At 35.9% G+C, this 288,358-nt stretch overlaps 4 protein-coding genes and 2 non-coding genes across 8 annotated transcripts; 4 read left to right on the top strand and 2 right to left on the bottom strand.

Moving 5' to 3' along the window:
• Positions 1–26,338: 26,338 nt before the first annotated feature.
• LOC113602923 (U1 spliceosomal RNA) lies at positions 26,339–26,502 on the bottom strand. Its single transcript, XR_003424451.1, has one exon. It is a non-coding gene; the product is annotated as a U1 spliceosomal RNA (small nuclear RNA).
• A 44,190-nt stretch (positions 26,503–70,692) lies between these two features.
• PMCH (pro-melanin concentrating hormone) lies at positions 70,693–81,054 on the top strand. Of its 2 annotated transcripts, XM_027070988.2 has the most exons (4): positions 70,693–70,891; positions 79,869–80,056; positions 80,391–80,589; positions 80,878–81,054. In XM_027070988.2, the coding sequence occupies exons 1-4, from the start codon at positions 70,864–70,866 to the stop codon at positions 80,925–80,927; spliced, it is 465 nt and encodes a 154-aa protein (XP_026926789.1). In that variant the 5' UTR covers positions 70,693–70,863; the 3' UTR covers positions 80,928–81,054. The 2 variants fall into 2 exon arrangements, with proteins under 2 accessions (XP_026926789.1, XP_014924284.1); XM_015068798.3 differs by lacking the exon at positions 70,693–70,891 and having other exon boundaries at positions 79,808–80,056.
• PARPBP (PARP1 binding protein) lies at positions 77,637–146,989 on the bottom strand. The gene is made up of 11 exons (XM_015068797.3): positions 146,348–146,989; positions 142,080–142,235; positions 128,421–128,654; positions 122,027–122,134; positions 112,705–112,875; positions 111,467–111,621; positions 101,120–101,303; positions 97,622–97,800; positions 95,595–95,676; positions 82,335–82,470; positions 77,637–81,853 (listed from the first exon to the last, which is right to left on the bottom strand). The coding sequence occupies exons 1-11, from the start codon at positions 146,621–146,623 to the stop codon at positions 81,513–81,515; spliced, it is 2,022 nt and encodes a 673-aa protein (XP_014924283.3). The 5' UTR covers positions 146,624–146,989; the 3' UTR covers positions 77,637–81,512.
• On the top strand, positions 146,459–191,657 carry NUP37 (nucleoporin 37). Its single transcript, XM_015068795.3, has 10 exons — positions 146,459–146,561; positions 147,840–148,060; positions 156,932–157,056; positions 160,609–160,681; positions 162,407–162,501; positions 177,913–178,003; positions 184,759–184,940; positions 185,431–185,481; positions 187,336–187,429; positions 187,941–191,657. The coding sequence occupies exons 2-10, from the start codon at positions 147,905–147,907 to the stop codon at positions 188,052–188,054; spliced, it is 981 nt and encodes a 326-aa protein (XP_014924281.2). The 5' UTR covers positions 146,459–146,561; positions 147,840–147,904; the 3' UTR covers positions 188,055–191,657.
• Positions 191,658–199,220: 7,563 nt separating this feature from the next.
• On the top strand, positions 199,221–199,326 carry LOC113602947 (U6 spliceosomal RNA). The gene has a single exon (XR_003424460.1). It is a non-coding gene; the product is annotated as a U6 spliceosomal RNA (small nuclear RNA).
• Positions 199,327–201,134: 1,808 nt separating this feature from the next.
• Positions 201,135–247,958, top strand: WASHC3 (WASH complex subunit 3). Of its 2 annotated transcripts, none has more exons than XM_015068793.3 (7): positions 201,135–201,293; positions 201,872–201,970; positions 208,447–208,512; positions 210,345–210,452; positions 214,196–214,303; positions 233,134–233,198; positions 247,709–247,958. In XM_015068793.3, the coding sequence occupies exons 1-7, from the start codon at positions 201,243–201,245 to the stop codon at positions 247,791–247,793; spliced, it is 582 nt and encodes a 193-aa protein (XP_014924279.1). In that variant the 5' UTR covers positions 201,135–201,242; the 3' UTR covers positions 247,794–247,958. The 2 variants fall into 2 exon arrangements, with proteins under 2 accessions (XP_014924279.1, XP_014924278.1); XM_015068792.3 differs by having other exon boundaries at positions 214,193–214,303.
• Positions 247,959–288,358: the final 40,400 nt, after the last annotated feature.

The following is a 288,358-nucleotide window of genomic DNA, read 5'->3' as shown; positions in this document are numbered from 1 at the left end:
TCTCCCTCTCTCAAACATAAATCAACAGTAAAAACTTAACAAAAAATACTCCTGAGAATTTAGCGGGAATATTATCATCTCTGCCTTAAAAGAGTAACCAAATATAGACTGTATAGTCATTATGGTAGAAAACTAGCAATCTCTAATTTTTTTCACACCCTTCCCCTACCATAGACACACTAATGAAAATCCAGTGAGGAATGCAAAATTTCAATAGCCCTAGAAACAAGCACTATTCATCTCTGATCTGAATTGTATGAAAAATTCTACCAACCAAATGGCAAGTAAAATCTATAAACAATTACAGAAGCATGTGAACAAAAATATACTAAAACAAACCCATCTACCCAGCCAGGTTTTTACCCTCTGAAGCTTGAGTTGGAGAGTCTTGGTTGACTCAGAGTTGCTTTCCAAGGCGACCTGGCATGTTTTACTCCCTCCCCAATTAGTACTGCTACCGTTTTCTGCAGTGTTATTCAATAGGGACTAGGGATAGATGGGAAGAGCTCTATGGGATGACAGTTTTGAACTCCACATCTTTTAATGAGACAAGCTAATAGGACAAGGAATTTCATTTTAACACAATCGGAATCCGCATGAAATAAAAGATACAAATAAACTAGAAAATAGGTAAGGAGATATGCATATCAGCCAGTCGTCCAGCTTAAGATACAAGGGTGCTAGTAGTAAGCAGGTAGGAAATTATGAAAATCAAGAGGATAGAGCAACCTTTTACAACTGGCATTGCCTTTCCAAGTTTGGGATGTGAACAATAATCTACTTGTGATTATTAAAAGAGAGGTACCTATTGGAGGAAGAGAGTGGGATAGTCTTGGTCATCCTAGATAGAAGCTCCAGTGTAACACTAAGACACAGTTACCCAGATTAGCAGAAAGTTTAGTACCTGTCCCCTAGAGATCCCACTTCCTGAGTCTAAGAATCCCCCAGAGAGCTTATTCACTTTATAGACCAGTCCTGCCTACTCTGCCTTGATTCTGAGGCCGGAAAATAGATATGTCTCCTTGAAGATAAAAGATCTGCCACCTTTTCCAAACTCTGATTAAGAGCTGGGGTCTCTCTTCTTCTGTCCAGGCCCCACTCATGACATGGAGGTTTTTACCTCAAGACCACTGAGAATACCGGGACCCCAGTTGCCCTTTCCCTAGCTTTTAATGTGGAGGTCCCATACTAGAAGAGGAAAGTCAAGGAGACCTGGGGCTGCAGCCCCTCCCCACTAAGTGCTTAGCTCCTAAAGTGGGAGTGTCACTCACAGAAGTGTGCCATTGTTCCTGGCCACAGGTCTAAACCTGTGTCTCTGAGATTTTACCCAAAGGGAGAAGACAGCAGACTCATAATCTCTCCCCAGAGGAACTGACTTCATTTTCAACAGAGGATGAAGAAGTTCAAGCCTAAAGATACTCAAAAACAATCAAGGTGTAGTGAAAGACAACTGGGATGAAATTGATATTCACTGAAGATACAGGTTAAATTATAAGCGGGATGGGTTTGCTGAAGAGAAACAGGAAAAGAGACAACTGGGAGGGTCCTTTGTGGTGTCAGGAGATATATCAAACACTGACCTCAGAAACTATTCTTTCAAAAAAGACCAAATTTTATTGGATCAGTTTGTAAGGCAATCTGTGTCCCACGGCATTGTCAAAAGCAATAGAGCAATCAGGTAGCAATTAGTAGAGCTTAACAGCTGGCTGTGACCAGAGAAATTTACAAAGACAAAGAAAGCCCTGCCACATCCATTGTCTTCCCTAGGAAGTGTGGGCATACCCAAGTTTCCCCCATGAGGAGCAACATCAGAGGCTTCAAACTGCAGGGGAAGAAACAGACTTCACTAAAATAATACAGTCAGTCAATAAACAAATAAGCAAATAATAATAAGCTCTAGAGGGTGGGAACTAGTACTCAGAATTGTTACAATAAATTATCTAAAATGTTCAGTTTACACACACACACACACACACACACACACACACACACAAATGAGATAAGCAAAGAAACAGGAATGACTCATACCCTGAAAAAAAAAAAAAAAGAACCCAAATAACCATTATAAATATTTTCAAAATACTAATTACTATGATTACAAAGTAAAGGAAGGCATGGTAACATTGTCATAACAAAGAGAAACTATCAATAAGGAGATACAAATTATTTTTAAATGAAAATTCTGGTCTTGAAAAGCACAATAAATAAAATAAAAATTTCATCAAAGGGGCTTAATAGAGGATTTGAATTGGAAGAAAGAATCAGTAAATGTAAAGAAAGATTAATAGTGATTTTACAATCCAAAGAACATAGAGAGAGGATGGAAAAAACAAACACAGCCTCAGAGAAATATGGAACACCACTGAACAAACCAAAACAAATGTAACAGAAGAATCCAAAAAACAAAAGAGAAAGAAAAGCAGAAAAAAATATTGAAAAAAATAGTAGCTGAAAAAGTCCCAAGTTTATTGAAAACATTGATCTACACGTTCAAGAAGTTCAATGAACTCCAAGTGGGATAAATACAAAAAGATCCACAAACATATACATACTGGTAGAAATCCTGAAAGTCAAAAATTAAGAGAAAATTTTGAAAGCAGCAAATGAAAAATAACTCATCACTTGCAAGGGAACTACAGTAAGATTCATACCTAACTTCTCAGCAGAATCTATTGAGGCTAGAAAGCAGTGGGATAACATATTCAAAGTGCACATGGAAAACAAACTATCAACAAAGTATCATATTAAACAAAAATAAGGCAAAATAAAGACATTTCTCAATAAATAAAAACAGAATTTTGTATTTGTTATTTGCTGGCAGACCCACCTTATAAGAAGTACTAAAAGAAATGCAGGCTGTAAGCAAGTGGTTCCTGACAATTATCCCAATCTATATGAAAAAAACAAAAAGCACCAGTAAAGCTAACTCTGTAATTATAAAAGGCAGCATATTTCTTCCCCATTCTTCTCTTAAATGGTTTTAAAAACAACATGTGTAAAATGTATTGTTGAGCCTATAACACATGGAAATGTAATAGATTTCCCAATAACAGAACAAAGGAGATGAGTGGGAGTACAGTGGTATTTGGCTAAGGAAATGATGCCCAATGGTAACTCAGATCCATGGAAACAAATGAAGAGAACCAGAAATGATCAATAAAAAGGCTACACAAGATATATATACATATACATATATATATATTTATATATATACATATATATTTATATATACATATATATTTATATATATACATATTTTTATATATACATATATATATCTTTTGTTATAGTAGCCTTTTTATTGATCTATAAAATTGATATGTAAAATATATTGAGAGAGAGATATATATAAACTTTATATATATATATATATATATATATATATATACTACACAAAAATGTTCTCTCTTATATGAGAGTATATATACTTGCTGTTGTTTCTTTTCTCAGCTTCTTTAGAAAACATAAAAGTATATACAGCAATAATTATAACAATGTGTTGCTGGGTTTGTAACATTTATAGATGTAATATGCCTAACAATAATGCCACATAAAAGGAAGGCAGTAAATAGAGGTATAGAGAAATAACATTTCTATATTTCACTGTAATTAACTTAGCATAAATCTCAAGCTGATTCTGATAAATTATAACATGTATAGTAATCCCTAGAGCAATCACTAAGGAAATAACTCAAAAAGTACAGTGAAAAAAATCATTAAAGAAAATAAAATGCTACATTGGAAAATATTCACTTAATACCAAAGAAAGCAGTAAAAGAGGGATAGAAGAACAAAAAAGACATGAGACATATAGAAAACAAAAAGTAAAATGGCAGACATAATTCCAACTATATCAATGATAACATTACATTTGAATGGTTTAAATAATCTGATTAAAAGGCAGAGATTGTCAGACTAGATAAAAAATGAGATCTGATATATGCTGTCTAGAGGACATATACTTCAAACTCAAAATACAAATAAACTCAAAGTAAAAATATGGATAAAGAAAGAATGCAAAAAGCAACCACAAGAAAGTTAAAGTAGCAATACAAATAGATCTTAAAATAAAAAATGTTACCAGAAATGAATGAAAACATTTTATAATAAATCAATCAATAAGGAAAATACATCCATTATAAACATATATGTACCTAACAACAGAGCACCAAAATATATGAAACAAAAACTGACAGAAGTGAGGGCAAAAGTAGACAATTCAACAATAATAGTTGGAAACTTCAACACTCAACTTTCACTTGTGGACAGAGCAACTAGACAGAAAAGCCACAAGGATATAGGAGACTTGAACAACACTGTAAACCAGCTACATAATAGGCATATAGACCACACTACGCACCAGCAGCAAAATACACAATCTTCTCAAATGCACAAAGAACATTGTCCAGGAGAGGTCATATACCAGGCCATAAAACAAAACTCAGTACATTTAAAATGACAGAAATAATGCAAAATATGTTCTCTGATCACAATAAAATAAAATGAGAAATCAGTAACAGTAGAAAATTTGGAAACACAAACTTCATAAATACATGGACATTAAACACCAATCTATGGATCAAAGATGGAATCTGATAAATTACAAATGTATATAGTAATCCCCAACATTATAAAATATCTTGAGAATGAAGACAACATACAAAAACTTATAAGAGGCAGCTAAAGCAGTGCTCAGAGGGAAGTTTGTAGTTGTTTTTTTAACGTTTTATTTTATTTTTGAGGGAGAAAAATATAAATATATATCTTAAATACATATATTTATGCATTAAATATATAAATGATTAAATATAAATATATTTAAATATATATAAAGAAGGATCTTTAAAAAACTAAAATCAGAACATGACACTCTCCTCTTACGTCTGTTTGATGACTTACGTGATTCGATGACCTGTACTCAGAATTAAGTGACTTTGTGCACCACCCCCACCCCAAACTGTATAGCATATTTAACTAAGCCTCCTTAAGGCCTTAGAAGTGCCATGCTCTTTTTCCCTTGTGTGACTTTCTCATAATGGGTCCTCTGGATAATCTGTCCACTTGAAACTCTATTCCTCTAACCCATTCACTATCACATGGCAGCTCCTACCCATCCTTCAGCTCTCTGGCTTAGACATAATTTGGTCCAAAAAAGCTTTACTGATTTTTTTAGTCTGGGTAAGGTGTCTTCCATTAAGCAACTGCAGCACCCTACACAATTCCATCATAGTAGTTTTTGTACTGTATTATGATGACCTGTGTATTACCTGAGTAATAAATATGCCTGTCTGGTTTATTGTGGTACCTACAGCATTTATAGCACAATATTGGTGTAATACGTGCTTGATAAATTCTTGTTAAAAATAATAGCTAACACTTATTAAGAATTTACTATGTGCCAGTCACTATTTTAAGTGCTTTATGTGTGTTATTTCACTTAATTCACAAACATTTAATGCAACTCCTGTTTATAGATGAAAAAACTGAGGTATGGGAGCTTTGAGTGAATTGCAAAGGTAACAGCTGAAGGTTGCAGAACAAGATTTGAACCCAGGAAGTATAGCTACAGACCCCAAGTTTTTAACCACTAAGCTATATTCTTAAGTATATGCAAGCATGCAAAAATGCTGTCCTAGATATTTTGAGGAACACAAAAATGAGAGGGGGAATGGAATAAAAAAGTACACAGATATATAAAATACCCAATGGAGTACTGTGTAATACAAGGCTTTCTTGCTTTTAAAATACACAAACAGTAACAAAATCTCTCTGTTTGGTGAGATGGGATTTGTTCACAGAGAAATATTTTAGTATAAAAATTCCTGAATTCAAATGTGTTTGTGACTCAATTATACACTGGCAGTTGATATTTATGTTAAAAATGAAAAAAAAAAAAACCCCGACAAGTTATTCTGGGCACTAAACCATGTTTAAAACGGCCGCATTTATGTTTTTGAAATATTTTTCTATAACTACTAACCTTTTCAACAGGACCCAGCTCTTTGACATTTCTTAAGAGTTTCCATGCAAGGCCTATGTTTTTCTGCTTTAAAAGAAACAGAGATATTATGACTGTTGGGTGTTTGGGTCTGTAAATAATTAAAGGAGACTTTACTCACCATCCCCAAAATTAAATTAAAATTTAGGGAAAAAACGTAAAAGTACTTAATAACAAAAGTTGTTATCACTTAAATATCACTTTCTGTTTCATAAAGGAGTTACTTCCCCATTATAAGAATATTTAATAATGTTTTGACTAGTTCTATTATAAGACTGTTCAAGGTAGATAATCAAACACAGCAAGAATAAAAACCCACTTTGCATATTCATCTGAAAGAAATGCTGCTGTTTTATGATGTGTGATTTTCCAAATGTAGGTTAATGAGTTGTGGTGTTTTAACCACAATTAAAAAATTAAAAAATAATAAAAACTGTATTAAAACAATACTCTTTTTAGTGACCAGGAACAGCTTCCCCCCAAAAAAAACCAAACCAAGAAAAAAAAAAAAAAAAAAAAACAATGGCCATTTGCTGATGATAATCCAAAATGCTGTTGGATCTTTCAAGTCTATAGAAATTTTCTAACAAGTGTAAAATAATATTGCTATATGTTTATGCTAATGGAAAATGTTAAAATAACAGTCTGTGTGCTTATTCATGATAAATGAAATATGAGCAAGCTTGAATTCTTCTCTGAAAATTGTGAGAGGTAAGTGGATCTAATGATGCTTAAATAATACTCATAGGACAGTAAATGTTAGAATAGTCTACAGAGAAAATATATATAATCTCATTCTCTAAGAAGTATTTAAAATTTGTCCAACAACTGAAGGCAGGCTTACCTTTGGAACTGAATTGGATGCCCATCTTTGTAGCTATAATGAATATAGTAAATCATTAAAAACAAACTTACTAGAGTAAACTTCCAATTTGGACCTATTTAGGGAAAGGTCAGTTGGAAACAGTTAAAAGGCTAGACTTGAGAACAATTCAAAATTAAGTGTTATCATTTTTAAAAAAAAACTTTAGTAATTTGAATGAATACATTTAACAAAATTTTGGTGAATTTTGAGAATTGAGATTTTATGAAGAATGAGAGCAAAGACCCATAATTTATTTTTCCATTTTGGAAAAGAGTTTATTCTCAGGTTTAAAATGCCCCATGTATTTTTAATAACTATTTCCTTAGGAAGCCCTTTGTTTATATGTAGCCCAAAGTCAAACTTTTATTCTATCTTATACAAATGGTTACAAATTCTTAATAGCATTTCTATGCATCATAAAATTATTGCGGGACCATTTCAACATCTATAATTGTAATATCTGCAAAGTAACAAATTACTTTGTGAATATGTGATTGGTTCCAAACAGTTCAAGAGTATTACTCTCTAAACCACAGCTGCAAATTTTCAGTAAAAATTAAAACTTTTTCCTAGGGAAAAAAGCAATGGCTAAAGCAAAAACCAAATGATCAGGAATAAAAATAAAAATTGTAAATGCTCCTGTCTATAAGTGTTACAGCTGGATAATTTATTCATTAACTTTGTTAGTTGAAGAGAAAGTAATTTTGAGTAGTTACTGTAAAAGGTCAGATGGAAAACAAATTTCCTCTGTGTCAATAGGTTAACAAAATGTTATGCTTGCTGACTCTGTATAAAGAGGGCAACTCAGAGAGCACTTGACCTGATTAGATCATCAACAGCCCATTAGGAGGTTTTTCTTGGAAAAGAAATGGGGAACCTATTTGCACCATTTTTATCACCTTCCAGATTTTTGTATGCTATTGTATAGCAGATGCTTAGCTACTAGTGGGCATTTGATATGCAATTATTGGCATATCTGAGTTCAGGTTTAAAATTTCAGGAATCCAATGGCTTCTGAGTTCCAGAGGAAACTAAAAGGGTAAAATATTTCACACAAATGTTATCTTTGTTGCCAACTTCGGTTTGTATACACAGATGCTTCATTTTCCCTGTATATCCCAAGGTATATGATATATAAAAATAAATTATATATACAAGTATATAATTATCATATTATACTATTATAATTATATGTATCATTTGTATAAATCATTTTTACATCTACTGGTTGGGGAGGGGAAAAGAGAGAGAGAATATCACATTGTAAATATTTATTTAATGTTTGTACCGATCAGTCCCCAACTAGACTCTGAGCTTCTCCAGAATAGAAACTTTGCACTTGAGTTCTAAAATGGTTTTCTGAATGTATTTTTCTATTGACTGGACAAGGACTTTCAGAATAAATTTACCTTTTGTTTTGTTTTTTGAGAAAGAGAGAGAGCACACGTAAGCAGGGCAGAGGGACAGAAGGAGAGAGACAGAATCTTAAGCAGGCTCCACAACCAGCATAGAGCCTGACTCAGAGCTCAATCCCACGATCCTGGAATCATGACCTGAGCAAAAACCCAGTGTCGGACATTCAACAAATTGAACCAACCAGGCGTCCCCAGAACAAATATTTCTTACAAGTGGTGTCAACAGGTATATCCACAAGTTGTCTCAATGCTCATTTATACTCATTTCTCTACTTCTTTTAATAAATAAGAAGGAATTAGAGGAATAGAAAACATCTAAGCATTCACATTCCTAAGGTTTACCTTAGAAATTTCCACTTCTATCTTCTTTTGAAACCCAGATGATTTCTCACATTTATATACTACTAAAAATGCCTGTGTATAAATAAGACTTAAGTATCTTCTTCCTTACCTTTATGTTAAAAAAATAATTGTTTGCATGTTTAAATTTTTTGATGTTTATTTATTTGGGGGGTGGGTGGAGAGCATGAGCAGGGGAGGGGCAGAGGAAGAGGTTGAGAGAAGGAATCCCAAGCAGGTTCCATGCTGCCAACACAGAGTCTGACACCGTGCTCCATCCCAAAAACCATGAGATCATGACGTGAGCCAAGGTCAAGAGTCTGATGCTTAACCAACTGAGCTAGCTACCCAGGTGCCCCTGTTTACATGATTAAATGTTACAGTTCAACTGTTTTAGCTTTTATTGTATGGTAGATGCTTACATTTCATTTCCTTGGTTAACTCTTTTCAATGGAATTCACCATTTAAATGTCATTGTTATCTCAGTTTTTTAAAATGATAAAAACTTTTGAAAATGAATAAATAAAATCACAATAGACCGAAACAAGGAAAGATACAAATGCTGTGATTAATAATCAAGATAAAACTGGGGCTCCTGGGTGACTCAGTCAGTTAAGTGTCTGACTCTTGATTTCAGCTCAGGTCATGATCTCACAGTTGTTAAGACTGAGCCCCACATAGGACTCTGGGCTGACAGTGTGGAGTCTGCTTGGGTTGCTCTCTCTCCCTCTCTTTCTACCCCTCCCCTGCTCTCTCTCTCTCTCAAAACAAATAAATAAACATAAAAAAAGAAAGATAAAACTATTTTTATAAAAGATTTATACTAGGACATAATACCCAATAAAGTTACAAAAATCATCATTTATGTAAAGAAACATGACTTGAAAATAATAAATATTAAGGCAAAAGAAAGGTGCCAAAAAATTTAAACCTATAAAGAAGTAAATAATGTCATAAATATCTTATACATGACTAGAAGTAGAAATTAAAATAGTAACAACACTACAGGGAGGAAAAATCACTTATGTGGTAGACAAGCTTGACAAACTGTCCTACAATATAAAGGAACCAAAAAATGAAAATGATAGACATGAGGGACTCAGTTTCTAAAGCAATGATTGGAAGAAATGAAACAATAGTGATAAATAAAGATGCAGTAAAATGAAGATTTTATTTCCCTGGGGAAAAAAAACCCTGAAAATCAGTAAAACAAAATGAGTTACTTTGTACCAGGAAGAATTAACTTTCATAAGTTGTCACCTTAAAACATCCTGGTGATATTTTTAAATTTTAAGGAAAAAGAAAGAATTCTGTGAGCGATTAGGTAAATTTAAAAGATTTCCTACAACGTCCAATTTCAGAAATGGAAGGTAGTTTATTCATGCCAATTCTAATTGCTAAAATCATTTTCTTAAAACCATCAAACAATTCAAAGGATAGGATGAAATGCCAAGGCAAACTCTAGAAGAAAGTAAATATCTAGAAAATAAATAGCCACAAAGCTGCTTTTTCCCTCCCGAGGACATCTGCTGATCCAGATTAAGACGGGCTGCAATTTAGATAACACAAAGAGGCATGGAGTACATGAGTCAAAGTCCAGACATCACCAGCTGTGAGGAACCATAGATGAGATAAGCACATTAAATAAAACTCTGAAGTAAGTAAATGCACCTTCCTAACCACAACCCACATGCAGGGAACTTGAGGAGGGTGGGATTTCATGCTGAGCAAAACAGAGGGGGGAAAATAGAATAAGAAAAACCTGCTTCTTAAAAATGGTAACCACAAATGATCTCTTGCATAGATTTTCAGCCCTAACTTACATCAATGGGGTGGTCCAGGAAACCACAAGCTGTAAATTTAGTTTAAAGTGGTTCTGCACTGTTTATGCCTCTGGGAATCTGACAGGCATAAATGCAAATCTTAACTAGAGGAGAAAACATTACCCTATGCCCTAGGGAGTCCTCACAAATAATTTTTCAAGGACAATTGGTAGTATATAATCAAAAATAAGCAAGCCCACAAGGCAACACGATACCATGAGTGAGAACAGAAACACAAACAGCCAGCAAAAAGAGATCCACAAAAATGTCACATATTGGAATAATCAGACACAGATTATATAACAAACAAGCTTGTGAAGGTTAAAGAAATAAGGTCAAGATTAAAAATATCTGGAAGGAAGTAGAAATTATATAATGCAACCTACAAGATATGAAAAAAAAACAATGAAATAGACTATCTAATTTTAAAAACTGAATTAGATGTTTTTAGCAACAGACTGAACAAAGCAAAAGAGAGAATTACTAAACTGGAAAACAGACCATAATAAGTCACCCAAAATGTAGCATAGAGAGAAAGAAAAATACAGCAAATAAAAAAAAATATGAGTGAAAAAAACAAAAGAAGATAGAGAAGGTCAAAGATTAATTTGATAGGAAAAGTAGAAGAGTTGTGTAACAAAGACAATATTTGAAGAGATGCATGATAATTTTCCAGAGATGATGAAAGATACCAATCCACATATTCAAAAGAAACTGCAATAATCAATAGGCATGGATAAAATAGTTTGCAACCTAAATAATGTAAAATTAATAACTGGAAAAATATAAAGAATTCTAACAATCCTATAAGAATTTGAAAATTTACACTGAAAAGCAGCCCAGGGGAGCCTGGGTGGCTCAGTAGGTTAAGCATCGACTTTGGCTCAGGTCATGATCTCAAGTTTCTTGAGTTTGAGCCCCGCATAGGGTTCTGTGCTGAAAGCCCAGAGCCTGGAGCCTGCTTTGGATTCTGTGTGTCCCTCTCTCTCTGCCCCTCTTCCACTTGCACTTTGTTTCTCTCTCTCAAAATTAAACAATAAAACATTTAAAAATTTTTAAACGATTAAAAAAAAAGAAGAAGAAGAAAGAAAAAAGACAAAAGAAAAGCAGGGCAAAAGAAAAATGAGCAAAGGAGATGAACAGGTAATTCACAGAGGAAGAAACTTGAATGGCCAATGTATATATGAAAAGATAATCAACTCAGTAATAATCAGTGAAATACAAATTAAAATAATGAGATACTCGTTCACATTCACCAAATTAGCAATAATTTTAAATGTTTGACAAAATCAAGTGTTGAAAAGATTTGGGGGCAATCAGTATTCTTATACACTACTGGTGGAAGCAGGAATGAATACAGCCACTTTGGAGGATAATTTGACAGTATATTAACTCAAAATGCTCATACCTCATAACCCCAAAAATCCTATGTTAGAACTTTTTCCTTAAAAAAAATCATCACTGGAACATAAGGAGACATTTACAAGCATATTAATTGCAATGTCATTCATAATAATGAAAAACTGAAAGAAAAATACATGTTCATCAATAGAGTAATGTGAATAAATATGCAATATTCCATTTGATGGAATATTGTGTAACAATTGAAAGAAACTAACAAGATCTAAATGTTTCAATGTGAATAGATCTAAAAAGTATATCACTCAATAACAAAGTAACACAACTGCAAACATAAGCACCAAACTCATAACAGTCTGAGGCTGGGATTTTTTGGAAGAGAAGAAAACAGGTAAAGGAGTCTCTACAAAAAGGATTTTAGCTTTATCTATTATATTTAAAGTTTTCAAAACTGAATGCATTCATTTTGTTGTGTAATTAAAAATTAAATTTTTTAAAGTTTAAGAATAATAAAAATCAGTAAGCCTGAAAAGAGGATATTATTGCAACATAGTTTTCAACTGAGTTAAATTCAGAGTGCAATCTTTTGCAACATCATACAGCTGAAGTCTAGTATTCATATCAGTTAAAGGATATTATTCTGTGCCCAAGGTCTTTGACTCAGCCTGGGTTAGAGGAAGAGTTGTAATGAAAACAATGCATTTCAACATTATTTAATGAGAAACTTTTAGTTGGGACGAGTGCTTTTAAAAATGCGAAGCATTGGTCTAGCCATTACTCTTTGTTCTAGCTAGATAATGAAGGAGTTCACATAATATTTATATATCAGTTACCATAAAATTTAAATTAAAACTATACTTATTCTGTATCATGTTATCTTAAAGTCAAATTTCTACCTAAGTTTACAGAATAAGACAGTTTTCCTATAATATTCAAAGGTTTGTCTTAATAATTTCAAGGACTGTTGACTTAGAATGTTGAGAATATAAATTCTTGTTTTAGAATGTTGGCTCTAGAGAATTGTCTTTGTTCACATCAAACTGTAAACCAGGTTTGTCATGGTTTGAATTTGCTCTCTAAGTTTACATTAGTTAGACACTCCTCCTGACCTTCTCTCCACTCCAATCTTGTTACAATTAACTCACCCAGAGTGGATGGCTTTTTTAGGAGTCTTGAAAAGTATATTGAAGACTTTTTTTCTGGCAGAACTTATTTTTGCAAGTAAATTAAACAAGCAATCTAAACATGATTTTGAAGGTACAAAGTAGAATCTTATTCCATTGCACATGAGTCATCAGGAACTTAATTTAAAGTCAAAGTTATAAATGGAATCTCATAAACACGGCAATTAACATTCTGGTTTTTTCCCTTTACAATAAGTTCCTCAATGAGAAAGATTTAAACAGAAAAAGAAAAAAAGAAAAAGGTACTGAAAGAAAGCATGAGGTTTAAAAAGAAAATCTCTTGAGTGGGAAGAGTCTGACTAAAACCATAAAAGATTGATGAATTAAACTATATATGAATAAAAAGTCTAAATCATCTAAAGAAATAAACAAAATCAAAGCACAAACAATAAACTGGAAGAAAACATTCACAAAACATATTATAAAGGGCTAACTTCATAAGATGTATAATGTATTTTATGAACACATAAAACATAAAAATCAACAAGAAAAGTGAGCAAAGGGCTTGAGAAGATAAAAGAAAAAGAGTACAGAAGAAAATACAAATTAATTTTTAAAATAAAATAATAAAATAATAAACTACAATGAGATACTAATTTTCACTTATCAAGAGAGAAAAAAAATTTAAGTTTGATAAAAGGAGAGACAGGCACTTATATATTAGGTGGGATTTCATGGGATTACCATAGGACTTCACACGGTATAATTCCAATGAGAACCACCAAACAGTGTCTAACAAAATGTTTATTTTATTTTATTTTATTTTATTTTAATTTATTTTATTTTATTTTATTTTGTTTATTGTCTGTTAAAATTTTAAATGCACATATTGTCATTCCTATGTCCTACTTCTAGTATTCAAATAAGATGCAAAGAAGTATGTACAAACAAATGCCTCATACCACTATTCTTAATAGCAAAAATCTGGAAACAACCTAAATTCCCACCAATTGCTCAGATAAATCATGATGCATCTCTAGAATGGAATGCCAAATACAACTGTGGAATAATATCCAAGACATCTTGTTACATGGAAAAGGCAAGGTACAGAGCAGTGTGTAAAATATGATTGTGGGCCTGTTTTTAGACTGTATAAACATATGATAACAGGTACACATGACATCCTAAGAAACATGAAAAACTGACAGCAGTGGTAAGACTGAGGAGTAAGGGTAGGAGGAAGACTTACGTCCCATTGTACATTAGCTGATACCTTTTGAATTTTTTACCAAGTACACATATTACCTGCTCTGAAGTTAATTAAAATTTGGGGGAGGGAAGAATATGTAAGTACATGTAAGTGCTTGATAAATTGGGCAATTTGGGTAAAATATAATTTTAGAGGATCAGCTAAAGAATTAGCCGCAAAAACAAAACAAAAGAAAACGTTAGAGACTAAGCAGTATAGTATCTGGGGGTCTTAAAGTACGAACCCGGATAAATACAAGCACATAAATGTTATTGGGATAGCAATTGAATTTTATTAGTCTGGAACTGCAGCTACTTTTCTCTTCTGTTGAGTTGTGTCTAAGTTCTGGGGAGCTGATGTTGATTGTGAGGGAGGGAATAGAGCAGATCTAGGGCTGAGATCACCTCTTTACACAGATGTCCACTGAGACATCCACTATCCCAATAGCTCTTCAGTCATCAGTCCACAGAGCTTAACGAGAAGCTGTCCTCTTTCCTGTCTAAATGGCTGCTTCAGAATCTACAGTTCTCTTTGCTTCTTCCATACCATGCTGAGAATAGAACAGGATTCTTTTTCTTCCTGTTTCCATGCCAGGTTAAGGAATATGACCCTCTGTGAGGCTGGCACGGCTTTATCTTCTTGGACATGAAGGACATGGTATCTGAGTCAGCGCCCATCCCATCTCCAACTTCGCTAAGGTCTGGCACCTCCCCAGATGTCCAGGGAGCAGGAACCCTTTCTCTGGGACCCCTAAGCTCCCCGCTTTCATCAATACCTCTCCATAGAACCTCTCTCCTGTCAGCCCTGAGGAATCCTTTCCTTGTCTGGTAAAACAAGAAGCATCCACATTCTTTCTCATATTGTTTCTCAGAACATTTTGTCTATATTCTGAATCTTCTTAACTTTACCTAAGTCTTAGGCTTTTAGAACACATGCCTTTTTCTACCATGTTACACCACTTACCTGGGGAAAGGATCTCAGGACCAACTCTCTTCTTAACAGCAGCAATTCTAAAGAGGAAAAAAAAGCATAAGTTACTAGTTCAACACTGAATATTCACCCACACTAAAAACAATGGGAGACATCTAAATTGGTAGGACGGGGATTGGAACCAAGCACTCTGGCTGCAAGCCACATGCTCTTTACACTAGGTTTGTTTTTGTTTTGTTTTTGTTAAGTGATGACAGACTTTGAAATATCCAGTGCCTTTAGTATTCTTATTGATCTGGGGAAATCCAAATATGTAACACCGCTCTAACTTAATCTGCTCTCATAACCATTCTGGTTTCTGCCCTTTCTTTCTGCAGGGAGCCAGCAAGACAGTGGTTATGCTATGGACCCTGAAGTCAAATACCTAGGTTCAAATTCTGACCTCTTGCTTATTGGCTATGTGACTATGGGCAAGTCACTAAACCTGTCTGTCTTATCAGTTTCCTCATTAGTAAGATGGAAATAATAACAGCAACCTATATCATAGGGTTGTTGTAAAGACCTGGTAAGTTCCTTAGTGAGTGCCTACTGTATAGTATGTGTTCAATGCTAGCCACTATTGTTATCAGTTGTAAGAGTAGTATTGTTATATATAATCATTATTCTTACATTCTTCACATGTCTACTCACAAAACACCTCTGATTGTCCATTGCACAACAGAATGCATTAGAGCAAATTTTCACCTCCAAATGAACTTTGAAAATACTATTTGAGAGAGAGAGAGATTACAGGGAGTTCAAGATAAAAAGAGCTAATGCCTTGGGTGGTTTTGGAAAAGATATAAAGACAGAATACACAAGATACTCTTTTACTCACTTTTACCCCCCTGGTCAGTGAAAGCTCCCTGTCTCCAAGGTAGATGACATCATGGAAATGGGTAGATGTATTCCAGCGTTTACCAGCTCAATCCCAGTTTCCTCCTCAGAGCCTTTCCACAATTTGATTATTAGAAATTCCTTCTGGTATAGGCCAAATCTTTGGCTGATAAGCCAGGGTGTTAGTATTACTTTAACTTCTTATTTCTTCAAGTGTCTTCATTAATTAATATTTAAAAGGGGAATTGGGAAATGAGTGCCCCTCTACCCAGTTAGGTGGATGTATAGGGCAATGATATTTATAAACTGAAATTCTTCACTAAAGAACTAGCCACCTATAAAATTTGTTACCACTCAACATCCCTTCCCATGTAATAAATACACTAACATCTACCCTCATGGAAATTCAGACTCCTTAACATTTGACAGCACAAAGCAAATATATCAAAAAGGGAAATTCAGGTCTTGCAAAATAAAAAAACAAAGTAGGTTCCTAAACGATAATAATTTGAATATAAAAGTAAGAAATAAAGTTGCTGGGAAAAGTAGAGAAGCTCTTGAAAATTTTTGCAAAAAAAAAAAAAAGACTATGTGATTACACTAAAAAAAATAGAAGATAAAAATGTCATACCTACTATCATACCATTTTTCAGAAAATGCATGCCAAGTTACAACATTTGATTCATTTCTTATTTTAAATCAATGCATAGACAAAAGCTAAATAAAATAAATTTGTTTTAGGGACTGTATTTCTTTTTCAAACTAATGCTCTAATTAAAGCTTTTTCACTACTTATCTTAAATTTTTTGCCACCGTTTAAAATGATTTCTCTTAAAAGCAGTCTTTTTTCTAGTACCCATTTTGCACTGCCTATGAGGACTTATCTGTGTAACAAAAGTGGAACCGGAGAACTTTCAAACGCAAACCTTAAGTCCCTATTCCTTGTTCTCCATTGAGAATCCGACACAAAATAAGAGTCATTGTTATTTTTCCAAACCCCAGGAAGAGTGCACATAGAGAATTAGGTACAATGTGTTCACTTGTGGACAATGTGCTCAATTTTATAATTTTAAATTAGAAGAATGGCTTCAAAGCCATAGTATCTGGGAGAAATACTAGATCTAACATAGTAAAACTATTTTCCATTAACATGGTTGATACTATACATAGCTCAAATATATATACCTTAAATTTATACATTTGGAAAACTCAGTATAGGTTAAGGATTAGGGTTCACTACAGCTTTCTGACTGGATCTAAACCTAGAACAGAAATAGAGTCTTTTTCCCCATACACACTATCTCTATTAATACACACACACACACACACACACACACACACACACACGTAAACAAATCCAGACTCATTGCTTTGATTAAAACCATAAATTCAGGCTATGCTTTGCAAGATAGCTCTGTTGGTTTAACTATACCTCTGGGGGCCAGACATCACACCACATGTCTCTGATTCAGATCTCTTCCTGTGGTTGACAAAGAAAAAGTTTCAACATGAAAACAAAAATGGGCTCAACCTTTCTCAAGTCCTAAAGAAAAGCAGGGCAAGTTTGTTCTTAGAGCAAGTCATTTTTTAGATCTGAAAACAAACAGGCTCCATGGTTTGTGGCCTAGTTCACTCTTCTCAGATTTCACCATCTAGAATCAAACACTTTTGTCAAAAACACCTTCAAGATTCAATACCAATTAAACTAAAGCACTATGGCAGAGAAAGAATGAAGATCGGCTCCAATGTTACTGTCTAAAAATCCATGACTAATATAGTTTAGGGTCATGAGTGAGACTAGGATAAAGAATCTAAGGCAAACATGCTTAACCTTGGATTCAAGGGTAGAATTTGAGAGTTTCATGACCATGGGTGGGTGAAAAAATTATATCTTTTCTTCCTCACTAGACTCTGACTTGGCTTTTCCCTTGAGTATAAATATAGGCAACAAATCACAGCAGTATCAGCAGCATCTATAGCCTTGTCACCAAAACAAATCACAAACATTTTTATATATCATTATAGTTACTACAGATAACTAAAAACAGTGTTTACGTGTATCACTACTTCAAAATTATGGTGATAGGTAACTTGTTGCTATCTTCCTGCCTAAATAATACTCAGGATGCAACATGGATAACCACCTATTGAATAACTATTGTGCATACCATAGTCACTTGTCCACTGTATCCTCAAATGTTCCCACTTGAAAGGTGCGTGTTCTCGGGGCGCCTGAGTGGCTCAGTCAGTTGAGCGACCGACTTCGGCCCAGGTCATGATCTCAGTTTGGGAGTTCGAGCCCCGCATCAGGCTCTGTGCTGACAGCTCAGAGCCTGGAGCCTGCTTCTGATTCTGTGTCTCCCTCTCCTTCTGCCCCTCCCCCACTCATGCTCTGACTCTCTCTGTCTCAGAAATAAATAAACATTAAACAAATAAATAAATAAAGGTGCATGTTTTCACATAGGGGACACAGACCCATATTGCTTTCCAGGACTCCCTACCTATAATTATCGGTTGATCATTGAAAGAGGTAAGTCAGAGTCTGCCCTAGAATTTAATGTTCTCATATAAGTTAAGCAGCAAACTCTTTATAATTTCTTTAATAAATAAAACTAACTTAGCTATATTTTAAATGACTTGTTTTATAATTTAATGTATTAATAAAGAAGCACATATATGACTATTCTATAGATTTAATATTTTGACAACTGTACAGAATGTTCTCTTTATAATTCAATATATCTTATTATAATCTTTATCAGATGGCCAAAAGGGCCCATGGAACGAAAAAGGTCAAGAGATGCTAACAGACCAAGGCAAAAACTACAGAGTCAAGGCAAAACACACTTTTCTTGGGCAAATTTGGGTCTATCAATATAGTCAATACATATGATTTAGGCAAAAAATACTGTTTCTGTGAAACTGGATACATAATTATCCTCTCCTATACATCAAATATAAGCACTATGAAAGAATTTGACAGTCAGAGGAGGAATACAAGACAAAACTTTTAAATCTGGTAGGTAATTGTTAATAAGCTTTATTATTATTATTATTATTATTATCATGGTAAGCACTATGAGCCAAGGTAGAAATCCTAGAGAAACTCCCTTCCCTGACCACCACCCAACATATTACATAAAACAGTCACTAAATTCTTTTATCAATACAGAAACACACAGAATCCCCATCCATCCATCCTCAATTGTGCCCAATACCCAATAACTTCATTCAATGCTACCCAAACTAACAGGTCTCATGTTAAACCATGCCCTCCCCCTTCTTAAAAGAGGCAGTAAGCAGCAAGAAGGATTTTGAGGCTCAGTTTAAAATGGAATGATTCAAAAAATTCATTGGTATTCAGTTTACAAGACTGCTTTCTCATCTAATGTCATTTACTGGTTTTTCTTCACAACACAATGCACATGTCCTTTTTACTCAGTTAAAGCCTTTCACTCATTGACCAGTGATAAACGCTTCTGAATCCTCTTTTTCATGCCTCTTCCTGCCCTCCCTCTCAATAAACCTTAGATTGTGACTTAGAAAGTCCTCAACTTGCTGTAACAAGTTTTCCCATTTTCATGATTTTTTAAAAATTTCTTTCTTTTTTTTTTACTCTAAAAACAGTACATATTTTTTTTTATTAAAACACTGGATAATATAAAAAAACCACCCTTATTTTTACTACCTGAAGACAACCAGTATATTTTTCTGTGTATAGGTTTTTTTTTAACATACAACATATAAAATTTTGTATTTTGCTTTTTAATTTTTTTATGTTTTATTTATTTTTGAGAGAGAGAGAGAGAGAGCGAGCATGAGTGGGGGAGGAGCAGAGAGAGAGGGAGACACCGAATCCGAAGCAGGCTCCAGGCTCTGAGCTGTCAGCACAGAGCCTGACAAGGGGCTCCAACTCACGAACTGTGAGATCACGACCTGAGCCAAAGTCAGACACTTAACCAACTGAGCCACCCAGGCGCCCCTGTATTTTGCTTTTTAAACTTAACACTCTATCACATAACTTTTTGTGTGAATTCTTCTAAATTTTCTTTTATTGTAACAAAGATAATCACCAAAAGAATATATTATGGTGTTCTTAACATTCCCTCATTGATGTTCACCATTTCTTATCATGATAAGCAAGGCTGTAATGAACATTTCTATGCAATGCTAGATCTCTGGATCTTGGTTTGTATTATAGCTTAGTCTAATAATTCTATATCTGAGAACCGATTTTCATTTCTTGTCTGTGCCTCTTCACCTTATCAGAAACCCCTCTAGGTCACACTGTTTCACATGCTCATTACCCTGACATATACTGACTGCATAAAATATGCCTCAAGGAATTTACAGTCAGAGGAGGAATACAAAAAAAAAAAAACTTACTTGACAAAACACTCTGATGAGTGCTATGACAGAAGATTATTCAAAGTGCTACAGAAATATAGAGAATGAAGAGATTGGCTCTGCTTGGGGAGGTCAGATTTGATTTACATAGAGGATAATCCCAGGGTTAGATCTTAAAGAAAGTGGCTACAAAAAACAAAATGCAGGAGTGCCTACGTGGCTCAGTTAAGTATCTGACTTCGCTTGGATCATGATCTGGCGGCCCGTGAGTTCGAGCCCGGTGTCAGGTTCTGTGCTGACAGCTCAGAGCCTGGAGCCAGATTCAGATTCTGTGTCTCCCTCTCTCTCTGCCACCCACCCCCCCCCCCCCGCCCATGCTCTGTCTCTCTTCTGTCTCAAACATAAATTAACACTAAAAAATAAAATAAAATAAAATAAAATAAAATAAAAGCACTACAATCAATGATATAATAAGAAAAACATTTTCTGTGCTGAAAAAGATATGCCAAGGGTTGAAAGAGCTCTGAATTAAGAGAGAGAGAAAGAGATATTAAAACAGAAATTGAGACAAAAGGGAAGAGAGTGAGGGAGGAAAAGGCAGAGAGAGAGAGAGAGAAAGAGAGAGAGGCTAGTCAATTTATAATTAAAGAGAGAAAATAGAAGTTAGTGTTAATATTAATTCAACCTCTCCTGAAACCTCACTAAAATAACTTAAAAGGAATTTAAGATAGGAACTCATAGGTATAAAGAAAATAGCAAAGGATATGAAAGCCACACAAATTTGGAAACAAGAAAGCAGATGCACAAGTAGAATGACTAGCAGCCCAGAGAAAGCTGAAAGCAAATTGGCCACGAAGGAAACCCAGAACGAAACTGATTCGAGCTGCAGCATCCAAAACAACCTCAGTAATTTGAATCCTCAGGTATCCCAGAAAGAGAGTGTATAGGTGGACTTAAATATGGGCAACTGACTGAAAAGTCCAAAGAAGCAGCAGTAGGATTCCTGGACTACCAGCTCATGCTATCAGGTGGGTGACTACTCTTCCCCAACCTTGGCAGAATGTTGAAGGCTTTCTTCTCTTGCATACTAAACCAAATCCAGGATTTGATCCTGGCTCATTGAGAATTGGGGTAAGATTCATATTTTAAAAAAAAAGAGGGGGTAATATTGGAGAGAACATACCAAATGATGATATTTGATATTGGGAGCCCCCACTTTTAACTTGCTTCTCAGAATACTGGTAGTCAGGATTTTACAACTCTTAGGTAATGGATTAAAGAACTTTGCTCTGGAGAAATTGACTCACTGAAAAAATATATGCATGTGTGTTTAATATATGCATATATGAATGTGCATCTTTCTTCCAAAGAAATGGCCCACTTCTATCTCCCAACCATGAAGCACATCATTTAAAACCCATGGACACACAGAAACAGAGCCTCTTAGCTCTTAAATAAGATGGAATCACCAAGATCAAGAGACAATTGAGGAAAGCCTATTACCCTAAACAGAAAAACAGAAGCAAACCAAAAAGCAGAAGGAGAAACTTGGAGGAAAGGACTTCCAAGGACCTTATCCATTCAAGGGCCTTATCCATGAATTCCAAATTCATGCATTCAATAGTCTACCATACTTTGCTATCTGGCTACCTAATAGAAATCTCAAATTCGACGTGTCTAGATATATAATTTTTGCTATAATGAAGTAAGTGGTATGCTTCTGCCTGGAAGCATCTTACAAATAGCAGCACAGACAGTGGATCACAAATAGGGAGCAGAAACCTTGCTGAGTAGAGAAATCAAAGTGAAATTTGTGAGGAAAGGCACCACAGTTGTATAGAATAATAGCTCCATATATCTGCATAGAGATCCCTTTTAGTCTCTGGATAAACACTAAGTTATGCATGCACAGAGCAAGATTCCAAGAGGTCTTATAGGGAACTATTCAAGGGCCATGAGACTAATGCAGATTCCAAAGCTATCACAATACTGAGAGATGTTTGTGTTTTGACAAGCCCAATGAAGAGACTTGGCTGAATACCCAAGCATTCAGGTGGGACCCTAGAAAGGACACATTTGAAAATTTTCTCAATTCATTGTATGAGACTAAGATAATCCTAATACCAAAACTAGACAAAAATCTTACAAAAACAAGATTATAAACCCATATCCCTCATGAATACTCTCAAAATTCTTTAACAAAATATTAACATATCAAATCTGAACATATAAAAAAATTGTCAAGAGTTAGCTAAACTACCTCATGATATTGATGCCTCAGCATCCATTTTGTTTACTTAAACAGACACTAGTCCCCTCACTGCAAGCACATGCCCCAGATAATAGCCCACAAACAAATATAAGTTCCTCATTTGAGTTTTCCAACAGCCCTTGCAATTAACAGTCTCCTCGGCCTGTCAGGGTCTTCCTCACATGCTCCTTAGATAAGACCTTCATAGAGCTTACCCAAACCCCATTCTTTTTGGTTTGAATTGAGCAAAACAGCCTTAGCCTGGGAACCCCAAAGCATTCCTGCCATGGACCCTAATAAATGCCTGTGCCACAGGTCCTATCTCATTCTCTGCCTATACTCTGTCTTGATGTCCCTATGTGACACCTTGAGACCTACTGTATACTTGCTTCAGGACCTATGAGTAATAATCCTCTATTTCAATTTCTCTTGTGGTCATTTGTAGAACCATAGCTCACCAACCAGCACCTGTATCCCACTTAGCAAATGTTACATTAACAAAGTTATAACAAGAATAATACCTCACGACCAAGTGGGGTATATTCCAGAAATGCAAAGTTGATTTAGCATTGAAAAATAAATCCATAGGGGTGCCGGGTGGCTCAGTCGGTTGAGTATCCGACTTAGGCTCAGGTCATGATCTTGCAGTCTGTGACTTCGAGCCCCGTGTCGGGCTCTGTGCTGACAGCTCAGAGCCTGGAGCCTGCTTCAGATTTTGTGTCTCTCTCTCTGTTCCTTGCCCGCTCATGCTCTCTCTCTCTGTCAAAAAGAAAATAAACATTGAAAAAAATTTTAAAAAAAAGAGAAAAAGAAATCCATAAAACTCACCACATTAACAGGATAAAATGATTACTTCAATAATTACTTTGGTAGAAGCAGAAAAAAACATTTGACAAAATTAACATTTTTTTCTTGATAAAATCCCTCAGCAAAATAGTAATAGAAGGAAACTCCTTATATTTTTTCCTTATACTTGTAATAGTCTTCCTACTTTAGCCTTTGTACCCTTAGTCTTTTCTCAACAGAGCAACAAAGTTATCTTGTTAAAATACAATTAGATTAATTTCACTTTTTGTCCAAAACACTCTATAGCTCCAAATTTTGCTTCTGCATTTTGTTTGAATTGGAAAGATATTAACTTAGCTGTATATATATATATATATATATATATATATATGTGTGTGTGTGTGTGTGTGTGTGTGTGTGTGTATGTGTGTGTGTATATAGATATGTGTGTGTGTGTATATATATATATATCATAACCTCTAAAGCAAGCACTAAAAAAAAATACAAAGATATATAGAAAACAAGCCAATAAATTAAGTGAGCTACCAAAAAAGAAAAGAAAAAGAAGATAAGAAAAGGAAATAAAGGAATAAAACCAGAGGAGACAAGCAAAAAAAGAAAAAAAAAGAGTAAAATAAAAATAGACTTACATGCAACCATCAATAGTTACATTAATGGTAAATGATCCACATATCAATTAAAAGACAGTGATCATTAGATGGAAAAATAAAAATATTTTTAATAGAGTCAACTATACATGGTCTAGAAAAAAGCCACTCTAACAGTAAAACAGTAGATGTGTTCCTATTATAATCAAGAACAAGTATGCCTGCTACTTCTATTACTAATTAACATTATTCTGGAAAAATTTGCCAATGCAGTTGGGTAAGAAAGCAAATTAATAAATACAAATTTTGTACAAATAAAATACAAATATTGAAAAAGAAGAAGAAAAACTAATATTGTTTGTAGATGGCATCATTGTCTATGTATAAAATTCAAAAGAATAATCTACAAAGCAACTAGGATTTATAAGAAAGATTAGTAGAGTAGTATTACAGAATAAAGCTCAATATTTTCTTATTTTAAAGCAATTACAAATTAGAAAATAAATACATTCTTAATAGCAAAACAATATAGAACACCTAAGAGTTAAACTCATGAGAAATGTGCAGACTCTCTGTGAAGAAAACCACAATATTGTTGTTGAAGGACATAAAGAAAACATGTCTAAATGGAGAACTATATCATGTTACCAACTAAGAAGACTTAATATTATCAAGATGTCAATTCTTCCCAAATAAATAAATAAATTCAGTGCAATCCCAGTGGGTTTGAGGATATATTTTTGGAAACTCAACAAATGATTCCAAAGTTCATCTGGAAGAATAATACATGAAACTAAATAAGAGATTTTGAAAATTATAGTAATGGTAGAATTTTTGACCTGTTAGAAAACAAATTATAAAGTATGTAAAATGATAATTAAAATATTACAGTACTGCCATAAAAACAAGCAACCAATGGAATAAAATTTAGAGTTTATTTTATTTATTTATTTTCTTAATGTTTATTTATGTACTTTTGAGACAGAGAAAGAGAGAGAGGGAGAGAGAGAGACAGAGAGACAGAGAGAGATGGTGAACAGGAAAGTGGCAAAGAGAGAGGGGGACAGAGAATCCCAAGCAGGCTATGCACTGTCAGCGCAAAGCCCGATGTGGGGCTCAAAATCACAAACTGCGAGATCATGATCTAAGCTGAAAACAAGAGTCAGACGCTTAACCAACTGAGCCCAGGCACCCCAAAATTTAGAGCTTAGAACTATTTCTGTATGAGCATATGATTAATGTGTAAATAGTGGTGTCTTACATCAGTGGGAAAAATAATTTAATCTGCAAATAGTGAAGGAGTGCATGACTAACAATTATGGGGAAAATCAGCTAGATTAATACTTTTGACCACACTTAAAACAAATTCCAGGCTTATTAGAGATGTAAATTAAAAAATAAAATCTATAACACTAAAGGAATATATTTCTCAATATATAATCTTAAAGTGGTAAAGAAAATGTCACCTAAGGTATATAGGAAAATATTAAACTTGCTATAAAAATATATTTTACTTGGTAAAAGATTATATTAAAAATAAAACTAAAACAGGCAAATGACTGAGAAAAAGATATGCAACATACCTTTCAGGGAAAGCTTATGTAATCCATAGAAGGTTAACAAAGTCATCAGAAGAAAACAAAAAATCACTAATAGACAATAAGGGAAAATTCTCAAAAAAAAGAAAATTATTTGCCACCTAATAATTAAAAGTGGAATTTAAGGGGCATATCATATTAGAGTATCAAATAGACAAAGCTCTATCTACATAAGAATAGGAGGGGTGCCTGGGTGGCTCAGGCAGTTGAGTATTCAATTCTTGGTTTTGGCTCAGATCATGATCTTACAGTTGGTAGGATCAAGCCCCATGTTGCACTTCACACTGACAGCATGGAGCCTGCTTGGGACTCTCTCTCTCCCCCTCTCTCTGTCCCTCCCCTGCTTGTGTTTTCCCTCTCTCCCTCTTTCTCTCCCTCCCTTAAAAATAAATAAATAAATAAATAAATAAATAAATAAATAAATAAATACTTTAAAAAATAGGAAAATAGAAACACTCCTATGCTAATGGAGTATACAAACAAAAAAATGTTTGTATAACATTTTGTTAAAGATTTTTTTTTCAGTGTTTACTTACTTTTAAGAGGGAGACACACACACACACACACACACACACACACACACACACACAGAGCATGAGCAGGGAGGGCAGAGAGAAGGAGACACAGAAACCCAAGCAGGCTCCAGGCTCTGAGCTATCAGCGCAGAGCCCTATGCAAGGATCCAACTCATGAACTGCGAGATCATCACCTGAGCTCAACTGGCTAAGCCACCCAGGTGCCCCAAGATATACTTTCTTTAAAGAGAAAACCAGGGGAAAGCACGAACACAGTCCCCCACTACCACCAATTATGTAGTTGAGCTTCCCACATTTGAGGAAATTGCAAAGGTCAGCACATCCAGAGTGCAATAGATAAGCCTCACCTTGGGAAAATCACCTTCATGATCATGGTATCGCCCCTGCCAGGTAAGTATTAAGATTTTTTTTTAAGTAATCTACACCCAAAGTAGGGCTTGAACTTACAACCTAGAGATCAAGAGTCACATGCTCTACTGACTGAGCCAGCCAGGCATCCCTGTATAACTTTTCTGAAAAACATATTGGAATTCTTGAAATTTTGTTAATATACCACTTAAAGAAATTAATCCTAAAAAATAATGGATTTCCCTAAATGGACTATGCATAGACCTGCTTATAAAGTTCCAGACAAAAGATACCTCTATCCAGTTTTCTCTAAGAAATAAAATCACAATAACAATGAAAAGAGAGAGAAAAATGATCTTTGATAAAGCTAGAAGACACATGTAACCCTGTACTGTAATATCTGAGGAAGAGCCACCTGATGTCAGGAAATGCCTAAAAAGACATATGTGGCTAAAGATCTCAAACAAATCAGACGGAGCACAGCTATTCAAAGTATGTGGCAGGACCACAAGTGTTGCTTGAAACAATGGGAACAGGATGCATGGGCCTTTAGTGGGAGCTTCACTGGACCCCACAGAAGAGGCAAAGGAGGTCGGACTAAACAAGGAAACATGCATTTTTGAGAGAATCAATGTGTCTTGTAGAAGGGTGAAGGAAATGGATCTTGAATTATGAAAAGTCCAGAAACTGTTGATTTCTTTGAACTAGGGAGAAAGGAAGGTTAAAAGAATTCACACACACACACACACACACACACACACACACACACACACCACTGAGTCATAAAGAGCTTTGCTGTGAACCAAAGAAACTTACTGCTTGCCTGGAACACTGCTCTAGTCTCTCCCCTGAAGGAACCTCCCACAAGTAACTGGAAGAATTCACGTCATTCACAAAAGTAATAAGCAAAAAAGAACCAGCCAAGTATGTATGCAAAGTTACTTTCAGGAAAAGGAAGAAAAATGTGGGAAAAACAAGTGGCAGGTGATGAATACACACTAGAAAAATATGGCCACTGCTCAGATAAAAATCATGACCAAATATATGGTCATGAATAAAGACACTTAATGAATCAAAGAGCTCAAAGCAGAGAACTGGAGGAGATGAAACATGAGCTGGCAGACTTAAGAAATAAACAGAAGAAAAAAATAAATCCATCCAAGAAATCAAGGCCACATTGAGCAGCACAAACAGCCATCACTGAAATTACACCAAGGAACAGAAAAGGACTGAGAAAAGAAAGCAAAATGAAAGATATGAATTACAGACTACAATAATAACAAAAAAACAACACAAAAATAATTTAAAGATGTAATTTTGAAAAACCGAGACAAACCTATAACTTGATATAGCAGTTCATAAAAAAAAAAAAAAAACCTATTTCAATAGGATTACCATACTGAAACATACCTTAGTGATAGTACTGGACTTCAAAGATGAAAAAACAACAACAAAAGCAAAGAACTCTGGGCATCAGACAAAATGAGTAAGTCACCAACAAGTCTGAGGTAGATTCCTTGTTTCCTCTAAATTTCCTCTTTTTTCTGGCCACCCAGTAGACAATACATTTCCTAGCTTTCTTTGTAATTACTTAGTACGGACACATGAGTATGTTCTGAACAACTGGATATGCACTACAGTGAAGTGTGCGAAGTCGTCTACAATTTAAAAAAATTCTTTCTCTGAATTTTGGCTCTTTTTCTCTTTTGCAAGCTAGAATGTAGATGTGCCCAGGGTCCCACCTCCAATCTTGGCGATGAAAACAATGCACTAAGGGGATGGTAGAGCAAGAAGACAGAAGAAATTGCTCCCTGGATGAATTCATGCAGCAGTTATCTGATAAACCAGACCAGCCAGACTGATATGTGAGAGAGATATAAAGTTCAATTTTATTAAAATCGTTGTATCTTATACCTTGTTACAGTATCACATTCTTTCTTGTACCTAATGCAAAGGGAAAAAAATTAGACTGGCCTCATACTTCACAACAATATTCAATGCTTAAAGACAGATGTGGTCCTCACTGTCTCAATTCAGGCTCCTATAACAGAATAGCATACATTGGGTAGCTAATAAACAAGGATTTATTTCTCACAGCTGCAGCTCTGGATGCTAGGAAGTCCAAGATCAAGGTGCCAGTAGAGAGTCCACTTCCAGGTTCACAGACAGCCATTTTCTCACTGTGTCTTCATATGGCAGAAGAGGTGAAGGAGCTCCCTGGGGTCTCTTTATATTAGGGCAATAATCCCATCCATGAAAGCTCCACCCTCATGAAATAACCACCTCTCCAAATCCCCACCTTTAAATCCAATCACACTGGGTATTAGGTTTCAACATATTAAATTTGGACCTTGAGACAAACAAGATCCAATCAAAAAGATATTACAAAGAACAATTTAATTTAATGAAATGCCTAGGTTCAAAATGAATATAAAAATAATTTCACTAAAAGTTTGATAGACACGCTTGTATCAAACCAAATCCCCCTACAAAAGAACAAAAACAAAAACTAGAAAAGTTGGATAAAATAGAAACAAATTATTGAAAGCATTAGAAACTCTCTAGGCAGCCAGAACTTGAGAGGTAAGGCTCTCCAAGAGTCATGAAGTACTGAAATAAGCTCAACATTCTGCTCCACTTTTCCTCTGAATGCATTTGCTGATTTGCAAGGGTCTACCATCTGAGAATTGAGTAGAAAAAGTTGCCATGAGGGTGAGAAGCTGAGCAGAAGCTGAGCTGAGTAGCCTCGCAGGACTAGAGAGAAAAACCTGGAATTCAACAAGACAGCTAAGCCTTGAGAATTTCACAGGGAATGGAAATGTATTAAGATGAACCCAACATTCAACTATGTAATTAACCTCTAGGCGTTAGCTAACTCATAAAGAACATGGAGCTAAGAACATAAGAAGCTAAGCAGAAAGTTGCAGCTAGGATCCTATATCAGTTTGCTAGGGCTGCTATAACAAAGTACCTCAGACTGGGTGGTTTAAACAACAGGAACTTATTTTCTCACAATTCTGGAGGCTAGAAGTCTAGGGTCAAAGTATTGGCAGGATTGGTTTCCTCTGAGGCCTCTCTGTTTGGTTTGTAGATGTCCATCTTTTCCCTGTGTCTTACATGGTCTGCCTTCTGTGTGTGTCTGTGTCCTAGTCTCTCTTCTTAAAGTACACTAGTCATATTGGATTAGGGCCCACCATAATGACCTCACTTTAATTTAATTAGCTTTTTAAAGATTTCATCTCCAAATACAGTCACATTCTGAGGTACTGCAGATTAAGACATAGAAATTTGGGAAGGACACAATTCAGCCTATAACAGACACTAAGAAGTAGAGCAAAACTTTAGGTAGTTTACTGGTGCTAGAGAGACAAACTTGTACTTCAAGTCCCATCAAGGAGGGGAAACTCTAGTAAACATGCTAAGGATTTAGCTAGTGCCCCCAAAAGATTACTTCTTATAGCCACAGTGGAAGTGGATTAGCCTTCACGTACACTGGAATCCATCTTTGAACCAGCTCAACCCCAGACTAGACTGAAGTGAACTCCCTGTTAGAAGCAACTACAAATCATCTCTGAAGAAAAGGACAGTATTCAGACTCAAATTCTAAAACTGTCTCATTTTTAATATTTTTCATTTGATCAAAACTTACACAGTACAAAAAGAAATAGAAAAAAATCGCTGAAAACCAAGAGGAAAGGATTTGGATTTACTATTTGAATATTGGACATCCAGAGTTCTAATCTAGATGCACTGCACCAGTTTTCAAAAGGGCTTCATATGTAAGTGATGAATCACTGGGTTCTACTCCTGAAGCCATACAACACTATACGTTAACTAACTTGAATTTAAATTAAAAAAAATTTAATTTAATTTTTAAAAAAGGGCCTCAAAGATATACAATAGATTTGAAAGTAAACTAACCACCTGTTGAAACAAAGCTTAGCCATCATTAAAGGAAGACCACAAAATAAAAACACTCAACAATGCAAACCACATAATGACCAGTATTTAATATAAAATTACTCAGCATGCCATAAGGCAGAAAAATGTGATTCATAAAACAAAAGAAAAAGTACTAAAAATTGCAAAATCAGAAATGACAATGATGATGACACTAGCAAACAAGAGTGTTAAAATATGTAACTGTGTAAGTATTTAAGCAAAACACACACAGTAAGAAAGAAATTGTATGAGGTCTAGAGATAATGTCAAAGATAGAAGCAAACTTATAAAAAAATTGCTAAAAACTGATGGCAAAGAAAAAATCTTAAAAGAAATCTTTTAAAAAATTAACATGATAAACAGAACAAAAGTAAAAGTAACTGAAGACTTCTCCTCGTAAACTATTCAAACTAGAAGAGGATGAAACAAAATTTTAAATGACTAAAGAACAAAACAGAAAACTTGTCAATCTAGAATTCTACATTCAGTAAAGGTATCTTCCAGAATAAAGATGAAATAAACATATTTTAATTAAAGATATCTTCCAAATGTTGAATTTATCATGAGGATATCTATATTAAAAGAATATGGAATTTTTTCAGAGAGAAGAAAAGTAATACCAGATGGCAAGTTGGATCTACACAAAAGAATAAAAAGTACAAAAGTGGTAAAGATGTGGGTAAATGTAAAAGCTTTACCTCATTTTTAAAATTTCTTTAAAAGATAACTGTCTGATTAAGACAAAAACTATAATAATGTATTGTGAAATTATAACATGCATAAGTAAAGGGTATGACAACAATAACATAAAGGTAGAGGTGAATGGAAGTATACTGTTCTTACATTACATGTGAAGTGATGTAACATTATTCGAAAGTAGACTGTTATAACTTAAAGATGCATGTTTCAAAACCTGGAGCAACCACTAAGAAATAAAGAGGTTTAGCTAAAACTAATAAGGGAGACATAATAGAATTCAAAAAATATTCAATCCAAAAATGTAGGAAAAGAGAAAAAAAAAAACAAAGGGAATAGATGGAACACATCCAATACAAAAAGCAGGATAATAGATTCAAGTGCAATAATTTCAATATTACATTCAATATATATTGTATAAACATCCCAGATAAAGACCAAAAATTCCAGATTGAAAAATACATTAACCTCACTCATAATAAAATACATACAGATTTGAACTGCAATCAGAGGTAATTTTTAACTTTTCAGACTGGCAAAAAAAGTTTGCTAACACTATTACCATGCATTTGTGAAGAAACAACCACTCTCATACATGTTAGTAGGTAAGTAAATTGGTACAATTTTATAAAGATCAATTAGCAACACTTACAAGGATTAAAGATGCACATAAAATTTGACCCAGGAATGTTAATTATAGGTATTCGTGCTACAAGTATCCTTGCTTGTGTATGAAATGATACATATACAAAAATATTAATTGCAGGACTGTTTATAATAGAAAATGATTGGAAGCAATCTAAATGGTCATCAAGGAGAATGCTAAATAGAAGTAAAATTATGACCAAACATATAAATAGATTACTATATAGTCATTAGCAAAAATGAGGCTGTTCTATTTAAGTGGCTCCACAGAATATCTCCCTAGTTAATATGTTCCTTATAAAACATCTTGGATTTTAATAACCAAACTTCATAGATCTGTGAATCTCCCAATACAAAATTTTCTAAGCAAAGCCTATAGAAGGACATTTAATAGTTGCTTCATAAAGCCTTAATACATTTTTACCAAAATGATAAGCAGGGAAAGTCTTGATTTGTATTCCAAATACAATTAAAGATTGTCAGAGTAGGATTAGTTTAAAAATCTCAAGGAGGGTTAAAAAATGAAATGTGAATCTCTGAATTTGGTGCTAAGAGAGACATCACACAATACAAAACCATAAAAATTGTCTGATATTCAGAATGTGATATTTTAATCACTTTACATCCTAACATGATAGTTTGTTACTTATACATTGGTATTTTACTAGAGGAGAGATGGTTCCAACCTGGTGGTTCTCTAAGCTCAAAATATGAGGCATTTGGTAGTTTCTATTCTTAACTGTGAGGAAACAAAAGGCTGCCAAGAGTGACCTGTTAGTTTTAGTGTACAGGAGAAAGGAGTAGAGACAAGGGAAGCGGATCATAAGAAAAACATATGAAGATATTTTACAAAACAAAACAAAGTATAAAGCCCAAGAATGATTTTTAAGATCAAGATAAACTAAGCAAAGGATTATGCTGAGGTGAAAATCTCACTCAAGAGTAAAAATTAAAAATCAGGGATAAAGAAAAGGCATTTGATGGAGTAAGCTGCCTGAAGAGGTAGAAAAGGTAGGATAGAACACAATAGCAAAGGACAAAGTTGAACAAGGGCAGGATATTGAAACAAAAAGGAAAATAGAACAAATGGGTGCAAATGGAAAGAATGTTGTAAAAATTAAAGATGAAAGTTATGGAATTACTTACTGGATCATTTTTTGCATAGCAGAATTTTTTAAAAACAAGGTTATGCTTTCCAAAGATTCTTAAGCTTATATGGCATATCCATGAATGGAAGAGAGAGAGAGAACCCGTGGATGATTTCTCAGCAGTGTTGAGGACACAGTGAGATTAGATACCACGAAGCTGTAGGGACTCTCTGTGGCTTCCTCCACAAGCACTTAACGTGCTACAGGTCAGAGGAGGACTGGAATGACTGGATATACTTTGGTACTGGCCTTTTTTAGGATCAGTAGGACAAAAGAATAGGAGGTATCACTATTGAGGACAATAGAGAGAGACAAACTGAAGGAGTGGATTGCAGGGTATAGGATAGATACAGGGGGGAAAAATGGTGTGGGAGCCAAAAATGAACTAACATATTGGGACAAACTTAATTGGACAGGGACTAAAAGAACTGATACAGTCAAAAGAGCATCGAGAGTTGGAGACACAGGGAACACGGCCTCCTCTAATATCTGTAGGGAATTGGCAAGCATACAAATAGATCTACTTTTAAAATTAAGGGTAATATGAATTGCCCAATATTGAAAACATTCTTAGTTCTCCATGAGCAACCATTGTGAATATTGTGCTAATTTGTGAGTATCTCCAGAACCACAAATTGGAATGTGAAAGAAAAGGTGGCATTAGCTTAGGAACACCTCTAACATTTGGTAAAACTGTTGCTTGTGATAACTTGGAAGACGGATTGTGCATTAAATGAACTTGTAGCCCTAGGAAAAAAGATTGGCAAATGGAACGTGAGTAGCATGATTTAGTTGCCCTTGGTGTGCCTGGCAAGCATTGTGGGTTAAATTGTGTCCTGCTTCCCACCACCAAAAAAGATATATTGGAGTTCTAACCCCACTACCTCACAATGTGACTTTATATTGGAAATAAAGATAATCAAGTTAAAATTAGGCCATTGGGGTGAACGTTAATACAATATAATTGCATCAAAATTAAAAAGGGATATTCGGGCACAAAGACACACAACAGGGAAAACACCATATGAAGATGAAGGCGGAGTTTAGGTGATGTATCTAAAAGCCAAGGACATCAGAGATTGCCAGCTGATCACCAGAAGCTAGGAAAGAGGAACGGAACCATCGTCCCTCACAGCCCTCAGAAGAGACCGATGCTGCTGACACCTTGATCTGGGACTTCTGACCTCCAGATGTGGGAGACAATACATTTTTGTTGTTTATTTAAGTCATCCGGCTTGTAGTAATTTGTTACATCAGACCTAACAAACTAGTACAGCAAGGTATTACAAGAAAAAGATGAACTCAGAAAAGAATTCACCAATGTGCAAACAGGAATCATGGGGAATAAATTCAGGAACTTGGGGACTTGATTACAGAAAGCAACTGATTTTCCATCCCAAAATAATAAAATATACAATTGAGCAATGAATGCTGATAAAAACTCAGTCTTAAGGCAAAGATCAAATCAAGGGTATGGCCATCACATTCATTGTTAACTTTTTCTGAATAGGTTAAGATGTCCCAAAGCAAGGTTTTGATACCAGTAAATCTTTTCAGTCATATGAAATGACTTACAAAAAATAAATTTAGACCATGGATCTCCATCATTTGAAAAATGGAGACACCGCTCAAAGAATGCTCAGCTCTCCTCATACCCATAACCTAGATTTGAAGGACAGGCAACCAAAGCTTCAACATATGGGTAATTTGGTAAATGAGAGCAACAAGAAAGGGTAGTATTTCTATATACAGTGTAAGTTTCAAAGGAGGTATTATTATCCAAGGAATTAAAATGATTACAAAATAAATTCCATATACAGTCTGTTTTGTTCACAGTTATATTCTCAGCACCTAACCCAGAGCACCTAGACTACTAGCTGCTCAACAAATATTTGCTGATTGCAAGAATAAATAATAAAAGGGAAGCCAGAAGAATGTTGGGCTTTTCTCTGCTTGCTCTTCCTGGTCCCCTGATGCTGAAAGAAGGGGAAAATGAAAAACCCACTTAAGCAGAATTCTCAAAGGGAATTGAATTTTGCTGACAGTAAGGGGATAAAGGGAACCTTTATTTAAGAAATTTGTATAAGCCTGTATAGGGGTTCTTTGGCCCTAGTCACTCATAGGCAGTCTTGCCATTGATTGAACTACCTAGCTTAATTCTTCCAGAACTAGTACAGATCTCTCTTGTAAATCCCACAATTTTCTATAATCCCAACTTTTATTTTTCAGCAGATGATGCTATTTCCCTTTCTTTACCCAGAGGACTGAAACCATTCAACATAAGCATTCTCATCAAATCTTGTCATCTCAGCCTCTAAGTTGTGGAGAAGATTGGGACTTTCTAGTATCCAAATCACAGATGAGGGCATAGCTTCATCTTTAAGGCTGCATATCTGGGCTCCTACTTCTTTGCAAAGAGGACATTTTTGCTCCTTACATTCATATAGAATATCTGTTTTTTCTGAATTGGAAACCAATGCCTTGGTTCTATTGCCCTATGCCTTGTGCCTCCCCAACATCTGCTCTTTCAGACCAACAACTCTTCCTGAAAATCTTGAAATAAATATTTCCAGGTGAAAAAAAACCCCAATTTTTTTTGGCTCTGGATTCTAAATTAAAAGCATCAACAGTCCGTGTGTACTACATTTATGTAATGCATAGGAAAAGGAACAAAGGCACTAGAACTCAGAATGAATGAATTTAATTCCATAAACTAGGCCCATGCTGGAACTACACCTCAAAGTTCTTTATCTTTCAACTACCCTATTTGTAAACATCATTGTTCATATTCACTTTTTTGATATGCACCTTTCTTATGACACCTCTAATCACATTCTTGTTCCTCTAAGGCCATGAGAATATTTCATAAATAGTATTTTCTACATGTTCCTTCTCTCATATATTTACCCAGATGTCCCCTGGTTACATCTATCCCATGAAAAACTAGGTGAAATGCGCTTAAGCCTCCAATTCTAGTCTGTAGAAATCCTAAGTTCTCTCTAAGATTTCCTCAAATTCCCAAAACTTATGTTCTTATGATCTCTTCTGATCAGTTCTACATTATATTAATCCAGAATTAAATCCAGCCTCTTCATTGATTGCCATAAAAAAAGCTTCTATTCACACAAAATATATATTTTCCTAAATATACAGGGACCACAGGGAAGGACCACAGAGCAAACACCTTGGAACTCCATATCAACCATTCTGCTTCTCCAGAGTCCTTTCTGGGCATCTCACCACAGGAGATATCTCTGTTGGCCTTTAACATACTCAGCACCTCACTTCATGTCTTTCCATAAACTCCCCTCTATTCTTACTCCCTGCCCTGTCCAGAAAACCCAGACCCCAGAGGTTTTCCTGTCTACCTCCAAAGCGTTTTTCCAGACAAGTACTGTTTCTTCCCTAAGAGGAATTCTGATGCAAGCTGTTACGGTTGGGATCTATGTTAGTTTCTGGAAATAGTTTACTAATTCTAGTCTTGCTTCCTTTTGTTTTTTGAACGAGGAAACTGAGGCTCAGGGATCTTAAGTGGCTTGCTTACTGTAGCTCTTAGAATAGTGTTTACACAGACTACCTGATTCAGAATCACTGGGTGGTCGGTTTTTGATTTTTGTGTTTTTTAATGCTGAATTTGGGTCTACACTTTTGATCTACTGAACAAGACTCCCAAATAATTTTTAGCACACAAAACAACTGCCTTAGACTTATAACTTAAGGACCAAGGTGGAAAAAAAGCCATGAAAAGTTGTTACAAATTTAATTTAAATCTAAGCTGTAAGAATGATAGCTTGGATTCATGCAGCACCCGAAAAGACTTTAGACAACTTTGACACAAGACAAAGTAAATACTAGTGTCATTTTGGTGGAAAGAACACCAGACTAGGAGTCAAGGCTAATTGTGTGACCTTGAGCAAGTTACTTAACATCTCTGTACCTCAGGTTCCTAGGGGAAAATACTGCTTTCTCTATTTAACTCCAAGGACTATGTGAAGGATAAAATGAGATCATGTGTGAGAAAACATTTGTGGGAGGAGGGGAAAATAAATAGTTCTCTACAACTGCTAGGTATTATTTCAAAGTCCTGCTTGGGCCTGGAAAATATCAATCTTCTGCATGTTACCAATATGCTAGTAAGGCAGCCTGTGGAGTTTTTCAAGAAGCTAGTAGGGTCCAAGTTAGGCAGCTCATTGCTCAGGCTGAGTAGCCAGAGAGGGGAATTCTTGATTCAGAGCAGCATCTGTTAGTGATTACGGTTTCAGAGGCATGTGCCTGAACTGAAGGCAATGCTACAGAACTGGCCATAGCAGCAGTCCCAGTGGTAAAACAGATTGCATCTTTAAAGTGGATATGAAAGGTAAACATGAAAGCATGATGCTACAATCGCATGGAGTAAAATGGTGCTTGTTTAACATCCCCCACAAGACACTCACAAGCACATACAAAGGAAAACAACAGGCAGAGGGTTATGTGAAAAAAGAGAACCCCAAGAAACAATTACCGCCATCAAACTCAGAAGAGCTCACTTGCACTCTGTTAATTGCACAATATATTTGCAGAGTGGGCCTCTTTGGCATCCATTCCCCGTCATGTTCTCCCTTCAAAACTCGAGTTTGTTCAATTTGGATCCCTGGCAGAAAAAAAATCCCTCATCCAAAAATCACTATGAAGTCTGTCAGAGATCTGACTATAGTTAAAGCAAGTAAGTTTATTATAAATCAGAAGATATGATGGACTTGGAACAAAGACCAAAGATCTAGGCCCAGTGGGGAGGAAAGTAATCCTGGGACTTTCAGGTGGGTCAGGTGAGTTAGAAGTTCTGAGCACGACTGGGGTGGAAGAAGTCTAGAGGCAGATTGAGACCCCAGGGATTTCATTAGAGTGATTTTGAGAAAGTGTGCATTTTCTACCTATGAAAGGGGATGTACGTGTGTGCGCAGGTTGAACTTAAAAAGCCTGGAGCAGGGTCTGTTTAAAATGTTAAAGAAAAAGTCAAGACTAGAAGTTTAAGGTAGGTCAGAATTTACTGATGAAGCTGTAAATTTCAGTTGAAGGTACATGAAGGTACAAAAACATGATGTCCCACACCAGGGGAGAATCCTGGTTTCTATGAGGAATACCTAGAAGATATTCAGAAAATCGGCAATTCAAATGGCCTGGCTGGTTTAAGTCCATCTTTCTAGAAGTACATGAAGAGAAAGCAGGGAATGATGTGCCTTTGCCCAAAGTAAGTGGCCAGTAAGAGAAAAGAGAGGCAAAAGCTGACTATATGATACATGTGTCCAAGGACTATTTTAGTACAAGAAAGCTGCTCCAGTAAAGCAGAGCCCTGGGCCTGTGGGCTACATTCACTAAGGCCAGGGGAAGAACAGAGGAGACGAACTACAGCCACTTCTATTTAGTTAGAAGTTTGTTCATTTGCCGACTTGTTATCCACATGGAAATGAATGGTCACCTCATAAACTAAATCTAGCCACAACTCACTTAAACCCATCCTACAGAAACTACTTTTTTAGGCCATGAAACAGACTAAGAAAATAAAATTGTGGGAGGCAGTAGAAAGGTCATTTAACTAGGAGTGAAGAAACCTGCCTGGGTTTTAGTTCCAGTTTTCTCAATTACTGGCTGAGGTGGCATTTCAGGGGACGGGGGGGAGGGGGCGGGGGGTGGCATTTAGCCTCTCTGTATCTACTGGAAGCCTGCAGTGAGTGGACAGTGGAGGGTGGGGGAGATGGAAAGATGATCTTTAAGGTCCCTTCCAGTGAAAACAGTCTATGATTCCAGTTAGCATATAAAATAATTGCGGAAGTCTGAAAGGCTATATAACAAAACATTACCAGAGGAGACCTCAGGGGAATGGGATTAGGGCAGGGGTAGAGAGACAAAAGAAAACAATTGGAGAACACTTTCAGTAGGGAAAAAATGCAAAGGCAGAAGGGATTTGTAAGTGAAATATTAAACAAGAAAAGTTTCAGTTAGCATATAAAATAATAGAGAAAGTCTGGAAGGCCATATATCAAAACATTACGAGTAGTCAGAGTCTAAGCACGAAGTGGAAATAGTGAAGGGACTTGGGAGAGCCAACGGTGTGAATATTATTTGCCATCTCTCTCTCCTGACCTTGTTGGAAAAACCCATGGTAGAGCCACTAGACATCTCTCACTTCCATCTAACTGCTCTCTGACCTTGGGTCCCAGCCCTCCATGCCCAGTGACAGAAGGAAAGACATACAGGAGGGGGTTTCCTGCTCTGCAGTCTCTTGTACAAACCACCGTCTGATTTTGTGGCACAATTTGAAGAAAGCTGAGCTTGTCTTTCATCTTATGCTGACAGTGCTATTTTCCCTGAAGATTTTAGCCTTGTGACTATGGCCTCTTATGTCATCCTGCTTCTTCTCTTTGTTCCCATAATCTTCAGGGTCTACAAGTCTATCATGTAAGCTGTACAGACATCAAAAGGCCATGAAATCAAACTGTTTTCAGAAGTTTTCCATAGTTACAAGTGACCCCGTCACTAGGATTCCAAACCTCATCATGTGTCTGTTTCTGGTGGAAGGTCTGGCTGTCTTCATGTGGTTAATGACCTATGTTGGTGTGGTTGCAATGGAACTAGCCTCCTGATCTTGGCCAAACTGTAAATTTTCAGGGCTCCAATGAAATGTATGAACCCCGGATTACTATGTTGTGTCATGGGAATCAAGCCAAGTCAGTTATTGAAGGACTCAAACAAAACTCTATGGCATTCCAAAGAGAAAAGCAGAATAAGCCCATAGAAATAATAAACAAACAAACAAACAAACAAACAAACAAACTGCTGTGGGTGTCTGGGTGGCTCAGTCACTTAAGTGTCTGACTCTTGATTTCGGCTCATGCTATGATCTCACAGTTTGTGAGTTCAAACCTCACATCAGGCTCTGTGCTGACAGCACAGAGCCTATTTGGAATTCTCGCTCTCCCTCTCTCTCTGCCCCTCTCCCACTCATGTTTTCTTTCTCTCAAAATAAATAAACATTAAATAAATTAAACTGTTGCTAAATCACCACCAAAGACGTTTTTAACATTATGCTTATACTATGAAGGATATGTCCAGTGCCTACTTCCAAACTTAAAATTTGATGTTTTCTTACCTATTTTTTTTTTTTTTACTCTCAGTACCAAGCTCTACAATATATTAGGTTGAAAAGTAATGGACAGCTTCAAAACTAAAAGATAAGAAAAGACTCAAGTGACTGGGTTAGCCAGAACTTCTAAAGGTGGTAGAGCTGTTTCCTGTGACTTGAAAAGGCAAAGGGTAAAGATAAACACGGGAATGAAAGAAAAAAACACACCTCTCCATTTCTTCTAATACCCAACTATTGGTTTTCAACTAGTTTCTCACCACAGTTTTGCCCCTATTCCAGGAATTATGATTATAAAAAAAATTATGGAAGGTAGGGATGGAATGATGTTGATATAGTTAACTTTTATGTAACCCTTGTGTTTGTTTTCCTGTGATTTCATCTCCCTATCCCACAATATGAGCAGTTTACTCCTATTATCATCTCTCTTCTTATATCTCATCAAAGTAACTTTCAGTACTATTAATAACTTATAGGTGATACTGAAATCCCTGCATCCTCAAATACCATCTGATAATTAAGATGGGAGCAGAGAGTTAGCTAGCTCACTGAGGTCACTACTCCTCCTTTCACCGCTTCCCCTTAGGAAATGAAAAGCTTCACCATGGGAAGGTGGTTTCTGTTTTATTTCCTCTGGATATGAGTTCTGAACTTTGTATGAGAAAGGTGCTTCTCACCTTCTTCCTTACCTACCTCAAGCTTAACAGATAAGGCTGTGATTTTATCATGAAATTAAATGTTTGTAATTTCTATGAAAATAGCATTAGTAATTGCCTCTGGGTAAATGGACATACAAACAGGTCACAGAAAGTTATTTCAGTGAGTATATATTAGTAAATAACTATAGTGAGATGATTCATAATTTGGAAAAAGGACTAAATATGATAATAGATAAGAATTTCTGGATGCTACATCCCTAATAAAGGAAAAATACCTACAAAGTGAGATTCATGTTCTGCTACATCTTTAAAACCACTTAAAAGTTGGTTTAAATGCTATTGCTGTGAAATTCAAGGAAAGAAGGCTTATTATATTTGGCCTAATTATTACCTCCTGGTTACCTTGACAGGGTCAATGCCTCAGTTAGTCTGCACTGTAACTGATTTTCCCAATGACACAAGTCTCTGATGTTTTTATGGAATGAAAAAAATACCATGAAAATATGTACAAAAATGGAGAAGTAAGTGAAGTATGTAATAAAATAAGAAAAGATCTTACTCATAGCCTCTTAGATAGGATGATGCTCTTAGGGCTCACTTAAAACTTCATTACCTTGGAAGCTCAAAGGGTGAGAATAAAAAAATTAAAAAAAAAAACATAAAATGAATTTTTCTGGGCCACACCAGTGCTGATTCTGAGTCTAATGTATCAAATGTGGTTGATTAAAAGGAAAAGTAATTTAGAAATATTAATCCATAAGCTTATCAAGTCCAGAATAGCAATGAAATAAATGTTCTGATAACACTAAAAGGAAGAATATCATGAAGCCCATGTAGCTGAGTGCTTTGCTTATCTAACTTCACTTTCCTTTTTACAAGATCACAGAACCCACAGAGGCAGAAACTAATGGCCATCTTCTGGAGTCTAATTATTTGTTCTCAGAAACTCAAACCACTTCGTTCTACCCAAACAGCCCAGAAAGTTTGCAGGTAGAGCTGAGCCAGACTCTGGTTTGGTTACATGAGCCAAAACATGAATTGACCCATTTGAGCTGACTAGACACAGGCAAAGGAAAATACAAAACTTTATATATGTGTGTGTGTACGTGTTAGTCTGTGTCGTGTTTGTGTGAATGGTCACTGGGGCTGACAGTCATGACAGAGTATTTTCACTGGCTTGTCTTTTCCTTGGCTCATCTTTACCACTGGAGGCAAAGCAGCAGTGTTAGATCTTGGCTCACTTTAATTCACCTACCTCATCCCTTGACAAGCAGGAATAGAAAGTGCAGTGGTGTTTGTTATTTCTGCAACTGATAAAATTCTTTTCAAGAGGCTCCCTACCCCCACTAAAGCATCTTTCTTCTAAACCCGAATATGCTTCCAAGATTCTGTGTAGCATTGAGGTAAGAGATAAAGTTATTATTCATTTATTTAAAAAGTGTTTGACCTTCCACTTACATGGAACTGTGCTAGTCACTGGAAAAAATAAAATAAATTTAAAAAACAAAGCATAACACACAAAGTTTTAAAATCTAATGGTAGGGTAAGAAAATGTTTGTTAATAATGTAGAATTCTTTTTTTAATGTTTATTTATTTATTTTGAGACACACAGAGAGAGAGGCAGAGAGAGAGGGAGAGAGAGAATCCCAAGTGGAGAATCTCCACTCAGTGTGGAGCCTGATGTGGTGCTCGATCTCATGACCATGAGATCGTGACCTGAGCTGAACTCGAGTCAGACACTTATGCCTGGGTGGTTCGGTTGGTTAAGCCTCGGCCTTCAGCTCAGGTCATGATCTCACAGTTTGTGGGTTCGAGCCCTGCATCAGGATTTGCACTGACAGCTCAGAGCCTGGAACCTGCTTCAGACTCTGTGTCTCCCATTCTCTCCCCCTGCCCCTCCCCTACTTGTGTTCTTTCTCTCTCTCAAAAATAAAATAAATAAACATTTTTTTTTAAATCATGATACGGGGGCACTGGGTGGCTCAGTCGATTAAGCGACCGACTTCAGCTCAGGTCATGATCTAGCATTCCATGAGTTTGAGCCCCACATTGGGCTCTGGGCTGACAGCTCAGAGCCTGGAGCCTGCTTTGGAATCTGTGACTCCCTCTCTCTCTACACCTCCCCAGTCACACTCTGTCTCTCAAAAACTAAATAAACATTAAAAAAAAATTTTTAAGCATGATACAAATCTCTCTTTCAATATAGATTGATCTACATATATCATTATAGGTATACAGATAAACAGATGAAGCTATAGCTAAATAAATCTCCCTGCTACATAAGCTACATAAGGATTTTCTTTCTGCATCCCATTTAGAAGTTTCTACACATGCAGATCTGGCCCTGGACAAAATAGTGAGTGGGGCCTTCACCTTCAGGGCTTCCCGACATTCCTGTAGCTTTTCTTTCCTTTCAGGGTCCATTTCGCTCATGATTACTCTAGTTTCCAAGAGTCCTCTGCTATGCCCCTTCACTAAACAGTCCACTACGGTTCTTATAAATTCTTTCTCCCCAACTCCACTTTCCCAAATGTGGAGCTCTCTGAGGATGACTATTCAGATATACCAATTTTGCTAGATTGCCAGCAGGCAGCATGGTGTGCAAGTTATACAGATTGGTCCTGGATTGAGTTAGACAATTCTGTGGAATCCTGGCTCAAATATTTACCAGTTCTGTGATCTAGAATAGCACACTTAACCTCGTATCTCAGTTTCCTTTTAGGTAAGATTGGATAAAGGAGGATGGTGGCTAATAGCATATTTCATCTAATCTATGATGCCTTCTATTGTCAGTTTCACCATGATTTTACAACCCTTGGATAGAAAAGAATGTTCTAAATTATACATGTAAGATGCGGTTGGTTGTAAGACACATCCCAATTTCAGTGTTGGGATGTGGGGGGGGGGGGGGTGGGCGGGAAGTACATCTTAAAAGTGATTAAATACGATAGTATCCACTTGGTAAGTTTATTCTCAGTATTAACTAAGATAACTGATATAGGGTACTTAGCACAATGCCAGGCACAAATTAAGCACCTGAGTGTTAGCTAATATTACTAATGAGTTTCTCCTGCCAGATATACATTATCTTAACAAGCGTTCTTTAAATACATAGCCTTAACATACAGTCACTGGGGGCAGGGTATGAGGGCTTAGAGCCCAATGGAAACGTACCTTATGGGTGGTTTAGACTTTTCGATGTTCTCATTCAGGTTACATATCTTGAAAGTTATTTGTAGGATTTCTCCTAGTCAAAACCTAGTGACACAAATCTGGGATCAGAACTTCTATCACAGTTTAGACAGATTTGTCCCTACATTAAACAATCAAGCCTTTCAAAGGCTTTCATAATTGGCTGAAGTTTAAAACCAACCCCACTCCCCACAAAAATCACTTTCCTGGCTTACTAGCTTTCTCATGTTCTTTAAACCTGAAAGTTTATTCAAAGCACCAAAGATCACTTATTTTTGGTATTCTAATTTTTGTCATTTGATGTGTTAAGTTGAAAAAAATGTTAAAAGACAAAACAGGAAAGAACACCTTTTCACCACCAGAAGACAGTTATCATTAAGATGAGTGACATTATAGAACATTTTAGCAAGCACTTTGAATGACATAAATGCCTAAGTTTAGAAATCTAATTCTGTCGCCTTTATGTTAAATTTAACACATAAAATCGAAGGATGGCACTCATCCAGAAGTCAGATCTGATGTACATAACAAATGTAATACCCATAGAATGTACAGTAAAGCATCATTATTTTATAGGTCTTCAGTTTAGTCTGTAGCTTGATAACTTGTTTATGCTAGCATGCCTGTCTATCAAGTAGTATACTAACTCTGTTGATGTGATTTTCTAAAGATTTGACTACTAGTGTAACAGTTGACAATGTGTTGCCACAATTACATAACTTCATGAAAGCTTTCACCTCAATCTTGCCAAAAACTTAGTATCTATTTATAACCAATCAACCATTTTCAGTGAGTCAGTCTTTTTTTTTTTTTTTCAACTTTTATTTGTTTTTGGGACAGAGAGAGACAGAGCATGAACGGGGTAGGGGCAGAGAGAGAGGGAGACACAGAATCGGAAACAGGCTCCAGGCTCTGAGCCATCAGCCCAGAGCCCGACGCGGGGCTCGAACTCACGGACCGCGAGATCGTGACCTGGCTGAAGTCGGACGCTTAACCGACTGCGCCACCCAGGCGCCCCGAGTCAGTCCTTTTTAATCTCTTGCATGAATGATACGCTATGATCTAAATTGGTTCATGAAATTGACTAAAACCCTTTGTATACATTTGCCAAAGATAGGTAGATCAACTTCTTTAGACCTAAGACCCGAGTGGCACTAACAGCTGTCTTCTGAGGCAGAACTTTGGAACAGCAAACACCAGAAGACAGTTATTCCAGTTTGCAACCCTGAGGACAGAATTGTAGTCATCCTACACCTGTCACTTCCCTCTGCTGATTACCCTTTTCATGCACTCACATGGAGTGGCTGTTTATACTCCAGGCTCTCCTATTAAACAATATACTTCCTTGAAGACATAAATTGGACCTTATTCATCTTAGGACATTCCTTTACCTATTCTTCTTCCTCTCTACAATGTTCCATACCTAATGGAAGCTTAAAATTTATTAAATTAAATTATATGTCTCAACCTTTGCGATTTGATTGCACTTAAAAAAATACACTTATTAGTCTACACAAGTTCTTGAAATTAAAAGTCTAGAAAGACCTGACAATGAATCTTTGTTTAAGCTTCTCCTGGTGGAGGGAACCTTGGGTAGAGAGGAGAACAGACCAAGTAGAACTATAATTCATCACAACCAATTTTTATTAACCCACACTTTTTTTTCTTGATACTCAGCTATGGGAAATTTGAAAAACCCTCTACAAAGACTGTAAATATAATGGATTTTCCACAATAAGGTGGGTCTAGGAATGCTACTCAGAACCCCCTAGACCATCAGATCTCTAAAGAGAGAGTTATGTCCTTAAGAAACTATGGAGTAGTATGCTCCATGCTGGTAAGAGTCAAGTCAATCAAGTAAATTAGAGAACTATTCTAGAAATTGACACTGGGATCAAGAAACTTGAAGGAACCTTAGATTCCTTCTAATGATTCTAGTCAACACCCTCATTTTACAAATGAGGAATTTAAGCCCCAGACTAAGCTATATGACTTGACTAAGTTCAGAAACCTTATCAGAGGAAAACTCATGGGGAACCCAGGTATTGAATTTCTAAAAATATTTTTATTGGGCTGAATTTTTAATCCAGATTTGACCAGGACAGAAACTAATTGTTAAATTTATCTCCAGCACATTTTATATATGGCAAAAATAATCCACTCTGCAGAGTTTGATGTCACAGAATAATATATCAATCCAGGGTCAAAATATAGGCTGTGCACATGAATCTACTCATAATACCAAAGTCCAACAGAGACATTCTCAAATGCTGCACTACTTGTGTTCATCCTACTCTAAGATACGTCTCTACCCCTTTTTCTCTCTGGCGCCACAGACTTTGTTGAGGCCTCTGTCACCTTTCCTGGGTCAGAGCAACAGGCTCTGAACTGCTCTCCCTGTTCTCAGCTTTTCAAGCCTTCCCTCTGCTACAAAGTTATCCAACAAAAAGCCTGGCTCTTTACATCACCCCTTGCTTTAAAACCTTAATAAAATCCAAACACAAAAAGGTTTTCACAATCTGGCTTCAATAGCTACTTCTCACCCCTTGGCATCTGAGAATAGTCACTCTGAATTTATCACACTTTTATGATCACCTGACTTCCTGCCTTGGCACATGACACTTCCTAAACTGGAACAATCTGCCACCCTCACCCCCTTGTCCACTCTAACACTATTCTTCACCTGCAAACTCTTATGATCCGTTCATATGCCAACTTCTTAGTGAAGCTTTCCTTAATTCCTCCATATGGTTACTCCATTCTAACAAACTTGCTTGGCTTAAAAAAAACAAGAGGCCATGGAAACATGTTAAACAAGAGGGTGATAGTGATCAGATTTGCAAATTTAAAGGATCATTCTGGCTGTTATGGGAGCAAGAGCAGATGCAGAGAAACCACTTGGAAAAGTGGTCCAGGTGGTGATATCAGAGGTGATAGTGGCCTCAACTAGGGTGGATAATGGATATGGAGAGAAGTATGTCCATAAGATCTGGTGATGGATTAGATGGGATGAATGAAGAGGAATAACATAAATGACCCCAAAGTTTCTAGCATGTGCAAATGAGCAGTATGCCATGTCATTTATTAAAATAAGGATCTGATTGTTTACTTGTATTTTGGTTTGTTTTTGTAGTTGGTGAAGGTGGGGTAGATCATGAGTCTAGTTTTAGATGTTTAAGTGAAATGCTTATTTAATACCCAAGTAGAGTTATTGATATATGAGAGTTAGGGACCAAGGCTTAAATTTGAGATATAATTCTGGAAGCTACTGACATATAAATGGCAATTCTACATGGGACAGACTGAATCTGCTTGGGGAGAGTACATCGAGTGAGAAAAGGAGAGGGCCTGGGACTTGTCTTGTTTTTTCTCCTTTCTTCCCAAGTCAAATTATTTAAAGGGGTTATATAAACATACTGACTCTATTTTTTTAATTTTTTAATTTAAGTATAGTTGAAACACAATGTTACATTAGTTTCAGGAGTACAACATAGTGATTTACCATCTCTACACATTCTTCTATGCTCACCATAAGCATAGCTACCATCTGTCACCATGCAACACTATTATAATATCACTGACTATATTCCCTATGCTGTGTCTTTTATTCCTGAAAACTATTCATTCCATAACTGGAAGCCTTTATCTCCAATTCCCCCTCACCAATTTTGTCCATCCACCCCACCCCTGCCTTTTCTTTAATACTACAAGTCCCTCTTTATTACTCATACATTTTGGCTCTGTTCTTCTTGCTCTATGATTATTATTCTTAATTGGCTCCAAAGTCTCCCAGTTGTCAAAATCAATGGATTTTTCCATTCTCTGTTCTACAGAACCTCTTTGAGGCATGAGATACTGTCAATCACTACCATTTTTTTTAATATTCTAGTTGTGACTTAAAAATTTTTAATTCCAGTATAGTTAACACACAGTGTTATATTAGTTTCAAGTGTACAATATAGTGATTCAACAATTCTACACATTACTCAGTGCTCATCATGGTAGGTATACTCTTTAATCCCCATCACCTATTTCATCCATCCCTCCACCCACTTCCCCTCTGGTAAACATCAGTTTATTCTCTATAGTTATGGGTCTGCTTTTTGGTTTGTCTCTCCTTTTCATTTTGTTTGGTTTCTCAAATTCCACATATGAATGAAGTCTTATGGTATTTGACTTTCTCTGACTTATTTCACTTAGTATTATACCTCTGGATCCATCTATGTTGTTCCAAATGGCAAGATTCCATTCTCTTTTTATGACTGGGTAATATTCCACTAGATAGATGATAGATAGATAGATAGATAGATAGATAGATAGATAGATAGATAGATAGACAGACAACACATCTTCTTTATTCATCTATAGATGGACACTTGGGCTGCTTCCATAATTTGGCTATTGCAAATAATGCTGCAATCAACATAGGTGTGCAAGTATCTTTTCAAATTAGTGTTTTTGTATTCTTTGGGTAAATACCCAGTAGTGGCATTACTGGATAATATAGGAATTCTATTTTTAATTTTTTGAAGAACTTTCACACTGTTTTCCACAGCAGCAGCACCAGTTTGGATTCCCACCAGCAGTGTACAAGGGTTCCTTTTTCTCTATATCCTTGCCAACACTTGTTGATTCTTGTGTTTTTTATTTTAGCCATTCTGACAGGTGTGAAGTGACATCTCATTGTGGTCTTGATTTGTATTTCGCTGATGATGAGTGATGTTGAGCATCTTGTCATGTGTCTGTTGACCACCTGTATGTCTTTGGAGAAATAACTGTTCGTGTCTTCTGTCCATTTTTTAATTGTATTACTGTTTTTTGTGTGTGTTGAGTTATATAAGTTCTTTATATATTTTGACTACTAACCCTTTATTAGATGTGTCATTTGCAAATACCTTTTCCCTTTCAGTAGGTTGACTTTCACTTCTGTTTATTGTTTCCTTTGCTGTGCAAAGCTTTTTATTTTGATGTAGTCTCAATAGTTTATTTTTGCTTTTGTTTCCCTTGCCTCAGACCTATCAAGAAAAATGTCGTTATGGCTGATGTTACAGAAATTACTGTCTGTGATCTCTTCTAGGATTTTTGATTTCAGGTCTTACATTTAGGTTTTTAATCCATTTTGAGTTTATTTTTGTGTATGGTGTGAGAAAGTGGTCCAGTTTCATTCTTTTGCATGTAGCTGTCCAATTTTCTCAACACCATTTATGTGGAGAATTTTACCCATTGCATTTTCTTGACTCTTTTGTCAATGATTAATTGGCCATATAATCATGGGTTTATTTCTGGGCTCTCTACTCTGTTCCATTGAGCTCTGGGTCTATTTTTGTGCCAGGACCATACTGTTTTGATTGCTACAGCTTTGTAGTATATCTTGACATCTGGGATTGATACCTCCAGATTTTATTCTTCTTTTTCAAGATTGTTTTGGCTATTTGGGGTCTTTTGTGCTTCCATACAAATTTTAAGATTATTTGTTTTAGTTTTGTGAAAAATACTGTTTTTATTTTGATAGATCTGTTCATCACTTTGGGTAGTATGGACATTTTAACAATATTTGTTCTTCCAATCCATGAACATGGAATATATCTCCATATGTCTGTGTCATCTTCAATTTCTTTCATCAATGTTTTATAGTTTTTATAGTACAGGTCTTTCACCTCCTTAGTTAAGTTTATTCCCAGGTGTTTTATTATTTTGGGTGGAGTTGCAAATAGGACTCTTTTCTTAATTTCTTTCTGCTACTTATGACTGGATAGAAATGCAATAGATTTCTGTATATTGATTTTGTATCCTGTGAGCTTACTGAATTCATTTATTAGTTCTAGTAGTTTTTTGATGGAGTCTTTAGGGTTTTCTATATATACTATCATGTCATCTGCAAATAGTGAAAAGTTTTACTTCTTCCTTACCAATTTAGATGCCTTTTATTTTTTCTTGTCTGATTGCTGTGGCTAGGACTGCCAGTGCTATATTAAATAAAAGTGGTGAGAGTGGACATCTTATCTTGTTCCTGACCTTAGGGGAAAAGCTCTCCATTTTTCACCACTGACTTGGATATTAGCTGTGGTTTTGTCATATATGGCCTTTATTATGTTGAGGTGTGTTCCTAAACCTACTTTGTTGAGGAATTTTATCATGAATGGCTGCTATACTTTGTCAAATGCTTTATCTGCATATTTTGAAATTATCATTTGGTTTTATCCTTTTGTTGAGGTGATGTATCACAGTGATTTATTTGAAAATACTGAACCACCCCTGCATTCTAGGAATAAATGATTACAGTGAATGATTTTTTAAAATATATTGTTGGATTCTGTTTGCTAATACTTTGTTAAGGATTTTTGCATCTATGATCATCAGACATACTGGTCTGAAGTTCCTTTTTTTTGTTGCAGCTTTGTCTGGTTTTGTTATCAGGGTAATAAACATTACCATTCTTAAAAGTCTTTCCTTTTTTTTTTTTTTTTGACTTGTCATTCTACCATATTCTGATTCTCTTCTCTGCTTTATGTCTCCTCCACTGTCTTCTCTCCAACTTTCATCACCTAAGTATGGATGTATCCTACAGCTCGTATATCAAGATAGTTGTTCTTCTATTCCTAAGCCCTTTGGTGATCTTTCAGGGATGAGAGAAGCAAAAAAAACCTTCCGTGCTGCTCCACCATCTTGGCCCCTCCCAAGCCCTTTGGTGATCTTATCTACTTCCCCAAGATCAATTATTCAACCATTACTAACATAGATAATGCCCAAATCATTATTACTAGTCTTGTCTTTTACTTTCTCTAATAAAATTGAGTCCTGCATTTCCAACTGCTTTTAAAGGACATGTTATCACCTCAAGAGCAATTCACCTACAAGCAAACCTATATTCTCCCCTAATTCCAAGCTAATTAATTATATAGATTTTTCATTTATAATAATGCTCTGCAACCATTCTCCCTGATACATAGGTCCCAAATCATACATTAAACCAAAAGATGTCTCAAGTTGTTCCTCACTTCCCACATCTAACAACCTCAAATTATATTGATTCTCCATTCTCTTCCTATTTATTTTCTTTCCATTACTGTAGCCACTACTCTACATTAGACTTATTATTTTTTAGGTAAGTGAAAAAGTTTTCTAATTGGTTGTTCTGTTGTCAAACACTCCCCTTTCCATCTATCTATACTACCAGTTACTACCAGTGTTATCATCCTAAACCATCACTTGACCACTTCATTCCCCATCTCAGAAACTTAGAACAGCTATTTATAACTATAGGATAAAGCTCAGACCCATTGGCTCAGTCTTCCAAAATGTGGTTTGATCCTACCTTTAAACTCTAATTCCCACTACTCTCCTACATTAACTCTCTATCCCCATACAATTTGTGCATTTACCAGTCTGATGCGTTGATCTCTCACATCTCAAACAACTTGCTTATTCTTCTTCAAATCCATATACCCTTCAATGGTGAACACAAATATCACATCTCCCATGAATCCTCTGACCATCTCTATCTGGAAATTATTATTTTCTTGTTTGGAACTGACTGTCCCTGCCACTTAGTAGACATTTAACACTCAAGTTTATTTCATTTCCTCAACCATTAGTTCACTCCCTAAATACAGGACTTAACAAAGATTATTAATTGGTTGTCCACTAATAGCTTTGATAAATATTCCAAGAATCGAATTTTAAATTTCAAGTTATTGAAGAATGTTATACTCCTATATTTCCACTGTTAACTATAATCATTATGACATGAGTATTAGTTCAGAAAATAGTTCTAAGAGTCTCCAGATTTTGGAAAGTTAACTAGATATATTTACATTCTAAGAAACAAACTTGCTTCCTGTAGTTCTAAAGTACAAAGATAAAGAAGGAAAGGAGTTAGATATTGATGTCACTAAGACATAATATTAAACAATATTTTAATAGAAATGCAAAAAAAAAATCTCAGGTTGCAACAAACATCGTTAAACAGTTCACTGGCTTGTGATTCATTTGAGATTTCATGTGAATTCATTCAGATTTCACAGCAACATGATTCCATGTAATAGCAGAAATAATCACTTAAAAGAATGGTGAACGTTTACTATAATCCAACTTAAATCACTAACTTCATATATTCTCAAGTAAGAAAAGCAGCCAGTTTGATAAAAATATGGATTTTCTGGGGGAATACTTATGCTTTTTGTTCACCAGAACCTTGTCAGTTAATCACTTCTATTATATCTCTACCTAAATAAGAAAATGCGTACTTTATTAAATTCTCAGTATCTCTGAGGCCCCAAATCTTTCCCAAATCCTTTGAGACTGTGTGTTTCAGAACTTCAGCAAGCCTCTATGACTCTTTGCCCCTTCAGGCTGTCTACCACATCTGCAGAGCCTGAGGCTTGACCTCATTTTGCTCTGCAGTATTTGATAAGTGAACAATTGTAAATTAGGTGAGATAATCTATTGGGTATGTTTAGAAATCAACTCAAGTTTTTTCTTAATTATTTCACAATGAATCCTTTTTGTATTTGTTTGGTTCTAATATGTTTCCATTGTTGATCATAGACTGGTCCATAAGATCTTTGAGGAAAAAAAATTTTTTTTTCTATGTTGTATACCCCTGCCTGGAATATATTCTCCTGTGCCAGATATAATGAAGCCCATGAAGCCACTCAAGAAATAGTCATTAAATGGAATTCTTATCCCTGGAACAAATAAATAGTATCCAAGGAGGATAGGGTCTAAATTATTGGGCTCTCTTTGAAGTGGAAAATTTGTTTCAGAAGTCAACTAGGTAAAGAACTACAGTGGTTCTCCTGGGATGACTTTTGAAATGAAAGCTGACCATGAGGGAGATCACTATGACAGGCCTTAACCCTGTTGGATTTAATCACCTATGAAAGATCTTTCCCTGTTGTGCACATCAGGAGGCTTATAAATTGGATGCAGACAACTCAATTACTTTCAAGTCAGCTCTCTCTGAAGGAATTGGAAAGAACGGTTTCATAATTCCTATAGTAAGAGGAGTTGCCACAGTAAAATAGCAGCAATTGGGGTTAGGTAGGCCCCCTTTCCCATGCAGATTCCCCAGTAAGTGTTTTTGTTTCTTGGTTTTGTTAAAATAAGATCCAAGTTATGGTTTCATAATTTCCCCGTCACTAGCCCTGAAATGAAGTTACTACAGCCCTTAAGCTGGAATGGCTCCACTAGCTGCATAGCAAACTTTTGTCCAAGATTCAAACCAAACTGAATGTTTGAGGGTTTGGGTTGTTTTGAGTTTTCTAAACTTCAAGCTTAAATTTTCATGAACCTTATTGCACTTCCTGATCTTTTCTGGGAGAGAGAGTGGAAAAACTGAACTCTTTGGTGCCAGTGTTAGAAGCAGCCCTCCAACTGTTGTAACTAACTGCATGGAGAAAAGATAGGCCTGGATAGGAATATTGTAAGATGGTCAACTCTGGAACTATTTTCTTCTTAATTCTCTCTGAAAACTTCTCTTAAATTCCATTCTCCTAATACCTACCACTTAATTAAAACGTTCAGTGGCAAAACTAGAGTGCAATGTCCCTAAAAACCATAGCACAATGATAAAAGCAAGCCAGCAATTTTAGTTCAGAAGTGAAATAAAATAGAAATTACATATTATAACAATAATAACTAAGTATTAAACAAACATACAACATCCTCAATGCCATCTTAGAAAAGGAACTGATCGGAAGAAAGAGGAATGTCCAGATATAAGTCTTTAGGCTTGGAAGATTCATTGAATCCTACAGACCCATGGGAACAGAGTAGAATTGTAGGAGGAAAAGAATTTCAAGAAATAAAGGAACTAAGAGAAACAAAACTTCATAGCAGAGCTATTTGGTGCGGTAAGACAATGTAAGCCATGGGTCAGACTTAAAATCAAGAACTGTGTCGTTCTCAATAAGTGTACTGCAGTCTATTCCTGGCTTAGGTGGATGCCAGTTCAGAAAACAACTCCATAAATGAGAGCTTCAGAGTTCCATATTGATGGTCCATGTCAAAGAACCCTGATCTTCAAAATCAAGGATGAAAAGGGCAACTATAACCACTGCATCACCAGCACTGTCTCATTTTTTCATCACTGTGAGGGATAATTTACTCATACAGAAATCCACAGTGGCTAAATATGAAGTGGCATCTGAAGTTGTTTGGCATGAACTTCTGCTTAATAAACAAACACCATATTGACCCAGCCGGAGCTTCTCTCTTAAGAAACATAAAGGGAATCATTTGTAAGCAAGCCAAATTCTGAATGAAATTCTTTACAAGCCCTGCTAAACATCCTTCTTGGAAGTACTAGGACATAGGCCTCCTCACTTCTGATAGAATCCCATAACCAAACATATCTGGACATTTCCCTAAAGAGCTTAACTAAGGCAAGGTTGGTATATACATTTCAGATTCTTAATGTCTCTCTCACCACCAATTTCTAGAGATAAAAAACACTTTTATTCAAATATTTATAAATATTATCCTCAGTATTCACAACTATCCATAAATAGTCTCTGAAAGAAAGCATGTGCAAACAAAACTGACCACAGGGCAATCATCAGGTGTGGGGAGTTCTAGGGTCATGACAAAGGGAAACTGCTTGCTAGTCACAGACAAAACAGGAATGTTAAAAAATCAAGGAAGTAGATCAAATTATGTATCAGTACGGGGTGGGGTGGGGGGATGGTCTCAATCTGGAGCTATGAAATCAATAAGAATTAGTAACAGGATGGCCAGAAAAAAATTTAACTATGTGAGTTGCAAACATTTTCTTTTAAAGCTACTCCTCCATCAAAATATATTCCCCATATGAATCCTGATATAATTAAAGCAGGTAGGGTGACTTGTTTTGTTTTTAGTTCACTATTTTTCCATAACAAAGTTTAATATGGAAAATTCAGAACACAGATAAACACAAAAGTGAATACATGTATTTTAACTACCTATAATCCTCCTACCCAGAAATAACTATTGATACTTCACTGTATAATCTTTCACACACACACACACACACAGTATTTTTAGAAGGTAACTAAAAATAGCTTTATAACCTTTCAAAAATAATATATTAATAACATCTTTGCATATACACAAACACATACCTACATCATCATTCTTAGTGACTACATAGTATAGCTGTATTGTAATTTGTTTAGCCAATTCCCTATTTACGGTCATTTAAACAGTTTCTAATTTTTTAAAAAATATTTTTGCATATACTTCTGGGCATTTCCTGATTATTCCCTTAAAAGGATTTCTAGATGTGGAATTGCTTGATAAAAGATACATATTTTGACATAGATTTCCAAATTACCACCCAGAAATATTGTATCAATATATTCTTTTACCAGCAGCATATGAGAGTCTTCATTTACGTACCTCTTCATCAATCCAAGCTTTTATCATTACTCTAAATCATTGCTAATCTAATAGGAAAACTGTAGGAACTTATTGGAGTTTAACTTGCATTTCTTTATTAGTGGAATGACTTGTGCTTGTTTTTGTTTTGTTTTTGTAGTTTTGCTGTTTTACCATACAGAAATCAGATTTAAATATTTACAAAGTTTAGATATATTCTCTAACAGTATACCTTTGGAATTACATACAGGCCTTTTCCTACCATAATATTATCTAACCATTTTCTTATGTTTTCTTCTAGTCCTTTTACAGTTCGGTTTTTCACAATTTAAATATATACTTACACCTGAAATGCATTTTTCTTTAAGGACATATTAGAGTTCCAACTTTAGTTTTCTTCAAATGGTTAGCCCATTTTCTCAACACGACTCTTTGAGTAAACAACTTTTCCTCATTGATTTGAAGGCAGTCTTTATTCTAAATTCTAATAAATATTTGGGTATATTTGTTTCCATTAAATTAATTTACCTATCTATTCCTGGTTTTGTATATACCACACTATTTAGTTAATTCTTATAACTTAAAAAAATTAATTTTATTTATCTTTTTATGTTTATTTAAAGAGAGAGAGCACTAGCGGCGGCGGCGGGGGGGGGGGGGCGGTGGGGGGGGAGGGGCAGAGAGGGCGGAGTGGGAGAGAGAATCCCAAGGAGGCTCCATGCTGTCAGCACAGAGCCAGTGCAGGGCTCAATCCCATGAACAGAGATCATGACCTGAGCCTAAATCAAGAGTTGGACACTTAACAATCAACCATCCAGGCGCCCTTTGAAAATAAATTTTATTATCTGAAGGTAAGGCCCTATTCAGAATTCTTTTCCTCAAAATGTACAGGCTATTTTCTTAGGTGATCATGTTTTTTAAAAACTTATGGTTTTAATTAGAACTATGTTAAAATTTTTAATAATCTAGGGAAAGTTGATATTTTTATAAGCCCTCTCTCTCTCCATTTGTTCAAGTCTTCCCTTGAATCTCAAAGTGAAATTTATCTTTTGTTTAAGTCTTTTCAAAATTGATTAGTCTTTACTCTTAAGCCTTCTTAAAGTTTGAGTATTCTATAGGTAAAGTATATATTCTAAATATTCTATTTTATTACTCTGATAAATAGGGTCTTATTTTCTATAAAGATATTCACAGTATATAGATGTGTCAAGGGTCCCCAAGACCACCCTCAAGCCCCTTTATTTACTTTAGGACTCCTACATAGGACTCAGAAGTTGTTACACTCATGGTTATGGTTTATTACAGTAAAATAATAAAAAGGAGTAAAAGGAAAAACATAGAGGGCACGACCCAGAGGAAACCCAACTCAAGATTTCAATGTTCCCTCCCAGAGGAATCACATGGGACATACTTAACTCCTCTAGTGGCAATGTGTGACAACATATGCAAAGTGTTGCCAGCCTGGTAAGTTCTCCCAAGCTTGAATGCCCTGGGTTTTTTAATTTGGGTGGGGGGGGAGGGGGAAGGGGGGTCATTCATATAGATATATAGCACTTGCACGATAAACATCAGTTACCCAAGCTCCAGATCCAAGAAACAAACCTTAAATCACATTGTTAGCATAAACTATTTGGACAAACTGGTACAGCATGGCTCAAGGCCTCAGGCATAAAAAAAAAAAAAAAAGAACACTCTTAATAGAAAGAACATTCCAAGAGCTCAGCTCCCAGGGGCCAGCCAAAGGCCGGCAGTCTTCAAAATGGGCATTTCTTGGGAATGTGCAGGGTTTGAACAACCCAAGCCTGCTGAGTTAATCCTTTCCTGCATAATAGGAGAGCTAATGATTTTGTTTATGGACATTGACTCTAGCTATCATAGTGAATATATTTGTTTCCAATTCTGTTTTGTTGATTTTTGTAGTCTTTCTAGCTAGATGCTCATATCATCTGTGAACAAAGGCAATTTTGTCTCCTCTACTCTGGTAAATACCAGAATATATTGTTTCTTGTTATTAATGCATTTGCTGGAATTTCCAGAACAATGATGAATAACAATGATAACAGTGAGCATTAGCTTTTGTTCCTGACAATAGTGGAAATGTTTTAAGGCTAATTATTTTATTGGTGTTAGTAAGTGACATATATTCTTTTTTATGTTATTTCTGATTTATTAAGAATTTTTGTTTTCATGAACAGCTGTGGAATTGAATCAATGTTTTTGGGCATTAGTCAAAGCAACTATATCTAAGATACTCAAGAAAACAAATTGTGAGCTAAAAATTTTATATCCAGCAAAATGTTCTTCACTGAGAAAGGGTACAAATGATTTCGCAACATGTAAAACCTCAGGAAATATTGTTCCTATGAGGCCTACTAAGGGGCATACCAGAGAATTAGCTTCATACAACCAAAATGACTATAGACATCAACCTAAGTCTAGTAATGAGCATTAAATATAAATGTATATTCATAAAATTAATACTAAAGGAGTGTTAAGAAAACAGAAAACAGTATGTAATGCTTATATGCTCATACAATGGTAAACTCTTGCACAACTTCAAAAATGGAGCAGACACATGCAAAAACCAAAAAGAAAAAAAAAACCACCTTTTTAAAAACTTTCTTCATGACATTGGTAGTGGAAGTATTAACAGATTAATATTTTGAGATTATTTAATTTAGGACAAAATACATGAGTAATTATGAGATATTCTAATATCCTCTGTGTCCTTGAGAACTAGGATTTTCAGTGGGAGAGAAAAAGCAGATACAAATACAACACAAAGAGACTGAGTTACAAATTATTATAGTTGAATTTGAACTGGAAGCATTAATACGAGTTCATCAAACTATTTAACATAATGTGTTTATTTGCTCTATCCACTGGAGAGGCTTAGAAAAAAATGACGAACCCAATAGCAATGAGAGCTCTGTTACCCAGATTGTAGCATTGAAATTCCAACTCTCACTTCAAGACTTTTTGAAGAAATGACAAATTCAGGTCTAGCAAAAGAAATGTATAAGATGAACCGGGAACAATGGACCATACTAGATGGCAAGAAAGCTATCACAGACTCAGGAGCCCATGTAAAGAGGCTCCCCCTGGCCAAAGATGGCACAATTTGAGCTCTAAGTCATGTAATCATTTCAGTGAATGAAACACAAAAAGTATGTTTAAATTCATGAGTTCATATTAATACTTAGAAAAACAAAAGTAAAAGATCACCTTTTGAGAATGAGAGGGATGCCAATTCATTATTGTGAACACTGAAAATAAGGGGGAAAAACCAAGCATTTATCCTTCATTTCTTATATACAGTATACCACCAAGAAACAAAATATTAGACAAGGGGAAACATCTCTTATAAAAGTATTTCAAATAATAAATGAAAAAAAAATGATAAATTAGAATTTCACCACTTTTAAACCCCCAATTAATTGAGCATCAATACTTAATAACATGAATAATTATGTGCTTCTTGATTAAACAAAACAAAAACCTCACTTATACTCTTACTGAAGCGATCAAACGTGAGTTTTATTAAGTCTCTGGATCCTACTACCAATTTGCATGAAATAAGGAGGGCAAATAAGTAGGTTGAACTTCACTGTAAGTACATAATTAGTAAAATCCTGACTGTAGGAAATTCTACAGGTCAAATATCTTGGGCTAATCAACAGATAAATTGTGTAAAAAAGAAAAAGATGGAGGGGAAACCTATTTTCAAAAACAGACTTCTAAGACAAGTTTTGGGTTTTTTTTTAATGAGTAAGACTAAATTATGGTGTCTAGGTATGCACACTTGAGTATTCAAAGTACATAGAAATTCAAAGAATCCATTACTATAAAAATAATAATAATAATAATGGTTATTTTTGAGGTGTTAACTAGGAGGTTGAAAGAGAGATTGGGTACACAGAGGTTTGTGGAGTGTACAGAAAAGTTTCATTTCTTGAGTGGTTATTTTCTCTTGTAATAACCTATTAAGCTATACATTTGTGTGAAGTTTCCTTGAGTATTTTTGTGTGATTTTATAACAAAATGGCAAAAAATTCCACTAAATATTTGTTAAATGGTCAAATAGCCTTATTAAAATAAGTCCTTAGCAAATGTTGCTGCTGTATTTATTTAAGTTCTAGTTACTTATGTAAATTCTAGTGAGTTAACATATAGTGTAATATTGGTTTCAGGAGTAGAATTTAGTGATTCGTCATTTACATATAATACCCAGTGCTCACCACAAGTGCCCTCTATAATACCCAACACTTATTCCCCCACCCACCCCGCCTCCAGCAACCTTCTCTATAGGTGAGTCTCTTACAGTTTGCCTCCCTCTTTTTCTCCCCCTACTCCTATGTACATCTGTTTTGTTTCTTAAATTCCTACATGAGTGAAATAATATGGTATTTGTCTTTCTCTGACTTACTTCACTTAGCATAATACCCTCTAGCTCCATCCACATCATTGCAAGTGGCAAGATTTCATTCTTTTCACGGCTGAATAATATTCCATTGTGTATATACACCACATCTTTATCCACTCATCAGTCAATGGACATTTGGGCTTTCTCCATAGTTGGGCTATTGTTGATAATTCCGCTATTAACATTCAGGGGCATGTGCCTCTTTGAATCTGTATTTTTGTATCCTTTAGGTAAATACCTAATAGTGCAATTGCTGACTTTTTGAGGAACTTCTGCACTGTTTTCCAGAGTGGCTGCACCAGTTTGTAAGAGGTTTCCCCTTTCTCCATATCCTCACCAACATCTGTTGTTTTCTGTGTTAATTTTAGCCATTCTGACAGGTGTGAGGTTGTATCTCATCGTGGTTTCTATTTTTATTTCCCTGATGATGAGTGATGTTGATCATCTTTGCAAATGTCTGTTAGCCATCTGGATGCCATCTTTGGAAAAATGTCTATTCGTGTCTTCTGCCCATTTCTTAACTGGATTATTTGTTTTTGGGTGTTGAGCTTGATAAGTTCTTTATAAATTTTGGATACTAACCCTTTATCAGATACATCATTTGCAAATATCTTCTCCCATTCCATAGGTTGCCTTTGATTTTTGTGGATTGTTTTCTTTGCTGTGCAGGTTTTCATCTTAATAAAATCCCAATAGTCATGTTTGCTTTTGTTTCCCTTGTCTCCAGCAACTTGTCTAGTAAGAAGTCGCTAAGGCCGAGGTCAAAGAGGTTGCTGCCTTTGTTCTTCTCTAGGATTTTGATGGTTTCCTGCATCACATTTAGGTCTTTCATCCATTTTGAATTTATTTTTGTGTTGGTGTAAGAAAGTGGCCCAGTTTCATTCTGCATGTCACTGCCCAGTTTTCCCAACACCATTTGTTGAAAAGGCTATTTTCCATTGGATATTCTTTCCCGCTTTGTTGAAGATTAGTTGACCATATAGGTGTGGGTCCATTTCTGGGTTTTCTATTCTGTTCCATTGATCTATGTGTCTGTTTTTGTGCCAGTAACATACTGTCTTGATGACTACAACTTTGTAATATATCTTTAAGTCCAGAATTGTGATGCCTCCAGCTTTGCTTTGCTTTTTCAAGATTGCTCTGGCTATTCAGAGTCTTTTGTGGTTCCATACAAATTTTAGGATTGTTTGTTCCAGCTCTGCGAAAAATGCTGGTAGAATTTTGATAGGGATTGCACTAAATCTGTAGATTGCTTTGAGTAGTATAAATATTTTAACAATATTTGTTCTTCCAATCCATGAGCATGGAATATTTTTCCATTTCTTTGTGTCATCTTCCATTTCTTTCATAAGTGTTCTTTAGTTTTCAGAGTACAGATCTTTTACCTCTTTGGTTAGCTTTATTCCAGGCATCATGGTTTTTGGTATTGCTGTCATATTCTAAAATGGGAAAACTGAACAAATGAAGTAATTCGAGTTTTCATGATGTCATCCTTCATCAAGTGGCATTAATCATTCATGCTAGTGTAACATTACCCTGTATTAATAAGGAAACCACATAATGAACTTCTACCAAAGATAGGTAAATGTGATTAATTTCAGTAAGATTTATCGGGTGCCTACTATGTGCTTGATTTTTCTTTCCTGAGTGAACAATACTTCAGGTCATGGAAAATACTTGACTAGCCTGGGTCAAACAAAATGTACCAAAAATATTTCCTTACCTCAACCAGTTTTTCCTTTATAAAAGTAGAAAGTGTATTTTTCTTGCTTTCCATATAGCTACATTTAAGTCATATTCATAAAAGTGGACTCATGAGCAATTTCACACTCTTAATAACAGTAGTTTTTCCACCTGCCCACAGTTTACCAACAATAATATATGCTAGACAGTGAGAAAGACTGTAAGCTATCAACATAATATCTATACTCCTAATTTTCTTTACTTTTAATACTATTTGGGGTGCCAACTAGATCGACCTAAAAATTACTTCCTGGCTTCCCTTGCAATAAGGAATGATTTTGTGAGAGGTAGATAGACATACCTTGTGTGGCTTCAACTGATGTGTGCTATATTTTGCCTTCCCCCCCCCCCCAACCTCTTTTCAGCCAGAAATACAGATATGATGACTAGAGTTGCAACAACTACCATAGTGATGTTGGAGATGGAAGCCGGTACTAAGTATGGCCAAGAACAAAGAGAGAACCTAGTTTCTGGTGACATGTGGAGCCACCACACTGGCTGCGCTCTGATTATTCCCAAACTCCTCTTTGCATAGGAAAACTAATCTCCCAATTTATTTGCCTCTATTGTGAATCTGTTACTCCAATAATTATTAACCAATGCAATAATTCCTTTGATTATTATGGGTACTGGCAGTGTCAGTGTCTAACAATAAAAAGCACACACAGACATACCACCTAGAGAAGTCTAAAGGAGGTTACAAAAATCAACAACAAAAAGAAAATTCTCAGAGGTGTGAATTACACTTCATACCCCCTTCCATATTAAAGGAGAATTTCTAGGACTTAACAGCACAAGCAAGACTTGCTGATTTGAAGGGAAAAATGAAATTAAAATAATAAACAATGATAAAGTGCCAGTCTCCATGGCACTTCTAGAACTTTCTATGGAATGTTATTGGCAACAGCAGTAGCGGCAGCAGTACTGAAAACATTTATGAGGCATCTGTATAACTGCAAATTACACAGAGGTAAGCAGGGTTTGAATCAATTTGACTGCTTCCTAAGGAACAGTCATATATGTACATCACAGTATATGAAGAGCTTCAAAGACACAATGATTGCCATCAACAAGAAAAATATACTTCTTGGCAACTACCAGGACACATCATTTGTTTCCATCATTGGCAAGATCTTGGCTGGAATTCTTTTGGATCAGCTACTGTTCAATGATGGCAACTGTGTACTCTCAGAATAACTGTGGCTTTAAACCACAGGGCAACTGACATAATCTTTGCTCTATGTCCGAAATAAAAAAAATACAAAAGGCAGTCTGCATATTACTAAATTTATTAGCTGCACAGAAACTTTTGACACTACCTGTATACCTGAACTATACATTACTATGTAACTTTTTGTGCCTGTTTTGTAAGGATCTAAGAAGTTGGTGAGACTGTACATATTCGTTAATTAACCAGTGGTTGTTTAAACAGCTACTTTATATCCAGCATTATGTAGATTATAGCTATTTGTATGATTGACTATTTAATGAGTATCTCTCCCATTAGAATATAAGCTTCATACAGAAGGGCCTGAGCCTCTCCTGCCAACTACTGAATTCCTAATGGCTAGCACAGTGCCTGGCATGTATTATTAGATACACAGTAACCATCTGTTGAATGAATAAAAGCACAAGAGAACTACAAAACACAATCCTTATACTTTCCCTGGGGAGACAAAACATAAAATAACTGTTATCTTATTATCTAGATCAATCTTCACAGTTCCCACTGTCTAGGGCAGTGCTATCCAGTAGAATTGTCTGCAATGATGAAATGTTCTATAACTGCACTGTTCAAAATGATAGTGACTAGCCATGTGTGACAACTAAGCACTTAAAATGTGGCTAGTGCAACTACACTATAGTACCCTTTATTCATCTTATGCTACATAGCCTCATTTGCTTTTTATCAAAATTTTAGTTAAGAATTTTCTTGGAGTTTTAGGGGCACCCGGGCGGCTCAGTTGGTTGAGCATCCGACTCTTGATTTCGGATCAGGTCACGATCTCAGGGTCATGGGATTGAGCTCCATATCAGGCTACATGCCGAGTGTGGAGCCTGCTTAAGATCCTCTCTCTATCCTTCTGCTCCTCTCCCCCACTCACGTGCTCTCTCTAAAACTAAAAGTTAAAACATATATATTTTTTTAATTTGAAAAAAGAACTTATTGGAGTTTTAAGTAGAGAATGGGGAATCCTAACTTATGGTTTTCCACTAAAGTGTCTCTTTGCTACCACTACCACTGCCCCCAAAATATACACAACTAAAAGAAATCTAACAAGACGTTTAACAGGTTGTTTACCTGGGAATTTCACTCCACAAAGTTGTAAAGAAAGGGATTAGAGAGTTTAGCCATTTTTGACTACATGGAGAATTAACAGCATTTCAAGTACACAGTAGTAAATACTAAAATCAATCAGTCTAAACCAAGCATTTAGAATACAGAAAAATCCACAGAAATATTATCTCCACATAGTGTTAGATAGGCAGACCATATCTCAGCAATCTGGGTGGCTCACTGGACTGTCACATTGCAGAACATTCATTGAATTATTCAATATACATTTATTCAGTGCTTACTATGTGCCAAACACTATTTAAAGCCTTGGGGATATAGCAATGAACAAACTGATAATATCCCTGTCCTCATGGAATTTACATTTTGCTGGACAGAGAAAGCCAGTCAGCAAAGAAATAAGTAAAATAGCATGTCAGGTGATACTAAGTTCTAGGAGAAAATGAAAGTGAGGAAGAGGGGCAGGGCATAACAGGAAAGGGCTGTGTAGGGAAGACCTTACTAAAAAGATGACCTCTGAGACACAACTTAGAGGGTAAAGGGGCAAGCTGGCAGATACCTGGGGAAAGAGAGTTTCAGGCATGGAAACCACCAGTTTAAGAGATAGCAAATAGGCCAATGTGCCTGGAGCTGAGAGAGCAAGTTTAGAAGCGCAAAAGAAGACATCAGAAAATCAGAGAGACCATCAGATCAAGGAGAGGTTTGGACACCACTATGCAGCCTGAAGTTTTTTGACGTTTTTGAATTGAGAAGTGAAGTGATTTGGCTTGCATTTTCAAAGGTTTTGAAAAGACTGCTGGTGGGGGGCAGGGGGAAAAATGAAACAAAACAAATTCCCCTGTCCTCAGTTAGCTTACATTCTAATGACCAGAAGCAGGTATTTCTCAATCGCAGAAATAACTTTTCTTAACTCAGCTATTTATATAACTGAATTTTGGAAGAAGAGGAAATAGCACAGTGAGCTTACATAACATGGTCACGTGTATGTAATACCTTATTTGGAAAAAAGGGTCTGTGCAGATGTGACTAAATTAAGGATCCTGAGATGAATAGATATTCCTATATTATCCAGGTGGGCCCCAAATGCCATCACATGAACCCTTAGAGGTAAGGAGCAGAGGGATATTATGGACAGATACACAGAGGAAAGACACAGAGAAGACCTTATGAAGACAGAGACAGATGCAGCCAGCCACAATGCCAACAGCCACCAGAAGCTAGAAGAGGCAATGAAAGATCTTCCCTAGAGCCTCTGGAGGGACTGTGGCCCTACATACAGCTTGATTTCAGATATCTGGCCTCCAGAACTGTGAGAAATAAATTTCTGTAGTTTCAAACCATCAAATTTATGGTAATTTGTTACAGCAGCCCGAGGAACCTATCATACTTTGTATTGTCTGTCATCTTGATTAACAAAAATGTATTCATACATTTACCTCTTATTTAATGAAAGTCTACTATATGCCAGATTCTGTTCTTAATACCAGGGTTAAGAAGGTAAATAAAACAAAGTCCTTACCCTCCTGGACACTGGGGAAAATGGGCAATAAACATATACACAAATAAGATAATTTTAGAAAATAAGAAGCACAGTAAAGAAAATGAAAAGATGAGATAGAATACAGAATGACTTAGAAGAGGGCTCCTTCAGGCAGTGGAATCAAGGAAGCATTCTCAGAAATCATGCCACGTGAGCTGAGCCTCAGGATGATGAGGGATAAATGCCCATACAAATAATAGGAGGAAGATGCTCCTGACAGAGGGAACAGAGTAGGGCAAAGATCTAGAGCCAAAAATGTTATCTTGGCATATCAGAGGAACAGAAAGAAGGCCAATATGGCTAGACAGTGATCAAAGACTGAGGGAGAGAATAGTAAAAAACTTAGCAAGCAAGACAAAGGCCAGGCGACACAGAACATTTGTATCAATTACCTACTGCTATAATAATGCTGTGTAACAAACACACACAAAACTTTATGTTTATATAGCTTGTGCTTCTAGAATCAGCTGAAAGTCTGTTAGGCAGCTCTACTGACCTCAACTGGACTTGCTTTAACGTCTGATGTTTGAATGGGTATCTGCTGATTTAGGAAGGCCTCAGCTGTAGCAAGGGCTCTGTTCCATGTGGAACTCTCTCCAGTGGGCTAGCAGAGGAATGTTCTCCTGGTGATGGCAGAGGTTCAACAGAGAATCCTCAATGTGCAAGACAAGTTCAAGTCTCTTCTTGTGTAATATCTGCTAACTTCTCATTAGTTAAAGCAAGTCACCTGACTGAGGTCAAAGTCAAGGAGTGCGCAGGTCACCCTGCCCACAGTGGGAAGACAAAGTTACATGGTAGGGATACAGGGAATGATAAACAATTGAAGTCATCAAGACAAGTTTCTGCAGATACATAAGGCCTTGGTAAAGTAATGAATGTAAGAAACAATTATTTTCTAAATAATAATGTAATACAAATGTTGTAGGAGTTCAGAAAAAGGTATTTGACTATAATACTCAGAGAAAGCTACAAAAGAAGAGTCTTGAAAGGTATTTTAGTTTTAGATGGGTGAAGGGACAAGATGAGGGAATTTTAAGAGCAGAGAATAACATGAACAAAGTCATGATGGTAGAAAAGAGCGCTGTATTTACACAGAATGAAGACTAGCATGCATACCAATATCAAGATGTTTCCATCTGATCCCATCTCTATCACAAACAGAAGAAAATGAAGTAGAACAAACGAATCTCATATGCATCCTACATAATAGAAACCAAAATGTTTTGAGAGTCTAGAGTTCTCAATGTGATAATCAAGAATGTCTGAGGGCTGAAGACAGCCATGAGAGTACAAACATAAGATTCCAAACATGTGCAACAATGAAGTCTCAATGCAGTATTTACCATGATGGTGAAGAAACCTGAAATTATGAATCAATGTATACAATACAACAATCCTTTTTGGTAACCCAATGTTGAAAGCTATCATCACATTGTTATTTTGGAAGCATGCTATCAGATGACTCCAAAATTGCCAAGAATCAAAACAATATCCAAGAATTTTCTTTGCAAGGCAACTGAAAAATTTGGCCACAAACATAATCTCAAGCATGTTCATGTAACTCTTGATGTTACTTATATCTTGATTCACGGCATTAAGGTTTTAAGGCAATTCTCAAGAATTTTCTAAGCTCTAAAAACTGGTAATGTGTAATTCACTAGAACAGGCTCTTCATTTGACTCTTTAAACAATTTTATTAATTCTGCTTATATGACACTAATAGCAACATCATCATCCAGTAATGAGATTCTGGGAAACAGCCAGTCCACCAGTGTTCATAGACAGAGATGAATTAAAATCTTCATACATAAATAAAAAAGAGGAAACCTTATGCAAGGCAGCCCCATAATTCAAATACATATTATAGAGATATAAATATTTAAATCAATTAGCAGCCATGACAGAACAAAGCTTGAGGATACCAATGTTTCTACTCACTTGGTCTCATATTCACTGGGCTAATTTCAGTAGAGCATCACCAACTCTCCCATATTCCACCTACCATCCCACAAATCCATTACATTGAGCATGGTGACAAGATACCCTACCCACCCACACTGTATCTGCAAAACTGAAAAGCTTTATAGCCTCTACAACCCTCAGCTGGGCCCCATATCATGAAGAATCTCTAGGCCTGAGAATCTCTATGAGCCTGAGCCTGTGTGCTGGGAGCCTTGTATCTCTCCCAAACCCTCAAATTACAGACAGACTCAAGTTGATTATTGAAAAGCTTTATAGCCTTCACGACCCTCAGCTGGGCCCCATATCATGAAGAATCTCTAGGCCTGAGAATCTCTATGAGCCTGAGCCTGTGGGCTGAGAGCCTTGTATCTCTCCCAAGCCCTCAAATTACAGACAGACTCAAGCTGATTCTTGAAAAGCTTTATAGCCTTCACAGCCCTCAGCTGGGCCCCATACCATGAAGATCTCTAAGCCTAAGAATCTCTATGAGCCTGAGCCTGTGTGCTGGGAGCCTTGCATCTCTCCCAAGCCTTCAAATTACAGACTCAAGTTGATTCTTCACAGAAAAACTAGAATCAACTCATCAACTAAATTCAAACTCTTTGAGGTGTAACCTCTCAATTCCACTGCTGCATTCTGAGTGGCCTAATGCCCACCAGGAGCTACCCTTTCCTGTCTACTACGTAAACACCACACACAGAAACACCACCATCCTCTTCTAAGAAGTGCTAGGACTAAATCTCTTGCCAGCCAAATCCACCTTGCCATATACCCTACGTCCTTGTTCTGCACCCAAATGTGAGCCCTCCAGTCATCCATCTTTCCCACACTGTCATCTCCAAACAGCTCTGTGCTTTCTCTTTTCTCCCTCTCCAATTTGTACTACACTTTCTGGGTAATAAACATACTTATACCCTCCTCCACTTCACTGATATTTTAACCACCATACATACTTAAGGGTTGGAAGGGGAATGAATGTCCTTTTTATTTCACACTGTCAATAACATGTGAAACCTTGTTACTTGAGTCCCACAGATTCAGCAATGACACTTCTTTCTCTTCATTATCATCATGATATAATATCTTCCACCTTTAAATAGAAATATTCCCCTGGTGCCACATCCTCTTCTATCCACAGCCCAATTTTTCTGCATTCCTCAGCATAAATTGTTGGCATTTTGTTTATATTTAACATCTCCACTTACTCTCTTCCAATTCTTTCTTAAATCTTCTCCTACCGGGGTTTGGTCTCTACCAGCATCATTAAAACTTCATATAGGTCACCAAGGACTATCCACACGGCCAAATCAAAGATGAATTCTCAGTTCTTATCTCACCCAGTTGCATTTGGCACAGCTGATCACTGTGCTTTTCTGCATTTATTGAGATGATCACGTTTTTACTCCTTTATTAATTTAATGTGGTAAATCTGATTTTTTTTTTAAAGTTAAACCAGTCTACTTTTCTGAAGTAAACCTCACCTGGTCAAGAATTATGATTCTTTCCACATAACTAGTTTCTACTAGATAATATTTTGTTTAGAATTTTTACATTTTTTTAAATTGTTTTTTTTTTTTACATTAATTTATTTTTGAGAAACAGAGTGAGACAAAGCATGAGCGGGGGGGGGGGGGGGGGTGGCAGAGAGAGAAGGAGACATAGACTCCAAAGCAGGCTCCAGGCTCTGAGCGGTCAGCACAGAGCCCGACGCGGGGCTCGAACCCACCAACCGTGAGATCATGACCTGAGCTGAAATCGGACACTCAACTGACTGAGCCACCCAGGCACCCCTAGAATTTTTACATTTTTGTTGATGAGAAGGATTGGCTTACAATTTTTTCTTATTGTAATATCTTTGTCAGGTTTTAGTGCCAAGTTTATGCTAGACTCAAAGTAAGAGCTGGGGAAATAGCAGGATTCAGAGAAACAGAACCAAACATGTATACATATATACATACACACACACACACACACACATATATAGGATTTGTTATAGGGATTTGGTCTCCTGCAATTGTGGAATCTAACTGGGCATTCTCCATAAGAGTGTAGCATCCAATACTGGAGTCCCCAGGGCAGACAGTTGGGAGGGAAGATAGATGTAAAGTAAGGAAGAACAGGAGAAGCTGGAACCCATACGCATGAGTTGAAAACAGTGAAAACAGACTGAAACTCATATCTGATCTTGCTGTATCTGATATGTCCTGTAGGAAAGCTAGTGCCCTTTATCACAGAACTACACACACACACACACACACACACACACACACACACACACACACACGCATGCACACGTCCCAGGAGTTAGAAAAACTGACTGCTGCCTAAGCCAACCAGATGAGCCAGCAGGTAAGCAGAATAATGTGTAAGCTAAATGAATGCTGATTCACACTTCTGTCCTCTAAATCTCTTACAAAATGTCTCTTGTGTCTCTTGTGGAACTCTAGTTGGGTTCTGGGTGGTCAGAACCCAACTAGAAACATACAGATAAAGGGAAGGAAATTTTGGAAAATATAGTTCAGCCTAGGTAAGGTGATAGATTACAAAGCTACCACAGAAACTGTTTCCTCTTTTTCTATTGTCTGATAGAATTTTTGTAAGATTGGTATTATTGCTTGGAAGAATATACCAATGAAGCCATTTGGGCCTGGAGTTTTCTTTGAGACAAAGGGTTTTAATTTATGGATTCAATTTATTTAGTAGATACAGAAATGTTTAGATTTCCTATTTCTTGTGGCAGTCTTAACGTCTTTTTTTCCTACAGCATTTGTCTGTCTCAGGAGTCAGCAAACTATGTCCCTCAGGCTATCTGTATTTGTACATAAAGTTTTATTGGGACACAGCCATACCCAGTTTTGAATCATTATGCACAGCTGCTTTCATGCTGCAAAGGCAGAGCTGAATAGATGTGACCATACAGTCCCCAAAGCCTAAACTATTTACTATCTGGCCTTTTGCAGAAGGAGTTTGCCAACCCCTCATTCATCTCATCTAAATTTATTGGCAAAAAGTTGTTTATAATATTCACTTATTATCTTTTGTAATATCTGTAAGATCTATAGCAATGTTCTCTTTTGTCTTTCTTTCTTAAATGGTCTTGCCAACAAGTCATTAGTTATTATTCTTTTAACTTCATAAAATTTTTCTATTCTATGACTGCCTTCTATTTTATTGATCCCTATTCTTATATTTAGTAACCTCTCCCTTTTATTTTCTTTGAGTCTACTTTGCTGTTCTTTTACTAATTCCTTAAGACATAAGCTTAGATAATTAATTTTTCAATTATTTTTATTTTCTAAAATATGCATTTAAAGCTATATATTTTCTATAAGCACTGCATAACTAAACCCCATCTTTTGCCATATTTTTGTTATCTTCAGTTCAAAGTATCTTCTAATTTCTATTGCATTTGCCTTCTTGAACCATACATTATTCAAAAGTGTGTTGCATAATATGTAAATATCTGTAGATAGCCTTAACTATTTTTCTATTAATAACTTCTGGTTTAATTCCAGAGTGATAAAAGAATGTACACTACAATTTTATAATTATAAACATGAAATAAAATATCCAAAGCAGTTTTGAAAGTGAACCAATTTGCGCCACTTATACTCTTGACTCCAATATTACTATAAAGCTATAGTAATCAAGATAATATGGTACTGCAAAAAGAATAAACAATTGGATCGATGAACAAATTCGAGGATCCCAAAATAGGTATGTACTTTTGGTCACTTAGTTTTTAAAAACAGCACCAAAGCATCACAATGAGGGTAAGAAAATCTTTTCAACAAATGGTACCTAAACAGCTGTATATCCATATATAAAAAGGAAAATAAAACCCTACTTCATACTCACATCATACACAAAAACTAATTTGAGGTGGACCATAGACCTAAATGTAAAAGCTAAAACCATAAAGTTTTTAGAGGAAGTATAGGGGAATATCTTTGTGTCTTGAGGTAAGCAAAGGTTTCTTAGGACACAAAAAGTAATGATAAAGGAAAGAATTGATAAATTTTATCAAAATTAGAAACTTCTGTTCATCTAAACACCCAACTAAGAAAATGAATAGTCAAGAGAGAGAAAAAATACACACACACACACACACACACACACACACACACAAACACAAAGCAAAGGATTTGAATTTAGGATATTTAAAAACTTGTTACAACTCAACAATTAAAAAAAAATCCCTCCCACAAAAAAAGAGCAAAAGATTTAAACAGACACCTCACAAAACAAGTATGTGAATAGCTAATAAGCACATGAAAAGTGCTCAGCATCATTAACAGAGAAATGCACATTAAAACCACAATGAGATATCATGTTCATCTATTGAAATGACTAGAATTAAGAAGACTGACAACATCAAATGTTGGTGAGGATGTGGAGCAATTGAAGCTCTAATAAATTCTTGGTTGAAGTGTAATATGGTAGAATTACTTTAAAAAAAACCAATCTGATAATTTCTTATAATATCAAATATACATACCCTATGACCCAGCAATTCCATTCCTAGGTATTTACACAAGAAAATAAAAACATGTCCACAAATAGACTTGTACAAAAATGTTCATAGAAGCCTTATTTATAACAGCAAAAACTAAAAACCAAACAACTCAAAAGTCTATCAAAAGGAGAATGGATAAACCAGCTGTGATTTATTCAAACAATGGTAATAAAATGGAAGGAACTATTAATTCACACATCATAGATTCATCATAGATGAATGTCAAACATGCTAAGTGAAAGAGGACTTACACAAAAGACTACATACTGTGTGATTCCAGAACAGGCAAAACTGATTCACAGTGCAAAAAATCAGAACAAAGATGGCCTCAGACACAGAATTGGGGTAAGGCATGGAGATGGGAGAGTGGTGGCAGTTAATGATGAAGAGGCAAGAGATAACTTTCCAGGGTGATGGCAATATCTTACCTTGAAAGGAGTTTGGGTTACATAGATATATAGATTTGTCAAAACTTACCAAATGCACAAATTGTACATTTTTTGTAAAATTTTAACTTAAAAATTTGTAAACAAATATTAAATTGTACTTAATGATATGCATACTGAAGTATTTAGTAGAAAATATATTGATACATGTATTTTGAAATGCATTAGAAGAATAAGATGATTAGGGTGCCTAGATGGCTCAGTCAGGTTAAGCATTTAACTCTTGATTTCCACTCAGGTCATGATCTCAAGGTTTATGAGTTGAAGCCACACTAGCATCATGGAGCCTGCTTAGGATTCTCTCTGTCTCTCTCTCTCTGTCTCTCTGCCCCTCACCTGCTCATGCTCACTCGCTCACTCTCTCGCTTTCTCTCAAAAATAAATAAATAAACCTAAAAAAAAAAAAAGAATAAGATGATTAATGGAGAGATAGAAAGATGGGTAGATAATAAAACAGGTATAGTAAAATATTAATGGTAGAATCTAGGTAGAGGTATATGGATTATTCACTGTATAAATTTGAGGAGGAATTTAAGTTTTCTTATATCTTTTGGTAATAACTGAGCAATCTTGGCTGTTAGATTCATTAAATTAGCCATTAAGAAATTCAGGGTTCTCAATAAAACAATAACCAATCCCTTCGGTTTGCACTGCACTTAACTGGCATCGTATGGGAAAGATCTGTAACTGGAGAAAAGAAAAATTTGATAAAGCAGCTTACAAATACATGGTGTTAGTAGTTCTTCAGAAAATGAAGATCACATTTGATATAAACCTTTTGCCTTTCCAAGGTTTTCTGAACCACCCAAGTCTATCTGGCAAGAGTTTTTCTTCTTCAAAGTTCCTTTCTACCACTTGGGGACACTTCATTTTCAGCATCAATGGAAAAGAAATCTACTATGCTCCACTGCACGTCAGAGTAACCAATGTTTCAAAAAAAAGTTATCATTTAAGAAAATTGGAAACTATCTCCATAATTAAATGATTATGGGAAAACCTCATACTGTTCAGAGTGTAAGACAATTTAAACAAAATAAAGGAAAACATTAACTAACTTTTCTAAACTGTTTAAATGGTTTGAATTTGGTCCCAATTTTGGGTGAAGATCAGCCAAATCAATTCATGCAGTGAAAATTTAACACAAAATACATAATTATAAATATTTATTATACTTCTAGAATAGCAGCTAAAAAAAAATTACCATTAACAAGGACTTTTGTAGATTAAATAGCACCTCCAAAGCAGGTTCAAACCCTGGGGAAAATCAAGGCACAACTAACATTAAAAAGATAAAGAAAGCTCTAAGAACAAAGTCAGAGGAGTTCAGAGTCTTTTATTATAAATGCTCTCAGAAAACATATCCCTAATAAAATTTAAGTAGTCCCCAAAAGAATTAGCAGCTCTTTCCATCTCTAACAAAACATACTTACAGAAATCAGAATATTAAACAGTACCATTGAAGAATGTGACATATAGCCCTATAACACAAAAGTTAAAAGGATATAATTTAGCATGCATTATATATACATTTTGCACAAAGATTCCCTTGCAGAGAGAATTTTATACTAAAGTATGAAGTGATATATCCAACTCCAGTGATATGGCAGACTACTTATGTAGAGACCACCTCTCAGTAAAAAACATCTTGACAAAATGCTTGACAAAAACATCTTTTATAAAGTATGGCTGGACGGGTGGTAAAATAAGGGAAACCATACGAAGCTAGAAAAGAAAAAAAATTCCACAGGACTTAACAAGGGTTACAGACAACATTTGCTCTGAGAGATTCTGTGAATTCCTGGTGGCCTAGCACCTGGTTTTAATGACCCACATATGCTGGGACAGAAGACAAACCTTAGGACCCAAGTAAAATGAGAGCTCAGATCAGAAAATCCCACATAAAGCTGGGAACCCTATAAGGAAGTAAACGACCAAAAAAAAATCCAGCCTGTAGAAGGAAACAAGTCTATGTTGGGAATGGCTCTAAGAAAACAAGGGAGGGAGATGGGGCGGGTGGAGAAAAAATATATACTGTCCTGAGAATTCCTAATGACAAAGGCATACTGACTTAGTTTGGTATTTGTACTGATGCTGTGGCCTGAAAAGCCTCAAGCAGAAATTTTAAAGTGGCCCTGGGTTGCTAGTGCTCTAGGGGCCTGGCAGAAGCCAACACAAGAATTTCAAGAACTCCTTTGGATACAGTTCAATGAATATATACAAAAAATGAAAATTCACTAAACACATGAAGAAGACACCATGAACTAGGGATAAGCAGAAATAAGAAACTATAGAATCAAACAGACAAAGATAGCAGATACTAGATATATTTTATACAAATATAAAATCAATGTTTAAGAATAGATTTAAAGCAATAAAAGATTTCAAATTTTTAAAAATGGAAAACCATTTTTAAACTGACCAGGCAGATATGAAAAGGAACCAAAAAGAATTTTTAAAAATAAAAAATATAAGAAATTAAAAGTTCAACACAGATTAAACAGCAGATTAGATATAAGTGAAAATGCACTGGTAAGCTGGAATATAACTCTGAATAATTATTTAAAATGCACAGAGGCAGAAAGAAAAACTAGGAAAGAGAGGGTTACAAGAAATAGAGGACAAAGTAAGCACAGAGGCCCAATATTATATTGGGAATTCCAGAAAAGGGAAAGGCAATATTCAAAGGAATAATAACTAATAATTTTCCAGAATTCATAAGAAACACTCAACCTCAGATTCAAGAATCTAAGCATAAATTAAAGGAAATCCAAACCCAGACACATCATGTGAAACTGCAGAACATCAAAGCCAAAGAGAAGATTTTAAAAGCAGACAGACAGAAAATAGAGATTACCTATAAAGACATCATGATTAAAACCGACAGCATTGATAGCTCACTAGTAACAATGAAAACCAGAAACTGAAATAATAATGTACTAAGAGAAAATAATAGTCAAATAAATGACTGTATAGACACGGACACCATTTTTTAAGAACAGCAAAATACATTTAACTAAAACAAAACAAAACTTAGTTCATAACTAACAGACCCTCACTAAGTTAGCATCTAACTCAGTATACTTCAGAAACTTGTATTTCAGAAGGAAGACAATTACCAAACAAAGATCTCAGATGTAAAAAGGAATGGTGAGGAAAAAAAAGTAAGCTTGCAGGTAAATCTAAACAAGAGTTAACTGCATAAAACAACAGAATAGTCTCTATTTCATTAAAAAAAATCAAGACAGAACTTAAATCTTAGAAAATAATAGCAATGGGGGGACTGGGTGGCTCAGATAGTTAAGCCCAAGACATGATCTCACAGTTGGTGAGTTCGAGCCCCACATCAGACTCTCTGTGCTAACAGGTCAGAGCCTCAAGCCTACTTCGGATTCTGTGTGTCTCTCTCTGCCCCTCCTCCATGCGACTCTGTCTCTCCCTCAAAAATAAATAAACATTAAAAAAATAACATAATAGCATATAAATTAGGAATAATGGTAACTGGAGCTAAGGATTTGAAGGTGTTTACCTTATTTGGGAGAAATGCAGAAATACAGATTAACTAAAACATAAATAACTAAAGATGATATTAAAATGTCTAGGGTTGCCTCTAAAAGAACAAAAAATAGATTAAATTTAACCAGAAGGCAAGAAAGGGAGGGTGGGGTGAGGAAAACATATTAGAACAAATAAAAATCATAAAAGAAGACAGTGGTAATGAATCTCAGTAATTCAGTAAACAGAATAAATATAAATAGACTAAAGTCTCTAAGTAAAAGACAGAATTGTCAGACTAAAAATTCCAAACTTAGCTACATGGTATTTACAATAGGTATATCTAAAACATAAAGATACAGGAAAAATAACAGTAATAGACACATTATTAATGCTGCAGAGGGTCATGATACATGATTTGGCTTATAAGCAAGATGAAACAATTTCTAATTTGAGTGTCCTAATAACATAAGCTCAAAATAAATAAAGCAAAAATTGCAAACTACAAAAAGAATTAGATAAGTCCATTGTAGTGATTTGTGAATATCTCTTTCTATAATAGATAGTTCATGTGGACAAAAAATGAATAAAACATCTAAGATTTAAACAACATATTATCATGTGTCATCTTATGGAGACTTATAGAACCCTGATCTCAACAATAATGTATGCATAGTCTTTTCAAGAATAGACAGAACTTTTATGTAAAGTGAAGATATTATAGGCCATAAGGCAAGTTTCTCTATGTTGAACTATATGAAATTTGTATTTGTATGTCAAAAACAGTTAAAAATCATTACATATTGTTGAATCTAGATTTCAAATACTCTATAATTTATAGACCAAGACTTCTGACACAACTTTGTTGAAAATTGGTAGCCCCTGCCCCCAAATTTCAATTCCCATATATTTGGAATGTTAAAAGTACCTAAGTAACTTAGGGGTCAAAGAAGAAATAATGAAAATAATAAAAACTTAGAATTAAGCACTGAATATTCACTTATCAAAATTGTAGGAATTAGCAAAAATGATACATAAAAGGAAACATATAGCTTATTTTCTTAAAGTCTAAATATTAATGATTTATTCTTCTAATGTAAGAACTTATAAAAATTAAAAAATATCCCCCCCCAAAATAATAAACAGCAGAAATTAATAAAATAGAAAAATATAATAAAGAGCAACAAACCAAAAGTTTGTTTTTGAAAAGGCTAACAAAACTGATAAACTTCTAGGAAGCCTGATCAAAACAGAGGGATGAAAGAGAGACAGGCAGAGACTGTAAGACTACAAGTAAACATAATTAGAATAAAATATAACTATAGATGAAGCAAGAATTAAAATACTTAGAAGAAAATATTATTAATAACTTTATACTAGCAAATTTGAAAACTTTAGTGAAATGGACAAATTCTATAATAATACACATTCCTGAAACAAACTTAACAAGAAACAGAGAAGCTGAATACTCCTACAGTCACTGAACAAAGTGAATTCATCGTTATAAAAAAAAAAATCCCAGCAAGAAAACACCATACTCAAATAGTTTTTACAGGAGAGAAAAGAAATGCAATAAACATATTCCCCAGTTCATTTTATGAAGCTAGCATAACCTTAAAGCCAGACAAAGGCAACATAAGAAAGAGAAAGTACATATCAATCTCACTCATGATAATAAACGTAAAATGTACTAAATCAAATACTACCATATTGACTCCAATTATATTTTTAAAAGGTTTGTTTCATGTACACATGGTTGATTTAACATGAGAAAAATCTGTTCATTTCATTTACTAAAGATCGAAGGAGAAAAATGATATGATCATCAGCAAAACATTAAAAGCATTCTCTCTAAAATCAGTCATACTGCAAAGATGTCTGTTATCTCTATTCCCAACATTTACTGGAGGTTTTGGTCAGTATTAGTGTGCATGCTTACACAGACAGACACACAGAAGAAAGACACACACACACACATACAAATACAGAAGGGCTTGGAAGGAGGTAATAAAATGCCATTATTTTATTTTTTATATCAATTGTCTTCATGGAGAACCCCAAAGAATTAATACATTTATAAACTATTTGAATTAAAAAGAATCTAGAAAGTTTTTTGTTTATAAGAGCACTACACAAAAGCCAAATGCATGTCTATAACCAACAATAACATTAGAAAAGGTAAATTTCTTAAAAATACCATTTATAATAACTAAAATAGTTTAAGTATAATCATAAAGAATTATAATCCTTTCGACAAAAACATGTAAGAACTTTATGAAGAAAATAGTAAATGTTATTAAAAGATTAAAGAAGATCTAAATAAATATGGAAAAGTACCATGTCCATGGATAAGAAAATGAATTATCCTAAAAGTGTCAATTACCCTCTAAAATTAATCCACAGAACTAATACTATTCCCTTCAAAATCCCACCAAAGTTTCTCACAGAACTTGAAAAGATGATGTTAAGATTTATATGAAAAAGAAATGGACAATAGCCAAGGAACTGCTGTAGAAGAAAAACTGGTGGGTGAGCAGGCAGCTAGGAAACTTGACCTACCAGATATCAAAAATTATTTTAGAATTATAATAATTAAGATTGTTGATTTGGCAGTGAAAGAAGAGTTCAGAAAGAGACACACATGTATACAGAAAGTTGCTATACTGCAGAGACAGCAGTGCAGATTAGTAGACACAGGACAAATTATTCAAGAAATATGTAAAAACATTTGGAAAAAGTAAAATTTATCTCTATTCTAAATCATACACAAAATTTCAGATGAATTAAGAACCTAAATGTCAATGTCAAAACATTTCAGCTTTAGAATGTATAGAAATATGATAATGATCTCAGGGTTGGGAAAGATTTCTAAATAAAAACATGTTGAAAGTACTAATCATATTATGAGGGAAAAATTTTTAAACAATAAAATTTAGCAGTTTGGTGCACCAAAAGAACCATAAAGGGGTTGAGAAGACAAGTCACAAAATGAGAAAAAATATATAAAACACATGTAACTAACAATAACATCTAGGATATAAAGAACTCCCATAAATCACTATGAAAAAGACAACCCAAAGAAACATGGACAAAGATTTTTTTTAAGGGGCATTTTACATAAGAGGAATGACAAATGGCTCATAAATATATGAAAAGACATTCAACTTCTTTGTTAATTAGAGAAATACAAATTAAAAGGACAATAAGATACCCAAGTATTGGTTAGGACATAGAGCAATGGGAATTGTCAAACCCCTGCTGGTGGGCAGGTAATTGGCTACCACTATTCTGTAAACATTTTGGCATTAGTAAAGCTGAACACGTGTATTCCATGACTAATTCCACACCTAGGAATATACCCTAGAAAATTTTTGCACATATGTACCAAAAGACAAATACAAGAATGTATTCTCCTACTTGGAGGGGTCAAAATGAGAACTTAATTGCAAAATGTTTAATTAACCATTATACAACATATTCACCCAAAATTAATATTTATAGAACACATAAATACTCTTTTCATGGACTTCTTATTCATTGTTAAATTCATAATTAATATCCTCTTGTAAATGCAGAGATAAAACACAATGACAAGCCAATTTTTGATAAGGCATGAATGACTTTTTGTTCACACTGACAGGCATATATACTTTAATTACCAAAAACTAAACTGAGCATTTATGAAAGAAAATCCTTTTGGAAGACTACTTCAATTTAATCAGGATTAAAAGTAAATAAAACCTTTATCATCCTTAAATAAAATAACTTTAGCTTTAATACCATGCCTAATCAGAAAATATAGAGAAGAAAACAGTAAGAGTATGGAGAGCCTGGTGTCCCATGGTCTTCCTTAATAACAATCCACTTTCAAGAGACTGTAATCTATTCAACAGAAAGCATTCTACCAAGGATCTTAATCAGATTCTGAGAAAATACACACTCAAAATAAACAATATGCCACTAAAACCAAAACAATGTAGGTATTAGCAGCTATACAAGAGGTTAGCCTCTATCTGATGAGTCATTTCTAGAATGATGAAAGTCTACGTCTTTGAAGTGTTTTCTATTCAAACTGGAAAATATATAAAGGTAGGAATCACTTTCAAAGCAGGTTGACTTGAGAAATTTTCCTTCACTTTACATACTTTTATTTGACTCTATGCAAACATCAAACTAAGAATGGCAAAAATGAGTCTCTCTTCCTACATATTAATACTAACTTTTTCTCTGTTTTCTCAAGGCATTTTACTTTCAGCATCCAAGTCCATAAGAAATTTAGAAGATGACATGGTATTTAATACATTCAGGCTGGGGAAAGCTTTTCAGAAGGATGATACTCCTCAAAAATCAGTCGTCGTTCCTTCTCTGGAACAATATAAAAATGATGAGAGCAGTTTCATGAACGATGAGGAAAACAAAAATTCAAAGGTAAGTGGCAATGGGACTTATCCTTTTTTCAGTGGAAATCTGAATGATGTTTACAATGCTTTTGAAAGTAAAATTTTATAAAAATATATGCAAGCAGTCACATTATGCTTTAGGACAACTGACGAAATTTCGTACCATAGCAGGTGGTTTTTTCATTCTGGACAACACCTCTTATCCAAAAGGTTTTTCCCAAAAACCTGTATCTAATGTATTTTTAAAGAGTCAAAACAGTACAGAGCCATCTTTGAAATGACCAGTGAGAATACTATACAACTATATTATAGTTCTATTCCCAATAAGACAGCTAAAACACAAATCAACCTTTTCTTTACAGAACACAGGCTCCAAACATAATTTCTTAAATCATGGTCTGCCACTGAATCTGGCTATAAAACCTTATCTGGCACTAAAAGGATCTGTAGCTTTTCCAGCTGAGAATGGAGTTCAGAATACTGAATCAACACAAGAAAAGAGAGAAATTGGGGATGAAGAAAACTCAGCTAAATTTCCTATAGGAAGGAGAGATTTTGACAGTGAGTAGTCTTTTTAAAATTCAATTCTTACATCTTAATACTATAAAAGAGAATTCTGACTTTAAGTGGATCTGGATCCAATCTTAACAAAATCAAGTAAGACCATGGTTCAATTACACTTGACATTAAATGCCCCCTGCCACAGATGTGGGATTAAAAAGAATTTAAGAGTTATTGTAATACTGACTTACTCAGAATTAGCTGTATAAGATCCATTCTCTTACTTCTAATAAATTTTGTGTGATAATAATAGTCCTTTAGACAATTTAAACTTTTTTATTCCTTCAGTGCTCAGGTGCATGCTGGGAAGAGTCTATCGACCTTGTTGGCAAGTCTGAAACCTGCTGGACCACATCTTTCCTGAAGAAAACAAAATCATTTAATTGTCTGTCCAGGAAAAAGCCCTTAATGTTACTATGACTTGTATTATTTAAAATGTCTGTTTTAAAATAAAGTAAATAAATCTGTAACAAATGATATGCTTTATCTGTGCATTAAACTTTGTGAATATTCTGCATAATTATGATTTATGAGTATTTTTAAATGCTTAACATACTAACCTTATATACACTTCAGACCAATATAATAAAGAATCATAACTTATACCTTGATCTCTTTCTTAATTTTTTTTAATGTTTACTTATTTTTGAGAGAGAGAGACAGAGACAGAGCATGGGTGGTGGAGGATAGAAAGAAAGGGAGACACAGAATCCAAAGTAGGCTCCAGGCTCTGAGCTGTCAGCACAGAGCCCGTTGTGGGGCTCGAACCCATGGACCACGAGATCATGACCTGAGCTGAAGTCGGACACTTAACCGACTGTGCCACCCACGCGCCCCTATACCTTGATCTCTTAAAAATTAAGTAGATGCCTTTGGTGAATGGTTTAATATATACAGAAATCTAAAGCAAATAAAAAACAAATTCATAGTCTAAAATATTGAGTTAACTTTGTCTGGCCAGTAATCAATTTGTCCTTGCCTGTACAGTTGTTGCTTTTTGCTACTCTAGCTATTTTGCCACACAATTTGTTCTGGAAATTGTTTGATGTCTTAGGTATTTTAAAATTTTTATGTTGAGATGGTTCATTTCCACTATCACAAAGATTATTTTCATCATCTAAATCCACCTGTTTCCTCTTTGAGCTTTTATTTCCTGTCTGACTACTTGATTTCCTTGCAACTTTTTCACTTTTACTTCTGTCCAGATGAACATTTCCAGAACTCGTTCCAACTGTTGGTCTTCTAACAGATGAATTTACACCTTCTGTTATGCAAGATGAAAAGAGGAAAGAGATTACATAATATTTAGTATTATTACCTATGAAAATTTTACAATAAAGTTTAAAATTCACTAAAGAATATTCAAAAATTTGATTTGCAATCACATAACACCATAAATTACATGATTAGCAAATACAGCCATATTACTATCACATTAATTTTCATTTTCCCCATATCACTTTTTACCCATACAAACAAATATTTGCTTTGTTTGAATGCAAGACACTTAACCCTTAAATACTACAAGTGATTTCTTAAATACATTTAGTTGAATCAAACTGTGTCCTATTCCTCCTAGATTTGTACATAGATATAACTTTTTAAATAAACTCAGGTCTTAAAAATATAAACTTTACATTTCACATTTCATACTTTTCAAAACAAAATCTAGTTTTATTTAAGTTAAAACTAATTAATACACTAGAATTAAATTGTTATTTAATTACTCAAATAAGGTCAATTACCAGAAAGGTCATTTTCCATGCGAAGTACATACAAAGGCTCTGATGCTGAATTAACATCATTCCATTTATCCTTGCTTATTATGCAGTCCTCTTTATAAGTACAAGCAAACTGGGATCTAATTAAGGTTTGCTTCATCTAGTAACAGAAAGAAGAAAGTATACAATTTATTTTGATTTATTTTGATTTATTTTTTCATCTAAATAGAAATATACTCTATATTAATCAAGAGATCATAAAAATTTCCCTTGGGGCACCTGAGTGGCTCAGTCAGTTGAGTGTCCTACTCCTGATTTTGGATCAGGTCATGATCCCAGAGTTGTGAGTTCGAGCCCCATGTCAGGCTCCGTGTTGAGTGCGGAGACTGCTTAAGATTCACTCTCTCCCTCTGCCCCTCTTCCCTGCTCACTCTCTTGCTAAAATATTTTTTTAGTTGCCCTTAAAAATCCCATTATTCACTGGGAACTTTTAACACTTGATGTTTCATAATCTGCAAACTCATTCTTTGCTACAACTGGCATTTTTGTTCTTTTTAGTAATACCACCTTTATGCACATTTAAAAAATTTTTGTAACAGTTTAGAAAAATCAATTTGAGACTCCAGAAGATGTGAATACTTAAATATTTAGGAAAATAAGAAAGATGATTCAAATATATCATTCTAGGAAGATGTGACCAAGAGATTTAATGGTCCAATATTCAAAATAAACGCTCACATTTATCTTCAAAGATCATAAGTAGGAGAAAATCAGAAAGCGAAATTTAATTCTCAACCACTAAAAAGGACGTCAAGGAAGTAGTTTTGGAAATGTACTCTGCAAACATAAAACCAGTGGCTGATTTAGGGAAAGAAATTAATTTCAGAACAAAGTAATCTATATGGACAATGCAAATTTCAGTAATTACAGTTGATATATAATGACATTTAGTTATAACTTGCAGATATCTCCAAATTGAGATGTCAAATCCCTTTCAGAAAAAGATGTTTAAATTTAAGATAAATGAGGGGCACTTGGGTGGCTCAGTCAGTTAAGCGGCCAACTTTAGCACAGGTCATGATCTCACGGTTTGTGGGTTCGAGCCCTACATCAGGCTCTGTTTTGACAGCTCAGAGCCTGGAGCCTGCTTCGGATTCTATGTCTCACTTTTTTTTTGTTCCTCCCTTCCTTGTGCTCTGTCTCTCTCTCTCTCTCTCTCTCTCTCTCAAAAATAAACATTAAAAAAAAATTTTAAGAAATTTCAGATGAGTAAATATTAAAGAGGACTTCAACAATTCAAAAATTTAATACTTCAAAAACTACATTATCTGGAACATTACTTACAAAATATTGATTGATACAGTTCATAGTCTAAAACAGCACAACTTTTTATTTCATATTCAGCAATTAAGTATTATACATTCAGAGAGATCACTGCATTAACTCAGTTAGATGTTTACAAAGATAATGGCAGTGAAATACAGACTATGATTTAAAAGGAATTAGATTAATCCAGTTGCTTCATAAAAGCAAGTGTTCCTTTTGTAGACTCTAAGTCTAAAGTTCTTTCTTGGCCAGCAAGAAAGCGGGACGCAGGATTAAAAGCGAGACATGGCTAATGTCCGGGAAAAGACAAGAGCCCCGAATAAGGGTCCTTGCTCCATATTTATTAAAATCAGACGGCTTACAAATGTGATGGGCATGCACAAAGAGACAATGAATCTGTGAACATTAACTCACGGGCATGAGAGAAAAGGGGGTTTTGAAGATATATGGTATTTGGGGTTTGGGTCAATATAAAACAAAATCCTGGCGCCTGGTAGATGGGCAGATGGTTAGATGGTTAGATGGTTGTTAACGGCAGGACAGGAGGCATCATGTCTGTTTATCTTAGCTAGCCTAAGAGATAAGACAGATGGGGCAAATAACTTCAGGGTTAATAAGACACCTTTTCTTTTGCTAATCAGCTCTGCTCTGGGTAGCTTCAGCCCTGGAATCTATAGCCCTATATACCTATTTACCTAATTTGGTCCTTCCTTCCTGTGAAAGCAGCTCTCTGCTATACTACTAAGTTGGGGGATGTTTTCGCCCTGAATGCCTAATCTTGATTACCTCATATACCTTTATATTGGGGGCCTTTGCCCCCCTCTCTATTCTGGGGCCTTTGCCCCTCCCTCTCTATCCTGGGGGCCTTGGTCCCTCCCAACTTTAATCTGGGGTCCTTTACCCCTCCCTACTCTATTCTAGGGTTCTTATTCAGTTTACCCAAGCTTGGGTGAGAGCAACCTAAGGCTTTGTAATTGGTGTAAGCCCAGGGAATTTCTAAGCTTATTCCCCACATGTTCCCAGAGTGACATGTTTACATCCTTCTAATGGTGTCTATGAGAGCTCCAGTTCCCATACCACTAAAAATTATGTTTAATTTGTTTACAAAATTAAACAACTGGAGTTTGATATCTTCCATTTTAAGCATAAAAATTCACAAAATTGAAAAAGAAATGTGAAAATGTAAAAGATCAAACACTATTTGAAATAGTGTAAGAAAGTGGCTCTTGATTATGGATGATGGAACTATAATCCAATATCCTCCTGAATCCACATGAATACAACTACTATTATACATTTTCCATCATGAGATCCACTAAAATATAACTAGCCCTTTCTGGACTTTATTAATTCTATACATATAGAATTAAAGCAAATGATAAAGCCATTAAAATACATTTTGTTAATAAAATGAACTTCGTAAAGTTTATATTGCACCACATCATTACTCTAGTAACATTATCAAAAACTTTTATTTCTATCTGCAAAACCAGTACTAACAATTAACATTATCTCTTTATACATTTCTTTCATTTCACCAGAGTTATTGCTTATAAAGAATTATAAACTAATTGCCCATAATGAGTTGTAAAGAGTACAGCAAGACCATGAAGGTAAATGAATGCTAAGTGGCTGGCTAGGATCATTTCCATGGTACCCAGATAGTGATAGTCCCTGTGGGTGGCTTCGACCACTTTAGCGTCCCACACTCTGAAAAAATATACAATAATTATTTACTACAGACAACTGATGTTTTCTCAGTCTCACATTTAGCAAAAATAAACATTTCTTTAGAAAGCAGTGTCATTTTTTAAAATATTTATTTATTTTTGAGAGATAGAGACAGAGTTTGAGCAGGAGAGGGGAAGAGAGAGAGGAGACACAGAATCTGAAGCAGGCTCCAGGCTCCGAGCTGTCAGCACAGAGCCCAACACAGGGCTCAAACTCACAAACTGCAAGATCATGACCTGAGCCAAAGTTGGACGCTTAACCAACTGAGCCACCCAGGGGCCCCAGAAAGCAGTGTCATTTTTATTGTTGACATACAACTAAGTAAAAACCTTTCCTTGTTATGTAAATACAGTTACAGAATAAGTGTCATAGCCCTTGTCACAACTACATTTCCTTTCTTTAGGCCCCCTATAGAGAAATTCTTGAGGCTTAGTGACAGTAGGATAATTTCAGAAGCCAGAATTATAAAGCAATGGATTCCTAAAATACTGAGAATAGATTCAGATGTGAAAGGAAATAGTTAACCACTTTATTCACCATAAAAAATATTATTTATAAAAATATCAAAACATGAGAACCACAACTGTTCTACAGTAATCTTGGAATACTTATGTCCAAAAGAAATAACTGAGTAGTTACAATGAAGGTATGAAGGTATTTTTTTTTCTTTCTGTAAAAGATTACACGTGGGTTTTCTTTCCCTACCCTGTACAAAAATCTCTTTTTTTAAAATCAATTATGACTTATTAAGTTCCAACTATGTAATAAACAGGCACACAGAATACTAAAGGGATTACTTAGATGGCTTCTATAATCACAAAGGTATTCTACTTATAAAACCTGCTGTTGACACACAGCTGGAAGAAATAATAAATAAATTGGATATCAGACTCAAGATTGAAAAGATGTCAGAACACTAGAACCATAAGTAGAAAATAATAAGATGAAAATGAATGAGGATAAACAAAGTCCTGTATTTAAGTTCAAAATATCAGTTACAGATGAGGATGACGAAAACCTGACTTAAATGCAATATATGAAAAAGACCTAGAGATTTTCATTGATCGTGAACTTGACTGGAGCCAACAATGTGATGTCCAGCTAAAAAAAAAAAAAAAAAAAAAAAAAAAAAAAAAGGCAAAACCAGCACAAAAAGACAGTGATGTGATTGGAAAGGCTCCAGATTTGCAGTTAAAAGACGTGCCTTCTAAAACTGGCCCTATCACTTATAAACTGGATATTTCAGGTAAACCTCTGAACCTCTCACTTATCCACACATAAATGGGAATAATATTAATCTTACAGAACTGTCAGAATTAAGTAAAGTTAAAAATAGGAAAGGACCATATAAGCTCTAGAGATCCATGTAGATGCCATTAACGTAGTAGCATATATGAAGACAGTTTCCTATACAGTAAGAAATCTGTTAAATTAGAGTTCTCACGACCAGGACAACTCTAAAATTATTCTAGGAATGCAACTCAAAAACTGAACTTACAATCAACATCTTCATTTCAGTTATCAAAACAATACAAGCCGCATTGGCTTGTATTTGTAACTTAAAAGAGATTGCTTTTGTTCATAAAAGTTGAATTTTTCTGCACAAGATTAGTGGCTACATAGAATTGAGATTACTTCCTGTTGCAAATCTTCCAAATCTCTCTGTGTATTTGATTTGGAATCACAAACAAGCAAAACAATTCCCTCTTGAAACTGCTTTTGAAATACTAAACAACTAAGAATAATGTCCAGATTCATACATGGCTGTTAAAATCATTTTATGTTCAAGTCACATGAGAGAAAAGGATTGAACATTTTCCTTTGTAGAGTGATTTCCCCCCTTTGGAAAGATTTCTATCCACAGTAAAATTGCAATGAACTTCAAAATTGCCAAGAATTGGAAAAGTCCTTTTGCCACAAGCTCTTTTTAAATTGGAATTATTAGTAAGCTCCCAGTTTGAGGAAAATAGTACTTCACATAGGAAAGCCTGACTCTAGCTAAATTAAGACAAATGAGTCAAAATACTGTAAAGTTGCAGTCACTCTCTGAGTTAGGTGTATTAAGATAATGAAAGCGCTAAGCCCCATTATGTTGATAAATAAATCAACAAGTTTGAAAGAGGAATTTATTCTCAACATACTCATTAAATATGCAACTGAAAATAAATATCCTGAAACTGAAAAATTATCTAAACTAAATAAACTGAAAAATTTATCTTTTCATTCTTACATTACTGCCTTTTCAAAAAGACCACTTTTGTTATCATTAATGGCATATGAATGTAAAATACATCAAATAATTCATTGCTTCATCAGTGAAATTCAATTTATTTCATTAAATAGCAGAAAGATATTTTTGACCTAAGTAGTAGCATTACTTTTTTATGGCTCTTGACTATAATTACTATGCCTTTATCTACTCTTTGGAAAGAGCATCAAGTCTTTGAAGTCTTATACCTGACTACAAACCCTTACTCTGTTACTTACTAACTGTAAGGTCTAGAGAATGATGTCTTCTAGAATTGAACAAGGACTAACTGGGATGAAAGATATAAAATCTCTAATATAACACTTGACACTTAGTAGGTATGCAATAAATCCCAACCTCATTACTTCAGCTCAACGAATTCAACTTTAGTTCAGTCTAATACAAACATCCCATTTTCATTCTAATGAAAAATGCTGCTCTCTCTCTTAAATAAAGTCTTTGCTTAATGTCACCTTCTCAAAGAGATCTCTACTGGTCATCCTATTTAAAATCAAAACACACACAAAGGAACACACTCTCCTTATTCCCCTCCCTAGCTTTATTTCACTCCAGAGCACTAATAAACTTCTAATGTTCCACATAATTCACTTGTTTTGTTGTTTGCCTCTTCCAACTAAAATGTAAGCTCTGTGAACAAAACCCTTAATTTGGCAACTGGTGGCCAAACCCTTAGTTTGGCTCTGGCCTTCCTGTGGCCTCCCCAACCCCACAGGGTGAGGAGTCTATAGGGCCCACTTGGAGACTATGACTCCCTTTTTGATCCTATTCCAAGTACCTGGGACCCCAGAATTCCCTGCTCAAACTATCTTAGGTACTGGGCTGGTGCTGGCCTCTTTCTCTAGGTTCAAGGGCAGACTGTTTATGGCAAGGGTGATGGGGAGGAGAGTGCGTACACCTCTTGAAGGAATGTCCCTAAGAGTACAGAACAGAACAAAGATTGAAAGGGGCTCTGGAGGTGGGCCATGTATGGGCTTCCATTTATATTCTTGTACTCCAGCCCCACAAATATTTGGGGAAGACCTGTCCACGAGGGCAGGGGCTTTTGTCTGTTTTGTTCACTGATGTATCTCCAGTGCCTAGGACATAGCCTGGTACCCAGGAGGCATATAAAACATGTTTGTTGAACGAATCAAGTAAGTAAAATTATAAGACTATAATAATAGATATATGCAAGAGGAAGGTATGAGGGAACAGAAACATGAGTAAGCAAAGGCTTGGAGGTAGAAAAAAGATTTACAGAATGGATTCTACTCTTTAATACAGACAAAGGAAACCATGTGATACAGAAATGAGAGAAGTAGACTGGCAAAGAACAGCTAAATCACCCTAAGAACACAAGCTTTGAGATAGAAAAACACGTAAGACAGAGTAAGCCCCACTCTGTTCGGCAGAGTAATGAAACCGTTCGATAAAGAAACAAGAGAAAGGTATACATGCAGAGAAAACCTAAATCACATTTAAATACTGAAAACCATGCAGCTGAGTCCTTAAGCCCCATTATATCCACTGTTCCTTTAAAGTTCTTAAATAGTCCACCTTTTTCAGGCTCTCATGCACATATCCTCACAATAAGCCCTACAAAAAATAACCGGTCCTTAAAACCACAAAAGCCACACACACTTTCCTTAACCTTGCCCTACACTATTTACTCACTTATTTTGTACAGCTACCCAGTACACAGTCTATACTAGTGAGATAATCTAATACTTTCATCAGGTTATTTGCTCAGCTTAGAAGTCTCTCTTGCATTCTCTCTGCCTTTTTAAATCTTATTTTCATTTCTCAAGGTCAGGGCACCATTTTCTCTACCTATTGGTCTCTAGTTCTTCCTTTTGTGGGTATCTCTAATCCATCAGAACTACAACTCCTCTAATATGCTAGCCACATGTAGCTAATTAATGAAAATTAAATAAAACTAAAAATCCAGCACCTCAGTTGCAGTGGCCACATTCCAAGCACTTGACAGCAACATGTGTTAGCATAGTTACAGAACATTTCCACAGAAAGTTCCACTGGAGAGCACTGTTCCAGAGCAACGCATTATCATCTACACCCTGTAGCACTTTCATGTGCTGCAAATGGATTCTCAAAGGAGTCTGGGACATGTTTTGTTTGCTGGGTCCATAATATTGAAACCCACATGCAACTATATATTACTAAAGGAGAACTCACATCTGTTCCCCACGTCTTCTAACTACTACCTGATGTAAAAGGATCAATTAAGCTTTGGAAAAAAATTATAATCATTTTGTCTTCTAAAAATACTATTTCTTTCCTATTTTCTCCACTCATTCTGGGACTCTAATTAGGCACATATTAGACTTTTTCTCTGTGTCCTGCACTTTTCTATAGATTTTTAAATTCTTTACTCTCTCTTTGCTTTAGTTTGGATATTTTTCTAATGACCTATCTCCAAGTCTACTTTTGCCACCTAATGCTATGTCTGGTCTACTATTAAACTCATCTAATGAGTTCTTAATTTCAGATGATGTTTTTACAGTCCTGGAATGCCTCTTTGGTTCTGTTTTATAGATTTTAATTCTCTGCTGGAATTCCCCAATCATCATCCATTTTGCCCATCTTTTCCTATAATTACTTTTACATGTTGAAAAATTTTTAATTCCTTGTCAGTTAATTCTAGTATCTGGATTACTTGTAAATCTGCCACTATTGTTAGTTTTCTCTCTTAATTAAAGGAAAAATCTGCCTACCTCTTTTCTTTTTTTTTTAATACGAAATTTATTGTCAAATTGGTTTCCATACAACACCCAGTGCTCATCCCAAAAGATGCCCTCCTCAATACCCATCACCACCCTTCCCTCCCTCCCACCCCCCATCAACCCTCAGTTTGTTCTCAGTTTTTAAGAGTCTCTTATGCTTTTGCCTACCTCTTTTCATGTCCAGAATTATTTTATTTCATGTTGGATATTGTGTATAAAGACTGTAGACACTCCAGATGAAGTTTCCTCTATCTAGAAGGGTTTCCCTTGTCTCTGTTAAACAGACACAGCAAAGGGCTGATAACCTACATGCAGTCAGGGACTAAGCTGATTAAGAGCTAGGTTCTACTTATCATAACTTACATTCGTCTTCTGGTTCTCATCTCTTCCTCAGGAATGTCCCTCTCAGGCTTTCAATCGAGAGCCTTGTGGATCTCTATTGTCTCTGACCTGAAAGTCTGGGGGATTCAATCTGTCTTTCAGAGGTTTTTCCACTGTGCTCTTTGGCCTCCTATCTTACTTACTCCATTTCAAATATGACAAATAAGTTGAAAAGGAGACAGCCATGTGTTGAAGGCAGTTCCCACTCCTCAAGCAGGGCCTTGTCTTCTAGCTACCTCAAGAGCATAGGTGATTTTAGTCTACTGAATTTTTTTAAATTTTTTTTAATGTTTATTTATTTTTGAGACAGAGAGAGACACAGCATGAACAGGGGAGGGTCAGAGAGAGAGGGAGACACAGAATCGGAAGCAGGCTCCAGGCTCTGAGCTGTCAGCACAGAGCCCGACCAGGGCTCGAACTCACGGACCGTGAGATCATGACCTGAGCCAAAGTCAGACGCTTAACCAACTGAGCCACCCAGGCGCCCCTGGTCTACTGAATTTTAGCCACCCACTTGGCTTCAAAATTGAGCATATGTTGGCATGCCTGGGTGGCTCGGATGGTTGAGCATCCAACTCTTGATTTCAGCTCACATCATGATCCCAGGGTTGTGGGATTGAGCCCCATGGCAGGCTCCACACTGAGAACAGGGACTGCTTGGGATTCTCTCTCTCCCTCTGCCCTTCTCCCCTGCTGGCACTCTTTTCATCTCTCTCCCTCTCTCTAAAAACAAACAAACAAACAAACAAACAAACAAAAAATCTAGCATATGTGCACTAGGTAAAAATAACCATGCATTCAGGGCTCCTAAAGTTTTCAAATTTTTGCCAACCCCCCAAGACACCCAGTCTTTGTTAGTTGCTCCTTCCCGCAGAAGAGTTCCTTTACGTGGGCTAACGTCAATCCTTGGCTCATACCTAAAACTGGCAAATAATCTCAGGGAACAAAACAGCTGATAATAAGCTGCTCACCTCACAAGGACTTTACTCTCCCCAGACTTTTAGTTTACTTAAATAGCTTTGCTTACATACCTTTCCTATGTCTTTAAAATATATCCTTCCCCATTTATCTGCTTTTTATTTTGTTATTGTAGCAGAAATGGTATTCTGTCATGGCCTACTATATCCTAGTTTGAAACAGAAGCAACCAAGTATGCGAGTGATTTCTTGATTCTGTTCGCTCCTTTTTTGAGAGCCTTTTATTTTCTCCTCAGTGACATTTTGAAGGCTGCATATTTTCTGTTTTTCCTCATTTTTCACTAGCCTAAGGAACGATAGAGGCAGAAGTAGTGTTCAGCCGAGGAGACAGTTTGAAACATTTCTGGGTTCTACACTCTCTCCTAAGAGTTTATTATACATTGTATGTATTATAAGAAGATTCACTGCCTCTACTTAGACTATATCTCATTCAAATGGAGAGGGATCATTTAGATAATTTCCCCAGTTCACTATGTAGCACTAGAGGCTTCATTTGTGTGTGTATAAGTTCCAGAGTTATTTTTTACATTTTAACCAGATTACTATCTACTTGCCACTTCTACTATTCCTCTGAAAAGGAGGGAAAAAATATTTTTCAGTTTGAGAAATATTAGTGATAATTCTCAGGATCTATCAACTGACTAGTATAATATCTGGGGACTGGGGCTATGTTAAGTTGCTAAGTCATGCTGTGCATCTTCACTCTGAAGTCTTCAGTTTCTTTCCTTGGCCATTGTTTTTTAAGTTATTATATCTAATTGCATTATTCTTTGTTGTTTGCTCTCGGTGAAGGTTTTTGCTAGTTGGTACTATTTTACAGTCATTTTGAGGGGAGAGAAATTCTATGAGTTAAATTCTAGCATTTTAATTTGGATATACTCAGAGGTTTGTTAACACTCTAAAGTTTAAAGTTGGAGGTCTAATTAAGAATTTTCTAACACCATGAGCACTGGACTGCCTGGCTACTTATGAAGATACCAGAGTTACAGCCAGTCTATTTTTCACACTAGCTGAGCCCTAATTTTCACTGCCCTGGCTACTCTATGTTTTAAAGATCCAACATTTTCCTGATCAGCTCACATAAGTTATGAAATCAGTTAATGCTAATGATTATGTATGCATTATTTTACGTCTGTGTGACATACATTCAATATGGACACAAACATTAGACTCAGAATAAGGAAAAGACATGTACATGTGACTTTTCAGTTGTGCCTGACGTGCAAAATACTGCTAAACCACACTGAAAGGAATAAAATTAATTAATATACAAGGATAGAAGGAGGAAAATCTTTTAAGAAAGAGGTATGAGGATATGTGTATAAACTGCTTGGAATTGGGGGGTAACAATGAGGAGTGAACATTCTCAATAGCTTCCTATCAAAACCATCTAGGTCCAGAAGAAGATTCTGATTTCTACTGCAGGGGAACTTATTTGACCGTCATGGACAAATTTCCTAATAAGCAGTAGTAGGAAAAACAACTCGAGGACTTAAAACGAATATGGTTTCACAAGATTTTGTGATCAGAGGGGTGTCTATTTTTATTTATAAATGAGGAAACTAAAATCTAAGAAAAGTTAATTTGCCCCATAATGACATAGATATTTCAATTAATTATCATCTATGACATCAAAAGTCTAAGTTCCCTAATATTTTCTACTTTTGAAGTGCTCTTCCCAAGACACTGTTTCAAGTGTAGATCATATATTCTTTCCATGACTAAAAAAAGAACTTTACGCCAAAAGAGCAAAAGTAACAGGATAGTAGGTAATAAGCTGTTAAACTACTTTTCCATAGTTACTTGGTAGTAAATATTTGTAACATTTTTTGCTATTCCAACAAAATACCGTACCTGGCTATGGTACAGCTGTGTATACCTGGCTAAACCAATTATTTTCACACTTTGCTTTTTTACAGTATATTTATCACAAACAATTCCTTCTCCTCTCCACTGCCATCTGGTTTCAGAGCTATGTAGACTAAGCCAGCTCCACTATTAAGTAACAGAAACAATGTGATTCTAATCTCAATAGCATTTAACCATGGCTTTGCGCACTGGTATAAAAGATTTCATAGTAGTTATGAGATCTTAGATAAGTTATTTTCCCAGGATTTTGGTCTCCACATTTATAAATGAGACTGGATTAGACAATCTCTCCTCTACTTCCCAAAACTTTCTAAATTTGTTTATAAATTTTATAGTAATTAGCTGACTCTTACCAATTTCTAAACAAAATAAAATAAAACACAACAAAAAAAAAGACCTCTCATTCTTCAGATAGACTTCCTCATTTTGATTTACTTAGTTCTAACAAAATATCCCAATGACCTTTAAATGAAAATATTAGTTTGTCAGTATCCATAACAGGTAAAAAATTAAAGAATTTATACAGTACATTTCTGTTTCTAATCAAGTCCAAAGAATGGATTTTTTTTGTTTGTTTAAAATCTTCTGCCTTGACTACAAGTACTTATGTAATATAACAAGAGGTTGACAAGTTTTATTCACAGAGAAATCATATAAAACTCTCTGATGTATCCTACAGGTATTAAGTACTAACAACTAATAACAACCAAAAGAAAGACAAGACTTATTAATATAAACTAAATGGGTTTTGAGTATGTAGATGAAACTGATGATAACTAAAAGTTTTGTGAACTGGGACTAACTTTCCAAATGGGAATATAAACAGCATACAAATCACAGTTCCTAAAATTGTATCAAGATGAATAACTGATAATTTAAGGGTAAATGTAAATTTGACATGAAAATTTTGTTGAACAAATGAATGAATTCCCAACCACAGAAGAGTTTATGCTAAATGAGTTAAGACCGGTTTCTTTTTGAAAAATAAGACCTGGGTGCCTGGGTGGCTCAGTCGGTTAAGCATCTGACGTTGGCTCAGGTCATAATCTCATGGTTCATGGGTTCAAGCCCCGCATCGGGCTCTGTGCTGACAGCTCACAGCCTGGAGCCTGCTTCGGAATCTGTGTCTCCCTCTCTCTCTGCCCCTGCCCTGCTCACACCCTGTCTCTGTCTCTCAAAAAGTGAATAAACGTGAAAAAAAAATGTATTAAGGAAAAAAGAAAAAGAAGACGAAGAAAATTTTAAACACTTAAAAAACACATTATTGGCTACTTACTGGCACAAACATTTGAAATGAGGACAGGAAAACTTATTTCAAACCAAATAAAAATATAAAGAATAGATCTAGTCAAGAAACAATGTGAAATATTCTCCATGTCTTAATCTACAATTAATTATAGTCTGCCATAATATCTTCAGAGAGGAACAAAATGGAATTTATATAGTCTCTCAAGATTTAGTTTAAAATGTGAGTAATGAAGGGTGCCTGGGTGGCTCAGTTGGTTGAGCATCTGACTCTTGATTTTGGCTCAGGTTGTGATCTCACAGTTCATGAGATTGAGCCCCATGTTGGGCTCTACACAGAGCCTGCTTAGGATTCTCTTTTTCCCTCCCTCTCTGCCCTCTCCTGCCTTGTTCTCTCTCTCAAAATAAATAAATAAACATTAAGAAAAATAAAAAATACAATGTGAGTAATGTAGATGAGAAAACCATGTCTTCTTCATTTTCCCCTTCATTCACTGAAAAGACACTTATTGAACACTTACAAAAGCAAGTGCTTATTCCTTCCCTTCTTTTAGGTCCAGCATATAGACTAAGCCAAAGAACAATGAGCCTAGGTTGTATAAAAGGAAAGTTTCAGTATGTCAATGTCATAACTCATTTTCCATTCAATTCCTATTGTTCCATGTATGATATATATTTATAACATCCAGATCAACTTTCTATATTTATATCTTCTACAAATAAAAAAACATTTTTATCATTTTTATGACAGTACATTAAACTGTACCTTAGTTTTTTTCTCGTGCATTGATTTATGGATGCGTTCTCTTAGGGGTTTCATTGATGAATTATTCACTTGTGTGGGAGATCTATGTCCAAAGAAAAGCAAAAATCTATAAACAAAAGTAGCTTTTTAACTTGTTTTTGCCCCTCCCCTACCCCAAAGCAGTAATGAAATAAAAAGACAACTAAATCTTGTTGTTTATAATACTATATAAAAGTGTCAGTATTACTATTGAAAGTTCTAAATATTAATAATTTGCTATGTTAATTAATACAGTCACTACATATTTGAATTTCTGATATATGTAAGGTACTGTGTAAGATATTATGAAGGACAAAAGTAGATTCATTCATTGCCCTGAATTCAGGCATCCTGAAGCCTAAAGTACAGGAAATAAGATACCCACACAACTAAAATTTAAAATAAAAAAGGACAAGAGCCATAGCAGGGGAATTCAAGAGAAAAATATAGTTTAGAAATAGGACGGTCAAAGAAGGCACAATGGAGAAAGAAACACTGGAGCTTTGGAGCCAGACAAACCTGGATTCCTCAATAAATTCCTTTCTGGCTTAATAGAGCCAGAGTCATAACCTCTTTAACTCAAAAGACTGTTATATAAGAATAAAGAATAGTCTATTCTAAGAAACACTCGTTTATAACCTTACATTGACTTATATTCATACACCACATTGTCCTTAATTTTATCATTTCAATGCAGACCACTAAAAATTCACTTTACCATGAATTGGTACTTGTCTGCACAATGACAATTGTAAATATTAAGGTAGCTATAAACAATTGAAATATGTTTGGCCCCATGATTGAGAAAAATACTTCTTTAAAATGGATGTAGGGATTAATTTTGTTTAAAAAAAAATTCCATAAACACAAAATAACTTTCTCTACGAAAATGGTAGAATTGAATCTGAGAAAAAAATTAATCATTTATGATGTTACCTAAAAAACAAACTGTGCTGAACAGAAGTAAGGTAAAAGAACACAAAATAAAGGTTCAGTTCCTTTATACTTTTTTCATAAACCAGTGATAAATTTTCATTGCTAGGAAAATATTTGGACAATTTTGAGGTAGAATATGGAAGAATTATATCATGCCCAGATATAAAAGAATAATCACTGAAAGCTGGTGAAAAGGGTTTAAATAAATTGGAGGACAACACTGAATGACAGACCATTGCAAAGTTTCTCTTTAAAGGGAAGAGAAAAATAGAAAAGACCAAACAAGAAGGATGACTTTGTAAAGTTTCTCCACAATGTACTAAATACAATTTGAAATCGTTGTTCTAAAGTTTTACATGTTTCTATAAATGAATGCTCATTAATGAAAAATATCACCAACCTACACAATGTCTGACCTAGTTGTTGTTAAAAGTGGAGCATATCAATGTCTTGCATAGAATACTAATACTAATTTAGTAAGTGTTTGTCTTCATAATGTGAGGAAGAACCAAGAGATACCAATTCCAATTTAAGTTTGGTGTATATGCTCTCTCTGGTTCTCACGCAGAACAGCACAATCCTTGGAGGAGAGACCTTAGGTTTTGGAGCAAGACACTTTTGCTACTTGCTTAACTGTGCTCTCTTAGGCAAATTACTTCATCTTTCTCTTTCTCAAGTGTCTAATTCTTCACTTATAAAGTGGGGATATTATTGAAAGAGGTCGCTATGAGAGCTAATATAAGTGAAAGCAGTTAGCAAAGTTCTTGACATACACGACAAAGAAAATGAATATTTCCAAAGCAAAAAACAAGCACAAAAAAAAAAAATAAATAAAAACAAAACCCAAAATACCTGTCATACTCTCAGAAGATACTACGCTTTTATATACAACTTTCTCACATCCAAATGTTCAATCTCCCTTTAACTTTTGTCTTCTCTCTTCACACTTTTCTGTAGTCTCCAAGTTTCTTACCATAGCATGTATTTCCTTTTACTTAATGAGGTATTTTTTCAACATTCCCTTTATAGACTAGAGTTAACATTCACATACATATAACTTCCACAATACTTACCTAAAAAGTGTAAGAATAGAAATCCCATTATGATGAATTGTGTTTTCATCATCATATAAAAGCTCTGCTTTGTTTTTGGTAGGCAAACTGGCTGCTTCCTCATCCAAAAGAACTAGTAAAATTTTCACAGTATCTCTGCCACAGTATGCAGTACCATGGTTTATAGCATAAGATTTTGGCTAGAACAAAAAATAATATTAAGTAAATGTAATAATCACCTAAGTTGGGTCAATCAGTCATTCTTTTCCATTTCTTGTGCCACCATTCTCCTCCTCTTATAGTTTAAGTAATAAAAAAAAATCAGCCATGGGAAATGGCTTTAAGGCATGTAATATTTCTCCCTCAAGTCATACCAAAGTCAATCTTATCACCTTCCAAAAGCACAAAAGAATATAGAAAATAGTATCATCAGGGAAGACATTGGTTCTGATCAAAATAACATCCCAGGCTTGAAGTCAGAAAATTTAGTAACTATCTAGCTATGTGACCCCAGCTTCATGACTTAATCTCCTTGTGTATTTTTTTCTTTTTTATACCAAAGAGAGATGGTCTGAATACCAACCCCACAGATGGCCATAAAGATCTATTCAAATGCAAAAATTAAAAATGAGTTCACATTCATTCACTCAGTAATCCATTCATAAGTACACACCAAGTCCCAAGCACAGTGTTTGAAGCTAAGGCTACAAAGGTAAAAACCGCTGCCTCAAGGAACCCATAGTCTCCTAAATAAAATAAGAAAGTAACTAACAAGTGCATTACAAAGTACTAAGGGCTATTTATTTTTTAATATTTATCTATTTTTGAAAGGGAAGGAGAGAGAGGAGAGAAAGAAGGAGAAAGAGAGATAAAGTGCATACATGCAAGCAGGTGAAGGGCAGAGAGGGAGACAGAGAAACCCAAGCAGGCTCTGCAGCTGTCAGCACAGAACCCACCACGGGGCTCATGGGAGCTTGATCTCAGGAACCGTGAGATCATGACCTGAGCTGAAATCAAGAGTCAGATGATGTTTAACCAACTGAGCCACCCATGCACCCCCTTAAGTGCTATTTCTAACAGAAGATATACATGGCATAATAGGAGCACACAAAAGGTAGTGAACAATTTACTCAGGAATCAACGATGTCTTCATAGAGGAGGAGACACATAGGGGTAGGAGAGACCGTGGTACTTTGAAGGATGAGGTAACATGATATAACTAAAGAACAAAGTAACAGAGAGAGTTATGCAGGATGAACCTGGGAAAGCTTTGTATATCTGGCAAAGAAATTATAAGTCAGTCTGTTACAGAGTTAAAATCTTTTGCTTTATTAAGCAAGGACATTAATGTTCTATTTAGACTTTTAGAAAAATGATGGCAATGTGTAAAATATATTCTAGGGTAAGAATGTTACTAAGTCTGGAGACAGGAACACAAATTAAGAGACTGTAATAGTCCAGCTTGGAAAAGGAGAAGGTAGTAGCAGTGAACTAAGATAGTAGCAGTGGAGATAAAGAAAAAAGCAGATTAGGGGTGCCTGGGTGGCTCAGGTTGGTTGAGCGTCCGACTTCGGCTCAGGTCATGATCTCGCGGTTTGTGGGTTCGAGCCCTGCGTCGGGCTCTGTGCTGACAGCTCAGAGCCTGGAGCCTGTTTCGGATTCTGTCCCTCTCTCTTTCTCTCTCCTTCTCTCTCTCTCTCTCTCTCTCTCTCTCTCTCTCTCTCTCTCTGCCCCTCCTCCACTCACACTCTGTCTCTCTCTCCTTCGGAAATAAATAAGCATTAAAAAAATTTTTTTTAAAGAAAAAAAGCAGATTAAAAGAGGAGAGCTAGAAAAACTTAGTGACTCCACAGAATAAGGGAAAATATATGATAATATAATATTATACACGGACACATGTAAGCACAAACCCTGAAGATATCTCTAGCTGGGTTTGATACAACTTACTAGTAGCAGGTGCTTTATAACTCTGGGAAAGTTCCTTAACCTCACTGTGCTTCAGTTAAATCGCTGGTAAAATAGGGGTAGGTAAAATAGGGGTAAACTAGGTAAAATGCCTAACCCATACAGCATGGTGGACATTGTGCCTAAATATCAGAGTCACCCTTTCTGAGACATCTTTTGTAGCTGCACCACTTCCCTCAGCTTCCATCAACTTGGTCTTGGCCTCCTTTCTCTACTTGGCTTGACCAAACTAACCTGTATAGCTGCACTGGAATTTTAACAAACTGCTTAGCACAATAATGATTACTAATCACATTGTATGTACTTATCACAATAATAATGACTTATCACAATATATGTGCTTAACATAGATTTTTCATTAGTACCAGAGAGAGAAGTCCACATTGTTTAACATTAACTTATTGAGAATTATTGGATAGTATTTTTCAAAGATTTCTGATTTGACTGAACACATAAAATTAAGAACCAGGTTGGATCTTTACTTGTTGTGACAGGAAATGGGAGAGACTGGTACTCTTAATTAGCTGAGTTGTGACAATTCCTGACTTAGACTAATACTAATAACATGGTTCTCATTTGAGCCAAGCTAGTCACAGGAAGTATTAACACACATGAGACAACCACATGGGGCACACAAGGGGCAACGACCCAGAATCTCCCCTATCTCTCCTATGTCCCACCTTCAAGTTAATGTAAAAACATGCATTGTTACAGAAAAGTAACTAAAGATGGTTCTGTGGATAAACGGATGAATAATAAAAAATAAGCAAAAGTCTTTCTTCATGCTCTGATTATTACAATCATACCTAATGAGAAAGAGCTTTTGTTGCTTGAGTAACTAAACTGCAATAAATGGATTATAACACATTCCCCAAAATTCTTTTCTAGAGCTGAAAACATGGTAGACAATTTCTCCTATAATACTAGTTTATTGTACCATACAGTGTTTGATTCCCTATGTTAAAAACAAACAAACAAACAAACAAGAAACAGGTAAATAATCTGGGAATATATAGTTAAAAGATTTCTAAGTATAAGAGAAATTCCTAATGTTTGCAGTAGGCTGGTAAGAGAGGTAGAAAAGAACACATCATAAAGATTTTAAAAATTCTACTGAAGAAAAATAAACTGAATAGAAACCATTTCTCTTGCTGTTCCAGAGTACCTAGTACAGGGATCAGAACCAGAGAAACCTGGTTCTTATTTTATATTTGAGTAAACGGGAAAACAATGGTTTCATAAGAGTAATTATTGAAAAACATTACAAAACACCTTAATACCCATTAAGAATTATAAACTTCTAGTGCTACAAGGGATAGTGAAGATTATCCAATGCCTTCTTTAACAAATACACACAATTGGCCCAAAGATGTTATGATTTACTCAAGTCGAACATAATCCTATATAATCCTATTGAGAAACTTAAATTTTCAACATCTTAAACGCAGGAAACACATGCTTATGACTTAAGTAGCAATAGTAAACCATTTCTATAACAAGTAGAAGCGATAATGTTCTGTATGGAAGAATAATGAAAAATAAAAAGCTCATTACCCTTGCAGGACTGATATCAGTGGTACCAAGAATTACATCTCCTTGTTGAGAATTGATAATATTTTTAATCCTCAAATCCAAATCCTGAGCTACTTCCTCTACTGCTTTACAAAAAGGATCCCTGCTGTTCTGGCCTTTAATCAGCTGCATCTTTATCACTGAGAGTATCCGACCCCCTGCAATGCTGAAAATAGAAATAAGATCACCCTTACAATAGTATTAGAAATGACAATATGCTTATAAGCTTGAAAATATACTTCTCAGAGTGAATCAACACTTTTCAAAAAATAGGACATTGGTCTTATAAATCAAACTAACACATTTAAGAAAAGGATGAGAACCATGAGAAACAAAATTTAAAAGTTTTTCTGAAAGCAAGTCATTTCAATAAAGGTAAGTTATTTCTTCCTTGATTTGAAAGCTGAAGGGAAATATTTTAGTTATATATGATACATAATAACAGTCTCAGGTGCAGTTATACACACATAATATACTTAAAAATATGTATCTTTAAATACAAGGTAATAGAAACACTACCTCTCAGTTTATACCTAGAATATTGCATTACTTTAATCTTAAAATCCATTCACTATTATTATCTTTAAATCACAGATGAGAAAATTGAGTCTCAAAAAGGTTAAATAGCTTGTCCAACAACACAGAGTGCCTGAGCTAGGAAAGAGGTAGTGAGGACTGACCTGAAGCATGATATTACATTCTAATATGAGAATTGTTATTACGTGGAAGCAGAAATTAAGCTAGTTAATACTGATCTAAAGCAAACCAGAGACTGGACCAACTAACTATGTCCAAAAGACAAGTGTTTTAAAAAACCTGAAATCAATTACTTCTTTATACTAAGCCTGAGCCTGAATGAATTTAGGTTGCAGTTCCTGCTCTAGAAGGCTGACCTAAAAAAATGTGAGAAATATATAGGAAAAAGGAGTTTGATCTATTACAAGGAAGAAATTAGAGGTGTCCAACAATAGAAGAGGGCTCTTTTTTTAAGTCGGGAGATCTCCATTCCTAGAGCTATCCCTGGAAAGGTTGTGCAGTGCTGATTGAGAAGGTGGTATGGCCTGGCTATAAAGTCAGATTACCTGAGCACAAAATAACACCTGTCCCACCCCCTTCTACCTTGGGTATGCTGTTTAACTTTTCTGTGACTTTTTTTTTAAATGTTTATTTATTTATTTTGAGAGAGAAAGAGAGAGTGTGTGCCCATGCACATGCGAGGGCAGAGAGAGAAAAAGAGAGAGGGAAAGAGAGAGAAACCTAAGCAGGCTCCATACTGTCAGTGCAGAGCCCAACACAGGGCTTGATCCCAAGAACTGTAAGATCATGACCTGAGCTGAAATCAAGAGTTGGAAGCTTAACCCACTGAGCCACCCAGGTGCCTCAAACTTTTCTGTGACTTTTATAGTGGCATAAAGGAAATTATGAATTAAAGTTTTAATCCATGCTGTCTTATTGCCAGGTTTTATGTTTTAGGGAAAAAGCCAGGTTTCCTAAGAAACACTGGAAATATGATTGTTTACAATCAAATAGCTGGTCCAAAGAGAGATGGAAAGTTAGAAGAAAATTGCAGAGACACTTAATGTATGATTAGACCAGTGTCTCCCAAATTTGCCTAATTATCAGAATCATATTCAGCATTTGTTTAAAATATCAACTCCAGATCCCACCTGGTTGAATCACAAACTGCAGAAAAGAGTACTGAATAGCTGCATTGTTTTAAAAGTACCACAGGTGATTCTAACAACCACATAAGCTTGGGAAACATTTCATTTAAAAGAAAAAAAAGGAAGAAAAAGCTTCTTGAGAAAGGAAGAATGCTAATTTTTACACTACCAGTTTATACTTGGCACACAGAAGAAATGATTGATATGACCACTATCACATGCGACAATCTAAAATTTTTTACAATAAGACAAAAGATACATATTTTATGATTATTCATATCGTTTGCAATACAAAAGTACTTAGGAGCTTTCCACCTTCCACTTACACTATGGTGGACTAAATACCCTGGGGGAATATCTCACTGAGTTTGGCAGGAATAGGGGGAAATCTCTAAATACCACTTAATTTCTCCCCCAAAAAAGGAACAGACAAGAGCTGGAGTAGAAAGTTGGGAGCTACAAATGGGACGCAAGCAGAATGAATGGGTTTTCCTGAAGGCAAAAATCTCTAGCAGTACTTTGATCAGGACACAAAGCCCTGGGTGGGAGAAGGCAACCAGAGAATTTCACATTGAGTCTGAACCTTCTGAGGGAGAAGGAACTAGTAAGGGTTGTATTCGATTTATTTTATGTATTTTATCTTTTTGAAGCTCTTTTTTAAAATTGTTTTCCTATTTGGTGATGACAGAGAAAAACAATTGCTTATTGTTTACTGACCTTGTGTCCAGCAACATTGTTAAACACTACTATTAATATGAATAATTTGCCTTTAGATTTCTGGAGTTTTCTACATATACAATCATATTATCATCAAACAGAATTTTATTTCTTCCTTTTCAATTGTTACATCTATTTCTTTATCTTGCCTTACTACACTGAATTGAACATACAATATCGTGCTAAAAAGAAATGATAAGAGTAGGAACTCTTACCTTATCTTAAACCTTAAATAGAATGCTAAAACATTTTACCAGTAAGGAGGTCTGTATAGAAACCCTTCATCAGGTTAAAGCCTTTATTCTCAGTTCATTTGACACAGAGTGGGTAGCCCTGTGAGTGTGGATGTCCCAACAGACTCCTCATCTTAGACAGTCCCTAGGCTTTGTCCCTGCTCCCTCAGAGTTTACCAGCATAAGAACAGACTTTCCAAATCACCAAATACTCTCAAAATAAAAGCTGGCTTCCCTTCTTGACTTCCCTCTTTGACTTTCTTCCTTCCCCTAGTTTTTGGCCAGTATTTTCATTATAAATGCCTATTCATCAATGCATTCAAAAAGTATTTAAAAGATATGTATCCAGCATTATTAACTATTTTCAAGGGAAGGTTCAATCAGGAGACCTAACCTGCCATATACCTGTCATCAGAAGTCTGAGTAAACTCTAAGAATTCTTTTATATATACAATCACTATCTTTTTCAGTGGTTTTTCCTTGATTTTCAATCAAAAGCACAGAAAGTAATTGGATGAAATGAAGCTGAAATGAAAGCACAACACTATGTGCCTCTTCTGGCAAATAATCTAATGAAGAGTTTTGTAAGATTCAAAAGGATAATAAAACATGAAAGAGTGTTGTAATGTCAACTATAATAACAAAAAAATGCTTTTAATGATATTAGGTAAAAGTCACCTTTGCCTCCTTTTCTCAATTCCTTCCTTCTAAAGATGATATAATTCCCTGACTGAATTAAATCAGGAAAAAGTGTGTAAGATTTGTGTTTCAGATCCTTGCCAAACTCAACATTTTGACCTTGGTAAAAAATACCTCAAACACTAGTGCTGTGACTAGTCAATTGCTTGCTATACATTCTCTATTAGAGCCCAATATTAGCTCTTCAAAAATCTGCTCAGCAACATGGTAGTATAATCCAGACTCTTGCTTCTAGAGCCTGGAATCTCTGAAGTTGTAACTCAAATGACACCAGGATATTTGTGCTAGGCAATGGGGATACAATGAATAAAATATTTCTCTTTAAGAGGTCACAATTAACCACATGAGAAAGTGAGATACTAAAGGTATAAAGGGAGTTCAAGTGGGGAGGTAAGGGAAGAAAGAGTATTTCACGAAGGCATCCCAGAAGATACATTATGAATACTCTGCAAAAACATCAATAGAAGAATTTACGGGTACCTGGGTAGCTCGGTTGGTTAAGCATCCAACTTCAGCCCAGATCATGATCTCACGGTTCGTGAGTTCAAATCCCACATTGGACTCTGGATTGATGATGTGGAGCCTGTTTGGGATTCTCTCTCTCTCTCCCTGTTTGTCCCACCTCATTCACACTTTCTGTCTCTCTCTCTCTCTCTCTCTCTCTCTAAGATAAATAAATAAACTTAAAAAAAAAAAAGGAAGAATTTAGGTGAAAAAGAGGTAAACTGTACCTACTGACTACCAAATGTATCAAATTAAAGCCCTGGGGCAGAAAGAGAAAAATAAAACTAGTGAGGGAAAACAATTAAATCGCCAAGTTGTAACAAAATATTGTGAATGAAGGAGAACAATAAGCAGCAAAACACAAATGGATGGTTATACTTTAGTGTATTTATTGAATATTCTTACTTTACTGTATGGATTGGCTTTCCTCTACTATCTCCAAGAATTAGAAAGCTATTTGCTAAAACACATTTTTAAAATTTAAATATGATTAAAAGTGCTACATAAGATATATCAAAAGTGCTTCTAGAATATTTTTAAATGATAAAAAATGTAACATTAGAATTTTGGACCAGAAAATTTCAACTAGATTTAACATTCTATAAATGAATAATAGTCCAATAAGTATAACTCAAGTACACATTTAAAAGTTGTGTCATAAATTTGAAATACATATTGGAATTTGCTTCCATTAAACAAATTGGAATTTGTTTCCATTAAATATTGGAACAATACAGAACTAATTTATGTAACCTGAAACCCCTAATTTAAGATATTTTTCAGGAAAGTATATGCATTTTATGGTGGCACCTACTGGCAAAATGTAGAAATACAACCAAATTATAGCTAAGATGGCCTGATGAAAAGTTGGCAATGGGGAGGGAAGTGTAGGAATTGATTCTTTCATTTCTTCCCTGTCTGTTTGCCATCCTCCCTTTGATTCAAAGATGACTGTGTTTCCCTACTACCTCCCCCCTATTCTACTCAGTTACAAGAGTTAAGTACATTTTTATCTCTAAGTTTTAAGGTTGAGAGACAGGCTAGAGAAAGATGCAGATAGGAGTTAGAGCATTTAGAATTTGTATATCATACTGAGGTTTCTGGAGTCTTATCCTGTACCTAATATGAATCATTGAAGAATTTTAATCATGGGAGTAACATTCGTTGTTTCAGAAAGACCACTGGCAGTAGTGAGGGCAGCAGAATGGGGCAACTCAAAACTGGAGGAAAAAGAACAACTCAGAGAGAAGTGAAGAAGTTCAGGCAAGAAAGGATAAAAGTCTGAAAACAGACTTTCCATACAAAACGGAAATATAAGATAGTAGCTACAGGAATAGAGATGAGAAGAAAGAATATCAAAAACGTTAAGTAAGAAAAATTGATGGATCTTGGTGGCAGAAGGGATAGAGAAAGGAGAAAAAAGGAGTTTAAGATATGTTCCAGATTTCTGCATAGGTAGCTTGAGAAAGAGAGGCTTCAAAAAGCTGGGGCACTTTAGAAAGAGAAAAAGGTTTGCAGGAAAGATGAAGACTTAGTTTGGGACATGTTAAGTTTTAGTTGCCTTTGAGGTCACAACCTATAGACAAAGATGTATTTTTGAAACTCAGAAAAGAGGTTTGGAATCCACTGAAATATAGATTTAGAATTTATAGATATAGAATTTATAGGAGTAGATGGAAAATAAGAGAATGAAATCTCAGAAGTATGGGGAAAAGGGTTCTAACAGAGAAAATGATCAAATTTAAGGACGTTCGGAATCCAAAAAAGACCATACCAACCTGATCACAAGTGATCTTTGGCAGAATAGCTTCAATAGAGTGGAACAGTGAATGATTGTGAGTCAGTTAAGTACAGACAAGTAAATAGATATTGAGTGTCTACTCTGTGCCAGAAACCATGTTAACTCTAAGGGATATTAGTGAAGAAAATCAACAAAACCCTCACAGAGTTTACAGTCTGGTGAGGAATACATATTAAATAATTAGAATTGGGAAATGGAATAAAGGACAGCATTTTTTTTTCCAAGAATCTCAGTTATAGGGGCGCCTGGGTGGCTCAGTCAGTTGACCGTCCGACTTCGGCTCAGGTCACGATCTCGCGGTTCGTGAGTTCGAACCCCACGTCGGGCCCTGGGCTGATGGCTCGGAGCTTGGAGCCTGCTTCCGATTCTGTGTCTCCCTCTCTCTCTGCCCCTCCCCTGTTCATGCTCTGTCTCTCTCTGACCCAAAAATAAATAAATGTTAAAAAAAAAAAAAATAAAAAAAAAAAAAGAATCTCACTTATAAACGGAAGGAGAGGGGCGTCTGGGTGGCTCAGTCAGTTAAGCATCCGACTTCGGTGCAGGTCATGATCTTGCAGTTTGTGAGTTCAAGCCCTGCATCGGGCTCTGTGGTGATAGCTAGGAGCCTGGAGCCTGTTTCAGATTCTGTTTCTCCCTCTCTCTCTCTGCCCCTCCCCCACTTGCGCTCTGTCTCCCTCTGTCTCAAAAATAAACATTAGAAAAAACTGATTTAAAAAAAATCAAAAAAATAAAAGGAAGGAGAAGGAATTGACAAAAACAGAGAAGATCGTTTGTTGTTTTTTCTTATAATCTTTATGGACTGTGGCAAAAGTACCTAGTAGAAGTTGAAATTATAAGACAAAATGAATAACCAATGAAACAATGTCCCAATAGGCTAGTCATATTATCCCCACTGTAGAAAATATCCTCCCTTCTCCCCATCTGGGCTTCATATCACACCCATTCTCCATGTCCGTCTAACTCCTTCAAGTCCATACTTTAAGATTAAGCTGAACTGTAACAGCCACCCAGGTAAGTATTCCTGACCCTTTATCCCTGCCTCCCACAAATAAGGCAATTGTCCTTTCCTCTGTACATCCTCCTATTGCATAAATAGGATATATGGTTTTAGCTTTTAATAATTCTTTACGATTATGAAATGAATATATACTTAGTATACACAAATGTCACCATAAAGAAGAAATACAGATCGCTTAGGGCACTATTTAGACACCCACATGAATATACCCACTACTTGGACACCTACTTCTTCAGTGTCTTCACAAGAACACAGAGTGAATTACTCACTGTGACAAGACAGGATATCCACAATAACTCACTGATAAGTTAAAGAATTTAAGATGCCTCATCCTAGATGCCTCTAAAATGTACTTCTATCCTGTAGATAATTTATCCAAACCAGACATTCCTCCAAAGGGAATGCAATTATAACAAACTACAGTGGACTGAATGTACACATTTATATCTGCTCCCTCCTAAAGCTGCAGAGAAATGACAGAAATGCAAGTGTTTTAAATCCACAAAGAAAAAGAATGGAAGAGGAGACAATAGCGGATGACAGCAGAGACATACAATGAAAGGATGGAAAGATGAAAAGCAGACGGACATGTGGTAGCTGACTACTCAGAACAAAGAAAGCTAAAACATATGTAACTGCTAAAAGAGATTCCAATAAGAAGCAACTCCAGAAATTCTCAGATATTGAATTCAATACTGAAGACTATGATAAAGGGGCTGCAAATAAGGACTGGTTGACAGTCTTCATCAGAACACTTGACGCCTCAATCTCTTCTATTCTGAGCAGTCAGGCCAGTGCACTTCCCTCCCCTCAGCATGGAAAGCAAGATCACTCTGAAGAAAGTAAGCCAGATGAGCTCTAGACCGCAAGGCAATGGGAACTGAAAACAGAGAGACTGAGTAAAAGTCAACAGACTGAACTGGGAGACTGAGCATCAGCTCCTATGCGACTTCAACTCCCAGAATATTACTAGACTAGCTAGACTTACAGCTTTCTGAAGGAGACTAAAGGATGCCACTGTGTAAATTCTGGGGTAAGTTCCAAAGAAAAGACCTATAGTTACCGACATTGGGAGAAACCCCAACAAAGGAACTAACTGGATGCCAGGCTATAATGAAATCCACTGTACAGAACTACTAATCAGCTTTATAGAGTCTCATTCTGAAATATGATGGAAGGGCTGTTCAGAATCACCATACATTTTAGGAATACCTCTAACATGAAAGATTGCAAAACAACCAAAAAAGAAAACATTCAACTTAGATAACAACAGGAAGCAGATAAAAATAATCTTAAAAATATAATACTTTTAGATAAATAAAACATGATATAAGATCACATTCAATCAAATGAGAGAATACAATAAAAATATTTGTCTCCTGTTTTCCTCAGAAAGCCATGTACACCAATAAGGGGTCTACCAATTAAAAATAAAGTCATGGGGCGCTTGGGTGGCTCAATCGGTTGAGCTTACGACTTCATCTCAGGTAGTGATCTCGCGGTTTGTGAGTTCGCCCCGTGTAGGGCTCTGCGCTGACAGCTCGGAGCCTGAAGCCTACTTCGGATTCTGTGACTCCTTCTCTCTCTGCCCCTCCCCCAACTTGTGCTCTGTCTCTATCAAAAATAAAAAAATGTAAAAAAAATTTTTTAAATAAATAAATAGTCATGAGATTCAGAAAACAAGGCAGAGGCAAAGAAAATTCATAAGGTAATGAAACTTCACAGTTACCACTGTGAAACAGGCCTAACAAGCAAAAGTACAAACTGAATGAAGAAGATAGTGCATTCTCCAAAAGGAATGTCTTCAAGGGCAAAACCCAGAACTTATAGATAACCTTATTATTAGGTCTAATAAGAAGAAATTGTATAGTTTTATTGGAAAGCTTGATAAAGAATCTATAATAAAATAGGAAGTCAAGCAGTAGAAAAAAGTAGATAATTATTAACTGTAGAAAAAAAAACAGGGGCGCCTGGGTGGCTCAGTCGGTTGAGCAGCAGACTTCGGCTCAGGTCATGATCCCGCGGTCCATGAGTTCCAGCCCCATGTCGGGCTCTGTGCTGACAGCTCAGAGCCTGGAACCTGTTTCAGATTCTGTGTCTCCCTCTCTCTCTCTGACCCTCCCCCGTTCATGCTCTGTCTCTCTGTCTCAAAAATAAATAAACATTAAAAAAAAAATCTATACAAGAAAGGAAGTATAATCACAGCATATCACATAGCTTAGGTGTAGGCAGTATTTACAGAGTCATAATAAAAAAATTCTAAAACATAACTTAAGCTGAAATTGTAGTATAACTAGATATGAAGGATGAACGAAGTCTGTGTGTATCTGTGTGCCTAACAGAAGGGAGAAGACAGAAAAGGGGGGCTGGGAGGTTGGCATAGGAAGTTAATACTGTCTAAAACTGAAAAAAAATCAACAAATAGCTGAATAAAAATTTCATTTAAATGAGGTAAATCTAAAAACAAAAAAACATAAGTCAATTCATCTGTAGAGGACTATTTTACTGTAAGTCCATAATGCCACTTGACTTTAACAAAATATACCTATATTTGCTTTGCTAAAAATATTTTTTTAAATTATCTGTGATCTCAGAAGAAACAGCCAGCCAATATATTTGAAAGTTCAGAAGATGTCACTATTATTGACTATAAGTCATATTCAAAAAACCTCTTCCAAATTTACTTCCTTGGAATGGATATCCACAAAGAAGACAGAAGGATGTAATTCAGAATAAAATCCTAAGAAAAAAATTCTTCTTGGAATCTTACAATGAAAAGAAGTTTCATGAAATAAGATATAGTGATTAAAAGAATGGGTTCCAGGTTCAGAACTGAGTTCAGATCCCAGCTCTGCTACTTAAATAACAATGTGACTGAGTTAAATTACTTAGTCCCAGTGCTTCAGTTTCTTCCTCTCTAAATTGGGTGTGTATACAGTACCCATAATGTAAGGCTGCTGTAATGATCAAATGATAACCCCCACAAAGAGCTTAATACAATGCCTGACACATAAAAAGTGTTGAATAAATACCAGCTCTTTTTATTAGTACAATGCGAAAGCATACCAACCAAATTGACAAGTGATCTACCATGATTGCTAACATATACAATACACTTCTGTTCCCCACCAAATTACTCTCAAAATTACTTATCATCCAAGATGCATATATTATAAATAGGAGTCTATCAGATACGAAGATCTTACTTCCAATATAATATAAAAACAAATTCCAGATAAACTAAAGATTTACACCCAAGAAAAGGAAAAAATAGTAGCAGGAAGTAGAATATAGATTTCATCATATCTCTATCAATTTCCTTACTCATTCCGGGCATAAGTTTCCTTTATTGCTAAATAAAAACTTTAAAGAAATGATCTATTCAGTCATGTCCAGTTCTCAAAAATCTATTTATTCCAGAAAAAGACAAACAGAAATCCCTCTTCTATAGTCAAATTTAATTGAACATGCCATTTGACTTTGGCAAAAATTTTAGAATCAAAGATAGGCAGAAACTAGAGGGATAGGTCATGAGGTTATAATTTATTCATCTAGATATTTTGTTTCTTCTCCCTACTGTTTGGTTTGATCTTTGGTCATTTCAATAGCTCCTATATTCAAATCTACCTCTGATTCTATAAGTTTTAAAGCTAGATTAGTAACAAACATTTGTAATTTATGAAAAGTCGTTACCTTGGATTTGGTATTTCTCCAAGAATCTCATCTAATTTGTCAATGAAGTTAATAAAATTAGACAATCCTTTTACATGTGCCCTTAAAGGATCAGATGGTGATGGTGCATATCCTTTCCCTCCAAGCTCTAGTGTCCTAATAAATGATGTGGCCACCTATGAATTAAAACAAATGATTTAGTTATGTTTAATGATTTAGTAAGTTAAAAATAAAACTTTATGAAGCTGGGTGCATTTATATTATTTCTGGGTATAGAGGTAAAGTAAGCACTTTTTACAATTCATGCCACTTTGATTCAGAAGCAAATAATTAAAGAAACAGATGCCATGCAAAATTCATGCAGCAGGGGTGATGGCAATGCAAGTGGAGACTGGGGAGCCAAGTTAGAAAACTAAGAGAGTAAGAATATATTCATAAGAGAATATCACTGACTATAAAATATTAGTGTAGAAATATATTCTTGTATAGATTAAACTGGAGTTTTTATATGGATCAAAGGGTTTTTAAGTATCAACTGTGTTGATTTATTCAAGGGTGGGCAATTAATTCAACTCTTCCAAGCCTTATCTTACTTTAAACACTTAGACTAAATATCACTACGTCCTATCTAGCTTTCACATTTTAGGATTATTTCATCATGTGTAGTTCAAAAGGCCTTACCTCTACAATGATAAAATTATGTATATGATGGCTATACTTAAGAGCATCTCCATCAAAGATGAAATGTTCTAAAGCTGTATTTTCCAAAGTGTATACTAAGACAAATTCTATGAAATTTCAGTAATTTGGAAGAAAGTTCCAAGGTTAAATAACTTAGAAAACAATAGATTAAACAACATGGTTAATTTAAGCATATTTCTTAATGGTAGGACCTCTCAGAGCTTTTGATATATAAACATCCAATAAAGGTATATACTATTTCCAAACTTTTTGCCCTTGGACACATTTATTCAAGGAGCATTTAACAAGGACTTTTTCCTTTGGACATATTTATTCAAGGAGAATTTAACAGGGCTACCACTCTATAAAACACACGTAGGAAAACACTGTTTTAGAGATATTCTCCCTTGTCAAATTTGAAGAATATGGTGATAATACCACAGATTTTCAAATACAAAGGAAGAACATATATTCACAGTTTAAAACCTGTTTTATCATAAGAAGTCTATATTACGGTACAGGTATCCACTGTTCATAACAGTCTTTTAAAACATCTTGAAAATGTAATATGTCCATACCAAAAAGATCGACATCTTTTTCTCTTGAGCAGCATGTTTCAAATCAGTGAAGGCTTCTCGTCCAAGTCCTCTATCAGGAATATTAAGAATATGAGCCAGAGCCAGGTCATTCTTTGAATTCACTAGCAGGCTTAAATATGAGTAGATAATTTTCCTTGCTAGTAACTGCACCTGTACAATAAAATATTATTTTCTTTATTGAGGTTGTTCTAAATCAATAATCTTTTCTTATATGCAGTAAAAATACTTACGACCATTCAATAACAATCTCACTCAACTCTTTGGGAAAAAAAGAGAACTACCATAAAACAAAAGTTTGAATTGGACAATTAACATGTTCTTGATCGTGAAACCAACTTGCCACCAGTGAGCATCTATGAGCAAATAACAACTATCATAATTGTTGAAAATGTCTCTTAAAAAATGACATAAAAAGATAAAGTCCAAAGTCTGCATTTCTGATAAGGCTGGATCTCCTTCCCCTGCACACATTTGTCACTAAATAACAAGGAGTAATGATGCCCCCCGAAGCTTAGGGAATGAGCCAACTGGCACTATTTGGTCCTTTACCCATACAGGACTAGATATAGGCTGAAGTTAAAAGGTTAAATTTTGGAGGAAATTATTAGATATTGGTTTTGACAATACCAAATAACCAAGTAAGTATTACAATGAAGAGATAGAAGCAAATGTAAAAAAAAATGACAAGTAGTTGATATTGACATTAACTGGCCTAAAACAGAGCTATGACTGTTTAAGCACAAGATAAATAATATCTGCTATAATTTCATATGGATATTGGTTCTTTCATATATACTGTATTTGTCTTTTATAGTCAAACAACAAACCAGAGTATTCAATGATCTTATTCTTAAAATTAGCTATTTATAGCTATTTAAGGCCTTGCAACTTCTATCTAGTATGGGGGAAGTGATAGTGTGAACTCCCACAAATAAGTATAACTTATTAGGTAAATTTTTAAAAACATAACTACATAAAGACACCGGAGGGATGCCTGGGTGGCTCAGTCAGTTAAGTGTCCAACTTCAGCTCAGGTCATGATCTCATGGTTTGTGAGTTCAAGCTCCGCGTCAGACTCTGTGCGGACAGCTCAGAGCCTGCAGCCAGCTTCAGATTCTGTCTCCCTCTCTCTCTCTCCCTCTCTCTCTCTCTCTCTCTCTCTCTCTCTGCCCTCCCCCACTCTTGCTCTGTCTCTCTCAAGAATAAACATTAAAAAAAAAATTTTAATAAAAATAAATAAATAAAAGACACTGGAAAGGATCCAAAAAGCAGACACAAGCTGGAGGAGAACTTGATTTTAAAAGAACTGCAACAAGAAGGGTAAGAATAGCAAGCCGGTGGTTGTTCAAGGCCCTAAACTTCCTGTAGTACTGAAGTGAGTGATCATGTGAACCTCACAGATAACAAACATAAAATGGTAAGAAATTTTAAATACTATTTAAAGACACTGAGAAGTGTCCAGAGGGTAGACAGAAGCTGGAAGAATATTTAATTTTAATGGAACTGCAATAAGAAGGGTATGAATTAAGTTCGTGGATTACTGGCCCAAATTTCATGACTATGGCGGCTGCAGAAGGTAGAAGTGACTATAAAGGTGTCCTTAGAATCCAGGGCTGGGAAAGCAGCTAGAAATTTAAAGGGGAAAATCTTGGAAAAATTGAGAGCATAAAGAGTCAAAATCCCTAGCTGACTGGGAAACCACACAAGCATGGGGAAGACTCCAGGAGGCCCATCAAAAATGCAAGTCAAAATGAGAGAGAAACATATTCAAAAAAGATACTCAAGAAAGACTGAGCTATGAGGAACCAGAGCTATGAGTTGGAAGGTTTGCTAAACTGAGTGCATTCCTCAACTGTGTATAGCTTAAGTGGCAGAAAGCTGAAGGTGTACAGGCTTGAAGTGTTAAATGTACACAGCCAAAGCTTATCAGAACTGGAAAATTCAGGAAAAACCCTAGGAAAAGGAATCTATCGAGAGAATAAGCTCCATACTTCCCCAAAACTGTGCCTGACTGCCAAATTTGGCAGGCAGAAGAAAGATCTACAAAAGCCAACCCAAAAAAACAGCAAAGGGAAGCCATAATAATAGATATCCAAAAAGGTGCATACTGAGGAAACAAAATATGAAGTTGAAATCCAGGCAAGTAAATTGCCTACTAGAACAAAAACTCAACTGTCCTCAGAAGAACATGATATAACCCAGAATCACTATAGAATATTATCTGTAATGTCCAGTTTTCATTCTAGACAGTTTAAAAGAAAGGGGGGGGGCATGCCTGGGTGGCTCAGTTGGTTAAGCATCCGACTTGGGCTCAGATCATGATCTCACGGTTTTTGAGTTCAAGTGCCCCATTGGGCTCTGTGGTGACAGCTTGGAGCCTGCAGCTTGACTTCGAATTCTGTGTCTCCCTCTCTCTCTGCTCTTCCCCTGCTCGTGCTGTTTCTCTCTGTCTCTCAAAAATAAATAAATACATTTTAAAAAATTAATTAATTAAATTAAAAAATTTAAAAAAAGAAAAAGAGAAAGTGTTACCCCTTCTTAGTATAAAAAGCAATCAATAGAAATTATCACCAAGTAGACCTAGATGTTAGATTTAGCAGACAAAACATCAAGGTGTTTGCTATAAATACATTCAAAGAATTCAAATGAAATATGTTCAATGAATTTAAAAAATGTTTTCAATGAATTAACAGAGGAAATGACAACAGAAAAGTGGACACTATAAAAAAAGTAAATTCTAGAAATGAAAAGTACAATAGCAAAAAAAAAATTTGCCAAGTGGGCTCAATAACAACTTGGAGAAAGTGGAAGAAAGTATTAGTGAACTAACAAATATATAAATAGAAATTACCAAATCTGAAAAACAAAGGAAGAAAAAAAAGAAAAAAGAACCAACGAACACTGTGGGATAATTTAATTAAATCAATATATAAATACTTAGAATCCCTACAAAAGAGTGAAAGAAGCAGGGAAAAAATACTTGAAATTATGGCCAAAAGCACCCCAAATTTGGTACAAAACATTAATTTATAGATGTAAGTGGCTATTCAAGTAGGAAAAAAAAAAATCACTCCCATATTATAATCAAACTTTAACAGCCAAAGATGAGAAAAAAATCTCAAAAGTAACCAGGGCAAAATGACACATTACGTACTAGGGAATGATGACAAGATTAATAGACCATCAAAAAATAAGCCAAAGACACTGGAACAACATATTAAATATGCTGAGAAATTATCTTAAGTATTACTATACAATTACAATAAGCAAGATAACATAGTATTTATGAATGAAACAGAACCACGTCCACAAACAGACCTAACATACATATGGCGATTTGATTTTTGACATAGGTGCAAAAGAAATCATAGAGAAAGGACAGTCTTTTCAATAACTGGTGTAGAAGCAATTGATCATTCATATGCAAAACAAATGAACCCCACCTAAACCTCACACCTTTTGTAAAAATTAACTCAAAGCAGATCACAGGTATAAATGTACAATATAAAACTGTAAAAGTTTTAGAAGAAAACATAAAAAGAAATCTTTGTAACTTGGATTAGGCAGTTATTAGACATGACACCAAAAGCATAATCTATAATAGAAAAAAAAACGATAAATTGGATTTCATCAAAATTAAATTAGTTTTATGGAATTCTTATCACCCTCTCAACTGCTTCCACCCCATCTTCTTGCTCTGGAATCTTGTTTGTAACTAATTCTTAAATGTTGCTCCCACACTATTTACCTGAAATCTTCTCCTTGCCTATACCCTTAGAAAAATGGACTCCACGAATTCTAAACTCAATTCCCTCTCAAAACATGAAATTCATTAAACCCTTCAGAGACTGACAACATAGCTAAAGATCCCATAATTTATCATCTGTAACTAAGAAAATACTTTCTGAATTAAATCTTTTTGTTTTTAATGTTTGTTTATTTTTGAGAGAGACAGACACACAGACAGACAGCATGAGTGGGGGAGGGGCAGAGAGAGAGGGAGACACAGAATCCGAAGCAGGCTCCAGGCTCTGAGCTGTCAGCACACAGCCCAACACGGGACTTGAACTCACGAACCATGAAATCATGACCTGAGCCAAAGTCGGATCCCTAACCAACTGAGCCACCCAGATGCCCCAATACTTTCTGAATTAAAATTAAAATTTCTCCATATTCTGTTTAATCATATTTTAAATTAGGAAGCATAAAAGAAAGCTTTAAAAGGTAGGAATAAAAATTACAAATCAATAAGAAGTGTCATAGACAATTACTAAGAGAGTCTCTCAAGTTCATATACATATTAAAAGCACTTTTAAAGGTAACATGCTTTTGGATTATTTAAATATCATATGAAAAACAATTTTTGAAACATGGTAGGCAGTCAGAGTCAATTTAAAAAAACTTTATTGAGGGTGCCTGACTGGTTCAGTCACTTAAGCATCTGACTCTTCATTTCAGCTCAGGTCATGATCTCACAGTGGGTCAGCACAGAGCCTGCTTGGGATTCTCTCTCTCCCTCTCTTTCTGCCCCTCCCCTGCTCACTCTCTTTCTCTCAAATTAAATAAATAAACTTTAAAAAATACTTTAAAAAAAAACTTTATTGGACAGGAAAAAATTACCTTAAATATGGACTCAAAATTTAAACAAAATTGATTTTTTAAATAAAGTTTGAATATTAACACTATGAAACTCTTTTCTTAAATATTAAAAATATTAGACAAACGTTACCTTTGCAGGTAACATTTCCCTGATTTCCCATATAAAACAGCAATTCATGTACTCCCTTTCTTACCACCCTGTAATATTTCTGCATATCAGCCAATTATAATTCCCTGATAGACCTTAACGTTTTCTGACATTGTGTGTTTTCTTAATCTTTCTACTACTTCATGAGTTCCAGGAGAGCAAATGATATATCCTTAGGGCCTTAAAGAATGACTGGCATTATAGCAGGTAATCAGTCCATTTTGTTAATAGGTTCTCAATTAGTTTTTGTTCAATGATAAATGGAAAAAAAAAAAAAACTTAATACATGTATGTGGCCCTTTTAGATATTACAAAATGAAAACTACTGATAAAATCTTACTTGAGATCGAATAAGCACTCATGTATTTTTATTACATTGCCTTAAAAAGAAAATCACTCTAAGGTACAACTCTAAGGTAAAATCATCTTTGAGATCCATCCTAAAATTTTATAACATAAAGCACAACATGGTTTTCTGCTTATATTTCAAGTGTCCTTTTATTTTTATTTTCAGTGTAAATCATAATACTTCATGTGAATCTATAATACAAAAGTTTCCATTTTAGTTTCACAGTGTAATAGTCTGTCTAAAACATATGAATCTCCTCTATCTTATCTCTTCACATTTCAAAAGACTAACACATTTGTCAAAAATTAAAGCAGAGAAAAAGTGACATTCACACTGTAATCAGAAACTGTTTTACTCTTTCTAGATTTAATTTCATTCAATCCCTGTCTCACTGTGCCTCTACTGTTCAAAAATAATGAGGATATAACAATATGTATAGATTTGATCCTTATTGGGTACAAACCACATCTACCACTTGCTCTTTAAGGCTAGCAAATTCTGCCCTGCTGATCTGTGATGCTAGGCAAACATCAGGGAAAAACATTTTGGAATCCTCACAGTTAGAGTGTTTCTTTTAACTCATGGCTACAATTGGAAATCTATCCCTATCATTATGGTCATATAACATGGCAGTTATGGTTTCCCTGCTCTTGTATTTGCAAGTGTGTTTTAAAGAGGCTCTCTGGAAAAGCATTCCACATAAATACAGTTATGATGTCCAGAAGCAAGGGCCTAAATTGAAAAAATCCACAAGATTGAAGCTTTTACCAAGATACCAAAAATAAAGATAATGTTCTGTTTATTTGTTTAATAAACCGATTCAATCCATACCACAAAGTATTTGCAATGTTTGTTTAGAAGTTGAACAATCTTACTTAAGCTTTCTGGCAAGTCCAAGCTTCTTTTCCTGTCCCTTAATTATTACTGAAATGCAGATATTCAACCTCAATTTGAAAGTTACTTTTGCTAGATTGAGATTAACAATTTATACAGGTATTTTTTACTTTCTTTGCCAATACATAAATTCTCACATATAACAACAACAACAAAAAGTTGAACTAGAACTAATATACTGGTAGAATTTTTTATTTAACTGAGGGTTTTCTTTTTGGGCCTTTATTCCATTTTTCCCTTCCTTGCTTCAGAATTTCTAGTGCAGTTTAGTACCTTAGGAAAAATGAAATAAAATAAAATAAGGAAACAAAAATATTTTTTCTCAAATTCATGCCATTCATCTACTTAATGACTCTGGCGTGACATTAGTTAAGGTACATTTTGTGATCAAAATATATCTTTGCAAGACTTCAGCCCAAAAAAGTCACATTAGAATTTTAATAGAAATATATTGCCTTCCAAAAGTACTTTGCAAAAAGAAAAATTAGAAGTCTGCAAGTAAAATGCAAAATGGCTAAGAGGATGGCTGTGACTTTAATAGTCTTCATAAAATCTAATCTATCAGCTAACTACTAGATAGAATACTCTCGAAAAACAATCCAAGGAGGCAAAAGATAAAAGTAGAGGATTAACCCAATGAAACTATGATTGTATTTTTAAATTTTTTTTTAATGTTTATTTATTTTTGAGAGACAGAGAGAGACAGAGTGCAAGTAAGGAAGGGGCAGAGAGAGAGGGAGACACAGAATCCAAAGCAGGCTCCAGGCTCTGAGCTATCAGCACAGAGCCTGAGGCAGGGCTTGAACTCACGGACTGCGAGATCATGACACGAACCGAAGTCGGATGCTCAACTGACTGAGCCACCCAGGCGCCACTATCATGGTATTTTTAAATGAGAAAACTATATGCTTGCAATGAAGACTCATCAGTTTCTATATACTATGATCTTTTTTCATGGATATCCCTTTAAGATATAACATTTTATATATGTAAGCCAAAATTATAAACACGTAGGTGTTTTACACAAACTAGTTCATTTCTATTCATTAAAAGGCACAATAACAATTACTATTTTTTCCCTGTAGAACCTGTAACATAAATTAAAGAGATCTGTAAGTGATCTAGTCTCTTGATATATATGAATGTACTCTTTAAGAACCAATGAGAAAAGACCAGGTATTTGGTAAACATTTTATCAATATTTGGGACAGGAGGGAAAAACAATGTAAGTGAAAAATTAATTTCAAGCAAGAGAAAATAGTTACAAATCACTAAACAGAATCATGTCTGGGAAGAAAACATTCAAAGATGGGCTTGGAATATTTTCTTGTACCAGAAAAAAAAAAAAAGTAAGTGCTCAGAAGTCTAATAGGGAATGTAAAAAAAAAAAAACAAAAGACACAGAAGGCAGTATGAAGGGAATCCACCATTTTAGAATCAAGGATTAATGACTGTGATTGATTTTAGAACTCTGAATAAATAAAAAGTCATGAGTACATAGTAATAAATACATAAAAAAGGAGAAAGATAAATAGAAAAAAATCTAATTTGCATCTTAAATAACTATTATCCCAACTCCTAAGCTGGTAATGAAATAGAAAGAATTAAGTAGTGACCCTGCCTTTTTTAGGGAATTATATACTTCATCTCAATTGATAAGATAAAGTTCTTCTTTACTGAAAAATGGCAGCTAATCAATGTAAAGACATGACAGGGTTAGAAATTCACCGTTCTGCAAACACTAAAGAAATAACGGAGTCAGACAAGGATCATCAATGCATGTGCAAAAGATTGTTGGGAAACAGGTTATTTACATAGTATTACCCCATAGATCTTTGCTGATAGCAAAGGAAAAACTACATCTTTTTTCTAGACAGACCTGGCAATTTGGGACAACTTGAAACTGTGTCTCCTGATGTGATACTTACCATCAGTTAAGAAGCATGTACTATGAAATGTTAAACCTCAATCTAAGCAAGCTTTTAGCTGAAACCTCCAGTTTACTGGCAATAGAAGAACAAGATAAGTAATACCAGGAGAAATTTATCAGATAAACAAAAAAACAAAAACAAAAACAAAACAAAATATAAAAACGGAGGGGAATTCTAGATTAAAAGAGCTATAAAACCATTTGGGGGACAAATGGAGAAATCGGAATTGGGAAGACAGTAAGTGATAATAGGGAATACTTAAGTTTTCTTACAGATGATAATGATATTATGGTTATGCCTTTATTTTCAGGAAATAATATGCTAAAGAATTTTAGGTATTAAGGGTCATGATGCCAGAAACAACTTTCAAATAAGCCAGAAAAAATATTAAATGCAAATATAAAGAACCTTAGTAAATCTAGGAAGTAGGTATACAGGTATTTACTTGAGGGCAGTGATAAACATATTTCTTTTTTTTTTTTTTTTAATGTTTTATTATTTATTTATTTTTTTGGCAGGGCGGTCAGAGAGAGAGGGAGACGGAGGATCTGAAGCAATCTCTGCACTGACAGCAGAGAGCCTGATGCGGGGGGCTCGAACTTACCACAAGATCATGACCTAAGTCGAAGTTGGACACTCAATTGACTGAGCCACCCAGATGCCCCAGTCAATATATTTCTTAAAGGCTACCTGTATCGCATGGGACTTATGGGAGAATCTGCTTTAGCAATGTTTCCTAAAAAATGGAGAAGGTGATTTAGATATGTTGAATGTAATTTTACTGCTTTTTCCAATACTTCTAAATTTTTATCTTGTCAATGGTGATTTTATTTACCATAGGTACTTTCATAAACATAACTCCCATGGTTAGTAAGGGGATACTATATTCAATTAGGTACCTAGCATAGTATTTAGCTAAAGGTAAATTATATTAGACCAAACATGTGGTTTCTTCACTGTGGTTTGTTTGTTCAACAAATTCTATTATCACAATTTGTGATGCATCAGTTATTCTGCAAAAGGGACAGAACAGATTTTTCCATTGTACATCCTCCCAAGAATCACTCATTTAAAACCATAATTGTGAAATTTACCAAATACAAAGATTCAAAGAACTCTGGCAACCTAGATCTTCCAACTACTTTTCAGATACTTAGAATGATAACCTATTTTTGCACAGTGCCTGTGATCCTGGCCGGAAACCAGGAAGAAACTGACTGCTATGCTCTTGCCAGTCTCTAACGTATTACTCTTTGCAAATACAGCTTTATTTAAGCAAATTAAAGAACATTTTTGATTAAAAAAAAAATACAATCACATTCATAGTGATTTGAAGAGGATCATATCCTGCTTTTTAATTTACTCACAATTTATCAGTACCTTTTCATTATCCTGGTTGTGTTTACTCATTGGTGATGTCGGTACATAAAGATCAGTTTCAGCAGCTACTGCATACTGTCTTCCAAGCAGAAAATCCCGTAGTTGACTCTGTAGAAAACACAGGAGGTTGCTAATAATAAACTGCTTTTCCAACTATAAAAAATACTTCACATTGAGCTCTACATAGTGTCACTAATATCCCAGCATACAGTATTATTACCTGATCTTTGTTGACAGTAAGTATACATTGAATTAAACTCTCTAACAAAACGCTTGTTTCCAATGGCTGTACTCATAGAGTTCACAAGTTTAGAGTTAAAAGATAACTTTGGAAATTTAATCTGAGCCTTTAATTTTTATAGAAGAAAATTAAAGACAAAATGCTTACCTAAGGCACACAATAAATGCTTCATTTTGGGATTATACAAAAGTAAACCTAGTGTTCTAACAGCATATTTCAAAGTAAGAATTTCAATGAAAAAAAAATGGTTATTTGCTTTCACTGTGCCATGGTACTCAACATCTCCCTAATATTTGTTCTAAGCGATCCAAGATTATGTAGGTATTCACACACCTCATTCCTGATGAGTAAACTTGGAGGGAAGGTATAAACTGAATTAACAAAGCCTAAAGAGATTGCAAACCACTTTCCTCTCAGCCGTTGCAAAATTATAACTAAAATAACTCCCCAATACATACTTCTTAAAAGGCAAAGTGGGATTTTGTTGTTCATAACTTGAATTTCAAAATTTAAGCTCACTAAAAAAAAAATTATTTATTTATTTATTTATTTTAAGTTTTGACTTTTACTCCTTTGCTACAAAGGGCAACTTAGATACCTATTTTCTTTCTTTTTCTTTTTTTTTTTTTTTGAGACAGAACACCAGCTGGGGAGTGGCAGAGAGAGAGGGAGACACAGAATCTGAAGCAGGCTCCAGGCTCCAAGCCATCAGCACAGAGCCCGACATGGGGCTCCAACTCAGACTGGGAGAAAATGACCTGAGCTGACGTTGGACACTCAACCGACTGAGCCACCCAGGTAGCCCTGGATACCCATTTTCTAAATATTAGCTAGCCAGAAACTTTTAATGACCAGTGACAACATACAGTGCAACTTTTCAATATTTAAAAAATTAATCTTATGAAATAATTCAGGTTCATTGTCTTTAAACAGAAAAATTGTTTTGGGAGAATTTGTGTTTGACGACTACTTTTTTTTTCATTTTTATTGTAATTCCAGTATAGTTAACATACAGTGTTATATTAGTTTCAGGTGTACAATATAGTGATTCAACACTTCCATTCATCACCCGATGTGCATCTCACCTGCACTCCTTATTCCCTATCACTTATTTCACCCATCTCCCACCCACCTCCCCTCTGGTAAGCATCAGTTTGTCTCCCACAGTTAAGTTTGTTTCTTGGTTTGTCTTTTTAAGAAGAATTTACTATTTAAAAAATCTTGAATAGAGGTAGTCCTCACACTTGTGGTTCTTATGTTTTCAGGAGAGATGTTAAAAGCAAAGATTTATTCTTCCATAAATACAATGTTATTTTTTTGAATCGGATAATATTACCCTCTGGTTTAAACTATGTTCATGTTGGGGTGCCTAGGTGGCTCAGTCGGTTAAGTGTCTGACCCTTGATTTCAGCACAAGTCATGATCTCACAGGTTCATGAGTTCAAGCCCCACATTGGGCTCCTTGCACTGACAGTGCAGAGCCTGCTTGGAATTATCTCTCTCTCTCTCTCTCTCTCTCTCTCTCTCTCTCTGCCCTTCTGCACATGCTCTCTCTCTCAAAAGAAATAAACTTTAAAAAATAAAGCCATATTCATGTTTAATGACATGTAAAGGACAATATTCTAGATCAGTTCAGTGAGGAGGGTCCATGGACTCCTGAGGTCCTTAAGACCCACTCAGGAGACCCAGGAAGTTCACCCTTTTTCAACTATGTATCAATGTGAATCCAAATTTTCTTGATATACTTCAATCAAAACAACATACCAGACAGTAGACATGAGAAACAGCTATTTTCTATCATACATGACATTAAGGATATTTATTAAAAATATAAAAAATAATAAATACAAAATATGTAAAACATTCTCACAATTTTCTATTCCTAAAAAATTTATTAATACTATTCACATAAACAGGTAATAGGTTTATTATCAATATCTTAATAACTGATACTTTGAACATATCTCAATTTTAATCTTTGATAAATATTGACAGATAAAACTCATATAAACAAAATCTCCTTGTAGTCCTAATATTTTTTAATTTTATTATTATTTTTTTAATGTTTATTCATTTTTGAGAGACAGACAGGCAGAGGACGAGCAGGGAACGGGCAGAGAGAGGAAGACCCAGAATCTGAAGCAGACTCCAGGCTCTGAGCCATCAGCACAGAGATCAAACCAACTGAGCCACCCAGGCACGCCCTAATTAATTTTTAAGAGTGCAAAAGGGTTCCTAAACTTAAAACTTTGACAAGGACTCTAGATAATATGGCATAAAGCTTTCTGAAGTAAGCAGAAAAATCACAATGTATTTTCTGTGATACACTATTAATTTTATTTATACCTTTACTTTGTAGGTAAGTTGTTATTCATTCTACTTTTATCCTCTTATTAACCATATTTTTCCATTCCATTAATGGTTACCTTCACTTTCTGGTACTCAAATCAGACCCGTTTCTCTACTGTTATTTAAAAGTGGTAATGCCTGCTTATTCCCAACAAACTACAATATTTAGCCATTTTAATTCTAAACTAATATCGGAATCTCCCTTAGTGTAAGCCTTCCATTTCAGCACACATATCCCCAGTCCACCCTTATCATATACACGCCAAGTTTTGTTGCTCACTACCGTCTTCCTCTAGATACGTATCTGCTCCAATTCATCTGTTTAATTATTACGGTCTTTGAAAAGGCAAAGTCTTCACTTGAAGTATGAAGATGACATTCTTTAAATTTTTCCATAGCCTCACAAGTCCTTCCTTTATCTTAGCTAGTAAGTGATACCTTGTTGAGGATCAAGACATGCTATTTAATTTTTGTTCTTTTTTTTTTTTTTTCAACGTTTATTTATTTTTGGGACAGAGAGAGACAGAGCATGAACGGGGGAGGGGCAGAGAGAGAGGGAGACACAGAATCGGAAACAGGCTCCAGGCTCCGAGCCATCAGCCCAGAGCCTGACGCGGGGCTCGAACTCACGGACTGCGAGATCGTGACCTGGCTGAAGTCGGACGCTCAACCGACTGCGCCACCCAGGCGCCCCAATTTTTGTTCTTTTTAAATAACTTGTTCTCTCCACTAGGAAACTTATAATATTTATCTTTACCCTTAAAGAGTCCAGGAATTTTACCAGGACATGTGTAAGTATGTGTCTTTTCTCTTGATTACAGGCTGGAACCTCATAAACACTCTTAACTAGCAGAATCAAAGAAATACGTATTATAAAAGATGTAGTTTCAAGAAATATTTAATCATGGCCTCTTCTGCATCTGTTCTTTTATCTCCTTCTGGAACTCCTATCATTTGTATGTTAAATCCTCTAGATCTAACCTCCAAGTTTCTTAACTTTTCCTTCACGATTTCTTGAACTTCAGATTTTTCTCTCTGCACTTTAAATATTTATTTCAGGACAATAATTTGACTTTCAGGACAATAATTTGTGTCTGAGTTCATCTGTTGCATTGGGAAAACTTTTTTCTTCTTTTTTTTTCATCTACAAAGTCTCATGTTTAGGTTTATCCTTGAATTTCCTTGAGTACTTACTATTTTTATGGATTTCAGTTGTCACTCTCCACTAGCAGTTCTATTCTGTCGAGCATGTGTGTTCTCAGATAACTCATCTTTCTGTAACTGCTAGGACTCCTTAGGTGGCTATTGCTTTTCTCATTGGCTTTTTGGGGCTCAGCCTTGAATGCTGAGGTACTTCAAGTGTTGATAATTTTACAAGTAACGGAAGTTGAAATAGTCTCTACTCTTCATGAAGCAGCAGTGGAGAAATAAACAGGACGCCAGTCACCTGCTGAGGCCAAGGGAGAGTCTTCTTGTGGTCTCTCAAGGATCACCAACAGTACACCCATCCATTCAGCTACGTTTTGGCTTCCTCAGAGACAGAGAATCCTGGCACACTCACAGAGAGCATTTGTTAACCTTCCCCAGAAGGTCCCCAGATTTCTGAGGGCTGCTAAGCTCTTCTCAAGAGCTACCATTTCTTCTCTTCAGCCCAGGGCTCTCATTTCCCCCAGATAATTGCTTAATTCATGAGAAAGCAAACTCTGTACCAATTGTCTCTTCTTAAACTCTAGTTAGAATCCAAGGCCTTGTATGCTCCAGATATCCACAGGCCCTGCATCCATGTTCCCTAGGAGAGGAATTATAATGTACGAAATACAGAGGAAAGGGGCATTGTTCAAGTTATAAGGTTCCCAGAACTTCCCTGTCTTACCTTTATCTAAGTTCCTCATAATTACTGCCTTATTTAGGTTACAATAAACAAAAAACAAAGAAGACACATAAGCATATGTATCTTTAAAGGCACTTTTAGCATAAATTAGGGTTATATTTAGTGCATTTTTGAGGAATCAATCTAGGGATATGTTTGCCTGCTCACTTTTTCCTCTTTGGAAATTTTCCTAAACAAGTATCAGAGATCAAATCTTTCATTTTAAATGCAGAAAATTTTCAACTTCACATACTATCATCTTAGCAGCTTGCACTCTACTCCTGATGTCCTGCAGAACATGTTAATATCTGGAGACACAGAACTCCCTCCAATGTAGACTTATATATCTCAAACTATAGGTGATTCACTTAAATGAAGAGGCTTATTAGAAGATTTAAACAGGGGCAAAGGATAAGATGAAAACAATGTGCCCAAAAACCTCAGGCAGATTATATTCTCATTGGCTTATCAGAAGATTTTCTTTGTTGTTCCAATACTATGTTTGATCAGCCTCTAAATTAACTATGTGAAAAGTAGTCAAAAATCATCTCTACAAGCAAATAAAATATAGGTAAGGAGGAAAAAAAAAAAAACTATCTTCCCTCACAATATCTTCACCATAGTAAGGGTGTGTATGTGTGGGTATGCATGTACACATATGCATGTGCATCTTAGAAAGTTACAACAGGACAAAGGGTTCCATTATAGCCCAGGGAGGCCAAGACCGCAAACTGCCTGCCAATGTCCACTCTCCCCTTCTTTCTCAGTAACAGAGAGTTTGTTTTTATTCTGGCATGTTATGCAGGAAAAAAAGACTACATTTTCCCTAACATCTTGGTGTGGCCATGTGACTAGGCTCTGGACAAGGACACGGAAGCAAAAGAGCTATGTCTCTTTAAAAGGAAAGGAGAATACTGTGCTCCCTTACCACTTCTCGATGCAAGGAATGCTAGTACGGGATCTGGAGCTCTAACAGCTGTCACAAAGGACCTTGAAGGCAGAGGGTAGGAACTAAGATGGAAAAGCAGAATGACAGAAAAGTCCTAGGTATCTGATAATCACAGAGCTATCACATCAGTCCCAGATTCTTACCTTTAGATACCTTTTATAAAAGAGTGAAATACACTTCCATTTCGTTAAACCACTGCTATTGCAGAGGTTTCTATTACAAGCAGCCAAAACACCATTCCCAAGTATCAGACAGAAATATTTATAAAATATTTTAACAGGTTAGAAAATATAATAAATCTACAATTATTTAGTTATTACCACTATTTAATTACTACTTTATTGGTACCCAGTAAATGTTAAGGTAAAGAAATATATTTCAACATTTTAAAACAAACTAGATACCAATTCTAATGTAGATAAAACCAAACTGCAAAGGGTAACATTCCATTAATTTTAAAATTTATATTCAATAAAAAAATAAAGCAATGAATATGTGTATATGTTTTAAAAAAAGGAATAGTGTATTACTTCATGTTTATTGCATTATACTATCCTCACAAAATGATATCCCACCTAATTAAAATAATATTATTAATCCATAGAACGAGTCATAGCATTTATACAACATATGCCAAAATGAACAGATGCACATTAAACCAAGTAAGTAAATAGAAAAGCAATCCTTGAAATGAATTCAAAAAGAAATCACACATTTGGGACTGATAACTTTGTTAAAATTTTTTGATCTAGTAAAAAGCTGTTCTTATATTTCAACCAAATAACAACAGAATTTCAGCAAAATTTACCACCAAAATATTTCTTTCCAGTAATAACTAGCTTTCAGGTAGCTAAATTTTCCATTTTCTAACATGATCTGAAAAGCAAAAGCATTATCAAGTTACCATAAATGCTGATAACATAATTTAAAATAAAAATAAATCTAGCCAAATTTTCATTTAAGACAGATTTTAAAAAATACTTACAGGGGATATGTTGGCATTCTTTTCACAATTAGAAATCAAAACACTACATTTTTTATAAACATCAATCAGATCTAACATATTACTATTCTTTAAGAAATCATCGTAAGTCCTTCTAATGTCCTCATAATGGTCAATCACTTCCATATTTTCAACTGGTAAGTTCAACTTCTCATGTAGGAAGAATTTCCAGGTCAATAAGACATCACTGAGAGGAACTGTAAATTCTCCATTGTGCTGAAAGAGACAATGCCAAAAATAAAAAAATAAAGTTGGGTGCCAGAATATTCATTAAGTTATAATTGAGATAGGAAGTACAAATTGAATTTTGTTATATAAGTCTACATTGAATTGTGGATTTGAAGAGAATATCCAAATTAACTATGGAATAATTTTAAAACCAGATATGAAAGAAAAAGATTTTGATGGTTTTATAAAAATATAAACTACTATGGCAAGTTTGTGCATGACACAATTGGCAAATATACAGTTATTCTTCACTGAATTTTTCCTACCCAAAGTCAGGGGATGGGTGGGCAGAGATCTGTACTTAAGTACTACCGAATGGGAAAACATTTCATTCCATTAATACTTAGTTTCTTTCAGCTCTTTCAGCTAATGTATTTTTAATCTCTTATTCAAAACTGTCAATGCCATGGTGAATTACCACATACCGCACTATTCCAACTGTTAGTCTTAAAACATGATCATAAAAACTAAATTTTTAAAAATCATGGTTTGGTTTGGTTTTTTCATTACTATTCCAGGGAAGACAAAATATCAGTGCTAAAAAACCTTGGGTCAGAGAATTTTGATTCTTCCCTGCTCATGGACACACTAAACTATAAACAAGTTCTAAAAAGCCAAGGTTTCTTTCTATAAGTTGTTGGATGCTCCTAATCAGGCAAAATTGTCCTTTTTCTCTTCTTCAATATCAACATGATATGTTATGCCAGTAGCTGAAGGTTTGTTTTTTTTTAATTGATTGCATTCTGCTCCCACTTAATATTAATCTCAGATATTAATAATGGTGCCCTCCAAAATATGCCAGCCCTAATTCAGTAAAAAATTCTAACTACTCCTTTCCAAAGCAACATGAATAACAAATATTTTTAAATATCCATCGTGATTTTGTGAAATGTATTGTGTTGCTCCTTTCACAGTTAAGTACTCTTAATATGTTAGTAGTTTCTGATAACACCAAGATCTTTCCATTAATTGTACTGAAAGATGGGTGGATATATAAATAAAACTGTAATTCACTGGAACTAAAATTGTAACATCATCTTTAGCCTAAGAAGACTAATGAGAATCAAACAGACCCAAATAATACAGTACTTTCTATTAAATCTATATTTCTTTCAAATCTATATTTCTTTTATAAAAATAAGCCACATTGTCTAGTTACTATCCAAATTGAAGACAATATGTCCAAACTGCCTTAAAATAATTAACTTTTTACTCATCTGTATGGAAACAACTAAGAAAATTACCCTTACTATCCTTGGAGGGACCTGTTATACCAAAATTATAAAAATTAATTATATTTCATGAAATTAATTCAATGAAAAACAAAAAAAAAAGTAACTCTCAAACCTTGAATCCATAACCCAAATGTAAGTCAGATTTGTAATTTCTCAGCATTGAATCTAAAATTGTACACCTCACTTCCCAATCCCGTAAAAATTACACAATTAAATTTCCAAATGTATCTAAGTTAAATAAATCCAGTTATTTAGAGTTTCAAAACTAAATTGTTTTATCTCAAAAATTCCAAAACTATTTTGGTATGGCATTCCTCACATTAAAAATAAATTAAACGTATGCCTAATGTAAATGTATAATTTACTCTCATTCTGTGGACTATGACTAGTTCAAATATGCAAACTCTTGATCTTGTGAGAAGGTTTTGACTAGATTAACAGTGTTTATACTGGGATTGTAAAAACATTTTAAATCCAAATAAAAATGTACTCCAGATATCAGTTTTTGTGATCAGGTGCCCACCATGACAGCATATTCTATTATTCAAACCAGTAACAACTGATTCAGAGAGCTTGTGGTCAAATCAGAAAATGTTTTGCTAGGAAAACATGCCAGCTGGCTAATATCTGAAGGAAGTTCAAGATGGTCAATGCTTTAATTCTCTAATGGACATAAGAAAGATTGTATTTCCTAAGAATAAAATGAGAAAAAAATGAGTTACATTTTTCCAGAGCACTGCACTTTGTATATTTTACTGAACTTATTTTTATAATTATTCAAAAATTTAAATAAACTTTACAATTTGTAACTACCTGGAATTTTTGTTGTTATCAAAAGAGAAAAGATAGTAGGCCTACTTAACAGCTCTATTAATTGGCTGTGTGACCTTGGGTAAAATACTGAAATCCCTGTGAGTACATTTCCTTGGTTATAAAATGAGATTATACAGATTAAATAACACCTGATAAATGGTAGGGGATAAAAAATGTCAGTCTGCTTTCTCTTTTCTTACTCGAAGTAAAATAATTATCTGTTGGGGGGAGTATTAGATAAATGTAATACAATTGTAAAAACTGTCACTTCTTATTTGTTATGTCAATGTTAGGTCATTTTCAAATCTGACAGTTAACCACAGGCTGTGAGTCTCCATGAAGTTATAAAATTAATATCTTTGTTTCATCCACTGGAACATTTGTAACACTCTTAAGGCTATTTAATGTGAAAAATAGCATGTATAATACAATTGCCAGACAGATTCAAATAATGAAGCCAATTCTAAAGAAAGGAAAAGCTAAAACACTATTTGCAATCTAAAAAGTCACATATATTTGCCATATAGTCCTCAATGAATCTATAATAAATTAAAACCTTAGCAGTATAAAACTCCTAGAGGTCAGATGATTTAAGCTAAAAAAGACTTCCCCTCAGAAAACATTCCCAAAACCTAAAACTCAAAGATTATTTTAATGTACCTTTTCTTTATCTCAATTAAAGCAACTAAGAAAACAAACATGCCAGTAAACAAGCAACTCTACTAGGTATTCGCAAGTTTTACTATAGTCAAATTCAATTCAAAGGATCACATACTTTTAGAGACTCATGTTCTCAAACTTCAGATAATTGAAAACCTAAACAGAGCTCAAACAGAGAGTGAAAAATACAGGTGAAGCATATATACAATCAATTCTACCTTTTTATTACTATTACGTATGAATGCACCTGCAGGCATATGTGTATGTTTTTCATATTGCTGAGTGACTTGGAAGTCTCAGCACAGTTGGGGATGCCTGAGCTAACGCTACATGGGGAGTGAGAGTCGAACGGAATTGCAACCCACCATCTCCACTGCACGTGTGCACACACATACACAAACTGTGAAAAGCTCAGTTGCAATTCACCTCTCCTCTTCTTTCCCACCCAGAGTCTGAACTTTCACTGTGAATTAAGTGAATTAGCAAGTAGAAAATTAATAAGTAGAAAGAGATCCTGAGTGAGTGCTACACAGACAAGTCCTGAAGATAAAATGACTTGACCTGAGTATTTCAATATATGAAAATTTTTACAATGAAAACAAAATTTTCTTCACAGTACATTTAGCATTTTGACATATTTATGTTTCAAAAATTATTCATAAACAAACAACAAAAGGTGAGTTGAACGTAGTCCGTTTAATTCCAAAACAATAGTACTCAATTACTGTACAATAGTGATTCTTAATAATTGCCTCAATTTCTCTCTCTCCTTATTTTCCAGTGTATGGTTACCAAAGTTTAACCTTTGGCTAGCTTATTCCATTTTTACAATATCCTCAGAATCTATTACTTACCTTAGTACCATTTCTTCAGGTTATTAAAGGAGAGATTTTTTTTTTTTTTTTTTAACATTCAGGCAGTAAATTGGAAAGACTTGAATGTGGATTGCAATGGAGAACAAAGGAAAGAGACTTTAAAATGACCCTTGGGTGTCTAGTTTCACAGACTGGGTGAACAATGGTATGCATAATTGAGACTCAGAATATGAACAAGAAGGTAAATTGACAGAGGAAACAATATGGTCTACTTTTAAAAAAAGTGATGCAGAGACAGTACTAGACATCAAGGTAAAATGTCCAATAAGTACCTGATCATACCAAGTAAGACACAGTAGAGAAGTCTAGCATATAAATTCTGGTGAAACAATGTAAAGCAACTATATCTAGTGAATAGTAAAATGGAGCATATTGGAAGATATTAACAATGTGTATTACAAAGAGAGTATCTAAAGAACATGTAGAACTCTTTTAAAGAGTAAAAGAGATAAAAACAACTCAACAGTAAAATAAGCAAAAGAATATGCATGCACTGACAATAAAAAGAGGATACCTAAATAGTCAAATAAGCATTTAAAAGATGTTTGAATGCTTTAGTTAATAGAAAAATTAAAATGAAATACCACTTTTTCTCTTTTCCAAGAGGCTCCATGCTGGCAGTGTGGAGCCTGCTTAGGATTTCCTCTCTCTCGCTCTCTCTCTCTCTCCTTCTCCCTCTCCCTCTCCCCCCACCTCTCTACTCCTCCCCAGATCTCTCTCTCTCTAAGTAAATAAACTTTAAAAATATAAAATAAAATAAATGTAAATTCTAATAACCAAGTGGAAGAGCAATGTGGTAGCATCAAATCAAAGATGTATCTATCATATGACCTGCTGTGTAGAGAGCCTAGAGAAACTCTTTTTCCATGCACAGACATCTCATTTCAATGCAGAATTGTTTATGATACCAAAAAAACTTCAAACAACCCAAAGGTCCATCACTGAGTAAAATGTATCAGTCACACAAAGGATGATTGTTACAATGAATAAATTAGATCAACTTTTCTATCATACCTAAAGAGGTCTTGAAAACAATACTGGATGATCAAAACAAGAGGCAGAAAGAATGTATACCATCTGTTATAACTTAAAATAGACACATTAACAGGGAAATCTGCCTGGCTGGATATGTAGAAAAACCCCTCCTGGTATAAAACACCTAAAACTAAAAGAGAAAATAGAGATCACTGGAAGATGGCGGCGTAGGAGGACGCTGGGCTCACCACGCGTCCTGCTGATCACTTAGATTCCACCTACACCTGCCTAAATAACCCAGAAAACTGCCAGAAGACTAGCAGAACGGGGTCTCTGGAGCTAAGTGCAGACGAGAAGCCCACGGAAGAGGGTAGGAAGGGCGGCGAGGCGGTGCGCGCTCCACGGACTGGCGGGAGGGAGCTGAGGCGGAGGGGCGGCCTGCCGGCCAAGCAGAGTCCCCCAGTCTGGCTTGCAAAAGTGGAGGGGCCTGAGGGAGTGTGTTCCGACAGCAAGCGGGACTTAGCATCTGGGAGGTCATAAGTTAACAGCTCTGCTCGGAGAGCGGGAAGGCTGGAGGACAACGGGAGGGAGAGTTGCTGAGCCCTGGACGACAGAGCTCAGTTTGGTGGGGAACAAAGGTGCTCACCAGCGCCATCTCCCTCTACCATCCTCCAGCCAAAATCCCAAAGGGAACCAGTTCCTGCCAGGGAACTTGCTTGCTCCGCGCAAACACCCAAAGCTGTGCTTCTGAGGATCCATCCCTCCGGCGGGTCTGACTCCCTCCCGGTGCCGCAGGGCCCCTCCCAAAGTGGATCTCCGAAGGAAAAGCGAGCTGAGCCTGCCCCTCCCGCCCCTTGCACCTTGCCGATCCACCCCAGCTAATACGCCAGATCCCCAGCACCACAAGCCTGGCAGTGTGCAAGTAGCCCAGATGGGCCACGCCACCCCACAGTGAATCCCGCCCCTAGAAGAGGGGAAGAGAAGGCACACACCAGTCTGACTGTGGCCCCAGGGGTGGGCTGGGGGCAGACATCAGGTCTGACTGCGGCCCCGCCCACCAACTCCAGTTACACACCACAGCACAGGGGAAGTGCCCTGAATGCCCTGAAGGTCCGCACCACTCCAGGGACTATCCAAAATGACCAAACGGAAGAATTCCCCTCAAAAGAATCTCCAGGAAATAACAGCTAATGAACTGATCAAAAAGGATTTAAATAATATAACAGAAAGTGAATTTAGAATAATAGTCATAAAATTAATCGCTGGGCTTGAAAACAGTATAGAGGACAGCAGAGAATCTCTTGCTACAGAGATCAAGGGACTAAGGGACAGCCAGGAGGAGCTAAAAAAATGCTATCAATGAGTTGCAAAATAAAATGGAGACAACTACGGCTCGAATTGAAGAGGCAGAGGAGAGAATAGGTGAACTAGAAGATAAAATTATGGAAAAAGAAGAAGCTGAGAAAAAGAGAGATAAAAAAATCCAGGAGTATGAGGGGAAAATTAGAGAACTAAGTGATGCACTAAAGAGAAATAATATACGCATAATTGGTATTCCAGAGGAGGAAGAGAGAGGGAAAGGTGCTGAAGGTGTACTTGAAGAAATAATAGCTGAGAACTTCCCTGATCTGGGGAAGGAAAAAGGCATTGAAATCCAAGAGGCACAGAGAACTCCCTTCAGACATAACTTGAATCGATCTTCTGCACGACATATCATGGTGAAACTGGCAAAATACAAGGATAAAGAGAAAATTCTGAAAACAGCTAGGGATAAACATGCTCTAACATATAAAGGGAGACTGATAAGACTAGTGACGGATCTCTACTGAAACTTGGCAGGCCAGAAAGGAATGGCAGGAGATCTTCCATGTGATGAACAGAAAAAATATGCAGCCGAGAATCCTTTATCCAGCAAGTCTGTCATTTAGAATAGAAGGAGAGATAAAGGTCTTCCCAAACAAACAAAAACTGAAGGAATTCGTCACCACTAAACCAGCCCTACAAGAGACCCTAAGGGGGATCCTGTGAGACAAAGTACCAATCATTTTATCACTGTACATGAGAAAAAATTTAAATAATCACAAGGACTTCTGGGAAATTTCAAAATTAAGATATTATCAAAAATGAAAAAGTAAATAAAGTTAATCGGTTTTTAGAGCGGCTTATTTTTACTGCCTCCTTACCAGGAACTAATAAGGAGGAATCAAATGGAAAAAAACAAAAAATAAAAATAAATAAATAAATAAAAGAGAAAATAGAAAATATTTTTTCATGACTGAATTGTCCATAAAAGAAATTACAAAAGGTCAAAAAAAATAATCAACTATTGGGACTTCATTAAGATAAAAAGCTTCTGTACAGCAAAGGAAATAATCAATAACACTAAAAGGCAGCCTATTAAATGGGAGAAGATATTTGCAAATGACATATCTGATAAAGAGTATCCAAAATCTATAAAGAAGTTATCAAACTCAACACCCAAAAATCAAATAACCCAATTAAGAAATGGGGAGACGACATGAATAAACACTTTTCCAAAGACATCCAGATGGCTAACAGACACATGAAAAGATGCTCAACTGGGCCACCTGGGTGGCTCAGTTGGTTAAGCATCTGACTCTAGATCTCAGCTCAGGTCATGATCTCAGGTTGGGGAGATGGAGCCTCACATCGGAGTCTATGCTGACAACGAGGAGCCTGCCTGAGATTCTCTGACCTCTCTCTGCCCTTCCCCCAGTCACCTCAAAAATAAATAAATACATAAACATTAAAAAAAAAGATGCTCAATATCACTCAGCATCAGGGAAATGCAAATCAAAACCAGATGAGATACCACCTCACACCTGTCAGAATGGCTAAAATTAACAACACAAGAAACAATGGGTTGCCAAGAATACGGAGAAAGGGGAACCCACTTGCACTGTTGGTGGGAATGCAAACTGGTAGACACTCTGGAAAACAAAACAACTAAAATAGAACTACCCTACAATCCAGCAATTGCACTATTAGGTATTTACCCAAAGGATACAAAAATACAGATTCAAAGAGGTGCATGCATCTTGATGTTTACAGCAGCATTATCAACAATAGCCAAACTATGGAAAGAGCCCAAATGTCCATCAACTGATGAATGGATAAAGAAGATGTGGTATATACATACAATGGAATATTACTCAGTCATCAAAAGAATGACATCTTGGGGCACGTAGGTGGCTGTCAGTTAAGCATCCGACCTCAGCTCAGGTAATGATCTGGCAGTTCACGAGTTTGAGACCTGTGTCTGGCTCTGTTGCCGACAGCTCTGAGCCTGGAGCCTGCCTTCGGATTCTGTGTGTCCCTCTCTCTCTGCCCCTTCCCTGCTCACACTCTGCGTGCTCTCTCTCTCTCAAAAATAAATAAATATTTTTAAAAAAATGAAATCTTGCCATTTGCAATGACGTGGATAGAGCTAGAGTGTATTAAGTCAATCAGAGAAAGACAAACACCATATGATTTCACTCATGTGGAATTTAAGAATCAAAACAAATAAACATATGGGAAGGGGCGGGGGGGGGGGAGGAGAGACGGAAAGAAACCACAGGAGACTCTTAATGATACAGAATAAACTGAGGGTTGATGGAGGGAGGTGGGTGGGAGATGGGCTAGATGGGTGAGAGGTATTAAGGAGGGCACTTGTTATGATGAGCACTGGGTGTTGTATGTAAGGGATGAATCACTGAATTCTACTCCTAAAACAAATATTGGACTGTACATTAACTAAAATTTAATTTAAAAAAATGAAAATAAAAACCCAAAAGCTCAAAAACAATGAGAAAGTGCCAATACAGATGGGTAAGCAAATGATGGAGCCTATATTTCCCTGGTAACTACCATTCCCTGACACTAAAGAAGCTGGTTTTTATGAACGCTGAGCACAAGTTTTAGGAGACAAAGCTAAGCATAAGAAAGGTGGAAAGTTGCATCAGAGACCCTCCCTGCCCACCCTGCCAGATAAAGTCAAAGCCTCTAAACATCAACACTCTTTATAGGGCAGGGCACCTGGGCGGCTTATTCAGCCAAGCTTCAGACTCTTGATTTTGGCTCAGGTCATGATGTCTAGTCGTGACATGACAGAGTCATGAGAGATCGAGCCCTGCGTTTGGTTGGGCTCAGCGATGGGCACGGAGCTTGCTCAAGATTCTCTCTCCCTCTCCCTGATCCTGCCCTCCTCGCCCATGCTCTTTCTCTTTCTCTCACTCTCTTTCTCAGAAACAAATAAATAAATATATAAATTAATACATAAATACATAAATGTTCTAAAGGTCAACACTCTTACTATGTCCACTAGAAGAAAATCTGCCCAGCAAAAGGTGATAATGAAGATACTTGCCAGGGAAGAGATTTCTTTTTTTAAACATTTATTTATTTTTAAGAGAGAGAAAGAGAAAGAGACAGAGAGGAGACGGGGTTAAGGGGAGAGAAAGGGAGAATCCCAAGCAGGTTTCATGCTGTCAGCACAGAGCCCAGGGCGGGACTCAATCTCACAAACTGTGAGATCATGACCTGAGCCAAAACCAAGAGTTCGATGCCACCAAGGCACCCCCAGTGAAGAGATTTCTGAAGTAGCCTCAGTACTGTGCTTACCTCTCTGGATAATCTTCTTTTAGACTTTGTCTAATAATTAATTTCTGCCGAGAAAGGGGAGAACAGTCATCTACTTTGGCAGAAAATTGGCGGTTTATTCCCTGGAGAGCGTAAAACAGTCTCTGGACTGAAGGGTTCAATTGAAAACAAGAGTACCCAAATGGAAACAATAAGAATCACATGACCATTTATATTCTAAATGTTGATACTTCTTTCAAGCACCCAACACTTGGCAGCTCAACTTTACACTATTCGTGCAGGGGCAAAGAGGACTCTTTTCTGAGAAAACTGTTCTAAAAGGGATATCCTAAAGAGATAGGCATCAAATGTTCCCCAGCCAACTAGCCCAGTTAGGTCGGATTGACAAACTCTAATACTCCATGAAGAGTTTCCAGTAAGCATTTTAGTGTTCCACTTAAATGTAAGTGGATGGTCAAGGATCATCATGAAGAAAGTCTCTAGTAGGAAGAAAGGAAACTCTTCCCAAACAAGACTAATAAAACAAGGAACTTAGAGGAAATATTACACAAGAAGAAAACCTCAAAAAAAAATGTATTAATAGTCTCAAAGGAGAAATACTATATGCTTGCAGGAAGAACAGAACAATATTTCAAAAAGAGAGAAAAAAAAGAGCTCTTGGAAATTAAGAGATGATAACAGAGGCTGACTCAGCTGGTAGAGCACGCGACTCTTGATCTCAGGGTTGTTTGAGCCCCACGTTGGGTGTAGAGAGTACTCAAAAATAAAATATTAAAAAAAAAAAAAGGGTAACAGCAAACCCAATAATTATTAAACTAAAGAACCTATTAAATATTGAATATCTTATTGAATATTGGTTGGAAGGAAAGTAAAAGATGAATGGATAAACTGATAGATTCATATAGTGGAATACTATTCACTGCTGAAAAGAAATGAGCTATTAAGCCATGAAAAGACATGGAGGGACCATGAATGCATCTGAAAGAAAGTAAAAGAAGCCAATCTGAAAAGGCTATATATACTTCACAATGCCAACTACATGACATTCTGAAAAAGGCAAATCTATGCTGACAATTAAAAGATCAGTGGTTGCCAGGGGTTGGGGAGAGGGAAGGATAAATAGGTGGAGCAGAGAGGAATTTTAGGGCAGGGAGACAATTCTGTACAATACTATAAAGGCGGATACATGTCTTATATATTTGTCAAACTCCACAGAATGTACAACAACAAGAGTGTCTAGGGATAAAAATTCAGGGTGTCTGCTACTTACCATCAAATGGTTCATATAGAATAATATGAATAATATGTATGTATGTGTGCAATATATATCTGTGTGTATTTATCTATTTCTATGATATACATGTACAAAAATATTAAAGGAATGATGCAAAGGTAGCAAAATATTAACTGGTGAATCTAAGTGAAGGGCATAAAGGAGTTCAGTGTACTATTCTTGTGACTCTTCTGAAAGTTTAACTTTTTTTTAAACACAAACTCCAAAAAGTGCTACTTCCATTTTTTTTCCCAAATACCTAGATAGAATTGATTTTTAACAATGACTATGATTAAAAATAAAAAAAGCAGACAAATGGGTCATGTAACCACCACCACTTCAGCTACCCTGGTTCTTTTGAATTTTCACAAACTCTACCTACTGTCTCCTGCCCAAGGCCTCTGCATATGCTATTCCTTCATCCTCATCATCTTGCCCCAACTCTTTGCCTAGTTAACTGCTCTCCTTGCTTTACAGTTCAACTTGATCTCTCCAACCAGGTCAACTCCCTGGTCTCACAGCCTCATACACCTCTTCTCACAGCCATAGTTTTACATTTATTTGTATTTTTCTCTACTAAATGTCTACCTCACCCACTAGGTAATAAGCTAGGCAGGAGGAATGTCTGGTTTTGTTCATCATTTTAACCTCAACACTTATCACAATGCTTGGCACACAGAAGCTAAAAAATAAATAAATAGAAAAGAAAAGAAAAAAAATTGGGGGAAGGGAAAATGAAAGGGAAGAAATTAACAATTAACATTTATATAAACAGCTGTGTTGGCCTCTTTGCTGTTCCTTGAACATGCCAGGCACATTCCCACTTCAGAGCCCTTCCATTTTGCCTGGTAGTCCCTTCCCACAAAAATTTCCATGCCTAGTTCCTTCTTTTCCTTTTTGAATCTTTGCTTAAATGGCAACTTGCAGATGAGGCCTTCCTTGACCATCCTTTTTCAAATTGCAAGAAATCTTTTACCCCAAACTCGATACATTCCTTAAGCGCAAATCTGTGTTTTTTTCTCTACAGTACTTGACCTAAAATATTAAATATCTTATTTATTATCTCTGTCTCTCCCCACTAGAAGATTAATGTCATAAGAGCAATAGTTTCCTTCAGAATGTTTAAAGTTTCTTTATTTATTTTTGAGAGAGAGAGCATGCACACATGCAAATGGGGGAGGGGCAAGGCGAAAGAGGGAGGGGAAGAGGGAGGGGGAGAGGGAGAGGGAGGGGGAGAGGGAGGGGGAGAGGGAGGGAGAGAAGGAGGGAGAGGAGGAGGGAGAGGAGGAGGGAGAGAGGGAGGGAGAGAGAAAGAGAGAGAGAGAGAGAGAGAGAGAGAGAGAGAGAGAGAGAGAGAATCTCAAGCAGGCTCCACACCGCCAGCACAGAGCCCAATATGGGACTCGATCTCACAAAATGTGAAATCATGACCTGAGCCGAAGTCAGATGCTTAACCAACTGAGCTACCCAGGTGCCCTGCTCAGAATGTTTAGAATAAGGTCTAGTACAGGGGCGCCTGGGTGGCTCAGTCCGTTAAGCATCCGACTTCGGCTCAGGTCATGATCTCATGGTCCATGAGTTCGAGCCCCACGTCGGGCTCTGTGCTGACAGCTCAGAGCCTGGAGCCTGTTTCGGATTCTGTGTCTCCCTCTTTCTCTCTCCTCCCCTGCTCATGCTCTGTCTCTCTCTTCTCAAAAATAAATAAACATTAAAAAAAAAATTTAGAAAAAGGTCTAACACATAGTAAAAACTCAAATATTTGTTAAAAGAATGACTATGTCAGAATTTTGTCAAAATCTTTCTATGTTCAAAGTTTATCTTAATATATATGCAAAAATATACACACATGTTGTAAACACACAAAACTTCCAACTATCATGTATAACAAAGACTATCTCTTGTTTTAAGATTATACAATTCCTAATTTTTAGGTGTTAAAATATTCTTCCTTTTCCAAAATTATGGTTCCAAGTAACTAGTTTTTCTCAATGGTCTTATTTGCCAATGTGAAAAATGTTCAAATCTGTCAATGTATAATACTTCTTTGGAACTTTTATTGGTATATGAAATCTAAAAATCTGGAACCTACTGACATAACAGATTAAAATAACTCATCAGAATGTCATTTCACTCACTATCTTGCCCAACAGGCCCACTGAAACTATTCCACCCTTCATATTAGGAGACATTCTCTTTGTTATATTCAAACCATCAAGACTTTGATCCCTCTGGATGCTTCTTAACTGACTTTTCCCTTCCTTCATCCCTTCTTTAAAACCTTGCCATCCAAAGACTTCCCCTTCCTTTAAGTACATCACCTAAAATCTAAAATTTTTAAATCATTTTCTTACCACTCCAGCTTATATTCATCCTTCTCTCATCTGAACACCTTTAGGTACAGCTCATTCCAAACACTAGTTTGGTCCAAGCCAACTACATAAGAATCAGATTAAGAAAAGATTTTAAAAAGACAATTTCCAGAGTCTCAGTGCAGATTACAAGAATCAGAATTTCCAAGACTGGAATTCCAAGATTTGTTTAAAAACCTTCCCAAGTAATTCTGATTCATAACATGGCTTAGAATAATCAATCTATAGCACTGAGTCTGAAATTAGTCATAAAAGACTTAAATTATATTAAAATAAACATAATTTATGTATGCCTTCTAGAACTTTTTTAAGAAGTCATAAATACATTTTTAACCATAATACTAGTTGCACATTTATCTCAAGATTTCAAATTAAACATTGAATATGCATGTCCTACGTTAAATTATACATATGAAGGCCTTAATTTTGAAGCAAATCATGTCAAATCCAATTGTAATATTTTGATGTAGATATACAGAGGCATTTTTGAAAATACTATATTGACATTATCATAGGAGGACATATACTGCAAAGAAATTGATATAATTAAAATGAGCAGCTACCAAAATTCACTTTAAAAAAATAAGTAAACCCAAATTTAGTCTACTAACCTGTTTGTTGTTGTCTGCCATGGAAAGCTGCAATGCCAAGAGCATGGAGTCTGCGCCACATACAGTAGTTCTCTCAGAGTCACAAAGAATGTGCCAATTCCTTCTGAACTCTTTAATCATATCCAAGATAGACTTTTGATCAAGCACAGCCATTCTCTGAAAGTAGAACAAAATGCAATGTTAAAAAGCTTTATTTTAATTGGAAACTAATATTTAACATGTGTAAGAAAGCAGAGTTAGGGAAAAATAAGTAATGAATGAAAGGTCATTTCATATTTACTAAGATTGCTTTTAATTAAATTTAGGAAAACAGAACAACACAACTTCTGCACAATCATATTTTCCTCTCCTTTAGTTTTCTTAAGCCAAATCTTTTAAAATAACAAAATCCAACCTTCAGTGTGAAAATTCATATAAAACAGATATGTAAATTCTATAAACTTAGTAATTATAGACACAGACATAGCTAAGTAAAGGAGTTTCAAAATATTTGTTATATTTGTTTTGAGATAGATGGTAATATGTGTGGTAAATTAAAAAAAGAAAAAGAAAAAGACCAATTTCCTCCCATCCCTACATTATCCCAAAATAACTGGTCTACTTTTTTACCCTTTTAAATATGGGTCAGTCTAGTGACTTGATTTACCAAGTGAATATGGCAAGAATGACGTCATGGGAGTTCCAAGCCTGGCTCGCAAAAGGCCCATGTTGAAAAGACTTACTACTACAGGGGCGCCTGGGTGGCTTAGTCAGTTGAGCGTCCAACTTCGGCTCAGGTCATGATCTCATGGTCTGTGAGTTCGGGCCCCGCGTCAGGCTCTGTGCTGACAGCTTGGAGCCTGGAGCCTGTTTCGGATTCTGTGTCTCCCTCTCTCTCTGACCCTCCCCCGTTCATGCTCTGTCTCAAAAAAATAAACGCTAAAAAAAAATTTTTTTTTAATAAAAAAAAAAAAGAGTTACTACAGCATGCCTGATATCTATCTTTTGAAAGTCCTGCCTACAAGGTTGGCCCTTGGCTGCACCTGGGAACTCAGAATTCAGGAGGGTTCCCAGTAAGAGTGGCTCACTGTGGCTAAACTGTTTATACAAATAATATAGTTTATGCTGAAAACAATGCTTTCTTTCTGAGTCTGGAATTTTAGAACACAGACAGAGGATACCTACATCAGTACCCTGGGCACTGCGTCTCTAAAGAGTTTTCCTGATAGACACTATTTCATATGGGTTGTCAAGACATTTTGCTGGAGGACTTAAGCATGTCCTATGTGACTCCACTAAGAACAGACTTCTGTAAGCTTATGCCTGATCACCCCAGGACTTTGCTTCCTGCACCGTCTCCCCATGCAGCTTCGCTCTTTGTTGATTTTGTTTAGCATCTTGTTGCTGTAATAAATTAGAGGTATGGGCACAACTAGATGCTGAGTCCTCTGAGCCTTAGCAGACATCCAACCTGTGGGTGATCTTAGGGGCCTCCTGATACAAGGCTTTGCAGCTTTAGTTCTTACTCTCTTTCTTACTCTAGACTGCCATATGAAAAAGTCCAAGCTCACCTGCTCAAGAGGCCATAGAAAAGAGAACCACTGCACTCCAGTTGACAACCAACACCAACTCAAAGACATGGGAGGCTATATTAGACTTTCCAGCCCCCATCAACCTGCCAGAGGAACTGCAGCCACATTAGTGATCCCAGGCAAGACTAGCAGAACCACTTAGCTGAGTCCAGCCATTGCTGGTCCACAGTATCTTAAGCAAATAAAGTGGTTGCTGTTTTAAATCCACTAAGTTTTGGATGGTTTGTTACACAGCAATAGATAACCAATACAATATCTAATATTCAGCAGTTTCTTGGTGCCAGAAATTTTTCAAAAGCTTAATATTTATTACCTTATTCAATCTTTGCAAGAGTCCTATGAGGAAGGTCTATTATTATCTTCATTTTACCTTTGAAGAATGGGATGCCCCATGTCACTCAGCTAGCAAATGGCAAAACAGACTTAAACCCAAGATGCTTAACTCCATAAGCTGTGCTCTTAAATCACTGTATTACATAACTTCTTTTGACAGACAAAAGTCTTTCAAAACAACTGGATGTAGTTCCAATGTCTTATAAGCCCAAGTGTAAACAAAGAAGTAATTCCTTTCTCTGAGTTTACAGTTATGCCCGCTAAAAGTTGTTTTTTTCCTACCTCCTCTTAAGTATGCTCATTTCTAACATATTCATATGCCATTATCTTATTTTGGGTATATTCTACTGTACATATCCCATTTATTAGCTTCCTGTTATCGTTTTCTTTCTTTATGTGGCATAAATAGAATTCCAGATATTTACTAGGTATTTTGGGTTTATATGATCAAGAAAATGGGTACATAACATTTACAGCAATAATTCATAGTTGCATCAGTGATGCAATTTAAAGATACAAATAAAAAACTTTACAATATCTACATTTATACAAATACTAGTAAGTTGCTAAAAGTTATATTTCTCTTCAAAATATCACCTTCATTTCTTTTTTTTAAAGGCTTATTTGAGAGAGAGGGAGAGCGAGCGAGCGCACATGCCAGAGAGGGGCAGAAAGAGAGGGGACAGAGGATCCAAAGCAGACTCTGCCCTGATGGCAGAGAGCCCAATGCAGGGCTCAAACTCACAAACCATGAGATCATGACCTGAGCTGAAGTCAGATGCTCAACTGAGTCACCCAGGTGCCCATCACCCTCACTTCTTAAAAGAAAAAAAAAAAAAAAAAAAACGAAAGTGAAAAAGTAAATTTTCAGTGATATGATCAGTTTACCTGACAAATCTTTAGCACTAAATAATTTAGAGTGTTATTTAAAAGTAATATGAGTTCAGATTGCTAAGAATGAAAACTAGTCAAGAATTAACTTAATAGCTATGAGATCTATGCCAAGTTATGTCACCGCCCCTGCCTCAGCCTCCTTGTACTGAAAATGAAAATAATAGTTCCTATCTCACAGGATTTTGTGAAAAGTAAATGACATAAATACAAGTTTAGCTTTTAACAGTGTCTGGCACATATAAAAGCCAACAGTCTCATCCAGGGGTCAGAACACTTTTTGGAAAGGACCAAAATAGTAAATATTTAAGGAGTGCAAGGCATATGGTCTAGATGTCACAACTATTCTACTTGATCTTGCTGTACGAAAATAGCCACAGACAATACATAAACAAATGAGCATAGCTGTGCTTCAACAAAACTTTATGGAAATTAAAATTAAGTTTCACAAAATATTATTCTCTTGTTTTTGTTTCAACTATTCAAACATGTAAAATCTATTCTTAGCTCAGGAACTGACTGCAAAAAAACAAAAGCAAGTAGTGCCCTAGTTTGCCAACACTGGTGTAGTCTCAGCTTGTCAGCAGCTAGCTGTCTGTATAAGCCTAGGCAGTCAGTTTTACAACTGACTGCCTAGGTAAAGTATCATCACATAGAAAACAGGAATAATACCTTCCAGCCAGTTATGAGAAGTCAATGAGACAATGAATATGCAAGCACTCTGAATGTTAGGCTGCACTATACAAAAACAGTAGAAGGTGGCATCGATAATAAATACTTGTTTTAAAAAACTGGATTCCAAACTGCAGTGTAGCAAAAATTATGAGACAGGAAATTATCACTGTAGAGACAGTGTGAGATGGTAAAAGAATTTTTGAGTCAGACATTCCAGGGCCCACATCAGGTTCCCCAATTTAAGAGATGTATGGTCTTCAGTATTTAAAATCTCTGATGAATATTAATTTCCTTAAATGTAAAACCAGTTAAGAGATCTCCTACCTCATAAAACTATGAGACACAAGTAAATAACCCACCTAGTGCCTGCACACTTATTAGGTGCTCAATTGAAAAAAAAAAAAAATGGCAGTCGTTGGTGCTATTATCGTTGGAATGCTGATCCTAAATATTCCTTAGAAGAATGTAATAGGGAGAGGGCGAAGTCTCAGAATTGGAGCCTGCGCACGTTTTGGAACTAGGACCTGGTTTCCTGCCAACCTAATGAACCTAAATAGGCCTCTACGGGGCTCAGTCTTCCAGTCTGCAGATGATCCCTCAGGACCTTTTAGCTCTATTCATCACTAGGTACCGTGAACTCCGTTCAACACCCCGGGACCCAACCAGGCTCGAGAGCAAAGCCACTGAAAAAATAATACCCTAGACGGTTACTTAGCTGTCACCGAAAACCCCTCCCCAGCCGCAGCCTGAGTCAAAAATTAAAGTACGACAGCAGGGTAAGGAAGACATGAGACTCACCTGGCTCAAAGTAGACCCGCTAGGTGCAGACCCAACAGAAGCAAACTCCGGCCGAGCTGCAGTCTCCAAGTTGTCCATTTTAATTTTAAATCTCGCGGGAAGGCTCGGGAGCCAATCGCTGCTTCCGCCCTCTGACCCGGAAACAAACTCTGAGCGCGCCGCAGCAGCCCCCAGCGGAGACCAGATTCCTTCTGACCACTTCCCGACGCCCCTGGTGCGTATCACACGGGAACCCAGGGGCCGCGCCGCTCTGCTCCTGGCCGCCCGCGCTCGCATCCTTTTCGTGCGAGTTCCTTCTCTCCCCGGGCCGTGCTCCACCTCTCTTCCTTCTGACCTGGGGCTTCGGGAGGTGGTAGCGGGGTCTCGCGGGACTTGCCTGCCTGGGGAGAGGTGTTGGGGTTCTTTGAGAGGACTTAAGTTGTTCCTTCCGTCTTTTCCCCTCCAGTTTTAGAGGACAAGTCCAGCCCGCCTTGTACAGTAAAACCCTGAGAATGTAGTGAGATTGGGCACTAGTTTAACGAGGAATAGGGGACCAAGTTTCCTGACCTGGAATCTTTTCCACTTCTGACACCGCGCTGCCTCTGAGGGCATCCACCTGCTGGTCACCTTTAACTATTGCCCAGTCCCGGATCCCCTCTCCTATGGTTACTATTTTATAGGCTCCCTGAGGTGGGATTCCTCTGATTCTCAATAAATACTTATCAGGTTCTTGATGTGTTTGTTACTGAGCCCAACTGTTCTCAGAACAACTCCTGCATCCAGTTAAGAGAAAAAAGACCTCTTTAGATCCCTAAATCTCTGGGAATGCTGCTTCGTCTGGGAATGCTGCTTCCACAGTGCACACCAGGCCATGACAGGCTGGTTGAAATTTTGTGCCTAGTTTTATGAATATTATCTTTATGTCACACATTTCGGCACTCCTTCCTCCAGATCCTCTATTTTGGATCTGCTTATTTTATTGCTCTTTTCACACTGAATCATGACCATTACCGGATATTGTAATCTTCAAGGTGGAGGGCTGTGTTTTACTTCTCTAGCACTGGTGTCCAACACATAGTAAAGTATTTTAAATGCTGTCTCGCCTTAGGAGCTTGGCAGCTAACCTATTAAAGTCTCCATTTCTTTCTCTGTAAAATGGGAACTGTAAGTAGTACCTTCCTCTTAAGTTTGCAAATATAGGTGTCCTGATGTCAGTTAAATCCTCAACATGGAACTTACAAGCGGTGCTTCATAAATGTTAAGTATCATTAATTTTTATGAATATATTTATTACAGTGGTTACATCTTCCAAGTACTTACTGTATCTTTTAGGTCATCTAAACAGGATATTATGATACATTCTGCAGGTATCACTCATAAAGTATTTAAAGAAGTACTTGAAATTGTTTAGCTGTCTCTGGCATCTGAAACACCATGTCCTTATTTTATTTGCTGAAAGTGACTAACACTTTGATGGTTTCTGTCTTAACTGTGTCTGTGCTATCATCCACAGTTTCGTGACCTTGTCCAGTAGAAGGCTATTTTATTTTTACAACTGTTCAAGTATTGACATACAAGATGAAGCAAGATGCCACAAGAAATGCTGCCTACACTGTGGATTGTGAAGATTATGTGCATGTGGTAGAATTTAATCCCTTTGAGAGTGGGAATTCAGGAAACCTAATTGCATATGGTGGCAGTAATTATGTGGTCATTGGCACGTGTACATTTCAGGTTAGTGTACAAACTCAGTGAATGACAGTGCAGCTATTTCAGAGCTTAAAAAATTTTTTTGGTAAACTTTGGCTAAATTTGGAAAGCATATTGAGTTTGAATGTAAGAAAAAAAAAATGATATAAAGAACTACCGAGGAAGATATTCCAGTAATATATGCCTGAGACTTGTGGAAACATTAAGTAGTGAAAAAAAAGACTGTAAGGCTTCTCTTTTGCCTCATGTTTAGAAATGCAATATCCTAGGAATTGAAGGTTGTGATTACCTGAACATTTGGTATGTACAGGGAAACAAATGAATTCTAAGTAATTAATCTAGTTTTTCTACATTCCACTTTGACTTAGGAAACAAGCCTTAAAAATGGTCCTCCAGGAGATTTTACAGCTGTCAGGATATTCAGCTTTTCTATTCATATGCTCTCTTGCTTCTCATACATCTAAAGCATACATCCAGAGTGTACAAAGTATGAGACCATATTAATTGAACAGACAATTTAGCACAGTCATTAAGACAATGAGCTCTGGCACCAAAATGCTTAGATTTTTACTCCTACCTGGCTTTACCTCTTAATAGCTGTATGACCTTGAGCAGGTACTTAACCTCTCTTCTATAAAAATGATGAAAATAATACTTAATGGGGTGTTATGAGAATGTAGTGAGTTAGTACATGAGAAGTTCCTGGAAGGTATCTGGCACATTTAATGCATATATATGCACACACACACACACATATGTTTTAACTGTCATTGATTTAGTCAGCATTGCCCCCTAGCACAGGCCCATATTTAATCACCAAAGCAAGATTGTTTCTGATGAGCACACACCATGTTTTCTCACAGGAAATAGTTCCACATGTGGAAGAGTCTAAACAATGAGAGTTCAACTCTCAGAAATCTTGGCTAATCCTTAATTTACCAGAATATTATTCATAGAACAGTATTTCTCAAGATTAATCAATGAGGTAATTTGACAGTGATCAGTTTTCAAAGATTTAAAGTAACTTTACCACTCCCATACTGTTTATAAACATTATTTTCTCTTTTACTTGGGAAGCAGTTCAGTATCTTACAATGTTTTGGCATCATAAGTGCAGTTTAGCATTTTGCAATGCAATAAATATATAAAGTTATACAAAGTTAGACTGCATGAGTATTTATCCTAAGGAGAAAGTATGAATTAAAGGCTTCAGTTTTTCGGTGTCTGAGTAGAATACAGGAGGTCTTACGTTGTCCCATGTTGTCTCTTAAGGTTAGGATAGGAAGTGCTCGCTTTCACACTAAGTGACCCTCGGTCTGACTAGCTGGACTACTTGGTTAGGATCAAAAAAAGTCCACATTATTAAGAGAAATAACACACTCTTGAAAAAGACTGAGGGAAAAACCATCCTTCCAGTGTAGGCTACTAACCTATGAAAGAATAGAGCAGCTCCTTACAGGTGAAACTTTTACTTCATTACTTTTAAAATTAATAGCTGTAAACATAGAATTGTGTTTAAAAAAATACTGAAAAAATATACCTTAATCTCTTGTTTATGTCCAGCTAGGAAATGAGAAAGTCAAGAAGGGAGAAAAAAATTAAGAAGAAAGGCAGAGGTGATGAGTGGCAGAGAGAAAATGAAAGCAAAAGACAAAACGAGAAGAGAACTAACAAAAACATTTGTATTGCTCTGTCATGTCTTGCACATTGTCCTTGTTCATCTTCAGGCCTGTCAGATTGGCAATCTGGGTCTTACAGCCAAGTTACCTAAAGAAAGAATTGGATTTTATTAATTTGGCAAGTAATGAACACAAATATTCTGTGCCAAGTATCGGAGATACAATTAAACAACTGTCCCTGACCTCATAGAGTTTCCATTTTACTTCAAAGAAGTTCAGGGATTTGTAAATGACTGGTAAATAAAAAAACAAGACCTAGACCTTGGTTCTAAACCCCTGTTCTTTTCCTTCTGCTATTCAGACAGGTTGCAGCCATATTTCAAATAGTTCTGCAAGAGAATTGAATCCCAATAATCTGTGTTTGAGGATTCAGAATAAATTATTGCTTCCCTTTAAAGTTTTTTTTATCTAATTAAACACTATTAAACATTGTATTTTCTCATGTTAGAATCTTCAAGTTTCATAGTATCCAATTTCTGCCTCCCTCTTGTCTGAGACAACATGAAGTAAAGGTAAATTGAATTGAAAGCTTTCCACTTTCCTGTTGGAAAGGCAATCCTCATTCTAAGACTCTTAGGAAACAGTGCACTAGGTTTAAATATCAACAAAGCATTTTTCAGAATCTTACTGTGTTCTTTTGAATATGGAAATTTGAGCTGAATGATGGTACTGTTAATTGATGTCATGTATTTGTCAAGTATTAAGTGCAAATCAGGTGCTGGGAACCGGTAACACATGTTAAAAAAGCAAGGACTCTGACCTCAAGATGTTTAAACGTAAAACAATGCAGTAAGAAAACTGCTTTAAAAAGTCCTATGTGCAAAGGGTGGAGGAAACATGAAAGTTCCTAGTCTATTCAAAGGGTCACCAGTAATGCATCGGGGCCCTTACTGGGATTTGAATGAGAACATTTGATTTAAGCAAGCTCGTTGAATTTATATAGAACATGAAGCTGACAAGGATACCTAATGCTTTGATGATAAACTGCATTTAACAAGTATTTATTAAGCACCTATTGTTTGCCAGACACAAACTTAGAATTGAGCTATTCTTTAATAGATCGGATTAATGGACCAAGTTGAACAAGCTAAAAATTAATAAAGTCTTGAAATGATAGACTGCTAAAGCTAGAAGAGACAATTGTGACTTATAGTTTTTAGTCACCTGGATGTTCAGCATGAGTCAGTGCAATGATTAACTGCCAAATTCAATGCTGTTCTGTAGAAATACAATGTGAGCCACAGGTATATAAATTTAAGTGTTATAACAAACACATTAAAAGTAAAAACCAGGTGAAATTAATTTTAATGTTTTTTTTAACCCGTTGTATCCAAAATATTTCATGTGACCAATATGAGAAATTAATGAGGGGCTCCTGGGTGGCTCAGTCAGCTAAGCATCTGGTTTCAGCTCAGGGCGTGATCTTGCAGTTTGTGTGTTCAAGCCCTTCATCAGGCTCTGTGCTGACAGCTCAGAACCTGGAGCCTGCTTCACACTCTGTGTCTCCCTCTCTCTCTCTGCCCTCCCTGGCTCACACTCTGCCTCTCTCTCTCAAAAGTAAACATTAAAAAAAATTTTTTTAATTTATGAGATATTTTGTGTTGGTGTGGATTTTGCACTTTATAAAATATACACAGTTTTGAACTAGCTATATTTCAGGTGCTTAATCACCCCATGTGACTGGTGGCTACCATGCTGGACAGTATAGCTCTATATTCTCCTGTATAAATTCACAGGTTGTTTAATGTTTACTTCAGTTCTCAACAGTGTATATTATGATGCAAAACAGATGATGTATTCAAAGACAGATTTCAGAATGCTGTTAAAATGTTTGAAACCATCATGTGAAAGAGGGATTAGACTCAGAATGGTAGATGTATTTTGTGTTACTTGTCAATTCTGAGTTGAGTTGTGGCTTAATAGCGCTTTAAGACCGATGCTGAATCTGCTCTTTGAGTGCATTCACCTAAAGAGAGATCAGCTGTGGCCAGACACTTGCCATCACTGAAGTAGACTTAATCCATATGGTTCCAGAAGGCAGGAGCACTGAATAGAATTTACATGGGAACAGAGTTAGGTTTAACGTTAAAGAGAACTCTTCTAATCAGAACTACCCCTGAGTTGAATAAGCTCCCCCCAAGAAGTAGCTAATTTCCTGTCACCAAATGTGCAGAGAAGGGTTGTGCAAACTCTCTTCAGATGTTCTATAAATTCAAGTGTGAGATGAGAGAAGTGGACTAGGTAAACTTTTACAGTCTCATCTGACTAAAATTCTGTGTTTGGCCTTAAATGGGTGTGGTGGGAGGGCCTACCAATTTCAAACCCTTAGAATAGCCCTTTCAATCAGCCTGGCTTTGTCCCAACCTCAAATACGCCAGAGCCTTATATAATGATTTGTACTGTAGCAAGTTTTCCAAAGTGTCTTAATTTCCTTCCTATACAATACTGCCTACCCCCCAAACTAAACCTAAAATAACATTCGTCTCTGCCTATACCACACACACACCCTAGCCTTTTAGTTGGCTCCATGGCAGACATTGCTGCCAGGAAAAAAGGTTTCACTGGTAATACATAAAGCTCAGGGTATAGAGTCCCTGGGTTTCTTTATCTCCACCGGCCACCCAATAACTCCATATATACTATGGGTAACAAATTATAGAACCCAATTGTCAACACTGTTGTTACAGTCGCAAAGTAAAGTGTGTTTTGATGGTGAAACTTCATTTTTAGAAGATTGATTTGTCCAGTGTGGAAAAATAGATGTAACCCAAACTATGAAGTCAGCTATGATTAGGCTCTTAACCTTATTTTAAAATTGCTTAGTGGTTGCTGCCTTGGCATATCTGGCTGTTAGCTATACAGTTATTATACACATAGATTATGAAGTAATAAAAGTTGACAGTGTTTTTCTTTCCTTGATAAGTACATTTCTATCTCCTTTTTTTCATTTATGGAAAAACTTTTTGTTGTTAACTCTAAGTTCATCTGAAATTTAAAGTTGTTTTCAAGGGGCATCTGAATTATTTAGAGAAAACCCTGTGTAATGTATCTGTGAAATGGCTTTGCTAAGGATCCCAAAGGCTATCCTGGAAAAAATCTACACATCCAATAGGATTCACTTTAAGTACACACTCTAAAACTTTGCATTTATTTTTTTTTTATGTTTATTTATTTTTGAGACAGAGAGAAACAGAGCATGAATGGGGGAGGGTCAGAGAGAGGGAGACACAGAATCTGAAGCAGGCTCCAGGCTCTGAGCTGTCAGCACAGAGCCTGATGCGGGGCTTGAACTCACGGACTGTGAGATCATGACCTGGGCCGAAGTCGGATGCTTAACTGACTGAGCCACCCAGGCGTCCCTGAAACTTTGCATTTAGATTCAGGATGAATGGAGTTCTTAGAACAGGCCTTTAGGTAATATTCCTATCTATGTAGACATATGTATTCATTAAATAACAAGTTTCACCTGCTCTGGATTTTTTTTCCTTGATGATGTTAGAATTTTATAAAATTATAAAAGAATTATAAAGGATAACTTACAAAAGGTAACTAACTACAGCCACTTAATACAGAGGATTCCTTGGGCAAATTTGTCATGAAAAATTTTGCTGGAGTCTCTAGACCAGTTAGGGTATTGATTTAAATAACAAGACAAGGATTTACTTATTTTTAAATTACAATATTTTAAGCCTATAAAAAGTATTTTAAAATATGTATTATCTATAAAAAGTATAAAGAATAATAAAATAGGGGCACCTGGATGACTCAGTCACTTGAGCATCCAGCACTTGATTTCAGCTCAGGTCATGATCTCATGGTGAGGCTGGGCGCCGCATAGGGGCTATCAGTGCAAAGCCTGCATGGGATTCTCTCTCCCTCTCTCTCTGCCCCTCACCCTTTCTCAAAATAAACAAATATTTTAAAAAAGAAGAAGAAGAAAATATGTTCCTGTATACCCACAACCTGGCTTAAGCAATGGAACATTAGTAATTCCCTCGAAGCCCTCTGGGTGTTCTCCCCTTACGGCCTTTCCTTCTCACCCCCAAGAGTCTGAAATTTTATGTTGGGGATTCTTTGTTTTTCTTTATAGACTTACCATATATGTAGGTGTTACAAATCAGTATATTGTATTTCATGTTTTAACCTTTGTTTTAATGATATTATTCTGTATTCTGTTCTACAGTATGTTGCTCTTACCATTGTATTTGTTAGATTCCTCCATGTCAAAGTTCATTTATTTCCATTGTTATATGATACACAAATATACCATGATTAATCTATTCTTCTGTTGGCTATTTGGGTTACTTTTTGTTTTTTACTCTTGAAAACCTTGCCAATACGCATATTCTTATGTCTTCTGCTTGTGTTTTGTTACCTCCTTTCATTGTTTTCTTCCCTGTTAATTTGGAGGTTGTACATGCTGTTTCTTTTAATGGTTACCAAAGACACTTTAACATACACAATTAGACAAAGTCAAAATTAATATCTTTAACTTCTTCATGAACAAAATAAGGATCTTTGACTCTTTGAACTATTACCACACCCTCCAGACTTATATTACTGTCATATTTTAGTTCTGTCATTTTTCTTTTCACTTTAACACACGAATTTAAGTGTTTTATGTGGCTAATATTTGTTTAGATTAACCCACCTGCTTGCCTTTGATTTTTTACTCACTTTTTCTTACATCTCAGGCCTTCCTTCTGGGATCATTTTTCTTCACCTGAAAGCACATTCTTTACTATAAGAAAAACTTTACTACTAAATTTTTACTGCTAAGTTATTTACTAAATAATTTCTGGGGCGCCTGGGTGGCGCAGTCGGTTACGCGTCCGACTTCAGCCAGGTCACGATCTTGCGGTCCGTGAGTTCGAGCCCCGTGTCGGGCTCTGGGCTGATGGCTCGGAGCCTGGAGCCTGTTTCCGATTCTGTGTCTCCCTCTCTCTCTGCCCCTCCCCCGTTCATGCTCTGTCTCTCTCTGTCCCAAAAATAAATAAACGTTGAAAAAAATAAAAAATAAAAAAAATAAATAATTTCTAATATTTTACATTTTTCCAGCCACTTAAGGTGTCTGTTGCAAATTACTCATAGTTATTTACAACTCCTTAAAAATCTAAAAATGATTTTCATCTCATGGGCCTTACAAAAACAAGCCAGAGGTCAGATTTTGCACAACATTGGTTGCCACCATCTGCTTTAGATCTTTCAGTGAGAGTTTATTGATGCTAAGTCTTAGTTTTTGTTTTTCTGAAAATATCTTTAGTACAGCTTCATTCTTGAAGTGTTTAGTTCTAGAGTTTTTTTCAGTCATCATTTTGGAGCTCTTATTCTACTATCTTCATGCATTTGTTGTTTGTGCTGAGAAGTCCATGGTTGTCCTTTTATAGGAAATCTCTTGTGTAGGGAACCTGTCTTTTCTTCTGGCTGCTGTTGCTGACACCTCCCCCTACCCACCTCCCCCCCCCCACACACACACCTGGCCTTCTCCCTCCCCACCACTCTCTCCCTCAATGTGTATATACATATACACACAAGTATATATCATGAGAGTTTGTGTGTATATTCTGTAGCTTCACTATGTTGTATCTGCCTGCAGATTTTTTATTTAAGCCAACTGGGATGTATTTTTCTTTCTAAATGCATATTGGTGCCTGTCATCAAGTATGGAGAGGATCCTTTGTCATTATCTCTTCAAATATTGCCTCTTCCCTCATTCCCTCTATCCACTCCTCTATAGCCCCAATTAGATACGTGGTAGACCTTTGCATTGAATCCCTTTTCTCTTGTTGTCTTCACTTTGCTCCATTCTGAGTAATTTTTTTCAAATCTGTCTTCCAGCTGCTCTAAGCATTGATTTTTTTTTTTTCCGTTATGGTATTTTCATCTAAATTTTTTGTTTGGTTCTTTTTAAAGTCTGCCTAATCATTTTTGGTAATCTCTTGTTGCTTACTCATACTTGTGTTTGTGATACTTTTTTTCCACGTATATGAGTGCATGCATGTAAGATCATATTTGATTAAACTATATCTGTGGGAACTTTTTGAGACCTGGGTAGAGGTAGTTCATCCAAAGAGAATTTGCTTTTGTCTGTCAAGTGCTTGGGGCCACTACCAACATATGGCCATTTTAAAATGTTATTTTCTGAAGCACATAGTTAGTGTGAATTCAGGCCCCAAACTTATGTGAGGACCAGTTTATGGTTGAGATTTTCTTCTAAGTGGCATTTCTCTTTCTTAGCCTTCACCCATGGTAGACATTTTGCATAGTAGTTTCGGTTTTTTGGTTTTATTCCTACTTCCCCTTTAGAAGTCCTGGATCTATGCAGAAGTCTCTAATCATCCCTCTTTGTGCAGGCACTAAGCTTTGTCTTTTTGCCTCGCAAACAAGCAGTTAGTTATTGGATGTGGGCAGAAGTACTTAAGATAGCTGCATGCCTAAGTGCTCAGTTGCTTCCCTGGACTTGGATTTTTGCATTATTTTTATAATGGGAAAGCTTTTCAGGTGAACATCCATATTGCCAGACCTAGATGACTTGGCTTTTCAAAATTCATTTTTTCTTCCTCCTCTTCCCATGAAGATAAACAGAAATCATTTTACTAGTACTGAGCGGGTAAATAAGCTGACTTTAATTAAACATCTAACCTAGAATCCAAAAGACTAACCAGATTGTATCAACATATTCACTATTCATAGACTGTAATAGTATTAGATGAACAATTTGTAACATCTTATACATGTATAGTGCCATATATAATACTATGTGAAAATTATTGATATTCATTGTAATGACTGAGGCATTATCTTGTACATAACCAAAACTTTATGTTCGGTATGTATTTTTTTAATATTGTCAGTTCGATTATGTGTGGTAATTCATTTACCTAGAATATTTTGATTTTTAGAGGATTCAATTTTCATCGCATTTGGTGTGAAATATGTTCACTATCAGGAATAAAATGTCTTCTAAGTAAGATAAAGTATAACATGTTCACTGTTTATTTTTAGTGGCCCTAGAGAGTTATTCTTTGAGGCTTAGAAAGTTTTATCGATTTTTGTCATCGTTGTTCAGTAAACCACTTAAGTCTCAGTATCTAATTTGTTTTTGAACTTACAAAAGAATATACATGGCCTCCTGATAAATTCTTCATTATAACGAAATGGGGTGTTATAGTGTTTGTTCTTATAACTTATTAAAACATTTACTATGTATGTTTAGGAAGAAGAAGCAGACGTGGACGGAATTCAATATAAAACACTACGAACATTTCAGCATGGAGTCAGGGTTGATGGCATAGCTTGGAGCCCAGAAACTAGACTTGATTCATTGCCTCCAATAATCAAGTAAGTTTAAAACTATTAAATGCAGTATTTATTAATATCCTTTGTTGTAAGTGATCTGAAGCCTTTGATCATAAGGACATTTCTCCTCCATTTCCTTTTTCCCCACTTTTAGATATTAGCTTTTTTTTTTAATGTTTTATTTCTTTTTGAGACAGAGACAGAGCATGAGCAGGGGAGGGGCAGAGAGAGAGAGAGAGACAGAGAATCCAAAGCAGGCTCCAGGCCCTGAGCTGTCAGCACAGAGCCCCATGCAGAGCTCAAACCCACAAACCACGAGATCATGACCTGAGCCTAAGTCAGACGCTCGACTGACTGAGCCACCCAGGTGCCCCTAGACATTAGCAATTTTAACATTGGCCATTATTTTGTAATTTAGGCTTACTATCTGAATATGTGATTTAAATATGCAACATGGTAGTGGTACTTTGAGAATATGTTTGGGCCTGACTACATAAATTTTTACTTGAGTTTCACCTAAATCATTTGAGGTCTTCACATCTTGACACATCTTGACACTACCTGCTGAGGCCTTCTCCACAAAGGCAATAATAATATGTCAGGTTATTTAGTGCTTGTTGCAGAACACTAACCTTGCTTCCACAGATGTCAAATCTAAAAGATATGTCTTCTTTTAGTAAACAGCTTAGCAGCCATAAGTTAGCTCTTACTGAGCTAACCTAATTTTTTTTAATTAAGGGATAATTTGAAAACAGTGAAATTCTCAGTTTCTGGGAGTACCATTTGATCAGTGTTGACATGCATATACTTGTATAACCCATATGCTGGCAATACATAGCATTTCCATCACTTCTAAAGGTTCTTTATGCTCCTTCCCAGTCAATCCATGTACCCCATCCTCTGCCAAAGCAACCATTGATCTAATTTTCAGAAATGAGTGTTGCCTATTCTAGAACTTCATGTAAATAGAATCATATAGAATGTATTTTTTGTGTCTAGTATGATGTTTTTGAGATTTATCCGTGTTAAGAGTACCAGTGGCTCTTTTCTTTTTCTTTTCATTTATTTTGTTACTTTGTAATGCATTCCATTACATTGTATAAATACCACTATTTGTTTGTAACATTCTCCTGTAAATAAACACTAGGGCAGTATCCAGTTTTTAGCTATTATGACTAAAGTTGTTTGAGTGTCCCTATATACAGCTTTTAGTAGATACATGGTTTTATTTCTCTTAGGAGTAGAATTGCTCCTACTCTTAAGAGAATCAGAGTAGAATCAGAGGATAGATGTATGTTAACATTTTTTAAAAAGTACCAGTCTCCATAGTGCTTCTACCATTTTATGTGCCCACCAATAATCTAAAGATGTTCCACTTCCTCTACCAACTCTAAAATGTTTAATTGTTGTCAGTCTTTAATTTGGTTAGTACCACAATGACATTTCCCTGATGACTCATGATGTTGAGCACTGTTTCATATGCATTCTATTTCCTAACTACAGAATGGTTGCCTGCAACAAAGATTGTGAAGATGTGCTGTTTTCTTCTAGAAGCTTTACAGGTTTTAGCTAACTGAATTTTAAATAATCCACACGACAGTGCTTGTTAACATACATAAGTCATTGTCAGCAGCCAGTTTGCTGTTCATTTCCTTTTATATTAAAAGGAAGTGTTCACAGAATCTGAAGCTAAACAAGAGTCAGGCAGTCTCTTTGCATTCGCTAGCAGATTTTTAAAGCTGTAGAAACTGTTCTTCCCATGGTTCTGCTTGGTGCCTGTTTTCCTGCCCTCCTTTTAATGGATATGCTATACTGTTTCATCTTTTTTGTCATTGTTGCCTTTTGATAAGCAGCCTCAAATTTCGGGGAGAACTCTACAAATATGTATAATAAACTTGGCACGTTAACCAGCCATTAATTTTAAAGACAGTATTTTTATAGCAAGCTGGCAGCACAATTTTGTTTTTAAATAAATTATTTATTTTTATTATAAAAATAATACACATTTACTGTATCAAATTTGGAATATACAGAAACATTTTTAAAGGCCATCTACATACCCAGTACTCTATTTTTTTCATAAATAGTTTTACACAGTTGTGATTAAACTGTACTTTTTATATTTCTTACTTTACTTTTTTATATTTATAATCCAAAATAGATACTATTTTTTTCATGACTGAAGAGTGGTCTATCAAGATGACTGAGGTATATAACTTTGTGTCTGTCTTACCATCGTTAACTTATAGTTAGAAAGAACCCATTCCTAGTGTTTTATCTTTAGCATTTAGTTACCGTCAGTTCTTTCTCTCTCTCCATCTCTCTGTCTCTCTGTTCATCCCCACTGCTTTTCTTTCACATTTGCTGGAGAGCAACTCTTCACCTTACCTCTGTTCTCTGAGTCTTTATGGTTTATTAAAGGATGATGTAAATACACTTACCATGTATAAAGTTAAGCAGCAAAGTTTGGAGAAAAGTAGAACACCACAAGATTTTCCATAAAGTTTTGTATGTGTGTTTTATCTTCTAATTTTATTTATTAATTTTTAAAAATTGGGTTTTTTTAGAGAGCACGCACACAAGTCAAGGAGAGGGGCAGAGGGAGAGGGGGAGAGAGAGAGAATGAGAGTCTCAAGCAGGCTCCATACTCTGCATAGAGCCTGCTGCCAGGCTCACTTCCACAGCCCTGGGGTCATGACCTGAACTGAAATCAGGAGTCAGATGCTCAACTGACCAAGCCACCCAGGCACCCCTCTTTTAATCTTAATGAGATTTTTTCATTAATTCTTTTTTAAGTAAATAATCTTTGTCCCTGTAAGGCCTGTATTCTTTGATGTTTTTACTGAACTTGGCCTTATTCTTTTACTAATACCTTCTTTATAAACCCTTTTGCTTGAGATATTTATTTTAAAAACCTTCTAAAATAGCCTTTTTCTATTTTAGAAATGATATTTTGGTGAGAGATTTTTAAATGATTTCTTATGACATCACTATGGGGAAATCTACTTTAGAAGACCCTCACATTAGTAATGTTGTAACAAGTCTGTTCTAGAGTTTCCTCTGAGTGGGAAAGTATGAATACCCAAAACAATAATGGGACAAATTCAAAGAAGAATTAGGTACTATAAGCTTTGGGTTTTTTTTATTTTTTTCTTATCTTTAATTTGTATGTTACGAAATATAGCATATGTGCCCAAAAGTACAAAAGAAAAAAAAAAGTACATGTGCAGTTTAACATGATTATTGTAAAACAAACACCCATGTAATGATCACCCATGGAAGGCAATAGAAAACATTGCCAGTACCTAAGGTCTCCCCCTGCCCCTTCCTAATTAACCTCCCTTCTCCTTAAAGGTAATTATTCTCATGATTATTGTGGCAATCATTTATCTTCTTGAGTTTTTTTCTGTAGTTTTATCAGCTATTTTATCAACTATTTTTTCTACCTAAGAACTTTCATACAAATGGAATAATAATATCCTTTTTTTTTGCCCTGCTTTGTTAACTTGACATTATATATGTGAGATTCGTGCTTGTTTCTACTTATAGCTCTAATTACTGATTTGTGTTGGGTCTTGTTTTTTTTACTTCTAGATTTTGTACTTCAGCTGCTGATATGAAAATAAGGTTGTTTACTTCAGACCTTCAAGATAAAAATGAATACAAGGTATGTTGACAAGTATACTTATAACTCTCTATTTTAAAACATATATTACTTTTGCTTTTTTAATTGAATTTATCTCAATTTAAAATGACATTTAATGTCATCTTACTTTATTTGACTCTGTTTTAGGCTATAGTAAGGACTATAGGTTATAGATCTGGTAGCATTTATTAAAATATTACATAGGCACAGCAAATGAATGAAAATTAGAAATTCACATTTCAGTATAGTAGTAGAGTAATAAACATGAACACACATAGAGTTGAGTCAGACTTGAAGAGAACCAACAATTAGCACAGCATAGGGCAAGGTGGGATTACAAAGTGCTTAAGATCACAGACACAGGAGCCAGACTACCAGGGTTTGAAGCCCAATTCTACCGCTTTAGTAACAGTGTGACTGGTCAAGTTCCCAATTTCTTTGTGCTCAGTTTCTTATCTGTAAAATGGGGATAATCATAGTATCTGCCTCAAGGACCATAAGCATTGACAGAGCTAATTCATGTAAAACATTTAGAATAAAGCTTTGTGTATAGTAAGCCCTATATATATGTTTTCTATTAGTATAGTAAATAACCCTGTAAAATAAGACAAAGACAAATACCGTATGATCTCAATTATACGTGGAATTTTTAAAAGGCAAATTCATAGAAACAGAGTATAATGGTGGTTGCTGGGGGATAGGGGAAATGGGGAGATGTTGGTCAAAGGGTATAAACTTCCAGTTATAAGATGAATAAGTTCTCAAAAAAACAAAAAACAAAACAAAAAAAGATGAATAAGTTCTGGGAATCTAATGTACAGCATAATGAGTATAATGAACAGTATGTGTTACATACCTGTAAGTTGCTAAGAGTAGATCTTAGGGGCACCTGGGTGGCTCAGTCAGTTAAGCATCAGACTTCGGCTCAGGTCATGATCGTCTCATGGCTCATGAGTTCAAGCCCCACATGAGGCTCTGTGCGGACAGCTCAGAGCCTAGAGACTACTTCAGATTCTGTATCTCCCACTCTCTTTGCCCTCCCCTGCTCATGCTCCATTTCTCTCTCTCTCTCTCTCTCTCAAAAAATAGACAAACGTTTAAAAAAATTTTTTTTTTAAAAACGAGCTTTGAGCTTAAATGTTCTTGCCACAAAACAAAACTGGATTTTTGAGTTGTTGTGATTATGGGCTTCTAATACTAACTGTCCCCGGTGATGGCAGTCACATTGAGGAAGTGAATAAAGACCTTAGAAGGTGAAATCCATATGTGTTTATTAGATAAAGAGTGTGCAGAGCAGTAGATGTGAGTTAAAAAATTGAGGGGGACTCTATCTCAGTACCCCTAGAAAGTTCTTCTAGCTTTAATTTTTGCTTAAGCTTTATGTAATAAAAGGAGGTGATATGAGGACAGGTACAGTAAAAAAAAAGTGTGTGTGTGTGTATGCGTGTGTGTGTGTGTGTGTGTGTGTGTGTGTGTGTGTGTGTGTGTGTGTTTGTAAGAAATGCATACTAGAAAAGAAAGATCAAGCTAATAGCTGTGTGTTGAATGATCAGCTTCTTTCCAAGATAAACCTTCCAGAAAAGTGGGTGTATAAATCATGCTTTAAAAATAGCAAATTGTTTAAGAAATATTTATAGAAAAGGGAAGCATGCAGTGAAAGCTTTTAAGTCAGTGAAGTAAAAATATTAGGTAGGAATATTGTAGGTTATTTTCCGGTGTACTTATTAACTTCTCTCCTTTTATCAGATTTTAGAGGGCCATTCAGATTTCATTAATGGTTTGGTGTTTGAGCCCAAAGAGGGCCAAGAACTTGCAAGTGTGAGTGATGATCATACCTGCAGGTATGTTGCTTATGTTAAAGCCACATTTTTCAATTTTCATCTTATTTTAATGAGAATTACATTAGAAAAATTAGAGAAAATTTAATTTGTATATTTACTCCATAAAATGTTATAAAAGAAGTATACTTGGTTTAAATTGTAAGCATGACACAAACATGAGTTTCACAACTGGTAAGTTGAGTTCTCATCCCAGTTAATGGAAACGTCCCTTGCTGACTCATAGGTGCCTCTCTGCCTCTTATTTTAGATGTGTACATTTATGAAATTTAAATATATAATGGGTCAAATTCTCCAATATCGGGTAAGATCAGTAGGATACTAAAAGGCAATTGCCATACTGTGAAGTTATTTCACAGATCCTGTCTGAAAGTTGTTTAATAATGAATTGCAAATCTCATTTGCTAAACTAAGACTCATGGGAAATTTCCTATTCTGACAAATTTGGAAGTCTCTATATTAAAGGTTTTCTGTAGGGGCGCCCGGGTGGCTCAGTCGGTTAAGCAACCGACTTCAGCTCAGGTCATGATCTCGCAGTTCGTGAGTTCAAGCCCTGAGTCAGACTCTTCTGACAGCTCAAAGCCCGGAGCCTGCTTCAGATTCTGTGTCTCTTTCTCTCTCTGCCCCTCCCCTCCTTGTGTGTACTCGCTCTCTCTCTCGCTCTCTCTCTTTCTCTTTCTCTCTCTCAAAAATAAACATTAAAAAAAATTTTTTTGAGATAAAAAATAAAGGTTTCCTGTAGATGTAGTGCATTTAAATATCACATTCTTCCACCTCACCCCAAGTTTGGAATGGATGAGGTAGCTATAACATTTTTTAATAGTGCCTAAAGCTGGAGAATATCACAAGTAAAGAATAAGACGAAGAGTAGGAGGTGGAAATAAGCTGAGGAGTCAGGAGTGAAATGAGGGAATTCTATAGGAGTGCCAATCACTTCATTTGCTTTAACAGTACTGTGAGGAAAAATACCCCACAGCTCTGTTATTTTACATAGTTTTAATGTTTGATGAGGCGATGACAAAATCATTAGTGTTCATAAACACTTGTATATATATAAAACCATTAAATATGTGTCTTTTCACATTGGAAGTAAAGCCACGAAGAACTTGTTAAATTTTAATCATAACAGCTCATCCTTTTAAAGTTATAGAGTCATAGGCCATTATTCTTTATGTACTGCCTGTTAAAATTTTCATGTCAAGGACATGAAAGATTTACATGCCATTAAGATTTTAGGGCCTCACATGTTACAAAACCAAGTTTGTATAGAGAGCTGAAGAGTAAATGGGACCATTTTTAAGGTAAAAGTTAGAATAGATCACTAGATATAAATAATGACATTTTAGTTCTGTAACACATGGACTTTCCTAATCACAAGCATTTGGAATAATGAAACCTGAGAAGGGGGAAAATGAGCGTCTTTGCAAGCCAAGGAACAGCCTCTGAATAGTGAACAATAGCCAAAGACCTGGGATTACATTCAGTGGTCTATTATTACTTTTTTTCTTGTTGTAGAATTGGGGATTTTTGTAGACTGGTAAAATGGTCCTAAAATTTTGGGGACTGAAAAAGGGTTGCCAACTTTTTATTTTGTCAAGTAGTAAGAATTTTAAAATGTCTACTGCCTTTTATTATTACCATCATTTTCTGAAAGTAAGAACATTATTGTTCTAAAAAGGAGAAAGACTTAACTTCAAAGTAAGTCCTTTAAATAAATTTAACTTTAAGAAAAAAAACTTTGTTGCACCTAATTGCCTTATTTTGCTACACTGCGATCGATGATGTTATTGTTCAGTAAATGAATACTCTCCGTCCCCTCTTCCCATGGAAGGAGATTTTCCCACTCCATTGGGCTTAGCTGTGTGGCTTGTTTAGGCCAACAAAATGTTAGCTGGTATGATGCAAGCAGACACTTTATCTGATTTACCTGGTTTGTCTTGACCTATTGTCCTCTGTCTTCTGTAAGATGAGAGTGGCCTAGATAGCTACTGGTCCCAGAATGAGAAACACAGAACAAATATGGACCCATGTGGCATTATGAAATAGAGCTTCCTACAGATTCATGAGCAAGAAATGTATGCTTATTTTTCTTAGCCACTGAGATTGGGGGTTGATAACATCATTTTAGCTGTAGCTAAGGAGCTAAATTTAGAATTTGTCAGCTTAGTTCACCAATCAGAAGTAAAGGATAATTCCAATTGGCTATTAAAGTCAAATGTCTTGGTCCAAAAGCTTAGCAATATAGATTAAAACTTTTAAAAGAAACAGCATAAATCAAGAAGTTTAAAGTAAGGAAGAGTAGTAGGTATCCTACACTTTCATAGTAACAAAGGAAAGAAGGAATTCTGAGAAGACTACAATAGAAAAACATTTCAGGGGTGCCTGGGTGGCTCAGGTGTTTAAGCACCTGACTCTTGATCTTGGCTCAGGTCATGATCTCATGGTTCACAAGTTCAAGTCCCACATCCAGCTCTGTACTGACAGCTCAGAGCCTGGAGCCTACTTCAGATTCTGTGTCCCCCTGTCTCTCTGCCCCTCCCCTGCTCATATTCTGTCTCTCTCTCAAAAATAAATATTAAAAAACAAAAAAAAAGAACTCAAATCAGTAACCTAAGTTTATATCTTAAAGGAACTAGAAAAAGAACAAAGGAAACGCAAAGATAGCAGAAGGAAGAAAGTAAAGATTATAGCAGAGATAAGCAGAGAATAGAAAACCACAGAGAATTAAAGACATTGTAAGTTGGTTCTTGGAAAACATTTAGCAAAATTGACAAACCTTTGTCTAGACCAAGAGAATACTCCAATTAGAAAAATCAGAAAAAGTGGGACATTACTACCAACCTTACAGAAATAAAAAGGATTTTAAGAGAATGCTATGAACAGTTACACACCAACAAATTAACCTAGATAAAATTCTGGTAAATTCCCAGAAACACAAAATTCGCAAAACTCAAGAAAAGAGAGAAAATCTGAATAGACCTATAACAAACAAAGAGATTGAATCAGTAATTAAAAGCATCCCAACAAAGAAAGCCCAGGACAGGATGCGTTACTGGTGAATTCTGTTAAACATTTAATGAAGAATCAACACCAGTGTCTCAAATGCTTATAGATAATAGTAGAGAAGGGAACATTTTATAACTATTCTATGATGCCCATATTATCCTGATACCAAAGGCATTATAAGAGAACTGCAAACCAATATCCCTTACAAATATTGATGCAAAAGTCTTCAACAATATCTAGCTAAAACTAGAAAATGCTTAGAAGATAACATTTTGTACTATAAAGGGTAGAGTGAATATTTCTCTCTGACTCCATGCCAACTTAAATAATTTTTAAAATAAATATCTTGATCTATGCATATTTTCTGATGTTTGACTTTGTCATTTCCAAGAGAGACACAGTATTATAATTAGCTAGATTTATGGCCTTAGGGACATCATTTCACAACGGTGTATCCCCTGAACAGATTCATAAAGTTTATGTATTTTATTGAAAATTGCCAAATTCTGAATCAGACAAAATGAAGATAGTTCTTACTTGTACTAGCATGTCACTCTATCTGTTAACAAATCGTCACTTGTATAAAGGACAAACAAATGTATTCAGACTCAATTAATATAGAGACTAGTCCATTCAGTTGACAAGTATCAAGTGTCTAGTATGTGCCAGGCACCATGCTAGCTAGGTACTTGGTAAGCACTGACTTTTTTTTTCCCCCCCTTTGGGGGTTGACAGGGAGGTTGAAAGGCAGTGAACAGTAATCACTGACTTATTTTTAAACCTGTGAATAATCATTTCAGACGAAGGCATTTCAGGCTTCTCCAAGAATCACGAAGATATTTTGTTTTCTATAAGTGAATTGCAATATTAATAAGCAAAAACATTACTAAATATTTTATTGAGTGCTTTACTGTATATTAACCACCATTTACCTATGTAAATTTAATTAATTTTTACAACAACTCTGAGATAAGTACTATTTTTATGCTCATTTACATGATGGGGATATAAGATAAAGAGAGGCCAAGTAATTTGTGGAAAGGGACAGAGCTGTTAAGTAGAGGAACAGGAGTATCAGGCAGTCTGACCCTAGTACCTGCACTCTTACTCATCTGGCATGAGAAGACATATTTGTATCTAAACTATTTCAGCTCTTTCTTACTTCTCTACATTCTGTGATATAACTTCATTAATTTAAACAATGAACCACAGGGCTACTCATAATCTGAAATGTTATTATAGAAGATGAGAGATTAAATTGTAATCTAAAATTTCATCTAGTTTTATATTCTGTGATCTATGTAGGTTTATAAGAAAATTGAATTCTCATTTAAGTCAGCAGTTCTTATCAGTCCCAATATCCCCTTTTTAAAATAAATATTTTATAATGCCCATATACAGTCATAAATGAAACTCATAGAAAATATAAGCTATCAAAATATCTATTCACAAAAAATTATTTTAGTGCCTTAATTGTACTATACATTTCTGTAAAAAAGAAAACTAATTGTTACAGAATAAAAGTGTGGTGTGTATATACTCAGGTAGTCTTTGTCTCTCTTTACAATGAATGAAATTGAATATCAGAAAAACAAGATGATAGGAAAATATAAGGCAGAGACAAGGCTGCCAAATTTCAGGATTCCAGGGATATGGTTTGTATCAAGTACAATGTAAATAGTGCCATCTGGAGTTCTGCAGTGTCATAACTCAGTGTGTCTGAGCGAAACTACAGTTATTAGACTAAAACTCATGTCCATCTTAATAGAAAAAAGTGAAAGAGGGAAATAATGTTTTCAAAGTAAAAGTAACACAGTCTTATTGTAGGATGTCAAGTTGAAAAACTAAGGAAGGATAATATTCTTGGAAATCAATCAGTTTTTATATCGATAGTATCAAAATAAATCACAAATCACTGTTATTCCATGGGATGGAATACTAACAAAGATTGCAAAAACTTTATCTTGTATCTTGAAATGCTCCCGCCTTTAGTGGGATTTCTAAATTTCATTCTCGTTTGATGGATTAATTCATTTAATCCTCAAAACCCTTATGTGGTAGGTTTTCTCCCTTTTACAGAGGGGAATCCCAGGCAGTCTTGCTCACTACATTATGCTGTTTCCAGTTTGACACTTTTTAAGTTTTCGTCTTTTTATATTACTGAAAAAGTAAGTATTCAGGTAACCTGTGTGTTCTGTTCAAAATTAAGCATTCTGTAGGGCTTAATAAAATTGACACAATTGTGGTTAGAGTCACGTCTGCAGAAGTGTTATCTTCCGCTTATGTAGAGTTTATAATGTTTGAAAGATACCTTTGCTAAAACATTCTATACCAGTTCTTGAAAAGATGTCATGTTCCTTCTTCCTACTTCATTAGTGCAGTTTACAGATGAGGAAGGAGAGTAAAGAGAAACAGACTTTTCTAGAGGATAAGGAAAACTATTCTAGAGGAGATTGCTATGGCCTTTGCACTAATAAGGTATTTTTCAGGGTCAGCTTTGCTTTACTACCTTAGAGTCAGTCATCATAGCATCTGAGTGCCCTTGTGGCAGTACTCAGTGAGTGAGTAGGAGAAGGAATGAATACAACTCTGTACTTGTCACGTCTTGCCACCACCAAACAAAGCATCTGACAGCAGATGTGTTTAAGAAAAGAAATTCCCAAGTAAACAATGGCATTGCTAGCCATTCAGCCTCATGTTCAGTACCATCTCCTTTATGGCCCTCATCATGTCCACCATATGTAAATATTTACATACACATATATATATACACACATACATGCGTATATGTATGTATATGCATATGCACAGGAAAATGTCACTACTGGTGTTCAGACTTATGACCCAGCATTATCAAAAGAAGGTTAAAGTTATTATTATATTTGAGAAGTAAATAAATACATATTCATTTAGAAAGACTTATTATCCCATACCTCCAAAGGAAGGTAAAAATGGTGTTTAAGTATTTAATGGGTTAAGCTTATTATTTTAAAAACTCACTAATACAGAACATCTCATTCCCAGTCAGTGCCAAATAACAGATGTTCTTGTATATTAAAAACAGTACCGTTCTGTAAGAACAAGTCAGATCAACAAGTATTTATTAAACACGTTTAGTATAGCCAACATTTAGTACTTTGGGGGATACAAAAGAAATAGAAGACCCAGTACTCACTGTAACTACAAAGGATGTCAGAAGTAAATCTCTTTCCTCCTCCACCCCCCCAACAATCTTTTTAAATATTAGATAAAATTTATGGTGAAGGAAAATTGGCTTCTAGAAACCAAGAGATTCTTAGTTTAAGACTAAAATAATAGAAGCATGTAATGTGCCATTCTTTGTCTATAAAACATGGGATATTAGTAGTTGTCATGTTCTAGCTGTCATCATTTTTAAAAAGAATGGGAAAAGGGGTAGCATATAAAAAATAAAAAATAAGATTTTTTTAGGAATGTAACCAAATCATTGGATAAAGGAATACTAAATTACCTAAGATATTCACTAAGCCAATTGTATTGTTTTTTGAAAAGTTATACAAGAGGAAAAAAAATGTTTATCAAATGTCTTCTGTGAACCCCATGCCAGCCAAGTTCTTTCCATATTACCTCTGTTTATGTACGTTCGAGAGTCTTCAGAATCCATAGTTAAGATGGTGTTCTGACCCACCCCACCCTACCCCTCCCTGACCCCAACTGGGATCACAGAATATGCAGTCTATTTAAAAATAGTCCTTGCAGGAAACAGAAAGAAGGGGACTGAGAGCCTTCAGTGAATTCCCATTTAGGAGCAAATAAACTTTGCCTAAGTAATTCCAGGTACAAAGTGAAATCGGGAGAATTTGTATTATTTATTATAATGTTATGGTTAAGTAAATCCAGAAATAAAGTTCTCTGCTTGCCTTCCAAAATTCCATGTAATTTTTTGTAACATTTTAAATCAAGATCAATTATTGCACAGGTATAACAAGAGCTTTAAGAATAGGATAAATAAACAGTTTGTGTTAGGTTTGGTAATAGTTTACCTCCCTTGTGTGGAACATAAGGATCTGTTTCTTTATAAGAACTATCCAAAAGTTATACTAAAACCTGTTGATCCCATTTGCAGACCTTTTTCAATTCAGTGCAGTTAAATAGTATGCAAGATTATAGTAGAGTAAAAGTTAGAAAGTGATACAAGACTTTTCTAAACTTTTATATGATCAGGTACTGGTCACACCTCTCTCTAATATTCAACTCTTTGTTCTCTCTTATGTGCTCCTGTAGATGAAATCCAAAACCGTTACCACATAAATTGTATTACCATATCAGTGATTGCAGTAATTTAAGCTGGTTTTATGTGGCCCTCGTGTGGTTGCAGGAAGTGAATTGTATAAATGAGAATCAGATCCATAAACATTTTTCAGGTTTGTTTTGAAAGTCCATTTATGTCACTAACAAGGAGTCCTTTCCCTCATTTATAACATATAGTCAAATTTTAGGTTCTAAAGTTTATCAAAATTTTTCTTGGAAATAATAAAATGCTAATATTTCCTGGATAGTATTACTGGTGTTTATGTTAGTTAAAGGAAAAGTTCTTTTACTTTGAATTCCTTGAAGATGAAATCATTCTGTATGATCTGTTTGAAAACTACCATATGGTGTTTCTTTGCAGTTGAGAGTTTAATTTTTGAATTTATTTTTAAATGTGACAAAATTTCTCAGAATTCCTATCCTTCAAAAATCTGTCTATGTAAGTTAAGTAAGATGTTAATTCTCCCCTGGGGCAGCCTCACCTAGTTTCTCACCTCTGTGATGATAAACTTGTAGTTTCTGCTGAATTTGTTTGGAATTTCAAGAAAACAAAATGAAACAAAAACATATGAGCTTGTAATATTTTTTTTAACTCTTCCAAAGCTTTGTAAAGATTTACAAAGGTAGATTATTTTATGTATGGTATAGTTGGTTTATTAGTGTTATGTTTGAAACAGGCTACCTTTGTCTCCCCTCCAAAACACACATAGTCTTTGATTATTGATTCTTTTTTTGACTCATTATTTTTTGTTATTGGAGGATGAAATAATAAGCATATGCAATTATCTCTCATTTTCACCCTTACTATTCTTCTTACTCTCAAGTCAATAAAATTTGTGGTGGTCCATTTCTTTTATCATTAATACTAGTTCATTAATACTACTTGCATAGTAGGCTCTAACATTAGAAAAAAAAAAAAAGCTGTATTAGTCTAATCTTATTTCTGAATATATTTGAAACACAGACACATACTGAAAGTACCCTGTACAAAATTCTTATTTTATACTCTCATGCCTTTTTGTTGCCTCCACTGTTAAAGGCTTTTGCCCAGATGACAAAGTTTATTTATTCACCACTCTAACCTACCATACCCACTATGGAGATTGGCCCATCTTAACCCTAGATTTGTGCTTTTAGTTAATATGGTTTCCCACCTCTGAACTCCTTTTGCACCTAAAACCAGACATTTTAGCAGTAAGTTACTTTGTAATTTATTTCACTTCTTCCTAATTCTGCATTCACTTACTAAGGAAATATACTATGTCTTTCCCTTTTTTGAATTATCCATAGTGTGATGTGTAACTTAGTGATTATTTGGAAATGGTAGGGGAAAATCTTCATTTTGTTATCACAAAACTCAATGAAAGAAGTGTTTGTTGTCTAAGAGCATTGGAAATCCCTTTCTTGCACCCAGTAACATTGTAAAGTACCTTCTCCTCCTTATAACTACATCTCAGCATTACTTTTTTTTGCTTGCTTTCATATTTAATTAATCAGTACAGCAATTCATGTGATCCAGTCAAGTCTTTTAGAAAGATTGCGGTTAGTATTTTTTGCTTTACTAGTTAGAGAAGGCCAGATGGACACAGATGTGTCATTTAATGTCATCCATTCCTTCTTTTGTGTTGTCAGAAACATTTGGTAGCAGAAATTTCCTTCTACAATGAACTCCTTACCAGACAATGAGCTGCCAATTAAAAATGGAGAACAAACAAATAAAAGAACAGAGTATTACCCAGGAAATTTCCTTTCAAAATCTCAGAGAGAGCATCTCCCTCTATTAATTGTAATTTAAAAGACCCTTGAGAATATCTAGGATAGCTGCAATATGCCAACACCCAATTTATGGGATCTTTTTATTAACTAAATAAGGATACTTAATGTTCGGCTAAAAAGCACTCAACCTGAAATAAGGCAGTAATTTTAAGAGTAAACTACCAAAAGTAAAGTAAGTATAATTCAAAACCTTAGATCTGGACAGCTGTCCATCTGTACATGTTACAGCTAAAATCTAAGAGTTCCACTGAGGACCACAGAGTTGGGATGGGTAGAGGTATTTGTTATAATTATAGTCACGTTGGTTCAAAACTGTCATTTATTTTATTTTACTTGAAGAGTGATGCTATCTGTACTCCAGTGCCCTTTGATTTAATCCATAGTATTGGCTTCTCAATATGTCAGTAAATTAATTATACTTTAAAAGCTTTTTCTTTGAAATTTCCCATGCAGACATTTAAATAGGTATACAATATATTTCATATAGCTCCTGATTTTTGCTCGTTAGTTTCACTTGATAATGTTATATTTTTATGCTTTTATAAATAGTCCATTACCTTTCCATATGCTTGGTTATGTGTATTAAGAATTCTATGAGGGGCACCTAGGTGGCTCAGTCAGTTAAGCATCTGACTTGATTTCAGCTCAGGTCATGATCTCACAGTCATGACATTGGGCTCCATACTGAGCGTGCAGCCTGCTTACGGTTCTCTCTCTCCCTCTTCCTCTCCCCCTGTTTGCACCTTCTCCCTCTCAAAAACAATTAATTAATTAATTAATTAATTAATTTAAAAACTGAAAAGCCTATGAACCCTTACAGCTTTTATTGTGATGCCCCACTTTCCTGAAAAGTATGTATCTGTGGTTATAATTAACTTTAAGTAACCTTATTCATTATAAACAGATTTATTAGCAATAAATTTGGAAATATTAATATGAACTTTCAGTTCTATGAATTTTTCCCTGTTACAATAGAAACTCCCTTATCTGACATGGTCTAAACCTGTAATTCGTTAAACAATAAAAAAAGTCAGTAAACTAATCCAACAAAATTAAAAGACAACCTACTGAGTGGGAAAATATATTTGCAAGTGATATATCTGATGAAGGGTTACTATCCAAAATATATAAAGAACTTTTACAACTCAACACTCCCCCATCAAAAAAAATCCAATTAAAAAATGGGCAGAAGATATGAAGAGACATTTCTCCAAAGAAGACATACAGGTGACCAACAGACACATGAAAAGATGTTCAGTGTCACTCATCATCAAGGAAATGCAAATCAGAACCACAATGAGATATCACCTTACACCTATCAGAATGGCTAAAATCAAAAACTTAAGAAACAACAAGTGTTGGTGAGGATGTGGGGGAAAAGGAACCCTCATGCACTGTGGATAGCAATGCAAACTGGTGTAGCCACTGTGGAAGACAGTATGGAGGCTCCTCAAAAAATGAAAAATAGAACTACCTTACAATTCAGGAATCACATTACTGGATATTTATCCAAAAAATACAAAAACACTAGTTTGGAAAGATATATGCACCCCTGTGTTTATCACAGCATTATTTACGATAGCCAAACTACAGAAGCAGCCCAAGCGTTCATCAACAGATGAATGGATAAAGAAAATTAATATTACTTAGCCATAGAAAGAATGAATTCTTGCCATTTGCAACAACATGGATGGAGCTAGAGAATATAATGCTAAACAAAATAAGTCAAAGAAAAATACCATATGATTTCACTCATGTGGAATTTTAGAGACAAATGAACAAGGGAAAAAAAGTGAGAGAAAGGAGAGAGAGAAACCAAGAAATCAACTCTTAAATATAGAGAACAAACTGATAGTTACCAGAGGGGAGGTGGGTGGAGGGTGGGTGAAATAGGTGATAGGGATTAAAAGTATACTTCTTGTAATGAGCACTGAGTAATATATGGAAGTGTTGAATCACTGTATTATACTAATGTAATAGTGTATGTTAACTACATTGGAATTTAAATTTAATTAATTGATTAAGCTAGTCTCAAAAAGTGAGTAAACTCGGGAAATCATTTTAAGAGACTATCTACTTACCTTGTTCTATGAAATTTATGAAAATTTGCCAGTTTGCTAATTGCCAATTTTTTTTATATTAGGCCAAGACCTTTTATTCCCCCCTTAATTTATGAGTCTGTTGATTAGCACTGGACCTCTTTTTTGCATGAACCATACCCATAATACAGATTCTACAATGCAAACATTTGCTAGGCATTCTTAGTTCAAAATTATCTAGGCTTTTTACTTTTATTGTTTAATCTTTTGTTACTTACACACCTGCCTAATTTAAGAGCATTTTTTTAAGTTAGAAATTTACCTTTAGTTGGTGGCCTTCAACTTCGTTTCATTGAAACAGCCCTTTCAGATGCTCAACATCGCTCCTCATCAGGGAAATACAAATCAAAACCACACTCAGATATCACCTCACGCCAGTCAGAGTGGCCAAAATGAACAAATCAGGAGACTATAGATGCTGGAGAGGATGTGGAGAAACGGGAACCCTCTTGCACTGTTGGTGGGAATGCAAATTGGTGCAGCCACTCTGGAAAACAGTGTGGAGGTTCCTCAAAAAATTGAAAATAGACCTACCCTATGACCCAGCAATAGCACTGCTAGGAATTTACCCAAGGGATACAGGAGTACTGATGCATAGGGGCACTTGTACCCCAATGTTTATAGCAGCACTCTCAACAATAGCCAAATTATGGAAAGAGCCCAAATGTCCATCAACTGATGAATGGATAAAGAAATTGTGGTTTATATACACAATGGAGTACTACGTGGCAATGAGAAAGAATGAAATATGGCCCTTTGTAGCAACATGGATAGAACTGGAGAGTGTGATGCTAAGTGAAATAAGCCATACAGAGAAAGACAGATACCATATGGTTTCACTCTTATGTGGATCCTGAGAAACTTAACAGAAACCCATGGGGGAGGGGAAGGGAAAAAAAAAAAAAAAAGAGGTTAGAATGGAAGAGAGCCAAAGCATAAGAGACTCTTAAAAACTGAGAACAAACTGAGGGTTGATGGGGGGTGGGAGGGCGGGGAGGGTGGGTAATGGGTATTGAGGAGGGCATCTTTGGGGATGAGCACTGGGTGTTGTATGGAAACCAATTTCACAATAAACTTCATATATTGGAAAAAAAAAAAAGAAACAGCTCTTTCACATTCATATTTTATCAGCTTACATAATACTAATTATGTAATTATACTAATAATTAAGCATGGGTTTACACCACTTACAAACAGTGGTTTGCTAAGGAAAAAATCCATATTCCCTCTTGGTAAGTCTATAACAAATGCATGTATAAGCTTATTAGAAAATAGCCTTCTTGTTCCTGTCAGTTGTAGAGGAGTCTGTCAAAGGAGGTCAGTTAAGACCTTTTCCTATCCACTGTATTCACTACATTTTAAAACTGATGTAAGTTTTTCCATACATAGGTACATGAAAATAACATGCAAGAAAAAAGGATGATTTGAAAAATCTGTCTTACAAATAAGACCAACTGCAAACTACCTTTTGCCAGTCAAATGATTGTTAAGATTGTTTTCGTCAGAAAATTTGTCAGAGACAGTATAGGTTTTTTTCAGTTGGTAATTTAAAAAGATGTGGGAAGAAAAAAGAAAAGGTACAAGCAATCTGGAAAGCCATTTGACAAAAACTGCTGGAGTTCAACTATTTATAAGCTATAATCCGTCAATTCCATACCCAGGTGTATACTCGCAGGGGGCGGGGAGGGGGTGCATGTGGATGTCTGTATTCACTAAAAAATATGCAAGAAGATTTATAGCAACATTATTACTAATGACTAAAACTGGAAACAGCCTAAGTGTCAGCAGTACAATGAGTAAATACATTACAGCGTACTTAATTCGTGGAATACTATCTACAACAATGAGAGTGGACAAAGTACAACATGCAATAATGTTGGTAAATCTCACAAAATCTAACCATAAGTGAAAAGTCCCAGACCAAGAAAATACATAATATATGATTGCATTTGTATGATGTTCAGACCTGGCAAAAGTAGGCTGTGGTGTGCTTTTTGTGAGAGAGCAAGAAAGTGTAACTAGAAGGAAGCACAAGATGACTTTTGGAGCTGTGGAAATACTCTGTCTTAACTTGGGTGCTATTCTCTTTGAGCTGTATGCTTAAGATATATGTGTTTTTATTATGTATGGTGAACTGCAAAAAAAGAAAAGAATGTGATTTTATCTGATGGAACTAATATTAACTACATGAAGTAATAACAAAAATAAGTTGAATTCTACAAAGGGATTTGTGAAGAGCTTAATTATGGAATCTATCAAAAAGGGAAATAAGAGTTAACAACTTAAAGTGTACCATATTTTGCTTATTTAGTTATAACTCATTTCAAGCCAATTTGTTGTATTTTGCATACTTAGTGCTTGGATTATGCAACCACTGAGAATTATTTAATAAGCATACAAATATAAATGATAAATTACTTTATCCTAGTCCTGTAAAGTAATCTGGATTGCCCTCCTCATTTTTTTTAAGTGTTAGGTTTCCGTTCAGGATAAAACACTATTTAAAAATTAGACTGAAATTTGGTTCATTGGCCAAAAATACACTTCATTAACTGACCTCTTTTTGTAGAATATCTTTATTGATAATTTTTACCTCTGGTTTTCCTCATTTCAAAGGAAAAAAATCATGAAAATATTCTGGTACGCATTTATTCAATTTATATAATGACAAACAAAAATCAAATACATATTAGAATAAGATCAAAAGAAGCCTTAAACCATTCTCCCTCTCATGAGACTCACTGAATTTGCAAGACATTCATATTATTTCAGTAGTGGTACAAATATATGCTAGCCCAGCACTTTATTATGCAAGAGGCAATAGAGAAGAAAGAAATATTCAGTTGCCATAATGAATAATCTTATTCATTGTGGGGAGTGAAACACAATTGCATAAACCATTAATAAATGTGATTCCCCTCTTCAATTAAATTGTAGTTGTTTCCCTTGTGTAGTAAATACAGATGAAAAGTGTTAATTTGGCAAGAGAAAAGAGTATGCTTCTAAAGTATTTAATCAAGTAGATAATCATTTTGAAAAACATTTATGTTAGTTTATATGTTAACTATAACATTCCATGATTGGAGACCCTATAATTTCTACAAAGAAGAAAAAATATTTGAAATAATGTGATTTGACACAGAATAGCAGCATTGTCCAATAACTATGTCTATTTTTTTTGGAAGTAAATCTTTGCCTAGACTTTAAACATATATTCCTTAAGTTTGTTAAAATTATTTTATGGTCCTCAATGAGATATGAACCATACCCCTAGAAGAAAAGGTCTAAGGCATTCTAATAAGTGAGTTCAATTCTTAAAGACCAGAATTCTGTGAATACTTTGCCAACCACTCACCACTTTTGCCTTCTGTCATGCTAACTCCCCCCACATTCTGTACTAGTGAGATACAGCCTTGGTTGAGTGTGAGGGATGAGCTGGGCAACTAACAGTGTGGGTGGGGGAGTAGCACCTCTCACAACAGAGTGCCATTACTGAGATTTCTAAGGCTTGATCTCTACTATGGGGAAAGTAAAGAAACTGAGGTAGAAAGCCATCTCACAGAGTAGCTTTGTTACTATAGATTTCTAAGTACTAAAAAGAGAAAGAGTGGAAGGAGCCAGGTATCTGTTCCTTCAACCAACCTTTAATCTGGTAACTTTCAATCAAAGCCACCTTTGACACCAAGAATTGGGGAAGTGAGCCAGATCAGAAAAGATATAAGATAGGAAGTAGCCCCTGGCATGGAAGGCCAAAAGCAGAAGGAATAAGCAACTATGGAAAATTACTATCTCCCTAAATTCACATCACCTCATATTAGCTTCTTTATATGTTATTTTGAAAAATGGGAGTATTGGATGTGTTGGGGTATGTGTTAAGCACCCCTGGTTGAAATTATTGTTATTGAAATGACTACTGAACTAAGAATGCAACCTGTTTAGTGAACTGGAAACTTGAAGATTCTAGCCACAAAATAAAGAGTGTATGAATAATTTGGTTACTGTGTTACAGTGTTGCTGTGTTAAATTTTTCTGTGATTGAGTATGGTAAAACTCAAATCCTTCATACTATTTTCACATTTTTCTAAAACAATTACAATTATGTTATGGCTTAAAAAAAACATACTTTAGGTGTAAATGTCAACCTTGCAATCTGTAGTTAATAGCTTTGAATTCATGGAGGTTTCATTTTTTTAGTAGTGATATAGCAAAAATATTTAACATTGTACTCCTATTCTTTTATTAGGATTTGGAACTTGGAAGGAATGCAGACAGCTCATTTTGTTCTTCATTCCCCGGGAATGAGTGTGTGCTGGCATCCTGAGGAAACTTTTAAGGTTGTTATTTACAACTTAGCTTTCTTTTATCAAGCTGAAAAGACATATACATGTGTAGTACATGCATACATAGAGGAGAAAAAGCAATTACTTTTTCCACCTCAGGGACTCTAATTGTCATAAGTGCATTTAGACTAATCCAGAATTCTGTAACTTAAAAACTCTATAATTAAGTTTTTATTTTACAGCCATCATCCATAAATGGAATTTTTTAAGAGTACATTTTTCCTACCCTCTGGTAGATTTCAATTAAAAAAACAAAAACAAAAACAAAAACCTGATGCCTAGACTATCTAGTAGCAGTATTCATTAGGGGAAAAAAAAAATGTTAAAATCCACTTTTGCAAGCCATAACATGTAAACAGAAACCATCAGTGGCATAAGGCAAATTTGACCTAGCTGCAGTGGTATTCAATTCCTATTATTCAAAGTAGAGCTTTCTAAAATTCTAAAAATATATTGCAAGTTTTTATCAATTGACCTTAATTCTTATTTCATTGAGAAGATCAGCTATATTCAATAGGAATTCTCTTATTTGCCAGTATCTTCTCTTGGGCATCACTCTATTTTATCTTTCCCTAGAACCTAAGAAGTTCCCATGTTCATCTTCTTAAACTTAATTCTTTAGCTGTATAGAGTTCATGCCAGTTCCTTAGGCATCTTGATTTTATAGCTCTCTAATGTCTTTCATGCTTCTCCATGGACTCTCTTCTGTCCTCATACTTGCAGAGAAATATAAGCCTGTTTAATTATAACAAACACTTACATAGTACTTATATGTACTTGGCCCATTATCAGCATTTCATGTTAGCTCACTTAATCCTCATGGCATCCTTATGAGATAGCAAGCAACTATGATGATCCTCACTTTACAGACAAGGAGACCACTTCTATCTTGAAACCCTGCTCACTTAATCTTTAAAACTGCATTATTCTAGTCCTCTTGAGCATCTCTGCGTGTTATCTTCCCTTTTTCTTTCTCCTCTGTCAGCTTCTTTCACCATGTATTTGTGAATTGTTGCAAGAGGTAATTCTCACCTACTCTGTGCCCTTTATTGTAAGAGAGGATAGAAGAATGAATAAAGCCCTTGCCCTTAAGTTACACATGACTGACATGTAAGGAAGAAAAACATGTAATTAAATACAATAACACAGATTTTAAGTGTTGGAATAAAGAAATCTAACAAGTAGAATGATGACATAAAAAAAGGATTAAACAGATCTGCTCATAGCCTTCACAGAAGAGGTAATCCTGAGCTGAAATGTCCCAGACCATATAACTGTATTCTCTGAACCTTGGGATGCCATGAAAACTTGTTTCAGGCCTGTTGGATCTTTCTTCAGTAGAACTATATACCCTGTACATGTGCATGAGTAAAATTTTCCCATTTATTCATATTGTATATGTAGGGATTGTTCCATGTAGAAGTATTATGAAGCCAGGCCCTGTATTTTATTTTATGCCAGATTTCTCCCCTGTAGTAGTGAGTCTACTTGAAGTATAATTAGGGATCCTACCTAAATGTTAATATCACCATGTATAAATACAATAGGTTACTTTTTAAAATCTGTGACCTGGGGCACCTGGGTAGCTCAGGCATTTGAGCATCCAACTTCCGCTCAGGTCATGATCTCACGATTTGAGTTTGAGCGCCACATTGGGCTCACTGCTGTCAGCCTGTCAGCACAGAGCCTGCTTCAGATCCTCTGTCCTCCTTTCTCTGCCTCTCCCCCACTTGCACTTTCCCCAAAAATAAAAATTTTAAAAATTAAATCTGTGACCTAGATGAGAAATGAGAACTTTTCTTACAACCTCTCTCCCAAAACTTGTATCTTAATGCTTATGATTCAGATCCCTTTCCTCCATGTGCTTTAAGTTAATTTCTGTTTTTCTTCTGTATATCATTAAAACTCCACCCCACCTCCTCTCCTTTTTTTTTTATTGCTTCCATGACTTCAGAATGTTTAGAAATCCCTGCTGTAAATTACATAAACTCAAAATCTGAAATCACCTTTGATGTCTTCCTTCCCTGTATGCAGAATTTTCGAGGTTTTTAATTTTTCCTTCCCTGTTACCAGAACACATTCCTCCATCATTAAAGGTATATTCTTCACCTTTCTGTTCTCATAAGTAACTCTTGCCAAGGCTTAGCTTTTGGCTCTCCACTCTTTGATTTTCTTACCTACTTTAAGTCAGACTAATCTTAAAATATCAGTTTCATCGTATCACCCCTAAATTCAAAATACATAAAGGCAACACAGAAGTGATCAAGGGTATGGACTTTCGAGATAACTGCCCAGAGTCAAACCCCAGTTCCACCACTTACTGGCTGTGTGATCTCTGGTAAGTTACAAAAGCTCTCTCAACTGCCTTTACTTCCTCCTCTTGTAAAATGGAAGCTCATAAAGACTAAATGAGTGAATCCTTATAAGGTCCTTAAAAGAGAACCTGGCACATAATAAGCACTCAGTCAATTTTAGCTGCTTGTCATTATTGACACTTACCATTACTACTAAAGCTAGTGGTTCTCTGTGGTCCACCATATCCATTCAAGCCCAGAATTTTTGTTCGGATATGCTTAGCGTGGGTGAAAAGGAGGCAGCCAGACAAGAGAAAGAGATGGGTCCATGATTACCTGTCTCATAGAATTCTTAGGAAAATCATATGAGGTGTGAACTTTGCAAAAAGAGCCATTCTAGGGCGCCTGGGAGGCTCAGTGGGTTAAGTGTCCGACTTCAGCTCAGGTCATGATCTCAGTTCGTGGGTTCTAGCCCCACGTTGGGCTCTGTGCTGACAGCTCAGAGCCTGGAGCGTGCTTTGGATTCTGTGTCTCCCTCTGTCTGCTTCTTCCCCTGCTCACACTCTGTCTCTGTCTCTCCAAGATGAATAAACGTTAAAAAAAAAAAAAATTTTTTTTTAAAGAGCCATGTAATCTGGAAGGCACAAAGCAAATGCTAGTGTTTAATAGTTAGTAAAAGATACAAACGTCAAAAGATCTTGAGAAATTAAGGTCTTAAATCCAATTAACCACAATTGGAACTAGATTTTATTAGGTAGTAATAACAGAACCAAGAGTTTAGGATGTCAGACCATCAGAGAATTGGGACCAAGGACATCTCAGTCTCTGAGAGAATAGACAACTGCTAAATGAAATGAGGTGTAACAACTGACATTTGTTGAAATGCTGAGTACCAGGAATTGTGCTGATTATTTTACATGTGTTTTCATGTAATTCTCACAGAACACTCTGAAGTTGGTAACGTTATTCTATCCATTTTGTAGATAAGAAAACTGAAGCACCAAGAGGTTAATAACTAATTTTTCCAAGGCCACACAGGCACAGATTTGACCTCGGTCTGGTTCAAGTACTAATGTTCTGTGCTGCAAAAGATATTTCCCCTGTGAAAATTCAGTGCATATTCTGTTTATGGTTCTGAGAAATGGTAAAGGAAAAATTCCCCTGTAAACTTTTCAGCTCCAGCAGTTCCAAACTTATTTAACTTTTTTACTCTATCTGCTTTCAAACAAAAAAAAAACCCCAAAAACTATCATCACAATTGAGCACAGTTTAAAAAGGATAAATAAGGGGTGCCTGGGTGGCTCTCAGTTGGTTAAGCATCCTACTTTGGTTCAGGTCATGATCTCACTGTTCCTGAGTTCAAGCCCCACATTGGGCTCTATGCTGACAGCTCAGAGCCTGGAGCCTGCTTTGGATTCTGTGTCTCCCTTTCTCTCTGCCCTTCCCCTGCTCTTGTTCTGTCTCTCTCTCAAAAATAAACATTTTAAAAAAAATTTTAAAGGATAAATAACTGAGAACTGAGTTTTCAATCTGACTTCAACCTATAATAATACCTAATGTTTTCTGGGTGCCTTTTCTGTGCTAAGACAGTTCTGAGTGCTTTACATGTGTTAACTCATACCATCCTTCTATTATAAGTAAGTACTGTTATTGTCTCCACTTTTACTGATAAGGACCTGATGTATAGAGAGGTCTTTTGCTTAAGATCATAGAGCAGAGCTAGGACCCACCCAGGTAGGCCCCATTTTAAACCCAACTGCTTTATTGCCCCTCCTAATTTAGGACCTAGACTCAGATAGACTTTGCCCTTCCACAGTCCATAATTTATACCTGAAATCCTTAAGATTTTTAGAGTCAGGCTCAAAATTCCAAATATTTTTATTAGGTCCTGTTAAGGCTTCCTTGGTCTCCTCTCATTTCCACTGCTTCTTCCCAACCCTCAACTATATATAGCACACCATGCCATTCACCAGTCTTCAGTCTAGCTCATAGTAAGAAATACATGTGCCCTGTAGTCAGATGGACCTGGGTTCAAGACCAGGGTTCAAATGCAGGCTTTGCCACAGGCAAGCAGTGAGACTTCAACAAGTTACTTTTGTCACTCTGCGCCTCGGTCTCCTTTCTGAAAAATGGGATTAATGATAGTAATTTCTTCATACAGAGGTTAACAGACTTCAATAAGCAGGGCATATAAAGCTCAGTGTTGCATTTGGTTTTGTTGTATATGTCATTGACCTCATGTTATTGTTAGTAATATTAGTATTATTTAAACATTCTAGCTATTAAAGAATAGTTTTAAATTCCACCTTTTCTATTAAGAATCCAATAGTTGCAAAGACTACCAATATTCTACCTATATTCTATGTTCTGTTTTTTTCATAATTCTCTTCTTTAGATGGAAAGTTTCTTGATATCAAGGATCATGTCTTTTACCTTTGATCTCTTTAGAAATTAGCATAGTATTTTGCACACATGTGTATATAGTTAATCTTCATTATTCACAGGTTCCATATTTGCAAGTTTGTCTACTCATCAAAATGTATTTATAACCTCAAAGTCAATACTCAGTGGCATTTCAGTCACAGACCTGCTCAGGGCAGCAAGAAATTTGAGTCAGCTAATGTGCGTATTTCCACCTAAAGCTGAATGAGGCCAGTGATCTGCCTTCTTGTTTTAGCTCTCATGCTCTAAACAAGTGTCCTATTTGTGGTCTATTTAGTGCCACATTTTTGTGCTTTTTGTTCATGATTTCACCATGTAAAATGGCCCCCCAAGAATAAGTGCTAAAGTGCTGTCTAGGGTTCCTAAGTGTCAGAAGACTGTGATGTGCTTTATGGAAAAAATACATGTCTTAGGTAAGCTTCGTAGACATAAGTTATAGTGCTGTTGGCTGAGTTCTATGTTAGTGAAGCATATATATGAAATAAGGAATCTCTAAATATACCTAAGGCAAGATTATGTATTGATCAGTTGACACAAATGTTATGCCCAGAGACTCACAAGAACCCAACGCTTTATTTTCTCTAGAATCAATGTTCAGAATTTACTAATTCTTTGTTCACAGCAACTTTATAGACTCTAAGTACCATAAATAATGAAACTCAACTATGTGTCAGCAGCGGGTGGGCTGGGGTAGATGCTTGGTAAAGGTCTCTTAGATGAATAATAGAATGACTGCCAATAGTCCTGAGCATGTGTGTCTTATTAGACATGATGTTCTTATTAGAAATAGTAACAATACTTTTATAGTGTTTTATGAGTTTAAGGAAGTACTTGTATATACAATATCACATTTTAGCTATATGGTAACCTTTGGAGTCTGATGTAATTATCCCACATTTCACAGACAAGAAAAGAGCAAACTCCAGGTCACTCACCAGTTTAGTAGAACCCAGAATTATTGACACTAAGTCTCCCATTCTTCCCAGGCTACCACTGCTACTCCACATCTTCAGGAATGTTTTCACCTTAACATAATTAGAATTATAAGAACATTTTATAAAAGTAAGAACTTTACAGAAAATATAGAGAGTTTTTAAACCATTTTGTTTGGGCAACAACTACTCATGCACTTATATGTTCATAGCAGTCTCTTTACCTTAATTCCCACAAATGGGTATCCAAATGCCCTTACTTCTTTGAGTCTAAGAAACAAATTTTTTTCACATTTTAATATTTTGTAAAATTGAAATTTGTCTTATAACTATTTTTACATTGCTAAAGTATTTCTTAGGAAGGAGGGATAGGGGAAGCAAGCAAGCAAGTGCCTCATTAGCCAACATCTTTAAATCAGTACTATTTTAGAATTAAAGGAAATATTGGAGTAAGAGTAACTGCGATTCATTGAGTGAGTGGCTACAAGGTGTCAAGCACTGTACTGCGTGCTCTAGAGCTATTACTCATTTAATCAACACGCAATGCTGTAACTATTCTTATCCTCACATGATGCATTCTGGAAACGAGAAAAGTGCCAATCAAAGACTTGTAACTTGGCCAGTCATTCAGCTTTTAGGTGGAGGAAGCAGTCTTGTCCCCAGGCCTATCTGTGCTCTTTACACCATGCTGCCTTCCATTCTGGAAACAAACTCACATCACATAAGGATATGTAACACACACTATGTATCTCTATTGAGAAATACACACTTAGCTACCCTTTCTAGACAATATAACTTAAAGGTATAACTTTTCCCAGAATGATTCTTTGGGCTTATTTTTTCCTGATAACCATACCTCATCATTTAAAATTGTACCCAATGTTCCTCAGTCTTTCTTTTGCCGATATTCTGTAAGCTTTTTTATTTTTGATAGAGATTCTTACATAGGCTTCTCCTGTTTCATTTGCATTTGATGTCCCATTTGTAATATATGCAAATATTTGCATAGTACTATATAATATTGAATTTCTGCCTCAGATTTGACTAGTGAATTAGGTGAATTTTTTTTTCTATCTTACAGCTGATGGTTGCAGAGAAGAATGGAACAATCCGGTTTTATGATCTTTTGGCTCAACAGGCTATTTTATCTCTTGAATCAGAACAGATGCCATTAATGTCAGCTCACTGGTGCTTAAAAAACACCTTCAAAGTTGGAGCTGTTGCAGGAAATGATTGGTTAATTTGGGATATTACTCGATCCAGGTACTTCCTTAGTATAGTCATCTGTTGCTTACTCAAAAAGTCACTATTGCTAAATGATCCATTGAGCCATTCTTGTATACCTGAGCCTCACTGTAGAGCAAAAATAAGTCTCTCTTGTAGAGGGACCAGAGCTACAGCTTTTCACATAACAGAGATAGATGCCCATGCTTTGCAGATTTACTTTGAGAGTAACCCAGAAAGAACAATGCAAAGGAAGAAATCTTAGACCTGAGCAGTATTTACTTATGTTTAAAAAAGAAGAAAAAAAAAAACTGATCCTGTTGAATTATAGTGTTCTGTAACAGTTCTAAATTATGTCTATGTTTCTATCATATTTTGTTTATGTTAATCCAGTGCTTATTTAGAATTTTATCACAGTTTAAATACATTGGGTATTGTATCCTCTAAAGAGAAAATACCTTTTAAATCTTAAGTTCCTCTACTTGAGACCAGCATATAAATCCATAAAATGCAAAATGTTACCTTTTAGTTATCCTCAAGATAAGAGACCTGTCCACATGGATCAAGCCTGCTTATTCAGGTAATGTATGATTTCTGTTGGAGCTGTATTTGGTTTTTTTGAGTTCGGTTACTTTGTTGCATGCTGTGCCCCCAACCTGGAATACTTTGCCAGTCCTCTCCTTTGTACTGAGTTGTTTGGGGGTGTTTTGGGTTTTATTTGCTGACTATTTTATAAATGGTTATTTTGCTTTCCTAACTAAGTCTTTGCTTTTGTCTTTTTTTCTGGGTGAGGGAGTGATTTGTTTTCCAATATTTCCTTTGAAAATTTTTATAAAATACAAAACACATTACCACTCCACTAATACCATTACAACGATTTGGAGTATATACATCCTTATTGTTTGTTCTGATAAAGATATAAACTTCATTGTTGTGCTTCAGGTGAGAGAACACACTATATTATATATCTGTGACTTTTTCTCTATTTATATTAATATACATGTCTCCCTTGTTCTTACTGATTTTTGCATAATATTCCATTGTATATTTATTATGTTTATGTATATTTATGTGTTTTATGTATATTACCATAATATTTAATATTAATAAAATGAATAAATTAACAAATTAATGTATTTATTAAATAATATTAATATGATAGTATTACTATAAGATACCATTGTATATTATATTATTGTTATTGTTTATTATGTATATATATTCCATTGCATAATTCCATTAGGGTGATTTTAGCTTCTAGTAACATGAATACTAACAGAATAAAACCAGTGGAACATTTATTATATGCTATATTTCATAAAATCTAAATTACCCCCAATAAAATTCTGGAACTTAGGGACACCATCATTTTTTGTACACCTTAGAAAAAACTACATTCGATTAAGTGTAAGAATGCTATAGATTGTAAGGTACATTCTGATTTCAGAAATGTGAGCATATCACAAGAGATGGGATGCTTCGGACAGAGGCAGTCTCGAGATTGGCTTAGTAGCTCATCAGCGCCAACAAGTTCAGACCTTTCCCTCTGCCATCTGCAGTGGCAGGGCTTTGGGCTTGTTGCTTCAACATCACAAGACGACTGCCAGGGTTCCATGCATCAGGGCCTCATACAAGCTTGTCCAAATAGGAGAGGAAGGAACACTGAGGAATTGCTGCCATTGCCTTCACTCAGTTGTGCCTCATCCCTTGGGATCAAACACACTGCCAGACGTAGTTGGGGTTCAATTAGCATGGAAAGGGGCAGAAAGGCTGTTGGGCAAGCAACTAATAATGTCTGCCCATATAAAAATACTAACTAGACTTAGGCTTTTGGATTTTTTGCTGTCGTTGTTTATCAATGAATTCTTTCTTTTTTCTTATATCTTCCCCACTGCCCTTATGGTAGTGCTGAGCATGTTGCTGGAACACTTGTTGATTCATTAATTCATTATATTTCAGTGTCTAGGATATCTTGAAACTTAAGCTTAAATATCTAACTATTCTAGGTGTTTGTATCATCCCAAGGAGTTTAAATGCATGAATTTATTGCTAATTGTACAACAAATGTCAGTAAGAACAATAAGTGTTGTTTTGTTTTTTTTTTAATGTATTGCACTGTGAAATATTTTCTGTCTGTCTGATACCTTGTTTGTATCTCCTACCTCACTGTCGGCCCTTTGGTTATAAGAAAGGAACTGCTAACTTTGTGTAACTTTAGAACTTAACCAACTAGCACATGGTAAGCATTTAATAAATATTCATAAAATGAGAAAATATTTATAGCTAACTTCCCTGGAATTTCCAGTCTAACTGTGAAGCTGTATTAACAAATTTAGACTTCAAAATTATTGGTTTTATGCAAAAAGAAATAACTTGTTTTAGAAAAGCTTGTAGTTATCTGTAGAATACTATACTTATTTTTTTCTTTTCTTAGGTGGTCTACAGTTAATGAGAACTTGTTTGCAACCACTGGTTATCCTGGCAAAATGGCAAGCCAGTTTCAAATTCATCATTTAGGACACCCTCAGGTAATGTAGAGTTGTTTTGTGGCATATATGTTTCTACATTTGTGTGTTTTACTTTTCTACTTATAGCCCCCAAATTTGTAATATGTAACTAAAGACACTTGTGAATGTCTTATCTGCTCAAATTGGTTGGAAAGAGAAAGCATTTTTTAATGTTTAAACCACCAGTGGTAACAGACACTTTGCCAGTATTCACGTAAGAAGAAATTTATTTCTTCTGTTTTATTTCCCTCTTCATTTAAATATAATAATTTTGCTTGTTTGCTTGGTTTAGGCTACAAAAATGTTTGAATCTAAGCTACTCCAGTGACTCGTAGATTATTTGTATCCTTCATTCTAGCCAGCTGCAAAAAATAATGTGTATTTCACCTATGAGGGAGCATATTTTTAATTCTGTTTCTGCTACATTGAACAAAGACAAGTTAGCAATGCATTTCTTATTTTTGAAGGGTAGTTTTTACTTATTAACTTTGGTGATCTATTGAGTTTCTCTAATTCTTTACGTATATTGTAGCCTGTCCTCATTGGTTCTGTAGCCGTCGGATCTGGCCTTTCCTGGCATAGAACTCTTCCACTGTGTGCAATTGGAGGAGACCACAAGCTGTTGTTTTGGGTAACTGAAATGTAAAACAAATTTTCTTTGTACCTTAGATGCATAAACTTTGTATTTTTAATACATATTTTTATATCAAATATACTGTAAGCTCTAGTAATGTCCCAGTTGTTGCTTTTGTTAAATAAAATGTTAATGGTTTGAAAAATCATTTTCTTGCTCTGTGCTGTATATGTGCATGTATGTGTTTAAAAACATACATTTTTTAAAATCATCTTTCAAGACTATAATTGACTGAGGAGCTCCAGAAAAGAGATGATTTTATCATGGATTATCCAAAGTGTATCCTGTCCTCTATACTTTGAATATATGCTGTTTTCCTAATTCTCAGAGATGCAAACATTTACAAAAGGAAGAAAATGTCTTTCGTTTCAGTGTTACTCTGGAAGTGATCGAATGTATATGTGTGGGTATATGCATCTTTGTTAGCAGTTTATATGTGTAGGGTCTTACAACTTCCTCAGTAATTATAAAAGATTATCATTTAATTTAATACAAAGAATGATTTTCACTTTCTTAAAAATGTGACTGATTGACTTAGTCCTGTTGACTATACACAAATTTCTTTTGACTAGACATCTCAACATTCTTAGAACATCTGGTGTATGGGATAAAGCTTACCTTGAAAAATGAATTATAATTAATATCTTTAACAGCCTCTGCCTTTTATGAATCTTCACCATTTTTATCAAGAAACTGAGATGTTTCTGAGATGGCACCTAGTGGCAGTAAAACAGCGCTGATAGCACAGGGCCTGCTTGGGATTCTCTCTCTCTCTCTGACGCTCCCCCATGCTCGCTTGCTCTCTCTCTCTCTCAGAATAGATAAACTTAAAAAAAAAGAAAAGAAAATTAGCTTTACGAGACAAGGAAATGTTGCAAGTAATTTTTTTAATGCAATGAAATGTTTTAATCTTGTAGATATTTAAACTATTATGTGCTTTACTGATGAAAAAATGCATAGTATACCAATTTCTAAGTCACTTATTTGATACAATAAATTGTTACTAAATAATAGCAGTGGTTTCCTTTACCCCTTCATAAGCGGATTGTAACTTAAAAAGGCAAAGGTCAGGGAATTTGGACATGTTTCCTTTTAACAATCTCTGTGATGGGACAGAGAACCCTAAAAGCATTAGGGTAGATCAAAGAATTTGTAAGAATTTTTCATTTCAGGATGTGTCCCAGATATAAGGAATACATATTGAGATGTCAGATTGAGCCAGTGCATTTGAAAATTGTCTAAGGACGTTGACTTAGGAATTGAGTGGGTTGTTATTAAGGGTGGAGATTGAGGGGAGCCTGGGTGGCACAATCAGTTAAGCGACTCTTGGTTTTAGCTCAGGTCATGATCTCACAGTTTTGTGAGCCACATCAGGCTCTGCGGTGGCAGCACAGAGACTGCTTGGGATTCTCTCTTCTCTCTCTCCGTCTCTCTCTCTCTGCTCCTCCCACACTCACACTGTCTCCGTCTCTCTCTCAAAATAAATAAATAAACTTAAAAAAAAAAAAAGGATGGAGATTGAAAAGTATGTTGGCCTTGGATTTTTGGGTGTCTAAGAAATGGGTTCTTTGGAATAAGGGCTTACCCAAATATAAGTTATCTGATGAAATTACCCAGTAGCACTACTGCCTGCTAGGGGAACCTGTCTTGGGAAAAGATAACCCATGGTGGTCACATAAATACTAAATTTATGCAATTTATGCCGAGAAGCAGGAAGTGTTACCCTTAAAGAAAGCAAATGGTTGTTTCATTTATAAATTAATATAGTGACTATAAGACTCAAGTCTCAAGAAATGAGAGGGATTTCTTTATCCCTTAGCTTCAGGAGTGGTATTCATGTTATCCTGAGTAAGCATTGTTAAAGTTTACTATGTTCAATTACTTTAAATGGCATAATGATATTCTTTTTCCATAGTAAATTTTGTTCTTAGCAAACTGTTTAAATTAGACTAACACAGGAGGCAGTGTTCAATGGAGAATTAGTTATTGGTCATCACTTCTAATTTCTGATAAATAACATGAGTTCTGATTTTGTGTGTGTATATGTGTCCCAGTTAGTTTTAGTTTTTCCATGTTTGTTTATTCTAAGAGGGTTTTTCTTCTGCTGAAAATAAGTTTTCCTGAGGATTGCTTCACTTACAAATATTGTGGAAAGGAAAAAAAGTTGTACTTGTGTTCTAAAATTCTTATTATTTAGAGATGTTGAAGCAAAAGTCAGGATATCACAAATCTGCAAGATGTCAGAATTAAATCCTACTCTTTCAAAACGATGGAATCATAAGTCCCATTTTATTTTTATGATTTGGCTTGTACGTTGTGAGTATTTCAATGTCTCTCCCATGCCAAAACACAAAATCGTACACCCATGCACTCCAATTTGTTTCTTTGGTAATTTGTGACTACATATTGACACTGACCTAGAAATGTTCCTGTTGCTGTTTTAAATCTCATGTCAGTGGAGAAGAAATTGAAATCTGGTTTGCACATTTGTGTCTGGTTTTTTGTAATTGTCCAAAATCTGACATTGTCCCAGAAATGCTGATTGGGAAGTTATGAGACAGTATTATACCCAAGACTGATTTCTTAGGAGAGAACATGTATTTGCTCCAGATTATTCCTCATGTTTCTGTAGCTCGAAAAGTTAAACTCACCCCAACTTTATGTGATACCAGTAATAGCCTTAGATTTGAGCCCAAATAAAATGTGCAAAGTAAAAATCACCATTATGATGGTCCATTTCCACATATCCCTCATGAGAGCATGGTCCAGCCTCAGAAGCAGCATTCTGTTCCAATATATCTTTATCAAGCTGTCGGTGTGCTTAGTAACAAGGACAGGAGAGAACACTCTGTTTCTTTAATCTAACACCTTGCTGATTCAAAAACATTTATTTTAACAGGCATTGAAAAGGAATTTCAAAACAGCTAACATTCGTTTCTAATTATACATTTAAAGAAATATGCCTTTTAAAACATAGGTAGAAGTTTTCTTTTGTTGTTATTAACATGACTTTAATTTATAGCAACCATCTGTTAACTAAGCACAGTAACACAACAAAATAATTAGGATATCAGCTTTGAAGATCTCCTTTCAGAAAAGGAAAAACAAATACACATTTGATGACATATCCATTACTCAAACTCGACATAACCAATTTCTTTTGCATGCATGGACACAGACTTCATGAGAAATTGAAAGCACTGAATCTCCTTTCTGACCTTTTCAGCTGTTCTTTGAACTACCTTAGTAAAAACAATTGTTGCCCGTATGTTGGATCAAGTTACATTTGCCTGGAAATTTCTTTGGATCAGCTTATTTCTGTTCAACTGATGTGTTTGTTATATTGCTATTTGCCTTCTCAACTAATTTTTAACAGAATACTCTACCTTGGGACTTGTACACTTACATAAGTTTTTAAAATCCATAAGAACAAGGGTAAGTAAAAGGAGAGGCCACCAAGTTTCTCCGCCTTTGCAAAAACAATTTGAGTAACCCAATAGATTTAAAGATGTATGAAATAAAGCATTTCTACCAACTGCATGTTTAGTGCTATGTTGAGTTGAGTGCCTGTGTCTTTATAGTAAAAGACAATAAATGCTGCTGGTATGTTTGCTTCTTAAACACAAAACTTTGGTCTTTCTTATAAGCACAGCTGTTGTTCTATTATTGAGCCAAATCCAGACAAGATTAGACTCTGGCCAAAATTAAGGTTAATCTCTGCAACCATCACAAGTAAGAGTTTTCCAGTGCTGTTTTAGGAAATCTTTATTTTTGGGACAGTGTATAAAGGAAATAAGCCCCAGACAACTAACCTCTCAAGAAAGCCAGAGGCAACTAGTCATAAATTATGCCACAGTGATAAAGAAGTTGGAGGCTGTCTAAACAAATTAGTTCATTTTGGTTCATTTTTACTTAGACTATAGCTGTAAGAAATGATTCTCTTAGTTGACATTAGTTTAAACCAGACCAATAGAAGTTATTATTATTAATTTTTTTTTAAGTTTATTTCTTTGAGAGAGAGTACGAGCAGGGTAGGGGCAGAGAGAGAATCCCTAGCAGGCTCCACACTGTCAGCGCAGAGCCCGGTGCAGGGCTCGAACTCACAAACCATGAGATCATGACCTGAGCCGAGATCAAGAGTTGGATGGATGACTGAGCCACTCAGGTGCCCCTAGAAGTTATTTTTTACTTTTTTTTTTTTTTTAATGTTTATTTATTTTTGAGAGAGAGAGAGAGATTGAGAGACAGCGTGAGTGGGGAAGGGGCAGAGAAAGGGAGACACAGAATCTGAAGCAGGCTCCCGGCTCTGAGCTGTCAGCACAGAGCCCAACATGGGGCTTGATCTCACAGTTTGTGAGATCATGACCTGAGCCAAAGTCTGGTGCTTAACAGACTGAGCCACCCAGGTGCCCCAACTAGGAGTTAAAGAACTTTTTTCTACCATCTTTTCTTAATTAGTGTTTCTTTGGTTAATTGCTAGTTCTTTCTTCCACTAGTATTAACTAAATCTAGGTATTTGTTATGGATAAAATAACTCAGGTATATTTTATAGTAATTATTGTATAAGAACTCACTTTAGTTTTCAGACTACAAATTTTTTTTTTCATTAAGGTTTAGACTCTGGAATTTAAAATACTTTGCCAAATGTTATGTAGGGCTGATTCTCATGTGAGTTGGACACTAGTGCCTCAGGCTGTGTTGTGAACAGCTAATGAGGCACTTCTCTCCCAGTTGCCTGTACCAAGGAGAAATCTGTGGAAATATCTATCCCTCACTTGCAATCTATAGAACTCTAGTAAGATTTCCCTGGCACTTTATTTTGAGCAAGTACAAAACCAGGTCATATATGTAGCTGCTTCAGAGGTCTCACCCCCTCCTGGACTTACCCACAAATACATTAGATCCCATGGAGCAATTCTAGATTCTGTCAGTGTTTTTGACCTAGTCTCTTCCCCATCGTTCCATCTACCTGCCACAATAAGTTATGTTCTCATGTATATATAATCTTTACAAAACCCTGGGTCATTGCTTCCCAACCTGTTAATGGCAAATGGAAGAGTATGGAATTATTGTAAGGCTTCTCAGTATTCACATTCCCACTATTAAAATCCTTTTATACCTTTGAAACCATGACTTCCTGGGGTCCTGAAATACTATAAACAGCTCCAAAAATCAAACTTGCCCACATAATCCTAACAGACATTGATTTCAAGTGTTTTACTAATAGCCTCTTCCTCCACCAAAATGCTGTTAACAGGTAGGAGGAATACGCCTCCAATGAACCCTTCTCTCCAATTCAGTGAGAATGGCTTTGAAGATCTCATTCAGAAATCTTGAGAGGGTTAAAAAGGTCCCAGATACATCAAGGTGTGCCTGTCATCTTGATATCTATTATGTGACCCCCAGGTTTGGCTCAAGTTCAAATGAGAGCCAGAATACTTCAACAATTCCTGCAACAACAGATGTTGACAGGGGTGCGGAGAAAGAGGATCTCCTTTGCACTGCTGGTGGGAATGAAAACTGGTGCAGCCACTCTGGAAAATAGTATGGAGGTTCCTCAAAAACTTAAAAATAGAACTATGGGTCCCTACGACCCAGCAATTGCACTACTAGGTATTTATCCAAGGGATACAGGTATGCTGTTTCAAAGGGACACATGCACCCCAATGTTTATAGCAGCACTATCAACAATAGCCAAAGTATAAAAAGAGCCCAAGTGTCCATCAATGGATGAATGGATAAAGAGGATATGGTATATATATATATACAGTGGAGAATTAACTCTGCAATCAAAAAAAATGAAATCTTGCCATTTGCAACTACGTGGATGAAACTAGAGGGTATTATGCTAAGTGAAATTAGACAAAGACAAATATCCTATGACTTCACTCATGAGGACTTTAAGATACAAAACAGATGAACATAAGGGAAGGGAAGCAAAAATAATATAAAAACTGGGAGGGAGACAAAACATAAGAGACTGTTAAATATAGAGAACAAACAGAGGGTTGCTGAAAGGGTTGTGCGAGGGGGGATGGGCTAAATGGGTAAGGGGTATTAAGGAATCTACTCCTGAAATCATTGTTGCACTATATGCTAACTTGGATATAAATTATAAAAAATAAATTCTAGAAAGTAAAAAAAAAAAAAAAGTTAACAATTCCTGCCTATGTGACATATAAGAGGCAAGACTTTCTAAAGTAGGATGTATTGTGGGAAAACTAATAGAACCTAGCCTGAAAAATAGAAGGGAGTAAAATCCTATTTTGAATGAAAATTTGGGATTTTAAGATGAATTTCTCAGTATAGTTCACCATTTCCATTTAATATTCCTATTGTAAATCCTCAACAATGTATATATTCACTCAATAGATATTAAATGTTCAGCCACAATCATTTGGGGTTCCTCAAAATTGTTTTCTATTAAAAAAGGCTTCTCATACTGGAAAATATTGTGAACCACTTTCCTAGACTGATTGGCTCATACCTTCTGGCCCTGCCATTTTTTAAAGGATAATAGCAAAGGTTCTAACAAGATCATTTTGGACTCTAGAAACAAGGCTACAAGAAGAAATGTTGATGTTGAACTTCCAGAGTAGTGTTAAGTGATTTTATGTGGTTGTGATTCAAAATAACCTGACCGCTTTAAGAAGTCCAGGTGCTGAGTCATTTACTGAAACAGCCAGGGGAGGTTAATTAAAAGCAGCTGATAGTGGCATCACTTGCTTTTTTTTTTTTTTGCTTTTTTTTTTAAGTAAATTGAGAGGGCTATTCTATGAAAAGGCCAGAGTGCTATAAAAGGTGTACAAAGCTAAGCAAAGACTCATGACTGAGGCCTACTCATTTATACTCCCACCAATGAGGAAAAAAAGCTGACTTAGTAAATTTAAAATAAAGTACCTTGGCAATATAAGAGTCATAATGGTCACTTCTCTTTTTTCATGTTTATTTATTTATTTTGAGAGAGCAAGAGAGCACGCACACATGAGCGGGAGGGGGGAGGGGTGGGGTGCAGAGAGAAAGAGAGAGAGAGATTCCTAAGCAGGTGCCTCGCTGTTAGCAAACCGAACACTTAGATCATAAACTGAGCCTAAATCAAGAGTCAGACACTTAACCCACTGAGCCACCCAGGTGCCCCATAATGGTTGTTACTTCTAAGAAGAGTGACTGTGCATGACATTTTTCCCTCCTATGCTTTTTTTAAGTTTTCCATGATAAATAGTTCACTTTTCTTTTTTTTTTTAATGTTTATTTATTTTTGAGAGAGAGACAGAGCACAAGCAGGAGAGGCAGAGAGAGAGGGAGACACAGAATCTCAAGCAGATTCCAGGCTCTGAGCTGTCAGCACAGAGCCCGACACAGGGCTTGAACCCACGAACCACAAGATCATGACCTAAGCCCCCTCCCCACCGCCTGGCGCCCCAGTACTTCACTTCTATAATAAGTTCTTTTCTTTTTTTTTTAATGTTTTATTTTTTGAGAGAGAGAGAGAGAGAAAGCACTGGGGAAGAGCAGAGAGGGAGGGAGACAGAATCTGAAGCAGGCTCCAGGCTCCAAGCTGTCAGCACAGAACCCGATGAGAGGCTCAAACTCATAAGCCATGAGATCCTGACCTGAGCCAAAGTCAGATGCTTAACTGACTGAGCCACCCAGACGCCCCATAATAAGTTCTTAACTTAAAAACCAGATAGTAACTAACATGTGCATGGCACTGTAAATAAATGGAAACTGGCTTCTGATCTCAAAGAAATTACAGAGGTTTACAATACCCCACTTGGTCACAAAAAGATAATGGTAGCGTGTGTTAGGTATCGAATTGAGTGATGAAAGCAAGAAGTGTTGTAAGGATTGAAAGAAGAGAAATGGCATCAACTTCTAAGTCAGGAAAGTTCCTCTGAAGGGGGCTGCAGTGCGTCAGGGGTTACTAAAACAGGAAGTTTGATTGAGAGTGTGGATGAGGAGTAACTAGACACACCCCTTCCAAATACCCTCCCACCCCCCCCCCAACCGCTTGCATAGCCATACAGCTGCTCCTTCCCCTCTGATCACTTCTCGAGAAATTGAATGAGACTGTAGACTCAGGAGTAGGGTGCCTTGCTGAAACTATTACCTAAAATCCACATACTGAAAGGTGAGTATTCTCACTATTTTCTTAGATTCTGTATATGTCTTTTTAGCATCCATCACTAATTGTGATGGGCCAATTGACTATATATTTTTTAATTGCCTATATTCTTGCGACTCTGGCTTTTGTGACCTCAAGAGGAGAAACTGCCTCTTCCGGGGCTGGCTAGTTCCTAAAAATAGTAAAACAACTTACTTGGAAATACATTTTTCATATGTAAACCAATCAATCTGGAGCCCTTATCTAACTCTTATACACCAAGCCAACATTCCCCCTGCCCTATATCAACTCAGGGCCAGGTACAGAGAGCTACGGGCAGCTCCCATGCCTGAAAGCTCACCAGAATCATTCACACTAGCCAGGCCAGTCTTCAAATGCTTCCTCTGCCCTGCTTTTCCTTTCCCACAGAAACCCCAGTAAAGACTCTGGCCTGTGCTTTCCCCTGGCTCCTGCTTCTGTCTGCCTCCTTATCAAAATCTTGCATTTTCCTGTGGCCCTGTGTGGCATGGTGTGCCCCCTTCTTTTGGGAAATGTAAGGAATAAACTCTCAATAGCATTACTCTGTCATCACTTAGTCACCTCCATAAATTAAAACCGGTGGGTACAAATGCAACAGTGAGAGCTTCCCCCACTGGCCCCTTCAAAGAAAGCAGGATCATTACTAAGCTATTTGCTGTTTTATTGGGGACGCCTAACTACCTTTAGATCTCTTCCCTTGAGATAGCTTTCTAGAGAAGAATCCAGTTCCCTGCCAGTAGGCTATAGGCCTACAACTCAACTATCTGAGTCTGGAAGTTTGAAAAGGCAAAACAATTAAAAGAAGTAGCCAAGACATTTAATTCTTAACAGATTTGAAATAATTAGGCTAAAATTCCTTCCCTTAACCAAGTCCCAATAGATAATTTGTATCACCTCATGAGTGATGGGGTGGTGAGAACAGATAGGAGACATTTAATTTTATTTTCCCACTTTTATGAAGAAACACCCCACCCCTCTATTCATCCTGTAGCAGAGCAGGAAGAAATGCAAAAGAAAAATAGGAACCAAATTCTCCTTGTTCCACTTACCTAAGAACTTATCCATGATAAAACTAAAGTTATTTTCTAGTGATCTGTGAAAACAAACATACTATTGAAAAATTCTTAAGATTTTTTTATTGAATGGATGTATGCAGGTGATATATATATATATATATATATATATATATATATATATATATATATCTCCCCTTTGAAATAAGTATTCATTATAGTCTACTTGTTTCACTGCCTCCAAAATTCACCATAGTAAATGAAACCTGGTAATACATTTCCAATGAAAGCCTGGAGGAAGAAGTACATACTTCAGAGGATTTCTGGCAGTTGGCCAAGACTTCTAGCTATAAATTGTTTGTAGTAGTCCTGGAAATTCAGTTATTAAACTGTGAATGGCACTGCTTATCAGGAGCTGTGGATGACTGATGAGCAGTAATCATCAAGGACCCCAGGAGGCAGAGAGAAGCAGCCAGTCTTCTTTCTGTTAACTAAAAATCACATCTAACGTTACATTTGTCTTTTTTTTTTTTTTAAGAAACCAAACCAGTTTGAAAAAAAAATTTGTCACCTGGCTGACTAAGAACAAGTTCATGTTTCTGTAGTTATATACCATCTGTATGCATGCCTACTACTTACAGATGACATACATAACCATGAAGTGACTGTCTGGTTTTTTGGTTTTTTTCCTATCACTGGGAGCCTCTCCTGGCTCTGAAGAGGAAGGCTAGGCTGGCCAGTTGGGGACTGTGCTCAAGGGTGGCTAATTGAATGAGTTTACTCAGAATTATGAGTGCGGTCTAAATCAAAGATCAAGTGGAAGATCAAGTACGATATGGAAGCACAAGGGTCATTAGGCCCAAATGTCATTTGACAGATACTTAAGGATTTACCTTCGGTCAGTCATTGGGCCAGGGCCTTACAGGTGAATAAGGCAGAATCTCTGCCTGGAATCAACAGTCTAGTAGACATTTAGGCAAACAGGCAAGTATAAAATGTGCTAAGATTGGGGAGCCTGGGTTGCTCAGTCAGTTAAGCACCCGACTTCAGCTCAGGTCATGATCTCACAGCTTGTGAGTTCAAGCCCCGTGTCGGACTCCGTACTGACAGCTCAGAGCCTGGAACCTGCTTCAGGTTCTGTCCCTCTCTCTCTCTCTCTCTCTGCCCCTCCCTCACTCGCACTCTATCTCTCCCTTTCCCCAAAATAAATAAGCATTAAAAAAAAATTCTAAAATGTGCTAAGATAAAGTGATCCGGAGGATGCTAGAGAGGCATATATTCAGAGGAACAGTTAGCCTAATGTTGGCAGATCCACTTCTCTAAGGATAGGACGATAAGGCTTCTGCTACTTGTTAGGATGAATAAAGATGCAAGAAAACCTCTCACATCTGTTGTAATGATGACCAGATAAAACAAAAATCATACTTTTCCATGGGGCTGTTGGAAAGCAGTGGATGGAATAAGAGCTTAATGAACTAAATTCTATAGAGATGTCTGGGTCTAGAGGGACAAAAACAAATCACTTAGGCCTACATCCCACCCCCAAGGTTGTTAAGAAAGCAGCAGTAGAGAGAATACACTAAGTCTTGCACATTCTCGTGGTGCTTGGATTCCTGGGCCTTGCTGAAGTCGAATACAAAGGCGAACCAAAATGTTCTGAAACCATAGACCATTCCCCTCTAACTCAAATATTGACAAGATAAAGAGCTCAAGCCTTTGCAGGAGACCAGGAGTTGGGCTAATTCCAAGTGCACTCAATCTAATTAAAACTATAGCCTAGCACCAGTTCAACTCAGGTTTTGAAGGAGTTCCTCACTTAATCTCCATTGTTCCTTTTTTTTCCCCCCACCATTTCCGGAATAAAAATTAAAATTATGTAGCATCCCCTAATGTAGGCAATATAACACATAATCAAGAAAAAGCCAACAGAAGCAGACATAATAGCTGAACCAGATATGAGAATCATTAGATAAGAACTTGAAAGTGACAATTATAAATTAGTTTTAAAAAATATATACAGGGGTGCTCATTTTGGCAGCACATATACTAAAATTGGAATGATACAGAGAAGATTAGCATGGCCCCTGCGCAAGGGTGACACGCAAATTCGTGAAGCTTCCATATTTTTGAGGACTTTAAGATACAAAATAGATGAACATAAGGGAAGGGGAGCAAAAATAATATAAAAACATAAAGGGGGACAAAACATAAGAGACTCTTAAACATGGAGAACAAACAGAGGGTTAATGGAGGGCTTGTGGAGGGGGGATGGGCTAAATGGGTACAGGGCACTAAGGAATCTACTCCTGAAATCATTGTTGCACTATATGATAACTAACTTGGTTATAAATTTAAAAATAAATTAAATAAAATGGTTATACACACACACACACACACACACACACACACACACACACACACATATATATACAGGGCAAGATGGGTGCAGGGAATTTCAGGAGAAAAATAGAAACTCCTAAAAATGGACATTTTAGAACTGGAAAATCTAAAATAAAAATTCATTGGATAAGTAGTTTTATAATAAACTGAACACTAGAAAACAAGGTATCAGTAAGTTTGAAGATAAGTCGATAAGAATTATCTACTCTGAAGCACAGGGAGAAAAAAATGAGCAGAGCATCAATGAACTTTGGACAGTGTCAAGTGATCTAACATACATGTATTTTGGAGTTCCAGAAAAGAAGAGGAAATGTGGCAGAAAAAAACTTTGTTTTGAAAACTTAATGACCAAAAAATATTCCAAAATTTAAAACATCAAACCACAGATGTGAGCTCAGCAAATTTGAAGAGGGATAAATACAAAGAAAATTACATCCAAGTTCATAGTATTCAAACCGTTGAAAACAAGGATAAAGGAGATGAGAATGAGTAGGAGTTAGGCAGGGGTGGTCAGGGAACAAGGGAGATTGTTCTAGGCAAAGGAGACAACATATTTAATTCCCAGAGCAATTCCTGGTTTCAAGAACTTAAAGAAATTTGGGGGAGTTAAATGGAGGGAATAGTGAGAAGTGAGGTTAGAGAGGTGAGCAAGAGCCATACAGAGGGCCTTGTAAGCACATTAAACTGAGAGAAATGAGAAGCAAAATTATATCCTGTGTAATATAATCAGGTTTGTCTTTTAAACAGTCACTGTATGGCTACGATGTGTTTCAGTTAGAGCAACACAGATGGAGGCAGGAAGAGGCTATTACAGAAACCCAGGCATCAGAGAATGTTGGAACTTGAGATGTGGCTGTATAGACAGAAAGTTACAACGAAGGGGATCACATGTTGGTTTGGTGGCTGTTCCTAGGTCCTATAGGTGCTAAGCCGAACCGTCAAAATCTGAGCCAAGATCTTCAAACCCCTTGATGCAAAATTCTGTCCAGGTGTCTGTCTGTTGTACCTTTTTGATGATCTAAGTGAAAAACAAACAAACAAACAAACAAACAAAACCACTTTCATCGGTTTTTGCCTCACTTGTAGCATTTGACATTTTATTTCATGTTTAAAGTCCTTAGGAAACAAGTTTTGTGTCCTGCTTCAGGGCATTAACCTCTCCAGCGCAGCAGGCTAAACCTGACTCAATCTTTGTATTCCCCACAGGACCTAAAGGAGAGTACCCAGGATTTAGCAGGATTTTAAAAATGTATAGGTTTTATTAACGAATGACTTTGCAATTCATATGACAGGACTAAGCAGGAATAATCTTACCCAGACTCAGTGTTTTACTTTTTTTTTTTCTTTTTACCCCCTTTTAAAGAACTTTACTGCTAAACCTACAGTCTTGCCCCACCCCGCGCGCGCCTTTGCGTCTGACGTAGTCACAATCCCGATTTGAACTACCAATCCCAGAATGCCGCGCAAAGAGCCGGGTTCTACGGGAGCAGCGGCGTGATTGGCAAGCGGAGGCGTTTCCTTCCGGTGGGAAGGGCCCTGGAGGCGGGGACTAGGGGGAGGTGTTTGGACATTATTACCGGGTTGGGCAGGCCCGGTCTGGGAGGGGTTTGTGGGTGAGCCCTGGGTCCCCCGCCCGCTGAGGAGATGGATGAGGACGGGCTTCCTCTCATGGGGTCAGGCATAGACCTGACGAAGGTTTGTAAACGACCGAGTTGAACTTAGGCGACCTGGGAGGAGGATGGGGAAGGAAACTTGGGTTCCCAGGGACACACCACCTCTCCATATCCAACCCTGTCCCTGGCCCCGGGCCTCTCTGGTCCTGCCCTCGGGAGGGAAGAGTCCCACAGTTCACCTTAAAAAGGGGTCCCTCCTGATCCGTTTAAAGGGGTGGTGTACTTTTTCTGGTCTTTGCTTCCCGTATTAGGAGTCGCTCTACGCTCCGGTTACACGACGGCGATAGGAGCAGGTTGCGACCTCTAACCCTACCTCTTTTATATGGCCCGCAAGTTTTGTGTGTTTATGTGTGTTGCCTTTTATCTGTTAAAGTTCACGTTTGTGAATCCAAAGCGCATACTCAAACTTTGTGGCTTCTGTCATCAGACGCCCCACCCCACAGTTTAGGAAAACGAGTTAGTGACTATTCGTAGTACTTAGAGTAACTCATATAATACAGCAAAAATGCCCCGTTATTATTATTATATATAATTGACGTCAAAGGGTTTGCACGGTGTACTTCCTCCTGTACAAATCATGTTTGTTTTTACATGACACAGGTGCCAGCTATTCAACAGAAAAGAACGGTGGCATTTCTAAACCAATTTGTGGTGCACACTGTACAGTTCCTCAACCGCTTTTCTACAGTTTGTGAGGAGGTAGGTCTGGTGATACTGGTTTAATGAGGAGCCTAGAAATCATCTTGTACTTTTGGAGGTGGCAAATGAGTAAAACAAGAACTGCAGTGTAGGTACTCATGTACCATGACCTCTTGTCATCCAGTTATTGGGATAACATACCTTAAATCCTCTTTGATTCTATATCATCAATCTTGCACCCCACCTCTGCTGAATTAATTTACTAGAGGCCTTTGTGACATAGTTCAGTAAGGCTTATGTGCTTAAAGAGAACAAAAGGAATAACAGGGTTTCACAATTGAAAACATTTTTTTTAATTTTGAAATTTTACATGTTTTCGCCAGAGATGTATATTTTTACATACACATAGTTTTCAGTCTATATTAAAATTATTTTACATTTCTTGATCCAGAAGATGGTTGGGGAAGTAGCCTCGAAACATAACTTTAGTATCAAATATAATTATGAAAATAATGAAAATACTTTCAGCAAATGACTTGTGAAGTGAGGACTGAGTACCTAGTTTAAGGATTAGATATCAGATTCAAGGAGCCCTGTTTTTTCTTAAAAAGCCAAAAAAAAGAGAATGGGGAAGAAAATGGGAACCCTGGGTTGAAGTTGGATTTAAAAAGGAGAAAGAGGAGTAAAATGAGATCATACACAAGTCAGTCACTAAAAATAGTATTTAGTTCATTCGGTCTTATTTATAAGGTATAGCTTTCGCAAGTAGTTTTTGTTACACGTGTTGTTATTAACAAAAATTGCATGGAGACAGGAAAACTATTTTCATTTGTATAACATCTTATTTTTGTCTACTCAAAATCTCTTCTGCCTTCTCACTAAAACAAAAGAAAGTGAACTATGATGATAATCGGTAGAGTAAGAGACTCAGTTCATTATATTTTATCTAAGCACCAGAGGCTAGGCGCTTGCTTCCAGGAGTTTTATCTCCTACTACTGCTTCTCTAAATGGGATATAGAATTGACTGACTAAAGAGCAGTAAGCCAAGGATTTAGTCCTTCATTTTTTATACCAGGGTAGGGTGGAGAGAGACAATTCAAGGATCGGTAGCAGAGAGGAGCAAATACTCCATCCACATGCTCCTTCTCACCAGGTTAAAAAAATAAAACAACCAGCAAACACAGCTATGAGGGCAACTTGATTAAGCTGCCCTGAGGCAGGGATAGCCCCTCACCTTTGTAGTGCTTAACAATTTCACTGCCTAGGAAATGAGTGCTATTTACTGAAGACTAAATCCAGTATAACAATAATCCTGTCTTGTTTATTGCTTGCTTATGCATTACCAGAGCCTCCTGATTCACTCTTTAACCCACTCTGTTCCTCTCTCAAATTTCCCTCAACTGTTTTGAGTATTTCACTATTCCCTGGTTCTTCCCTGAACCCTAGAGAAAAGTTTGTTGACCAAAAACTCATGAAGTTTACAGGTAGTTTATCGCCTTTTTCTCCTTAATGGGTGGTGGTCTAGGGTTGACTCTAGTGACTATAACTCATTATTTACAATTCATACTTTAGCAGTTTGGATATTTATGTCAGTTATAGACTGTTGGCTTGGTGTGATGACAATAACTAATATTTATTGTGTGCTTACTCTGTAGGTATTGTACTATGAGCTCTACATGCATTTCATCATCACAGCCCAGCCCTGTGAGAGAGGTCCAATTATCTCTTTTTTAGAAATACAGAAAGTGAGATGTAGAAAGATTTAAATCATTTGCTTAGTCGTTTATTCATTCTTTAGGCATGTATTTGTTTACACAGTATTTATAGCTGCAATTGTTACTCTAACTTACCCACACTCACACAGCTAGAAAGTAACAGACTTGGAGTTCCAGCTCTGATCTAATAACTGTAAAAATCAAAAGCGTTTCACTCTTCTGTTACGTTGCACCTTCTGATCTGGGTAAGAGGCATGTTTACATCATTTTCAAGTGAGAGACTGCAATGAGCTATTCAAAATTTATTTTTTAGATTTGTATTCTCTTTTTTGTTATGCCATATCCTTTGATGTTATGTCTTTTTCGATATGATATGATATATGATATGATATGATATGATATATTCCAAGGACATAACATACGTATTCAAACATCAAATGCTATTTTTTTCCCTTGAGTTAAGATCAATGTGATTTTTCAAAATGGGTTGTCATTTGTCAATAGCACCTGTTAGACCTGTATTCCTTGTTTAGTTAAAGCCTTAAGCAAGAGCCAAAATGACTGTTTTCCTGAGCAAAATAGGAAACTTAGGTGCTATTTTTTTGAATTGGAAATGAACGGGGAAAGAAGAAAACCTGGGAGTTTTATCGTTGTTGTTTTTTGTTTTTCATATAATCTGGTTTGAACCAAATACAAACTGTAGCAACTTCAATCACAGCTAAACTCAAACTGGAATTAAATTTGAAACAAATGATAAGGGCTCTTTCTTCATCACTAATACTGGTTTTGCAGTTCTCTAATAAAGAGAGGAGTGAAGGGCAGCCTGGGTGCCTCAGTTAGTTGAGTGTCCGACTCTTGATTGCAGCTCAGGTCATGATCTTATGGTTCTTGAGATCCATAGAGCCCTGCTCCAGGCTTTCAGCAGAGAGGGCGGAGCCTGCGTGGGATTCTCTCTCTCCCTCTGTCTCTGCCCCTCCCCTGCTCCCTTTGCATGCTCTCTCTCAAAATAAGTAAATAAACTTTTTAAAAAAGAAAGAGAAAAGTGAAAAACTTAACTTTTAAAAAACTTTCTGGATACCAGAGTACTTTGTAACTCTTCTAATGACTGAAACCAGGGTGAGGAGAAAGGTTGGAAGCCAGAGAAAGGAAAGTAGTTGAATCAGACCCAAGTTACAAAGTTCTTTCTTCACAAATCCCCAGTATTTCTATTCTGGACACTACTCAGAAAAATCTTATGGTGGCCCATCGGGTGTGCAAATTTAAAATGGGATGGGGTAGGAAGTGCAGTGTAAGTTCTGTGCATATCATAGATAAAACTGAGCAGAAATTTAACCTTATAATGAATTTTAAAGTCAAAGGTATTCTGTAAACAGGGCAATCATATGTGTTAATTTTGACTCAGACTTGTAACATGTGTAGAATACTGACTTTTTAATCATTTTTTAAATATTCCAAACTGTTTTTTTTTTCTAAATTCTTTAAGAATAGGGAAAAAATGCTGGGGATTCTCACATAACGTAACAAATTTTAGAGTGCTTACCTTCTGCATCCAGTTTTTAATCCCACCATCAGACTTAACCTTCAACCAAATAATCTTGCTTAAAAACTATATTTACTGCTACAACTTTTACAACTGCTGGGTTTAAGTGTCAGATGAAGCTTAATAAAACCACTGATTGCTTCCCTCTCTCGCTTATAGGAGATAATCGACCCAGTGTGATATACCAAGAGATCCATTATTTTAAAATGTTGTTTCTCTTTTTGAGACTTGGATATGCAAACTGGATATTTTACAAACCTGAAAAACCACAGTATTTTATTTTTGTTTCCGTGTTCAACTATTAACTCCATATTTATTTCATCTTTTTTTTTTCACTTTAATGAAATGCACTTCTTTAGAAGTAGGTGGGTGATAAATCAAGAAATTTTCAGCTTATCTGACAAACTTCAGGTACCTTGCAAATTACCCTGTTGTCCCAAATCAAGGCATTTCAGGTTTGCTTTAAATCCTTATAAAGATAGGAGTGCCTGGGTAGCTTAGGCTCAGGTCATGGTCTCAAGGTTCATGGGTTCTAGCCCCCCATTGGGCTCCGTGCTTAGGGCTCTGTGCTGACAGCTTGGAGCCTGGAGCCTGCTGCAGATTCTGTGTCTCTGGCTCTCTCTGACCCTCCCCCGCTCACGCTCGCTAGCGTGTTTTCTCTTTCTCTCTCTCTCTCTCTCTCAAAAATAAACATTAAAAAAAAATTAAAAAAATAATTCCAGATAAATAACATCTATTTTAGAAATTAGATCAGAATAATTTGATTCCTTTTTTTTTTTTTTAAAGCACAGTAGCATCTTAGTTTTCATGAGAAATGGATTGATTACTTACTAGCTTTGAATAACAAAATTTCTATCTATGCAGTGCCTGGGAATTTTCCATCTTGGTGTGCATATTTTTTAATTTTATATATATATATATATATATATATATATAATTTTTTTTTAAGAAAAGATTTAGGTTTACGGCAAAACTAAGCAGAAAGCATTGAGTTCCCATGTGCTCCTTGCCTCCCAGAGTTCACCAACCACAACATCCCCCATTATCAACATTCCCGTCAGTGTTGTACATTTGTTACAATGTACACTGACACATTATCATCACCCAGAGTCTATGGCATCATGTTCTAACAATGTATGATTCTTTAAAACAATGTAAAAATTCTTTCTTTCAAAGATAGTTACTATCTTTGTATCTCGATTTGGAGTGTTTAAGTTCAGATGCTTTTACTTGTATGAAAACTCAGTTTTCTGTTCTTTAAAATTGGCATGGTAATCATTCCTACTTTATGCATTTGGTGTGAGATTTCAATTTTTTTTTTAATGTGTTTTTTATTTTTGAGACAGAGAGAGACAGAGCATGAACGGGGGAGGGTCAGAGAGAGGGAGACACAGAATCCGAGGCAGGCTCCAGGCTCTGAGCTGTCAGCACAGAGCCCGATTTGGGGCTCGAACTCACTGACCTTGAGATCATGACCTGAGCCGAAGTCTGAAGCTCAACCGACTGAGCTACCCAGGTGCCCCTGGTGTGAGATTTCAAATGATACGTTGCATATACGGTGTAGCATATAACGTGGATGCTGGGGCCTTTACGATGCTGGTGATTATTGCTTAAAAGTACATTTATATGGGGGCGTCTGGGTGGTTCAGTTGGTTAAGCATCCAACTTCAGCTCAGGTCATGATCTTGTGGTTCGTGAGTTCGAACTCCACATCGGGCTCTGTGCAGACACTGAGAGCCTGGAGCCTGCTTCAGATTCTGTGTCTCCCTCTCTCTCTACCCCTCCCCTGCTCACAGTCTGTGTCTGTCTCTCTCAAAAATAAACATTAAAAAAAATTTTTTAAGTGCATTTATATATCTAAACAATTTTTAATTCATCTTTTTCTGTATTCACTTTAATCAAACCAATGCATGTATTTATAAATAAGCTAGAAATTATCTTACTTTACAAATTAATTTGTTGTAGGATTTCTGCAGTTACTAAGCTTCTCTATAAAATACTGATGAAATCTGCATAAAATGTAATTTTCATGACTTCCAGGAAAACACTTATAATTTGGAGAATTCATTCATATGTTTTGTAAACCAGTATTTGTATTTACATTAAAGACTTATATGAACAAATGCTAGAAATCAAAGTTAAAAGAAATGAAAGCTTTGAGTGCCATTAAAACTAGATTCTAATGTTGGAACTAAACATTATAAAATAAAATTATTATAGAATAAAAAATTGTAGCTTTGTAGATACCAGGATGCTCATCTTAAAAATGTCTTGTGAAGCTCTAACTACATTGTGACTGCATTTCAGTTTTTTTTCCCTCTAAATGTGGGCAAAATGACCATTGCTTGTAGTGTTAAAATTCTGCTTGGGAGTTAGTCAGGATCTTGATAATAACCCAGAAAAAAGTCAGGATGCTGCACATCTGCCAACTGTCAATGGGCCAACTGCCTTGGACTAGGTCACTGAATATAATAATGTTTAGGATTCGGGAGTTTTAAATAAATGCTCTTATGAATCATATTTTATGGTGTTACTTTTACTTGTGTGCCTATGTATAGTGTATATATACACACGGGTAATTTAATTCTACAGAATAACTAGAGCATGGTAAGCTTTTGGTTCTGTTTTTATCTTGGATTTTGATGGTAGGTTGATTCCTTTTGCTTTTTAGTACTCTAATTTTTTCTCTGTGTTTTACTTCTTTCCAACATGAACTGCTCATCTTTTAATTTCATCTTCTTTTAATTTTCAAACTTAAAAAATTTAAATTTGGGACTAATTATATATACTTAAGTGTTTAAGTAATTTATAAAGGCAGATCTTGTTCCAAGCTGTCTTGGGCTAATTTTTATTCTTCTCTTCTATGAAGAATTCCTTCATTCATCAACAAATAATTATTAGACTCCTGTTAAGTATCAAGTACTGCTCTGGGCATGAGGGATATAGCAGTAAACAAAAAACTCTGTCCTGGAAGAAGTTTACCTTCTGATTCCAATGATTGAATATGGCTCTGATGAGTTTGATAAGGCTGAAAATATAACTTTTGCTTATCTGTGAATACAATTTTATAAAGTAGCCGTGAAGCATGCTAATGGAGGTTACAAAAATACTTACTTGAGCTCCCATTCCTACTCATGTAAGTAAAAGTGTAGTATTTTAGAAAATGACTAATATTTAAACCATCACGGGTTTGTTTTTTTCAAATCTGCCCTTTGTTAACCCTTGTTAACAGCTCATTTCAGTCAGACTTTGTTCTTTTATTCTGATCTTTCTTTTCCAGAAACTGGCAGACCTTTCTCTTCGTATCCAGCAAATTGAAACAACTCTAAATATTTTAGATGCAAAGGTTTGTATTTCTGAATAATTTATAGTATAAATTTTCTGCATATACCAACTTTCTCAGTCATACTTAACTTTAATTGAATTGGGAATGAATTCAGTTTAGCTCCTGCATCCATGAGGTGGTACAGTGTCTTGTGTTTGTTTTTAATTCATTATAATTGCAAAGGAAATGATACTTATTATGAACCATTACCTGAGTCTGTTTAAATATACACATGAATTGAAATTTCTTTCATTATTCTAGCCAACAGCATGTGAATAACATGTTAACAAATTGGGCTGGTTCTATATAGTTCATTTGATGGAAAATTCACAATTATCTCAATAGTAATCATTTGATAACACAGTACAAATTAATAAAAGTTCACATGTCTCCAGAGCAAAATTTGGAGAAAATATCACTATTTTCTGTATTCAAATATATTGAATGCTAATGAAGAATACTAGTTTTGAGGTCAGAAATTACACAATAGAACTAACAAAAATAGAGTGTTTTGATTTGAAAATGTGCAGGTTTTGTGTTTTCCCTGATTATAAAATACTGGAGACATGAGTATATTTTTGTGACTTTGTCCTTTTTCAAAAAAAATTGATCTGAAAAAATGCTTATTGAATATTTATGAGGAAGTAAAATGGCTGACATCTTTAGCATAAGGATTAGAATGTCTAGTTCGTACTTTCTACATCTTGTGGACTTCAGCCACTATATTTCTCTCAGCACGTTTCTGTAGCTTGGAAAATTTAGGATACCTGGCCTTGACCATGTTCAAGGTACTCTCCTCGCAGCCATACCTACTTATAACTATTTGGGCCATAACCACTATGCTAAGTATTGTCATCAGTCAGCAGTTCTCAGTGAATATTGCTGCTTCAGACCTTATTACCATTGTTTTTTTTTTCATTATTCTTCATTATGGGTATGTGTCTAATTTTAATGTTTGGGCAATTCTTGAGTTAGAATCCATGGTCACAAGTTAAGTTACTGTGTAGATAAGTTAACTTTAATCATTTCCATAACCTTAATTATTTCCATAACCATAAAATTAATCCCTAAAGTCAGCCAAACATCTGACAAATATCTATCACTGATATCAGAAAGAAATCAGAAAAGTGGGTTGGCGTGGATCTTGCAGATCCAACCTGAAATATATAACCACTGACAACATACCTACCTTTTGTATATGAAAAATAACACATTTTAGTAACATTTGGTGATAAATGTTTAAAGAAAGAAAAAAAGGGCTGTCAGTCATTAAAATGTGATGACAAGAGTTTTGTCATTTCCCAGATCGTTCAAATTTAAAATGTGCTGCAAAGGACTTTTTTTGTGTGATTGTGTGTGTGTGTGTGTGTGTGTGTGTGTGTGTGTTGTTGTTGTTACAAAGCATGTTTAATAAAAATCTTTTTACAATAACTTTGTGAGGTAAGTTTTCTTATCCCTACTTTACAGGGGAGAAAATTGAGGTCTAGGGAGATTTACAGAAGGTCACATAGCATGACTTAAACCTACACAATCTGACTCCAAAGCCCTTGTTTTTTATTCCTTGCACTAGGATTCCTTACATTTTTTAAAAATAATTCCCAGGAAAAGAAGGGCTATAAGCTAAGTTATATTAATGATAAATTATACATAAATATTTTACTTGTGCATGACTTTCACTTTTAAATAGTTTATGGCATGGAGAATTTCAGACACCAAAGATGAGATTTTACAAACCCTGTTTCTATAGGCTTAAAAACTTAAGATTGCTATTTAAAACACATACACCTAGAAATTTACGGTGTTTAAGCAGCTAATCTTATCCTCATATACCAACATTAATTTTCTTTTCTCAGTTGTCATCTATCCCAGGCCTAGATGATGTTGCATTTGAAGTTTCTACTGTAAGTGCCACTGGTATCACAAATGAATCACATTCTGAAACCACTGCAGAGAAATCACAGGTAAGTATTTGAGTTCCAGGAAACACAAGCAGATTGTCTTGGTTAAGCCAGATAGACCTAGTAGCAGGTTTGAAGGAAGAAGTTAAATGAAGATGTAAAACTTTGAATAGTAAGATTTTAAACCCCTTAAGATTGAAAATGAGGTTTGAAAAGAAGTGAGCTGTTTTATTGTTATTTTGAAGGGCTCCCTGAAGTTAATATTTTCCTTGCCTATGAAAGAGAAACTATTTATAGGACTAGAAAAAATCTCGAGCATAATAATATTCTTCAAGTTCATTGTGGACATTTTTCCTACATTATTATAATAATTGTACTTTTAAGATGTTTTATTATAAAACCTTTCAAACACACACAATAATAGAATAGTACAGTGAATACTTAAATGTCCATTACCCACCCTGATTCTCCAGTAAAGATTTTGTTACATTTGCTTCATCTATCTTTTTTGTCACTTGCTAAAGTGAATCCTGGGCATCATACCATTTCACCACTGTGTAACTCCTTGAGCATCTCTGGAAAGTTCTGGCATTTTCTTGTATAACCACAATGTCTTTATCATACACAGTAGAATTAACAGTAATTCCCAAGTACCATCTAACCCCTTGTTACTCCAGGTATGCTCCTGGCACCAGCAGCATGGGCATCACCTGGGGGACTTGTCAGCAACACGGACTCTCAGGCTCCATCCCAGACCCGTTGAATCAGAATCTGTAGCATAATAAGATCCCCAGAGGATTTGTAGTCGCTCTCAAAATTTGAGAGATACTGATCTATAGATACCACATATCTAAAAAGTATGGGTTTGGAGTTGATTTGTTCAAATCAGCATCCTAGTAAGGTCCACACTTTGCATTTGGTTCTTATGTCTTAATGTTCTTTTATGCTCTGTATACATTTCAATTTTATATTACTTTTTATTTCAAGGAATAAAAATTCTCACTGCTGCAGAACAACTAGTGTATCTCAGTGGGGTATTAAAATTCAAAATAAAATAATCACTAAAATGGTGATCTGTCTAGTGATACTGAACAATAGACTTCTTATCTATGTGGGATTCTGCATTTGTACGTGGAGATACTTTTCACAGGATATTTTTTAGGTTATGATTACTTTGGCTGTGATGATAATGACTAACACGTGGAGGGTACGTACTGTGTACCTTATCAGGTGTGCTTCTGAGCGCTTTTCAGAAATTAACTCATTTAATTCTCACAATAGCCCTATGAAGTAAATAACTTCACTTTACACTTCTACTTTACAGATGAGTGAAACGAGGTACACAGAGGTTAAGTAACTTGCCAAGGGTCAGAAAATAAGTGTAAAAGCTGGAATTTCAGTGCGGGCAGTCTGGTGCCAAGAGTCCTTACCTCTTATCTGCTGACTACACTGTCTCCAGCACCTGTGTTGAATTCATTAAATATACTGAACACATATGGTACGAGGCTGTGGGAGGAGGCATAAATTTAGTTATAGCCCATATCTGGAGAATGAATTAGATGACCATTTACTTAACAATTAGATGTTAGAAAATTTAACATCCATTTAGTTTATATAGTAAATTTCACTATGATGACCTTTGGAATATGTATAATATACAAGAAGGAATCCAGATATGTTAGAGGAGTTTAACTTTACAAGGCCCTTTCAATTAAATATGGACCATGCTTTTTCTAAAATAAGGCATGTATAAAAAATATTAAGAAAATGTTTTCACTTTACCTAGTAGTTATTCTTTGTTGGATACTAGCTGTCATATGTTTCTGTAAAATTTTTAAGTGGTATCTGTCTAATTTTGAATATTTTTCCAGGTGTTATGAATGCTATCTACAATATGTACTTTAAAACTTTTGCAGTTGTGTTGATCCTGCCTATTTAAGGTCTCAAAAAATTGATTACAAGTAATCACAGCTAAATTTTCTAAAATTCAGAATGATTTGATACATTTTGACAATTTTATTTAAAAACCATATATTAATTCATTTGGAGAATTTATGAAGTTCTTTGGGCTTTCTGAGTTTTAAAAACTGTAGCAAAGTTGCATGTTGATTAGTTTAATAAAATACCTATTCAGCATGTTCATAATATTTAAATCAACTTCTTATTTCTTCATTGTTATTGCTATGTTTTATGTAAAATGTTTTGAAATGGACTTAAGTACTGCCTAACACAATTTTCACTGCCATTACAGTCAATTTATCTGATAAAGGATAACAATGCAATTTCTTAACCATTCATTCATTTCAGTCTCTAATCTATATGAGTCAGAGACCTAAGGTTTGCATACTGATTTTTCTGCAACTTTAATTTCATGGTTCAGATCTTATCATTACTCACAATAGAACATCCAATTGTGCAGATTGAGAATAAAATGAAGGGCAGTTGAGAGATATGATAGAGGATTTAATGGATATTTAAATAGTAAAGGTGTAAGAGCTGACATAATTAAACCTTGTTGAGATCTTGGTTATTACGCATAGTTAACAGCTGAGTTTTGAAATTCATAGGTCCCATGTGTAATTATCATTTGTTCCATTGTGCTGTTGTATGAGTTTATTGTCCATAATGTTTTTCAAAAACATACTTGGGTCATGTTTGAATTTTTTATTTAATTAAGGGTTTTGGACTTTTTGTATTTATGAATTTTAAAGATGAATAATACATATATCTACTCAGTGCCATATAACAGGAGAAACCTAAGGGATTTGGGATGTTTTTGTTTGCTGTAGAGTTTTCAACAGGTTTAATTTATATTTGAATGATCTGAGGAAAACTTAATATCTAATTCACATTCATATTCTAAAAACTATGAACATTTAAAGATATTTCTTGATTTGTCTACATTTCAGCATAGATATGTAGGCATACAGTTGATTTCATTCTGTTCAGGAACTACCTTGTAAAGCTAATATATAGATAATGAGTGAGAATTCACAAAAATAAACATAACAAATGTTCAAGTTGATAGAAAAATCTAGAACTGTGTACAGACAGACCTATCTTTGCACTTCAGTGAAGACAGGATTCTAAAATGGACAATTTTCACTTAACACAGTACCACGCAAAGTGAGAACTGCCTATATGATAAAAGCATTTTTATCTAAAAAGACTGTTCCCCTATATTCTTTATTGTAAGTAGTATTAACATTAATAGTTCCATCAGTAGCTGAAATATATAGAACTAGATAATTTTACCATAGAAATGGGCTACTCTTCCACAAATTCTCTAGGTATTGCTTTCTAAGATGTTAAAAGAATAGACTATATCCACTTATAATAAGATTACTGAATAAATGAGGAATTCAATTCTATAGATGGTGGATACCTACAAAATCAATTCACTGTCTGCTAGTGTTGAATAACTGGCAAATCAAATAGTTTTATTAGCTTTTTTAGAAGTTTCGTTAAAATAATATGTCCATCTATAATTCATGTTCTATGTCTATACTCTGGGGACAGCTAAAGCAGAATTCTAATATTTTTTAATGCTATGAATATATTTGCATTTTTAAGGAACAATATAGTGTTGATATTAAGTGGAACTTCCTCTGAAATCATATTTAATTATTTGTAAATATTTGGAAACATATATCCCATAATTAAATTATTGGTATTTAAATTTAGAAATATGATTTTTTTATATTGATTGCTTTAGATTTATAAGAAGAAACATCCCTTTTTAAGTAACATAATGGACCCCTTTTGTGAATTGTCTAAAGATTTACACGCAATACTCTCTACAGCAGAACAGTTTACAAGACTCTGGACCACAGGAAAGTGAAGTAACACCAGAAAATATCTTAACTGTAGCCAAGGACCCAAGATATGCCAGATATCTCAAAATGGTTCAAGTGGTAAGCTAATTTGGTCTGTCTTCTCTGTCTAGCAGCCTCATTTGAAATTCTTAACCCTAGAGGTTTTGTTGTTACTTTTTCTGAGAAAACTGCTAAACCGAGTGACCAAGTTTTCTACTCTTCTTTCCTATGTCTAACTAATGCCCTGATAAAAGAGTGAACAGAGGTCAAATCTTTCTAGTTAAAATTGATCTCACACTTCAAATTAACATAGTTGGATATAGATTTATGTAAATTGTTTTGCTTTACATAAAGTTATAGCAAATCTCGGATGTATCAAAGGAATGAAAGTGGACTCTTTTTTAAATCATATGGCTTTAGCTTGATTCCTGTATGCTAGTGCAGTTTATTTTTATTCTGAATTTCATTTGTCAATGGCTTGGTCATAGAAAAGAGCCTAAATCTCTTGGCCATTCACGGTAGAGCTTCTACTATCATATGACTTCAGAATTCATGTTTTTTTCTGAGAAATCATTACATGGTATGATACCAAAAAATATCTACAGTTGTCTGTACCAGCAGAAGTTGATTTCATTTTTGTGGAAAGTCTTATTGCAGTGGTTGAAGGAGCTAGCTCTTCATCATTTTTCTGTTAATTAAAAAAAATATCATATTTATAAAATTCTATCAAGCAAAAGAGGTCATAATATTAAAGACCAGTTTTGTTTTTGATATCCATGACATTATTTATTACCAAAATAATTTAAAAACAAATACTGTCTGACATCAGAAAGAGTAGATTGTTCATTTAGAAGTAACAGAAGTGACACTGGGGAGAAGAAAGTATATTCGCTTTTCCTGGCTGTCAGAAGAAGTGGATTTATCACGTTCAAAATTCTTCATTGGCAGCCAAAAACCCTGGTCTAGACTTTAGAAAAAAATAAACCAGACTTTGAGATGCAAATATATAAAGTTCTTTAATCAGAATAAAGTAGGGCTAGTTTTGAGTGTGAATTATGATAAATAATTTAAAAAAAATTTTTTTAATATTTATTTTTGAGAGAGACACACATAGTGTGAGCAGGGGAGCAGTAATGAACTAGCAAAGAGAAGGAGGCAAAGAATCCCAAGCAGGCCCCAGGCTCCAAGCTGTCAGGACAGAGCCCTACACGGCTTGAACCCACAAAACGTGAAATCATGACTTGAGCCGAAGTCAAACGCTTAACTGACTGAGCCACCCAGGCGCCCCTGATAAATATATTTATAAAGCTAGAACCCAGTAAAGCTCTGCTAAGCTTAAAGTATGGACTGTGAAAAACTGTGTTTTACTCTTTCAAACAGAAGAGGAAAACTTTCAAGATGACTCTGGAAGGCTTTTTATTTAGTCTTTTCTTACCTAACACATATAAACTATGAAATAGGAACAACCATTTGATGATACCTATAAGAATGCCTTGAAATCTTTGATAAAAAACTACATGTTAGGATAATTTGTATATTGTTGATACATTGCTTCTGATTTTATAAGAAGTTCAGAAACTCATATTTTCCTTTTTTTTTTTTTAATTTTTTTTTCAACGTTTATTTATTTTTGGGACAGAGAGAGACAGAGCATGAACGGGGGGAGGGGCAGAGAGAGAGGGAGACACAGAATCGGAAACAGGCTCCAGGCTCTGAGCCATCAGCCCAGAGCCTGACGCGGGGCTCGAACTCACGGACCGCGAGATCGTGACCTGGCTGAAGTCGGATGCTTAACCGACTGCGCCACCCAGGCGCCCCTCCTTTTCAGTATAAATTCACTGTCCATTTATTCCACAATTATTTATTAAATACTCACTTTAAGGTACTGTTATTAGGAATTGTCTACAGTTAGCCAGCTAAGGTTCTCAGAAATCCCTTGACATTTTTATTTTTGTTATTAATTACTTCGACAAATTTCATTGCTTTTCAGAAGCATATATATCACATGTATCTGTAAATGACTTTTTTAAGTTTATTTATTTTGAGAGAGAGATCGCTTGTGTGCGTGTGCGCGCGCGTACACACACACACACACACACACACACACACACACACGTGTGCATGTGGGGGAGGGACAGAGAGAGAGGAAGAGAGAGAATTCCCAGGCAGGCTCTCCAGTGAAGAGCCCGACATGAGGCTCAAACTCACAAACCATGATCATGACCTGAGCCAAAACCAAGAGTCAGACACTTAACCACTTAAACAACTGAGCCACCCAGGCACCCCTGTAAATGAGTCTTTAAATATTCATTTATCTAATCTTATGGCTTACCATCTCTCTAGGAATAAAAAGCCAAAGTCCTTCACAAACCTATGAGATCCTATACAATTTAGCTCCCCTATTACTCTTTTGATCTCATATCTTCACTTACTCTGCTCCAGCCAGATGTTCCTTAAATAAATATACAGTCTCCTGTCTTAGGCCTTTTACATCAGCTATTCTGCTGGAAACACTTTTCCACAGGTTTCTTGATAGTTTCACTACTCCACTCTTTTCAGATTTTTAGTCAAGTATTACCTTCTCTCTGGCCCCATTCCTTTTACCCTTCCCTGCTGTTTTTTCTTTTCTTTTTTCTTCATATAACTGGCCAGTATTTTACATACTTTGTGTCTCTTCTATCACTAAAATATAAACTCCACGAGGGTAGAGAATGTTTTGCGTATTGCACTACTCTCAGTTCCTAGAATGATACCTGGCATATAGTATTTACATATGAATGAAAATGCCTACATTTTCCTCTATGTCATTTTACCTTTTGACAGGTTTGGTGATAGATTTCTTTTTTACCCCAACTCAGTGGTTTTCAGACATGAAACATTGTCAAAACATGTTACTGATTCCCATCATATAAAAAATAATCTCTAAACTTGGGACTTGGAGCTAGAGCATATATGTATTTTGAAAATAGCTCCTCTGATTAAGAGCTATTTAAAAAATATTTTACACTATGTACAACATCAATTAAAATATTTTGAGAGACAAAATAAATTTAAATAAATTTAAAATTTATTTGAAAACATTTAAGAAATAATATATTGTGAGGTTTTGTTTTTAACTAATTCTGTAGCATTGCTTGGCACTTAGCTTCAGCCTTTTACTTGGCATCACTGAGTATGAGTAGGGGCTCAATTTCTTCTGCCTCAGACTTATCCTGTTTTTGGCCCAATTTTCCTGATTTCAGTCCTTTGCCTCTCTTCTGCTTTGGTACGGGTGCTTCTAATTCCTAAACATTTCCAAAGTTCTGGAAGTGCTACTTTGTGGTATCCCCTCTTCAGGCACACAGACTTGGCCTTCCTTTGATATGCTAAGTCATCAATCACTCTTTTATCTGCTTTTAATTTTCATGCATTATGGTTCATATATGCCTCTTAGCCATTAAAATTAGTATTTGTGTTTTATTTCTTTTTGCCTAATTATTTGGGGATAATTCTCAAGAAGAGGGGAGCAACATCTTTACACTGCCTTCCTAAAACTGCAAGTTCATCCAAGTTAAATTTAATTTTATTGTTTTCAGTTTATTGTGCCAACCTGAATCCCAGAATCTTATTACCCAACTTTTGTTTCCTTCTCCCTATCCTGCATTTCATTCTGCAGACAAAACCACAAACCCTTCTCAATATTAGCTCCATGCTTTTCCACCTCTGATTCTAGATTCCCCTTCTCTTGATTACTACATGTCCTAATTCTAGTAATCTGACATGTTCCTTCTGAACCCACCAACACATAAAGCTAGAGGTAAGATCTCCCTTCAGTGATCTGTCCAACCACTTAATTTTTTTATGGGATTTATCACTCCATATCTTGTTGTTTTTATACATATTTTTATTGCCCCTGTTGAAAAGGAACCATGAGAGGAACTACTGTATCTTGACTCATCTTTCTATTCACTTTAACACTTTATCCAGGAAGGCACTCAATATTCATTGTATGTACTATTTTATCCTGCATATTAACTCTCCTTTCCAGCTTTGTGTCATCTGGACACATATAGATGCATTCCCATTTCTGCAAGTTACTGATTTTAAATGTTTTATAGGACCAGATCAAGAATACAGCAACTAGAGGTTTCCCTCAAGGTTGCATGAATCTACAAATGGTTCTTTGGATTATTCTCATTAAGCCATACATAAATCTATCATTTTTCCTGTTTCCTAAGAATATCATGAGTGACTGTCAAAATATCCAACCACAAATGTAGTTACATGTTTGATAGTGCCCTGGATTGTCTTTCCTTGGCACAGTCACTATCAGAGTTCCTGTCACTTCTGCATCATAATTCAGTTCTGGCTTTTTGTTTAAATTCATGTAGGAAATAGCTAAATCACTTCCTTTCATTATATCCTTTATCTGTTGGAGGATGAAGTTTTCAGCAAGGTGATAGGAACTTATCAGATACTCTGATTTGAGGAAGATTAAGCTGCCGGTACATTTGGATAGCTAATGTCCCCCATGAAGCCTGTGTCTTATTTTTTTTAATTTTTTTTTTTTAAATTTTAATGTTTTATTTATTTGAGAGAGATAGAGAGGGAGAGAGAATGAATGAGCGGGGAAGGGGCAGAGAGAGAGGGAGACACAGACTCTGAAGCAGGCTCCAGGCTCTGAGCTGTCAGCACAGAGCCTGATGCAGGGCTCAAACTCACAAACCATGAGATCATGACTTGAGCTGAAGTCGGATGCTTGACCGACTGAGCCACCCAGACGCCCAAGGCTGTATCTTATGCTTGTACTTGTTCGCAACATATTTTATGAAAGCCTGATCTAAATCCTCCATCAGGTCAGGTGATCAAACTCCTTTTTATAATACAACTATTGCCTTCTTTTAGCCTCACTTGGCTGGTGGGGGTGGGGGGATCCTTTATCCCACGTTTAAGAATCTCCATATATGTGTATATATATTGATTTATAGGTATCTTCCACGTTCTGTTGTAAAACATTCTAATATATTCCTTTCAAATGCCAGCTCCCATTCATGAATTCCTTTCTATTAAGTGTTAACAATCCCTGAGATTTACTTATTTTGATTTGCAGGTTTGCTGTCTGTAAACACACACTTTTTGAGAGGAAGGGTGCTATTGGATTTGTTTTCTCTTTGTTTATACTTCTCCTCTTTCATAATTACCTGCTAGTTCTTCCACTCTATTTTTTCTCCTGTCATATTATTGTTATCCATAGTCTTTCAGTTTTAAGTGAAGATTATTTTTATACTTTGATTTCAGTTTAAAGCCCCTTGATCATACTTATGTGGGTCTTGTTAAGCATAATCTTTTGGTTCTTCTGAATGCTTATACTTTCCCAGGAGTATAATCATCTTAATGCCATAATTCATTACCTAAAATATGGTTCTTCAACAGCATCTGCATACCTAGTTGTGCTTCCTGTATCCATATTCTTACAAAACTGTAACTTTAACTGAAAGAACAGATGACAATACCACCTTGCTTTAGAAAAAAATGCCTCACAGCAGTGGAAAAGAATCATTGGAGGCCCATTATAATCTGTACCATTGAATCCTTCAGTTTTTGTCATTGATGTGGGAAGAAATCTACATAGCTTTGTATCTCTATAATTCAGGACAGTAAATTGCCTTCCTGCTTTCTGTTTAGTCTTCTAATCAATTATTTTGCTTTGGTGGTTTAGTTCCTTGACTGTGATTGAGAACAAACAGGATTCAAAAGGACTAGATAGAAAGAAAACTGAATCTGACCACTTCCTACAAGGAGGAGCCTAATCCCAGCTAATTTGAGAGGGTAGCTTCATTAGAAATTGCCTTTCACTTTTCTACCAAAATTGTAGATTTTTATTAAAATGCCCAATTTTCCTCAACCTCAGAGGGTGACTAAGGTTTCTCTTGTTTGCCCACTACTAAAAATTTAGTTTTAGTTATTAATGTCGAGAAAGACCAATATCCACATAATCCATCAAATGAATTGTACTTCGGCTACTGGTATTATCCTGAGTAGTTTGTCATCCGTCATGCATATTGCTACATGTTGTCAAGGCTGAATTTTAGAAGCCTGCCATCCGAAATGTAGGGAATTGTTTGTATTAACAAAAGGGACGGTAACATGGTCTCAAAAATACCTGTCTTTCTGAAAAAAAATCATTATATACCAGCAGTATAAAAATCTACTCCTAAAATCCTTCAGTAATCATTTCTGCATCCTCAAAAGGGAATTAACAATGCCATAAACTCTCTCACCTCTTACGGACAATAATAGGATTTCTTTCATTTTTAATTGCCTTGATATTTTTGTCATTTAAAAATATGAGTTGCAGGGCACCTCGGTGGCTCAGTCAGTTAAACATCTGACTTTGGCTCAGGTCATGATCTCGCGGTTCATGAGTTTGAGCCCCGCATCAGGCTCTGCACTGACAGCTCAGAGCCTGGAACCTGCTTCAGATTCTGTATCTCCCTCTGTCCTCTCTCTGCCCCTCCCCTGCCCTCTTTCCCTCTCTCAAAAATAAACATTATATATATATATATACACACACACACACACACACACATATATAATATATATAATAAACATTATATATATTATATATATATATATATATACATATGAGTTGCTGCTCCATAAGCAGAGTCTTGTACCTGTAATTCCATTTAGGTTGTTTCTTATCTTTTCCAAAGTGTAATATTCTTCCACTCAGTGTCTTAACACTTACTAGGCCCTCAACCCTCTTATAATCTGTACTCTTGCTTCCTTCCTGAATTATTGTCTAGAATCATTTCATTCTCTCTAAGACAGGGAGGAGACAAGTATTTCTCAAATCCTTCAAGCCTCTTCACTAGTATAAAAGCTTGAATTTTCTGACCATCCAGGTAGTGATCACTCACTTCAGATAGAAGACATAGAAATCCTACAAGTCACAAATAAAGATTTCTTTTTTTTTAATTTTCAAGCTTCTTGGGTATCAGGATGAACTACAGAGTTTTTGGCTTTCTTTCTAAGCTGCCATGCAAACTTCCTCTTACTGGGTCCTAGCAGTCTCCTGGAATATACTTCTTTTAAATTTGCCTTGCCTCACTTGCCATATACCTGCAAATCTGTTTAAGAAACTAGACAACTAAAACTGCTTAATTATTATAAACTTCTTTGAATAGAAGCAGCCAACAGAATCTTTCAAGTGTCATAAGTACCAGTTCAACAGAGAAATAAACAGCACCTTGCTTTTTGGTCTCTATACCTTTTTCTGTCACTCCCATATTATTACCCTCTGTGAGATATAATAATGATTACATTTCCAAAAAGTATTTCTTTTTCTGTGACACAATTTGAATTACTAGGAGTACACCTAGATCTTTACTTCTGGGATGCAACATGGTATAGTTTCTTAGTTTTGTCATGCAGTCCTGAGTGACCTTGTCCAGGTCATATCACCTCTCAAGGCTTCAGTTCCCTCGTACATAAAATGAGATCTGAAGTTCTCTCTATGTTTATGATCTATTAATTGATCTCCAAATTTGAATCTCATTATTAATGAATGTTCCTGGAACACCTGCTGGCATTTTTTTGCATTTTCTGATTTTTTTTCCTTTTTCAGCAAATTTTACACAAGATTTTTCAGTGAGTAATACTGTTGTGTTCCAAATGTGGCAGATAATTGATTCTGATTTAATGTTTGTTGTCATAATAGTGCAGCACAAGCCTTTACTAAATTACATATTGCTTTTATAACTTAACTGGAATTGTGTACATAGATCACTTTTCCAATGGTTCTCCCCTTTCTACTGGCAGAGCTTGGTGAATCCTTTGCCAGTAATAAATTGTGCATTGGGAAAGTCCGACTTCCACATTAAGCTAATGACTTGTATTTTTTCAAACCATATTTGCCAAAACAGTCTCTTTGGACACTTGGACTTTTTTAAAGTTCTATTTTCTTTGGCTGGCTTAAAATGTGAATTGAATAATCTCCTTGGTTTTGGTGGTTCTGATGCATCTGTTGCCAGCAGTGGATGTTGGCTTGGGGAAATGTGACTTCCATTAACTAAGGATGAAGAATCTCCCACTGATTATTAAAGATGTTCATCAGGAAGTTATGCACCTTATACATAGGAAAATAATAAAGTATGGATTAGAGTGCTCTTTAGATTAGGCCTAGTCTTTGTGAGAGTAGTTAAAGGCTTTCAAACCTTGTTTGGGGTATGACCTCAGTATAACTTCTCATGGTCTAGAGAATTCCAGGGTAGATTCCTCAGCACTGATCAACAGTGTAGTCAGAAGAAGGAGCTGCTGGGGCCCCTGGGTGGCTCAGTTGGTTGAGCATCCAACTTTGGCTCAGATCATGATCTTGCAGGTTAGGGGTTTGAGCCCTACATCAGGCTTTACTCTGGCAGTGTGGAGCCTGCTTCGGATTCTCTCTCTCTCTCTGCCCCTCCCCACTCACATTCTCTCTCTCTCAAAAATAAATACACGTAAAAATTTTTTTAAAAAGGAGGAGCATCTGGTTCATATATAGTCAGAGTTGTGGAAAGCACTGGTACAGATTTACTTTAACTATATGATATTTGTATTTTCATTGTTTTCTGACTCTGTATTATATTAACATGTGTTTTGTTCCCTAAAGTTGACTAATCAATATCAAGGTCAGTACTTTTTGAATACATAAAGGTTGGGATGCCGGGGGCAACTTTCTGTGGTGTTTTAGCATCACACTATTCATTGAAGATAAAAGCTGCATGTGCAATAATTGATTTCCTACACATATAAATGTGGATAAAGAAAAGATACAAGTGAACATTTGCCCATTTAATTAATTACATGATTTAACCAACTTTGCAAATTGAAAAGGGAAAATATTCTATCTTTCCCATCAACTAAATGGTCGGCCAGGTACATTGGACTACAACTAAAAGAAAAAAGCAAAGCTTAGCAGAATGGTAACTTTGAATTGGGGTCAGTGGAACTCAAGAAACCACAGTTATCCTCCTTCCTCTCCATCCTAAGTTATATCAGATGGAAAAAGTGTTGGATAAAGATTTCCCCAAAGGCCAAAAACCGTGACAGTTAGCCACCAATTGGGAGCCCTTGAGGTGTTATCTATGCTTTCCCATACCCTGAGTATCTGGAAGGCCTAGAAACAGGTAACTCTTTGTTATATTTTTGGCCCAAGAAAAAAAATTACTTATTCTCTGCTAAAGTCAATGAACTAGCCTCTAAGGAAACCATGTGTGAAGAATCATCATGCCTATTTTACAGGAAAGTGTTTCACTTTCCCAATAAGATTGTAGATTTTCATTAAAATACCCAATTTTCTCAATAATTTCCAAATCAATTGATTTCAGAATCAATTATGATATTTCAGTGTTTGGCTGCCTTTTGACTTCCCCAGGTTGCCTTGAGTTTGGAGCCAGTCGTACTGTGTACACATTTAATGTTGAGAAGGATTGCTCTTCAATGATGTACCTGCCCTTTTGTTTGTGCTTTGCTATTTTACTTTTCTTGTATGTGTTTGTTAGAGAGTGGTAAATAATAATATTGCTAAGTTCAGGTTTTAAATTTGCTTTTCCTGATATATTTGTTTTCCTGATTTCTCATCTTCCTTAGAACACTGGAGGAAAAACATGTAGTGGGTTGGTACTAAGTAAGATGGTTGTCAATATCCATTTGGTAATACTATATGCACGTACCTTATCTATTCCTCATATATTCTTTGCTAATAACACTTTGCCATAAACCTATAGCTCAGAATATTTTACTACTGATACCACATATTTTTCATTGTAGCTGTCCTTTGAGGCATTCAGTTGCCAAGAAAATGTTGATTTAAATCATTTGTTTCCAGGAACTAGTTGTTTAACCATTAATGGTATTTACAGTCTCTGGAGAAAATACATTTGAACCGTGAACTTCAAGAGCATTTAGAATCCTCAGTCGTATTTGAAGAGTGGTCACATACCAACAAGCTGGTGTACACAGAATTAGTCTCCTTTAGAGTTGTAGGAGGAGATCTGGCTGCTGTACACTTGAATTCTTTGTTTTTTAATAATATATGAGATAATTAAAAATTTTTGTCAAGTCGGTTTTTCCTAAGTATAAATGTATGTATGAAGAGAATATATTTCTTTAGGAATTTATTCCCTGTGTCATATTTGTGTGTCATTGGTATCATAATTAAAATAATTTATATAGGATGGCCTATCTGAAATAATCCTTTCAAGCCAAAACATTCAATTCTTTATTTGTTTATTTTGCTGAATGCCAATAAAATTATTTCATCTGCCTTAAATTCACTGTAACACCATACCTCCCTATGTCACTTCCACAAAAGAAAGAAAAAGGAGTTAACCAAACAAAAACATAGAGGGGACTTTTAGAGGATAAGCTTAAGATAGTTTTAAATTTCATAGGAATCACCTTTAAATGATATATAAAATGGGAACCAAAAAAAAAAAAAAAACAAAAAACAAGGGGCATGTAGCAGAAACACGTTTTTAACTTGTGATTTCATATCTTTCATTCCAACTCACTTAAAAATTGTGACAAGAAGAAGGGTACTCTACTATTAAGGTTCTTAAGCTTTTGAAGATACACACTAACATGACAGTTTTTATACTTGCTGAAATGTGTGGTATAGTTCTTTTACTCCGATCCAACTGTAATTTTTTTAGTCACCCAACTTTGATTTCTCAGTGCCCTTTTATCTTCTTTCCTACTGACCACCTCTGTCAGAAATAAGGGACCTCACAAAAAAGTTTTCCAAAGCTGTAAGGAGGAAATAATAGTGATGTCAGTTAAGTAGTTACTTACTTATCCTTTTCAGAAATATTGTGATTCTCTCTTTAACTATAAATTTGTCTAAGATTCCAGTTAATCAGTGGGAGAAAAAGTAAAAGACCAGAGAAGCAAATGAGCTATAATAAGGAAGTAGGCTCACCTCTCATGGGAGAGAAGTATCTTAGAGGTTTTATAGACCATCAAGTTGAGGAAGACATTTTAGCACCATTTTTGACAAGGATCTGATAGCATAAGCATTCGTAATGGGGTAGACAGTCCTGGTGTGGAAGATAATTCATCTTGAATAGATGACAGCAATGTAACATACAATAACATATTTCATTTGCAAGTTAATTTTTTGCTAAGGATTGTTTTATAGTTTGGAAAAAATGATACTATGTTAACTATGTTTTAAAAAGAAGTAGATTTCAAAATACTAAATTTTGGGGGGAAAAATAATGATATTTATTTCTCTTCTTGAAGATATCTACATCTTAATACTGTAATCTTTAAAAATGTCTCTAGATATAAGTACATTTTACCACAGTTTTTCATAATATAAGACAGCATCCCAACTTTCCTTGTTGTTTTCCTAGCCTAAGTTCACAAATGACTTTTATTCGGTTAGTTGGTTAGACTATGTGCTGATGACACACTGATAACAGATACAGGGCCCTTCATTGTGGTTCTGTAGCCACGTGGAATGGCTGATACTGATCATACCTCCTGAAATGTGTACCTGTGGATCCCTGGGGCATTGAGTGAGAGACTTCTAACACACCAGTTCACATTACCACTATTGGAAAATTAATTCAAAAGTGACTATTTTGTGATTTCAATCAGTAGAATCATCTTTATAATTAATTACTAGGAATTCTATTTTTATAGCTTTTATTGCTGTATTTGGAGATATTTCTTTAAATCTCTTTGACTAAGTACATATAAGTTAGTATAAGTAAGTTAAGTTTTCAAAAATGGAACACGAGGCCATCTGAACTTAATTACACTTTTAAGTAGTGAATTCCAAAATGATTTGTTAGAGAAATTCTTTTTAAGTTTTTATTCCTGGAAAGTAGAAATGTAGTTAAATTTAGGAAATTTTAATGAATACCTATTTCAATAAACAAGTATCATTTGAGTGAAATGTGGTATAGCAAAGCTATAATGTAGCTGAGGTATTCTATAATGGAGTTCTAGCATTAATTAGCCTACAAAGTCAGTCTTTAAATTTTAGATATAATTTTTGCATTATAATGCTCCAAATTACTCTTAAATCAACAAATACTTGAGTACCTACAAAATGCAAAGAAAACACAATGCACCATGATCATTGCACTTAATATCTATCATGTTACAAGAGTATCCAGGGGGAAAATAGGTCACATGGGGAAATTGATGTAGCTGTATTTTGAACTGACTCATAACAATAGAGCCTTCACCTTTTGAAATAATTTCTTTAAAGGTTTTTCTTGATAGGGATTTAAGTTAACTTTAGTTCCCATAGCTAAAAGGCACATGGGGAATTGCTAACATATTTATTTTTTATGAATAAAGTAATAATAACTACCTCACCAATTTCCTGGGGCCCTGGTCATGGCCAGTGTCATTTTTGTCCATTTTACCATGTGATTTGTCCCTTCATCTTTAAAGATATATCATGGGCACTCAGTGAGAAATACATTCTCACTGTGAACTTATCTCTCAAGATAATCATTGTAAAAGGCATAATTTCCTCTTCGCTCCACTATAAACCACTGTGTATAGCACCAGTCAGGATATGTGAACCTCTTTTTTTCCCCACATATTTAGGTTCAAATCAACAACCCTTTGTGGCAACAGTATTGGAATTATATCAGAGCCTAGCATCTTCTAAATCTATGCAAGTCATTAGGAATAAAGCTTCCCCTTTTTTTGGACAGCCATATTCATTTTACAGTGATTAAGAGGTTATTTATATTAATCTTGTATTCCTTCACTGAAAACTTCCAGAAGGAGATCATTGAATATGTGCTTGCTCTTGTGTTAGGGTTTGTTCGGTAAACATTTACTAACTATTATATAGAATATTTCACCTGAAAATTGTATTCTAATTATAGCACCATACTTAATATATTTCAGAAAAGGCAGTGTAGATATTTTTAAGATAGCACTATTGAAAATCAGAAAACAAAGAAATGGTTGAGTTCATTTCACTAAGCTAGTCTTAAATAAACAACCTGATTAGAGGACTGGTTACCTTTTTTCCAACCCGTAGCATCTTTTCAACTCCTACACATTCCCTCTCCCTGCGAATAAAAAAAGTACTATCCACCTGTCAACTCAACAGATCTTTTTTTTTTTTAATTGTTGACCTAGTAGAGAAAAAAGCTTCATATTTTACATCTTTTATAACTGAATTGTTGTGATTCAAGCTTATAAACTGAGAGGGAAAACTAAAGTATAAGGAGCATTTTTATGTTACTTTATGAACAAATACTTTGAAAAAGGAAGGTCATTTCTCTCTTAGATTGAGTAAAGGCCTTTTTTTCTCCTAATCTAAAACTTTAGGAAAATTTCAACATGGTTTACAAAAGAATTTAGTAACTTGTCTTTCATTAACACAATACATAAATGTAAATATTGGCAACCTTCAGTTTTTATGATATAAGAAACTAGTAACTGTTAGTGTTGCCATCATAATTTCATTAGTGTGGCTTCTTTACACACTTTCTCCAGTGACGCAAATACAGACGTGATTTTTTGGAACATCAAACTTATGGCTGCCTTCTCTCTTCTTCATTACTTATGTTGGACTAAGTGCCATTATCACTTGCCAAAAATAATCCCACAGTTCAGTAGACTTCAGTTTTGAGGTCTCTCGTGTCCTCCTCAGACCACCAGTAGCTTTGTCTCTTAGAGATCAGAAATTGGACACTTCTTTTTGATGTTTAACAAACCCAGCTCTGTTCCTTAACCCCTAAGGAAGAATATATCAAAACAACAAACTTTCTAAGCAACATCACTGGAAACATAGCAGCAAATCCCTTTGGAATGCATCGTTTGGAACACAGGCCAAATTATTTTTGTGTCAAGCTTTATGAGATTTGTATTAAGGTGATGACAATGTTAAAAGTCTCTATTAGGCTAAGATATTATAAGTTATTTGTATTTTCTTTTATCTGTATCCATATACATAAAGGACTAAAGAGTCACCAAATTTTGGTAATATCAGTATTCTTACACTGTAAACAGCTTTAAGAAACGAAAGGTAAAATATGGAGCTTACAGATTTAGGTTTCTATTATTTTTATACTATAACCAAGTCCGTAAAACTAATGTTAAAATAGGGAGCTTATCTAATTCTGCCAACTTATCCTCCCCCATTACTCCTTACCCTCTGCCTCTCCTCATCTCTACCTCATACACACTTTTTTTTGCTATCTTTTAGGAAATGTTTTTTTCAACCACATTTCTCCTCCCTTCTGTTTTCTTCGCTTTGTAACTTATTTATATAACCTTTCCGATGATGTCCTATGGATTATGCTAAAGTATAATAAATAAGTCATGTAGTTGAGTTTGTAGCAAGACCTTATACCATCAAACCATAGTTAATAGAAAGAGAGGTATTTTTAAAGAAATATAACATAAAATTCTGCTTTTTTTCACATCTCTCCTTAGCACTTTAGTGTATTTTTATGAAATATTCTAAACTCCTGCTTTTTTCTTCCAAATGTGTCTGTTCACATTGGATGGCCCTAAGCAAGTAACTGCCTTTTTTTTCCCTTTCATTTATTCTGAAACTTTGTAAACTAACAAGAGGCCCAAAGTTTTATCTTCCACATTCTTTGCCTTCCAAACCTACCATATTTTACTTTTTAGAATTTATTAAAGATTGCCCCATGGAACAGTTTTACTTTAAGGAGTATGGCTTTGAAGAAATTTTTACAAAGGTGTTATTTATTTTCATCTTTCTAACATTTAGGATGCATTTAAATGTCCACTGCTTAGTAGATTACATTTTACTAATTTATAATTTAAACATAACAGTTATGAAGATGAATGTATACAAGGGCCTATAAATGACAGTCTTGCCTTTGCTGCCTCTCAGGAGAGAGAGTCTTCTGGGTAACCTATAAATTTGAAAGACAGCCTGTTTTCCCAACCTCCTTTAACCTAGCAAGCTGTAGAGAACTTGGACTTTTCCTCCTCCATTACTGAAATAAGAAATTATGGTTATAGAAGGCAACTTATGACTCCTTCTATAACCAACTTTTCTGGACATTTTTCAAAAAGTAAGAAATGTTAATACATTTTCTGATTTTAAAAATGAGGATTGTAGTTAATAATGATCTGAATTTAATATGGCAAGATCTGTAACATTTTTGTGAGAGATATATGGTCATTAAATTTGAAGACTTTTCATATTAAATTTATAATCCATTTGATTCTCACATTTGTACATATACTTGCCTAGATTTAAATGCAGATTTTATCAGGTGAAATGTAAAATATAATCAGCATTGTTGGGGAGGGACCTATCTACACAAGTATATATTTGTTCTTAAAAATATATGTTTGAGAAAACTTATGTAAGATAGATTATTTAAACATCGTGTATATTTCTAAGTCTTTGTGTTTTTCATTTTAATCAAAACTTCTATCCCATCTTTAAGACTCACCTCAGCAAATCCTTTGCTTGTCCTCAACTCAGTCTGCCTTTCCTTGGGTCTAACATTACCCATTCTAGAAACCTCTGTATCAATTGCATGATTGTACTGTGATTACCTAACACATACATCTATTAGACTACTCCCTGAGGGCAGGGACTGATTATGTCTTTTCTCAGCATAAAGCACTCTGCTGCCATAGTGTTATTAAACATTGAAGGTATGGGATTGTGATATCAGAATTCTACCACTAACCCTAGAAATTTACTCTTTTGAGACTAGAAAACAAAAGGGACAACTGCAAAAGAAAGCAGGGGAATCTTAATTGGGTTGGTGCCAGAAACTTCAGGGTAGAGCTCTGAGAAATTGGACTGGACTATCAGTGCTCCTAAAGGGCCTCTTCTATATCTTGGGTTCAAAATTGAATGTCACACAACTGGCTAGTGACATGGAAGGCCTGAAGGGAAGAGTATGCAGCACCAGTGGAGAAGTGATTGAGCTTTTTCCCCATGTGGTCCCTGACTCAGCTTACCCCTTTGCCACATGGGATGAAGAGATAAGACAGAGAGGGTCCCAGCCATGTGTACAACCTTTTAAAGCACAGTGATTCTACTTTTGAAAGTGATATAATCAAGGTCCTCAAATTTAACACATCATATTAACATTTCCTCATCTTTTGGAATGATGTGAAGAGCAGGAATTGACAAAGAGACTTGATTGCATCTTCTTCCCTTAGAGCTTTGTAAGTGAGCTTTCAATAAATGTTTATCATCAAATCATTTACCTTTTCAAGTAAATTTGTATTTATTTCTGACATATCCTTTTCTTAGTTTTGATGTTCTTATCCTGAATTTTAAGATTCATGTGTTCTTAGTATTTTTGTGACTTGTACACTATTAGCATTATCATTACTTAGTGTTTGTATTGGTGAGGCAAGATATATAAATAGACCCAGGAGAGTTCTTTGAATTATTTGACCTTTGTGCATAATGTATCCAAATGGAGTTGGACCATTAGGAAAAGAACATTAACATAACTATACTTCAGAGTAGAAAGCTCTCAGGGTCATCTGTGTGGCTCAGTCAGTTAAGCGTCCGACTTCAGCTCGGGTCATGATCCTGTCGTCTGGGAGTTCAAGCCCCGCATGGGGCTCTCTGCTGGCAGCTCAGAGTCTGGAGCCTGCTTTGGATTCTGTGTCTCCCTCTCTGCCCCTTCCATGCTGTCACTCTGTCTCTCTCAAAAATAAATACACATTAAAAAAAAAAAAAGAAAGCTCTGAAGTCTTTATTTGAAAAGACATTTACTCACCTTGTTAAGTATGTATTGTACCATCCCAGCCAAAGTTTTAATCATTTGAGTTATCACCTTTTTTTTGGTGATATAAGAAAGTGAGAATATGTTATCTGACGTGTGTACAGCAGAATTAGTAACAGATAAGTGCAAATGATTTAATTTGGGGATGTGCTATTGATAGCACTGATTCCATGAAGTCAGTTAAAATGTGTACCTTGTAGGGGCACCTTGGTGGCTCAGTCAGTTAAGTTTCTGACTTTGGCTCAGGTCATAATTTCACACTTTGTGGGTTCAAGCCCTGCATCAGGCTCTGTGCTGACAGCTCAGAGAGCCTGGAGCCTGTTTCGAGTTCGGTGTCTTCCTCTCTTTCTGCCCCTCCCCTGCTCATGCTCTGTTTCTCTCTCTCTCTCTCAAAAATAAACATGAAAAAATTTTTTCAAGGGCTACATACATACTAATATAAAGGCAAAAGAAGAGCAATTTTAAATAATGAGCCATATAAAAGGTCTTGTTTTGGGGGTATGTGAAGACCTATAAAGGAGGCTTTTTTTTTTTAGCTTCTGTTTACTTTTTTTCTAGTTTTATTGAGAAATAATCGACATACATCACTGTATAAGTTGTAAGTTTAAGGCATACAGCCTGTATAAGTTTAAGGCATACAGCCTGATGGTTTGATTTACATATATTGTGAAATAATTACCACAGTAGGTTTAGTTAACATCCATCATCTCACATAGATACAGTGAAAAGAAAAAAATTTCTCCTTGTGATGAGAATTCTTAGGATCTACTCTCCTAACAAGTTTCCTGTATATCACATAGCAGGGTTAGCTGTAGTCATAATGTTTTACATTACATTTCTAGCACTTCTTTATCTTATAACAGGAAGTTTGTACCTTTTGACCACTTTCCTCCAATTCCCCTTCCTTCTTCCCAACCCCCACCTCTGGTAATCACAAATCTGATCTTTTTTTTCTGAGTTTGGTGGTTTTGCTTTGTTTTTAGATTCTACATAGAATGAGATCATACAGTATTTGTCTTTATGTGTCTGACATATTTCACCTAGCATAATACCTTCAGGGTCCATCCATGTTGTCATAAATGGTAGTATTTTATCATTTTTTTGTAGTTGAATAAAATTCCATTGTGTGTGTATATACCACAACTTCTTTCTCCATTCATCCATTGATGGATACTTAGCTTGTTTCCATGTCTTGACTATCATAAACAATACTAGTAGGAAAATAGGGCTACAGGATATATTTCTGAGTTAGTGTATTCATTTCCTTTGGATATATTCTGAGGACTGGAATTGCTAGATCATATGGTAGTTCTATTTTTAATTTTTTAAGGAATCTTCATACTGTTTTCTACAGTGGCTGTGCCAATTTACAGTCCCACCAACAGTGCACAAAATTTCCCTTGTTCATTCACGTGCATACCAGCATCTCTTATCTCTTATCTTTTAATGACGGTCATTCTAACAGGCATAGAGGTAATATCTCATTATGATTTTTAATTAGCATTTCTCTAGTAACTAGGGATATTGAGCATCTTTTCGTGTACCTGTTGGTGATTCATATATCTTCTTTGGAAAATGCCTATTCAGGTCCTTTGCCCATTTTTAAATTGTATTATTTGTGTTTTTTGCTATTGAGTTGTATGAGTTCTTTATGTATTTTGGATATTAACCCCTTAGCAGACATATGGTTTATAAATACCTAAATATTTCTGTAGGTATTTTATGTTCACTTTTTTAATGGTTTCTTTTGCTGAACAGAATCTTTTTAGTTTGAGATAGTGTCACTTATTTACAAATGTTGTAGCTCATGCTTTAGGTGTGATTTCCACAAAAATCACTATGAAGACCCATGTCAAGGAACTTTTTTCCTATATTTGCTTCTAAGAGTTTGATGGTTTCAAGTTTTACCCATAAGTCTTTAATCCATTTTGAGTTAATTTTTGTGAGTAGTGTAAAATAAAGATCAGGTTTTATTCTTTTACATGTGACTGTCCAATTTTCCCAGCACCATTAATTGAAGAGACTGTCTTTTCTCCATTGAGTATGCTTTGCTCCCTCATCAAATATTAGTTCATCATCTGTATTTGGGTTTATTTCTGGGCTTTCAGTTCTGCTTCATTGGTCTATTTATCTGTTTTTATGAAAGAGGCATTTTTAATAATTGATTGTCTTGTGTCCTTTGATTAGGGTGTTCCAGTGATGGCAATAAGAAACAAAATGATATCGGAAGGACTAGACCCAGATCTTCTTGAGTAAGTAATTTTTCTAATATAATGTTACACTAATATGTTGAATTTATCATTTATAATAAAAATATTCCAAGCTCTATTTTTTCCACTAAACAGTGTTTTATTGTTGAAGAAACCATCTTCATAAAGAGTGTCTTTCCCAATATTACAAAATTGAAAAATCTACCCTATGCTACTAAAACCAGCCTTTGCATATTTAAGGAGCAGTTTCAATAGATTATTGATGAATATATATATATATATATATATATATATATATATATATATCTCCAAAAGAGATGGAATTTGATGACAGTTTTGCTGCATGCAGTAATGTCTATATGAAGCAGGGTTTTTTGTTTTTTTCTTTCATGCTACCTTTTCTTTTTTATTCTATTTTATTCTTCTTTTTTTTTCTTTCTTTTCTTAATTATCTACCAGATTTTTTAAGACCTTAGTATATAACAAGTTTACTCTACCATGATCTAAGTTGAGCCAGATTGAGGAATAAAGTAAAGCCACTCTAGGTCCACATTAATAATTATTATGAAACTAGATATCTGTTTGTGTGAATTTTATAAAAAAAATTTTTGAGAAATGCTGACAAATTGTGGCTCAGAAATTTGACAATAATTTATTCCATCCAAGCAAACCTGGCTACATGGCTCATTCTGGATAAAATATATCTTAATGGATTATTCAGAGCTAGTCTGTTTTTCAAGCATCTAGATACTTGTAAAGAGTCCAGTTTGGGGTTTTAGTTCACTCCGATGTATTTGGTTATGTTATCCAGACATTCATATTATATTAGCAGTATACTTTGAAATTTTTCTTGGCTCTCAGCCCTTCAAGAAAATGTGTGCATTTTGGAGGTGAAACACCATAAAACAGTCTTTTTCTCCTATCTTATCTTTTAAAAATAATATTTAAGAATTTTTTTCAAGTCTGTAAGAATAGATTTCCGACATGTATCTACATTTAGTATATATCCAAGTAACAAACAGTTCAAGTACAATGGCATATATTGGTAATTTGAACTAAAGCATCTCCAGGATATTTGGCAGTTGTTCTGGAAATTGTTTCTGACACACACTTTAAAAGCAGATGGATTGTGGCATATATTTTAATGTGAATAGAACATATGGGTCCAATCCATTTTGGTATTCTTTGGAATATATGTTATAAATATATTTAACATTGACCATGACCTCTTTTTTGCTTCTGGAAATACACAGTAGATCTTCTATAATAACAGAGAGCTAAAATGACCTTTAAAATGATGATTTTTCTCTCTAGAGAAAATGTACTGGAAAACTAACAGTCCAATAAGTATCAGCATATGTTGGATATCCAATTTCTTTACCCCCTACTGGCTTCATTTCATCCTCTGCCCAGCCTAAACCTACTTCATAATCCTTTACTTCAATCAGCTCCCACACCAGGAACTTGAAAGTCATCCTTGATTTTACCCTCTTCCCTATCCCTGATTATGTCAGTCACTATGATTTTTTTCATTTTTAATCTCTCACAGCTGACCACATCCCTCATCATTCCTTACCTGAATTATTATAATTGCTTCTGATTGGTTTCCTTATTCTCTTTCAGTCTGCCACAAAAGCCTTAGTGGATCTGTTCATACTTTGTTCTTGTTTCAAAACTTTCTGTGACTCTCAACTGCCTTCAACACAGAGTTTAACAACTTAGAATTGCATTTAGAGATGCTTTTATCATCAAGACCCAGACTCTTTTGCTTCGTTTCTTGCCACTCTTCCATACATTCCTATCTCCTGCAGCTGTAGCAGACTATTTGCACTTCTCTGAATTCCCCTGTTCCCTTTTGGTATCTTCAATTTTTTTTTACCTCTCCTTGGACCTCTCTGGCCTGGCTAATTTCATATTAATTAAGACTCCATTTAGGTATCACTATGGGAGGAAGTCCATGGATGACTACCAAGGGGAGAATGCCCAGCACCCCAATACTTCCTTGACGTATCTCATTTAGAAGTTTGAAGGCCCGTCATTGTCCGTAAATGTTGAGAAACATTCAGTTGCAAGGTGGTGCCAAGTTTTGGGGTAGAATTCCAGTAACAGTTAACATTGTCTTACAGAAAAGTTGCTCCTCAACCACAGCCTGGAGCCTGAATTCTGATCCATTACCTCATACGTACATGCCATCAGTCACAAGGGTTGAAGAGGGGGTGACTCACTATAACCTATCACTGCTACTACTAGAAAACCTCAGCATTTATCATTTATCTAGATATGATAAGTGAAATCAACCATCTTGTTAAAGAGGAATCCTGGCACTTTGAGAATGATGTTTATAGAAAATTAGGGAGTCTGACTTTAGGAGAAAAGTTGGAGATGCTGAAGGAGAGAAAATGTGCCATCTGAGGGAAGAGTATACTTTTATTGAGAATCTTAGTACAAATTAAGCCTCAGCCAAGAACTTTCAGTAAAGATTGTTTTGTTTTTCCTTTAAAGTGTAAGCATACACTTTTTTAAAATTAGCCTTAAGTAGTAAGACAGACTCCTACAATGGTTAGAATAGTCTAGATCTGTCTGCACTGAGCAAAGAGCAAAGCTGAAGTTGATACAGAAATAAATACTGATCAAAAATACATTATGATTTCATTGACCTGTGTGGATAAAAATTTGGAAGCTAAGAGTATATAATTTTAAAATAAAACAGTTTATATAAGGAGAAATAAGACCTGGCTATTTTCCTAGAAAAATGACTGTCATTGAATTTTAGAAAGTTTATGAAACTGAAGAAAATGCCTGATAGTTACCAAATAAAATTTGTTTGATACTTTGTTTTATTTTTTTTTAATGTTTTATTTATTTTTGAGACAGAGAGACAGTGTGTGAGCAGGGGAGGGGCAGAGAGGGAGACACAGAATCTGAAGCAGGCTCCAGGCTCTGAGCTGTCAGCACAGAGCCCGATGCGGGGCTCAAACTCACAAACCACCCGATCATGACCTGAGCCGAAGTCGGACACTCAACCGACTGAGCCACCTAGGCGCCCCTGTTTGCTACTTCTAAATGATAAATTATTTTTGAAATTCCCAAGATTTTGAAAATAACAATAGTGCTTATATAGCCAAGAACTATTCCTGTTTAGCTTGAAAAAATTAGTTTCCAATGACACTGAAATAAAGATATGTAAAAGAGTACCTTTGTCACCATCATACTCTAAAGAATTTAAGGGAAGAGGCGCCTGGTGGTTCAGGAAATTAAGTGCCTGACTCTTAATTTTGGCTCATTTCATCATCTCACATTTCCATGGGATCGAGCCCCACATTGGGCTCAGCACTCATAGCACAGACCCTGCTTGGGATTCTCCCTCTCTCTCTGCCCCTCTCCCACTTGTGCTTTCTCTCTCTCAAAATAAATAAACATAAAAAAAAATAGTTCAGGGGCGCCTGGGTGGCTCAGTCGGTTAAGCGTCCGACTTCAGCTCAGGTCATGATCTCACAGTTCATGGGTTCAAGCCCCACATTGGGCTCTGTGCTGACAGCGCAGAACCTGGAGCCTGCTTAAGATTCTGTGTGTGTGTGTCTCTCTCTGCCCCTCCCCCACTTGCACTCTCTCTGTCTCTCAAAAATAAATAAATGTTAAAAAAATTTAAAAAAAAAAGTAGTTCAGGGGCACCTGGGTGGCTCAGTCGTTTAAGTGTCTAACTTCGGCTCAGGTCATAATCTCACAGGTCCTGTGTTTGAGCCCCGCGTGGGGCTCTGTGCTAACAGCTCGAAGCCTGGAGCATACCTCAGATTCTGTGTGTCCCTCTGCCCCTCCGTGGCTCATGCTCTGTCTCTCTCTCAAAAATAAGTAAACATTTAAAAAAATAGTTTAAGGAGAGAGAAAATGGAAATCTTTTAAGATTAATCTATTCTAGCTTTGCATTCAGAACGATAGAACAGGTATATTCTTTGAATCAATGCAAATTTTCTTATCAGGAAAAAAAAAAAGTATTTTCTCCCTTATCCTGTTCTTTTGTATACTTTTATGTCCTAGAACTATGGTCACTATTATTACCTAGTAATTACTACTTTTACTGTTCTAGGATACATAGACTAGCCTCTGGACCTGCCCAGCAGGAGATGAAATTCATGATGGTTATGGCTCATCCTAAGGCAGACTCTAGAAATGGTCTGCATATTCAGATTCTGCCCTGCCACTGTCTAGCAATATGACCCTGGACTATTTAATTGCTCTGTGCATAAATTTACTCATCAGTAAAATGGTAAATAGGACTTCACCCTTCACAGAGTTGTTCAGACTTAGAGAATGATGTAAGCACTTAGCACAGCTCTGGACAAGCAGCAAATGGCCAGTAAATGTTAGTTGTGATTTATGAATGTTTTAATGAGGGAATAGGTATCAATGGATTTTCCAGGCTTTTGGATCGCAACTTATTTATAATCCTCTAGTCGCCTGTATACCATTGTGTTTTCAACAAAGACATACTTAACATACACAGAGTAGTCATCCTTTTGGTTTATACAGTTTTCATTTTCTCAAACTGAAAAATGTGTATTTTAAACTTTGCAGTAAAGAACAGACTTCTGAAATTGAAATTCAGCTGGTCACACTCTTAATATTAGTGGGGGGGGGGGGGTACAGTTTGTAGCATTTTTTGAGGTAAAATTGGTACATAACATTTTATAAGTTTCAGGTGTATGACATTGTAATTTGACATCTGTATACACTGTATACACTACAAAGTGGTCACCACTAAAAGTCATTACCATCATCCATCACCATCCCTCACTCCACTCACTCATTTTGCCCACCCTCATCCTGCTCCCTTTCTGGTAACCACCAATCTGTTTTCTGTACCTATGAGCTTAAATTTGTATTATTTTGTTAATTCATTTGTTTGCTTTTTTTTTTAGATTCTACATGTGAGTAAAATCATTTGATATTTGTCTTCCTCCATCTGACTTATTTCACTTAGCGTAATACCTTCGTGGTCCATCCATGTTGTTGTAAATGGCAAGATTTCATCCTTTTTTATGGCTGAGTTGTATTCATTGTGTGTATACATACACATATACATACATACCTATACATATAAATATATATATTACAACTTATTTAGCCATTCATCCAATGATGGACATTTGAGTTGTTTCCATTTCTTGGTTATTGTAAGTAATGCTGAATGAACATAGGGGTGCAAATATCTTTGCAAATCAGCATTTTTGTATTCTTTGGATAAATACCCAGAAGTCAAATAGCTGAATCATATACTTGTATTCTTAATTTTTTGAGGAATGTCCATACCGTTTTCCACAGTGGCTGTGCCAGTTTACATTCCTACCAATAGTTTGTGAGGCTTACCTTTTCTCCAGATCCTAAGCAACACTTGTTATTTCTTGTCTTCTCGATAATACCCATTCTACCCAGTGGGAGATGATATCTCATTGTGGTTTTGATTTGCATTTCTCTAATAATTAGTGATGTTGAAGATGTTTTCATGTGCCTGTTGGTCATTTGTATGTCTTCTTTGAGAAAATGTCTATTCAGATCCTCTGCCCAGTTTTTAATCAGGTTGTTATTTTGTTGTTGAGTTTTATAAGTCCTTCATATATTTTAGATATTAATCCTCTGTCAGATATATGATTTGCAAAAATCTCCCATTCAATAGGTTGCCTTTTCATTTTGATGATGGTTTCTTTTGCTGTGCAGGGGCATTTTAGTTTGATGTAATCCCATTTGTTTGTTTTTGCTTTTGTTTCCTTTGTTTTTGAACTCAGAGCCACAAAAATATTACTAAGACCAATGTCAAGGAGCTTATTGTATGTTTCCTTCTAGCAATTTTATGGTCTCATGTCTGACATCGTAGTCTTTAATTGACTTTGAGTTAATTTTTATGTGTGATATAGTGATCTAGTTTCATTCTTTTGCATGTGGTTGTCCAGTTTTTTCAACATCATTTATTTAAGAGACTGCCTTTTCTCCTTTATATATTCTTGACTCCTTTCTCATAAACTGATTATCCATATATGTGTGGGTTTAATTCTGGGGTGTCAATTCTGTTCCTTTGATCTGTGTGTCTGTTTTTATGCTAATAGCATACTGTTTTGATTACTATGGCTCTGTACTGTAGTTTGAAATTGAGGCATGATACCTTCAGCTTTGTTCTTTCTCAAGATTGCTTTGGATTTTAGGGCTTGTTTCCATACAAATTTTAGAATTATTTTTTCCAAAAGGCCATTGGAATTTCAATAGGAATTGAATAGAATCTGTAGATTGCTTTGGATAGCATGGACATTTTAACAATATTAATTTTTCCAATCCATGAGCATGGGATATCTTTCCATTTATTTGTGTCTTCTTCAATTTCTTTCATCCGTGTCTTTCTTATAGTTTTCAGTATACAGGTCTTTCAATTCAAAGTTCTATTTAGGCATTTTATTCTTTTTCATGAAATTGGTTTTTTTTTTTATGTTTTATTTATTTTTGAGAGAGAGAAAGCACAAGCGGGGCAGGGGCAGAGAGAGGGGAACAGAGGATCCAAAGCAGACTTTGTGCTGACAGCAGGGAGCCCAGTGTGGGGCTTCAGTTTGCAAACTGTGAGATCCTGACCTGAGTCGTAGTCAGACGCTCAACCAACTGAGCCATCCAGGTGCCCCAATCTTTTTGGTGAAACTGTAAATGGGATTGTTTTCTTAATTTCTGTTTCTGATAATTTGTTAATAGACTATAGAAACACCAAAATTTCCATATGTTGATTTTGTACTGTGCTACTTTACTGAATTTGTTTATTAGTTCTAATAGTTTTTTGGTGCTATTGTTTGAGTTTTCTATGTATAGTATCATGTCATCCGCAAATAGTGACAAATTTACTTTCTTTCCAATTTGATGCATTTTATTTCCTTTTCTGGTCTAATTGTTATGGCTAGGATTTCCAATATTATGTTGAATAAAAGTGGGGATAGGGGCATCCTGGTCTTATTCCTAATTTTAGAGGAAAAAGCTTTCAGTTTTTTACTATTGACTGGTGTTAGCTGTGGGTTTGTTATATGTGGCCTTCATTATGTTGACATGTGTTCCCTCTATATCTACTTTGTTTAGAGATTTTATCATAAGTGGTTATTGAATTTTGTCACATGCTTTTTCTGCATTTGTTGAGATGATAATATGATTTTTTTCCTTCATTTTATTAATGTGGCATATAGCACTGATTTATATGTGGATTTTGAACCTTTCTTGCATCCCTGGAATAAATCCCATTTGATCATGCTATATGATCCTTGTAATGTATTATTGAATTCAATTTGCTAATATTTTGTTGAGGATATTTGCATCTATGTTCATCAGGGGATGTTAGCCTGTAATGTGTGTGTGTGTGTGTGTGTGTGCGCACACGCGCACACGTGTGTGCGCTGTCTTTGTCTGGTTTTGGTATTAGAGTAATGCCAGCCTCCTAAAATAAGTTTGGAGGCATTCACTCCTTTTTGATCTTTTGAAAGAGTTTGAAAAGGGTAGGTATTAAATCTTTGAATGCTTGGTAGAATTCACTACATGTGAAGCTGTCTAGTCCTGGACTTTTGTTGAATCGATCTTCTTATTGGTAATCGGTCTATTCAGATTTTCTTTTTCTTTAGTCTTGGAAAATTGTGTATTTCTAGGAATTTACTCATTTCTTCTAGGTTGTCCAGTTTTTTTGGTGTGTAGTCATTCTTAGTAATCTCTTCTGATCCTTTGTATTTTTGTGATGTCAGTTGTAATTTCTCTTTCCTTTCTGATTTTATTAGAGGCTCCTTTTATTCTTTGTTGGTCTAGATAAAGTCTTGTCAATTTTGTTTATCTTTTCAGAGAACCAGCTCTTAATTTCATTGATCTTTTCTATTGTTTTTTTTATTCTGTTATTTCCACTCTGATCTTTAATATTTCCTTCCTTTTACTGACTTTGAGCTTTATTTTTCCTTCTTTTTCTAGCTCTGTCAGGTGTAAAGTTAGATGGTTTGAGATTTGGGGTTTTTTTCTTGTGGTAGGCCTGTATTGCTGTGATCTTTCTTCTTAGAACTACTTTTGCTGCATCTTGTAGATTTTGGTATATCATATTTCTGTTTTCATTTGTCTCTGGGTATTTTTTTTAATTTCTTCTTTGAGTTTTTTAAAGTTTAGTAATTTGAGAGAGAGAAAGAGAGAGAGTGAGCACAAACAGGGGAGCAGCGGGGAGAGAGAATCCCAAGCTGGCTCTGCACTGTCAGTGGAGAGCTTGATGTGGGACATGAACCCACAAACTGCAAGATCATGACTGAGCTGAAATCAAACACTTAACCAACTGAGCCACCCAGACGCCCCTCTTCTCTCATTTTTTTGATGACCCAGTGGTTGTTCAGTAGCATGTTCTTAGTTTTTCCATTAATTCTTATAATGGATTCTACTTTCATACCATTGTGAGTGGGAATGTTTGATAAAATTTCAGTCTTCTTGAATTTATTGAGATTTGTTTTGTGGCCTAACACATGATCTATCCATGTAGAGTTGAGAAACATGGATATTCTGTTGCTTTTGGATGGAGGGTTCTATATATTTTAAGTCCATCTGGTCTAATGTGTCATATAAGGCTGATACTTCCTTATAAATTTTGTTTGGATGATCTATCCATTGATGTAAGTGGGTGTAACATATTGATTTGGCTAATGAAAACATCCAGTGAGTCAAGTTATTGTGCAGGCTTTGAACCAAACAAGCTCATTGACATTTGTTCTGGAGATATTTATTCAAAAGACATTTATACCTCCTCCCAGACTGTGGAATGACCAAAGTTATGGTTGCCAGAAGTAAAAGTAATCACCTCAGCCTCACTTTGACAAGAGGGGATTTATTTGTGTTAACCAAAAGGGTACTGGAAAGCAAGAAAACTTTCTGTTAATTATACTGAAAGGATGTCCAGCCCTCTACAGGAATTCCTTATCTGCCAGTAATCTTTGTCTATGTCCTGCTACACACAACAACATAATGGATTAAAGTTTGGGCTTTGGCTGGTTGAGGGTGGGATAGACCTCAATTCCCCATCTGAACAATTCCAAAAAATAGTTTTACTGCTTCCATTTTTAATTCTTGCTGAGCTGGAATCCCATTCAATGTAATTATCGTTTCTCAACCACTCGCTGGCAAACTGGATAGAAAGTACAAGACAGGAAAAAACAACGTCAAAATATTGTTATTGGTCTAGTGTTGGAGACCTTGATCACGAGAGTCAGAGAAATAATAGAAATATTAAAGAGATGTTATTAAAAAGAAGTTGTGGCCTGCCAATGACTAGTAAGCAAAAGATAAAGGAGCAGCTGGGAATTAAAGGGCCCCAAGATAAATGGCAAAAGCCAGTTCTTATAGGAGGGCTGACTTTCTTTTTCTTTATAGTATTGGGCATTACATTGTTTCCCTGACTGCAGGAATCTATGTACCACAACAAAGGACAGGATATACCTGGGTTGATGGGCATTCAGAAGAAAAAGACCAAAGGGTGTGTAGTTTGAGTAAATGTAATGCTGAAATAAGTCTCACTAGCTACTATAATAAGTCTCACTAGCTACTATAATATCAGAGTCTAGATTGTCATTTTTATAACCACCCCAAAGGTCTTTATATGGTCAGTACAATCTTGGTTCAGGAATTTAGTGTTTTACTTTTTCCTGAAGACCACCTATTGCCATTGCCTAGAGCTATGACAGAACAGTCTTGAGTGACAACAGTATCATGTGACATTATAGCTCTAAGTGTGCTATAGTTGATATTGAAAAGTGATTTGGATGATAACTACTGTACTCTCTCCCCATAACCTCCTACTCAGTAATATTTTTACTAACAATGTTTTTGTCACTTAATCTGCTTTAAGTTCAATGGTCTTAGGTTTAAAGAAAATAAAAAATATTTTTAAACTATTTATCTACACTAAAAAATGTTTTTCCAAAGTATGTTTATATGGTTTTTGTGTCCTCAAAGTGGCTGTGGTTTTAAGCACAAGTATAAATATCTCTTTAACAAAAACAAATTAAACCAACAATATTTGTATGTTAGGACTCTTTTCGTGTTCAGAATCACAGAAACCAGCTCAAACTAGTTTAAACAAAAAGAGAAGTTACTGATTCACATAGCAAAGAAGTCCAGGTAGTAGGGCAGGATCTAAGGCCCGTGTCATCAGTGCTTGCTGTCTGGCTGGCAGTGTTCTCTCTTTCCTAGCACCCATTCCACCTTTACTCCTTGGCATAGTCATTCACTTCTCTCCTGCTACAGATGAGCTTACTGCTTGAAGCCAAGGAATTCACAATTATGAAGGCTTTAATATTGCTAGTTTTGCTAACTGAACAAAATAAACTATGGAATATTGTAGCTCATTTCTAGGGAAACATTGTGATTGGCTCTGCGTGGGTCTTGTGCCCTCCCTTGAATCAATCTCTCTTCCCAGGGGAAGATTCTTAATGATTGGCCAAGCCTGGATTATGTGACTAAGACAAGGAAGGGTATAGGGAAAGAGTGGGGGAACAGAGATTGTGATTGACATCCTTATTTGATTCCCATAAGTGAGAAAGGTGAGTAACAAAAAGAACTTGCACACAGCATCTAATATGCTAAAAAGTACTGGTTTGTATGTGTTTAGTTCTTCCTTCTCCTTTCCTTTCTAAATTTTGGCTCATTTTTTGTTGAAGTCAGCCTAGTAACTTTAATAAGTAACTTAAAAATACTTATTTTAGGGGTGCCTGGGTGTCTCGGTTAAGCATCCAACTTCAGCCTGGGTCATGATCTCAGAGTTTGTGAGTTCGAGCCCCACATTGGGCTCTGTGCTGACAGCTCAGAGCCTGGAATCTGCTTCAGATTCTGTGTCTTCCTCTCTCTCTGCCACTCCCCTGCTTGTACTCTGTCTCTCAAAATTGAATAAACATTTTTTAAAAATTTAAATACTTATTTTAAAAGATAGACTAAGTAATGAGTTTAATGCTAAACTCCTATAATTTTTATTTTGTTAAGACTTTTTGGATAATCTTGGTGCCACAAATTATATAAGTATGCTTATTAAAATGCAGCTACCAACCTAGCATTTTTTTTTATCATTGAACCACTATAGATTGAGATTTTTAAAAAACGTGCATGATACATCATGAATGTACTTTTGACTTTATATGTGTCTCTATATTTTGCTGATAAACTTTTTTTTTAGTGATTTACTTGTATATTTAAGATAAACTGTTATAAAGTCCTCATCTAATTTTAGTAGTGAATCATTTGACTTTTTAGAAACTAAACTTTATACCAATACTTTAAGGTAGTAACTTTTTCAAATATATCTTTAAAACTTCTTTGCATGGGGGGTGCCTCAGTGGCTCAGTCAGTTAAAAGTCCATCTTTGGCTCAGGTCATGATCTCATGGTCTGTAAGTTCAAGCTCTGCATGGGACTCTCTGCTGTCAGCACAGAGCCTGGTTTGGATCCTCTGCCTCCTTCTCTCTCTGCCCCTAACCACCTCCCTCTCAAAAATAAATAAACATTAAATAAAAACTTTGCATAAAAGACAACTTAAAAGGTTCATATATACAGGATCAAGCAAGAGCACTTCTGATCATAAGACAAAAAGCCAAATTTTTGTTCCCACTAAGAATATGCTGGAAATGCTGGTATTATTATAAGTTTTATTATTGCTACTAACATTTCTATAAAGCTTTTTAACTTAGATAATGCTTTCATATACATTATTTCATTTGATTCTCATGGTATCTTGAAATTTTTCTCTTTTTTGTACCCAAAGGGAACTAGTATATGCTTTTTCATTTGTCTGCCTAGCAATTCCAAGCCAAAGTAGCATACAATTTATTTTTAAGTGAATGAAGACAAACAATAATAAATATTGACAAACATACTAAGAAAATGGAACCCTTGGAATCCCACCAACCCCACTGGTGGGAGTAAGATGATATAGCTGCTATGGAAAACAGTATTGCAGTTCTTCAAGAAATTAAGCATAGAATTGCCATATGGTTGAGCAAATCCACTTCTAGATATATACCCAAAAGAAGTGAAAGAAGGGACTGAAACATGTATTTGTATACCATGTTCATAGTAGCATTATTCACAGTAGCCCGAAGTTGGAAACAATCCAAATGCCCATCCACAGGTGAATGGATAAACAAAATGTAATATGTGCGTACAAAGGAGTATTATTCATCCTAAAAAAGGAAGGAAATTCTCATACCTATTACTCCTACCATATGCTCTAATTTCATCAAATTTGAACTGCAATTACTTTATACTCTACGTCCCAAATGATTTATAGTTCCCAAATGCAGCATGCATTCCCATTTTTTTTCTTTATTCAGAACACTCTCATCCTCACTTATTCCCACCTTTTCTGTTTTTGAGAAACTCCTACTTATATCTTAAAACCCTTTACAAATGTCTCCACTTCTCTGGAATCTTCTCTGACCAAACCTCATAGAGTGAATTAACTTTTTACATAAGCATAGTTACTACAACTGTATTTATGTATATCACATTTATAATAATAATTTATATTTCTGTCTCCCTCTAAAATATCCCCCTAAAATATCAGTTTCTTCAGGGAAGGAGCTACTTGTTATTCATTTCTGTATCTCTAGCACCTAACACAGTTCCTGGCAAAATTGTGGGTACGTGATGATGATGATGATGATGATGATGATGATGATGATGATGGCGATGACTATGACGACGACAATGACCACGAAGATAGCATCTATTTAATATACTTACTATGTGCCAGATATTATTTGATATACTTTACATATAATATTTCATTCTAATCATTACAATACTCCAGTCGGTTCGTTGGATCCAAAGTGGTTACCTAGCTTCCCCAAAATTGCTCAAATATGTAGCAAGACTGGGATTTGAATCCAGGCAGTCTGGCTCCAGAATGTGTGTTCTTAACCACTATGCTATACAGCTGTGATGATCACATGTATTAAAAAATGGTTACACACATACATTAATGTTATAATTTCAGCTCCTTTTAGGCTTAAGCTGCTTTTACCCTTAAGTAGCATTTATTTTAGGGGTATCATATACATTGTTTTATTTGTTTGAGTTGCCATAGATATAATTTTTACATTGTATTCAAATTCCCTCTGGTAATTTTTTTCTTTTTTAACAAAGTAAAGGCAGTAAGAAATCACAAATACAGCAAAGACAGATTTACTTGGAAAATGTGCCCAGTATTCATGCCCAGTGGTTCCACAGTCTTGCTTCTATGGAGAGCAATGAAGACTGTGGTCTCATGTTAGTATTTTAGGCAGATGGAGTATCAGTCAAAACCTGGTAAACACCTTACCCAGCTTCCAAGTTTTACTGTATCGAGTACATGTGACTTCCTAATAGGTATAATCTAAAACTGTGCAGCAGAGCAAATGAGTTTCTGTTTTACCCATTGCTGGGGAGCAGTGCCAGCATATCTTTCTGTTTTGTACATGACAGATATGATATTAAAAACTATAAGCCAAAACTCAGCCATAATTTTTAATAACTAAATGTACATGGTAGACTATACATGTTTTAATTTTAGTAACAGTGATTTTATTTATGGCAAAGCAGAGTTTTATTGGTTGGTGTCCTAAATCTTTAATAAGAATCAAAGAGCCTGAGGGAGAAATAAGTCTGGTAGTTCTCAATTATTAAGACAGAGCAGCTATATTATTCTTCCACTCCCTGTTAGTTTCCCCAAAAGTATACTTTACTTGCTTAACTTATTTTCTCAGTGAGAGCGAATAGAGGCTGAATAATAGTATTACCATATTGATTAGATAATTTACTAGCAAACACTATGGAACTTATCTAGTTGAATGTTTGGTTTGTTGTAAAATTTCATTTGGTTTATTATATCTCCCTGCAAAGTTGAGTTTAATCATTCTCATATCTCCTTGTTTTACCTAGGGAGTCTTCAAGACATTATTTTTGCCAACTCATACTTTTTACATTCATTCTATGAAGATAAAATATAAGTGAAAACACTCAACAAACATTAAGAACCTTTTACCAGGCCCTCTTCTCCCCTGCAAAATTTCCATACTGTCTGTGTTTCTTAAAGGCCATTCTTTAACTCTCTTCCATTTGTAAATTTCTTTCTGCAGCTTTCCAGGAACATGAAGATTTTCGTTTTCTTTCCATTTCTAGCTTTCCTTTCTCTGTACCTCTTGTATACTTGGAGACTACGGAGATGTAGCATTGGTCACGCCAGCCTCTCCACATCACATCTCTGTCTGTAGTTGGGTCTCCATGGAATGAGAAGCAGAAAGTACTGAACTAGCAAATTCTGTAAGGACTGGCAAGAGAAAACAGCGCTGTGGCCCATACAGGAATAGCACTAGTAATCCCCAGAGTGCTGGAAAAGCCAAAGAGAAGCATGCTGTGGAGGAGACTGGGAGACGCTCAGTTAAGGACACAGACTTGGTGAACTTATTAACAGCAATATTCTAGGATGAACCTAATTTACAGATAGTAATTGCTTTTTTTCAACTGGAAAAACCAAATTGTTTCCTTCTCTTTCAGGAGGCCAAATGCTCCAGTGCCTGATGGTGAAGGTGAAAAAAATACAGAAGAAAGTTCAGATAGTGAATCTTCTTTTAGTGACTAAGCTTAATTTTCATAACAGTTACACATACATGTGTGGGTATGCATTTACATTCTATAAGAAAGAGAGCCTGAGCTTGAACTCTTAGTCATAAAAACATCAAATGGTCATATATCTACCACCAAACTCCCTCTATGTTAAAAAAAATAATAAAGCATTTAAAATCTGGCAGAATGTCTTATTACCAAAGTACTGAAATGAAGTCAATGTGAGTTTGGTGATCAAAAATAGACTCAATGCAAAAAAGTGAATTTGACTAAGTGAGTAATTCAATTTTTGTGACTATTTTAGCATGAAAAGTATTAAGTGCATTTATATTATAAGAATTGCTAAAGAATTTTCTGGCAGAGACTAATATTGGATTTAAATTTTCAGTGACAACTTGAAGCTGATATGTCATAGAAATTATGAAGTTGAAATTTATTGGCATATAGAGCTTTTCACCACTTGGTCATTAGTTCATATACTATCAAAGTGTCAGATATTCTTAGAATATTATCAGATAGAAATTGAATTGAAGGTAGTTTCAGTATGTTTCACAGTGAGCAGGCATCATGTCATCAACTCTTTTATTGCCTAAACGGAAAAAAATCTTTAATTTAAAATGCTGTCCTTACCTCACCTTGCAAATAATTCTTCATGAATAATTATTTGCGCAGTCTAGAAAATCTCTAAAATACTTACATGGAAAGATATATAAATGCATTTGATTAATGGTACCTGTCTTAGTTTAGCCCACCTGAAAGTAGACCCTGAGGAAAAGACTTGGGGGTAAGTATGGCATTTGTGAGGTGATCACAGGAAGCAGAAGCGAGAGAACAGGAAGAGCAAGAGAAAGAAAACCCATACAAAAGTATATTACCAAGGTTGCCATTTTGAACTCTAAGACCTGAGAAGTTTACAAACTGCCTTCTCAAAATATTCACCTAATACAGATAGGATAGTTATTAACCAGTTTCCATCCCCTATTAGTTGAAAGTTACCTCCAGGAGAAGTGACTACCCCAGCATTTCTGAGCTATCCTTTTATGAGAGAAAGTAGGCTACCCCAACATTGAAAAAGGACTTGGAACAGAAAGCGGAAAAATGCATGCCTCACACTTGTGGTAGGATTTCACTAGCAAAAACGGACAGGTCTGAGTTCAGAACTCTCTAAGTGCAGTTGTGGCTGATATCAGAAGTTGACAAGGAGATGTGATGTTTGGCAAAAGAGATGTTTGTTTTTGAATAAATAGTTCTTACCTATTCAGAACTGCTTGAGTCCCATGTTAAGTTCATTCTATTACTGAGTCTTCAAAGTGATGGTCAGCAACAGTCTATAAAAGACTGCCCAAGACGATTAGACAAGCTACAGTTCCTGTTACAGTTCCTGTTACTACAACTGAACCCAAGGCCAAAATATATTCATCATCTCTTTCTTCCACCAGCCATTTGAGATTTTCATTGCTCTCTGCCAGAAATTCAGCTAGTCTAGTTTGGTTGACTGCCTGAGTGGCCCAGACCTTCATCCCTTCAGGGATCTAGGGTCTTGGTTACTTTGCCCTTTTTAGGCTATGAGTATCACAATTGTTTGTTCACTGTTCACATCAGGCATGGAAACATCAAGACATGCCCCCAGTGAATCACCTGAGTTCCAGACACATTCTCCCTGTTTCTTTTTGTAGTCACATTTCTAGCTCCTCATGTTAACCAACATATTAATTCCCCTTTCTTGCCTGTTGTCCCACAGACATGAGCAACCCAACAGGACCAGTTGGCAGCTGTAGCTTCAGTTTTGTGGAGTCCTTACAGTGCTTCCTGGGGGAAGTGTGCCAGCTTCTTCCCCTTACCCTGTCAGGATACAGGACCTCCAATCCAGCAAAGCCTAAGGTGGTAGGAGTGGGAAACACATTCTACAAGTAGCTCACTGGGAATGGTGGTAAGAAAGGCCAATCCTATTTCTATCCTCTTGGTTCCTGCACCTTGAAGTTGGGAACAGGGAGTCATATGCTGTCCATTGGTATAGTGCATGTATCCTATCCTGGAAAATAGAACCTTAATCCTACAGGATATTATATCTGAGCTGATGCCTAAGCTGACTCTGTAATAGGCCATTTCATTGTTCTACTAGATTAATTGCTTCTGGATGATGCTGTATACATAGGACCATGGATGTAATAACTCATGTTCTTTGTTTGCTATAAAACAGTTTCTTGATCCGAGGCAGTGTAATGCAGGATACTATGTTGATAATAGGCATTCTGTAGACTATCAGATAGTAATGATAGCAGAGGTACTGCTGGAAAGGAAGGCAAGCCTATATTAAGAGTGCAAATTAATTAGTATAGGAATGAATGAATTCCTCCTTCAGGGTGAAAGGAAATCAATGCACACAACTTGCTACCAAGTAGCTATTTGGTTTCGATAAAGGAATGGTACCAAATCATTGGTCTCTGCTGCTGACAGAGCACGTATTCAATAGTGGTAGTAACTAGAGCAGCCCTTAATGAGAGGAAAACCAAGCTGTTGGGCCCATACGTGGCCTCCCTCTATCTCTGTCACCGTGATTACTCCATTCATGGGTTTGCTGTACAAACCTGGAGTGGGTAAGGATAAGACTGACTGAAATCTATTGGAATCATCCTATCTGCCTAATTGTTGCTTCCTCAGGTGAGTTGACATTTCATGATACAAAAATCTGCACATTTCACCATAATCAAAAGACTGTTTTTATCCTTAACTCAAGCCATGTCCCTCTATCAACATGGATGACCAAGGGCACTGTTAGAAGCTCTGTCCATCAGGAAGATTTTTGCCTCACCAGTAATCCGTACAGCCCCCTCTGAGAGAGGCTGTAGTGGAGAAGCCAGTCATTGTTGTCTCACCCCAATTTATCCAGCTGGTCCATCCCTGAACACGGCCTACTTTTTCCTTATCTGTCACTTGGCATGTTAATATTACAAAAAATAGCCGCAGTTCTTCACTTCCCCCGTCTCCATGCCTTTTGCCACATACTTTTGCGTTGCCTTCCCACTGTGGGTGGAGCATTCTGCCTCACCTTCTGACTCTGAACTTAACCATGTGATTTTGCTTTGGGCCAGTAGAATGTTAGCACATGTGATTCAAGCAGAGGCTTGAAAACTACTTGGATGGTCTTGCCTTCTCTTGTGCCTCTGCCACTGACATAAGAATATGACCAGGATAGTCTGATGGAGAATGAATGACATGTGGAACAAAGCTAAGTTGTTCTATTCACCCAGCAGCCAACCCCAAAATGTGAGCAAGCCCAGCCAAGATTAGAACATATGCCTAGCCAATTCCCAGCTGGCCCTAGATGTGTGAATAATAAATGCTCATTGTTGGTTCTCATAAAGATTTTTTTGGTTATTATATGGTATAACTGTAGCAATATATAACTGATACAACTGATCATAGGTAATTCCCCATGAGATCATAGGAATAGGTTGAAGGAGATACATTAGTGTAAGAGATGTAAGTGATAGGGGAATCTAGGCTACGTGTCCATGTAACTTACACATACCGTGTGCACTTGCTCAGGCTTGATCCCAAATGGATCATTTCTGTCAAATGATAGATTGCTACTGGGACTATCTGATCTGATGATTTGGTGAATCTGATAACACCCACCTCATGATGGGCAGCTCTAGTTAATCACCTGATATCAGATTTTCAATTTCTGTTGGGTGTGGAGGTATGCTATGCCAGGAGCTGTTTTCAAGCAATTAAAAGGCATGACTTTGCTCTAGAACCTAAGATCTGTGATGTTAACTTTCTAGTAGAGTTTGCCAGAGATGCTACACAGTGCTGTCCATCAGGTATCTGTAGTGTCAATGGATAATAGGTCATGTAATCAGCTGAGCAGCAGGGCAGCTTATGTCTGTCACAGCCTGAACCTGGAACACAGCCCTCTCTGCTCTGTGCTCCATTTGAAACTGGCAGCCTTTCAAATCTCCCCATCATAAATAGGTGAGAGCAGTATTTGGCTTTCAAAAGCCAAGATCCCCAACATGCTATACCTCGTTCTTAATGGTAGAGGGTACAAGTTTAATAACTTGTCCTGTACCTCAGAGGGGATGTCCCAGCATCCTCCAGACCATTGAACCATTAAAACCTGCAAGGATCTGAATCTTCCATTTTCTAGCTTATGTGTGTCTTATAGGGCACCAAGATCCTTCCTACTTCCTCTTCGCCAAATCTGATTAGCCTGATTTACCAATACAAGTTACCAGCATGAGATTTTGTGGAATATCAGGATGAACAATATCCCTGCATCCCTACGGGATGTAGCTACCTACCACTGATTTTCCCAAAGATGTCGGCGCCACCCTCATTATTCACATTCTTTATTTCCTTAGTAAAGAGAGTTCTCTAGATCCTTCCTGGGAAAATAGTAGGTTGGTTCTCTCAGCACAAGAAATAAATCTATTCTGACATTCCCACCTCTCTGCCACTGACCTCTTCCTCAGTCCTTTGACAAGGCAGTTTCAGCATCTCCGTCTAATTTAGTATAGGCCATCACAACCAAGTTTCAAGAAGCCATCCCTACAGCCTGTTAGCACCAGTTCCATGTGTCCTTGCCAGGATGTTAAATGTTGAGTGACAAGAGTGCTCTCATGTCAATAAACTCTCTTCTATCCAGCCTTATATTCTGCCCCCTCTGGTCTGACACACTCCAGATCTATTCCCACACATGTTCTCCAGTTTTCTGCCAATACTTGTTAGCCAGTTCTAAAATTCAGTAAATAGGCTATTTCTTTCCAGATCAAGGACTATATTTTCTCTCTCAGCTAAAACTTGACGTTAGTTATTCTTCTCAAGGCAGTGGGGGAAAGACAAACTAAATCTTGAGGTGGTACAGCTCATGTTCCATGGAAGGTATCCACTTCAAGTGAAAACTGCACGGCCTCCAGGTAAGGCAAGGCTGCTCTCCTCTAGTAAAGGAGAAAGAGCTGCTTTGGCTGGCATGCTATTCAAGCTGGAAAATCTCTCAGATTTTCTCAGTCCCTCTTTGATATCAGGGCTATGGCGTTAGCAAAACAAATGTGTGGAGGCTGCACATTTCATCTCCTTTTCAGGTCTGCCACCCTTAAACTCTGGACCTGATTTTCACCACAGCTGTCCTATGGCTGAGGAAATAATGATCTCTTTAAATACTGTGAAATTGGCCTTTTGGCTTTCAGTGTGCCCTAAGATGATAGTTGATGGATCTGAGTCTTTTACTTCCCTTTTTCAAGATTTCCAAGACAACAAATGCTAGTCAATTCCGCAATCCTTTACCCCCAACCCATTCTACTGACAGAGCCGCTGGATAACTCATGGCTTCTTGTCCCAATCCACCACCAGTGAGATTCTTATGAATTGTGAGGCACACCAGAGACTACCACTGTCCTGCTTATCCTAACAATAGGGTAAGTGATCCAGTTATAGAAGCCTACCCTGGGGATGGTTTCCAGGGTCACTATCATACCAAAGTCCTATGTTCTATTCTTCCTAAAACAGATCTGGAGACAAACACTCGGGCACAAGATGTTTATTTGTGAACTAATCCCAGGAGACAAGAGTGAGAGAGTAGGAAGAATGGGACAGGGAAAAAAATACAAGGGTATATTGCCAAGATTTCCACTGTGGGTGCTTGGGACTTGATTCACCTCCTTAGAAATGAACAGCTCCTTCCCAGAATTGTTCATCAGAAGGACTGGAGAATGGACCATGTGTCCACTAGCCCTGGACCCAATGACTGAGGGCATTATTCCTCTACACTTCTGTGATATACTTGCCTGTACACCTGGGTGGCTCCATGGCATTATAAAGGACATTTTGTCAGAAAGTGGAGAAGTAGGGCATTCACTGCAGATGGGTTGCTATCACCAAAAGGGTGAGGGAGTCCAAGATTGAATAGAACTCTACGACAGCTGTGACTGAAATCCAAGGTGGGCCTGGGGGATGTGTTGCAGGGCACTGCCAGAAGCTTCTGCTGCACACAATGCTGCTTCTAATACACCAAATTGATCTGAACTTAACTTTTATTTAAAATGTATAATTTTCATCTTAGATATAAAGACAAATTGGATGGTAAGCCACACACGAGATTTCCAGAAATTTTTCATTACAAATTTTAGTTTTTAAAATCTTCCAAGAATGAGCAAAGGGTAAAAAATGACTAAATCTGTATCTTTACAGCCTGTGGTAATTATAATACAATTTTTAAATGTTTCCTTTTACACATCCCTGCAGAGTTTTTCTGTGAAACTTTTATATCTGAATCAGAGCATGGCTTCTGTTAGAGAATAAATTGTGTCCATGTGCTCTTGAAGAGTGCCCAGACAACATAATGTTCAGTGAAACTGTTTTGTTTTTGATCAAGTTCTTCACAAAAACAAACTCGATTTCCAGGATCCATGAAGAACTTAAATTGCCACAATTTAGTCCTGTACTTCACAGCTGCTGCAATAGTGCCAAGGCGTCTTTTCAAAAACAGTCACTTTTACCTTTCTTGTTGCGAAGATTAATAAACAAAAGCACTGACATTAAAAGGAAGTGTCATGGATTTTGAATAGGAAGCTTAAACAAGAGACATTTATCTTCCTTTGGAACGTGAAGTGTAAAGATTTTATTTGTGACTCCATTTTCTCTGTTCCCAAAACACTATTACTTTAGATTGGCAGTTTATAAGTGAATGAACTTGGGGAAAATTCATTTTACAATATCTACAAAATATTTATTAGTCATCTGTGTATACTTACATTCAAATTGATATAAGTAGATTAAAATACTTTAGAATTAAGCACTTCATAGTTAACTTTACAAATATTTTTTCTCAGTAAATTCTAAGTATTGGAATAATAACTTTTTAAATTTTATTTTTTATTTTTCAAAATTTACATCCAAATTAGTTAGCATATAATGCAACAATGATTTCAGGAGTAGATTCCTTAGTGCCCATTATCCATTTATCCCATCCCCCTCCCACACCCCCTCCAGTAACCCTCAGTTTGTTCTCCATATTTATCAGTCTCTTCTGTTTTGCCCCCCTCCCTGTTTTTATATTATTTTTGTTTCCCTCCCCTTATGTTCATCTGTTTTGTCTCTTAAAGTTCTAATATGAGTGAAGTCATATGATTTTTGTCTTTCTCTGACTGAATAATAACATTTTTAAATCTAGAAGAAATCTTAGCAAATATCTAGTCTAATTGCCTCTTTTTTTTACCAATGAATACATTGAAGCACAGAAGAGCTGAAGGATTCTCCCAAGAAATAGAAGAAAGAAAAGTTTATTTATATGAACAAAAATACTTCATCAGTTATGTTCTCATCTTAAATAAATTTTTAGTAATCGTTTTTTAAATTATTTTTAATGTTATTTTTGAGAAAGAGAGAGAGCACCAGCAGGGGAGGAGCAGAGAGCGAGGGAGACACAGAATGAGAAACAGGCTCCAGAATCCAAACTCTGAACTCCAAGCTCTGAACAGAGCCAGATGTGGGGCTTGAACCCACAAACTGTGAGACCATGACCTAAGCTGAAGTCGGGCGCTCAACTGACTGAGCCACCCAGGTGCCCCATTTTAGTAATCTTATTACGAGTTCACATTGTGGGGCACCTGGGTAGATCAGTTGATGAAGTGTCTGCCTTCAGCTCAGGTCATGATCTCATGGTTCTTGAGTTTAAGCCCCGCGTTGGGCTCTCTGCTGTCCATGCAGAACCTGCTTTAGATCCTGTGTCCGCCCCGCCCCCCACCACTTGCGTGCTCCCTCTTTCTCTCCCAAAAAAAAAAAAAAAAAAAAAAGTTCACATTGTAATCTGCAAAGTGGAGTTCTGAAAATTTTTTTGTTTATTTTTTTTAATTAATTAAATTTTTAAATTCTATCCAAGTTAGCATATAGTGCAATAATGATTTCAGAAGTAGATTCCAGCGATTCATCCCCTATGTATAACACCCAGGGCTCATCCCAACAAGTGGCTTCCTTAATGCCCCTTACCCATTTACCCATAGCCCCCACCTACAACCCCTCCAGCAAGCCTCAGTTTGTTCTCTGTATTTGAGTCTCTTATGTTTTGTCCCTCTCCCTGTTTTTATATTATTTTTGCTTCCCTTCCCTTATGTTTATCTGTTTTGTATCTTAAATTCCTCATATGAGTGAAGGGATATGATATTTGTCTTTCTCTAATTCCACATATAAGTGAAATCCTTTGGTATTTGTCTTTCTCTGACTGACTTATTTTGCTTAGCATAATACTCTTTAGCTCTATCTATGTCATTGCAAATGGCATATTTCATTTCTTTTTATGGCTGAGTAATACTCCAATGTGTGTATGTAATATATACAATATATATGTTATATATATGTCATATGTGTGTGTAGGTGTATATATATACATACATACCTATACACACCACATCTTTATCCATTCATCATGGATTAGAAGAACAAATATTGTTAAAACGCCTATACTATCCAAAGCAATCTACACATTGAATGCAGTCTCTGTCAAAATTTCAACAATTTTTCACAGAGCAAGAGCACACAATTCCAGACTTCAAGTTATATTACAAAGCTGTAGTGATCAAAACAGTATGGTACTGGGAAAAAATAGACACATAAATCAAAGAACAGAATAGAGAGCCCAGAAAGGAACCCACAACTATGTGGCCAATTAATCTTTGACAAAACAGGAAAGAATATCCAATAGGAAAAAGTCTCTTCAACAAATGGTATTGGGAAAACTGGACCACTTTCTTATACCATACACAAAAATAAATTCAAACTGGATTAAAGATCTAAATGTCAGACCTGAAACCATAAAAATCCTAGAAGAGAACACAGGCAGTAACTTTGACATAGACCAACACAACACTTTTCTAGTATGTCTCCTGAGGCAAAGGAAATAAAAGCAAAACTAAACTATTGGGACTTCATCAAAATAAAATGTTTCTGCACAGCGAAGGAAACAGTCAACGAAACTGAAAAGCAACCTATGGAATGGGAGAACATATTTGCAAATGACATGTCTGATAAAGGGTTAGTATCCAAAATATATAAAGAACTTATAAAACTTAACACCAAAAAAATGAATAGTCAAATTTTAAAATGGGCAGAAGACATGAATAGACATTTTCCCAAAGAAGACATACAGATGGCCAAAAGATACACGAAAAAGTGCTTAACATCACTCATCATCAGGGAAATGCAAACCAAAACTTCACTGAGATATCACCTCCTACCTATCAGAATGGCTAAAATCAACAACAGAAGAAACAACAGATGTTGGCAAGGATGTGTAGAAAAGGGAACCTTCTTGCACTGTTGGTAGGAATGCAAACTGGTGCAGCCAGTGTGGAAAACAGTATGGAGGTTCCTCAAACAATTAAAAATAGAACCCTACAATCCAACAATTACACTACTAGGCATTGACCCAAACAATGCAAAAATACTAATTCAAAGGGATACATGCACCCTGATGTTTATAGCAGCATTATCTACAATAGTCAAATTTTGGAAACAGCCCCAAAACAAATATTTTTAAACAATATGTCATGTCCAAGTGGAGTTTATCCCAGGAATGCAAGATTGGATTAACACTCGAAAATCAATTTATCATATTAATAAACTAAAATAAAAAGCATATGATCATCTCAAAAGGCACAGAAAATGCATTTGACAAAAGCCAATATCTGTTCCTGATTAAAAATTCTCAATGAACTAAAACTAGACATGAACTTCCTCCATTTGATTTAAAACAAAACCAACCAACCAACCAAACAAACAAACAAACAAAAAACCACAGCTAACATAATACCTAATGGTGAAAGGCTGAATACTTTTCCCCTACAACAGCAACATCCACTCTTATCACTCCTGTTCAACATTCTACTGGAAATTCTAGCCAAGAAAATAAGGCAAGAAAAGAAATAAAAAACATACAGATGGTAAGGAAGAAGTAAAATTCTCTTTACTTGCAAACATTTTTATCTATATAAAACAAATCTATTAAAATCTACAAAAAAGCTGGAGCTAATGAGTTTACAAGGTTGAAGGACACAAGAACAATATATAATAATTGTATTTTTATATACTAACAATGAACAATTGAAATTAAAAATTACCATTCACATTAGCATCAAAACCTATGAAATCCTTATGGATAAATCTAACAAAAAAATGTGAAATACAGGTACACTGAGAACTATAGAACATTGCTGAGAGAAACAAAGGAAGAATTAGATAAATGGAGTGATTTACTGTATCCATGGGTTGGAAGGCTCTATCTTATTAATATGTCTAGTCTTAGCAAATTGATCTGTAGATTAAATGCAATCCAGTAAAAATCCCCAAAGCCTTTTTTAAAATAGAAATTGACCAACAGATTTTAAAATTCATATGGAAATTCAAAGAACCTAGAATATCCAAACAGAAAAAGAATTAAGTTGGAAGACTAAAACTACTTGATTTCAAGAGTTATTATAACCTGTAATAATAATCGAGAAAGTCTGTTATTGGTGTAAATAAAGACAGACCAATGGAACAGACTAGAAAGTCAATGGAACAGAATAGAGAGTCCAGAATTAGACCAATACATATATGGTGCTAATTTCCAGCAAAGATGCAAAGGCAATTTAGTGGAAAAAGGGTAGCACTTCAACAAATGGTAATGGAATAATGGATATCCATATATTTTTAAAAGAACTTAAATCCATTCAAAACCTTATACAAAACTAGCTTAACATGTAAATGTAAAACCTAACAGTAGTTTTTTCAGTGACAATGATAGAGTAGGTCTTTGGAGTTGCCCATGGAGCTGGAGCTGTTGTGTCTCCTTCTACTTCCCATTGCAAACAATAAAGGCTCATCACACTGGGAAAAAACAAACTCTAAGACTATAAACTTTCTAGAAAAAAAAAATTGGAGAAAATCTTGATGACCTGAGGTTGGGCAAAGAGTTCTTAAATACAAAAAGCATGATTCATAAAACCCAAACTAATAAATTAGAACACCAAAATTAAAAACTTCTCTTTGAAGGATACTGTTAAGAGAATAAAAAGACACACCATAAACTTGGAGAAAACGTATGCAAATCGTATATCTGATAAAGCACTTGTTTCTAAAATATAGAAGTCCCAAAGCTTAATAATAAAAAATTCTACCTAAAAAGATGGGCAAAAGATTTGAAAAATACTTCACCAAAAAGGTATACCAATGACAAGCACATGAAAAGATGCACATTATTAGTCATTAGCAAAATGAAAATTAAAACCACAACAAAATACTTTCTTTTACCATTTTTAATTTATTGATATATAATTGACACACCATATTATATTAATTTCAGGTGTACAAATAGGGATTTGATATTTGTAAACATTGCAAAATGGTCACCATAGTAAGTCTAGTTATCACTGTCACCTTAATAAGTTAATACAGCATTCTTGACTATATTCCATTACTGTCCATTTCCTGTCCATTATATCTCCACGACTTGTTTATTTTATAGTTGGAAGTTTGCAATTCTTAATACCTTTCACCCATTTTGCCCCCTCAACCTCCCCCACACTTTGGCAATGACCAATATTGTTCTCTGTAGCAATGACTCTGGGTTTTGGTTGGTTTTGTTTGTTTTAGAACCCACATATAAGGGAATTCATGTGGCATTTGTCTTTGACTTAATTCACTTAGCATAATACCCTGAAGGCCCATTCATGTTGTTGCAAATGGCAAGATTTCATTTTTTTATGGCTGAGTAATATACCACAACCTTTCTATCCATTCATCTGTCAATGGACACAGGTTGCTTCCATATCTTGGTTATTGTAAATGCTACAGTGAATATAGGGGTGCCTATATCTTTTTTAATTACTATCTTCATTTTTTTCTTTTTTTGCGTAGATACTCAGTAGTGAAATTCCTGGATCATATGTAGCTCCATACTGTTTGCCATAGTGGCTGTACCAATTCATATTCCCACCAACAGTGCATAACACTTTTCTCCCTTTTCTCCACATCCTCACCAACATTTGTTATTTCTTGTCTTTTTGGTAATAGCCATGCTGACTGTTGTAAGGTGATATCTCATTGTGTTTCTGATTTACATTTCCTTAATGATTAATGATGTTAAGTACCTTTTCATATGCCTATTAGCCATCTGTATGTCTTCCTTGGAAAAATGTCTGTTCAGATCCTCTGCCCATTTTTTAATCAGATTTTTTTAGTTATTGAGTTGTATGAGTTCTTTATATATTTTATATATTAACCCCTTATTGTATACATGATTTGCAAATATCTTCTCTCATAAAGTACATTGTCTTTTCATTGTGTTGATGGTTTTCTTTGCTGTGCATAACTTTTTAGTTTGGTGTAGTCCCATTTGTTTATTTTTACTTTTGGTTCACTTGTTTTTGGAGTCAGATCCAAGAAACATCACTAAGACCAATGTCAGGAAACTTACTGTCTAATATTTTCTTCTAGGAATTTCATGGTTTCAGGTCTTACATTCAAGTCTTTAATCCATTCTAAGTTAAGTTTTATGTATGGTGTAGGATAGCAGTCCAGTTTCATTATTTTATATATAGCTCTCCAGTTTTCCCAGCACCATGTACTGAAGAGAGTGTCCTTTCCCCATTGTATATCCTTTTATCCTTTGTCATAACTTAGTTGACTATATATGCATGGGTTTATTTCTGTGTTTTCTATTCTGTTCAATTGATCTATGTGTCTGTTTTTATGCAAATACCATACTGTTTTTATTACTTTTTTATACTGCTTTTATTACTATAGCTTTGTAGTATAGTGTGAAATCAGGGAATAAAATGCCTCCAACTTTGTTCTTTCTCCATATTGTTTTGGCTATTAGAGATCATTTGTTGTTCCATATAAATTTTAGAATTATTTGTTCTAGTTCTATAAAAAAATTAGCATTTTGATAGGGATTGCATCAAATCTGTAGAGTGCTTTAGGTAGTATGATATTGTTACAATATTAATTCTTCCATTAGCACAGACTATCTCTTCAATTTTTTGGCGTATAAGTGTACTCTCTTGTGATCCTTTGTATGTGTTTGGTATCAGTTGTAACTTTCTGATTTTATTTATTTAAATCCTGTTTTTTCCTTGTTGAATCTAGCTAAATGTTTGTCAATTTTGTTTGCCTTTTCAAAGAACCAGCTCTTAGTTTCAGTGATCTTTTCTATTTTTTTGTCTCAATTTTTTTTCACTCTCACTTTTTTATTTCCTTCTCTCTACTAACTTTGGACTTTGTACTACTTTTTCTTAGTTCCTTTAGGTGTAAAATTAAATTGCTATTATTCTTATTTCTTGAGGTAGGCCTGTATTGATATTAACTTCCCTCTTAGAATTGTTTTTGCTGCATCCCATAAATTTTGATATGTTACATTTATGTTTTCATTTGTATCTATTTTTAATTTTTCCTTTGATTTCTTCTATGATCCAGTAGTTGTTCAGTAACATGTTATTTAATCTTGTATTAAATTATGTGTTAATTGTGTTAATTATGTATTTGTAGTTTTCTCATTTTTTTTCTTGTAATTCATTCCTATTATCATACCATTGTGGTTTAGAAAAGATGCTTGATATTATTTCAATCTTCTTGAATTTATTGAGACTTGTTTTGTTGCCTAACATGTGATCTATCCTGGACAATGCTCCATGTGCACTTGAGAAGAACTTGTATTCTGCTGTTTTGAATCAAATATTCTCTATATATCTATCAAATCTATCTGGTCTAATGTGTCATTTAATGACTTTCTTATTGCTATGTTTTCATTTTTTGTGTATTTACTATAAGTTTTTGCTTTGTGGTTACCATGAGGTTTATATATATAATCCTATATATAATAGTCTATTTTAAGTTCATAGCAACTTAAATTTTAACACCTTCCAATACTACATTTTTATACTCCCCCTCTCATGTTTTATATTTCTGATGTCACTTTTACATGTTTTTATATTATATATCCCTTAACAAATTATTGTAGCTTTTGTCAAATTAATTACTTTTGTACTTTAACCTTCTTAGTAACTTTATAAATGATTATTCCTACTCTTGCTATATATTTACCTTTGTCATTGAGATTTTTACTTTTATATGTTTTCTTGTTATTAATTAGTCCCATTTCTTTTCAGCTTAAAAAAGTTCTGTTAATATCTCTTGTAAGACTGATTGAATAGTGATGAACTCCTTTAGATTATGCTTGTCTGGAAGACTCCTTATCTCTCCTTCAGATATGAGTGATAACCCTGCCAGGTATGGTATTTGGGGTTGGAAGTTTTTTCCTTTTAACACTTTGAATATGTCATGCCACTCCCTTCTGGCTTGCAAAATTCTGCTGAGAAATCTGCTGATCTCCTGATGGGGTTTCCTTTGTATGAAACAGTTTGTTATGCTCTTGCTGCTTTTAAGATTCTCTCTTTAACTTTTGACATTTAAATTATAATGTGTCTTGGTGTGGTTTTCTTTGAATTCATCCCTTTTTGAACTCTCTGGGGCTCCCTGGTCCTGCGTACTTGTTTCCTTCCCTATGTTAGAGAATTTTTCAGCCTTTGTATTTTCAAATAAGTTCTCTGCCGTTTTATCTCTCTTTTCCTTCTGGGACCTCTATAATGCAAATGGTATTCTGCTTGATGTGGTCCCAGAGGTCCTTTAATTAAAGTTATCTTAATTTTTTTTCATTCTTTTTTTCTTTTTGCTATTCTGTGTTGGCAAGTTCCATTACTTTATCTTTCAGCTCACTGATCCGTTAACTTCATCCAATCTGTTGTTAAACCCGTCTAGTGTATTTTTCAGTTTAGCTGTTGTATTCTTCAGCTCTGTGACTAATATTTGGTACTTTCTTCTATTTTCTGTCTCTTTGTTGAAGTTCTCAATGTGTTCATCCTTTCTTCTCCCAAGTTTGGTGAGCATTGTTATAGCCATCACTTGAATTTTTTATCAGGTAGATTACTTATCTCCATATCATAAGGTATTTTTCTGAAGCTTTGTCTTGTTCCTTCATTTGGAATATATTTCTCTGTTTTCTCATTTTGTTTGACTCTATGCTTCTATATATTTGATAAAACAGCTTCCTTTCTCAGTCTTGAAAGAGTGGCCTTGTATAAGGTGTTGATACTTCTTACTTTGTTTTGTTTTTAAGATTTTATTTTTTTAAGGTTATTTATTTTGAGAGAGAGACAGCATGAGTAAGGGAGGGGCAGAGAGAAGGAGAGAGAGAGAATCCCAAGCAGGCTCCAAGCTGCCAGCACAGAGCCCAACACAGGTCTTGAACCCATGAAACTGTGAGATCATGACCTGAGCCGGAACCAAGAGTTGGACGCTCAACTGACTGAGCTACCTATGCGCCCCTAAGATTTTATTTTTAAGTAATCCCTACACCCACCATGGGGCTCAAACTTACAACCCTGAAATCAAGAGTTGCACGCTCCACTAACGGAGCTAGCCATGTTCCCCAATGATATACTTCTTGTTTTAACTTTGCCATAGCACTTGGATGTCTTAAACCTTTGTGATTGTATAAACCTCTTGATTTATTCTTGATATGCCCCCATTGTTGAGGAGGTGTCAAGATCCATCAGTGATCCAAGGGGAGGAAATCTCATTTAGCACCTAGTTTCAGGCTGGTTGGAGGCTAGACCCTCAGGCAACAGCTTTTTTGTTTTGTTTTGTTTTAATTCCACTTAGCATACAGTGTAATATTAGTTTCAGTTGTACATATATGTGATTCAACAATTCTACACATTACACAGTGCTTATCATGAGAAGTGCACTCTTAATCCCCTTCACCTACTTCACCCATCGCCCCACCCACCTTCCCTCAGGTAACCATCAGTTTGTTCTCTATATTTAAGACTATGTTGTTTGTCTTGTTTTTTCTTTGTTCATTTGTTTTGTTTCTTAAATTCCACATGTGAGAGAAATCCTATGGTATTTGTCTTTCTCTATTCCACATGTGAGAGAAATCCTATGGTATTTGTCTTTCTCTGACTTATCTCACTTAGCATTATACCCCCCAGATCCATTCACATTGTTGCAAAAGGCAAGATTTCATTCTTTTTATGGCTGAGTAATATTCCATAAGGCTGAGTGTGTTTGTGTGTGTGTGTGTGTGTGTGTGTGTGTGTTTATACACACATACACATGGATAAAAAAGATCTTTATCAACGTGGCACAAAAACAGACACTCAGATCAATGGAACAGAATAGAGAACCCAGAAATGGACCCAAACGTATGGCCAACTAATCTTTGACAAAGCAGGAAAGAATATCCAATGGAATAAAGACATTCTCTTCAGCAAGTCATGTTGGGAAAACTGGACAGTGACATGCAAAAGAATGAACCTGGACCACTTTCTTACACCAGACACAAAAATAAACTCAAAATGGATGAAAGACCTCAATGTAAGACAGGAAGCCATCAAAATCCTCAAGGAGAAATCAGGCAAAAACCTCTTTGATCTTGGTCTTAGCAACTTCTTACTCAACATGTCTCCAGAGGCAAGGGAAACCAAAGCAAAAATGAACTATTGGGACCTCATCAAAATAAAAAGCTTCTGCACAGTAAAGGAAACAATCAGCAAAACTAAAAGGCAACCAACAGAATGGGAGGAGATATTTGCAAATGACATATCAGATAAAGGGTTTGTATCCAAAATCTATAAAGAACTTATCAAACTCAACACCCAAAAAACAAATAATCCAGTGAAGAAATGGGCAAAAGACATGAATAGACACTTCTCCAAAGAAGACATCCAGATGGCCAACTGACACATGAAAAAATGCTTAACATCACTCATCATCAAGGAAATACAAATCAAAACCACACTGAGATACCACCTCACACCTCTCAAAATGGCTAACATGAACAACTCAGGCAACAACAGATGTTGGTAAAGATGTGGAGAAAGGATTTCTTTGACCCTGTTGGTGGGAATGAAAACTGATGCAGCTGCTCTGGAAAACAGTGTGGAGGTTCCTCAAAAAATTAAAAATAGAACTACCCTAGGGCCCAGCAGTTGCACTACTAGGTATTTATCCAAGGGATACAGGTATGCTGTTTTGAAGGGGCATATGCATCCCAATGTTTATAGCAGTGCTATCGACAATAGCCAAAGTATGGAAAGAGCCCAAATGTCCATCGGTGGATGAATGGATAAAGAAGATGTGGTATATATATACAATGGAGTACTCGGCAATCAATAAGAATGAAATCTTGCCATTTGCAACTACGTGGATGGAACTAGAGGGTATTATGCTAAGCGAAATTTGTCAGAGAAAGACAAATATCATATGACTTCACTCATATGAGGACTTTAAGACACAGAACAGTTGGGGTGCCTGGGTGGCTCAGTTGGTTAAGTGTCCGACTTTGGCTCAGGTCATGATCTCGTGATTCGTGAGTTTGAGCCCCACGTGGGGCTCTGTGCTGACAGCTCGGAGCCTAATGATGCTTCGGATTCTGTGTCTCCATCTCTCTCTGTCCTTCCCCCACTCCGTTCTGCCTCATTCTCTAAAAAATAAATAACAAAACATTAAAAAACCAAACTTTGACATTGTTGTCAGCATTTAAAAAACAAAAAGACACAGAACAGTTGAACATAAGGGAAGGGAGCAAAAATAATATAAAAACAGGGAAGGGGACAGAACATAAGAGACTCTTAAATATGGAGCAAACAGAGGGTTACTGGTGGGGTTTTGGGAAGGGATATGGGCTAAATGGGTAAGGGGCATTAAGGAATCTACTCCTGAAATCACTGTTGCTCTATATTCTAATTAATTGGGATGTAAATTTAAAAAATAAAGTTAAAAAAACATCTTTATCAATGGATCTCCATCAATGGACACTTGGACTACTTTGATAACTTGTCTATTGTAAATAATGCTGCAGTAAACATAGGGATGCATGTATCTTTTCAAATTAGTGTTTTCATATTATTTGGGTAAATACCCAGTAATGGAATTACTAGATAATATGGTACTTCTGTTTTTTATGTTTTAAGGATTACTACAGCTTAATAATATATCTTGAAATCTGGAACTATGATGCCTCCAATTTTGTTCTTCTTTTTCAAGATTGCTTTGGCTATTCAGAGTCTTTTGTGGTTCCATGCAAATGTTAGGATTGTTTATTGCAGCTCTGTGAAAAATGCTGTTGGTATTTTGATAGAGATTGAATTAAATGTGTAGATTGCTTTGGGTATATAGACATTTCAATAATATTTGTTACTCCAATCCATGAGCATGGAATGTTTTTCCATTTCTTTGTGTCATCTTCAATTTCTTTCATCAGTGTTTTATAGTTTGCAGCGTACAGATCTTTCACTTATTTGATTAGTTTATTCCTAGGTATCTTACTGTTTTGGTTGCAATTGTAAATGGGATTGATTCCTTAATTTCTGTTTTTGCTGCTTCATTATTGGTGTATAGAAATGCAACAGATTTTTGTACATTGATTTTGTATGCTTCAACTTTACTGAATTCATGTATCGGTTCTAGCAATTTTTTGGTAGAGTCTTTTGGGCTTATATATACAGTATCATGTTGTCTACATATAGTGAAAATTTTACTTCTTTCTCACCAATTTGGATGTCTTTTACTTCTATTTGTTGTCTAATTGCTGTGGCTAGGACTTCCAGTATAATCTTCGAAAACAGTGGCGAGAGTGTATATCCCTGTCTTGTTCCTGGCCATAGAGGAAATGCTCTCAGTTTTTCCCCATTGAGGATGATATTAGCTGTGAGTTTTTCATATCTGGCCCTTATTATATTGAGGTATGTTCTCTCTAAACCTACTTTGTTGAGGGTTTTTATCATGAATGGATGTTGTACTTTGTCAGATGCTTTTTCTGCATCTATTGAAATGATCATATGGTTTTTGTCCTTTTTTCCTCTCGATATGATGTATCATGTTGATTGATTTGCAAATATTGACCTACCCTTGCATCTTGGGAATAAATCCCATTTGATCATGGTGAATGATATTTTTAATGTATTGTTGGATTCTGTTTGCTAATAACTTTTGAGGATTTTTTCATGTGTTCACCAGAGATAGTCATCTATAGTTCTCTCTCTCTCTCTCTCCCTCTCTCTCTCTCTCTCTCTCTCTTTGTAGTATCTTTATCTGGTTTTGGTATCAGGGTAATTCCAGCCTCATAGAATAGATTTTGAAGCTTTCTTCCTCTTGTATTCTCTGGAGTAGTTTGAGAAGAATAGATATTAACTCTTCTTTAAGTGTTTGGTAGAATTTACCATCTGGTCTGGGCTTTTGTTTGTTGGGAGTTTTTAGCACTGATTTAATTTCACTGCTGGTGATCTGTTCATGTTTTCTATTTTTTCCTGATTCAGTTTTGGGAGGTTACATGTTCCTAGGAATTTATCCATTTCCTCTAGGTTATCCAATTTGTTGGCATATAACTTTTTATTATATTCTCTTATAATTATTTATATTTCTGTACTGTCAGTTATTTCTCCTCTTTAATTTTTAATTTTTTTGAGTCCTCTCTCTCTCTCTTTTTTAATTTTTTTGGTTGAGTCTGACTAAGTGTATCAATTTTGATGATCTTTTCAAAGATCCATCTCCAGGTTTCATTGATCTGTTCCACTGTTTTTTATTGTCTGTTTCATTTATTCATACTCTAATCTGTATTATTTCCTTCCTTCTACTGGCTTCGGGGTTTGTTTGTTCTTTTTCTAGTTCCTTTAGGTATAAGGTTAGGTTGTTTACTTGGGATTTTTCTTCTTGTGATAGGGCTTATTGTTAGGAACTTCCCTCTTAAAACAGCTTTTGCTGCATCCCAAAGTATTGGACTATTGTGTTTTCATTTTTATTTGTCTCCATGTATTTTTTTATTTCCTCTTTGATCTCTCAGTTGCCCCATTCATTGTTTAGTAGCATGTTATTTAATCTCCTTGTATTTGTGTTCTTTCCAGATTTTTTTCTTGTGGTTGATTTCTAGTTTCATAGTGTTGTGTTTGAAAAAGGTGCATGGTGTGACTTCAATCTTTTTTAATTTGTTGAGACTTATTATTACATGTGACCTAACGTGTAATCTGTTCTGGAGAATACTAATGTGTACTTAAAAAGAATGTGTATTCTACTGTTTTAGGATGGAATGTTCTGAATATACCTATTATGTCATTCTGGTCCAATGTGTCATTCAAAGTCATTGTTTTCTTATTTTCTGTTTGGATGAATTATCCATTGATTTAAGTAGAGTGTTAACGTCCCCTACTATTGTTGTATTATATCTTCTTGTTGGATTGTTCCCTCTATAATTGTGTAGTGTCCTTCTTTGTCTCTTGTTACAGTCTTTGTTTTAAAGTCTATTTTGTCTGATATAAGTATTTCTACCCTGGCTTTCTTTTCATTTCCATTTGCATGATAATTTTTTTTCTAGCCCTTCACTTTCTTTTCTTTTTTTTTTTTAACATGAAATTTATTGTCAAATTGGTTTCCATACAACACCCAGTGCTCATCCCAACAGGTGCCCTCCTCAATACCCCTCACCCACCCTTCCCTCCCTCCCACCCCCCATCAACCCTCAGTTTTTTAAGAGTCTCTTATGTTTTGGCTCCCTCCCTCTCTAACCTTTTTTTTTTTTTTTTCCTTCCCTTCCCCCATGGTCTTCTGTTAAGTTTCTCAGGATCCACATAGGAGTGAAACATATGGTATCTGTCTTTCTCTGTATGACTTATTTCACTTAGCATAACACTTTCCAGTTCCATCCACATTGCTACAAAAGGCCATATTTCATTTTTTCTTATTGCCACATAGTATTCCATTGTGTATATAAACCACAATTTTTTTATCCATTCATCAGTTGATGGACATTTAGGCTCTTTCCATAGGCTATTGTTGAAAGTGCTGCTATAAACATTGGGGTACAAGTGCCCCTATGCATCAGCACTCCTGTATCACTTGGGTAAATTCCTGGACCCACAAAAGTATGGCCAACTAATCTTTGACAAAGCAGGAAAAAATATCCAATGGAAAAAAGAGAGTCTTTTTAACAAATGGTGCTGGGAGAATTGGACAGCAACATGCAGAAGAATGAAACTAGACCACTTTCTTACACCATTCACAAAAATAAACTCAAAATGGATAAAGGACCTGAATGTGAGACAGGAAACCATCAAAACGCTAGAGGAGAAAGCAGGAAAAAACCTCGCTGACCTCAGCCACAGCAATTTCTTACTTGACACATCCCCAAAGGCAAGGGAATTGAAAGCAAAAATGAACTATTGGGACCTCATGAAGATAAAAAGCTTCTGCACTGCAAAGGAAACAACAAAACTAAAAGGCAACCAACAGAATGGGAAAAGATATTTGCAAATGACATATCAGACAAAGGGCTAGTATCCAAAATCTATAAAGACCTCACCAAACTCCACACCTGAAAAACAAATAATCCAGTGAAGAAATGGGCAGAAAACATGAATAGACACTTCTCTAAAAAAGACATCCAGATGGCCAACAGGCACATGAAAAGATGCTCAATGTCGTTCCTCATTAGGGAAATACAAATCAAAACCACACTCAGATACCACCTCACACCAGTCAGAGTGGCTAAAATGAACAAATCAGGAGACTATAGATGCTGGCGAGGATGTGGAGAAACGGGAACCCTCTTGCACTGTTGGTGGGATAGCCCTTCACTTTCAAACTGCATGTGTCTTTAGGTCTGAAATGAGTCTCTTGCAGGCAGCATATAGCTGGATCTTGCTTTTTTATTCATTCCACCTCCCTATATCTTTTGATTGGAACATTTAGTCCATTTACATTCCATTTACATTTAGTCCATTTACATTCGAAATAATTAATAGATATGTACTTATTGCCCCTTTTCACTTGTTTTGTGGTTGTTTTTGTAGTTCTTCTTTGTTTCTTTCTTGCTCTATTCTCTCATGGCTTGCTGGTTTTCTTTAGTGATCTACCTGGATTCCTTTCTCTTTACTTTTTGCATATCTATTACCAGTTTTTGATTTGTGGTTTATATATGAGATATTATGCATCAAGCAGCCTATATTAAGTTGGTGGTCACTTAAGTTTGAATGCATTCTAAAAGCACTAATGTTTTAATCCTCTCTCCCAACCCTCACATTTTATGTATACAGTATCCTACTTTGCATCCTTTTATTTTGTGAATCCCTTGACTGATTTTTATAGATAAATTAATTTTATTGCCTTTGTACTTCCTACTTTTCTTACTCCTACTTATGGTCTTTCCTTTCCATTCAGTGAGTCCCATTTAATGTTTCTTGTAAAGCTGGTTTAGCAGTGATTAATTCCTTTAACTTTGCTTGTCTTGGAAGTTCTTTCTCTCTCCTATTCTGAATGATAGCCTTACTGGATAGAGATAGAGTATTGTTGGGTGCAGGTTTTTTCTTTCAGCACTTTTAATATGTCATGCCACTCCCTTCTGGCCTGCAAAGTTTCTCCTGAAAAATTAGCTGATAGACTTTTGGAGTTTCTTTTGTGTGTAGCTGTTGTCTTTTCTCTTATTCTTACTTAAAAAAATCTCTCTTTATCATGACTTTTTACCCTTTTAATTACTATGTGTCTTGGTATGGACCTCCTTGGGTTGATTTTGTTGGGCGCTCTCTGTGTCTCTTGGATCTGGACTTCTGTTTCATTCCCCAGGTTCAGAAAGTTTTCAACTACAATTTCTTCAGCTTTTCTTCCCTCTTTTCTCGATCTTCTCCATCTTGGATCCCTATAATGTAAATGCTATTATGCTTAATGGTGTCAATGAGTTCCCTTAATCATTTTTATTTCGTATTATGCATTTTTCTGTCTGCTATTCAGTTTGATTGCTTTCCATTATTCTGTCCTCCAGGTTGCTGATCCATTCTTCTGATTCCCTTAGTCTACTATTTATTCCATCTAGTGTATTTTGAAGTTGTAGTTGGGTTCTTCATCTCTGCTTGGTTCTTTTTTTTTAAGTTTGGTTCTTTTTTTTTTTATGTTTTCTGTCCATTTCTTGAGGATCTCACTGAGGTCCTCCACTTCTTTCTCCAATCCAGTGAGTATCCTTATTATTATCACTTGAAATTCCCTATCAGGCATATACTTTTCTCCATTTCATTTAGCTCTCCTGCATGATTTTGTCCTGTGTTTTTATCTGGGACATATTTGTCTGCCTCCTCCTTTTTCTAACTCTTGGTCTTTTTCTTTCTTAGCTATATCTCCTGCTCTTGAAAGTAGTAGCCTTATGAAGAAGAGGCCCTATAGTGCCCTCCATTGCAATGCCCCCTGTTCACCAGAACGTATGTGCACCCTACTATTGTGGTTGAGCTATGTTTGCCTTCAGCACAGTCAGTTGCAATGGCTCTCTTTGCCTGTTGTGGGCAGGGTTTAGTATGTGCGTTATAAGTATGGGACTTCCTTGAGCTTAAGTTGAGTAAGACTAGGCATTTGCCAGAGGTGTGGTAGCATGGAACTGCAGGGCACTGCCCCTGTGGCCCCTGAGAAGCTTTCATTTGTAGACAGGGCCTGCAATCAGACCAGAGGTCTGCCCCCTGCCCACTCCTGGAGCCACAGTTGGACTGATGTGTGTGGTTATCTTCCCCTTTCCATGGGACGGTAAACACTTTGGGGTGGTGCTGGATGGACCCTGTGAGGGCTGCTTGCACATTGCCACAAGATAGACTTTGGATAGACTCCTGCCAAGGACATGGTGGAAGGAGTGGGTCCACAGGAGAACACAGGGGTTAAGTTATGCTGAAAGACTATGGCATAACATATATAAGATATCCAAAGAGGGGTGCATGGGTGGCTCAGTCGGTTAAGTATCTGACTTTAGCTCAGGTCATGATCTTGTGGCTTTGGAGTTCAAGCCTCACACTGGGCTCTGTGCTGACAGCTCAGAGCCTGGAGCCTGCTTTGGATTCTGGTTCTCCCTCTCTCTTGACCTCACCCCCATTTGTGCACACGCACTTTCTCTCTCTCCCTCCCTCTCTCTCTCTCTCTCTCAAAAAATAAACATTAAAAATATAAAAAAATAATATAACCAAAGGAAGAAAATGTGTAATGTATACATTATAAAATGTATAATATTTTATATAGCCAAACTAAGCTTCAAATATAAATGTACAGTCAAACTGCTAATCCTAGAATTCATCAAAACAAGCAGCAAACCAATAAAAAGTGGGCATAAGACTTGGATAGGTATTTCTCCAGAGAAGATATACAAATGGCCAATAAGCACATGAAAAGATGTCCAGCATCACTAATCTTTAGGGAAATAAAAAGCAAAGCCACAATGAGATATTACACCCCTCAGGATGGCTTTTATAAAATATAATAGAACAAGAGAGAATAACAAGTGTTAGGACATGGAGAAATTGGAACTCTTGTTCCTGGGGGAATATAAAATTGTGCAGCTGCTGTGGGGGGCGGGGGGAGGGAAGCATAGAATTACCATATGATCTAGCAGTTACACTTCTGGGTATATATGAAAGCAGGGACTCAACAGCATTATTCACAGTAGCCCAAAGGTGCATGAATGAATGGATAAACAAAATCTAGCATATACATACAATGGAATATTATTTAGTCTCAAAAAGGAAGGAAATTAGGATACATGCTACAATATGGATGACCCTTGAAGACATGATAAATGAAATAATCCAGATATGAAAAGACAAATATAGTATGATTTCACTTATATGAGGTAACTAGAGTGGTCAAATTCATAGGAACAGAAAGTAGAATGGTAGTTACCATTGGCTGTGGGAGGTGGTGGTGGAGAAGAATAGAGAGTTATTATTTAATGAGTATGGAGTTTTATTTTTGTTTTTATTTTTTAATGTTTATTTATTTTTGAGAGAGAGAAAGAGCATAAGCAGGGGAGGGGCAGAGAGAGAGACAGAGGATCCAAAGTGGGCTCTGCGTTGACAGCGGAGAGCTCAGTGTGGGGCTGGAACTCACGAACCACAATATCATGAACTGAGCCGAAGTCAGACGCTTTAACTGACTGAGCCACCCAGGCGCCTGAGTATGGAGTTTTAATTGAGGAAGATGAAAAAGTTCTGGAGATGGATAGTAATGATGCTTGGACAACACTGTGAATGTACCTAATGCCATTAGGCTGTACACTTTAAAAATGATTAAATGTTAAATTTTTTGTTATGTATATTTTACCACAATTTAAAAAAAACTATCAAAATCATGCAAGAAACTAAGAACATAACTATGAAATATTGTTCTTTTGAGATGTTTGGTAGGAATCCAATACCCCTTGTAGGGACCCAGATGGATAAACAAAGTTGTAGTAGAATGTAACAACCAACACCATGTTCTAAGTACGGCTGTAAGTGCTCAAAGATGTTTGTTTGTTTGTTTGTTTGTATAACAAATAACTACTGCGTTGTTACTATGTGCCAAGTATTGTTCTAGGTATGAAGGATTTTGCAGTGAGTAAAATAGATAAAAGTGTCCACCTTCATGTAGCTTGTGTTTGTGCTGGGGGAGAGAGACAAAGAAGTAAAATATATTGTATACCAGCTGATGATAAGAGCTTAATGAAAAATTAAGAAAGTAAGGTGGATAGATAGTAGATATTCACAATCTAGTGATGGGAAAGACATAAAAAGATACTTTTTAAAAATCCAAATGAATGTTCCCCAAAGAATATATGTGGAATACTTTATGGATATACTGAGGAGGGGCATCTAGTCTCAGCCTGGAGAAGGAGAATGTCAGGGAAGCTGTATAGATGTAGCAATGTCTGAACTGAATATTAAAGAAGGCCATGAAGAGGCATTAGGGGAAGTTGGTAAGATCCAGCAGAAGGACCAACATGTGCAAATATTAGGATGTATGAGAGACTATGGGGCATCCAGAGAACTAAGTAATTCAGCATGAGGTGAGAGATGAGGCTGGCACATTGGGTCATTATGGCCCATGATGTAGAACTTGAGTTTTATCTGAAATTCTATGGAGAACTATCAAAAGATATTAAACATGAAAGTGACATAATTGGATTCTATTTCAGAAAGGTCACTTTTTGCTGCATGGATCTGATTGAAAGAAGCCAAGACCAGAAGCAGGGAAATAGGACTACTGGATCCAAAAGAGAAGTAACGTTGAATTAAGGCACTGGCTATAGGGTTAGAGAGAAGACCCATTTGAGAAATGCCTAGAAACCAATAAGATTTGACAACCAATTGGGTGTGAGGTTTGAATGAGAAAGAAACCAAAGATGATGCCAAGGTTTAAGGCTATGAATGATGACTTGGTACCATTTACTAAATTGAGTGCAGATAATAGGCTTAGGGTAAGTAATTATTCCACTTAGACTGTTTATTTTGGGTACTTGTGGATATCCAAGTGAAGCTGTTTAGTAGATAGAGAAAGTCTGGAACTTAGGGGGAAAATCTGCGATGAAATTATAGATTTAGAAGTAGGTTTATACATTATAGATTATTATAGATTTATAGTAGGTCGATGAAATTATGGACATGGAGGAGATCACAAAGGAAACAAGACATATATTGGGAAGAAGGCCAAGGAAGGAGCCAGAGAGACACCACCTAACTCATAGGACAAGTGAGGAAAGAGCAGCCCAGTACAAAGTCTATGAATATATGGTCATAAGAAGACCCATAAAAGATGGTATCACAGGAGCCAATATCAAAGAATGGTTCAAGTGGGAGGGAGCAGCCACCTTCTACAAATGCTAAGTAGCACTTACTGTACCTTATTACTTAATCATTTGACTTTCCTGCCAGATTTAAGCTCTGAGAGGGCATTTGTACTTCTTACCATCATATTCCCAGCCCTGGGTACACAGCAGATACTTAATAAATATTTTGTTGAATAAATTAAGATTAAAGCTAAAAGAATCCATTAGATTTTGTAGCAAATAGGTAACTGTAGACCTTGATGGGAACAATTTCAGGGATGGTGAGGGTGAAGCCATATAGCAGTGGGTTTAGGTAGAAAGGGGATGTGAGAAAAATAGAAGAATCTTTTTAGAGGCTTGGTTGTGAAGAGGAAAAGACAAAACAACAGCTAGGAAGAAAGTAGGGTGGAAGGGTCATGGGAGGGTTTTAGTTGTTAAACTTTTATTTTTTTAAAGATGTTAAATGCCTGAATAGGAAAAGATGAGAATTGATGGAGAAAGTATGCTCTGAAGAGGGAAGAGACAGAATCCAGAGGTTGGTTGGAGGAAAGACATAAATAGTTGAATAAAGACGTAAATAGTTGAATAAAACTAAAAAGCTAGGAACAGAAACAACTATGCAAGAACTCCCCCTCAGTCATTTCATGATTAATTATCAAACAGCTGATGGTCAAAAAGGGATCAGTGTTTAGGAAAGGATGAAATTATTTGGATGAGACTGGGAGTGTTTTTTGGAGGCTGTGAGATCTGAGCTTAAAGTGTCTGTTAGATGGAAAAGGTAGAGAAGCAGGGGGAGGGCATTCCTCTGAAGGGAATACAGAGGCAGTGCTTTGTAATAATAATTTAAAAAGAGCCTCTGGATCTTTTTCAAGCCATGCTTGAAATTTATCATATGTGGAAAATTTCAGCCATTGTTTCTTTAAATACTTTTTTCTGTCTCCACTTGCCTCTCTTCACCCTCTGGAACTCCAATGAAACAGGGTGCCTGGGTGATTCAGTCAGCTAAGTGTCAACTTCGGCTCAAGTCATGATCTCAGGGTTCAAGAGTTCAGGCCTCACACCAGGCTCTGTGCACAGAGCCTGCTTCATATCCTCTGTCCCCTCTCTCTGCACACCCCCCCCCCCCACACACTCTCTCTCAAAAATAAATAAACACTAAAAATAAATTAAAAAATAAAAGAACCCCTGAATCTTTTTCAAGCCGTGCTTGCAATTTATCAAATGTGGAAAATTTCAGCCACTGTTTCTTTAAATACTTTTTTCTATCTCCGCTTGCCTCTCCTCACCTTCTGGAAGCACATATGTTAGGCTGCTGGATGTTGTCCCATAACTCACTGATGGTCTACTCATTGTGTCTAGTCTTTGTGTTTCATTTCAGATAGTTTTTTTTTTTGTTTTTTTTTTTTTTTGCTGTCTTCAAATTCACTCTTTTCTTTTAACCATGTCTAATCTGCCATTAATTCTATCCCTAACTAGTTCACTTTTAAACTGTAGAAATTTGGCTTGGATAATTTTAGATATCTTCCATTTCTCTTCTTGTCATGCTCATGATTTCTTCTAATTCTTGAACATATGGGATGTATTTATGATAGCTGTTTTAATTCTTTTGTCCACTAATTCTATCATCTATGTCATTTCTGAATCTCTTTCTATTGATTTTTTTCCTCATTTGGATGTTATGTTCCTGCTTCTTTGCATGCCTGGTAATTTTTAATTGTAACGTCAGACATTGTAAGTCTAACATTTTGAGGGTACTTAGTATGTTTGTAATTCTTTAAATATTTCTGGGCTTTGCAATGGGATGCAGTTAACTTACTTGGAAACACTTTGTTGGGTGCAGAATAACTTTAAGCCTAGGGCTAATTTGACCCTTCCATTGAGACAATACCCTTCTGAAGACTCTACTCAGCTCCTTCTGTGTTAGGAAGTCTTTCTACTCTGGCTAGTGGGAACATAAACTATTCCCAGCCTTGTGTGTGCTCCAAAGTTTGCTCTACCAGCTCCTTTCTAGGGATTTCTTCTCCAGTCTTAGTAGTTTCCTCAAATTCATGCACTAATTATTATTCAGCTAAAGATTCAAGGGGACCTTTCGCAGACATCTGGAACTCAATCTTACTTCAGCTTTCTTCTCTCCAGTGTCCTCTGCCCCATGAAGTCTAGCTGCCTTGGCACCTCTGTACTCTGAACTCTGTCTCCTCAACTCAGGGACATTAACAAACTTCTCTGTGCAGTGGCCTGGACTTACCAGGCAGGAAACTCACCAGCTAGGGCATTCATCAGGTTTGTCTTGTCCCCCACCTCCTGCTCTTTTTCAGAGATTTCTATCCTGTTCTTCTTGTTTCCAGTGTCTGAAAACTAGTTTCATAGATTTTGACTGGTTGTTTAGTTGTTTAAGGAGGGAGGGTAAATGTAGTCCCCATTACTCCATCATGAGTGTAGGTGGAAATTCAATGCTTTGCCTTTAGACCCTTAACTCTGATTAGGATGTGAGCACCTTGAAATTCAGCAAGAACAGAACCTGGCACATAGTAGACAGTTAATAAATATTTCTTGAGTAGATGAAGTCCTGTTTCCTTTCAACATTGTCCCCAATGAGCTTCTTTCAAAATTTAAATTCTAACCATTTCTCTAATATACCAAGAATATTATTAATTCTCTCCTCAGAAATATTGACTACCCTCTATTATATCCATCTTGTTGTGGTTAACATACATCCATATTGTTCCTAAAAGAAAAAAGATCTTAGATGAGGACCTACAAAACTGTAGTTGCCTCTGGTTGACTTAATCCACTAATAGTTTCTTGAGCAGAATCTCTAATCTGTCGTGTACCCATCAATTGGTGGTCTAATCCAGTGGCTTAAATTTTCCTTAGAGGACATGCTTCCTATGCCTCATCTGCCAAAACAATTTAGCCTATCCCTGGTCTAGCTCTATAGTTTATGGATGGAGAATAGATAATGCTCAGAAATGGCGAGTATTGGCATGTTGATTCTGTCACTTTCAGGCTACCAGGCTAAGTGCTAAAAAAATGTCTTGAGAGAAATCATCTCCTAAATCAGGAGAAAGGGTAGAGTAAATTTTAGAAGAGTAAAGTAAATTCAGTTCAATTGTAAAAACTGCATTAAAACATAACGGACAGTTGGGCTTCCTTCATTATTTTTATAGCTGGTCTTCTTTCATCCCTATATTAGCACGTTTGACCTTTTGAAAATTAGAATGACATGACAAGAGTAGAACTACATATATTATTCCAGCACTAAAAAGGAAAAAAAAACCACTTTTTTCCCCTTTTTTTTTTTACAAATCAAATGTGGAATTAAATGGAAACATTTTTTTTTTAAGTTTATTTATTTATTTTTGAGAGACAGAGAGAGCATGAGCAGGAGCGGGACAGAGAGAGAGGGAGAGAGAGAATCCCAAGCAGGCTCCACACCATCAGGACAGAGTCCAATGAAAGGCTCAGTCCCACGAACCACGAGATCATGACCTGAGCCGAAATCAAGAGTCGGACGCTCAACTAACTGAGCCACTCAGGCACCCTAAATGGAAATACCTTTTTAAGTAAAAATAATTTTTCTCCCTAAATAAAAATGCAATATTGTGTAGAGTAAGAATGCCACCTGACAAGCCACAACTTAAGTGACTTCTTATTGCTGCTTCATTTTACTTATTTTATTTATTTATTTATTTTTAATGTTTATTTATTTTTGAGAGAGAGAGAGAGAGAGAGAGAGTGCAAGCAGGGGAGGGGCAGAGAGAGAGAGAGGGAGACACAGAATCTGAAGCAGGTTTCAGGCTCTGAGCCGTCAGCACAGAGCCCAACATGGGGCTCAGATCATGACCTGAGCTGAAGTCAGACGCTTAACTGACTGAGCCACCCAGGCACCCCATATTTTTAAGTAGGCTTCACACTCAGCACGGGGCCCAAGGGGGGCCCCGAACTCACAACCCTGAGATCAAGACCTAAGCTGAGATCAAGACTTTGACGCTTAACCAACTAAGCCACCCAGGTGCCCCCTCATTACTGCTTTTAAAGGGAACATTTCCCAATTTACTGCCCTTGGAATTTTTTTCACTGGAATAAAATCTATTTTTCACTTTGGAATAATGAATCTGGATCCTTAAGTACTAGAAGAAATTGGCACCACTTTGCTAACAGTCCCCAGACTCCTAGGGCTTATCATTAGCAAGATAGAGTAGTCCCGGAAGAATGGTATGTTTGGAAAGGATTTTGAGTATTTCTTTTCAGATTTTGATGAGAAAGAGCAATGTGTCTGCTTATTTAGGCTCACTGGTGAGTCAAAGTTAAAACACAAAATTCACTTTCTGATTTTTCTGGGATATTAATGTGTTGATATTTAAAAATTTTCTTCTAAATGAGATAGTCAAGTCACAGTGTCTTTCTCATATTTACTTGTCTCATAACGTCTCCCATTAGACAGTTGAAACTGAATGGAAAAGAAGGGGATTTTTTAGAGTTTGTTTCCTTTAAGTAAAAGAATTTAATTATTTTAAACTTTATGGAATACACTGCCCAAACAGGCCAATAAAGCAATGGGAGTAGTAGCAAAGCAAAACTCTGTAAAGTTAATTTATTAACCAGAAATTTAGTTTCATTTTATGAAGGGCTAGAACATTTTGACCATAGAACTTCTGAGGTGCAGAAGGGGATGTAACATGGGGGTGGAAGAGCTGAATTTAATTTCTTTTTCCCTCATTTTATTTATACTAATAATTTGAGGGAGGAGTTTTTCAATGTTGGCTATAATTATCAGGCCAAGAGATTTTAGCTGACATAAGGTTGCAACACTCAGTACACAGGAAAAATGGGACAAATCAAAGTCAAAATAAGTTCCTCCTCCTGGAGCTATTAGAGGAGCAGGAACAGCTTGTTCACTAATTGCAGAGAAGTCATTTTTGTTGTATTAAAGGCATGATGTGAGAATCTTTCAGTTCCATCTTGCTCTGCTGTATAATGCTGGTGACAGGTATTTAAGAACTGCCTGTTCTGTCCAAAAAGTTCTATCTGTCTAGCAAGTACTATCAGACCATCTATATACAGAGTTAAACTGCTCCCGACTGCTTTGAAGCACAGCAGACCCTCCCTGTGGCAGGCATGCCTCAGGTTGTAATTCTTTCCCTTGGGTTTCATCCTCCTCATTTAACTTTGGAATTTTTTTTTCCTCACACTTCAAAGACAGTGAATGAGGTTTTGCTTTCTTTAAAGGAGCCACTTTTATTTTAAAGAAAACTTACTTCCTGAATGCAAAGAATCTTGCAAGACATAGCAAGATGCTTTCCATTATGTCTCAGATCCTCGCTTAAGTTTGTTTTCCTTGTGTAATCAGTTCTATTTGACAGTGAATACTTGAGGCTATTTCACATTGTGTTCAATGCTAACTTAACACACCAAATTTGTAGAATCATATATAGGGGTTGTTGGTGTGAACCCGGAAGTTTCTACAAAATTAGGGCAAATTAAGCTAAAGATCAGTATTATGATTAAACATTATAATTTCCACTAGCCCACAAGAAAAAAAAAAAAGAGGCGGTGTACTGGAGGTCCCACAGTTGAACCCAGGAACGCCTTTTTCTGAACAGTTATTTGCTGTTCACCAATGTGAAAGCAAAATGATCAAATATTCTGGTTTTTGGGAATTTGCAGTTGTTATTTGATGTTCTAATAGAGATATTGGCTCCAAGCTCTTTGTGGGAGAGCAGTATTTTGCAATAACCTCTTCTTTAGAAAGGTTGAGTCTATTTAAATACGTCAGAGAACAACTTGCCCTGATAGGAAAGTTATTAATATGAGGTCTCCCCCCCCCCTTGCCTTTTAATGGCCCAAATAGTAAAGTATTTCAAATTTTTTGTCTAAATAATTTTTATAACATGCAAACTGTACAGAAAACCATAGCCACTAAAAGAAGCCTGAAGTTGCATTAATCTCCATAGAAACACCAAAAGGCAGATAAACAATTCTATATGAGAATGCATTAACCTGTTTATTTCATTTTGAGTTTCCTCCTAGTGCACATGTTGACAACTTCCCTACAAAGGAAAAAAAGGTCAGAAAAATTGGAGGAGATAGACCTATTTTATTTTTGCAGTAAAAAATAACAGTGAACTTCCTACAGTAGTTCTGTCCAACAGAATAATATAAGCTGCATAAATTATTTTAAATTTTCTAGTAGTCACAATTTAAGTGAATTCATTTTAATGATATATCTTATTTAATGAAATTAAAATGTTATCACTTCAGGATATAACCAATATAAAAATTATTAATGAGATATTTTACATTATTTTTCTCATACTAAGTCTTTGAAATCTGGTGTGTATTTCATACAGCAAATATGAATTTGGACTATTCACATTTCAAATGGTCAATAGACACACGGAGCTTGTTGCTTACCATGTTGGGTAGAGCAATCCTATAGAGGAGTACATATTCACTGTATTTAAAAAGGAAATAAGAGTCTCTTCATTGAACACCTCTTGCCGTTTTTTCCCTTGGACTTTTTAGAAGCTACTCTAGAAGGCCCTCTAAAGATTTGACATGTTCCTGTCCACAATGATTATGCCTCAGGGCACTCTGCATCCTACAGAAGCAGGTCCGCCAGAATCTGGTGGTAGTTTGCTTCTCTGTGTCTTCTGTATTAATATGTACATGAAGCCACAATGAATCCTGGCTTCTAGCTATCGTATTAATTTTTTCCAACGCTTCACACTTCAAAGCCTCTGGCCTGACAACCTGCTGAAGCTGACTTGAATCTAAGGGGAGACGCATCCAATTATGATGGGCCAAGAGCTATTGCCTACTTGAACAGCCTGTCAAGTAGCCCACATTCAACACCTGTTATAAGCTGAGTACTGGCTTAGCTCATAACTTCATTTGCTCAGGTCCTCTCATCTGCTTGCAACAATACTTCACTAAGATCCTCATCTCTGCCTCTATTCCCCAATTACCAAGTCACCCTCCACAGATCCACCAGAGAGTTTGCTTAAACATGTCTGATTGTTTTGCTTCCCTAGTGGACCTCTGAGATGGCTCCCACTGCTAATAAATTGCAAACTCTTTAGTGTTGCATATGAGGCCCATCCCACCTGGCCCCAACCCACATCTCAAGCTACCTTCATCTAGTTCCTTTATTGTATGGCCTCTCCCCATTCTCTCTCCACATGTCACCCAGCCAAATGACTTCTTGCCATTCCCTGACCATGCCTTGTCATTCTTCCATGTCAGGTTTATATATAGTTTCCTTTGCCTGGAAAGAACTTTTTCCTCTTGTTCACATGTCAATCCCTACTCATCCATTCCAGAAAACCCAGTGGGTGTCCCTAGACTTCCTACTTACTCCATGAAGGAGCTTCCTGCTAATCTGAAAACATCTTTGTTTCTGATGGTCAAAGTCAAGAACCATATTCTGTTTGGGGGAAGTTTTCTCAGTTTTTTGTTTTTTTGTTTTTTGGTGGTTTTTTCTTTTTGTTTTTGTTTTTGTTTTTGTTTTGCTAGCTGTCTTGTTTCAGAGAGGAGCTACTACTAATCTATTAGCAACCTCCAATAACGTTCAAACATCATACTGCATTAATGCCCTAGTCTTATCAAGAGTAATATCTCAGAAAAAAAACAAGCTTTTTTTTAAGGGTACACTTGAAAACTGTTTGAAAGTAAAAATGAACAATTTTTAATATAGTCACGTTAAGAGGGGACTTAAAATAAGACATGGACCTCTTAACTCCTTTTGGGGGCTGAGTACACATAAGCACTCATTTTGTAAGTATTGTTATCTCTTTAGTGCTTTTTTAGGGCAGTTTCCCATTCATGCTTTTTATAGCAGAGCTATCAACAATTCATTCTCACACCTCAACATGTCCCAAGTGAAACTCACACCATCTCTTTAAACCTGTTCTTCTGGACTCTTTGAGTTCTGGAAAGGACATCACTTGGAATTGTGCCGACATACCCTTCTCTGTCACTCCTCGCAACAAATATGTTGCCAAGTCCTTTTTTTCTACCTCTGCAGCCTCTCTGCCAATCATTCCCTTTCTGCTATTCCTACTGCCAACATCCCAGTTCAGGCCCATGTTGCCTCCTACCTATACCCTTGAAATCACCTCCAGCCCTTTGTCCTTTCAACTCCTAAACTCCAACACTTACCAAGACTTCTAAAGCCCAGCTCTAAGGATGTCACCTCCCAGCCTAAACCACCCCCAGTTTCTCCCTGTCACCTAGTAGACAAAATCCAAATTCTTTAGCCTGATGTTCAAGGTCCACCCATACTTTGACCTCAATATAACATTATAATGTGATTTCCTCCTACTCCCCTACATGTACTCCAGCTAGAATGTACTAATAGTATCCCATATACACCCTTCCCACTGTAGCATCTTGGCTTTGTCTGTGGTGTTCTTGTCTCTTCTTACTTTCCTAACTTATTGCTGATCAAAATATGACACCATTCTTCAAGGCCAAGTCAAAACTACTACCTCATCCATGAAGTCCTTCTGGATTTTCCAGCAAGAAATAATCTTTTGGTCCTTGTACATACTTTGTTTGTTATGATTCTTACTATAGTTTACTTTGTAAGCTTGTTTTGTGTATATGTGAATCAATATCTTATCTCTGCTGAGATTATAAAGTTTATTTCATTGACTCAACAAGTATGTGTTGAGTGCCTACTAGGTGCTAGTGCAGTACAGAAAACAGTGATCAAGCCAGACAAGGTATTTATTTTAGAGGGCCATGCTAGGGTACCTAGTATGTATTTAATTCCTAATTTATGTGAAAAAAAAATACTTCTAGACTAGAAAAGTAGAATAGGAAGTAAAAAAGGCTTCAGAAAAGCTGAATTAGGAGTTCACAATAGCTAGAAGTCTGTCTCTTGTCCCTGTAGCCATGGAGACCCCAGCAAGCCCTCACACAGAGCCCTTTGCTCTCAGTTACAAGCATCTCCAACAGTAATCATAACAACAACCACTGAGCTTGGACATGTGATTTCCAAACTCATTTCAGATGAGAAGCCACAAATTAGGAGCAGGGTGTAGAAATGGTACAGTCAGTCACATGGGCATCGGTGAGACGGACAGTCCAGCAGAAAGGGAGGATCCAGAAAAGCTAAAAAACAAAACAACAATAAAAGAGAGAGAGAGAGCAATCTGCAGCCATTTAAAATAGGGACAAACAGTTCTGCATATCTCTGACGGGCCTGAAGACTTCTCGGTGTCCTAGCACACCACTACTTCTAATGACACATCATCAAGCCAGGCTGTTTACAGAGCACTATTTTAGAAGGCAGGGAAGATTAATATATTGGAAATGTTTCCATCCAAGATAATTAAAACTCTTGGTGTTTAAAAGGATGAATCCTCAGCCATCTATTGAGCTCACTTATCCACAACGTCTCTCTCCCACCCCCACCAGCAGGCTCTGGAGCCAAGGTTTTATTGTACTTCCTTGCACTTCTTGATTCATTTGCCTCAGAACATTCGTTGGCTCTCAGCATTCAGTTTAATTTTCATTCAATAAGTTTCATGCCCATGTTATTTTCACGACACTCTAAAAGGGCCAATGGAGAACACAAAAGATTTGAAAAGTCTAGACCCTAGTCTTGTCTTAGAGATGCTCAGGGTCTAGTTTAGGAGATAAGACCTACATCCTTGAAGGAACATAAATACACAATAGAGATGCAAATAGTGTGTAGTGAAACAAACTTTGCAGTGAAGGATTGCCTGGGAAAGGACTAGGGCTAATCAGGAAAAGATTTCTTAGAGCCTCTGAGCCAGAAGTGGAAGATTTGGGAAGGGCATTTTGGTAAAGAAACAGGACAAAGAGGAGTGACAGCTCTAGGCAAGAAAGAGCAAACACTGTGTAGGCAGTGGTAAAGAGCTGGCCTGGCAGATGGGCTGAGGGCCCTGCTTGGGGAAAATGAAATATGTTTGATGCATTTCCACAGTTTTGTACAAATCCTTGTCATCTTTCTAAAGTCATGTCTTAGTCTGCGTGGGCTGCCATAGCAAAATACCATAGACTGAGTAGCTTAAATGAAAGACGTTTATTCTCACAGTTCTGGGGCTAGGAAGTCTAAGATGAAGGTAACAGCTGATTGGGTTTCTGGTGAGTGCCTGATTCCTGGCTTGCAGACAGCCACATTTTTGCTGTGTCCTTACTTAGGAGAGTAGGAGAAAGCAAACTCTCTGGTGTCTCTTCTTATAAGGACACTAATCCCATTGTGAAGGTCCCACCCTCATGACCTCATCTAACCCTAATTACCTTCCAAAGGCCTCATCTCCAAGTACCATCACATTGGTGGTTAGACCTTAAACATATGAATTCAGTGAGGGTAGGGGAACTGGGGGTGAGGACATAAACATTCAGTTTGTAACAGATCATATGAATGTAAATCCCTGCATCTTTTGAAAAGCCAGAAAAATCCATTTTGATGTATAGATTGGTACTCTTTTCAATGGTGTCATTTTGCTAGAGAGTTTATGCAACAGCTTGTTGCAAGCTACAAAGCTGACTTGATTTTCTTGTTCTAAGTTCATTTCACAAATGAAGTTGTAGGAAATGTAGGTTCTTCTTTGGTTAGAAGCTCTGGAGGATCCTACTTCTAGAAGACATCATCCAGTGCTGTCTGGATGTGCCTCAAGCTTTGGGCAATGGTTAACAGATTCTATGAGCAATTGAATAGGAACACAAACAATAGGCTTACTTTCTATAGCTTGCTAACTGCTCAGGACTGGAGATTTATCAACCTGTTAAAATGAGGTTCTAATAACTGTGCGTTTACCTTTCTCACTAGACTGTAAATTCTGGGAGGGTGGGGTAAGTGTTTTCCCCAGCATCTAGACCATCACCTACCACAGAAATGGGACTTACTGCTAGATTAACAGCTGAATAAATGGTTGAATGCAAGACAAATACATTTATTAACATTTGACTAAAGTCAAGTCATTTATTTCTCAAAATTAACTTAGCCTGAGCTGGCTGAGATTCTTGTGACTGGTGCATCATGACTTTTTAACTAATTAAAAGCAAACCACAAAATCAGGGATTTTAAAGTCATTTTTTCACAGACATGTTCGTTGTAAGTCCAATACCGTATCCTGTTGAATTGGCTGCTTTGTGTAATTGAGAGCCAATTTCAACGTTCACATGACAATGAAAATCTCAAGCTTAAATTTATTAATATGTTGTCTTGGCAGAACACCAGGCCTCTTAATAACAAAATATGGAGAGAAATGATATTAGTCTCCAAAGACTTGAATTTGATTTTGAAAATAAACTGATGTTGTTCTTAAAAAGATCATTCACAAGAAGACATAACTGTGGAGCTGTGGACTATAAAGTAATTTAAATGAAAACTAATCCAAAGTACAGAGAATCAAAGTTCCAGTATGGTAGTTAGTTTGAAGGCCAAGGAGCAAAATATTCAACTGTTTTAGAGCCCACCTGAGCAATTCAAGTTCTGAATAGTTGCTAACTCACTGATCAGATCACTCCTAATCTGGACACACTTAACAAGTAATTTGCCAAATACACTAGGATATGAAGCAGAGGCACTGCAGATTCAACCAGTTGGATCCCAGAGAAGGAGACTGTATCATCTCTCATAACCATGGCCATTATTCATTGAACACATACTAGGTATCTGTCCAGCACTATGTCAAGTGCCATACAGACTTATCTAATCCTTAATAAACCCCCCATTGAGCAGATGAGGAAACTAAGGCTTAAAAATAAATTAAGTGAGGGCGCCTGGGTAGCTCAACTGGTTAAGTGTCCGAGTCTTGGGTTCAGCTCAGATCATGCTGTCACGGTTTGTGAGTTCGAGCCCCACATCGGGCTCCATGCTAACAGTGAGGAGCTTGCTTGGGAGTCTCTCTCTCCCTCTCTTTCTGCTCACTCTCTCTGTCTCTCAAAAAAAAATAAGTAAAAAACTTTCTAAAAATTTATAAAAAACAAAATAGGTTAAGTAAATTACCCCCGAATCAATAAGTTTGTAAATGGAAAAGCAAGATTTTTGCTTTCCCTTTTGGCCATTCCATTTTATTCCACTCAAAAGATGGTCCTTGAAATGACAATATCAGCATCACCTGGGACGTTGTTAGAAATCAAAACCTCAAACTCCATCCAGACCTACTGAATCAGAATCACTGATTATAGAACCTCTCCAAGAGGTTCTAAAACACTCTAAAGTTTGAGAAGCACATCTCCATTCTACTCTGTTTCACAAAACTTTAATAAATGTGTATATTTCATTTTGCCAGTACAGATTCTTACCAAACCCAGAAAATTAATAACACATCCATTGCTCTGTTTGAACTATAGTCACCATACCAGTGTCCATAATTCCTACAAATAGAATATGTAAATTGAGCCCAAGAAAAACAACCCAATAGCATTATCCATCTAAAATATGAACAAGGGCTACAGTGATTGGAATTCTTTCAAGACCTGACTACACACATTGATTTGGGATTAAAACAGTAAACACTTAGCTCATTCTAAGCTTTAACAGATAAAATAGATTTTTAATATAAGCTCAGAAATGTGTATCTTGCCGAGAGGGCAAGAGTAAACATCCTGTGTGCTGTGACAAAAGTGAAATATAATATATGAAAAAGGCAGTCAGAATTCCAATCTATTGCTATGAGTGGTTGTCTTGCCAAATAATGAAAAGTATTGACATTGCTGCTGAGCTGTCATTGGCATGCTACACAAACATTGAGATTTTCTAGGCAAAGTGACTGGAAGTCATTCAAATATTTATAATGGTGTAATGGGTGAACTGGAGAATTTCTCTTTCAAAAAAATTTTTGTTCCAAACTCCTTGATGAGAAAATATGGGAATAAACCACAATAGATTTATATACAGACTTATATGGCTGAAAGTGATTTTTGTTTCCCTGGGAATTTAAGAATCTTTTTAATAGTTGAGAGCTGGTGTACAGCTGCAAGAGGTTGGCTTAATGCGAAGCCAATATTTATGCTTTCTTGATAGAACAAATGAGAATTCTCTCTCTGTTTTCTATCTTACTTATGTTGAAAGCCTGGCAACACTGGGATATAATACTTGCTTCTTCAAAATGTTTTTAGATTGTTGTTCACTCTTTTGTATTTCATCTCGAAGCTGCTTTATTTATAATATTATTAAACCTCAAAGAAACCCATATGGTGGAAGGGAATGGAGAAATTTTGCAATTTCACTATTTTATTCTTCTTTAATAGAATTTACGTGAAAATGAAAATTGTTCAAGTCTGCTTTTTGTCTCAAAGAGTATGTCTATACCTTGCAACAGGATGGCTTAAACGGATGGGTAAATTCTATTACACAATAAATTTTATGGTTGGCATTTAATTCTGAAGAAATTGTCTTTTTCTAACAGGAGTGTGAAGATTTAGGTAGATACTTGCTGTCTCTATATTTAAATAAAGCAACCCAACCTCAGAAAAATACATAGTTTTGTCTGAATGTAGATACAGCAATATTGTTACCAGCAGCCTCTATTTCTTAATAATCTCTAGGTTCAAATGGGGTGCCTGAGTGGCCAAGTTGGTTGAGCAACTGACTCTTGATTTTGGCTTAGGTCATGATCTCACGGTTTGTGAGTCTGAATACCACATGGAGCTCTGCACTAGCAGTACAGAGCCCGCTTGGGATTCTCTCTCTCTCCCTCCCTTCTCAGCCCCTCCCCCACTCACATTCATATTCTCTCTCTCTCTCTCTCTCTCTCTCTCTCTCTCTCTCTTTTTCTCTCTCTCTTTCTCCCTCCCTCTCTCAAAACAAATAAATTTAAAAAATTGTTTAAAAAGGTTTGAAGGGCATCTGGGAGGCTCAGTCTGGTAAGCATCTGACTCTCAGTTTTGGCTCAAGTCATGATCTCATGGTTTGTGAGTTTGAGCCCCTCATTGGGCTCTGCACTGACAGTGCAGAGCCTGCT

The sequence above is a fragment of the Acinonyx jubatus genome, chromosome B4, assembly GCF_027475565.1.
Source record: "Acinonyx jubatus isolate Ajub_Pintada_27869175 chromosome B4, VMU_Ajub_asm_v1.0, whole genome shotgun sequence".
Taxonomy (NCBI): Eukaryota; Metazoa; Chordata; class Mammalia; order Carnivora; family Felidae; genus Acinonyx; species Acinonyx jubatus.
Note: the sequence above shows the minus strand (reverse complement) of the source record. Positions and strands in the feature narration are given on the sequence as shown.

Excerpts from the sequence above, each read along its gene's own strand:
- NUP37 (XM_015068795.3), top strand. The coding sequence starts at position 147,905 with ATGAAGCAAGATGCCACAAGAAATGCTGCCTACACTGTGGATTGTGAA. Across the intron at positions 160,682-162,406 it reads AAGATAAAAATGAATACAAG|ATTTTAGAGGGCCATTCAGA; the intron begins GTATGTTGACAA and ends TCCTTTTATCAG. Across the intron at positions 178,004-184,758 it reads ATCCTGAGGAAACTTTTAAG|CTGATGGTTGCAGAGAAGAA; the intron begins GTTGTTATTTAC and ends TCTATCTTACAG.
- PMCH (XM_015068798.3), top strand. The coding sequence starts at position 79,808 with ATGGCAAAAATGAGTCTCTCTTCCTACATATTAATACTAACTTTTTCT. Across the intron at positions 80,057-80,390 it reads AGGAAAACAAAAATTCAAAG|AACACAGGCTCCAAACATAA; the intron begins GTAAGTGGCAAT and ends TTTTCTTTACAG. Across the intron at positions 80,590-80,877 it reads AGGAAGGAGAGATTTTGACA|TGCTCAGGTGCATGCTGGGA; the intron begins GTGAGTAGTCTT and ends TTATTCCTTCAG.
- PARPBP (XM_015068797.3), bottom strand. The coding sequence starts at position 146,623 with ATGCGAGCGCGGGCGGCCAGGAGCAGAGCGGCGCGGCCCCTGGGTTCC. Across the intron at positions 97,801-101,119 it reads CTGATATCAGTCCTGCAAGG|CCAAAATCTTATGCTATAAA; the intron begins GTAATGAGCTTT and ends TTTTTGTTCTAG. Across the intron at positions 81,854-82,334 it reads CATGGAAAATGACCTTTCTG|AAGGTGTAAATTCATCTGTT; the intron begins GTAATTGACCTT and ends CTTGCATAACAG.
- WASHC3 (XM_015068792.3), top strand. The coding sequence starts at position 201,243 with ATGGATGAGGACGGGCTTCCTCTCATGGGGTCAGGCATAGACCTGACG. Across the intron at positions 201,294-201,871 it reads CAGGCATAGACCTGACGAAG|GTGCCAGCTATTCAACAGAA; the intron begins GTTTGTAAACGA and ends TACATGACACAG. Across the intron at positions 201,971-208,446 it reads TTTCTACAGTTTGTGAGGAG|AAACTGGCAGACCTTTCTCT; the intron begins GTAGGTCTGGTG and ends TTTCTTTTCCAG.